Source organism: Bufo bufo, chromosome 9 (assembly GCF_905171765.1).
Source record: "Bufo bufo chromosome 9, aBufBuf1.1, whole genome shotgun sequence".
In the NCBI taxonomy this organism is placed as follows: domain Eukaryota; kingdom Metazoa; phylum Chordata; class Amphibia; order Anura; family Bufonidae; genus Bufo; species Bufo bufo.
The window spans coordinates 10,924,995-11,139,834 of record NC_053397.1 but is presented as its reverse complement, the minus strand read 5'-3'; the positions used below and the strand labels follow the sequence as shown (position 1 = coordinate 11,139,834).

The 214,840-nt window shown below is 46.8% G+C and overlaps 7 protein-coding genes across 10 annotated transcripts; 3 read left to right on the top strand and 4 right to left on the bottom strand.

The window, feature by feature from the left end:
* Positions 1–2,917: 2,917 nt before the first annotated feature.
* SEC13 (SEC13 homolog, nuclear pore and COPII coat complex component) lies at positions 2,918–9,369 on the top strand. The gene is made up of 9 exons (XM_040408379.1): positions 2,918–3,030; positions 4,021–4,065; positions 7,377–7,492; positions 7,579–7,730; positions 7,808–7,941; positions 8,206–8,339; positions 8,477–8,597; positions 8,679–8,825; positions 8,903–9,369. The coding sequence occupies exons 1-9, from the start codon at positions 3,028–3,030 to the stop codon at positions 9,011–9,013; spliced, it is 963 nt and encodes a 320-aa protein (XP_040264313.1). The 5' UTR covers positions 2,918–3,027; the 3' UTR covers positions 9,014–9,369.
* A 20,129-nt stretch (positions 9,370–29,498) lies between these two features.
* LOC120979603 (ghrelin-like) lies at positions 29,499–32,832 on the top strand. Its single transcript, XM_040408463.1, has 4 exons — positions 29,499–29,612; positions 30,206–30,316; positions 30,533–30,644; positions 32,778–32,832. The coding sequence occupies exons 1-4, from the start codon at positions 29,499–29,501 to the stop codon at positions 32,798–32,800; spliced, it is 360 nt and encodes a 119-aa protein (XP_040264397.1). The 3' UTR covers positions 32,801–32,832.
* A 1,216-nt stretch (positions 32,833–34,048) lies between these two features.
* On the bottom strand, positions 34,049–43,374 carry TATDN2 (TatD DNase domain containing 2). The gene is made up of 7 exons (XM_040407744.1): positions 43,299–43,374; positions 42,355–42,674; positions 41,454–41,864; positions 39,986–40,762; positions 36,514–36,641; positions 36,248–36,431; positions 34,049–34,393 (listed from the first exon to the last, which is right to left on the bottom strand). The coding sequence occupies exons 2-7, from the start codon at positions 42,667–42,669 to the stop codon at positions 34,253–34,255; spliced, it is 1,956 nt and encodes a 651-aa protein (XP_040263678.1). The 5' UTR covers positions 42,670–42,674; positions 43,299–43,374; the 3' UTR covers positions 34,049–34,252.
* Positions 43,375–53,617: 10,243 nt separating this feature from the next.
* Positions 53,618–72,224, bottom strand: IRAK2 (interleukin 1 receptor associated kinase 2). Its single transcript, XM_040406830.1, has 14 exons — positions 71,911–72,224; positions 69,653–69,818; positions 66,548–66,727; positions 65,752–65,856; positions 65,403–65,506; positions 60,693–60,881; positions 60,555–60,619; positions 60,054–60,162; positions 58,552–58,661; positions 57,727–57,919; positions 57,006–57,068; positions 56,710–56,919; positions 56,174–56,543; positions 53,618–54,418 (listed from the first exon to the last, which is right to left on the bottom strand). The coding sequence occupies exons 2-14, from the start codon at positions 69,780–69,782 to the stop codon at positions 54,300–54,302; spliced, it is 1,947 nt and encodes a 648-aa protein (XP_040262764.1). The 5' UTR covers positions 69,783–69,818; positions 71,911–72,224; the 3' UTR covers positions 53,618–54,299.
* A 6,925-nt stretch (positions 72,225–79,149) lies between these two features.
* On the bottom strand, positions 79,150–82,479 carry VHL (von Hippel-Lindau tumor suppressor). Its single transcript, XM_040406831.1, has 3 exons — positions 82,232–82,479; positions 81,797–81,919; positions 79,150–79,823 (listed from the first exon to the last, which is right to left on the bottom strand). The coding sequence occupies exons 1-3, from the start codon at positions 82,422–82,424 to the stop codon at positions 79,642–79,644; spliced, it is 498 nt and encodes a 165-aa protein (XP_040262765.1). The 5' UTR covers positions 82,425–82,479; the 3' UTR covers positions 79,150–79,641.
* A 16,416-nt stretch (positions 82,480–98,895) lies between these two features.
* Positions 98,896–110,035, bottom strand: THUMPD3 (THUMP domain containing 3). Of its 3 annotated transcripts, none has more exons than XM_040407547.1 (10): positions 109,928–110,035; positions 109,039–109,295; positions 107,217–107,294; positions 105,932–106,405; positions 105,703–105,833; positions 105,515–105,584; positions 104,312–104,427; positions 103,966–104,073; positions 103,754–103,877; positions 98,896–100,585 (listed from the first exon to the last, which is right to left on the bottom strand). In XM_040407547.1, exons 2-10 carry the CDS (start codon positions 109,270–109,272, stop codon positions 100,406–100,408), a joined length of 1,515 nt encoding a protein of 504 aa, XP_040263481.1. In that variant the 5' UTR covers positions 109,273–109,295; positions 109,928–110,035; the 3' UTR covers positions 98,896–100,405. The 3 variants fall into 3 exon arrangements, with proteins under 3 accessions (XP_040263481.1, XP_040263482.1, XP_040263483.1); XM_040407548.1 differs by having other exon boundaries at positions 109,039–109,296; positions 109,841–109,959; XM_040407549.1 differs by having other exon boundaries at positions 109,883–109,951.
* A 16,517-nt stretch (positions 110,036–126,552) lies between these two features.
* On the top strand, positions 126,553–214,236 carry SRGAP3 (SLIT-ROBO Rho GTPase activating protein 3). 2 transcript variants are annotated; one of them, XM_040407230.1, is made up of 22 exons: positions 126,553–126,772; positions 179,540–179,735; positions 182,278–182,440; positions 183,817–183,879; positions 183,968–184,153; positions 184,883–185,011; positions 189,228–189,449; positions 191,652–191,753; positions 194,338–194,535; positions 200,742–200,826; positions 200,942–200,969; positions 204,309–204,339; positions 205,024–205,084; positions 205,223–205,300; positions 207,716–207,850; positions 207,970–208,075; positions 209,723–209,950; positions 210,034–210,113; positions 210,459–210,639; positions 210,798–210,947; positions 211,024–211,351; positions 212,105–214,236. In XM_040407230.1, the coding sequence occupies exons 1-22, from the start codon at positions 126,715–126,717 to the stop codon at positions 212,519–212,521; spliced, it is 3,225 nt and encodes a 1,074-aa protein (XP_040263164.1). In that variant the 5' UTR covers positions 126,553–126,714; the 3' UTR covers positions 212,522–214,236. The 2 variants fall into 2 exon arrangements, with proteins under 2 accessions (XP_040263164.1, XP_040263162.1); XM_040407228.1 differs by lacking the exon at positions 204,309–204,339 and adding an exon at positions 201,888–201,990.
* Positions 214,237–214,840: the final 604 nt, after the last annotated feature.

Genomic DNA, 214,840 nt, shown 5'->3' with positions numbered 1-214,840 from the left:
CTAATCCTACCATGTGTGATACTGTCTGCTGAGCTATGTATCTAATCCTATCCTGTGTGATACTGCCTGCTGAGCTGTGTATCTAATCCTATCACATGTGATACAGCAGCTGAGCAGATAATATCTAATCCTATCCTGTGTTATACTGTCTACTGAGCTGTGTATCTAATCCTATCCAGTGTGATACTGTCTGCTGAGCTGTGTATCTAATCCTATCCTGTGTGATACTGTCTACTGAGTTGTGTATCTAATCCTATCCTGTGTGATACGGTCTGCTGAGATCTGTATCTAATCCTATCCTGTGTGATACTGTCTGCTGAGCTGTGTATCTAATCCTATCCTGTGTGATACTGTCTGCTGAGATCTGTACCTAATCCTATCCTGTGTGATACTGTCTGCTGAGCCGTGTATCTAATCCTATCCTGTGTGATACAGTCTGCTGAGCTGTGTATCTAATCCTATCCTGTGTGATACAGTCTGCTGAGCTGTGTATCTAATCCTATCCTGTGTGATACTGTCTGCTGAGCTGTGTATCTAATCCTATCCTGTGTGATACTGTCTGCTGAGCTGTGTATCTAATCCTATCCTGTGTGATACTGTCTGCTGAGCTGTGTATCTAATCCTACCCTGTGTGATACTGTCTGCTGAGCTCTGTATCTAATCCTATCATGTGTGATACTGTCTGCTGAGCTGTGTATCTAATCCTATCATGTGAGATACTGTCTGCTGAGCTGTGTATCTAATCCTATCATGTGTGATACTGTCTACTGAGCTGTGTATCTAATCCTATCCTGTGTGATACTGTCTGCTGAGCTGTGTATCTAATCCTATCCTGTGTGATACTGTCTGCTGAGCTGTGTATCTAATCCTACCCTGTGTGATACTGTCTGCTGAGCTGTGTATCTAATCCTACCCTGTGTGATACTGTCTGCTGAGCTGTGTATCTAATCCTATCCTGTGTGATACTGTCTGCTGAGCTGTGTATCTAATCCTATCCTGTGTGATACTGTCTGCTGAGCTGTGTATCTAATCCTATCCTGTGTGATACTGTCTGCTGAGCTGTGTATCTAATCCTATCCTATGTGATACTGTCTGCTGAGCTGTGTATCTAATCCTATCCTGTGTGATACTGTCTTCTGATCTGTGTATCTAATCCTATCCTGTGTGATACTGTCTGCTGAGCTGTGTATCTAATCCTATCCTGTGTGATACTGTCTGCTGAGCTGTGTATCTAATCCTATCCTATGTGATACTGTCTGCTGAGCTGTGTATCTAATCCTATCCTGTGTGATACTGTCTTCTGATCTGTGTATCTAATCCTATCCTGTGTGATACTGTCTGCTGAGCTGTGTATCTAATCCTATCCTGTGTGATACTGTCTTCTGATCTGTGTATCTAATCCTATCCTGTGTGATACTATCTGCTGAGCTGTGTATCTAATCCTATCCTGTGTGATACTGTCTGCTGAGCTGTGTATCTAATCCTATCCTGTGTGATACTGTCTTCTGATCTGTGTATCTAATCCTATCCTGTGTGATACTATCTGCTGAGCTGTGTATCTAATCCTATCCTGTGTGATACTGCCTGCTGAGCTGTGTATCTAATCCTATCCTGTGTGATACAGTCTGCTGAGCTGTGTATCTAATCCTATCCTGTGTGATACTGTCTGCTGAGCTCTGTATCTAATCCTCTCCTGTGTGATACTGTCTGCTGAGCTGTGTATCTAATCCTATCCTGTGTGATACTGTCTGCTGAGCTGTGTATCTAATCCTATCCTGTGTGATACTGTCTGCTGAGCACCTGTATCTAATCCTGTCATGTGTGATACTGTCTGCTGAGCTGTGTATCTAATCCTATCCTGTGTGATACTGTCTGCTGAGCTCTGTATCTAATCCTCTCCTGTGTGATACTGTCTGCTGAGCTGTGTATCTAATCCTATCCTGTGTGATACTGTCTGCTGAGCTGTGTATCTAATCCTATCCTGTGTGATACTGTCTGCTGAGCTGTGTATCTAATCCTATCCTGTGTGATACTGTCTGCTGAGCTCTGTATCTAATCCTCTCCTGTGTGATACTGTCTGCTGAGCTCTGTATCTAATCCTCTCCTGTGTGATACTGTCTGCTGAGCTGTGTATCTAATCCTGTCCTGTGTGATACTGTCTGCTGAGCTGTGTATCTAATCCTATCCTGTGTGATACTGTCTGCTGAGCTCTGTATCTAATCCTCTCCTGTGTGATACTGTCTGCTGAGCTGTGTATCTAATCCTATCCTGTGTGATACTGTCTGCTGAGCTGTGTATCTAATCCTACCCTGTGTGATACTGTCTTCTGAGCTGTGTATCTAATCCTATCCTGTGTGATACAGTCTGCTGAGCTGTGTATCTAATCCTATCCTGTGTGATACAGTCTGCTGAGCTGTGTATCTAATCCTATCCTGTGTGATACTGTCTTCTGAGCTGTGTATCTAATCCTATCCTGTGTGATACTGTCTGCTGTATCTATCTCTCTATGATTAACCCCTGAAGTGCCAGTCGTGCGCGGTCCTCGTAGCTGTTGGCGGTACAGACTCTGCGGTACTTTTGCTGCTGATATAGCGGTAGGTACACCCCGGGGTCTGCCGCTGTACCACCCATGGCGCCCTGTATTCCAGTACTACGCCATCACCGGTGCAGTTGCCCATAGCAACCAACGAGCTTCCAGGTCTTCTTTTTCTAAGGCGGGGGTGACATGTCAGCCACAAGGGGGGACTGGGGGAATTTTGGATAAATCGCTCAGTGTTGTGAGGGATAATGTGTGACCTCAGCTCCTAACCCACATATGTGCTGCAGACAAGTTCCATTCACTGACAGGTGACATTTGTAGATGTGCACAGATCTAATGCGGAACCCTTGTGACTGGTAGAAATTACCCTCCCGGACCGGAAGTCTGCTCTGCACCCCCGGAAGTACAGGCTGCTAGGAGTCCACAGGAGGAGCAGCCGGGAGCTGCCACGTCTGCGAGGAAGAGCGCACAGGCCGGGAGCGGACACCATGGTCAGTACGGCAGCCCGAGCGCCCGCGGAGCCGCCCTGTCACCCGCCGGCCGGTCCGGGGTGGGAGCTGAAGGGCCCTGCACCTAATGTTAGGGCCACAGCCCTCAGGGGGCTAACAAATGAATGGATCGTATGTATAGTCCATACAGATGTAGCTGAGCTGAGTTACCAGTGTGTTATCTGTGGGATAGGACTGCAGGTGACTACTACATTATCTGTACTCAGAGAGGTATCACTGTGTTATCTGTGGTGTTACATAGGACTGCAGGTGACATCTACTACATTATCTGTACTCAGAGAGGTATCACTGTGTTATCTGTGGTGTTACATAGGACTGCAGGTGACATCTACTACATCATCTGTACTCAGAGAGGTATCACTGTGTTATCTGTGGTGTTACATAGGACTGCAGGTGACATCTACATTATCTGTACTCAGAGAGTTATCATGTTATCTGTGGTGTTACATAGGACTGCAGGTGACATCTACTACATTATCTGTACTCAGAGGTATCACTGTGTTATCTGTGGTGTTACATAGGACTGCAGGTGACATCTACATTATCTGTACTCAGAGAGGTATCCCTGTGTTATCTGTGGTGTTACATAGGACTGCAGCAATTTACAGTGCAATACATGTGCATGGGAATTAGCTAAATCCTGCTCGGTTCCTGGTGTTGTGATATTTCTGTGTTTGTCTTTGCGAGAATAAAAATCCGCTCTCCGTTCAGCAGCCAAGCTCAGTAAATAAGCAGAGCTGCAGTATAAAGCATGGTGCAGGGTATGAACCATACTGTAAGGCTTTGATTACACAGGAGATGACTGTCATAATCCCCACAGACAATGTAGCTAGGCTGTGGTCCCTGATCAAAGCAGTTTCTATGGAGTAGAGCTGCAGTATAAAGTATGGGAGACAAAGTCCTTTATCTTGCCGCGCTCTGACCTGTGACCTTTATCTTGCCGCGCTCTGACCTGTGACCCTTCTCTTTCAGGTTTCAGTCATCAACACAGTGGACACGTCCCACGAGGATATGATTGTGAGTGCAGGATCCGGCCTCTTATCTGACATTTACCTTCCTGCAGAGATTTGGCGCGGTGTACACGAAACGTGAGCAGCGATCGGCTGCCAGATCAAACACTAGCGTGTAATCTGAAGGCCGTGCCTGTGACACGGAAGGAGTGATCTCACACACGCTAGTGGTTACGTGTTTCAGGCTGCAGCCGTCATTCCTTCATTCTCAGACCCCTGATATTCAGTTTACAACCTGCTCTTAATGTCTGACGTTTCTCGTGTAGCCTCGTCCCTCCCAGTGATACGAGGTCTGTGTGTCCAGGATGCTGCTGCCTTCACTAATTCTCCTGACTCCACACAGCTTCATTATTGGACTGATTTCTCCTTCTCCAGCTCTCTGCCCACTTGTCCTGACGCTGTGTGATCCCCCTGCAGAGTCTGCCGTTGTTGCTCTGCTTTGCACACAGCCGATGTGACTCGCCCCCTGCAGACTGCCTTGTGCGTGTTCTCCCTATCTATAGTCTGTGTTATCTGCCATGTACAACTTCCTCCCCCTCCCTGCTGCTGTCTCTAAGGGCTCTTTCACACTTGCGTTGTCCGGATCCGGCGTGCACTCCATTTGCCGGAGGTGCCCGCCGAATCCGGAAAAACGCAAGTGAACTGAAAGCATTTGAAGACGGATCCGTCTTCAAAATGCTTTCAGTGTTACTATGGCAGCCAGGACGCTATTAAAGTCCTGGTTGCCATAGTAGTAGTGGGGAGCGGGGGAGCAGTATACTTACAGTCCGTGCGGCTCCCGGGGCTCCCAGAATGACGTCAGAGTGCCCCATGCGCTTGGGGCGCCCTGATGTCACTCTGGAGCGCCCGGGGAGCCGCACGGACGGTAAGTACACTGCTCCCCCGCTCCCCACTACACTTTACCATGGCTGCCAGGACTTTAGGGTCCCGGCAGCCATGGTAACCATCCAGAAAAAGCTAAACGTCGGATCCAGCAATGCGCCGAAACGACGTTTAGCTTAAGGCCGGATCCGGATTAATCCCTTTCAATGGTCATTAATTCCGGATCCGGCCTTGCGGCAAGTGTTCAGGATTTTTGGCCGGAGCAAAAAGCGCAGCATGCTGCGGTATTTTTTCCGGCCAAAAAACGTTCCGGTCCGGAACTGAAGACATCCTGATGCATCCTGAACGGATTTCTCTCCATTCAGAATGCATTGGGATAATCCTGATCAGGATTCTTCCGGCATAGAGCCCCGACGACGGAACTCTATGCCGGAAGAAAAGAACGCAAGTGTGAAAGAGCCCTAAAGCCTGTATTACACTGGCAGATTTTCTCCAAGATGATCGATAACAAGCATTCATGGTAACGCTCGTTAGCGATGATCTTGCAGTCTAATATTGCCGCCAATTACCTGATGAATGAGCAAACGGCGGCAGATTGTGCTGTCTAATCACTATCTGCTGCCGGCAAACAACTAGACGATGGCTGTGGAGGAGATCGCTGCATGTTTAATAGCAGTGGTCTCCTCTGCTAGCGAGCAGGCGATTGCCGGGGAGAAATGCTTCCCTCCTGACAATTGCCGGCAGAATCGTCTGGTGTGATGCTGCCTATAACACTGCGAGAACGTGAGAGCACAGAGAACCCGGAGCAGTGTGCGGTCAGATTCAGCAGCACCGCCAGCTAGGAGAAGGACTGACACACACTCTGCAGCAGCCACATGGTAGGAAGTTTTAAATTAGGCAGTTTATAAAGTTGCTTAATTTTGCATTTAAGAAGCAAATGTGTCCATAGCCTTTAAAGAGCCCCTGTTGGCAGGATCAACCCTATCTAACCCTGCACACTTTCTGGTAGGGTTGATTCTGCTGTATACAATGATGGCAGTCTTGTAAAAATCAGTTGTGGCAAGAAAAGACTTTTATTCTCTATGCAAATGAGGACTTCAGCGCACTAACTGAATAGGCCCTGCCCCTTGGTGCACTGATGCCCTCATTTGCATAAATCATTAAGTCTATTTTTTTTCAGGATCTGCACAACTGATTTTCACAAGACAGGCTTCATTTTAATCAGCAGTATCAACCCTACTATGACGTATACCTGGTTTAATAGGGTTGATCCTGATGGTGGGTGCTCAATGATATGAGGGAATTGCAGTTCTAACTTCTCCAGTAGTTGACCATCATTGGTGGTCAGAGAAGGGGTACGGGGGTCTCCAGTACAGGTCATCATTGGTGGTCAGAGAAGGTGTAAGGGGGTCTCCAGTACAGTAGGGCTGAAATGATTACTGGGCTGATGGCACAATGGGGTGAGAGATGATAGCTCAAGGGGGGGTAAAGCTAATGGCGCAAGGGGGGAGCTGATGGCACAAGGGGGGGGGGGGGGCAAATGATAGCTCTGGGGTGGGGGAAAGCTGATTGCACTGGGGGGAACTGATGCACTTGGGCTGATCGCATAGTGGGGAACGAAGGGTGTTGGGGACAGATTTTTTATGAAAGAAAACAGTCTATTAATTCATTTTTTTCTTATTAGATTACTCTATTAATCGTAAATAATAATCGATAGAATACTCGATTACTGAAATAATTGTTTACTGCAGCCCTACAGTACAGGCCATCAATGGTGGTCAAAGAAGGGATCTGGGGGTCTCCAGTACAGGCCATAATTGGTGGTCAGAGAAGGTGTAAGGGGGTCTCGAGTACAGGTCATCATTGGTGGTCAAAGAAGGTGTAAGGGGGTCTCTAGTACAGGCCATCATTGGTGGTCAGAGAAGGGGTTTGGGGGTCTCCAGTACAGGCCATCATTGGTGGTCAGAGAAGGTGTAAGGGGGTCTCCAGTACAGGCCATCATTGGTGGTCAGAGAAGGTGTAAGGGGGTCTCCAGTACAGGCCATCATTGGTGGTCAGAGAAGGGGTACGGGGGTCTCCAGTACAGGCCATCATTGGTGTACAGGGGTCTCCAGTACAGGCCATCATTGGTGGTCAGAGAAGGGGTACGGGGGTCTCCAGTACAGGCCATCATTGGTGTACAGGGGTCTCCAGTAGTTGCCATCATTGGTGGTCAGAGAAGGTGTAAGGGGGTCTCCAGTACTGGTCATCATTGGTGGTCAGAGAAGGTGTAAGGGGGTCTCCAGTACTGGTCATCATTGGTGGTCAGAGAAGGGGTACGGGGGTCTCCAGTACAGGCCATCATTGGTGGTCAGAGAAGGTGTAAGGGGGTCTCCAGTACAGGCCACTGGTAGTCAGAACCCGCCGATCTGACATTGCTGCCTTGTTGTTTCTGGTGTCCCCCTTTAATGTGGCTCCCAGGTGCGTGATAAGGATGTTCTCTGCTTGTCTTCCCAGCACGATGCTCAGATGGATTACTACGGCACGCGTCTCGCCACCTGCTCCTCTGACAGATCCGTTAAGATCTTCGACGTGAAGAATGGCGGTCAGATACTGATTGCTGATCTGCGGGGGTGAGTCGGGCCTGGAGGCTCTTGATGACCGTGGTCTGACATGGAGCCAGTGCTGCGCCCTTCTAAGGTTTGGTTTTGTCTTGCAGACACGAGGGGCCGGTCTGGCAGGTAGCCTGGGCCCATCCCATGTTCGGTAACATCCTGGCCTCCTGCTCCTATGACAGGAAGGTCATTATATGGAAAGAAGAAAACGGGACCTGGGACAAGACGTATGAGTACACCGGCCACGACTCCTCAGGTGATTACTGTCTGGGGGTGGTAGTAGTCCCGCAGTCTGGGCTTCTTGCTTACCCTCCCCTCTTGTTTCTGGTGCAGTGAATTCCGTGTGCTGGGCTCCTCACGACTTTGGCCTGATGTTGGCCTGTGGCAGTTCCGATGGCGCCATTTCTCTCCTCACCTACACGGGGGACGGTCCCTGGGATGTCAAAAAGATCAGCAACGCACACACGGTAAGCGCCAGTAAATGGGACAAACTGTTGAGGCAGTCCCGTGAGGAACCAGTAGGAGGAGCTGTTTGAAATAAATAATCACCACTAGAGCACGGCAACCTTCAGCAGTCCAGCTGTTGTGAAACTACATCTCCCAGCATAAACGCTTGCTAAGCTGTTCTTGGAGCTCCCATATAAGTAAAAGGGGCATGTTGGGAGTTGTAGTTTCACAACTAGTGAAGGTTGCTGCAGCATGGCATATATTGACCCGTGTCCCCTCTTTAGATTGGGTGTAACGCGGTCAGCTGGGCTCCTTCTGTCGTCCCGGGCAGTTTAGTGGATCAGCCATCTGGACAGAGGCCAAACTACATCAAGAGATTCGTCTCCGGTGGATGCGACAACCTTGTGAAAATCTGGAGGTCAGTGACGAGCCAGGGAATACTAAGAGCACCGTGCCACGTGGCATTTCTTACCACGTGTTGCTGTGAGGTCCCCCATAGTATGGGGGTCCCTGATCGCACCGCCGCCATCATGTGGCTTCTGCTTGTCTCTGCAGGGAGGAGGACGGCCAGTGGAAAGAAGATCAGAAGCTGGAGGCGCACAGTGACTGGGTGCGGGATGTGGCCTGGGCGCCGTCTATCGGTCTCCCCACCAGCACCATTGCCAGTTGTTCTCAGGTAACATTGGAGGGAAGCCGGTCCATGGTGTAGCAGAGACGTGTGCGTGTCATGTCCTGAGCCGCTGATATGTTCTTGCAGGACGGCAGAGTTTACATATGGACCTGTGACGACCCGACCAGTAACAGCTGGACCCCCAAACTGCTGCACAAATTTAATGACGTGGTGTGGCACGTGAGCTGGTCCATCACCGCCAACATCCTGGCCGTGTCTGGGGGCGACAACAAGGTATGGGGGAGGGGCACACACATGGATGATGGTCCCGGTGCTCTGTATATTAACCCCTTCTATCGTCCTGTCTTAAGGTGACCCTGTGGAAGGAGTCCGTGGACGGCCAGTGGGCGCTGATCAGCGATGTAAACAAGGGACAGGGGGTCGTGTCTGCGGTGACAGACGGACACCAGAACGAGCAGTGACCTCCCTGCACCCGGACCATGAATTCCCATCCCCTGCTCTGTCAGGGCGAATCTCAGGAGGACAGTGATACTTATTAACTCCTTCATGGCCAAGTGGAACTGCAGACTCCGCCCTCCCTCCCCGAGATCAGATTTTTGGGGCATTTATCAATTGCTGCGCAGTTTTCCCTTCTGTTTCCCACTCGATATTTGGTCAGAACGAGCCGTGACCTCGGTGCATCCCAGCGATCATGACCCCCATCCTCCCCAGAAATGTTTCCTTTTATAAAGTTTTATCCATTTTGCTCTTTATTTGTAAATTGTTAAATCCTTGGAATAAAATATTCAGTTATTACTTTTTGTGCTAAAACTCACAAGGAGCTTAATCATTTCTGAAGCCGCGCTGCCTCCAGGTTGCTTAGCAACGCCTGACTTACTTTAAAGGTGACCACTGCTTGACTACATGTGTAGTGTTAAAGGGTTTCTGTCACCCCGCAAAACTCATTTTTTTTTTGTTGGATAGTTAGATTCCTCATAGTGCGATATAGGAGAATATAATGCTCTTACTTACTTTCATGCAGCCGATTCTTTATAAAACGAACTTTTATAATATGTAAATCCAGTCTCTACCAGCAAGTAGGGCGTCTACTTGCTGGTAGCTGCTGCAGAAATCCGCCCCCTCGCCGTGTTGATTGACAGGGCCAGCCGTGATCTCCTCCTCCGGCCGGCCCTGTCAGTAATTCAAAAATCTCGCGTCATTCGGCGCAGGCGCTCTGAGATGAGGAGGCTCGTCTCCTCAGTGCGCCGATGACATCACCGAAAGAGAAGACGTCATCGGCGCAGGCGCACTGAGGGAGTGCTGAGGAGACGAGCCTCCTCATCTCAGAGCGCCTGCGCCGAATGACCAGAGGCGCGCGATTTTTGAATTACTGACAGGGCCGGCCGGAGGAGGAGATCACGGCTGGCCCTGTCAATCAACACGGCGAGGGGGCGGATTTCTGCAGCAGCTACCAGCAAGTAGACGCCCTTCTTGCTGGTAGAGCCCTCATTTACATATTATAAAAGTTCGTTTTATAAAGAATCGGCCGCATGAAAGTAAGTAAGAGCATTATATTCTCCTATATCGCACTATGAGGAATCTAACTATCCAAAAAAAAAAATATGAGTTTTGCGGGGTGACAGAAACCCTTTAAGGCCTCTTTCACACGGGCGTTGCGGGAAAATGTGCGGGTGCGTTGCGGGAACATGAGCGATTTTTCCACACGAGTGCAAAACATTGTAATGCGTTTTGCACTCGCGTGAGAAAAATCGCGCATGTTTGGTACCCAAACCAAAACTTCTTCACAGAAGTTTGGGCTTGGGATCGAGGTTGTGTAGATTGTATTATTTTCCCTTATAACATGATTATAAGGGAAAATAATAGCATTCTGAATACAGAATGCTTAGTAAAATAGCGCTGGAGGGGTTAAAAATAAATAAATAATTTAACTCACCTTAGTTCACTTGATCGCGCAGCCGGCATCTCTTCTGTCTCCTTTGCTGAACAGGACCTGTGGTGACGTCACTCCGGTCATCACATGATCCATCACCATGGTAAAAGATCATGTGACGGACCATGTGATGACGGAGTGACGTCACCACAGGTCCTGTTCAGCAAAGGAGACAGAAGAGATGCCGGCTGCGCGATCAAGTGGACTAAGGTGAGTTAAATTATTATTTTTTTTTAACCCCTCCAGCGCTATTGTACTATGCATTCTGTATTCAGAATGCTATTATTTTCCCTTATAACCATGTTATAAGGGGAAATAATAATGATCGGGTCTCCATCCCGATCGTATCCTAGCAACCGTGCGTGAAAATTGCACCGCATCCGCACTTGCTTGCAATTTTCACGCAGCCCCATTCACTTCTATGGGGCCTAGGTTGCGTGAAAAACGCACAATATAGAGCTTGCTGCGATTTTTCACGCAACGCACAAGTAATGCGTGAAAATCACCGCTCGTGTGAACAGCCCCATAGAAATGAATGGGTCGGTATTCAGTGCGGGTGCAATGCGTTCAACTCGCACATCGCATCCGCGCGGAATACTCGCCCATGTGAAAGGGGCCTAAAGGTTAAATCCTATATAGAGTTAGTGTTTGTGAAAGGTGAGCAGAATTACATATTGTGTTTTACTCCAGTGCTGCACTCGTGCACAATTTAGTCAAAATAATGAGTACATCACCGATTGTATATTGTCTGTCCGGTTGCTGCTAGAGCAATGTTTATGGGCACGCAAACATCTCCCCCCAACAGCTTAGCTGAGACCCTACAATATAGGGGAGGGGGGGGGGGGGGGGGGTCCATGTTCAGTGTCTGGTGTAAAGACAACACATCTCAGAGTGCAAATCACCAGCACAAGCACTGAACCAGCAGGGAACATTAGGAGATTTGCAGAATAGTGAGTGCAGCTCTGGAGTATAATACAGGATGTAACTCAGGATCAGTACAGGATAAGTAGTGTATGTACACAGTGACTGCACCAGCAGAATAGTGAGTGCAGCTCTGGAGTAGAATACAGGATGTAACTCAGGATCAGTACAGGATAAGCAATGTATGTACACAGTGACTGCACCAGCAGAATAGTGAGTGCAGCTCTGGAGTATAATACAGGATGTAACTCAGGATCAGTACAGGATAAGTAATGTATGTACACAGTGACTGCACCAGCAGAATAGTGAGTGCAGCTCTGGAGTATAATACAGGATGTAACTCAGGATCAGTACAGGATAAGTAATGTATGTATGTACACAGTGACTGCACCAGCAGAATAGTGAGTGCAGCTCTGGAGTATAATACAGGATGTAACTCAGGATCAGTACAGGATAAGTAATGTATGTACACAGTGACTGCACCAGCAGAATAGTGAGTGCAGCTCTGGAGTATAATACAGGATGTAACTCAGGATCAGTACAGGATAAGTAATGTATGTACACAGTGACTGCACCAGCAGAATAGTGAGTGCAGCTCTGGAGTATAATACAGGATGTAACTCAGGATCAGTACAGGATAAGTAATGTATGTACACAGTGACTGCACCAGCAGAATAGTGAGTGCAGCTCTGGAGTATAATACATGATGTAACTCAGGATCAGTACAGGATAAGTAATGTATGTACACAGTGACTGCACCAGCAGAATAGTGAGTGCAGCTCTGGAGTATAATACAGGATGTAACTCAGGATCAGTACAGGATAAGTAATGTATGTATGTACACAGTGACTGCATCAGCAGAATAGTGAGTGCAGCTCTGGAGTATAATTAAGAATATAACTAAGGATCAGTACAGGATAAGTAATGTATGTACAGTCAGGTCCATAAATATTGGGACACGGACACAATTGTAACATTTTTGGCTCTATACACCACCACAATGGTTTTGAAATTAAACGAACAAGATGTGCTTTAAAGAGGACCTTTCACTAGAATAAAAAATCTAAACTAACTATACAGACATGGAGAGCGGCGCCCAGGGATCTCCCTGCACTTACTGTTATCCCTGGGCTCCGCTCCGTTCTCATGCTATAGGCTCCGGTATCTACATATGTTCAGTTCAACTGGGAGGAGCCTGCCGGCGTCTCCTTCTCCCAGGCTGTAGCGCTGGCCAATCGCAGCGCTCAGCTCATAGCCCGAGAGGCTTTTTTTTTCTCTCTCGGGCTATGAGCTGAGCGCTGCGATTGGCCAGCGCTACAGCCTGGGAGAAGGAGACGCCGGCAGGCTCCTCCCAGTTGAACTGAACATATGAAGCTACCGGAGCCTATACCGGGAGACCGGAGCGGCGCCCAGGGATAACAGTAAGTGCAGGGAGATCCCTGGGCGCCGCTCTCCATGTCTGTATAGTTAGTTTAGATTTTCTATTCTAGTGAAAGGTCCTCTTTACCTGCAGACTGTCAGCTTTAATTTGAGGGTATTTACATCCAAATCAGGTGAACGGTGCAGGAATTACAACAGTTCGCATCTGTGCCTCCCACTTGTTAAGGGACCAAAAGTAATGGGGCAGAATAATAATCATAAATCAAACTTTCCCTTTTTTTTTTTTTATTAAATTTTATTGAAAATTATAGAACATACAGATAAAGTACATGTTATAAAAACAAAACATCTTGTAAAAGATACATAATGGATGACAGGAGATATACATGAGAAAAGCATTATATTTCTTGGATACAAAGTTATAATCAGTTTCATAATATGTAGGGCTTACAGACCCCTAGAAACCACCCTCCAGTGTGGATTAGAACGTTTCTCCCTTTTTTTTTTTTTTTTTTTAGGTGCATATGGTATATTTGTTGGTATGGGGACTTTAAGGTATTTAGGTAAAATTCCTAAAATTGGGCCATGCTTTCCAAGTAGATCTAAAAGAGCTAAATCTCCGATTCTCCCAAGCCGAGATCTCCTCAAACCTGTATATTTGATCTAATTTCTCCGTCCATTGAGATATGGAGGGTACGTCTGATGATAGCCAAAGTTTTGGAATAAGGAGGCGGGCTGCGCTAAGCATACAGTTAAAAAGGCGCGTGGAGGTCCCCCCGGGGAGGGAAGGATAAGAACCCAATAGTGCCAATTGGGGTGACACCGAGATCTTCGTTTTACAAATTTTATTAGCTATATTAAAGATTTCATTCCACCACTTCTGTATCACAGGGCAAGACCACCAAATATGGTAAAATGAACCTCTCTGATCCCCGCACCTCCAGCATTTGTCCGACCCATTCAGGCTATATAGGCAAGTGATGTCTGGAGTCCTATACCAGCGAGTCAGGACTTTGTAGCCGTTTTCTTGGGTTCGGACACACCTGGAAGATTTGTGTGGAATTAATAGTAGTCGTGAGATTTCATCTTGAGAAAATGACACTCCCAAGTCTCTCTCCCAGTGACCTATAAAGGCGGGTTTAACCATATTTACCGGCGTAATCAGCTTTTTGTATAGTCTAGAGATAAGTTTGGTATGTCTAGGACGTTCCACCAATAGGCTTTCAAACCACGTTAGTGGGCGTAGTAGAGCTTCCATAGGAATATTTTTAATAATAAAGGAGCGAAGAAAGGTAAGAAGGTGTGGAAAAGGTTTACAATCTGGGAGGACATAGAGAATCTCTTCGTTGCTTAGTAATGTGCCCCCATCTCCATATAAGGAGAGGATTTGGATTGTGGAATTCTTAACTGATGGAGGTAGACAATCTCTTAGAATAGGAGAAGCATGAGCCATTATGTCTTTTATCTGGAGCAGAGGTGATGGAAGTGGGATTGCATATTGTGAGGATTGAAGCCAGTTCCATGCCGACAATGTCGTCTTTACTATAGGGTTGAGGGATCTATTTAGGACAGGAAATTTGACCTGTCCCACCAAAAGACCTGAGATGCACGAGCCCATGTCACTCTGTTCCATGCACACCCACGGCTTATTCACAGGGATCCTCAACCAATCCACTACCCTTGACAATAATATAGCTTTCCCATATATCTCAGGGTCTGGTAAACCTATTCCTCCTTTAGCCTTAGGTCTACAAAGAACAGAGCGAGCGAGTCGAGCCCTCTTCCCCTCCCAGACAAATGAACCAATCTCACGTTTAAGTTTAGTATAATAAGTCTTAGGAACTGGAACAGGCAATACCTGTTGTAAGTAGGTCAATCTGGGTAAGACTAGGGAAGTAACGATATTTTTTCTGCCGAACCATAAACTTTCCCTTTTTAATACTTGCTTGCAAATCCTTTGCAGTCAATTACATCCTGAAGTCTGGAACGCATAGACATCACCAGACGCTGGGTTTCATCCCTGGTGGTGCTCTGCCAGGCCTCTACTGCAACTGTCTTCTGCCAAAAATGTTAGAATTGTGTCCATGTCCCAATATTTATGGACCTGACTGTACACAGTGACTCCACCAGCAGAATAGTGAGTGCAGCTCTGGAGTATAATACAGGATGTAACTCAGGATAAGTAGTGCATGTACACAGTGACTCCACCAGCAGAATAGTGAGTGCAGCTCTGGAGTATAATACAGGATGTAACTCAGGAGCAGTACAGGATAAGTAATGTATGTACACAGTGACTGCACCAGCAGAATAGTGAGTGCAGCTCTGGAGTATAATACAGGATGTAACTCAGGAGCAGTACAGGATAAGTAATGTATGTACACAGTGACTGCACCAGCAGAATAGTGAGTGCAGCTCTGGAGTATAATACAGGATGTAACTCAGGATCAGTACAGGATAAGTAATGTATGTGCACAGTGACTGCACCAGCAGAATAGTGAGTACAGCTCTGGAGTATAATACAGGATGTAACTCAGGATCAGTACAGGATAAGTAATGTATGTACACAGTGACTCCACCAGCAGAATAGGGAGTGCAGCTCTGGAGTATAATACAGGATGTAACTCAGGATCAGTACAGGATAAGTAATGTATGTACACAGTGACTGCACCAGCAGAATAGTGAGTGCAGCTCTGGAGTATAATACATGATGTAACTCAGGATCAGTACAGGATAACTAATGTATGTACACAGTGACTGCACCAACAGAATAGTGAGTGCAGCTCTGGAGTATAATACAGGATGTAACTTAATGATTTTCCTATTTCATGACGTAAAGTCATAGTTTTATTAAAGACACGGAGGCGAGTATTGCTTACTCCTTCTTTACTTCCACCAATAGCAGCAAAGGAGAAATTAACATAATCAAAACAATAAAGGATCCTCCCCAAACAGATCCTATAATAAGCAGTGTCCTCTTTATATCTTCCTCTTTCTTTGAATCCACGACACCAACCGCCAAACCATAACCGAAAACGAACCGAACTGGAACTGGTTCCGACACCGACCTTTCTTGTCCCTCCAACTGAAGAACTCAAGCCAACATGGCTAACATCTCAGGAAACCTGGAACAACACGGAATTCCATCTGTCAAGGAGTTTTCAACCTGAAACAGAATAAATAATATAGCCAGTGTAAACACATGGGTACAAATGTGCAATCTCGACCCTATAACGGTCGTACATTAAAAGGTCGCTGAAACAGAACCATAATAAATCTTAACGGTAAAACATCATAAATAACCACAGAGACAGTGTGATAGTCAAAAATAATACCATAACATTAATAATAATAGGGTGGGCAGGAGAACCTAGGGCGGGCAATACTCGCCTCCGTGTCTTTAATAAAACTATGACTTTACGTCATGAAATAGGAAAATCATTAAGTTTTACATCAAGACACGGAGGCTTCGTATTGCAAGTTCAAAGCTGCTCAATAATAGATGAAAACACATGAGGGGTCGGACGGAAATAAAACTCTGTGAACGTCGTGGCCCTAGACCAGTCAGCCACACGCAGAATATCCTCCAAACGAGCCCCCGAAACTGCCAGGGCAGTGGCAGACGCGCCCCTGGCCGAGTGAGCGGTAAAGATCGCCGTATCAATCCCAGAAAGGGACATGACCCACTTCATCCAACGCGCCAAAGTGGGACTGGTAACCGGGCCAAAGGGATGGCGAATAGAGAGGAAAAGCTGCGGAATGTCCGCAGACCGGTGAGAACGAGTGCGCAACTCATATTCCCGTAGACAAGCTACAGGACAGAGCGCCGGGGAAGACGGAAAACAGGGATAGGACACAGACCGAATATTGGTCTTGGTACGCCGCGTGATGTTAAAAGTAACACCCTCGGGAGTAAAGGATCTGGCATCATGATCCAGAGCCCTGACATCAGAGATCCTTTTACAGGAAATTAGGCAAAAAAGGGTCAGCAACTTGGCCGACAGTTGACGGAGGGAAAGGGCCGCGTTGTCGGGCCAGGAAGAGAGGAAAGAAAGGACCAGGGAAACATCCCACGTAGTGGTGAAACGTGGCCGAGGAGGCCGAGCCAAGCGTGAGCCACGTAAAAGTCGAGACACTAAAGGGTGTTGACCAGCCGGAACGCCATCAAATCCCTGATGAGTCGAGGAAATCGCAGAACGGAACAAATTGATGGTCCGATAAGCTCTCCCTGCTTCAAAAAGCGATGTCAGGAATTGCAACAAATGGGTTACAGATGCCGAAACGGGATCCAGGTCCCGTTCCATGCACCAGCTAACCCAAGATCCCCAAGCTGCCCGGTAAGATTTTCGGGTGCCGGGAGCCCAAGCGTTGTCCAGGAGGCGTCTAGTTGTCTCCGAAATTCCCTCGACCTCTCCTGGAATCCTGAGATTCGGCACGCAAGAAGTTGAAGGGAGCCTTCCACCAGCAGGGAATGTGGGGCACCTAGAGGGTCCTGGAGGAGATCCGTCCGCGTCGGGAGTAGGAGAGGTACATCGACCAGGAGTTCTAGGAGGATCGGGTACCAGGCTTGAGATCCCCAGAAGGGAATCACCACCACCAGTTCCGCCACCTGACGCCGAGTCTGTAGCAACATCCTCGGAATCATGGCAAACGGTGGAAACGCGTAATGTAGGGCTGAGGACCAGTCCTGTAGAAACGCATCCACCGCTTCTGCTTCCGGGTCCGGCCGCCAGCTGAAGAACCTGGGCAGGTGAGTATTGAGTCGGGAAGCAAAAAGGTCTATGGAGAAAGGACCCCAGATGTCCGAGATTGTGGAGAACATTTCCGGATTCAGCCTCCAGTCGCTGCCGTCCGTGAAGCATCGGGAACTCCGATCCGCTTTGTAGTTGTGAAGACCCGGCAGGTACTCCGCTTGAATCATGATGTCTCTGGACAGACAGTAGGACCAGAACTCCTTCACCAGTCGGGCTAAGGTGGCAGATTGAGTGCCGCCTAGGTGATTGACGTATCGGACCGCCGACACATTGTCCATGCGTAGACGGATGCATGCATGAGCTATGCCCTTGGTGAAACTCCTGATGGCAAACGAACCCGCTAGAAGTTCCAGAGCGTTGATGTGAAGATGGATCTCGGACTCCGACCATCGACCCCCAGTGGAGATACCCTCGCAGTGGGCACCCCATCCTTGGAGACTCGCGTCCGACTCTACCGTGAATTCCGGTTGGAATCCGAAGATTGCTCTGCCGTTCCAGGCTTCCAAGTTGCTCAACCACCAACGAAGTTCCTCCTGAGCTTCCTGATCCAGAATCACAGCGTCCGCAAACGAGGCCCCGGCACGGAGGTGGGCGATCTTCAGGCGCTGTAAAGCCCGATAATGGAGTGGAGCGGGGAAGACTGCCTGGATAGAGGAGGCAAGTAGCCCAATGATGCGAGCCAGGTGGCGTAGGGATAGGGAGGGAGTTGAGAGAGCATGTCTCAACTCCTTGCGTATCGACCGCAATTTCTCTGCAGGGAGGCTGAGAGATTCCGCGACAGAGTCCACCGTGAAGCCCAGAAACTCCATACGTCGAGTCGGTGTGAGGCAGGATTTCTCGAGATAGAGGTGCAGCGTACTCAAGTTGTGTGTAATAGGTGTTTCTGGGTGATGTAGTGCAATATACACTAACCTGGTACGGCTGACTCTCTGCAAGGGCAGGTGATGGTATATAACTGTTCGTGACGCCAGTGCCAATTAAACGGTGGCACGCCGTTTGCGGATAGCAGGAATAAATTGAGGAACACGTGGTATTAAAACCAAACTCCAACTTTAGTAGTCATCATCAATACAGGGACATTAATGGAATCACAGTTCCTTTGCATACAGTCGATCTTGCAATACGATTGATGCAGGCAATTACAGTTTTAGCAAGGTGATTACAGAGTGTTGAACACAGGACTTGCAGTACAGGAGCTTGCACTCTATTTCTGTCTGATCCTGGAATATAGCATATCTTCACCAAGGCCCAATAACCTAGCTCTGGCTTTATATCCTTGGCTGTAGCTTTATAAAAGTACCTCCTCTGTTATTCATAATACCTCTTGCTTCTCTGATCTTTGCCTCGGTCCCTCTCAGCTTTCTCAGACTCTTTAGCTAAGATATTCCTGTTTCTGCATATGGGAATTCAGGAGGGAATCTTCTCCTGAACAGCAGGCTTCAGGCCTGGACTTGTCTCAGACATTGTCTAATCTCCAACTGTAGATTACAGACACTAGACTCCGTCTGCTTTCTACTTCCCTGACTGGGCCTTATATAAACTAGGGCTCTCTAGCTCCCTCTATTGACTAGAAGCTGGAATGACACCCCTAGCAGGCCTGTACATGCAAGTTTCACAGCAACAGGGAAACACATAGCATTGCATTACATGACATTTTATAAAACTGACATATAACAACTTCTCCATAACTAAGGAGGGACGACAGCACACCAAGTGACACTTTGGTAGTGACGGGTATTACAGTCCCCGTACACTACATACCCCACTGCTTTAAGCTGAGTACGACCTCGTACTCCATCATTGGTCGCCCAACTGGAATCTCTACCTGAAATAGAAAATAGAGACATGCAGGCATACATACATGTAATTCATCTGCATTTACATCAGGTCCAATTGGCAAAGGTGAAGGGTAGTGACAAGGGGCGTCGTTCTCTTCTCTCAGGATAATGAATGGAACGGGGGCGCTGACCTGGCACAGCGTAACATTATAACCAGGATAGTCCATGACAATGAATAAGTCCATGATAGAACAGCAAAATGGATAAAACAGTATAAAAGTTCTTGGAGGCTCAAAGAACAAACATGAGTCCGTACCCAGGCCATTTCTTATTAATCACAGAGGCTCTCATACCGTGGAGTCCATCCCTGGGCACAATACTTCTAAAAGAGTAAGAATCTCAGAGGCTCAGGTCCTTTTGAGTCTGTCTCCGGGCACGGTTCCTTAGTATGAAGTTGCACAATAAAAGGACAGCAAAGACAAGTGCTGTAAAACCCCTGATCAACCTGAAAAGGGGGTGAAGGGTAAAAGGTGCAACTAAAGGAACAGGCACAACTTGGTGTGGGGTACAAAAGCAGGCAGGAGATCCTGGAAACAAACGTGGCCTTGCTGACTTTGTGATTTCAGTGGTCAACACCTACCACTGAGCCGTGGACAAACTGGCAGCCGCAACAAAGGACCATAAACGTAGGACTCCTGTCCTGGAAGGATAAACACCATATTTCTTTGGTGCAATAAATCAAAGGCCTAGCAGGCTGATTTACAGTGGCATATCATAACCACTCGGCTCCGCTGGCAAGTATCGTCTGTAGTATTCCTCTACAGGAGGATGGGCCCACATAACAGTGTCAGGGGGCAGCTGTAGGGTAAAGGGGCCCCTAATAGGTATTGGCCCCATAAGCCTAGGGGTGAACCCTCTGGTGGACCTTGCCGGTCCTGACATGATCACTGCAGGGTGTAACGTGCTTGGCACCGCCGCAGCAAGCGGTCCGGTGCTCTGGGTGCAGCAGTTTACGGCAATCGCGGGTCCGGTCTGGGGCACTGACGGAGCGGTGGCAACAGAAGGTGGTCTACGGGTGGTGACAGGCACCCTTACCTCATCCTTCCCTGGCGGTGTCCGGATCTTGCGTAACTCCCGCAACTTCTCCTCCAGCCGGACGATCTGCTCACCGATGCTCTCTGTGTCGGAGTCGCTGTCCTCTGCGGGCGCCGCCGGCGCAGGTACAGTCACCGATGGCGCGGACTCGGCCTCTGCAGGTTCAGGCGATGCGTCTGTTCTCCGACCCATCCGGATGTTCTTAAAGGTAGCACGAAGTCCTTTTAACTGTTCCAGCTCTGATATGGTCTTCTCCCGACGAGGCAGCTCGGGGGAAGGATAGGGGCTCACCCATTTCTCCAACACGGTTGGCTGCCAGAAGACATTAGGCCCAATGAAGGAGCTCTGCTCCTGAAAGGCGTGATGGGCCGGCTCTGGAGAGCGTTCAGGTTCCCGCTCGCAGCCAGAGTAGTCTTCTCTTTCTTCTGCCTCCCAGTCCTCAGGTGCTCGCTTGGGACGGGTCACAGCAGTCGCATAAGGGCCTCGCAGGCTCTCGGCAGGGGTGTACTCCACTTCCTCTCCCTCGCGGAGGCTGTGCTGGTACGAAGGGAGGTAGTCTCTTTTGACAGACCTTCGATTCACATAGAGGTCTCTGCCAGTTAGATAGTCCTGGATAAACCCGTAGCCACGGGATTTGTCAAATGACAGCACCACTCCCTTTCTCCTTTCCAGGCGGGGTTGGGTGTGCGTATGCTTCTCATGTATTGTCTTAGTTAGTTCCTCATAGATGATTTTGGTCTTTGTATTCCGCCTTATAGCGGCCTCTCGGATCTCCGCCATCAGGGAGGACCATTTGAAAGATGGTTGGAAAAAGTCCCTCCACGAGCCATAGCAGGGCTCGGGTTCTTTCTCCCTTGGGCGGCAGGCGGGTTGCTCCGGTCCCGGAGAGTAGGCCGGTGGAGCCTCTTCTGGCTCTCAATAAAAAGAAAGACGGTCCAGCTTCACTGAAAAATACTTGAGGCTTTATTTAATCCCGTGCAGATAAAAACCAACATACAGCAATGCAGAAAATCGACCGGTTTCGGATCACTGTAGATGTGGATCCTTAGTCATGATGTGCATCAGTAGGAGGTGAAGTCGAGACTAAATAGTGAACCACTGAGAACAGGTGATCACAATCAGGTACAGGACACACCTCCTGATGACATCCTCCACAGAAAAAGTGCATAACAATTACAACATGCCAAAAAAGACATAGAAAGTAAGATAAAATTTACAAAATGCAATAAAAGAGAAATAAAAAATATTAGTAATGTAGAATAGTATCATGACGCCTGTTCAAACCTGACGGTATCCGTGAGCCTAATTTGAAAATCCAAAAGCACTCACGATTGAGCAACTTTTTCTTGTGATCACCGCCTCTGCTTGGTCTATTAACCCTCTCCACTCCTTGTACTGACATGCTATCTGTATTACCATTATGAGCCGCAGCGAAATGCAAGCTTGCGGCGGAAACATTTTTTACCTTAGCATGGGGTACATCAGAGATGTGACGGCAAATTCGAACTTTTAAGCAGTTTGATGTGCACCCGACGTACTGTAGATTACACAGAGAACATGTGATGCAATATACCACATATGTGGTGTTGCAATTAATGTATTGCTGAATGGTGTGAGTGGTATGATTGCTTGTAGACAGAATATGCGGGCCCATTCTCATATGTGAGCAACATGTGCATTTTTTATGTCCACATTTAAAATTACCTATGTGTCTCAGCCAGGTAGGCTGGGTCCCAGGTTTATCCTGGTAAAGAGAGGGGCTCACCATATTGGCTAAAGTAGCAGCACGTCGGGCAACACATTTAACACCGCTTTTTACAACATCACCCCAGACTTGGTCATATTTGAGAAGATGAAAATGTCTTTTGACAATGTTACATATTTGTGAGTATTCACAGCTATAACTCGTGGAAAAAATGACTTGCTTCTCTTTATGACCAAGTTTGGGCTTATTGTTTGGGAAAATTAGATTGTCCCGAGACATAGTGGAGACCATATTTTTGGATCGGTTTAAAAGTCTGCTGGGATAATTCCTCGCTAGGAGACGGGTGGTAACAGTATTCATTTCTTCAATACGGGTTTCACTAGAGGAGCAATTGCGCAAAGCGCGAATATATTCACCCCTGGGGATATTGTGGACAGTATGTGCAGGGTGACAGGATCCCGCATGCAGGATGGTGTTTCCCGCGGTTACTTTTCTATACGTGCGACTCTGTACACGGCCAACCCCCACGTCCCCCACCAAACACAAGTCCAAAAAGGATATTAGGGTCTTGTGCGAATTTTCTTCTGGCTCTACACCGATATCAGTCATTTTTGCAATTTCAGGTGCGGACGCTGCAGTAACACTCTGCTCACAATCCAACATGCTCGATCCTTCTGAGGAGAGCGACAGGGTCGCGTCAATTACAGCAGCCAGCTCCTCCCACTGCACTGGGGAGCCGCCCCCCAGGTATTCCAGTATATGGAAGGCGGTGTCCATGCTGGCAGACATGCAAATATCCAGATAAGCCGTGGCGCCTGACCTTGACCTTCTTCCCGCTTTTTCCTCAGAAAGGCGCCAATTTTTCCCGCCTTTTCGGTATGAAGGTGACGCAGCAGTAAATTCAGCAAGCCCAGCAGCCATCTTTGGGTATAAACGCTGCCTATTCACTGACAGCAAGCAGGATTGTTAAAAGTCCACAAAACCACACTCCAATGCGGCGATTTTCTTTCTCTGGGTAGCGCAACACTGCACAGCGCTTTTTAGAGGTTTTGAGTACACTTTGGGTATGATTTTCAGTCCACAAAGTCCACTTGCAATAAACAGGCAAATTGTCACTTTGGTCACAGGGCAACTGTATAAGGCACAAAGTTCACGCTTCTTGCACTGGAAAGCGTGCGTATCCTGTTCGTGACGCCAAAAGAGAGGTGCAGCGTACTCAAGTTGTGTGTAATAGGTGTTTCTGGGTGATGTAGTGCAATATACACTAACCTGGTACGGCTGACTCTCTGCAAGGGCAGGTGATGGTATATAACTGTTCGTGACGCCAGTGCCAATGAGACGGTGGCACGCCGTTTGCGGATAGCAGGAATAAATTGAGGAACACGTGGTATTAAAACCAAACTCCAACTTTAGTAGTCATCATCAATACAGGGACATTAATGGAATCGCAGTTCCTTTGCATACAGTCGATCTTGCAATACGGTTGATGCAGGCAATTACAGTTTTAGCAAGGTGATTACAGAGTGTTGAACACAGGACTTGCAGTACAGGAGCTTGCACTCTATTTCTGTCTGATCCTGGAATATAGCATATCTTCACCAAGGCCCAATAACCTAGCTCTGGCTTTATATCCTTGGCTGTAGCTTTATAAAAGTACCTCCTCTGTTATTCATAATACCTCTTGCTTCTCTGATCTTTGCCTCGGTCCCTCTCAGCTTTCTCAGACTCTTTAGCTAAGATATTCCTGTTTCTGCATATGGGAATTCAGGAGGGAATCTTCTCCTGGACAGCAGGCTTCAGGCCTGGACTTGTCTCGGACATTGTCTAATCTCCAACTGTAGATTACAGACACTAGACTCCGTCTGCCTTCTACTTCCCTGTCTGGGCCTTATATAAACTAGGGCTCCCTAGCTCCCTCTATTGACTAGAAGCTGGAATGACACCCCTAGCAGGCCTGTACGTGCAAGTTTCACAGCAACAGGGAAACACATAGCATTGCATTACATGACATTTTATAAAACTGACATATAACAACTTCTCCATAACTAAGGAGGGACGACAGCACACCAAGTGACACTTTGGTAGTGACGGGTATTACAGTTCCCGTACACTACATGAGTAGAAAACCCAGACCCGTCAGAAGATCCGAGGTCCACTGGAGGTGTTGTAGCAGAGACGACTGACATTGGTGCATAATGAGGATGTCATCCAGGTATATGACAAGACGAACCCCACGACTCCGCAGCCAGGCCATGACTGGGCGCAGTAACTTGGTGAAGCACCAAGGTGCTGAGGAAAGACCGAACGGCAGGCAAGTGAAGCGCCACACTTCGCCCTTCCACAGGAAGCGCAGAAGATCCCTGGAGGAGGAGGCAATCGGGACCGTCAGATAGGCATCCTTGAGATCCAGCTTCACCATCCAGTCCCCCGGAATCAGCAAGTCCCGAAGGAGGTGAATCCCCTCCATCTTGAAGTGGCGGTAGCGCACCACAGAGTTCAGTGCCCGGAGATTTATGACCGGACGAAATTGTCCCCCTTTTTTCTGAACTAGAAAAATGTGGCTGAGAACGCCCCTTTGGGTAGGAGGGGCCCTTTCTATCGCATCCTTGTGCAAGAGGGAAAAAAGTTCCACGTCCACTAGCTCCCTGTCCGGTAGTGCCAGGGGGGGGGGAGAAGGGACGAGATCTGGCAGGAAACCCTGCACAGTGTTCAGCACCCATGGGTCTGATGTGATGCTGGACCAAACGTGGGAACATAGACGGAGTCTGCCCCCTACACAAGGAGTGAAAGAAGTCCCCACTGGGGAAAGACTTACCGAAAGATTTTCTGTAGTTCGGATTTCCTCTAACCGACCTGGAACGCCATTGTCCGCCTCTGGCCGGGAAGAACGAGGGGGGATTTCTTTGGTCCTGGAAAGGAGGCCTCTGGTTGAAGGAGCCTCTGCCCGAGCTGCGGGCTTGATAACTGGAACGGCCGGACAGACGGCCCCTACTACTGCCGGCCCTAGTGGAGACCCGTCCCTGAAACACCCTTTTCATGGAGGACTGGGCCTTGTCCAATGCGGTAAATGCTCCAACGTACCTGCTGAGGTCCTTGATAAAGGAATCCCCGAACAGTTGACCCTGAGCATCCTTCCCTGTCTCAGTAAGTGCCAGGTTGGCCAATTTTGGGTCAATTTTAAAAAGGATGGCTTTACGCCTTTCAATGGACAGGGAGGAATTGGTGCTGCCCGCAATACAAATGGCTCTCTGTATCCAGCCAGTAAGCTCCTCCGGATCTAACGGAGAGCCGTCCACTTTGGCCGATTCGGCCATTTCAAAGATTTTGGCGAGTAGGCCAAAAATGTCAAGGAGCTTATCCTGACAACTCTTAATAGCGGAATCCAGTCCTTTACGGGGATTCCAGCCGGTTTTAGTTAAAAACTGAGTCATCTTCTGATCCACAGATGGGGTCTCACAGACCTTGTTGGGGATCAATGGTCTAGGGCATTCCGCACGGAGCTTGCTGCGCGCCTCTTTGCTGAGAGGGCGACGCACCCAATGCTCCAAGTAGTCGCTCACATGAGCTACCAGCAGCCACTTTGCCGACCTAGGGTGGTGGAGGGCATCAGGATCAAATAGTGGGTTGCCAGAAGGATCCACCAGGGTAGAAGCCGTGTTAGGGGCAGAGGTGGATGCGCCCACGGACTCAGATGTGGAAGGCCTAAGGCCTGAGGTGCTTGGAAACTGAGGTTCCAACTCTAACACTCCATCAGAGTGGTCACTTGCCTCCGCATAAGCCTCCATGTCAGATTCATTATCAGAATCTATGTCATTAGTTTGTGCTCTAGCACATTTCCGCGTTCGCGCCCTTTCTGCCTGGCGCGGTAAGGCTCTTTTGCGCGATCTAAGCGCGCTATCATGGGTGGCTTGGATCACACCAGTCAATGTCTCCTGGGCAGGAGGTTCAATGGTAGGCTGCGGGTTAGTGAGTACAGGCAGCTGAGTAGAGGGACCAGGAGCATGGGCAGATAAGGCCTGGGAGATGGTCTGAGAGATCATTGAGGACATGGAGCCCATGGCCTCTACAATGGCACTAGACACTGAGCGTTGAAGCTCCAGGGCCTGTGCACTCATTACTGGCAGGCTGGGGTCCCCTGTGGGTGGGGGGGGATTAGGCCCAGAGGGGGAGAGCGATCTGAGGACATGATCTCGTTTATTATAGATCTAAAATGTAAATGCAGGGTGACCGATGGGGTACCTAGTCTAATGGTGCTAATCTCTGGTAGAAAGAACTAACCTAAACAGGGGTTAATCACCCCAAGCGTCGCAGTAACGCAGGAGCCGATCCGGAGCCGAGAGGAGCAGCAAGGCACTGGAGAGCGCTCCGAAATCCCGCGAGAAGATGGGCGGGAGATCCCAAGATGGCCGCCGAGATCTCGCGAGATCTCGGAGCCGCGGGTAGCTACAGAAACCTGCCGCCGAGAACCTATGCCGCCGGAGACCAGAGGGAAGGAATCGGAGCGGCGAATAAGGTAGTGGGAGAGGAGGGGGGTCAAAAGAACACACACCCCAAAACGAAAGGATACAGGGGATAAAACCGCCGATGTACAACGCAGAGGGGAAAGAGAGGGAGGGGGGGGGGGGGGCGGCCCCCAGATGAAGGGAATAAGGAAATACTGAGATAAAATCTCCACAAATGAAGGGGAAAACGGGGGGAGACCCTGATATAGGTCAGAACAGTATATCTATATATATCTACTAGGCAAGTATTAAAACGCCATGCAAAGACATAATTGTTTCACAATCTAAAATCACATAATCGAACATATAGATCACTTAGCTTTGGTGGAGCAGCAAAGAAAGAGGAAGATATAAAGAGGACACTGCTTATTATAGGATCTGTTAGGGGAGGGGCCTTTATTGTTTTGATTATGTTAATTTCTCCTTTGCTGCTATTGGTGGAAGTAAAGAAGGAGAAAGCAATACGAAGCCTCCGTGTCTTGATGTAAAACTCAGGATCAGTACAGGATAAGTAATGTATGTACACAGCGACTGCACCAGCAGAATAGTGAGTGCAGCTCTGGAGTATAATACAGGATGTAACTCAGGGTCAGTACAGGATAAGTAATGTATGTACACAGTGACTGCACCAGCAGAATAGTGAGTGCAGCTCTGGGGTATAATACAGGATGTAACTCAGGGTCAGTACAGGATAAGTAATGTATGTACACAGTGACTGCACCAGCAGAATAGTGAGTGCAGCTCTGGGGTATAATACTGGATGTAACTCAGGATCAGTACAGGATAAGTAATGTATGTACACAGTGACTGCACCAGCAGAATAGTGAGTGCAGCTCTGGAGTATAATACAGGATGTAACTCAGGATCAGTACAGGATAAGTAATGTATGTACACAGTGACTGCACCAGCAGAATAGTGAGTGCAGCTCTGGGGTATAATACAGGATGTAACTCAGGGTCAGTACAGGATAAGTAATGTATGTACACAGTGACTGCACCAGCAGAATAGTGAGTGCAGCTCTGGGGTATAATACTGGATGTAACTCAGGATCAGTATAGGATCAGTAATGTATGTACACAGTGACTGCACCACCAGAATAGTGAGTGCAGCTCTGGAGTATAATACAGGATGTAACTCAGGATCAGTACAGGATAAGTAATGTATGTATACAGTGACAGCACCAGCAGAATAGTGAGTGCAGCTCTGGAGTATGATACAGGATGTAACTCAGGATCAGTACAGGATAAGTAATGTAATGTATGTACACAGTGACTGCACCAGCAGAATAGTGAGTGCAGCTCTGGAGTATAATACAGGATGTAACTCAGGATCAGTACAGGATAAGTAATGTATGTACACAGTGACTGCACCAGCAGAATAGTGAGTGCAGCTCTGGAGTATAATACAGGATGTAACTCAGGATCAGTATAGGATCAGTAATGTATGTACACAGTGACTCCACCAGCAGAATAGTGAGTGCAGCTCTGGAGTATAATACAGGATGTAACTCAGGATCAGTACAGGATAAGTAATGTATGTATACAGTGACTGCACCAGCAGAATAGTGAGTGCAGCTCTGGAGTATAATACAGGATGTAACTCAGGATCAGTACAGGATAAGTGATGTATGTATGTACACAGTGACTGCACCAGCAGAATAGTGAGTGCAGCTCTGGAGTATAATACAGGATGTAACTCAGGATCAGTATAGGATCAGTAATGTATGTACACAGTGACTCCACCAGCAGAATAGTGAGTGCAGCTCTGGAGTATAATACAGGATGTAACTCAGGATCAGTACAGGATAAGTAATGTATGTATACAGTGACTGCACCAGCAGAATAGTGAGTGCAGCTCTGGAGTATAATACAGGATGTAACTCAGGATCAGTACAGGATAAGTGATGTATGTATGTACACAGTGACTGCACCAGCAGAATAGTGAGTGCAGCTCTGGAGTATAATACAGGATGTAACTCAGGATCAGTACAGGATAAATAATGTAATGTACACAGTAATGTATGAGGCTTAAGAGAAAACAAGAAAACCAGCAGAATAGTGTTTGCTGCTCTGGTTGTGATTGGATTATACAATGCAGCTCAATGTTGGTACAAAATGAATCACATAAAGCATAGTGATTGTTGCTGATTGCTGTAGATATCAGATCGGTCCATGCCTGAAGGTTTCAGCTGTTACTGTGGAAGTGACAACTGTGCAAACACATCACCCCTGACACGGACTGCGGTGATAAACGATCAATCCATTATAATCAAGAGGGAATGTCCGCATGCAAAGAAAATGTCACAGCGGTGTTTGTAAATTCTTCCTGTTCTTGTAGTATCTGCTCTATAGAACACAAGCGCAAACAGTGAACAATGGAGGACGGCGCCCGGGGGTCAGTACACAGTCACAGTCACTTCCACCTATCAGACCAGAACAATGGCGCCTCTTATGATTCCACCGTTGTGTAGAAGCAGCCCCGGACTTCACGTATGTCTCCTCTTAGTAGGTTTCCATCGCATTTGGTTCCTTGGGAGATATCCCACATTCCTTTTTTCGCCTCCTATAAATATGCCATGGACCTGAGGGTGTGAAGACTTTCCTGTAAGAGTCCGTGTAAGTCACAAGGCAGGTAAGGCTTCGTTCACATCTGCACTTGTACAGATCAGTTGCATTCTGCACAAGAATGGCGCCCAGTGGACCCCTTACCGGCCACATTAGTTCTGCACGCTGCGCTATTTTGTTTGGCGTTTTTTCCAGAATCTGCAGTGGAGCCTCCAGTGCGGATGTGAATAAAGCCTAATGTCACGTTTTTGTTTCAGACTCAGTTAAACTTTTCCTTTTTTTCCATTTTGCAGATCTCCAGCTTGAAATCAGAATCCGAGATGATGTTGGGCAGAGTTGCTCTCTTTGGCCTTGTCCTGTGCTGCCTGCTGTGGACAGAGGATGTGGAGGGAGGATCCAGCTTTTTAAGCCCGGCCGATATGCATAAACATGCGGTAAGGGAATGTTGGATTGTTGATGAGGTCCTAATGTGGCCAAACTACAACTCCTAGCTTTGTAGTTGTCACATTATGTTGGGTGTTGTAGGTTTGCAACAGCTGGAGATGCTAAAAAAAAAAAGTGCAATTGAAACTTGCATACTACAGGTTTACAATCATGTCTCCTACTCCAATCACACCCAGAGCTGCATTCACAGTTCTGCTATCTGCACAGTGCATTATGGGAGCACGTTGGTGAATACAGCTCAGGATGTGACTGGAGTAGCTATGATGTAACTTAGGACATGGTCACATCAGTGCTAGTATTTCCGTCATAGGAGCCGAAATAACAGAAGTGCCAGATTTGGCAGATAACTGATAGGAACGTAGCCAAACAGATCCTGTTGATTATGATGTGAAGAAAAAAAAGTCCTGCACGCTGCACTTTTCTCTCCACTAATTTTGACAAAATCTGCGATGGAGACTCCAAACGGAGCCTCCAATGCAGATGGTGAAGACCCCGCTAGGAGAATGTAAGGGAAGCAAGGCATTTGCTGAATGATTCGACATGATTTTAATAATTTGCTGAACCAGTTTCATGATATTTCTAGGGTAAGAAGATACCCAAAAAACTGCCATACAACAACATGAACCGCAGGGAGGCCGGAGACGCCTGGGGGGATCTTGTGGACGAACGATCAGAAGACCCAGAAGAGATTGGGGTATGTATGTGGTGCACTAGTGGGGTCCAGCTGCCTGAACACCCCCAGTAATCAGCTGATTTCAGCAGCCGAGGCTGCGTTATTACAAGGGGATCATTCACTAGGAGGGTCAGGTTCTCACTGCTCTGACTAATGTGTGAGGGTCCCAAGTGTCTGTGACCTAGAGGGGTCGTCCTGGTGGGTGCCCCCTGTGCATTAACATGTTCTCCTTTGCAGGTGACCATCCCTCTGGACCTTAACCTGAAGCTGACCCAGGACCAGTTCCAGAGACAGAAAGCCACCATAGAAAACCTCCTGCTCGGACTGTTCTCCCTCGGCTCAGCTCCAGGTACAGACAATTCTGTTTGGTTCCCGTGTGACGCTGAAACATTCAGGGCTGAGGGTCCAAAGCTTAGAGCACGTCACCTATTGACAAGCCGCCGTTCAGCGTAACCCCCAACTCACCAGGACCCTGCACCGACAGAGCAGAGGACGCTTTGTTAAATGCCTCATTAGACTGTATGGTGAGGTTATAGCAGTGATGACTGACCTCCGGCACTCCAGCTGTGGTGAAACTACAACCCCCAGCATGCTCCATTCATTTCTATGGAGTTCTGAGAACAGCCAAGCAAGTGTGCATCTTGGGAGTTGTAGTTTTACCACAGCTGGAGTGCTGGGGGGTTAAGCCTCTTGCACACGACCATATGTCTTTTGCGGTCCGTTTCTCCGTTTGTGATCCATTTTTTGCGGATTGCAAACGGAAGCATACAATAATGTATAAACAGTAAGTACATTAAAAAACTAGGCTGGGCATACCATTTTCAATAGATGGTTCCCCAAAAACGGAACGGATACGGATGCATTCCAGTTTTTTTTGCGGATTCATTGAAATGAATGGTTCTGCACACGGAACTCGCAAAAACGGAACGTGTGCAAGAGGCCTTAAAGGAAGAAGGGCTCGCCCCTGATTTGGGCCACCCTACTAGATAGAGGAAAGCTGCTGCTAAAGTGGGGGATCCACTGCAATGCACTCAATACATGGTCCAGTGATTAGATGGGACACCTGCTCCGAGTTGTCATCCAGGACATAATGGGTAAAGTTGGGAGGTTCCGGACTTGGCACTCGGCCCCGCCACACTGTGCAGTTTTCCCTAGATGTTGATGGCACAGGATTCCACCGGCTGCACATTTACTTGAACGGCTCTGCGCTGCAGGGGTTAATAAGCCAGAGTGACCGAGGTCCCCTCATTATCTGGCTTGGGGGGGCCAAAAGGCCAGAGCCCCACCGAGCAGAATGTTACTGCACATCAGGTTGACATACCATAGTAGTGATGAGTGAAGCGAGCTTCAGGTCCTAAATCCGTAGTCGCTTTGCTCAAAATTTCGGATTGATGCTGTACGGAGATACAGCCTCCGTCTCTGTGCAGAATTAAAATGTACAACCTCCGATGAGGCGAAGTCGCGTGAGACTTTGATAAATAACTTCGGTATTTGATTTTTTAACTGGAAAACCACTTTAAATCTTGTATCCGAACTGGTACCTCGGAACCGTAGCAGAGTTTGGATGCAAGTTTCAAAGTCTCGTGAGACTTTGCCTCATCGGAGGCCATACATTTTAATTCTGTACGGAGACGGATCTCTGTACAGCATTAATACGAAATTTTGAGCAAAGCGACTACAGATCTAGGATCCGAAGCTCCCTCGCTCATCACTGTAATGCCTCAGTCACACGTCAGTGTTTGGTCAGTAATTCTGAGCCAAAACCAGGTGCGGCTCTAAACACAGAACAGGAGCAGATCGTCCCCTTACACCTGATCTCTGTGGAGGCTCCGCTGCTGGTTCTGGCTCAAAATAACTGACGTGTGAATGAGGCTTAATATAGGAATCGCCCTTATAATAATCATTCCAGTAATGAAGACAAAATGTATGAAGTTGCACAGAATGTCTGATCTGTAATATGTTTAATATCAAAGCCTATCTGTCAGCAGTTTTGTCCCTATGACACCGGCTGACCTGTTCCATGTGCGCTCGGCCGCTGAAGGCATCTGTGTTGGTCCGATGTTCATATTTGCCCGCATTGCTGAGAAAAATTATGTTTTAATATATGCAAATGAGCCTCTAGGAGCAACGGGGGCGTTACCATTACACCTAGAGGCTCTGCTCTCTCTGCAACTGCTGCGCCCTCTGCACTTTGATTGACAGGACCGGGCGTGATGACTTTTTCACTGCTGTGATTGTTGTAGAGAGAGCAGAACCTCTAGATGTAACCACAACGCCCCATACATTAAAACATCATTTTTCTCAGCAATTTGGGCACATATTTACAACAGATGCCTTCAGCTGCCAAGCGAACATGTAACAGGTCAGCCGGTGTCATAGGCCCTTTAAAGTACAATATAATGTGTAACATCATGTATAATATAGTGTAATCATATATTGTATAACATGTAACGTACATATCCTGTCTCCCCCCCCCCTCCAGATGTAGAAGAGGAGAAAGCCTAGCAGTCCCCCTGCCGCACGCTGAGCCGCAGTCCTCCTCCTGTCAGTCACTGCATGAACCTGTCTCAAATAAATGTTTACAAGCAAATAATGGCTTTGCGCTTCTTTTTGCGCGTCTGTCCCCCCACAGCTGTAAAGGTGTGTGATGCAGACTTGCTGAGTATGGGCGGTCTATCAGAGAAGTGACGTGCTGCGGGTTATCAGGGGGTCTCCCTTCATCCCTCTCACAGTATGCAAGATCAGGCACAAAAAGAAGCTGCAGCTGCACCTTTTGCCTTCCCTTTCAGAACATTCAGTACCAGACACTGGAAAGAGGAAAAAAAAAAAAAAAAAAAAGCTGCAGCTGCACCTCCCTCCTCCCCTCTCACTGCATGCATGCTGAGGCACTGAATGAAGCTACAGCTGCATCCGTGTCCTCTGTGCCACATAAAAAAGGCAGCTGCATCCCCCTCCTCACAGCATGTCGACATAGAATGAAGCTGCAGCTCCCTCTCCTCTGATGCAAAATGAGACACAGAATGCAGCTGCACCCCTTACCCCCCCCTCTCACAGCATGCAGACAGAGAATGAAGCTGCAGCTGCATCCCTCCCCCCAGCATGCAGAACTAAAGAAAAAAAACATCTGCAACTGCCGGCGCTCCCTGCATTCAGCATCAGACACAGAATGCATGCAAAATCAAACAGGAAGATGCTACAGCAACGTCTTCTGCTTAATGGACACCACAGCAATGAAATGGGCCTGTAAGGCCTCATGCACACGACAGTGTTTTTTCACTGTCAGTGATTTGGCTTCAGTTGTGTTTCCTTGTGTCTTCCTTTTTTTTGTCTGACAGGGGGAAAAAAAAAGGAAGGTTAATGAAAAGTGTAATTTTATTGCACCAAGGTCTTGTAGAAAAAAACACGGATGACATACCAGTTGTGCATCCGTTTTTTTTTTGACGGACCCATTGACTTGAATGGGTCCGTCCTCAGTTTTCCACTGACAAGAATAGGACAGGTTATATTTTTTTGACGGACGCGGAGAAAAAACTGAGGACTATCAGTTTTTTTTCACAGCTCCATATAAATGAATGGGACCTCCGCTAAACTGTGAAAAATGACGGAACGGACGCGGATGCACACAACGGTCGTGTGCATGAGGCCTAAAGGAGCAGGTTGTCCCAGCCCCCACCCTCTTTTACTGACACGTGAAAGGAAAGATCACCGATATCTGGTTATTATATTCATCCATCTTCACCCCACACGTTTATAAATGGCGAAATGGTCTTTAATAACAACATGAATGTAAAACAAAAAAACCAAACCTAAAATATTAAAACATCTCATCAAGTCAACAGACAAGACCAACACTTAAAAGAAGAGAGACCAGAAATGACACCGACGGGAGATTTCCCTCTCTGGTTTCCAGAGAAAAGTCAAACGTTTAATTAAAATAAGGCGGCAGCTGGAAGCGTCTTAGACGCTATAGATGCGGTAAGTGTTCTCCCGTAACTTCGACATGACGGTTTTCACAGGTACGTTTCGGAGCCTGGCGATTTCGTGAACTGTGTGTAAGGCCAGACCGGGGTGTGCAAATTTACTAATCCGTTTAGGCACCTAAAAAACAATAAAAAAAAAATAAAAAAAACACCAGTATTGCAGTCGCGTGAAATCCCCTGTGCAAAACATGCAGATGTTTCCATGGTAACAGACTACAAACACCTGCACAGTCGATCGTGCAAAATGATTACCTGTTATCTGAATGTGCGCGTCCATTTCAATGGGGAGATACCTGCTGTACCTTCTGTGGGAAATGGGACCCGCACCCATCTCAAGAACAGCAGGACCCTGAAGTGAATGGATATAGCAAGCCGCACATGCGCAGCCGCCCTCCATTCACCACCATGGGACCTCTAAAACATTCAAGCACACTAGATGAGATGTTTTCGGAAGTCCCCCAGAGAGGACGCTGTGCAGTGTGCTCTCCATTCATGACCGAGACCATTCTTGGATAAGAGCAGGTCCCAGAAGTAACAACCCCTTTAATGGATGCTTCTTCTCCCCCATCACTGCGCCTAGGGCTGAAACGATTAGGCTACTTTCACACTTGCAGCAGAGGATTCCGGCAGGCAGTTCCATCGCCGGAACTACCTGCCGGATTCGTCAAAACATCAGGGTCCGGTGTCATCCGGAAAAAACGGATATATAGAACATGCTGCGTTTTCACACAACGCAGAACTGACGCGTGAAAAAAACACAACGCATGTACACAGACCCATTGAAATTCGAATGATGAGTTATTATAGAAAACTTTTTTTTTTTAAATAGTTTTTTCTTATTAGAGTACTCGATTAATCGGTAGAATACTTGATTACTAAAATAAATCGATAGCTGCACTACTTAAAGGGAACCTGTCACCGGGATTTTGTGTATAGAGCTGAGGACATGGATTGCTAGATGGCCGCTAGCACATCCGCAATATCCGGTCCCCATAGCTCTGTGTGCTTTTATTGTGGAAAAGAAAACAACGATTTGATACATATGCAAATTAACCTGAGATGAGTCCTGTACGTGGCTCATCGCATGGACAGGACTCATCTCAGGGACAGGACCCATCTCGGGTTAATTTCCATATGTATCAAATCGTGTTTTTTTTACACAATAAAAGCACACAGAGCTATGGGGACTGGGTATTGTGGATGTGCTAGCGGCCATCTAGCAACCCATGTCCTCAGCTCTATACACAAAATCCAGGTGACGGGTTCCCTTTAAGCCACTTTCACACTGGCGTTTTGGCTTTCCGTTTGTGAGATCCGTTCAGCGCTCTCACAAGCGGTCCAAAACGGATCAGTTTTTGACCTAATGTATTCTGAATGGAGAAGGATCCGCTCAGAACGCATCAGTTTGCCTCCGATCCGTCTCCATTCCGCTTTAGAAAGTAGCCTTCTATGGTTTACCTATGTGATGTAATCATGTGCCGCCCATAGTGACCTCACTCCCCGTAGTCACAGAAGCAATAGGAGACCCGAGCTTCGGATGCTACATCTGAAGTCGCTTTGCTCAAAACTTCGGAATAATACTGCTCGAAGATCCGTCTCCGTACAGTATTAGAATGTATGGGCTCCGTTGAGCAAAGGTTAGTTATTTGCAAAGTCGCGCAAGACTTCGTTGAATAACTTCAGTAGTAATTTTTTTTTTAAAGTAGAAAACTAGGTTCTAGTTGGAACCGAAGCCGAGTTCGGTTTCAAGTTTTAAAGTTTGTTCCACTTTAAAAATCATAACTACCGAAGTTATTTAACGAAGTCACGCGCGACTTCGCGAATAACTTACTGTCAGCTCATGGGAGCCCATACATTCTAATACTGTACAGAGATGGATCTCCGTACAGTATTAATCCGTGACTTCGGATGTAACATCTGAAGCTCGCTCCGCTCATCACTAGTATGCAGCTCCCTGCAGTTCTCTAGTTACCTGTTTAGGAAGGAAAAACGGGGCGTCCGTCTCCACAATCAGCCTGTCCAAGGGGATTTTGGTCACTGCATCGCGCGCTTCCACAGCGGAAGGATACGTCAAGACGGCGGTAAAGCCCACAGCCATGTTTGGAAACTCCTTCAGAAACGGCTCGATGACCTCGTACTTGCCGGTAAAGCAGTGTCTGCGGCAGAGGAGGAGGAGGAGAAGTTACCGGGGAGCTGCGCTGTGCGCACAGTCCGATCAGACACGGCCACGTAGCTCACCGGTGGATCTTGTAGTCCCGGGGAAGCCATTTTTTCATGATTTTAAACAAGTCTTCGTCTGCATCCCGGCAATGGATGACCAGCGGCTTTCCTAAAGGCACCACCAGCTTCAGCTGCTTCTCGAATACCTTCCCATGTGGAAATTAGAGCAATGTCACTAGTAAACCTGATAAAAAAATGCACCAATAATGGCAAACTAAAATTTTCTGCAGACGCGCTGTAACCCATAGCAACCTGTCTGCCCCTAAAATTCTCCATAACAATCATAATTCTAATTTATTAACCACTTCACATCCGGGCCATTTACCCCCTTCCCGACCAGGCCTAATTTTGTGTCACTTTATGTGGTAATAACTTTGGAACGCTTTTACTTATCCAAGCCATTCTGAGATTGTACTTCATGATAGTCATACATTTCAGTCAATATATTTCACCTTTATTTATGAAAAAAAAACAAAAAAACCCCCACTAATTTACCATAAATGACCCCATTGTATAAACTACACCCCTCAAGTTACTCAAAACTGATTTTACAGACTTTGTTAACCCTTTATGTGTTCCACAAGAATTAAAGGAAAATGGAGATCAAATTTTTACATTTCACTTTTTTGGCAGATTTTCAATTTTAATCAATTTTTTTCTTTAACACATCGAGGGTTAACAGCCAAACAAAATTCAATATTTACAGAAACACCCCACATGTGGTCGTAACTGCTGTACGGGCACACGGCAGGGCGCAGAAGGAAAGGAGCGCCACATGGTTTTTGGAAGGCAGGTTTTGCTGGACTGGTTTCTTGACACCATGTCCCATTTGAAGCCCCCCTGATGCATCCCTACAGTAGAAACTCCCAAAAAGTGACCCCATTTTGTAAACTAGGGGATAAGGTGCCAGTTTTATTGGTACTATTTTGGGGTACATATGATTTTTAATTGCTCTGTATTAAGTTTTTTTTTGGGAGGCAAAGTAACCAAAAAATGGCTGTTTTGGCACCGTTTTTATTTTTTTACAACATTCATCTGACAGGGGAGATCATGTGCTATTTTTATAGAGCAGGTTGTTACGGTCGCAATGATATCAAATATGTCTACTTTCTTTTTTTGTTTCAGTTTTACATAATAAAGCATTTGTCTCCATTTTTTGAACGCCATATTTTTCTGCCGATTGTCTTGTGCAGGGGCTTGTTTTTTGCAGGAAGAGTTGACGTTTTTATTGGTACCATTTTTGGGTACATATGATTTTTTGATCATTCATTATAACACTTTATGGGGCAAGGTGAAAAAAAAAAAAATTGGTTGTTTTAGCACAGTTTTTATTTATTTATTTTTACAGCGTTCACCTGAGGGGTTAGGTCATGTGACATTTTTATAGAGCAGATCGTTACGAACGTGGCGATACCTAATTTGTATACTTTTTCTTATTTATTTAAGTTTTACACAATAATAGCATTTTTTAAACAAAAAAATTATGTTTTAGTGTCTCCATAGTCTGAGAGCCATAGCTTTTTTATTTTTTGACCGATTGTCTTAGTTAGGGTCTCATTGTTTGCGGGATAAGGCGAGTTTGATTGGTACTATTTTGGGGGGCATACGCCTTTTTGATCGCTTAGTGTTGCACTTTATGTGATGCTAGGTGACAAAAAAAAATAATTATGTTTTAATGTGTCCATGTTCTGAGAGCTATATATTTTTTTTTTTTTTGAGCGATTTTCTTATGTAGGGGCTAATTTTTTGTGGAATGAGGTGACTGTTTTATTGGTACCATTTTGTGGGAGATACGCCTTTTTGATCGCTTGGTATTGCACTTTTTGTGATGTAAGGTGACAAAAGTGGCTTTTTTTGACACAGTTTTATTTTTTATGATGTTTATCGGATGGGGTGGATTATGTGATATATTTATAGAGCCGACCGTCACGGACGCAGCAATACCAAATATGTCAATTTTATATATTTTTTTCTATTTAAAAAAATAATAATTTTCATTCCTTAGGGCTCTTTCACACTTGCGTTGTTCTTTTCTTCCGGCATAGAGTTCCGTCGTCGGGGCTCTATGCCGGAAGAATCCTGATCAGGATTATCCTAATGCATTCTGAATGGAGAGAAATCCGTTCAGGATGCATCAGGATGTCTTCAGTTCCGGTACGGAACGTTTTTTGGCCGGAGAAAATACCGCAGCATGCTGCGCTTTTTGCTCCGGCCAAAAATCCGGAACACTTGCCGCAAGGCCGGATCCGGAATTAATGCCCATTGGAAGGCATTGATCCGGATCCGGCCTTAAGCTAAACGTCGTTTCGGCGCATTGCCGGAGCCGACATTTAGCTTTTTCAGAGTGGTTACCATGGCTGCCGGGACGCTAAAGTCCTGACAGCCATGGTAAGTGTAGTGGGGAGCGGGGAGCAGTATACTTACCGTCCGTGCGGCTCCCGGGGCGCTCCAGAGTGAAGTCAGGGCGCCCCAAGTGCATGGATCACGTAATCCATGCGCATGGGGCGCTCTGACGTCATTCTGGAGCGCCCCGGGAGCCGCACGGACTGTAAGTATACCGCTCCCCGCTCCTACTATGGCAACCAGGACTTTAATAGCGTCCTGGCTGCCATAGTAACACTGAAAGCATTTGGAAGACGGTTCCGTCTTCAAATGCTTTCAGTACACTTGCGTTTTTCCGGATCCGGCAGGCACCTCCGGCAACGGAAGTGCATGCCGGATCCCAACAACGCAAGTGTGAAAGAGGCCTTACTTGGGGAATTTTTTTTTTTTTATACATGTAAAACTTTTTTTATTTTACAGTTTGCGTCCCCCATAAGGTCATACAAGACCTCTGGGGGACATTTAACCTCACTTTTATTTCCCCCCCCCCCCCACTATTTCTCCTGTAACTGGGGCGGAAATAGTAGCCCCAATTACAGGGGAAATACACCCCCATTCCCCCCCCCAGAGAGGCTGTACAGCGGTATACTGTATCAATTTCTCCTGGTTAAGATCTCTGCTTGCTGTCATTTAATAGAAACCTTTAATGTTTACTTTCAAGGGTCTTGATTGTGTCATGGACACACAGGTTCTTGGCTATGTACAGGGCAGTTATCAGTGGCTATGTCATGGACACACAGGCACATATACAGCGCAGTTATCAGGGGCTGTGTTCATGGACACACAGGCGCACATACAACACAGATATCAGGGGTTGTGTCATGGATAATACGAGCCGTGCACCTCGGTGTCCATCGCCTCACCAGGATGAAAATTTCACTCTCTGGAAAAAACTAAATGTAAAAGTTCCTAGTGAATGACAGCAAGCAGAGATGTCCTCAGAGTTTATGGTCACCCATATTCCATGCATTACTCGGAAGGCTGGAGGACAACTCCTAAGGGGGGCCGATGGTGTCCTTATGTCACTCAGCTCTCCCCATAAGGCGGCCGACAATACGGGTTACGGCACAGTCTCGATAAGAATCTGCACAGAAGGGATTTTTCTCACCGTGATCTGGTCGGGAATGTTAGTGGAACATTTATGTGAATAATCCAGACCCATCTCTCCGAAGGCGATGGCTTTGGGGTGCCGTAGCGCCATCATCATCTCTTCATGCTGCTGGTTATTGTAATACTGAGCAAAGTGGGGGTGACAGCCGAAAGCCCCCCAGACCAAGTCCTCGTCCAGCACCTGCTGCCACGGCAGCCTCTTCAGAGTGCGGGGATCACAGTAATCAGTAATGCAGCCGCGAAACTCCCGGGGGAAGGTGGAAGCATACTGACTCCTGAGATCTGCAAAGGAACTGCGGTGCGACAGTCTGGCGAACAGCATGTCCAGGTGGCAGTGCGTGTCTATGAAGCCGTCGTCTTGGGACTTGGAGTCCGCGCTCGAAGAAGGAACAATCTCTAAAGACCGTCTAGTGGATTTGGTTCTGTTAGCGAATGACCACGGGGGGCTGAAAGCGGTCCTCTTGTGGCTCTTGTCTCTGGGGCTCTCGCAGTCGCTGTCCAGCAGGGAGGGTTCTGATATGATGCTGCTGTCCTGCACTGCCTGACGCCAGGTGTTGTGCTCTGCGAGGGGTCTGTACATGGGACTGCTCGGGGACTGCTCAGCGCGACGGCTGAATGGGCTCTCATGTTGGTAAGTGGAAGGTTTTGCGTCGTCATCTGGAATAGAACAGCAGGGCGAGACCACATCGTCCTGAGAAAACCTGGCCAGCGGTCCCACGTCTTCTACGTCAGAGAAATCACTGCCGACTGAAGGCTCCTTATCTGCAGGATCTGTCTGTAGAAGGCAGAGATACAATCGTCATTGAGTGTCAGCAGGATCAACCCTATTACACCAGGCATACTTCTGGGTAGGGCTGAGTACAATGACACCTGTGAAAGTTGGTACCTTGGAACCGAACCACAGTTCGGGAAAAGGTTTTTAACAGAAATTAAAGTTATTACCCGAAGTCTCGCGAGACTTTCGGCTCATCTGAGCCAATACATTTTAATACTGTACGGAGCGTTCACTCCGTACAGTATTCTAACGAAGTTTTATGCAAATTGACTTTGGATGTTCCATCCGAAGTCGATTTGCTCATCCCTAGTCGGGACGGCTGCTGCGGCATACTCACGCTGGAGTCCAAAACGTGGAACTCGCTCGTGTGAAAGGGGCCCGACACTGGCAGCACTGAGTGGATAGTGTCAGGCAACACCCAGATGGCAATAACTGATCTTCTAGTGGGAATAATAGAGGTACGGAGCAACAGATTTATATACAAATATGCTCCCCAACTGTTATTACATGGGGAATGCAAGTGAGAGGCGATGGGTCCTCACTCCACAGGGCTGTGTTTTCACACTGCGGTTGAATAAGCCCTGCATGGGCGTCCTACTAGGTTCCCCCCGGTGACCCAATCGTTGACCCCTGTGTAGTCGGCCTTGCAGACCTAGAAAAGACCCCAGAGCTGCCGGATTTCAGGACTTACCGCATCCACGTCTTCACTGGAATCGTAATCTACAAACACAAGTCGGGGGGTCTCCTGAGGCACGCCGGCCCCTCGTTTGGTAATCACGCTTGCGACAATTCGTTTTGGGCTGGGGGTTCTCTTGACGCCCTCGCTCCTCCGGTCTTTCCTCTCAGTGGGTTTCGGGGTTGGGCTTGTAAGGGGGGACTCCTCTGGGTCAGAGTGACTTCTTTTCTCCACTTGCTTTCCTTCCTGGAAACATCTGGTCTCACTGTCCAGCGATCGCCGGGGTCTGCAGGGCGTCCCCAGGATGTCACTGAAAGCTCTCTTGAATAAGAGGGACGGCACAGCGGTTCTTGGGGGTCGGGGTCTCTTCTCATCCTGGCTAGGTCTTGCATCAGGGTCGTTAGTCCTCTCCTCCTGATGATCACGCTGGAAAAGAAAATGTGATCTACGGAGCGTCCTGAGCAGATCTGTCGGGGCAGAGGCACTCCGCCTGTATCTAGCTGGACAGAAAATATCTGCAAATTCATCAGTGGTGTTGCCCTTAGAAACCACTTAAAGGGGCATCCTGGTTAGATTAAGGTAGCACCTATCCACAGGATAACTCTTAGATTGGTGGTGGTCCTACTTCTAGAACCCCCACCAATAACGAGAAGGGGGGGGGGCCTGTATCCCCCTGAAATTAATGGATCGGCTGAATGCACATGCGCCTGGCCGCTCCATTCGTTTCTACGGGAGTTGCGGAGATAGGCGAGCGCTGCACTAGACTACCCTGCGGATAGGTGATAACTTAATCTAATCGGAATGCCCCTTTAAATGACAGGTCTCATTCCTCCGGGCTGGAATATAAAAGCCGCTCCACCTGCGCTCTGGACCGATCGTGTCACCGCTCACCTGCCGCCGAGTGTTATTACAGTACCTCTTTCCTTCGGGCCTCTCCTGGGGTCTCTGCCGGGGGGTCCGGGCTGTGGGTTTGCTGTCCGTCCTTCTGTCTGCTCCTGGCTCTCACGGTGGAGCGGACACCGGCGCCGATATCCAGCCTGCGCCTGGGCGTACTCTCCCGGGGGTAGAACGTCACCCGCCGCTCCTGCGAGGGGCTGGGACTTTCGGCATCGCGGTCTCTGCTGTGACTGACTCTCCGAGACTCGCTGCTTCTCAGGTACTTGTTCGGAGACATCTCGGGGGGGCTCAGCCATTTGTGCTTCCGTGAAGCACTCGCACTCCTGTCCGCCATGATGCCTGCGAGCGAAAAGAACCGCAATATAAACCAATACGAAGATCACATCCAGCAGCGTCCATGCTGCCCCTTCACCCAGAGGTCTCCTCCCTTCTTTATTAGGCCAGGTCATCGGTATCCGATGTTTACATGGGTCTGTCAATCTACAGGATATTGCAAATCTGTTGTACGCTGCTGCAGCAGCCCCATGTAAGCGGCCACAGTGCTGGTTCCTGACCGCCATACAGATGCAGGTTACGTGGCACCACAAGCCCCAGCTGTGACCTGCTCATTTGGCGCTCACCAGTCAAATGCACTTGTATTTCACCCCATCATTATATATTAGACAATTGCATGACTGGCAATTCCATAACGTCCACTCATTAGGGGCAGACTCCTATTATAAGCGGGGACCCTGACAACTACATGGAAGCCATGGGCAATGTGGACTCCCAGGAGCCTCTCTGGCTGGAGGGGATTGCTATTCATGCAATTCTCCAATAAATACTGAAGATTCTGGAAGGTGCACAGTAAATACAGAGCTATAACCGTTATATAAGGGGGGTTGTCTGACCCGGTGCCCCTCACACACTATGCACACCCCCGGGGTAACAGCCCGCGCCCTCCGCTGCCTCCCGCGCACTTACCGCCCTCACGTCGGCCCCGCGCTCTTAGTCCTCGGTCCTGCAGTTCGCCACTGACCCGCAGCACGCCAGGATACGATTGGCTGAATAGAAGCTCGACTCCTCCCCTCTGCCGCTTGCTGATTGGTCATAATACGTGTCCTCTTTTTTCCTTCCACTCTGCCATTGGCTGACGAGGGACGCTCAGTTATGATTGGCTGAGAAGCGCACGCTGATAACGGGATGAGTCGGTGGTGGGTAGGAAAACGAAAGTAAGATTCAACGCCTTGGATGGTTTCCTATAGCGAAGAGGAGGCACACAGCAGAAACTACAAAGCGCGGGCACAGACCGTCACTGCTGTCACCCGTAGCAACCAATCAGATCATTGCTTTCATTGTCACGCTTCTTGGATCTGATTGGTTGCCTGTCATTAATGGGGCAACCAATCAGACAACTGAAAGCAATTATCTGATTGGTTGCTATGGGCAACACCACTATAGACAGCAGCAAGAGTAACTATAGCAACCACATCTCATTCTGGCTGTCATTGTGCAAGTGAATAAAGTCATTGACATCTTCTTGGCCCCTGCAGGATGCTGAACACTGTGTCACCGCTATGCAGTGAGCGCCCCCTAGTGGCGGCTACAGGCAGACAGTTTTATCATTTTAGAGGGGTTGTCTAACTCTAAAGAGAGGACATTTATTTCAAGTTCAGATTTTTTTTGAGGTGAGCTGCACTGGTGACAATGCTTATCAGTACAGTAAAAAATCCAGAGATCCAGACGTAAACCAGCCAAACGTATATCAAAGTGACGCCGTTCTGGTCACATGGTCTGTGGAGACATCGAAGGGGTTTTCCGGGCCACAGATATATGACCCGTCCTGAGGATTGGTGGTGGTACCGGCTGTCGGACCCCCAGCGGTCTGGTATTGATGACCCGTCCTGAGGATTGGTGGTACCGGCTGTCGGACCCCCAGCGGTCTGGTATTGATGACCCGTCCTGAGGATTGGTGGTACCGGCTGTCGGACCCCCAGCAGTCTGGTATTGATGACCCGTCCTGAGGATTGGTGGTACCGGCTGTCGGACCCCCAGCAGTCTGGTATTGATGACCCGTCCTGAGGATTGGTGGTACCGGCTGTCGGACCCCCAGCAGTCTGGTATTGATGACCCGTCCTGAGGATTGGTGGTACCGGCTGTCGGACCCCCAGCAGTCTGGTATTGATGACCAGTCCTGAGGATTGGTGGTACCGGCTGTCGGACCCCCAGCAGTCTGGTATTGATGACCAGTCCTGAGGATTGGTGGTACCGGCTGTCGGACCCCCAGCGGTCGGGTATTGATGACCCGTCCTGAGGATTGGTGGTGGTACCGGCTGTCGGACCCCCAGCAGTCTGGTATTGATGACCAGTCCTGAGGATTGGTGGTGGTACCGGCTGTCGGACCCCCAGCAGTCTGGTATTGATGATCCGTCCTGAGGATTGGTGGTGGTACCGGCTGTCGGACCCCCAGCAGTCTGGTATTGATGACCCGTCCTGAGGATTGGTGGTGGTACCGGCTGTCGGACCCCCAGCAGTCTGGTATTGATGATCCGTCCTGAGGATTGGTGGTGGTACCGGCTGTCGGACCCCCAGCAGTCTGGTATTGATGACCCGTCCTGAGGATTGGTGGTGGTACCGGCTGTCGGACCCCCAGCAGTCTGGTATTGATGACCAGTCCTGAGGATTGGTGGTACCGGCTGTCGGACCCCCAGCGGTCTGGTATTGATGACCAGTCCTGAGGATTGGTGGTACCGGCTGTCGGACCCCCAGCAGTCTGGTATTGATGACCTGTCCTGAGGATTGGTGGTACCGGCTGTCGGACCCCCAGCAGTCTGGTATTGATGACCTGTCCTGAGGATTGGTGGTGGTACCGGCTGTCGGACCCCCAGCGGTCTGGTATTGATGACCCGTCCTGAGGATTGGTGTTGGTACCGGCTGTCGGACCCCCAGCAGTCTGGTATTGATGACCCGTCCTGAGGATTGGTGTTGGTACCGGCTGTCGGACCCCCAGCAGTCTGGTATTGATGACCCGTCCTGAGGATTGGTGGTGGTACCGGCTGTCGGACCCCCAGCAGTCTGGTATTGATGACCCGTCCTGAGGATTGGTGGTGGTACCGGCTGTCGGACCCCCAGCAGTCTGGTATTGATGATCCGTCCTGAGGATTGGTGTTGGTACCGGCTGTCGGACCCCCAGCAGTCTGGTATTGATGACCTGTCCTGAGGATTGGTGGTGGTACCGGCTGTCGGACCCCCAGCGGTCGGGTATTGATGACCTGTCCTGAGGATTGGTGGTACCGGCTGTCGGACCCCCAGCGGTCGGGTATTGATGACCTCTCCTGAGGATTGGTGGTGGTACCGGCTGTCGGACCCCCAGCGGTCGGGTATTGATGACCTGTCCTGAGGATTGGTGGTACCGGCTGTCGGACCCCCAGCAGTCTGGTATTGATGACCAGTCCTGAGGATTGGTGGTACCGGCTGTCAGACCCCCAGCAGTCTGGTATTGATGACCAGTCCTGAGAATTGGTGTTGGTACCGGCTGTCGGACCCCCAGCAGTCTGGTATTGATGACCAGTCCTGAGGATTGGTGGTGGTACCAGCTGTCGGACCCCCAGCAGTCTGGTATTGATGACCTGTCCTGAGGATTGGTGGTACCGGCTGTCGGACCCCCAGCAGTCTGGTATTGATGACCAGTCCTGAGGATTGGTGGTACCGGCTGTCAGACCCCCAGTAGTCTGGTATTGATGACCAGTCCTGAGGATTGGTGGTGGTACCAGCTGTCGGACCCCCAGCAGTCTGGTATTGATGACCTGTCCTGAGGATTGGTGGTGGTACCAGCTGTCGGACCCCCAGCAGTCTGGTATTGATGACCTGTCCTGAGGATTGGTGGTGGTACCAGCTGTCGGACCCCCAGCAGTCGGGTATTGATGACCTCTCCTGAGGATTGTTGGTGGTACCGGCTGTCGGACCCCCAGCAGTCTGGTATTGATGACCTGTCCTGAGGATTGGTGGTGGTACCAGCTGTCGGACCCCCAGCAGTCTGGTATTGATGACCTGTCCTGAGGATTGGTGGTGGTACCAGCTGTCGGACCCCCAGCAGTCGGGTATTGATGACCTCTCCTGAGGATTGTTGGTGGTACCGGCTGTCGGACCCCCAGCAGTCTGGTATTGATGACCTGTCCTGAGGATTGGTGGTGGTACCGGCTGTCGGACCCCCAGCAGTCTGGTATTGATGACCTGTCCTGAGGATTGGTGGTGGTACCGGCTGTCGAACCCCCAGCGGTCGGGTATTGATGACCAGTCCTGAGGATTGGTGGTACCGGCTGTCGGACCCCCAGCAGTCTGGTATTGATGACCAGTCCTGAGGATTGGTGGTACCGGCTGTCGAACCCCCAGCAGTCTGGTATTGATGACCTGTCCTGAGGATTGGTGGTGGTACCGGCTGTCGGACCCCCAGCAGTCTGGTATTGATGACCTGTCCTGAGGATTGGTGGTGGTACCGGCTGTCGGACCCCCAGCGGTCGGGTATTGATGACCTGTCCTTAGGGTTAGTGGTGGCAGACCCCCAGTAGTCTGGTATTGATGAGGATAGCTCATTAGCTCTTCAATGACCAGTGTATGGAGTGGAAGCAGAAGGCTCCGTCCACTGTTTAGTCTCTGGTGCTGGCGTACTGAAGTTCAGCCTCCATTGGTTTGACTAGGAGGTGAGCTGCAGGACCCTGGCACGGCCATCACACCAGGATAGGTGGGGGTGCTGGGTGTCGGGCCCCCACCAATCTGATACGGGGGTAGGTTATCAATATCTCTAGTCCAGAGAACCCTTTTAAGCCTGCACACGTTCCCCACATACATGTGGAATTGAGTGGATGAGTGCGGCTGTACGCACGCTGAGCCCATCGCTGGAGGTATACATCATTGGAGGCCAGGAGAACGGAGCAATATGGATACGTGTGACGTCTATACTGGGGGCTATTCCTGGTGTATACGCCAAACACAGGGCTCGACGCAGTCAAAACAAATCCTAAAGCTCTACATATACGAGATTAGCCGATCTCGTGGGACTGTATGTACGGAATACCAAACAATCGCCCGGATCATGCTGTGCAGCCGACCACACTTAAAGATCTGTCACCAAAATTATTTTCTGCCAGTTAAAACCAGATAGTAACCCATATTCTTTTTTTTTATAACCTCTTTTTATTTTCTGATCGTAGATTTTTTATTCTATTTCCTGAACATGATTATGGGGGGCGGACATCTTCCCTGAGCAGTTCTTAACAGCATTTAGAAAGCATTAAGGAAATTGCTTTACGGCAGCCCCATGGGCCACAGACACAATAGTCAGGAGGGGACCTCATTGACTTCTATGGGAGAGTTTTCTAGGCTCTGTGACCTGTGCAGAGGTCATTGTGCAGGGAGGTGGAGTAGACAGGCTGCGATATCTCCTAATGTGAATAGTGGATCCTGTCTTATCGGTCATTCTAATCCTGCCTGTAATGATATCACCTCTGTGTATAGATACGCAGATAACTGCAGTAAAGTGATCCGTACAGACCAAGAAGTGGCGCCTATTATTAGGCTTAGGGTACTTTCACACTTGCGTTATTCTTTTCCGGCATAGAGTTCCGTCACAGGGGCTCAATACCGGAAAAGAACTGATCAGGTAAATCCCCATGCATTCTGAATGGAGAGTAAGGCTACTTTCACACTTGCGGCAGTGTTATCCGGCAAGCAGTTCTGTTGTCTGAACTGCCCGCCGGATCCGCCAATTTGGATGTGACTGAAAGCATTTGTGAGACGGATCCGGATGCAGATCCGTCTCACAAATGCATTGCAAGAACGGATCCGTCTGTATTTTTTTTCACATTTTTACCGGTCTGCGCAGGCTGGAATGCCGGATCCGGCACTAATACATTCCTATGGGGAAAAATGCCGGATCCGGCATTCAAGCAAGTCTTCAGTTTTTTGGGCCGGAGATAAAACCGTAGCATGCTGCGGTTTTCTCTTTTGCCTGATCATTTAAAACGACTGAACTGAAGACATCCTGATGCAAACTGAACGGATTACTCTCCCTTCAGAATGTATAGGGATATGCGCAGAATGTATAGTGGAGAGACGGATCCGTTCTTGCAATGCATTTGTGAGACGGATCCGCATCTGGATGCGTCTCACAAATGCTTTCAGTCACATCCAGATCGGCGGATCCGGCGGGCAGTTCAGATGACAGAACTGCTTGCCGGATCACACTGCCGCAAGTGTCAAAGTAGCCTTAGTGGCCGGTGCGAAAACCGCAGGATTTTATGGTTATTGTTTAAATATAGTGACATGGAAAATAAAAAATAACCACCAAAAATGATTTAGAAATATGTTACACATACAAACGTGATTTAAACAATAGGTCTTTTCTAATGACACATTCCCTTTAACCACCTCCGGACCGCCTATCGCAGGATCGCGTTCCGGAGGTGACAGCGCTGCGCAGAGTCACGCATATATGCGTCATCTCCCGAGACGCGAGATTTCCTGTGAACGCGCGCACACAGGCGCGCGCGTTCACAGGATCGGAAGGTAAGAGAGTTGATCTCCAGCCTGCCAGCGGCGATCGTTCGCTGGCAGGCTGGAGATGCGATTTTTTTAACCCCTAACAGGCATATTAGACGCTGTTTTGATAACAGCGTCTAATATACCTGCTACCTGGTCCTCTGGTGGTCCCCTTTGTTTGGATCGACCACCAGAGGACACAGGTAGCTCAGTAAAGTAGCACCAAACACCACTACACTACACCCCCCCCCCTGTCACTTATTAACCCCTTATTAACCCCTGATCACCCCATATAGACTCCCTGATCACCCCCCTGTCATTGATCACCCCCCTGTAAGGCTCCATTCAGACGTCCGTATGATTTTTACGGATCCACTGATAGATGGATCGGATCCGCAAAACACATACGAACGTCTGAATGGAGCCTTACAGGGGGGTGATCAATGACGGGGGTGATCACCCCATATAGACTCCCTGATCACCCCCCTGTCATTGATCACCCCCCTGTCATTGATCACCCCCCTGTAAGGCTGCATTCAGATGTCCGTATGTTTTTTACGGATCCACGGATCGGATCCGCAAAACACATACGAACGTCTGAATGGAGCCTTACAGGGGGGTGATCAATGACGGGGGTGATCACCCCATATAGACTCCCTGATCACCCCCCTGTCATTGATCACCCCCCTGTCATTGATCACCCCCCTGTAAGGCTGCATTCAGATGTCCGTATGTTTTTTACGGATCCACGGATCGGATCCGCAAAACACATACGAACGTCTGAATGGAGCCTTATAGGGGGGTGATCAATGACAGGGGGGTGATCAATGACAGGGGGGTGATCAGGGAGTCTATATGGGGTGATCACCCCCGTCATTGATCACCCCCCTGTAAGGCTCCATTCAGACGTCCGTATGTGTTTTGCGGATCCGATCCATCTATCAGTGGATCCGTAAAAATCATACGGACGTCTGAATGGAGCCTTACAGGGGGGTGATCAATGACGGGGGTGATCACCCCATATAGACTCCCTGATCACCCCCCTGTCATTGATCACCCCCCTGTAAGGCTGCATTCAGATGTCCGTATGTTTTTTACGGATCCACGGATCGGATCCGCAAAACACATACGAACGTCTGAATGGAGCCTTATAGGGGGGTGATCAATGACAGGGGGGTCATTGATCACCCCCCTGTCATTGATCACCCCCCTGTAAGGCTCCATTCAGACATTTTTTTGGCCCAAGTTAGTGGAATTTTTTATTTTTTTTTCTCTTACAAAGTCTCATATTCCACTAACTTGTGTCAAAAAATAAAATCTCACATGAAGTCACCCTACCCCTCACGGAATCTAAATGCGTAAAAATTTTTTGACATTTATATTCCAGACTTCTTCTCACGCTTTAGGGCCCCTAGAATGCCAGGGCAGTATAAATACCCCACATGTGACCCCATTTCGGAAAGAAGACACCCCAAGGTATTCGCTGAGGGGCATATTGAGTCCATGAAAGATTGAAATTTTTGTCCCAAGTTAGCGGAACTTGTGCCAAAAAAAAAAAAAATTCTATGAACTCGCCATGCCCCTCATTGAATACCTTGGGGTGTCTTCTTTCCAAAATGGGGTCACATGTGGGGTATTTATACTGCCCTGGCATTTTAGGGGCCCTAAAGCGTGAGAAGAAGTCTGGGATCCAAATGTCTAAAAATGCCCTCATGAAAGGAATGTGGGCCTCTTTGCGCATCTAGGCTGCAAAAAAGTGTCACACATTTGGTATCGCCGTACTCACTAGAAGTTGGGCAATGTGTTTTGGGGTGTCATTTTACATATACCCATGCTGGGTGAGATAAATATCTTGATCAAATGCCAACTTTGTATAAAAAATGGGAAAAGTTGTCTTTTGCCGAGATATTTCTCTCACCCAGCATGAGTATATGTAAAAAGACACCCCAAAACACATTCCCCAACTTCTCCTGAATACGGAGATACCACATGTGTGACACTTTTTTGCAGCCTAGGTGGGCAAAGGGGCCCACATTCCAAGGAGCACCTTTAGGATTTCACTGGTCATTTACCTACTTACCACACATTAGGGCCCCTAGAATGCCAGGGCAGTATAACTACCCCACAAGTGACCCCATTTTGGAAAGAAGACAACCCAAGGTATTCCGTGAGGGGCATGGCGAGTTCCTAGAATTTTTTATTTTTTGTCACAAGTTAGCGGAAAATGATGATTTTTGATTTTTTTTTTCTTACAAAGTCTCATATTCCACTAACTTGTGACAAAAAATAAAAACTTCCATGAACTCACTATGCCCATCACGAAATACCTTGGGGTGTCTTCTTTCCAAAATGGGGTCACTTGTGGGGTAGTTATACTGCCCTGGCATTCTAGGGGCCCAAATGTGTGGTAAGTAGTTTGAAATCAAAATCTGTAAAAAATGGCCGGTGAAATCCGAAAGGTGCTCTTTGGAATGTGGGCCCCTTTGCCCACCTAGGCTGCAAAAAAGTGTCACACATGTGGTATCACCGTACTCAGGAGAAGTTGGGCAATGTGTTTTGGGGTGTCATTTTACATATACCCATGCTGGGTGAGAGAAATATCTTGGCAAAAGACAACTTTTCCAATTTGTTTATACAAAGTTGGCATTTGATCGAGATATTTATCTCACCAAGCATGGGTATATGTAAAATGACACCCCAAAACACATTGCCCAACTTCTCCTGAGTACGGAGATACCACGTGTGACACTTTTTTGCAGCCTAGGTGGGCAAAGGGGCCCACATTCCAAAGAGCACCTTTCGGATTTCACCGGCCATTTTTTACAGATTTTGATTTCAAACTACTTACCACACATTAGGGCCCCTAGAATCCCAGGGCAGTATAACTACCCCACAAGTGACCCCATTTTGGAAAGAAGACACCCCAAGGTATTCGCTGTTCGGCATAGTGAGTTCATGGAAGTTTTTATTTTTTGTCACAAGTTAGTGGAATATGAGACTTTGTAAGAAAAAAAAAAAAATCATCATTTTCCGCTAACTTGTGACAAAAAATAAAAAATTCTAGGAACTCGCCATGCCCCTCACGGAATACCTTGGGGTGTCTTCTTTCCAAAATGGGGTCACTTGTGGGGTAGTTATACTGCCCTGGCATTTTCCAGGGGCCCTAATGTGTGGTAAGTAGTTTGAAATCAAAATCTGTAAAAAATGGCCAAATAAATATCTTGGTCAAATGCCAACTTTGTATAAAAAAAATGGGAAAAGTTGTCTTTTGCCAAGATATTTCTCTCACCCAGCATGGGTATATGTAAAATGACACCCCAAAACACATTGCCCAACTTCTCCTGAGTACGGAGATACCACATGTGTGACACTTTTTTGCAGCCTAGGTGGGCAAAGGGGCCCACATTCCAAAGAGCACCTTTCGGATTTCACCGGTCATTTTTTACAGATTTTGATTTCAAACTACTTACCACACATTAGGGCCCCTAAAATGTCAGGGCAGTTTAACTACCCCAAAAGTGACCCCATTTTGGAAAGAAGACACCCCAAGGTATTTCGTGATGGGCATAGTGAGTTCATAGAAGTTTTTATTTCTTGTCACAAGTTAGTGGAATATGAGACTTTGTAAGGAAAAAAATAAATAAAAAAATCATCATTTTCCGCTAACTTGTGACAAAAAATAAAAAGTTCTATGAACTCACTATGCCCATCAGCGAATACCTTAGGGTGTGTACTTTCCGAAATGGGGTCATTTGTGGGGTGTTTGTACTGTCTGGCCATTGTAGAACCTCAGGAAACATGACAGGTGCTCAGAAAGTCAGAGCTGCTTCAAAAAGCGGAAATTCACATTTTTGTACCATAGTTTGTAAACGCTATAACTTTTACCCAAACCATTTTTTTTTTACCCAAACATTTTTTTTTTTATCAAAGACATGTAGAACAATGAATTTAGAGAAAAAATTATATATGGATGTCGTTTTTTTTGCAAAATTTTACAACTGAAAGTGAAAAATGTCATTTTTTTGCAAAAAAAATCGTTAAATTTCGATTAATAACAAAAAAAGTAAAAATGTCAGCAGCAATGAAATACCACCAAATGAAAGCTCTATTAGTGAGAAGAAAAGGAGGTAAAATTCATTTGGGTGGTAAGTTGCATGACCGAGCAATAAACCGTGAAAGTAGTGTAGGTCAGAAGTGTAAAAAGTTGCCTGGTCATTAAGGGTGTTTAAGCTAGGGGGGCTGAAGTGGTTAATGTACTTCAGCCTGACGGATCAGATTTCAGACAGGAAGATATCTACCCTCGGCCATCAAGAAGATTGGTCCAAAATGGGCAAAATCCTCCTTTTATCCATGGTTATGGGCATCTGCTCTGCTGGATGACTGGACAACCCCTTTAACCACTCTCCTATTAGGCCTCCTGCACACGAACATGTGCGCCCCGTTGTCGTGCTGCGGCCCGCAAAATACACAAACACCGTCCGCGAGGCAGCCGCAGCGGATCGCGGACCCATTCACTTTAATGGGTCCGTGATCCGGCCGTTTCGCAAAAAGATAGGACATGTTCTATCTTTTTGCGGAATGGAAGTACGGGACGAAACCCCACGGAAGTGAATGGGTCCGCATCCGTGATGCGGAATGGCCACGGAACGGCGCCCATGTATTGGGGATCCGCAAATGCGGTCTGCAATACGGCAACGGGAAGCACACGTTCGTGTGAAAGAGGCCTTATTATTAGGACACTGAATGAAGAGAACAATTTTCTTTTATGTCTGATACTTTTATTTTACACAATTTATAAAACCGCTCCTTCTATACATCCTTATATCAATTATATTTATAAAAACCGTAATGCTGTTTGCCAAACGCCAAGTCTGTTCATTGCTGGTTGTAAAGCTAAAATCCAAGAGGGAGATTGCACCTCCTGTGCTGGGATGAGGCCCACGGAGAAGGAGTCCAAGATCGGGCTGGCCCCAAACCTCAATTTTAAACCATGGCCATTCTATTGGAGAAATAGCACCGCGCTCGTCCAGTTATATGATTGGTGCTGACCTGCAATACCAGACATGGCCCGGGGACAAGAGTGCGCTGTTCCTGGAAGTAGCCATGTTTTTCTAATTTCAAACAACCCCTTTAAATCTGCATAGAGCCCCTCTTCTCTACGGTGACCCCAGCAGAAGCACACAAGGATCAGGAGGGTCTGCCCCGGGGGTCACTGCCGTCTCCTTTCCTTGTAATGATGGGTGAGGGACAATCAAGTGCTCATCCAGTGACCCGGCAGCACCGCTCCTGTATGTGCGCTCATGCCCAGAACATGGCTGACGTGGAGGTAGTCTCTGCAGAGGTAGTAATGTGTGGTGCGTCCGAAACGTGCAAACACTGAAGGAATCACCGGAAATATTATAGAACCCTGAAAATGTCCGTCTCCAGTGTACGCAGGCGACCGTATACTCAGGCCGAGTCAAAGAGAACCGCGCTGTCCACCTTCTCCTCAGCGTACAGCTCAAGATCCTCCATCAGCTTCAGTTTTGCTTCATTTATTTCAATTACCCACGACGTCTCGTTACTCTCTGATAAATGTGTAAAAAATAAGAAAAATTATAATTTACAGATGCATCAGTTTCTTAATATTAATTTTTGATAGATATGAGATATATGATAGATAGATAATACAGTCCTGATCAAAAGCTTAAGACCACTTGAAAAATGGCCAAAAACCCTATGTATCATGGCTGGATCCTAACAAGGTTCCAAGTGGAGCTTCAACATGCAACAAGAAGAAATGGGAGGGAGACAAAACATTTTTTGAGCATTCAATTTAATGAAAACAACGAATAAACTGAAACAGGCTGTTTTTCCGCTGATCAAAAGTTTCGGACCACACCTCCAAAAAAAAACTAAACCCCCCAAAACAGAAATCCAACCTCCAAACATGAAGTCAGTAATGAGTAGCTCCGCCGTTATTGTTTCGGCATGCTTGATGCAAGCGTTTCCATGAGGTGAGTGGGAACATTTCTCCAAGTGGTGAAGACGGAAGCACGAAGGCCATCTACTGTCTGGGACTGTTGTCCATTTTTGTAAACCTCCCTTGCCATCCATCCCCAAAGGTTCTCAATTGGATTTAGATCAAGGGAACACGCAGGATGGGCCAAAAGAGAGATGTTATTCTCCTGGAAGAAGTCCCTTGTCCTGCAGCCATTGTGTACTGTAGCGTTGTCCTGTTGAAAAACCCAGTCGTTACCACACAGACGAGGGCCCTCAGTCATGAGGAAGGCTCTCTGCAACATCTGGACATAGCCAGCGGCCGTTTGACGCCCCTGCACTTCCTGAAGCTCCATTGTTCCACTGAAGGAAGAAGCCCCCCAGACCATTATGGCGCCCCCTCCACTGTGGCGCGTAGAGAACATCTCAGGTGGGATCTGCTTGTCCTGCCAGTAACGTTGGAAACCATCAGGACCATCAAGGTTAAATGTTTTCTCATCAGAGAATAAAACTTTCTTCCACCTTTGAATGTCCCATGTTTGGTGCTCTCTTGCAAAGTCCCAACGAGCAGTTCTGTGGCGTTCAAGGAGACGAGGTCTTTGAAGACGTTTTTAGTTTTTGAAGCCCCTCAGTCTCAGATGCCGTCTGATGGTTATGGGGCTGCAGTCAGCACCAGTAAGGGCCTTAATTTGGGTCGAGGATCGTCCAGTGTCTTGACGGACAGCCAATTGGATCCTCCGGCTCAGTGCTGAGGACATTTTTTTGGGTCTTCCACTTGACTTTTTTGTTCCATAACCCTCAGGATCATTTAAGAAATTCCAGATGACTGTCTTCCTGCGTCCCACCTCAGCAGCGATGACTGTCTTACTGCGTCCCACCTCAGCAGCGATGGCGGCTGTGAGAGACCCTGCTTATGCCGTTCAACAACCCGACCACGTTCAAAAAGGGAGAGTTTTTGCCTTTGCCATCACAACGTGTGACTACCTGACAGAGAATGACAATGAATCCACATCTTTGCACAGATTTGGCCTTTTAAAGGCATGTGGTCCTAAAATGTGGATCAGCTGAAAAACAGCCTGTTTCAGTTTATTCGTTATTTTCATTAAATTGAATCCTCAAAAAATGCTTTGTCTCCCTCACATTTCTTCTTGTTGCATGTTGAAGCTCTACTTGGAACCTTGTTAGGATCCAACAATGTAAAATAGGATTTTTTGCCATTTTTCAGGTGGTCTTAAACTTTTGATCAGGACGGTATATAGATAATACATAGATTAAACAGAGAGACAGATACATAGATGATAGATTAGATAGATAATTGATAGATAGAAGACAGACAGATTTACCTGTTGGGGGGCAGTTCCTTTCTGGGGTACGCGAGTTGCCCGGCCTTGCAGCAGATGAGGTTTGCTCGGTCTCGGACCATCCGTCTGCAGGACAGAAGTCGAAGCTTCCAGACTCGTCCAGTTCACACGGACTCCCTTTGGAGACTCCGTGTTGCGCCGGGCAGTATGGGCTCTCTGGTACCGACGTTCCGCTCCTGGGCCAGGCAGCCTTGGCGGTACCGCTGGGCGGCTCTGCTGCATCTCCTTGGATGTAGCCTATGGACAAGGATTCATCGCTTTCCTCCGGGACGTTCACGCTGGACATCTCCTGCGGGGATTCCGGAGCGCAGGCTGTGAACGACTCCTGAGCCTTCTCCATCATTGTCATTACCTGTTGTCAAGAACAATAAAGGGTTAACACAGACTCCTGTAACGACAGGCTCTCGGCTCAATAAAACTGTACACGATAACGTTACTGGAAACAGTCAGCAAGCTGGTAGCCGCTTAGCCGAGCTCCTGTCAGAAGGATCATGTACGGGATACTTTTATAAGGTCACCTCCGATAATGACGTCCTCTTCTTGGTCAGGCACAGGCAGACGGCAGAAGCCCAGTGTATGGCGGGACGTCTTCCCAGTCTCTCCAGTCTTGGATCCGCGTATTTCTGTCCGATTTCTCCTGCGCACAGAAGATCCACAGACCCCGCTCTGTCACCGACGGACTCCGATTTTAATTTCACCTGCTCCACCTCCGTCAGGATCAGATCTTTCTGGAGAAGGACACACAGCGTCTTATTAAATGGATCCACAAGGAGGAGAGCGCCGTGAACACAGAACCGGCTTTGGAGGTTCTTACCAGGTAGCTGGGGTCCCGCTCCTTGTCAACGGGCTTCAGTCCTGTCAGAAGTTCTGCTAAAACCTAAAAGATCATAAAGGATGATGATGATGATGATATGGAAAAAGCCTTTAATCACAATGAAAAACACTGAGCAAAAAAAAACAAAAACGAGACCCTTTACGGCAGCTGCTTGACACCAGCGCGTTCCTAACCAACAGGGACCAGCAGTCCTTCCTGTCGCCCTCATCCCATTTTCATGACTTGAGTTTTTCCCTTCCATGTTTGCTATCACTACAGGTTCTTAACACCTTGTGTCCTACCCTGGAAAGGGCCCCTCCTGCCCTTCTCAAGGGCCCCAAAGCAAATGCATGGTCTGGCTCTATAGAACATACTCTGTGAGGTCCCTGTCACCTTTACTGGGACATCGTAGGGCAACATTGGGGCAGGTGAGAGAATAATGCTGCGGATGTAGGTTACACAACCAACGTCTCACAGCTGAGGGTTTGTTACAATTGTACCCAGTCTAGACAGCCTAACAGAGCAAAGGTCTCCTTCCTGCTACAATGTATCAGTATTAGATCTGTATGAGATAGGAAATGTTGGCTCCTATTCATTGACAGCAAGCAGAGAGCTTGAAATTTAATGAAAAGCTGGAACACAGGGTCTGCTGGAAATCTTTAGTCCATGCTGAGCACGGCTGTGACATGGCGGGAGCCCCGACGAAATTACTTTCACTTACTACACCGCAGGAGAAGACGTCGGTCTGGGCGGTCAGCTGGCCGCTCCGCAGGTAGCTGTCCGGCAGGTAAGGCTGGAATCTCTGCAGCTCGTACGTTTTCACGTTAGTGTAATTTGCTGATCGATCAGGACAGAATCGAGCCCCGGCATGGCCCAACTTTACAGTGAAATGCTCGTCCAAAAAGACATTGGAACTAAAAAGTGAAGACAGCAAGGGGTTAATAAAGAATCCAAAGACCTGTATGAGCGGCCTCTGACCCTTCACATGCTGTGAGACTACAACTCCCAGCGGAGATTATGATGCATTTGTGTCATTTCATAGAACTGCTCCTATGGGGAAAAAAATGAGCTGCATGCAATCACCACTAGGGGGAGCTAAGGATCTTACTGCAGACAGACTTAAGATTGCAGTCAATGGCAGCTGTGGTAATCTGTATGCAGATAGCTCCCCCTAGTGGTGGCCAATAATTTTAATTTAAATAGCTATTGCCCTTATAGACATTTATAGCATATCCAAAGGACGTTTGATAGGGAGGTGCAACCTCTGGAGCCTGCATCTATCTCCATAACGCTGATCGGCCACCCATGTATTCCCGGCTGGATGCAGATTTTTATAAGAATTCCCAAAGCTTTGGCAATCAAATAGTTAAAAATGCAAGAACCATAAAATAGGAACCAAGACTGGACACTTAGGATGTAAGAAGTAATGATCTGCGAAGCTCCGGCTTCAGAGGAGGATGTGAACTCGGCGCTGCTGTCCAATGGAGGGAAGTGAGACGGCGGTTAAATGAAGCTCGGACGGATCGTTTCCACACAGCGAGCTCACCTCTTAATGTTACCATGAAAAATCCCGGCCTCGTGCAAGTGTCCGACACCTTGTAACAGACTCGCAGCGATAGACAGTCTCCGCTCCCAGCCCAGAACACAAGGTGCAGCCTGAAAAATACACAAGTGAATATATAGATAAGTAACGTATGTACGCAGTGACTCCACCAGCAGAACAGTGAGTGCAGCTCTGGAGTATAATACAGGATGTAACTCAGGATCAGTACAGGATAAGTAATGTATGTACACAGTGACTGCACCAGCAGAATAGTGAGTGCAGCTCTGGAGGATAATACAGGATGTAACTCAGGATCAGTACAGGATAAGTAATGTAATGTATGTACGCAGTGACTCCACCAGCAGAACAGTGAGTGCAGCTCTGGAGTATATAATACAGGATGTAACTCAGAATCAGTACAGGATAAGTAATGTATGTACACAGTGACTCCACCAGCAGAATAGTGAGTGCAGCTCTGGAGTATAATACAGGATGTAACTCAGGACCAGTACAGGATAAGTAATGTACGTACGCAGTGACTCCACCAGCAGAATAGTGAGTGCAGCTCTGGAGTATAATACAGGATGTAACTCAGGATCAGTACAGGATAAGTAATGTATGTACATAGTGACTGCACCAGCAGAATAGTGAGTGCAGCTCTGGAGTATAATACAGGATATAACTCAGGATCAGTGCAGGATAAGTAATGTATGTACACGGTGACTCCACCAGCAGAATAGTGAGTGCAGCTCTGGAGAATAATACAGGATGTAACTGAGGATCAGTACAGGATAAGAAATGTATGTATACAGTGACTGCACCAGCAGAATAGTGAGTGCAGCTCTGGAGTATAATACAGGATGTAACTCAGGATCAGTACAGGATAAGTAATGTATGTACACAGTGACTGCACCAGCAGAATAGTGAGTGCAGCTCTGGAGTATAATACAGGATGTAACTCAGGATCAGTACAGGATAAGTAATGTATGTACACAGTGACTGCACCAGCAGAATAGTGAATGCAGCTCTGGAGTAATGTATGTATATAGTGTTCCTTTCATATAGATTATTTGTGTCTATAAGCTGTAACTGGTTATTGGAGGTGGACAAACACAAGAATCTATAAATTGGAACAATGGAGATACATTCATTTATATGGGAAACTTTCTAGCTGAGATATTTCCAGGTCCTCGGATGTGCAAAATTCTAGGACCACATAACGGAAAGTCTATTAATCAGTCAGTAAATCCATCGAACACTAACAGGAAGACGGGCAGGACGCCCAGACTTTATGGAATAACCTCCCGCTACAGATAAAGTCATTGGCGCGAGCTCCGGTTCTGGATGTTTTCTATATACGCCATGAATATGCCTCATCATGCGCTGACTGTAAACCGTTGATGTGCGGTATGTACGGTGTCTGTATGCCATGTGCCGCAGGTGACACCCATAGAAAGGTAAGGCATACGCCTTCCATAGGGTCTTCTTAACCCTTTAGGACTCACCTGTAAAGCAACATCCAGAGATCCCTCCTTCATGAAGCGGTAGACGAGGTAATGGCGTCCGCTCTCCACACAGAAGCCGAGCAGCTTCAGCAGATTGGGGTGATGACATCTGTAAAAGGCAAGGCAGAAAGGCAAAGTAAGACCGCTCACGGACTGACTGCACCATACACATTACATAAGGGCTGAGTGTGCATGTACATGGGGGACGGAAACACATTACAGGCACACATATCTCCTGTCCTGATAGTTTGTTACAATGTATCAGTCTGGCATCCAGATGACTGTCCGCACTGACAACAACTGTAACCAGAATAGAGTAGATTCAGAGATTTTTAGCTTCTGCGTGTCAACAAGAATGTTTCTGTTCACTGACAGCAAGCAGAAATCTTACAAATGGTGAGAAATTGATGCATAAAGTCTATTTGAAAGTTGCAGAACTTTCCATTATACAAGGATAAATATTTAATTATAGAACAATGGATTTGAAAAGATGGCTCTTACCGAAAACCTATCTGTGCTTCTTTCTCGTAGGAGGAATCTGTCGTATCCGACTGCTCCGTGTGCCCCTAAAGAAAGCAGAGAGATGAGAATGTGGCCCTCTGACACCAGGCAGACGAGACTCCGGGGATAATAAGTCACCTCCTTCAGCCTCTTTATTGCATAGACATTGTCTCCTTTCCGTCCTAAAAAGACATCAGCAAATCGTCCGCTGTGTATCTTCCTGTTCATACTGAATCTGTCTGTAGCGTCCTCCAGCTGCTGCACCGTCCACTGCTGACACATGGTGGACAGGGACAAACTGATCTCCTGCTGAGGGACAGTTAACACCTGCAATATAGACCAGGGCGATGTATCACTAATACCAGCTGTACATATAGAATTATATACAGGAGATGCCCAGGTTATACCAGCATGCTCCATATCACTATATACAAGAAGATGTATAACTTATACCAGCTGTACATATAGAATTATATACAGGAGATGCCCAGGTTATACCAGCATGCTCCATATCACTATATACAAGAAGATGTATAACTTATACCAGCTGTACATATAGAATTATATACAGGAGATGCCCAGGTTATACCAGCATGCTCCATATCACTATATACAAGAAGATGTATAACTTATACCAGCTGTACATATATAATTATATACAGGAGATACCCAGGTTATACCAGCATGGTCCATATCACTATATACAAGAAGATGTATAACTTATACCAGCTGTACATATATAATTATATACAGGAGATGCCCAGGTTATACCAGCATGCTCCATATCACTATATACAAGAAGATGTGTAACTTATACCAGCTGTACATATATAATTATATACAGGAGATGCCCAGGTTATACCAGCATGCTCCATATCACTATATACAAGAAGATGTGTAACTTATACCAGCTGTACATATATAATTATATACAGGAGATGCCCAGGTTATACCAGCTGTACATATATAATTATATACAGGAGATGCCCAGGTTATACCAGCTGTACATATATAATTATATACAGGAGATACCCAGGTTATACCAGCATGGTCCATATCACTATATACAGAAGATGTATAACTTATACCAGCTGTACATATATAATTATATACAGGAGATGCCCAGGTTATACCAGCATGCTCCATATCACTATATACAAGAAGATGTGTAACTTATACCAGCTGTATATATATATATAATTATATACAGGAGATGCCCAGGTTATACCAGCTGTACATATATAATTATATACAGGAGATACCCAGGTTATACCAGCATGGTCCATATCACTATATACAAGAAGATGTATAGCTTATACCAGCTGTACATATATAATTATATACAGGAGATGCCCAGGTTATACCAGCTGTACATATATAATTATATACAGGAGATACCCAGGTTATACCAGCTATACATATATAATTATATACAGGAGATGCCCAGGTTATACCAGCTGTACATCTATAATTATATACAGGAGATGCCCAGGTTATACCAGCATGGTCCATATCACTATATACAGGAGATACCCAGGTTATACCAGCTGTACATCTATAATTATATACAGGAGATGCCCAGGTTATACCAGCATGGTCCATATCACTATATACAAGAAGAAGTATAACTTATACCAGCTGTACATATATAATTATATACAGGAGATGCCCAGGTTATACCAGCATGGTCCATATCACTATATACAAGAAGATGTATAACTTATACCAGCTGTACATATATAATTATATACAGGAGATACCCAGGTTATACCAGCATGGTCCATATCACTATATACAAGAAGATGTATAACTTATACCAGCTGTACATATATAATTATATACAGGAGATGCCCAGGTTATACCAGCTGTACATATATAATTATATACAGGAGATACCCAGGTTATACCAGCATGCTTCATATCACTATATACAAGAAGATGTATAACTTATACCAGCTGTACCTATATAATTATATACAGGAGATACCCAGGTTATACCAGCTGTACATATATAATTATATACAGGAGATACCCAGGTTATACCAGCATGCTCCATATCACTATATACAAGAAGATGTATAACTTATACCAGCTGTACATATATAATTATATACAGGAGATACCCAGGTTATACCAGCATGGTCCATATCACTATATACAAGAAGATGTATAACTTATACCAGCTGTACCTATATAATTATATACAGGAGATACCCAGGTTATACCAGCTGTACATATATAATTATATACAGGAGATGCCCAGGTTATACCAGCATGCTTCATATCACTATATACAAGAAGATGTATAACTTATACCAGCTGTACATATATAATTATATACAGGAGATGCCCAGGTTATACCAGCATGGTCCTTATCACTATATACAAGAAGATGTATAACTTATACCAGCTGTACATATATAATTATATACAGGAGATACCCAGGTTATACCAGCTGTACATATATAATTATATACAGGAGATGCCCAGGTTATACCAGCTGTACATATATAATTATATACAGGAGATGCCCAGGGTTATACCAGCTGTACATATATAATTGTATACAGGAGATACCCAGGTTATACCAGCATGGTCCATATCACTGTATACAAGAAGATATATAACTTATACCAGCTGTACATATATAATTATATACAGGAGATACCTAGGTTATACCAGCATGCTCCATATCATTATATACAAGAAGATGTATAACTTATACCAGCTGTACATATATAATTATATACAGGAGATACCCAGGTTATACCAGCATGGTCCATATCACTATATACAAGAAGATGTATAACTTATACCAGCTGTACATATATAATTATATACAGGAGATACCCAGGTTATACCAGCATGGTCCATATCATTATATACAAGAAGATGTATAACTTATACCAGCTGTACATATATAATTATATACAGGAGATACCCAGGTTATACCAGCATGCTTCATATCACTATATACAAGAAGATGTATAACTTATACCAGCTGTACATATATAATTATATACAGGAGATCCCCAGGTTATACCAGCATGGTCCATATCATTATATACAAGAAGATGTATAACTTATACCAGCTGTACATATATAATTATATACAGGAGATACCCAGGTTATACCAGCATGCTCCATATCATTATATACAAGAAGATGTATAACTTATACCAGCTGTACATATATAATTATATACAGGAGATGCCCAGGTTATACCAGCATGGTCCATATCATTATATACAAGAAGATGTATAACTTATACCAGCTGTACATATATAATTATATACAGGAGATGCCCAGGTTATACCAGCATGGTCCTTATCACTATATACAAGAAGATGTATAACTTATACCAGCTGTACATATATAATTATATACAGGAGATGCCCAGGTTATACCAGCATGCTCCATATCATTATATACAAGAAGATGTATAACTTATACCAGCTGTACATATATAATTATATACAGGAGATACCCAGGTTATACCAGCATGGTCCATATCACTATATACAAGAAGATGTATAACTTATACCAGCTGTACATATATAATTATATACAGGAGATCCCCAGGTTATACCAGCATGGTCCATATCACTATATACAAGAAGATGTATAACTTATACCAGCTGTACATATATAATTATATACAGGAGATACCCAGGTTATACCAGCATGCTTCATATCACTATATACAAGAAGATGTATAACTTATACCAGCTGTACATATATAATTATATAGAGGACATACCCAGGTTATACCAGCATGGTCCATATCACTATACACAAGAAGATGTATAACTTATACCAGCTGTACATATATAATTATATATACAGGAGATGCCCAGATTATACCAGCATGGTCCTTATCACTATATACAAGAAGATGTATAACTTATACCAGCTGTACATATATAATTATATACAGGAGATGCCCAGGTTATACCAGCTGTACATATATAATTATATACAGGAGATGCCCAGGTTATACCAGCATGGTCCGTATCACTATATACAGAAGATGTATAACTTATACCAGCTGTACATATATAATTATATACAGGAGATGCCCAGGTTATACCAGCCTGGTCCATATCACTGTATACAAGAAGATGTATAACTTGTACCAGCTGTACATATATAATTATATACAGGAGATGCCCAGGTTATACCAGCATGGTCCTTATCACTATATACAAGAAGATGTATAACTTATACCAGCTGTACATATATAATTATATACAGGAGATGCCCAGGTTATACCAGCATGGTCCATATCACTGTATACAAGAAGATGTATAACTTATACCAGCTGTACATATATAATTATATACAGGAGATGCCCAGGTTATACCAGCTGTACATATATAATTATATACAGGAGATACCCAGGTTATACCAGCATGTTCCATATCTCTATATACAAGAAGATGTATAACTTATACCAGCTGTACATATATAATTATATACAGGAGATGCCCAGGTTATAGCAGCTGTACATATATAATTATATACAGGAGATGCCCAGGTTATACCAGCATGCTCCATATCACTATATACAAGAAGATGTATAACTTATACCAGCTGTACATATATAATTATATACAGGAGATGCCCAGGTTATACCAGCTGTACATATATAATTATATACAGGAGATACCCAGGTTATACCAGCTGTACATATATAATTATATACAGGAGATACCCAGGTTATACCAGCTGTACATATATAATTATATTCAGGAGATACCCAGGTTATACCAGCTGTACATTTATAATTATATACAGGAGATGCCCAGGTTATAGCAGCCTATTAGGTGACATGGAGGACACACATACCTGATCTGTGCTGGATACGTGGTCAGAATACGAGTCGGTCCATAGGGAGCTCAGCAGTTCTGATGGGGGTTGTGGTGGTAAAGGAAGTGTCTGTGAATTGAATTCTGTAATAATAATAATAATAATAATAACATTTATTTATATAGCGCCACGCCACCACCATATTCCGCAGCGCTTTACAAATTCATAAGGTTCATGTACAAAACAAACATAACTGGCTAATATGCAACAGAAACACTAGGGGTCAGGGTCCTGCTCGCAAGAGCTTACAATCTATGAGGATGGAGGAGACGCTGATCACCATTGACGTCTCACGCCTCGCTCTGTATCCCACAATCTCAGTCATTACCTGTAATACCGTTGCAATTCCCGCCGTTTCTTTTCGCTCCTTCAGAAATACGTGGCTCTGCATGACTTTCCTCAGTCACAGGGGATTTCACCAGATTACAGGGGTCTATATAATACATAATTAGAAAGTATCTATAACATAGCTTTATGAATAGAATGCCAGAGCTGCAGTTAAGCAGCAGTATAAAAAGGGAACCAGGACAGAGTTAAATGGCATCTGTCAGCAGTTCTGTCCCTATGACACCGGCTGACCTGTTACATGTGCACTTGGCAGCTGAAGGCATCTGTGTTGGTCCCATGTTCATATGTGCTCGCATTGCTGAGAAAAATGATGTTTTAATATATGCAAATGAGCTTCTAGGAGCAACGGGGGCGTTACCATTACACCTAGAGGCTCTGCTCTCTCTGCAACTTCCATGCCCTCTGCAATTTTATTGACAGCCAGGCAGTGAAAACGTCAACACACCTGGTCCTGTCAATCAAAGTGCAGATGATGCAGAAACTGCAAAGAGAGCAGAGCCACTGGTGCAATGGCAACGCCCATGTTGCTCCTACAGGCTCATTTGTATATATTAAAACATCCTTTTTCTCAGCAATGCGGGCACATATGAACATTGGACCAGCACAGATGCCTTCAGCTGCCAAGCGCACATGTAACAGGTCAGTTGGTGTCATAGGTACAAAACTGCTGACAGATGCCCCGTAGAAGACAGAAGACTGGATGACAGCCCTCTGGAATGGTACTGAATATAATTTCAATCTCACAGCAGAAGACATCCCAGGGGTTTCCGACTTACTCTGGTGGAGAATTTCTAATGCCCGGTAGAGCTCCAGCATCTTCAGAACGACCTCCAGGTCCTGGACGGTGGCCAGCTTCTGTCCCCAGCTCCAGAGCAGCTCCCGGGTGATGTAATCCCCTGATCGCCGCCTCATGTAAAAGCGCTGAATGGTAGTCTGGTCGTTCAGGATATGTGACACTGATCACGGGGAAAAATGTTTTTCAAAATGTAAGTACAATGACACATTTTAAAGATCTCTGCTTGCTGCCAGTGAATGGGGATTTTTTATTTTTTTTTAACACCCAGAGGCTAAAAACCAGTACAGATGTATTTGCTTCCATTCACTGTCAGCAAACAGAAGTCTTAAGATGCAGTGTCACGATATATAACTGAGCATTATTATATAAAACCAGGCTAATGCATTTCACTCGGCGGCAGTATTATACTGCCAGATCATTGCTAATGAGTGTTCATACCTTAAGAATTTGCTACATTGTATCACTACAGACAAAGTGTATCAGTCTGGAGCACAGGCTGCTTAGCTAAGGATTGTCTAGACTAGATACAATTGTAACAAACCTTCAGCTGTGAGGTATATTTGGTGTATACGGGTGTTTAGCCTGTGGGTCTGTCACGGAAGGTGTTACATAAAACTAGAAGACACAAATGAAGATCCGAGTGACTTGATCAAAAACTAAGGAACCAGAGGGTAACCCTGCAACAGCCCTAGCTCTCTCCCTTACTGCTCAGCCTATGCAAGAATCTCTATGGTAGATAATTGCATACCCTCGTTCCTCGACTGTATGAAACCTGAACACCCTATAATAGTGAGGGGACATGACCACCGGCTCCCTACACTTAATACGGAGGGAGTCAGGGTCACCTATGCTCAAGCAAACAGGAAAACATAGATAAATGAACAGACTTATCTGTAGAAGCATCAGTTGTAGCATCCAGCATGCACACACTCCAGGAAGTTGTATAAACCGCAAAGTGATGCAGTATGGGAGGGGATTTAAAGGGATGCAATCAGTGCAACTAGATAACAGCTGAGAGAGGGAAACGAGATGACAAAACGAAAGCAAAACAAAAGAACCTCAAGCAGGAGGTTCTGAAGTACGTCTGTCAGAGCTTCTCAGATGTCTGGCGGTGACAGGATCTTACTTCATTAATGTGCAGGTATTGGTGAGATTTGGTTTGGTGCACAGCCTACAGTCCAGTTCTAGCCCCATCATCAGGATACAGGATCACTGTCAGCCTGCTGTAATAGAGATCACACCCGACCTCCCAGCTCTGCTATCTCTACAGGCCTCAGAATAGAGGAAATGTAGGAGCAGAAGATCCAGATATTGTCACGGATGGTGCTTGCAGAAAACTAGAAGTCACAAATAAAGATCCGACTGACTTGATCCCAAACTAAGGAACATATGGGTGAGCCCTATAAAAGCCCTAGAGCTCTCCCTGACTGCTCAGCCCATGCAAAGATCTCTATGATAGAAAATTGCATGCCCTCGTGCCTAGACTGAGTGACATCTGAAAACCCTATAATAGTGAGGGGACACGACCACCGGCTCCCTGCACTTAATACGGAGGGAGTCAGGGTCACCTAGAATCAAGCCAGCAAGGAAACACAAATAAAGGAATAGACTTATCTGAGGAACCAGCAGTTGCAGCATCTAGCAGTGAGCACAATCCAGGAAGGAGTATAAACCGCAAAGTGAGGCAGTATGGGAGGGAATATAAAGGGAGGCAATCACTGCTAATAGATGACCGCTGGGAGAGGGAGAAGAGATGACAAAACGAAACCAAAACAAAAGAACATCATGCAGGAGGTACTGAAGAACGTCTGTCAGAACTTCTCAGAGATCTGGCGGTGACAGATATCCTTCCACCCACCAAAGGCACCAATAGCTGCATTATTTTTTCACTAAAACCATGCAACCATTGACTGCTGTGGGTGGACGTGGCATGGTCACATGTGGCCAGCTGCTCCATCAGGCCTTACCCAAGCGGTGCTATGTAGTCACAGACGGAAACAGCAGCGTACACAATGGTAAGCACATGCTATTACTGACGCATTATAGGAGCTGAAAAAGCGGCCAATCGCGTTTGAGAATAAAGTCTGTTTTTTCAGAGCTGCACTCACTAATGGAGTCACTGTGTACATACATTACTTATCCTGTACTGATCCTAAGTTACATCCTGTATTATACTCCAGAGCTGCACTCACTATTCTGCTGGTGCAGTAACTGTGTACATACATTACTTATCCTGTACTGATCCTAAGTTACATCCTGTATTATACTCCAGAGCTGCACTCACTATTCTGCTGGTGGAGTCACTGTGTACATACATTACTTATCCTGTACTGATCTTGAGTTACATCCTGTATTATACTCCAGAGCTGCACTCCCTATTCTGCTGGTGCAGTCACTGTGTACATACATTACATTACTTCTCCTGTACTGATCCTGAGTTACATCCTGTATTATACTCCAGAGCTGCACTCACTATTCTGCTGGTGCAGTCACTGTGTACATACATTACTTCTCCTGTACTGATCCTGAGTTACATCCTGTATTATACTCCAGAGCTGCACTCACTATTCTGCTGGTGGAGTCACTGTGTACATACATTACATTACTTATCCTGTACTGATCCTGAGTTACATCCTGTATTACACTCCAGAGCTGCACTCACTATTCTGCTGGTGCAGTCACTGTGTACATACATTACATTACTTCTCCTGTACTGATCCTGAGTTACATCCTGCATTATACTCCAGAGCTGCACTCACTATTCTGCTGGTGCAGTCACTGTGTACATACATTACTTATCCTGTACTGATCCTGAGTTACATCCTGTATTACACTCCAGAGCTGCACTCACTATTCTGCTGGTTTTCTGATCCCTGAGAGTACTGTAGAAGCTTTGGTGACAGTTATTTAGTAATAATTCAGCTGCTATATCTGAATACAGGTTATAATTCCATTATCATGAAACATTTGAATGCAGCTTTGGATGTAACTAGAGATATCAGATGTACATTAATTGTGTTTAGATATTGATGATCCCTTTAAGAAGAACTATTTTATCCTTATTTGTTCCAGGAGACATCCTTACCGAGCCGCATCCACTCCCAGTCACTCAGGCTGTCCAGACAGCGGCAGAGATCGTCCAGGACTCTGGGCGAGATGTCAATAATGAAGGGGGATGGACTCAGGGACTGCGCCATGTCCGCCTCTCTCTGCATCAGGGTCCCAGATGGAACTTTAAAAAATCTGTAAAGCTGAAATGTAAGGAACATAATAAGCGTCATGCAAAGCCCAGGGACCGGCAGGTCGGGGCCCGCATTATCATCAAGTTCTGCATATTGGCTCGAAGGGACTTTCCAGTTTTATGTAATTAACAATTAGTCATTGCAGAATGAAAAGTTCCAAAACTTTCTAATATACTTATCATTTCAAATCCTCCCCATTTTCAAGATCTCCGCTTGCTGTAAATAGGATACAGTTGTATCCCTTCTAGACAATCTTGTGAGCCCTGAACTCCTGACTGATACATTTTACCCACACTGACACATTGTAACAAACTGTCAGGACAGGAGAGAGATTGTGCTGCCTGTGTGTTGAGAGCTCACAGAGGATTCTCGCAATTGGACACAAATGAAGCAAACTCTCAGCTGAAAGAAAAATGAGACCCAGGATTAAAAAAATAATAATAGGAAAATGTTCCCATTCACTGACAGCCAGAAGAGATCTTGAAAAGGGTGAGCTAGAAGTCAGAAACGGTCCCGATCATGTCTAGCTCAAACTGATGTGGCTGTAGTTATAGCGTATCTGAGACATTTGGAAGTGGTCAAGACAGGATTTCAGGATCCAGATGTTGCCATTCACTGACTGTATCAGAAGTCTTGAAAATGGTGGATTCAACCTGTGCCCCAATTAGCCAGTTGATACAATATATTGAGCTGAGTTAATGGTTGATGAGTCGCGTATAACTTTACTAATTGGCGGCCATAGCTGTCACGATACAAGAGCCGCATCCATACAGAGAATGGCGGCTTCGAGTACGTCACCTACTGGTCGCAGCTCATCCTTGGATGAGCGAGCGGGATGAAAATCATTCAGATTAAGGACCGCAGGTATTTGTCTGAATTCTTTCGATATCGGATGCGTTCTCATTAATTTCTATGGGGCTGCAAAAGATGCGGACAGCGGATTTCCGTCTTGCGGCTCCGCAAAAAAAGGTACATGTCCCTCATGACCCCCACCGCTAACATCTCCTGGTAGGTCTGTCTGGCCCCCACCGCTAACATCTCTTGGTAGGTCTGTCTGAACCCCACCGCTAACATCTCCTGGTAGGTCTGTCTGACCCCCGACGCTAACATCTCCTGGTAGGTCTGTCTGACCCCCACCGCTAACATCTCCTGGTAGGTCTGTCTGACCCCCGACGCTAACATCTCCTGGTAGGTCTGTCTGAACCCCACCGCTAACATCTCCTGGTAGGTCTGTCTGACCCCCGACGCTAACATCTCCTGGTAGGTCTGTCTGACCCCCGACGCTAACATCTCCTGGTAGGTCTGTCTGACCCTCACCGCTAACATCTCCTGGTAGGTCTGTCTGACCCTCACCACTAACATCTCCTGGTAGGTCTGTCTGACCCCCACCCCTAACATCTCCTGGTAGGTCTGTCTGACCCCCACCGCTAACATCTCCTGGTAGGTCTGTCTGGCCCCCACCACTAACATCTCCTCCTAGATCTGTCTAACCCCCGACGCTAACATCTCCTGGTAGGTCTGTCTGACCCTCACCGCTAACATCTCCTGGTAGGTCTGTCTGACCCCCGACGCTAACATCTCCTGGTAGGTCTGTCTGACCCTCACCGCTAACATCTCCTGGTAGGTCTGTCTGACCCTCACCACTAACATCTCCTGGTAGGTCTGTCTGACCCCCACCGCTAACATCTCCTGGTAGGTCTGTTTGACCCCCACCGCTAACATCTCCTGATAGGTCTGTCTGACCCCTACCACTAACATCTCCTGGTAGGTCTGTCTGACCCTCACCACTAACATCTCCTGGTAGGTCTGTCTGACCCCCACCGCTAACATCTCCTGGTAGGTCTGTTTGACCCCCACCGCTAACATCTCCTGGTAGGTCTGTCTGACCCCCACCGCTAACATCTCCTGGTAGGTCTGTCTGACCATCACCGCTAACATCTCCTGGTAGGTCTGTCTGACCCCCACCGCTAACATCTCCTGGTAGGTCTGTCTGACCCCCACCGCTAACATCTCCTGGTAGGTCTGTCTGACCCCCACCGCTAACATCTCCTCGTAGGTCTGTCTCTGGGGACTCTGCTGTGCACAGGATCCCAGTACTTACCTGAATCTGCCGGGTCCTGAATGATCTGAAGTGATCTCAAAATCGAAAGCTGGGAGGTTTTGTAATATCCGTCTGGTTACAGAAGACTCCGTCACGGCAAATCTGAGTGATTCATTTTTGAGACTGGTCCAGAAATCCTGCCTGACGTAATGGCAGGTTCATCACTTTAGGGGCCAGGCCGGCGCTGCACCCCCAACCTGCTAGGCGTCCCCCTAGTTCCTTCCTGTTTTTGGACACCTGCCGGTGTAGATGTCACATATTGTAGCCCTTAGTGACGCCCAGAACTTCCTTTTAGCAGCTGGTGTGTGGGGGAAGGTGAGGTAGGAGGTCTAGAATGTTACACAACCAGTAGAGCAGGAAGAGCGCCCTGGGCCGGTTTTTACGGGGCATACTAAAAGGAATGACAGAATGGAATGCCCATAGACTATAATGAAGCCAAACGAAATGCCCATAGAGTATAATGGGAAGCAAAGTATCAGATCATTTGTAGGCAAATCTGCAAAAAATATCAACTTATCCTTTACCACAGATCTTCTCCGTGCATAGTAACTTCTTTTACAATTGAAATAACTTTGGATTTTTCTTGTTTTCTATGGAATGAAAGGTGAATAGCACAATGGCATGCCCATAGACTATAATGGGAAGGAAAATATGAGCTCATTTGCAGCTAAATCTGTGTTATGTAGGATATTAACCTTTACTGCAAGTGTTCCCTGGGTAGAGTAGCATATTGTAAAATGAAAATTACCTTGGATTATAGCTGTTTTCTATAGAATGCAAAGGTGAGTGACAGAATGGAATGCCCATAGACTATAACGGGGAGTAAAACGTAACTTGGTGTCTAAACCATTCAACATATCAAATAAATCTTTAGCAGACATAATCTCCAAGTTCAGTGGCAAATAATAAAGTGGAGATGAAAGGGGATACAAAGGGTATAATGGGAACTGGAATACCGCTAGAGAAAAATGGAAATTGAATTTTTGAACTAAAGACACAACAGCTTACCTCCCCCTCAACAACTATAGGCCCAGGACTAGGAATAGGCTCTGATTTTGGGGTGGAGGATACATGGAGGCAACTATGGGTCCATGCACACTACGGAACTTCCAAGCAGAGAAATTCAGTTCAGAAATTCCAAATGCGTCCTGCCCCGACTGATTTAGTTGGTGCTTGGGCAGCGCAGCCATTGCCGTTCCCTATAGCTGGCAGTGCATTCCGCTCAATATTACGCATGTTCATTCTTTCGACAGAGAAATTTCAGTGGAAAGCTTCACCGCTGAAATTCTGTAGTGTGCACTGTGCAGCGGAATCCCATTGATTGCAATGGGACTCTGCTGCATCAAAATTTCCAAGTGCAATTCCTGAGCAGAATTTTACTCGGAGAATGGTAAAATGTAGGGGGGAACTGAACTCCTATAGCATGTTGGTATTACTGAGAATGAAAACTGACAAGTTTATAGAAAATGTGTAAATATTTATTTTATTTAAAACTTTTTTTTATTTAAAAAGGGGTTATCCAGGATTAGAAAAACTAGTTTTCTTCCAAAAACAGCACCACACCTGTCCTCAGGTTGTGTGTGGTATTGCAGCTCTGCCAAGTGAATACCGCCCACAACCTGAGGACAGGTGTGGTGCTGTTTTTGGAAGAAATAAGCTCTCGTTTTTTATTCCTGAATAACCTTCTTTTATTTTATTTTTTTGCATTCAACAGAACTTTTATTGAAAGTTTTTTTTTTGTAGAACAGGAATCAAAAATAGGAGGGAGGCAAAAACAAAGAAGGGGGGAGGGGTTAGGTTAAAAATTATAGAAATAAACATCGACATTTCTGTCCCAGCAGGAAAAACATGACACTCCGAGACAAAAAAGAACGCTGTGGTAAACAATGGCAGCGCCATCGGGGAGTGTATGAAGTAGCAAAGTACATTGTCAGAGAAAAGGGTGAACAAACCAAGAACAATGTTACAACAAACTGATAAACCTAAAAACATAGGGGGAGATTTATCAAAATCTGTACAGAGGAACAGCTGACAATTGCCCATAGCAACCAAACAGATTGCTTCGTTAATTTTTCAGAGGCTTATTTTTTTACAAATTAAGGGTAGCGTCACACTGAGCGCATACGAGAAATGTGCCGGGCAGCAGAAAATATGCTGTGTATGCGCTAGGAGCAGACACACAGGGCTTTTCTCCCTGCGTCTGCAGTGAGGTTTGGAGGTGGCCCTGCGCGTCACAGTTACGTCGGTGCGCTCGGCCCGCCTCCGAACCTTACTGCACACACAGGGCTGCGGAGGGAAAGCCCTGCCTGTCTGCTCCTAGCGCATACGCAGTGTATTTACCGCTGTCGGCACATTTCTCGCAGCCTCAAATACGCTGCGTATGCGCTCTGTGAGACCCTACCCTAAGGGTGCATTCAAACGTATTGTTTCCTGCACATATTTGATGCTGTAGATTTGACGTTGTGTTCAGTCATTCTATAGAAAACGGTTATAATCCAAGGTAATTTTCATTTTACAATGTGCTACTCTACCCAGGGAACATTGGAGAGTATGTCTGCTAAAGATTTACTTGATATGTTAAATGGTTCAGACTTCAAATCAAATTTTGCTTCCCATTATAGTCTATAGGCATTCCATTATGTCACTCACCTTTGCATTCTATAGAAAACGGTTATAATCCAAGGTAATTTTCATTTTACAATATCCTACTCTACCCAGGGAACACTTGCAGTAAAGGTTAATTTCCTACATAACACAGATTTACCTGCAAATGAGCTCATAGTTTACTTCCCATTATAGTCTATGGGCATTCCTTTGTGTCATTCATCCTCGTCATTCTGCAGAAAACAGTGATAATTCCACTTACTCTGAACATTAAATAATCCCACTGAATTTGGAGAGTATGTCTGCTAAATAATTATTAGATATGTCAAATGGTTTTGTCTCTAATTCAATTACATTTCTATTATTCTGTATGGACATTCCACTCTGTCATTCCTTTTAGCATGCCCCCAAAAAACTGGTAAAATGCATTCAGACCCCAAAATTGTTTCTGACTCCAGATGTTAGACCCTAAGGCCTCCTTCACACGGGCGAGATTTCCGTGCGGGTGCAATGCGTGAGGTGAACGCTTTGCACCCGCTCTGAATCCGGACCCATTCACTTCTATGGGGCTGTGCACGAGCGGCGATTTTCACGCATCACTTGTGTATTGCGTGAAAATCCCAGCATGCTCTATATTGTGCGTTTTTCACGCAACGCAGGCCCCATAGAAGTGAATGGGGCTGCGTGAAAATCGCAAGCATCCGCAAGCAAGTGCGGATGCGGTGCAATTTTTACGCATGGTTGCTAGGAGACGATCGGGATGGAGACCCGATCATTATTATTTTCCCTTAGAACATGGTTATAAGGGAAAATAATAGCATTCTGAATACATAATGCTTACTAAAATAGGGCTGGAGGGGTTAAAAAAATAAATAAATACAAAATATTTAACTCACTTTAATCCACTTGTTCGCGCAGCCCGGCTTCTCTTCTGTCTTCTTTGCTGTGCAGGAGGAAAAGGACCTGTGGTGATGTCACTGCACTCATCACATGGTCCGTCACATGATCCATCACCATGGTTATGGATCATGTGATGAGCGCAGTGACGTCACCACATGTCCTTTTCCTCCTGCACAGCAAAGAAGAAAAAAAAAAAAAGAGGAGCCGGGCTGCGTGAACAAGTGAATTAAAGGGAGTTAAATTATTATTTATTTATTTTTTAACCCCTCCAGCCCTATTGTACTATGCAGTCTGTATTCAGAATGCTATTATTTTCCCTTATAACCATGTTATAAGGGAAAATAATAAAATCTACACAACACCTAACCCAAACCAGTTCGGGTTTGGGTACCAAACATGCAAATTTTTCTCACGCACGTGCATTTTCCCGCGACGCACCCGCATCTTATCCGGCCCAAATCCATGACGCCCGTGTGAAAGAGGCCTAAAATGAATCCTGACCCAAATGTCAGACATTCAAATTATTTCTGATCCCAAAATTGTAAATTAATCAAGCCGGACTCCAAAATTAATCCAGACCCCAGGGAGATCCCTAAATTAACCAGTTTCCCCCCCCCCCCCTCCCCTGCACCCTTCATTATCAGACCAACATGCACTCTCTACGGCACTGTTGTTAAACTACAACTCCCAGCATGCATACTTGCTCTGCTGTTCTGAGAACTCACAAAGAAATAAATGGAGCATGCTGGGAATTGTAGTTTCAGCAGCTGGAGTGCTGAAGGTTGCTGACCCCTGCTCTATGGGGTATCCTCCCAGTCCTTGCACTGCCCGGTTCTGTTGATGGGTCCCACGCCACCCGCCAAGGGGTGAGGACAGGGCGGATGGGTGTTCAGAGGAGATATGATGCTGCATCCAGGACACTGTATGCAAGGCAACACCAAAATGTCCTAATGCCAGACCTCTACTTGCTGTCAGTGGATGGAAGCATTCTTGTTTAAATCTAGTGGCTAACAACCCAGCACTGAGGGTTTTGTTCAACTGCATGCAGTCTAAACAAACACAACAGCAGCACAAATCTCTCTTCTGTCCCAATAACTTGTTACAATGTATCAGCGCAGGAAAAATGTCTGGTCTTCTGCTATGTTTAGCTCACACAGGATTGTCTAGGGTGGATACAGTTGTAACAAACCCTCAGCTGCGTGCTTAACTAGGTCTGGGTAGGTTTTCAGGCTTTGGATGCAAACAACAGTGTTGCTATTCCCTCACAGCAAACACAGATCTTGAAAATGTTGATGAAATTAGAGGGGTTGTCTCATCATGGACAATGGAGGCATATCACTAGGATGTGCCCCCATTGTCTAATAGGTTTATCGAGAACGTAGCCCCGCAAGTGAAGGAGGGCGCACTGCGCAGCCGTCCTCCATTCATTTTCTATGGGGCCGACGAAAATAGCCAAGAGCTGGCTCGGCTATTTCCGTCGGCCCCATAAAAATGAATGGGAGCGGGGGCCACGCATGCACGGTACACTCACTTCTATAGGGAGCCGGCTTGGTGGTGGCCGGACCAGAGTCCTCCAACCACCACCTTGCGGGGCTCCATTCAGCGCTGGGACCCGCACCTATAAGACAATGGGAGCATATCCTAGCGATATGCCCCCATTGTCCATGATGAGACAACCCCTTTAAGATAGTGTTTGACACCTTTACATATTCTGCACACAAACCATGTCCCATTGATGTCCACGGGAAATCCGCATGGTATTCCCAAGTCGTGGATTATATTGCTGTCTGGGGGATGGACACACGCAGAACGGCCCCGTTAACTGCATGCGGATCTGCCACATGTCGACTCAGACTACAAGTCTTTGGGTGAATTCACATCCGGCAGATAGCTGCAGAAATGACTGCAAAAGACAAGGCCCTTCCTAATGTATTGTGATTCTCCATGTTGCCTCCTTTGCTGGCTGGATTCATTTCTCCATCACATTGTACACTGTTAGTTTCCAGGGGCTCGCCGCCACCAGAGAGGCCAGTGCTTTTTCCTCTAGTGTCCAAACACGACCACCGCTGCTGGATTGCAGGGTGGTCATAACCCCTGGACATGAGCCGTGTATAATGTGACGGAAAAATGAATGCAGCCAGCAAAGGAGGCAAAATGGAGAGTCACAATACATTAGTAGGTGCCTTGTATTAACTTTCTCTACGTGATAAATGCCAGTCGCTAAAGTGAGAGAACCCCTTTAAAGAGAACCGTCCCTTTAAATAGGACACAATTATAAACGGGTAATAACCATCTTCAGTTTTATACAGAACCAATTTTATTGAAAATAATATACAGAAAATAGGGAGGTGCCCTATGGAAGGGGTATACACCGCTCCACATATCACAGGCGATACAAGAGGAATGCACAGAAGTGGGCGAGCCGTGTCATCGGAGGACGCCACTTAACCTCGCGGTCCCACAATGTGTGACGCTGCCAGAAACGGCTGACAAGTGCTGCACAGCCCGGGGGGCATGGAACACCGACCTTTCACTTTTATTGCTGTGAGACCCTGAGGGGGGGGGGGGGGGGGGGGGGGAATCAGCTGTGGAGCTCATTCCATTATGTAACCCTCACATGCAGGTCTGTCCTCACCAACCGGACAGGTCACTATCTTGCACAAGATCAGCACACTTCTCTACTGAAATATTCTGTGCTGCTGTGGACCCAGCTCCTTCCTCTATCTAACTATCATCCCGTGACCTCTACAAGATCAGCACACTGCTCTCCTGAAATACTCTGTGCTGCTGCTGGGGACCCTGCTCCATCCACTAAGTAACTCTCAGCCTGTGACCTCCCACAAGATCAGCGCACTCCTCTCCTGAAATCCTCTGTGCTGCTGGGGACCCTGCTTCCCTGTAGAAAACTACAGGCCGCCTGAAATTGCTGATAACAGGGAGTAATACTCCATATTAGGCCTCATGCACACGACCGTTGTTGTGTTTCGTTCCGCAAAATGGGGTTCCGTTGTTCCGTGATCCGTTTGTCTTCCTTTATTTTTGGAGGACCACCAGACATAAAGGAATGTAAAAAAAAGTCTAAGACAGGTTTGCCATGCAAATAATAGGAAAAAAAACGGACGCGGACGACAATCTTGTGTGCCTCCGCATTTTTTAGCAGTCCCATTGACTTGAATGGGTCCGCGAACCGTTTTCCGCAAAAATAATAGGAAGGTTATATTTTTTTGACGGACTGGAACCACGGATCACGGACGCGGATGGCAGACGGTGCATTAGCCGAGTTTTCAACGGACCCATTGAAAATCAATGGGTCCGCAGAAAATCACAAAAAACGGCGCAACGGACACGGAATAAAACAACGGTCGTGTGCCTTAGCCTGTAGAATAAACATGTAGAAAATGGTCTGCGGGGTTTGAGTAACTGACCCTCCCCCGAAGACCAGAAACACATTTTTGGATTTCTCCTCTTTGCAGTCTGGCGACCAGAGCTTTGTACTTCGCAGGACGAGTCATATTTTATGTAGATGCCACACGTTTCATTTATACCAAATTCTATTTTGGCAAGAATGTTGAATAAAAGGTAAATCCACTGCAGGTTTTTTTTTTTTTAAGCCATAACCTGATCATGAATGACGCTATATATTTACCGGACAGGTTGTCACGGTCCTGACAATACGAGATCTACCTGTATTATTCAATGTTCAGGAGCTAAGATTTAATAAAAGTTTGTGTTTTCATTACTTATTATTATTTTTTATTATAACATAATAAGTGACGCATTCAAAGGGGAGCTCCCCTTCAGCCAATCCCTGAAAATGCCATTGATGGTGACATTGAAAGGGTTAAATGACTTGGGATTCCAGCACAGATACTTTTACTGCGATTGGGCTCCGAATTCAGGGCAAATCAGCAGCAAAAGCCATGCGTGTGAAATCTACTGACCGGCAAATCGGCTCCACGTGACACTTTCCGCAGCGTGTGGATCGGATTCGTTACAATCTCATCTACCTTTGCTGGCACTGTATCAAGCTGTGAATTTTTCACTGGGATACCCGCATGTAACGCGCTGCGGGCGCATGCTGCTGTACATTACGGGCGCTGCCCCGCTCCTGACGAGTCTGCTCGACACTCTGGGTCTCAGGAGCGGAGCAGAGAAGGAAGAATGTAGAAGAAATGTCGCCCTCGTCACCTCCATCCAACTTCATGAACCCCTCCATCTACCAGCAGATTAGGGGTCTTGTGGCCTCGTTTGGTTCCAGAACTGGATGGCCATGCGGCGCAGATCCTTCTGGACATTCGGCCGGTCGTCTAGGTCGTCATACAGGGTGGCTACAATATCCAGCTTCCTGTAATCTTCTGGCTTCACCAGGCTCCGGATCACCTGAAGGCAGCAATCTTTCAAGCTGTAGACTGTAAGAGAGAAGCAGAACCCAAGATTTCAGTACTTTTATAGCATGGGGCTCAGTGGGGGACACAATATGATGATCAAGTAAGCCTTGTGCTGGCTCTGGGGTTTCCATGGTAACATCAACAAGCAAACTCTGCATGACTTCCTGTCAGGTGACCACTGCCTCTACTATAGTGGGAGGTCACCTGACAGGAGGTCCATGCAGAGTTGGTCTGTTTATGTTAGGGCTCTTTCACACTTGCGTTGTTCTTTTCTTCCGGCATAGAGTTCCGTCGTCGGGGCTCTATGCCGGAAGAATCCTGATCAGGATTATCCTAATGCATTCTGAATAGAGAGAAATCCGTTCAGGATGCATCAGGATGTCTTCAGTTCCGGAACGGAACGTTTTTTGGCCGGAGAAAATACCGCAGCATGCTGCGCTTTTTGCTCCGGCCAAAAATCCGGAACACTTGCCGCAAGGCCGGATCCGGAATTAATGCCCATTGAAAGGCATTGATCCGGATCCGGCCTTAAGCTAAACGTCGTTTCGGCGCATTGCCGGAGCCGACATTTAGCTTTTTCAGAGTGGTTACCATGGCTGCCGGGACGCTAAAGTCCTGGCAGCCATGGTAAAGTGTAGTGGGGAGCGGGGAGCAGTATAATTACCGTCCGTGCGGCTCCCCGGGCGCTCCAGAGTGACGTCAGGGCGCCCCAAGCGCATGGATCATGTGATCACATGGATCACATCATCCATGCGCATGGGGCGCTCGGACGTCATTCTGGAGCGCCCCGGGAGCCGCACGGACTGTAAGTATACCGCTCCCCCGCTCCCCGCTCCTACTATGGCAACCAGGACTTTAATAGCGTCCTGGGTGCCATAGTAACACTGAACGCATTTGGAAGACGGTTCCGTCTTCAAATGCTTTCAGTACACTTGCGTTTTTCCGGATCCGGCGTGTAATTCCGGCAAGTGGAGTACACGCCGGATCCGGACAACGCAAGTGTGAAAGAGGCCTTACTATGGTAACCTGAGAGCGAGCGCAATGTTTAGATTACTGCAGCAGTCAGGAGGGAAGCAAGAAACGTAATTAAAACTTTTGATTATTATTTGTAGAGCCGGTTCAACAACGCAGGAGTTAGAATCTACGGCCGCGCAACCAGGCGTCCGTGTGACTGGACGGGGGTTCTGCGCAGCGATCGGTTCTGGCCTCAGGGGGTGGGTTGTGATTAAATCTTGGACATTTTTTAGCTTAGGAAACTCTTTCGGGGTCTCCTCTGGGATTTGAACTAATTTAGGGGTCTGATCTGGAGCCTAATTATTTTAAGTGTCTTGTCTGGGGTCTGATTTCACTCGAGGGTCTGGTATTGAGTTTGAAATAACTTAGGAAACTGATCTGGGGTCTGATTTAAAAGTAGGGGGGTCTGCTCTGGGATATAAATACATTTAGGGGTATGATTAACGCAGGCATCTGCTCTGGTGCCCTGTCTGGGGTCTGAAAGTCTAAAATAAAGGTCTTCTTTGGGGCCTCAGCAGTCTGGTGTCTGATTTAAAAGGGTTTTCTGAGATTTTAGTACCTTTGGCCTATCCTCTCGATCAGTGATCAGTATCTGATTGGTGGGCGTCCCACACCAGAGACCCCCGCCGATCAGCTGTTTGAGAAGGCACTGGCGCTCCATAGTATAGTGGCTCCGCTTGGTATCACGCTCAGCCCCATTCCCTTCTATGGGGCTGAGCTCTCTCTAGGCCACATGACCAACGAACACGTCGTCAAAACAGCTGATCGCCGGGGTCCCAGGTGTCAGACCGCCACCGATCAGATACTGATGACTTATTCAGAGGATAGGTCATCAGTATTAAAAACTTGGAAAACCCCTTTAACTAAGGGGTCTGAAATAATTTGGAAGACTAGTCTGTGACGAGACGAGCAGCTTGTACGGAATATCGGAGGACGCGCTCCCGCGGAGTCTCTAGGATACAGGATGTGTGTACCGTTACCTGGCAGGCAGATATTGACAATGGCCGGCTGTCCGTTCCTGCTCGCGGTTGCTGTGTAGATCTCGCTCTTGTTGGCGGTCAGCGCCAGGTCTGTGCCAACTTCACGAAACAGCCAAATGTGACCTGTGACCGAGGAAAAGCAGGAAGTCAGAGCTCCGAGGAGCAGGGGTCCTATCTGAAATGCATCAAACTCTAAGCAACATTATAGAGCGTGTATCTTAAAAATAAAAAAAAGGGAGGAGACTCTGCTTGCTGTCAGTGAAACTACCTGTAACACAGGGCTGATATGAGTGCACTTTGTTTCCACTCACTGACAGCAAGCAGAGGTCTGGACAAGGATGAGAAAGTGAAGCACACAGGATAAAATGTTACACAGCTTTCCCTTCCACACTGACCGGCCGCACTACACAGTCTATCTACACAGCGCCCTTGTACCCAGGTAGGTGTTCATCCTGCGGCCGGTGCCCGGGGGAAGCGCCGGGTAGGGCTGCGGCTCCCCCTGGAAGTTCACCCAGATGGGCTGCACGGTCCGGGAGCTCCGGTTACAGAATACAACCGCAACCAGCACCCGGCTCTTAATGGACTCCAGCCGGGGGAGGCCGTCAGGCCACGGAAACTCTCCCGGCATTCCGAGGCTTCAATACAGTCAGATAGGCCTTAACATGTCACCATAGCAACCCACAGCGACGTCTTACTCCAGAGTCACGTCCGCAAACTGAGACGTCACTGGGAGGAGAAAGGCATTGTGGGAGTTGTAGTTTTAGCGCAGGTGAGCGTTCGAGGGAGAAAAGGGGTTGTGCGTGGTGGGAACGCTAAAAAAAAGACCCTTAAATACAGATAAGGGAAATGAGTGGATCTCCTTACGGACCCTATGAAGTGTGTGCCCAAAGAGTATGTAAAATCACGTGTTTAAAATAAATTGTATCATATAAAATCACATATGACCACATAAAAACAAATCGAAAGTATAATAGAGATATATATAAAAAATTATATATATTAGAGATGACTCACTTCACCCAGGAGGGTAATGTGGGATAAAGCTCAAGACACCCACACCTCACCGCCTGCGCCTGGGTCGCCCGTAGAGATATCAGATTCGGATCAAAACACACTCAGGAGTCTTATCCTTTTTCTTTCTCTTTATTCCAAAGCCAGGGTGGGGGGAGTGGACGGCTCAACGCGTTCCGGGGCCTCTGTATGGGTCCCCTTCATCAGGAGCAGATATAATCAACATATACAGTGATCATCTTTAAATAACAGAAAAAAACGTCAAAGATACACTTACAATGATGTCACTTCTGGTGTCAGTATGCGTTCCAGGGTGGAACGCACAACCACTCACAACCACTTTTCTTTCGAACCACCTACCCTGTGGCCATCAGCGTTAGGTGGTGACCAGTGGCAGCCGGCCCACCTATATTTATTAGACCTCTATTCCTATCTCTGCCCTCCTTTGGCGCCCTGCAAAAGTTTTTCTCGGACCCTCAAACAGAAGGTCTGGTGATTAACCCTCTTTTTTCTTCTTCCGCTCTGAATTAGAGGGAGAAAACAGCCCTGAGAGGGACAATTGTTATATGCAGTCCTACAGATTATACAAATTAACCTGATAGCTGACATGCAATCTATTACTTTACTGATCATGAATTCCATCCTGTATTATACTCCAGAGCTGCACTCACTATTCTGCTGGTGCAGTCACTGTGTACATACATTACTTATCCTGTACTGATCCCGAGTTACATCCTGTATTATACTCCAGAGCTGCACTCACTATTCTGCTGGTGCAGTCACTGTGTACATACATTACTTATCCTGTACTGATCCCGAGTTACATCCTGTATTATACTCCAGAGCTGCACTCACTATTCTGCTGGTGCAGTCACTGTGTACATACATTACTTATCCTGTACTGATCCTGAGTTACATCCTGTATTATACTCCAGAGCTGCACTCACTATTCTGCTGGTGCAGTCACTGTGTACATACATTACTTATCCTGTACTGATCCCGAGTTACATCCTGTATTATACTCCAGAGCTGCACTCACTATTCTGCTGGTGCAGTCACTGTGTACATACATTACTTATCCTGTACTGATCCCGAGTTACATCCTGTATTATACTCCAGAGCTGCACTCACTATTCTGCTGGTGCAGTCACTGTGTACATACATTACTTATCCTGTACTGATCCTGAGTTACATCCTGTATTATACTCCAGAGCTGCACTCACTATTCTGCTGGTGCAGTCACTGTGTACATACATTACTTATCCTGTACTGATCCCGAGTTACATCCTGTATTATACTCCAGAGCTGCACTCACTATTCTGCTGGTGCAGTCACTGTGTACATACATTACTTATCCTGTACTGATCCCGAGTTACATCCTGTATTATACTCCAGAGCTGCACTCACTATTCTGCTGGTGCAGTCACTGTGTACATACATTACTTATCCTGTACTGATCCTGAGTTACATCCTGTATTATACTCCAGAGCTGCACTCACTATTCTGCTGGTGCAGTCACTGTGTACATACATTACTTATCCTGTACTGATCCTTAGTTACATCCTGTATAATACTCCAGAGCTGCACTCACTATTCTGCTGGTGCAGTCACTGTGTTCATACATTACTTATCCTATACTGATCCTGAGTTACATTCTGTATTATACTCCAGAGCTGCACTCACTATTCTGCTGGTGCAGTCACTGTGTTCATACATTACTTATCCTGTACTGATCCTGAGTTACATCCTGTATTATACTCCAGAGCTGCACTCACTATTCTGCTGGTGGAGTCACTGTGTACATACATTGCTTATCCTGTACTTATCCTGAGTTACATCCTGTATTATACTCCAGAGCTGCACTCACTATTCTGCTGGTGCAGTCACTGTGTACATACATTACTTATCCTGTACTGATCCTGAGTTACATCCTGTATTATACTCCAGAGCTGCACTCACTATTCTGCTGGTGCAGTCACTGTGTACATACATTACTTATCCTGTACTGATCCTGAGTTACATCCTGTATTATACTCCAGAGCCGCACTCACTATTCTGCTGGTGCAGTCACTGTTTACATACATTACTTATCCTGTACTGATCCTGAGTTACATCCTGTATTATACTGCAGAGCTGCACTCACTATTCTGCTGGTGCAGTCACTCTGTACATACATTACTTACCCTGTACTGATCCTGAGTTACATCCTGTATTATACTCCAGAGCTGCACTCACTATTCTGCTGGTGCAGTCACTGTGTACATACATTACTTATCCTGTACTGATCCTGAGTTACATCCTGTATTATACTCCAGAGCTGTACTCACTATTCTGCTGGTGCAGTCACTGTGTACATACATTACTTATCCTGTACTGATCCTGAGTTACATCCTGTATTATACTCCAGAGCTGCACTCACTATTCTGCTGGTGCAGTCACTGTGTACATACATTACTTAACCTGTACTGATCCTGAGTTCCATCCTGTATTATACTCCAGAGCTGCACTCACTATTCTGCTGGTGCAGTCACTGTGTACATACATTACTTATCCTGTACTGATCCTGAGTTACATCCTGTATTATACTCCAGAGCTGCACTCACTATTCTGCGGGCTTCAGAGCTTAAATCTATCATCATCCCTTGCTTGTTCAGTGTCTGCACAGGCCTTGTAGTGATTTGATTTATGAATTATGTTTTTTTCTTTGGCTGGGCTCCTGCAGTGTCCTGTGACATCGTGTAATTCCATGTGGGGATTTTTTGTGAGTCACCACCTCCGTGTGAACATGGCCTTACAGTAAATGATGACATCACACCTGTCCCTAGAAAGCCGCTCCCCATATTTCCCAGGAAGATAGCCGTTAGTAATGTCTCTGGAATTTGCGACTTCTGAGAAGCTCGACAGATTTCATGTTGCAAATTTACATAAAATGATTGAGTGACGGAGACGTATTACACCAACCTAAAGAATTATTAGTGCCCCCATACTAATACGGTGTTGGACCCCCTTTTTCCTTCAGAACTGCCTTAGTTCCACGTGCCATTGATTCCACAAGGTGCTGATAGCATTCTTTAGAAATGTCGGCCCATATTGATAGGATGGCATCTTGCAGTTGATGGAGATTTGAGGGATGCACATCCAGGGCACGAAGCTCCCGTTCCACCACATCCCAAAGATGCTCTATTGGGTTGAGATCTGGTGACTGAGGGGCCATTTTAGTACAGTGAACTCATTGTCATGTTCAAGAAACCAATGTGAAATGATTGGAGCTTTGTGACATGGTGCATTATCCTGCTGGAAGTAGCCATCAGAGGATGGATACATGTTCTCATTCTGTTTACCCCAAATTCGGACTCTACCATTTGAATGTCTCAACAGAAATCGAGACTCATCAGACCAGGCAACATTTTTCCAGTCTTCAACAGTCCAATTTTGGTGAGCTCGTGCAAATTGTAGCCTCTTTTTATTATTTGTAGTGGAGATGAGTGGTCCCCGGTGGGGTCTTCTGCTGTTGTAGCCCATCCGCCTCAAGGTTGTGCGTGTTGTGGCTTCACAAATGCTTTGCTGCAGACCTCGGTTGTAACGAGTGGTTATTTCAGCCAACGTTGCTCTTCTATCAGCTTGAATCAGTCGGCCCATTCTCCTCTGACCTCCAGCATCCACAAGGCATTTTCGCCCACAGGACGGCCGCATACTGGATGTTTTTCCCTTTTCACACCATTCTTTGTAAACCCTAGAAATGGTTGTGCGTGAAAATCCCAGTAACTGAGCAGATTGTGAAATACTCAGACCGGCCCGTCTGGCACCAACAACCATGCCACGCTCAAAATGGCTTAAATCCCCTTTCTTTCCCATTCTGACATTCAGTTTGGAGTTCAGGAGATTGTCTTGACCAGGAGCCCCCCCCTAAATGCATCGAAGCAACTGCCATGTGATTTGTTGACTAGAGAATCGCATTAATGAGAAATAGAACAGGTGTTCCTAATAATTCTTTAGGTGAGTGTATAAGAGATATTGCGCCATGACAGAAATCTATTATCAGCAATACCTGTGGGGGCGGACAATCACTCCCATCATTGTGGATATCTTATCAGATCAGAGGCTTGCTTAAAGGGAACCTGTCACCAGTTTTATGGTGTCCTAACTAAGGGCAACATAAATAAGTGACTGATTCTCTTAGCACAATGCTGGGTCACTTTCTTTAATTGACCCAGTCAATCTGCCAACATCTTGTATTGAAAAGCTCCAGCTGATAATGATGAGTCATGAATATTCATGAGCTCCTGACTCTCCCCGCCCACTTGCTGCTGAGTGACAGTTTGTTTCCATATGAATCAGCAGCAGGTGGGCAGGGGAGTGGCTTAAGCGCTGAATTAAAAAAACGCTGGACTCAATGACATCACACTGGACTCAAATCAGCTCATTAGCATGCGGCATATTTGTGTGTATATTATGAGGTAACCATCTGTAATTCCAGTAAGTGAATACATCTAAGGTACTTTTTAGTAGGTAATGATTGTATATAATTAGTTAGATTATAATCAAATATTCCATTATTAACATCAATGTCTGATCGTTGAGGGTCCAGTCTGTTCAAGCTTCACTCCCTTCCAGGAGGTCAGTAAAAGCGGGAACATAGTCCATTCACTACAACGGGGACGTTTTGCAAGTTTATTCACAGGTTTGGCTTACATATCTAACTGATCCAGAGCTGCATTCACATCTGTAGAGCTGAAATCTGCATCAGCAGAATAGTGAGTGCAGCTCTGGAGGATAATACAGGATGTAACTCAAGATCAGTACAGGATAAGTAATGTAATGTATGTACACGGTGACTCCACCAGCAGAATAGTGAGTGCAGCTCTTGAGTATAATACAGGATATAACTCAGGATCAGTACAGGATAAGTAATGTATGTACACAGTGACTGCACCAGCAGAATAGTGAGTGCAGCTCTGGAGTATAATACAGGATGTAACTCAGGATCAGTACAGGATAAGTAATGTATGTACACAGTAACTGCACCAGCAGAATAGTGAGTGCAGCTCTGGAGTATAATACAGGATGTAACTCAGGATCAGTACAGGATAAGTAATGTATGTACACAGTGACTGCACCAGCAGAATAGTGAGTGCAGCTCTGGAGTATAATACAGGATGTAACTCAGGATCAGTACAGGATAAGTAATGTATGTACACAGTGACTGCACCAGCAGAATAGTGAGTGCAGCTCTGGAGTATAATACAGGATGTAACTCAGGATCAGTACAGGATAAGTAATGTATGTACACAGTGACTGCACCAGCAGAATAGTGAGTGCAGCTCTGCAGTATAATACAGGATGTAACTCAGGATCAGTACAGGATAAGTAATGTATGTACACAGTGACTGCACCAGCAGAATAGTGAGTGCAGCTCTGGAGTATAATACAGGAAGTAACTCAGGATCAGTACAGGATAAGTAATGTATGTACACAGTAACTGCACCAGCAGAATCGTGAGTGCAGCTCTGGAGTATAATACAGGATGTAACTCAGGATCAGTACAGGATAAGTAACGTAATGTATGTACACAGTGATTCCACCAGCAGAATAGTGAGTGCAGCTCTGGAGTATAATACAGGATGTAACTGAGGATCAGTACAGGATAAGTTATGTATGTACACAGTGACTCCACCAGCAGAATAGCGAGTGAAGCTCTGGAGTATAATACAGGATGTAACTGAGGATCAGTACAGGATAAGTAATGTAATGTATGAACACAGTGACTGTATTAGCAGAATAGTGAGTGCAGCTCTGGAGTATAATACAGGATGTAACTCGGGATCAGTACAGGATAAGTAATGTATGTACACAGTGACTGCACCAGCAGAATAGTGAGTGCAGCTCTGGAGTATAATACAGGATGTAACTCAGGATCAGTACAGGATAAGTAATGTATGTACACAGTGACTGCACCAGCAGAATAGTGAGTGAAGCTCTGGAGTATAATACAGGATGTAACTCAGGATCAGTACAGGATAAGTAATGTATGTACACAGTGACTGCACCAGCAGAATAGTGAGTGCAGCTCTGGAGTATAATACAGGATGTAACTCAGGATCAGTACAGGATAAGTAATGTATGTACACAGTGACTGCACCAGCAGAATAGTGAGTGCAGCTCTGGAGTATAATACAGGATGTAACTCAGGATCAGTACAGGATAAGTAATGTATGTACACAGTGACTCCACCAGCAGAATAGTGAGTGCAGCTGTGGAGTATAATACAGGATGTAACTCAGGATCAGTACAGGATAAGTAATGTATGTACACAGTGACTCCACCAGCAGAATAGTGAGTGCAGCTCTGGAGTATATAATACAGGATGTAACTTAGGATCAGTACAGGATAAGTAATGTAATGTATGTACACAGTGACTGCACCAGCAGAATAGTGAGTACAGCTCTGGAGTATATAATACAGGATGTAACTCATGATCAGTACAGGATAAGTAATGTAATATATGTACACCGTGACTCCACCAGCAGAATAGTGAGTGCAGCTCTGGAGTATAATACAGGATGTAACTCAGGATCAGTACAGGATAAGTAATGTATGTACGCAGTGACTCCACCAGCAGAATAGTGAGCGCAGCTCTGGAGTATAATACAGGATGTAACTCAGGATCAGTACAGGATAAGTAATGTATGTACACAGTGACTGCACCAGCAGAATAGTGAGTGCAGCTCTGGAGTATATAATACAGGATGTAACTCATGATCAGTACAGGATAAGTAATGTATGTACACAGTGACTGCACTAGCAGAATAGTAAGTGCATCTCTGGAGTATAATACAGGATGTAACTCAGGATCAGTACAGGATAAGTAATGTAATGTATGTGTACATAGTGACTCTACCAGCAGAATAGTGAGTGCAGCTCTGGAGTATAATACAGGATGTAACTCAGGATCAGTACAGGATAAGTAATGTATGTACACAGTGACTGCACCAGCAGAATAGTGAGTGCAGCTCTGGAGTATATAATACAGGATGTAACTCAGGATCAGTACAGGATCAGTAATGTATGTACTGTAGGGATTTGCTCTGGTAGGCAGGTTAAGCGGACACAATACAGGGGCAAAACCACGGTATAAAAGCCCGGCCAGCAGCTCAGCTGGGGGTGGTCTGTTCCTCCAGGTGATAGTGGAGCTCTGTGTTTTGGGAGCTGAGGAGTTCTGCCATACTGCAAGGCTGAGAGCCGCATGAGAGCTGCCATCTGGAAGCCAGGCGCCCTAAAGCCTGCTGCGGACTGCCAGGTGACGTGTTTCTTTGACTTCTGTGGACTTTTGCTGTGTGAATTAACACCAGGGCCCTGCCAAGTATTGTGTTTTTTCCTGCATTTTTTTGTGTGAATAAACACTGAACTTTTTGCTTTACTACCATGTTCTTGCCTCTGTACTGCGTCCGCTTACCCTGCCTACCGGAGCAAATCCCTACAATTGGTGGCTTGAAGCGGGCAAGCGCAGTGAGGCTGGCGTGAACGCCGAAATATTTTTGGTTTCCCCCCGTTTGTTTGTCATTTATCAAACCGGCTAGATTCAAACCGGTGTCACGGGAAGAAATGGAGGCTGTTATGAAGGCCCTCGTGGAGGCTAACCTGCAGCAATGCGAGGCTAATAAGCAGCAGCAGGAGACCAACCAGTTGCTGCTACAACATGTAATGGCTTTGCAGACAGCAGGAGCAACCCCAAGAGTACACGATGCCCGGAAAGCAGTCCGTGCAGTGATCCCTAAAATGACCCCCGCAGATGACGTCGAGACCTACCTGGCGACGTATGAGAAAGTGGCCACCAGGGAAAAGCTGCCGCATGACCAGTGGGTTGAGGTCGTCGCTCATTTTCTGACGTCAGAGTCCCAGCGAGTGTTTTTTCGACTTGCCGGACGATCAAGCGGCCGACTACCCAAAGGTAAAGGGGGAGATTTCGGCAAGACTGGGGGTGAATGTGCTGGTCCGGGCCCAGCGGGTGCATCAGTGGGGGTTCAACCCGCTCGGAGCCCGTGAGACCCCAGTATTATGACCTGCTCAACCTGTTGCAAAAGTATCAAATCAGATTCTGAGTGATGAACAACATGAGGTGTTAAGTTTGGGCCTTAATTTCATCCCCAAAACTGGTTTCAATCTCTCTACAGTGGTAAAGGATCTACAGATGTTCGCACGAAGTTTAATTTTTAAGAAGTTATATCACAGGGGCGGCACGGAGGACATTATGTTCACAGCAAGCAATACGTACTTTGAATGAACTTCAGGAAGAACAAATAGATGCTGGATCGGTGAGTAGATTACCAGAAGCTTTGGTACCGAAATCTAAGAAATTTCCTCCAACATCTTTGTTTTCCAATATTGACATTTTTGTTAGGGTTGTGACAGATGAATTGAGGTCAGTCCGGAAGTTCACACCAGGGGGCAACCTCGACAGACGACAACGTCTGGCACTGAAACAACGTAACAAAATGGAGAACATAGTAATTAAATCCTCGGACAAAGGAGGCAATGTGGTCCTTTGGCCGACTCATATGTATGAGCGGGAGGCCTTCAGACAGTTGAGGGATTCAAACTGCTATCGGAAATTGACCTTTAATCCATTAATTGCATTCCAGGATGCGTTGGGATTGATGTGGGTATAAACAACGTAAAGGAACAGAAATGTCTATTTATCAACAATCCTACTATAGCGACATTTTATATGTTGCCTAAGATACATAAAAATCCCAGAAGGACGTCCGATAGTCTCAGGTAACAACAACATGTGTGAAGCCGCCAGCAAGCTGATTGATCATGTTCTGAGACCACCAGTTGAAAGCCTCCCTCATATCTTAAAGACACAGGTGACCTGCTATGGAAAGTGGAGGATATGCTTCTGGTCACGTGCGACGTCGAAGCCCTCTATACATCTATCCATCATGAGGATGGCATCTTAGATGCAACACACTTTTTGATGACTTCCAACACACGGAGTGAGTATGCCTCGTTGATTCTCGAATTCCTTGAATTCACACTGAGGCATCATTGTTTCATTTTCAAGGGGTCATTCTACCTACAGCTCCAGGGAACCGCGATGGGGGCGTCTTGTGCGCCCTCTTACGCAAATCTTTTCCTGGGGCTGTGGGAGAGGAATATCTTTTTAACTGATCCGATCAAACAGATCGAGAAAGTCCATCTTTGGTGTCGCTATATTGATGACGTCCTCATGATATGGCAGGGCAGTACTGAGGATTTGGATGAGTTTATGTCATCCCTCAATGAGAACAACATGAATATCCATCTGACGTATAAGACGGGGAGAACCAAGATGGATTTTCTGGATGTAGATAACGATGGCTTTATACACACAGATCTGTTGAGAAAACTCACCGCCGTGAACAGTCTCCTCCGTGCCGACTCCCATCACCCTAGAAAACTGCTGGATGGAATCCCCATTGGACAGTTCTTGAGACTGAGAAGACTATGCTCTAGAGATGATGACTTTGAGAAGCTGGCTGATGATCTCACTAAGAGATTCAAGGACTTGTGGCATATACTTCTAAGAGGAGGAAGATGTGTGGGTTTGGATTGGATGCGATGCGTTCCACGGTGGACCGCATGCCGGATATCCGGTCCGGCGAATGCTGCCTTCCGTGGAGCACCTCGCATCCATCCACCCTCTAGGATGGTTATACTGGATCCTATTTCAATCAGTGTCTCTCTCCTGTTTTTCTCCCCCTCCGCTTTATCCTGCATGTATGTATGAATGAAGTGAGTGGTATGGTGTCCGGACACTGGAGGAACCGGAAGTGAGTTGGTGCGTTCCAAGCTGGAACGCTCCACACTTCCTGTTTCCTATTTAGGCGTTTGTTTGCTCTCATGTGTTCCCAATTGACCTAATCTACAGACTATATGATCAGTGAATACACACCACTAGTATCCCTTGAGAAAGCGACCGCGAAACACGTGTCGGGATCCAGGCCTGTCTTGGTCTGTATTTTTTACTGCATTTGATCTGTATTTTGTGGCACTATGCACTTTATGTATTAACTTTAGGGCTGGGGCTTTTTGTCACCCATAGCCTGGGAGATTCTTTGCTAGTTATATGTATTATAAGTGACAGACCTGTGGATATTTTTCCTGTGTGACTAAGGCTACTTTCACACTTGCGTTCCGAGCGGGTCCGTCTGATGTCTGCACAGATGGATCCGCTCCTATAATGCAGACGTTTGGATCCGTTCAGAACGGATCCGTCTGCATTATAGCTTAGAAAAATGATCTAAGTGTGAAAGTAGTTCAGACGGATCCGTCCAGACTTTACATTGAAAGTCAATGGGGGACGGATCCGTTTGAAGATTGAGACATATTGTGTCATCATCAAACGGATCCGTCCCCATTGACTTACATTGTAAGTCTGGACGGATCCGTTTGCCTCCGCACGGCCAGGCGGACACCTAAACGCTGCAAGCTGCGTTCGGGTGTCCGCTTGCTGAGCGGAGTGGGGGCTGAACGCCGCCAGACTGATGCATTCTGAGCGGATCCGCATCCACTCAGAATGCATTAGGGCAGTACGGATGCGTTCGGGGCCGCTTGTGAGAGCCTTCAAACGGAGCTCACGAGCGGACACCCGAACGCAGGTGTGAAAGTAGCCTTAAACTGCTAATATATATGGATTTCAATAAATGTTTTAAATCAGTATATGTTTAATAAAAATTTGGTATTCTATATTATACAAATTGCTGTCCTTATTTGTCCGTTTTGGGTATCTATTTGAAGCTATTACGGACAGCTCCATACCGGGCGTTTCTCTCGCTCTGCGATTTGGGTCTTTGCTGAGGCCCACTGCTATGTTGGACCGGTTGTTAGCAGACAGGTTCTGGAGGGCTCTGCCACCCCCTCTCCAGCAATAGATTGGCCAGGTCTACCCAGGTAATGCGCTGGAGATGGTCGACCTGGTGGAGCGCTATGAGGCTACCCGGAACTTACAGGGGGGGTTCTGTTGGGAGGGGGGCAGTCAGATCCCGTAACTCTCCACCCCGGACCCAGCAACCGGTGCCCACCAAACCCGCCCGGATGTAACCCCTGTGGACCCCGCTCCAATAATCTGCCGGCAGTGTCGGGAGCCAGGCCATGTTCGAGCGGACTGTCCATGTCAGGGGGAACCCATGGATACGAACTATGGATTCCGTCAATCGTTATATGCCAGGAAACTGTGTGCAGTGGGTGCTCCGGAGTCTCTGAACCACCTGTGCCGGGTTGAGGTGGGAGACACTCCAGCGGAGGCTATGTTGGACTCAGGAAGTCTGGTGACCCTGGTAAGGGCTCCACTGAGTACACCGGCCGTGAGGTCGGAGTCATGTGTATCCATGGGGACTTAAAAGACTACCCTACTGCTATGGTGTCTCTGTCTACGGTTTCCGGCTGGTGGATCCACGAGGTGGCTGTTGCAACCCACCTCCACTATGAACTTATAGTAGGGAGAGACTTCCCGGGTTTCACGGCACTGTGGCCTGCTATAAGAGTGACTGATACCCATGAGACAGGGGTAACCCTAGCAGAGTGGCCCGGCTCAGGGGGGAGACCAGAACCCTGGGAACCTGAGTCCGAAGGTCCAGTGGTAGGGGTGACCGCCACTTCGGTGGAAGAGGAGGAGACAACCCCGCTGAGTGTAATGGTGGGAGACAGGACTTGCCGCCGGGGCCTGAACTGGCCGACCTTAATGTCTCCGGGGAGAATTTTGGTACCGCGCAACACCGGGATCCAACCTTATCCCGAGCCTTGGAAAATGTACTAATAATAGATGGTGAACCTCAACAACCAGGGGCAGAGTCGGTGTTCCCCCGTTTTGTGGTCCATCAGGATATGTTGTATCGGGTAAATTAGCTGCGAGGTGAATCCATTGAACAGGTGGTGGTGCCCCAGGCTTATCGCATTTTCTTGGGGGTGATCTGGGACTGCAGAAAACACAGGACCGGATACTACAATGGTTTTACTGGCCCAGTGTGTTTAAAGAGGTAGACGAGTTCTGTAAGTCTTGCCTGACCTGCCAGGCAACTAGCCCCCAGCACCTTTTTCGCAGTCCCTTGGTACTCCTCCCGATCATCGAGGTACCGTTTGAGCGAATCGCTATGGACCTGGTATGTCCTGTACCGAAGTCCGTTAGGGGACACCAACACATTTTGGTTGTCCTTGATTACGCTACTCGGTACCCGGAGGCGGTGCCACTGCGACATACATCGGCGAAACTTATAGCTAAGGAGCTAATTGAAATGTTATCCCGAGTGGGGCTACCTTAAGAGGTCCTGACTGACCAGGGGACCCCTTTTATGTCCAAGGTCATGAGGAAACTCTGCAAGTTGCTGCGAATTAGTTACGGACATCCATTTACCATCCACAAACGGACGGACTGGCTGAAAGGTTTAACAAAACTCTAAAAACGATGTTAAAAAGGGTGGTGACCAAAGATGGAAAGGATTGGGACCTTCTCCTGCCCTATCTCATGTTCTGCCCCAGGCTTCTACTGGGTTCTCACCCTTCGAACTGCTATATGGCAGACACCCTCGTGGCTTGTTGGACGTAGCCAAAGAGGCGTGGAAACAGCAACCCACTCCACATAGAAGCGTCTTTGAATATGTTACCCAGATGCAAGATCGGATAGAGACCGTTTGGCCTCTTGTCAGGGAGCATATGGAGGACGCTCAGCGAGCCCAGAGTCAGATCTATAATCGTCAGGCTCGGGTCCGGAACTTTAACCCGGGGTGATCGGGTTTTGGTTCTGGTGCCGACCGTGGACAGTAAGTTCCTGGCTAGGTGGCAGGGGCTCTACGAGGTACGTGAAAAAATTGGAGATGTAAATTACAAGGTACACCAGCCGGGGAGGCGAAAGCCGGAGCAGGTTTACCATGTGAATCTACACAAACCATGGAAAGATAGGGAAACCTGTACGGAAGACAGACCGCGACCGGGCTTGCTTGGGGAAGAGGTTCCGGCTCCTATGTCTGATGCAAGGGAAGCGGTTGCCACAATAAAAGTTGCTGACAGCCTCTCCTCTAAACTGACTCAGGAGACCAGGGAGTTTGTTAGTCGGAACACGGATGTGTTCTCGGACCTCCCTGGAGGCACTTCCGTAATCCAACATGACATTGTCACTGCGCCTCAGGCAAAAATCCGGCTAAAGCCATACCGAGTACCTGAGGCTCGGCGAAAAGCCATCTCGGAGGAAGTGCAACTCATGCTGCGGCTAGACGTCATTGCAGAGTCTAAAAGTGAGTGGGCCAGTCCTATAGTCTTAATTCCCAAGCCGGACGGGTCGTTACGATTTTGTAACGATTTTTGGAAATTAAACGAAATATCTAAGTTCAGTGCATATCCAATGCCTCGGGTGGATGAACTAATTGAGAAATTAGGACGAGCCCGGTATTTTTCTGTTCTGGACCTCACCAAAGAGTACTGGCAGGTGCCCTTGACGGAGGCTGCCAAAGAGAAAACGGCCTTCATCACGCCGGAGGGGCTGTATCAGTATAAGGTGTTACCCTGTGGTCTGCATGGCGCCCCCGCCACTTTTCAACATCTAATGGATATTGTGCTTCGTCCACATCGTCGGTACGCTTCGGCTTACCTGGACAATATTATCATTCACAGCACCGACTGGGAAAGTCACCTGCCCAAAGTGCAGGCCGTAGTGGACTCCCTTCAGAAGGCGGGACTAACCGCTAACCCAAAGAAGTGTGCGATAGGGTTAGAAGAAACTAAGTACCTGGGGTATGTCATGGGGCGCGGAGTCATCAAACCCCAAGTGAACAAAATAGAGGCGATACGGAATTGGCCCCGACCTGCCACCTCTAGACAAGTAAAGTCGTTCCTGGGAATGGTGGGCTATTACATGGGGTTTGTCCCCCATTTTGCCACTTTAGCGGCTCCATTGACAGGGCTCTTAAAGGGACGGAAGTCCGTGATAGTCCGCTGGAATGACCAGGCGGAAGAGGCTTTCTCCGCTTTGAAGTCAGCCCGGTTTTGGTGACACCCGACTTCAAGAGGGAATTTGTGGTACAGACTGATGCCTCTGAAGTAGGCCTCGGTGCTGTACTGTCTCAGGAAGTCAACGGGGAGGAGCATCCCATTGTCTTCCTCAGCCGCAACTTCACCCCAGCCGAGACCCAGTACAGTATAGTGGAGAGAGAGAAAGAGCCTGGCCATCAAGTGGGCACTCAAGTCTCTTCGCTATTATTTGTTGGGGAGAAAGTTCCGTCTGGTGACCGACCACTCTCCTCTCAAGTGGATGAGCCAGGCCAAAGAGAGGAATGCCCGGGTCACCAGGTGGTTCTTATAGCTGCAAAACTTTAAGGTCACAGTAGAACACAGAGCAGAGCGGTTACAGGGAAACGCGGATGCCCTGTCCCGAGTACATTGGCGTGTGTTCACCCAATAAGAACCGGCCCAGATCGGCTTTACAGCCACACTAAGTAACCCAGTGTCAGCGAGCACTAGCTGCGGCTGACACACAAAATAACCGGTTCCTATCTCACCGAGCCAAGGAACCACGGTGACACGTACCTTCCGTCAATGACGGACCCTACAGTACACAGTGATTCCACCAGCAGAATAGTGAATGCAGCTCTGGAGTCTTATAAAGGATGTAGCGAGTCGATACTAAGTAAAACATGGCTGCCTAATATCGCAGTTTGTAGCTTTGACGGACACACTGAGACTTGTAGTTCCATCACAGCAAACTATTACTGACCGCTGCTCGATAAGATAGTTATTGGCTCCTCAGTCTGTTGCTGGTCGTTATAATCTGTATAATACACAGATTCTTATGTAAATTCTAATTATAGCCTCTTTAATGTTTGTATTATTTTGCTGCAGAACAAGCCTCATTATCTTGTTCCAAAATTCAGATTTGACATTAATTGCAGGGATGGAACTAGATTTTCATTAATTTGTGCACGATTCCGCATCCTTTAATTATGTGTTTTTTATCTATTGAACGATACGTACAATGTAGGCGGCTGGAAGCAGGTTCTACCGGTGACGATGGGCCGTCGAGGGCAGCAGCATCGGTTTTCAGACATACACTGCAGCAGCAGCACTCTCCGATCCTGGGCTCCCTGATTCATGAATAGAATATCAGAACTACAGTGAAGACTGACAGTAACAAAAGCAGTACAGAAAGGAATGGCTGTGTGACAGTCTGCACATATGTGTTATTCCGGGTCTTTGAATACCCCTATAATTTGTACCGTCAGCTACTAGGGTTCATGTGGAGATTACGAGCTCGATGGAGGAGTGCCCTGCCCTGTGATTATTATCCATGTATCCCCAGAATTAGACAAAGGCTCGGATGGGATCAGCAATGGAGCACACACTGGTATGAAGCAGGTGACCAGATGACCGCTCCATAACACCAAAATGGCCGTAACCTGTCCCCTCCAAAATGGCTGTAACTTCTTGTCCCTGGTTAGATTACAGAGCATTAATAACTCAAAGGCTGTGAACACTGTCAGGGTAATATTGTTTTTTATGGTTGTATTTTAGTTATTTTTGGCTAAAAATCATTTTTTCAAATGGTCTTTATTAAAAATGTTCAGCCATTTTTGAGACACAGGGGGTTAAAAGTTAAAAAAAGCAGTCTGTTTGCAGAGTATCACTGCTCAGTCCCCTTAGCTGACTGCTCAAGTGAAGCCTGATCTCTGATCTTCTGCCCTCATGAACACAGATTCTGGCTAAACTCTTATCAAGCTAATAAAAATATGGCTTAAATGAGTGTTTATGAGGTCAGGAGCTCAGAGGTAAGGCTTTACATAAGCCGTCAGCTGACGGGACTTAGAAGTTCTGCTCTGCAAACAGACTGATTTTTAACCTTTCTTTTTCAAAAATGGCTGAACATTTTTAATGAAGAGCAACTGAAATAAAGATTTTTAGCCCAAAAGTAATAAAATGCAATCATAAAAAAAAAATGCAAAGGTGTCCATAGCCTTTAAGCAAAAGTGTCAACCAATATGATGGTGGATCTGATTGATCAGGAGACCAGAGGACGCCCCAGGGACTTGTATTTAATCCCAAAGACCAAAAAGAAGCCACGGGTGTAACATAAAGAACTTTAATCCAAGTAGGAAAATACTTGCAGATGATGTGCAGATACAATGACAAGCGTCTATATCGCTGTCCTCACCGTTTGGTAGTCACATCATCAAACCTGGTACCTCTGTGATGTCACTAGTCCTACTAAATAAACCGAATTACTGAAAAGGGTTTCCCATAAACAAAACTTATCACCAGGACAGAAGATAAGTGTCTGAACACTGGGGGGCTGACAGATGGAACCGCGACCAATCACATAAATGGGGTCTCGTGTTTCTCCATTTGAATGGAGCAGCAGGTGCACACGTGCTGTGCTGCTCCATTCAACTCTATGGGACTGCCGGAGATAACAGAGCGCAGCAGAGGTTAATGGAGCAGCGCTGGACACAAATGGAGTATTACGTGACCCCCATTCTCGTGTCCCCATCGATCACTTATCCTCTATCCTGTGGATAAGTATTGTTTGTGGGAAATCCACTTTAAAAGGCAACTCCACGTCCAGATAGGTAAAGGTGAAGTACTCCTTTGAAGGGTTTCTCCAAGGCGGAGAACCCCTTTTAATATGTGCAGGTGGAGTGCAGGAGTGCTCTGTTCGAGCGCCATGCTTCCTACTCCTCCACTTCCGATCGATGGCCTCAGTGGTGAGGTGTGCAGGCCCGGCCTCTGACCACTGCTCTGAGGCCACTGATTTGCCAGCAGCGGCGATGTGCACGTAGACGGCTCGTCACAATTCCGCTCCAGCAGGGATCAGGAGCAGAGGGTAGCTTGGTGCAGGTGACTACTTTATCTTTTTTTAACCCCTGCCTGCCCATATTAAAAAAAAAGGTTCCCGGTCTCGTAGAGACCCTTTAATGTTTGTCCCATACATATGGTTGCCTCTGCCGTTTGTGGGCGAAAGATTATTTAGGAAAACCAAGGAACTATTAAACTAGAGAACAAAGGAACACGAAAACACACCGACTCCGGCCCTCAATGCCTTAACCTTTCTCAAACCCTGGAAGCTGCTGGACTCGGGCGCCCAGTATTATTTTTGCAAAACCCAACGTTATAAAATAAAAAAGTCTAATATCTGTAAATATCCAAAACAGACGGAGACAGGGAGCAGCCTCCAAAATCCTACATTCCCCATATTCCTAATTATATATTTTTCTGGGAAAGCTGGGTGACAGCCATCTGTGTTATGCTGTGATATAGAAGGGTGGAATCTATGACTTGTACCTGCACAGGCAGTGACATTTCCCATTTTTTTATGTCTGGCGTTCAAGAATCTGGGAAACCTGGGGATAAACCAGTGCCGCAGGAGCTCTGATTGCCGCCATAGTGCCACCCAGCTTTCCTATAAAGGGAAACACAGCTGAAAAGGATATAGAACAACCCGACAGAAGGAAACGACTCAAGGACTTGTATTTACGGAACAGTTTCGTGGGAAATGTCTTTTTTTGTAATGATTCATCCTGATGGGGTTTGTTGGTATTTTGGCATCTGCTTGGAGGGGCACCGCGGAGGCCACACTCCTCACTCTTCTTTGGCAGGCGAGTTGGGGCTCAGGGGCTGATTCTCCTCCAGTCTCTCACTGGAGCAGTCAGAGAAGTCCAGAGTGGTTCTTTTCAGCAGGTATACGCCAGCGTGCAGGCCCCCGACATTCACCCACACCGTGTGCATCTTCCTCCATAGATGCCCAGCTTTAGCCAAGGCCTGAAACGGACAAATGTGGAAAGTTCTGAAAACAATCTCCCCAGACAATGATTTATACAGTACTATACAATATAATGTACAGTATATATACATATAGACCCAACAGGGGAAGCCGTGTCTGGAGACGGAGGGGACAGAGGGAGGCCATGCATGGAGACAGAGGGGACAGAGGGAGGCCATGCATGGAGACAGAGGGGACAGGGAGACAGAGGGGACAGGGGAGGCCGTATATAGAGACAGAGGGGACAGGGGAGGCCATATATAGAGACAGAGGGGACAGGGGAGGCCGTATATAGAGACAGAGGGGACAGGGGAGGCCGTATATAGAGACAGAGGGGACAGGGGGAAGCCAAGCCGTATATAGAGACAGAGGGAACAGGGGGAGGCCATGCATGGAGACAGAGGGGACAGAGGGAGGCCATGCATGGAGACAGAGGGGACAGGGAGACAGAGGGGACAGGGGAGGCCGTATATAGAGACAGAGGGGACAGGGGAGGCCGTATATAGAGACAGAGGGGACAGGGGAGGCCGTATATAGAGACAGAGGGAGGCCGTATATAGAGACAGAGGGGACAGGGGGAGGCCGTATATAGAGACAGAGGGGACAGGGGGGAGCCAAGCCGTATATAGAGACAGAGGGAACAGGGGGAGGCCATGCATGGAGACAGAGGGGAGAGCGGAGGCCGTATATAGAGACAGAGGGGAGGCCGTATATAGAGACAGAGGGGACAGGGGAGGCCGTATATAGAGACAGAGGGCACGGGAGAGGCCGTATATAGAGACATGGGAGGCCGTATATAGAGACAGAGGGGACAGGGGAGTATGTATATAGAGACAGAGGGGACAGGGGGAGGCCGTATATAGAGACAGAGGGCACAGGGGAGGCCGTATATAGAGACAGGAGACCGTATATAGCAGGGGTGCACAACGTTTCCTGGTTGGGGGCCACATTGCCAGACTGAACCAATGACGAGTGCCGAAATAAAAATGTAATGGTGTATTAACAACTGAAATATTGTACTTATGGCATATTGAATACACATTATATACCATTAATGTCTAGTTACACTTCCAGGACTCCATCTAATGGTAGAAATACATGAAAAATACATGTGAGCAGCCACAAGACATAGGCATACATGTCTGTTACCAGATGGTTGGGGCCGCACAGAATGGTATCAAGGGCCGCATGTGGCCCCCGGGCCGCAGGTTGTGCACCCCTGGTATATAGAGACAGGGGAGGCCGTATATAGAGACAGAGGGGAGAGCGGAGGCCGTATATAGAGACAGAGGGGAGAGCGGAGGCCGTATATAGAGACAGAGGGGACAGGGGAGGCCGTATATAGAGACAGAGGGGACAGGGGAGGCCGTATATAGAGAGAGGGGACAGGGGAGGCCGTATATAGAGACGGAGGGGACAGGGGAGGCCGTATATAGAGACAGAGGGGACAGGGGAGGCCGTATATAGAGACAGAGGGGACATGGGAGGCCGTATATAGTGAGAGGGGACAGGGGAGGCCGTATATAGAGACGGAGGGGACAGGGGAGTCCGTATATAGAGACAGAGGGGACATGGGAGGCCGTATATAGAGAGAGGGGACATGGGAGGCCGTATATAGAGAGAGGGGACAGGGGAGGCCGTATATAGAGACAGAGGGGACAGGGGAGGCCGTATATAGAGACAGAGGGGACAGGGGGAGGCCGTATATTGAGACAGAGGGGAGGCCGTATATTGAGACAGAGGGGACAGGGGGAGGCCGTATATTGAGACAGAGGGGACAGGGGGAGGCCGTATATAGAGACAGAGGGGACAGGGGGAGGCCGTATATAGAGACAGAGGGGACAGGAGGAGGCCGTATATAGAGACAGAGGGGACAGGGGAGGCCGTATATAGAAACAGAGGGCACAGGGGAGGCCGTATATAGAGACAGAGGGGACAGGGGAGGCCGTATATAGAAACAGAGGGCACAGGGGAGGCCATATATAGAGACAGAGGGCACAGGAGAGGCCATATATAGGAGACAGAGGGCACAGGAGAGGCCGTATATAGAGACAGGGGAGGCCGTATATAGAGACAGGGGAGAAAGAGGGGAGAGCGGAGGCCGTATATAGAGACAGAGGAGACAGGGGAGGCCGTATATAGAGACAGAGGGGACAGGGGAGGCCGTATATAGAGACAGAGGAGACAGGGGAGGCCGTATATAGAGACAGAGGGGACAGGGGAGGCCGTATATAGAGACAGAGGGGACAGGGGAGGCCGTATATAGAGACAGAGGGGACAGGGGAGGCCGTATATAGAGACAGAGGGGACAGGGGAGGCCGTATATAGAGACAGAGGGGACAGGGGAGGCCGTATATAGAGACAGAGGGGACAGGGGGAGGCCATGCATGGAGGCCATATATAGAGACAGAGGGCACAGGAGAGGCCGTATATAGAGACAGGGGAGTCCGTATATGGAGACAGAGGGGAGAGCGGAGGCCGTATATAGAGACAGAGGGCACAGGAGAGGCCGTATATAGACAGAGCGGACAGGGGAGGCCGTATATAGAGAAAGAGGGGACAGGGGAGGCCATATATAGAGACAGAGGGGACAGGGGAGGCCGTATATAGAGACAGAGGGGACAGGGGAGGCCGTATATAGAGACAGAGGGGACAGGAGAGGCCGTATATAGAGACAGAGGGGACAGGAGAGGCCGTATATAGAGACAGAGGGGACAGGAGAGGCCGTATATAGAGACAGAGGGCACAGGAGAGGCCGTATATAGAGACAGAGGGCACAGGAGAGGCCGTATAGAGAGACAGAGGGCACAGGAGAGGCCGTATATAGAGACAGAGGGGACAGGAGAGGCCGTATATAGAGACAGAGGGCACAGGAGAGGCCGTATAGAGAGACAGAGGGCACAGGAGAGGCCGTATATAGAGACAGAGGGGACAGGAGAGGCCGTATATAGAGATAGAGGCGACAGGGGAGGCCGTATTTAGAGACAGAGGGCACAGGGGAGTCCGTATATAGAGACAGAGGGGACATGGGAGGCCGTATATAGAGACAGAGGGGACAGGGGAGGCCGTATATAGAGACAGCGGGGACAGGGGATGCCGTATATAGAGACAGCGGGGACAGGGGAGGCCGTATATAGAGACAGCGGGGACAGGGGAAAGTTATGCACCTTGATGAAGCATTTCCTATCATGAGTGAGGAGAACGGCCCGTCCGGTTCCGGCCCGGCACACGCGGCTCATCTCTCGCAGACAGGCCGGGTACAGGTCCCAGTTCTTCTTCTTTGATCCGATTCTGTGTGGACGACATAAAACAGTTGATATTGAGGCTAAACGCAGACAGCGGTTCTTTCTTGAGGTTACACGCGCCTCTTGCCTCTCACCTCTTCCCAAACGGCATGTCTGTGATTATAACGTCCACGCTCCCGCTCCTCAGAGGCAGACGAGAAATGTCCCAGTGAATGGTTTCTATTGGAAGCCCCTGGGGGGCGCTGTGCAGACATAAAGCAAAGGAGAGATCAACGTAATAATTATATCTGTTGCTGGGAAAGCTGGGTGACAACTACTATGAACATTATCCTAGTTCCTGGAACAGTTGTCACTCAAATCTCCTGACATCCTGAATGGCTAATCTGGACAGTTATACTGTGATCAAGAAGAATTGCTGTTCAGGTTGGTTGTCACCCGATGGCTCCTGATTATCTGCAGTTGTCCCCCCTCCCCGGTCACCTGTCCACGCTCTGCTGCTTCCTCAGTAGGGAGCCGATGTTGCTGGCGGTTCTGTTCACTGCATTCGGGTTATTGTCTCCAGCAATAAAGAAGCAGCCGGGCCATTCACTGACACCCTGCAGGAAATGAGAAAAAAAAAAAGTAAGCCCCTCCCCACTTAATAAACTCCACCCACATCCGTCCCCGCACTAAGGTGCTATTCACATAGTATCACTTTCCTCGATCTGTTAATAGACGCATACAGGATAACTGCCTGAAGGGCAATTTCCTAATATTTTGTGTGATGTGTAGAGTGGGGCTTCGCCTTTAAGGGGTTGCCGAAGGCTAGGCAATAATCAGATTGGCCGAGGTCAGACATCCCGCCGATCAGCTCTACTGCGGAATTACACAACTCCATCCATTGTGGGGTGAACATAGCTGGTTACCATTGCCTTCAATGGGGGCAGCGCAGCAGGTACAATGGACAGAGCTGATTGGTGCTGTTCTGCATCTCGCCCATCTCAAAAGTTGGTGGCACATTGCTAGGATATGCCACCAATGTCAGATAGGTGTGCATCCCAGAGGCGGGACCCGCACCTATCTCTAGAACAGGGCCCCCAAAGTGAAGGAGAGCGCACGGCACAGATGTGGAGAGCTCTCTATTCACTTCTATGGGAGTTCTAAAAAGAGCCGAGAGATGGGCTCAGCTATTTCCAGAAAGAATGGAAAGCGCAGCCACCTCTATGGCAGAGCCGAAAAAAGCCGAGTGCCCAACTCTGGTGTCCATCCATCCGACATTAGTAGCATATCCTAGCGACATGCAATTAAAATGCGAGATGGGCCAACAACCCCTTTAATTACTGTCTAATGAAAAGTTCTGAAGCTTACTAGTAGACCTGGTTTCACGCGGCTCACTTAATCAGAAGCTACAACTTATCTAAGGCTCCATTCACACGTCCGCAAATGGGTCCGCATTCGTTCCGCAATTTTGCGGAACGGGTGCGGACCCATTCATTTTCTATGGAGACAGAATGGATGCGGACAGCACACAGTGCATCCGCACTTGCGGACAAGATTAGGCATTTCTATAGGGGTGCCGGGCGGGTGTGTTGCGGGTCCGCAACACACCACGGACGTGTGAATGGAGCCTTTCCAGAAATATGCAATAACTACACTAGCTATGACTACATAGGACTGGATGACCACGCCATGTTCCCAGTTTACCTCTATCGGGATGGCCCCAGTTCCGCACATTGGATCGATGACGACATCCGACGGCTCCAGGTCACAGAGTCTAAAGAGCAAAGAAGCAAAAGGCGTTGAGGTTGTGGAATAAACTACTGCAGATTTCAATGACAAATTCGGATAATCCGGCAACTAGCAGGTCTCATTGGTGATAAGACCGGGGTCACCTGAGCATCCCGTAAGCCAGAGTGGAGCGAAGAGTCGTGGGCCCAAAGTGGGTGATGTTCCTGCGGTGCAGACTTTCCTCGGTCAGTGCGATTCCCACCAACATTTCATTAAAACTGATGTTCAGAAGAACCTGGGGACACATCGGGAGGCGGTATATAGGTACATGTAGTGGCCATAACGCTTCCATACATTACCCAGGATGGGACTGGGGGGGGGGGCACAACTCACCTCCACATCAAAGTTGGTCATATCCGCCTTCCACTGGAAGTGTTCCTGCACCGCTCCACCAAAGTCCCTGGCGGCTTCGTTCGACGTGAAGCTGTGTTTGTCTCCGGCCCGGTTACAGGTGACACGGAATTTCAGGACATTACTGACATCGGGGAAGGCGTCGTTACTCTCAGTGCTGTCGCCTGATTTGTTTTCTTGGGAGTCATTGGCGCACTGAGCTGACACCTCAGAGCTGTCCTCCGCTGGACTATCCTCCGTCTCACGCTCCTCCTGTCCTGCAGGTGGCGCCTCCTCTGCGCCGTCTCCTGCTGGCAGCTCCGATGCTGCCGCCGCCTGCTTCTTCTCTTTGCAGCAGCCTCCGGTTTTCTTTCTCTTCTTTTTCTTCTTCAAGTTGTTGTTTAGCTCCCACGTCTTCAGAGCTTTTTCCCAGGACAGTTTTGCAGCCAGCTCCTGGAAATCCTCAAGTGCGGCTTCCTAGAGGTGAGTGGGGATATTAAAGGGGTTGTCCGCAATTATAAAACATGGCTGCTTTCTTCCAAAAACAGCGCCACACCTGTCCTTGTCTGGTATTGCAACTCAGCTCCAATGACGTGAATGGGACTGATCTGCAATCTGGCACACAACCTTTGGACAGATGTGGCGTTACTTTGGGAAGAGCCCCGCCATGTTTTTCAAACCCTGTAAACCCCTTTACCACTGGTGCCCAGTTGGACTACCTAGGTTTCGCACTTACCTACTATTTGTATTCTATAACAGCTGCTTTTCAGCTCTGCTTCATAGTTCTCAACTCCTGTCTCATTAGGTGTTCGTGCTACTGCTCTGTCTCTCCCTCATACTTTATACTTCAGCTCTGCTCCATTAGAGCACAGTTGTGATCAGTGACTCCACTTAGCTGCTCTGTCTACTGTAGTCTCAAGCAGCTGTGGTTCCTGCCTCATACTTTACACTTTACTTCTGCTTCATGGGTGTACAGCTATGACTAGTGTGATCCCAGCCTAGCTTCACTGCCTACTGACTTCCTCTGAAATCCACCATCCGAGGCTTAGGCTGCTTCTTTGTCCCATGTCCATTGTTTTACACTGCAGCTCTGCTTGTTCATCCAATTACAGCAATTATAAAGTACAAGCAACTAAACCATTAGCAAAAAAGAGAAGATTATGATGGGAACTGCTCAGTAGGGACACAAGACAGAAGAGAGGAGCCTCGATAATAGAGATCCCCTTTAACCCTGTGTCCGCTGCCTGTACACAGTACGCAGGACTCCAGCTATTTCTGAGGAACTCACCTTTGCCTCCTTGAAAGGGAAATCTGTAAATTCTTGGACGACTACAAAAAGATTGTCGACCGACTTTAGACGATGAACCTAAGACAGAAACAGAGCAGTTTCATGCTAAAGGGGTATTCCCAAAAAAAATCAACCCCTATCCAATGGATTCAGCAGCTAGTTCAGTGGGCGTCCAACTGCCGATTATGACAATGGGGGTCCCATGTCCCCTGGTTCAAAGTAGTGGCATTTGAGACTGCCGGGAACAGCAGTGTACAACGTTCGGCTACCTGTCAGTGACTGGAGCGGCACTGCACATGCTCGACCACTGCTCCATTCACTATGTATAGGACTGCCAGGGACAGGAGAGTACAGCACTCGGCTACCTGTCACTGACTGGAGCGGCACTGCACATGCTCCACCACCTCTCCATTCATTATGTATAGGACAGGAGAGTACAGAGCTCGGCTACCTGTCACTGACTGGAGCGGCACTGCACATGCTCCACCACCTCTCCATTCTTTATGTACAGGGCTGCCGGGGACAGGAGAGTACAGCGTTCGGCTACCTGTCAGTGACTGGAGCGGCACTGCACATGCTCGACAACGGCTCCATTCACTATGTATAGGGCTGCCGGGGACAGGAGAGTACAGAGCTCGGCTACCTGTCAGTGACTGGAGCGGCACTGCACATGCTCTACCACCTCCCCATTCACTATGTATAGCGCTGCCGGGGATAGGAGAGTACAGCGCTCGGCTACCTGTCAGTGACTGGAGCGGCACAGCACATGCTCCACCACCTCTCCATTCACTATGTATAGGACTGCCGGGGATAGGAGAGTACAGCGCTCGGCTACCTGTCAGTGACTGGAGCGGCACTGCACATGCTCCACCACCGCTCCATTCATTATGTATAGGACTGCCGGGGACAGGAGAGTACAGCGCTCGGCTACCTGTCAGTGACTGGAGCGGCACTGCACATGCTCCACCACCGCTCCATTCATTATGTATAGGACTGCCGGGGACAGGAGAGTACAGGCTCGGCTACCTGTCACTGACTGGAGCGGCACTGCGCATGCTCCACCACCTCTCCATTCACTATGTATAGGACTACTGGGGACAGGAGAGCACAGCACTCGGCTACCTGTCAGTGACTGGAGCGGCTCTGCACATGCTCGACAACGGCTCCATTCACTATGTATAGGACTGCCGGGGACAGGAGAGTACAGGCTCGGCTACCTGTCACTGACTGGAGCGGCACTGCGCATGCTCCACCACCTCCCCATTCACTATGTATAGGACTGCCAGGGACAGGAGAGTACAGAGCTCGGCTACCTGTCAGTGACTGGAGCGGCACTGCACATGCTCCACCACCTCCCCATTCACTAGGTATAGGACTGCCGGGGACAGGAGAGTACAGCGCTCGGCTACCTGTCAGTGACTGGAGCGGCACTGCACATGCTCGACCACCTCTCCATTCACTATGTATAGGACTGCCGGGGACAGGAGAGTACAGGCTCGGCTACGTGTCAGTGACTGGAGCGGCACTGCACATGCTCGACCACCTCTCTATTCACTATGTATAGGACTGCCGGGGACAGGAGAGTACAGGCTCGGCTACCTCTGTCAGTCCTATAGACAGTGACTGATGTGGTTCTGCACATGCTCGACCACCTTTCCATTCAAACCGGGTACTCGAGACCCTCGTGAACGGAGACGCTCCCAGCGGTCAGACTCCCACTGATCTAGCTGTTATCCCCCACCCAGTGCATAGGGTAAAACTTATTTCCGGAATACCCCTTTAACATTCGAGTCTTGGAGGTGAACGTCTCCCGGCGCAGTACCTGAGCCAGTGAGTCCATGCTGATCTCAAAGTAGATTTTGCCGCGGTCTTTGCTGATTTTACAGGGGCGCCCCAGCTTCTCTTCTACTTCTGCAGCCGCTGTGAATTCAAAGCCCGTGGGCACCGTGGCCCCGACGGTCACCGGGGAAGTTTCGGAGGCCGCTGCATCGCTGGGGGCGGGGTCATCCAGCATCACCTCCGTCAATATGTCCGCCACAACCTCAACGTCAGACATGGCGGCAGCGTACACAGCGCACTCTGAGGAGGAAGACACAAATCACAGGATTAAAGCCCGTGGCATCACCTCCGGCCGCCATCTTCAAATCTTTCCTGTTATGAATGACGCTAATTGGGGGGGGGGGGGGGGGGGGGGAGTACAGTTTAGGTACAGGGTAGTCAGCGTACGCACAATCACTGCACAAAACATGTGAAAATGACCAGAAATAAGGAGAGGACCTCTGACAACTCCGGAGAGGACCTCTAACAACTCCGGAGAGGACACTGACAGAGGAGCCTGCAGCCCACACTAGTTGAAGCACGTCTCAAGTCACATGACTGGGCTTCACCTATTGAAATCAACCTTTCCCATTAGAGCAGCCAATCACAGCGCAGCTTTCATATTCCCACAGAAGTTTGAGAAATGAGAGCTGCGCTGTGATTGGTTGCTATGGGCCTGACACGGAGATGCAAATAGATTTCTAGTAATAATTAAAGTCATTAACAAAAACTAATAAGACTAATCGTAAATAAAAACTGCAGCATCATCCGCCATTCATACAGCCGTCGGGTCACAGCTACTCCCTATATACTGCCTCTGGTATCCGGGTGAGCTGTGCCGCACTTACGTCACCCACAGAGTGCTATCATGGCGGTAACACCCGGATAATTACCGAACGCGGACTCCTCGGATCCCTCAGCGTGCGCACTAGGGTGCAGACATGACACACATCGATGATTCGGCGATCTGTCCGAGGACTGGGGGAAACGGTTACAGTCGATGTAGGAGACGCTGGGACGCCAGGTGGCGCTGTTTGCTATTCTGCTGGATATTCTCACTGTGCACTTCTAAACTGGGAGCACCAGGTGGCGCTGCGCTCCTGCCTGTATATCTCCAGAGGTGAGGAGAAGCCTGCACTCAGAGCAGCGTCCTCAGTCCTGGAACCTGTCACCTGATCATGTGTGTGCAGGGCCGTCTTTTCGAATGGGCACGCTGGGCAGTTGCCCGGGGGCCCCACTTGCCTGGGGGCCCGCCTGCCCAGTGAACCCACCAGCCAACTTCCCAACCGTCATTTAGCAGCGTTGCCGCCAGGGCCGTCTTTACCAAGGGGCAAAAGGGGCAGCTGCCCTGGGCCCAGTTGCTCCTGGGGGGGCCCAAGGCAGCTGCCTCTTGAGCCCTGCTAGCTACTGCCCCGGGTGTCAGGCTGTCGGCTACACAGGCATCATGATCGTACTGTGTTAATGATCTTAATTCTAGGACCTTAATGAGTTTTAATCTAGGACCTTAATGACATCATTACCATGTGACCAGTAACCTAGCAATTACTGGTCACATGGCTATGAAGTCATCACAGGTCCTATCAGGAGTGTTGCAGAAGTTAACTGTGGAGCTTTTCTGTGTAAAGATTACATCAGAAAAAGGTGACATGGGGTTGTTATTTTAATATACTGTAAACTACTGTATAGTGGGGTGCTGTGTACTGTGTGGGGGGCTGTATACTGTGTGGGGGCCTGTATACTGTGTGGTGGGCTGTATATTGTGTGGTGGGCTATATATTGTGTAATGGGCTGTATATTGTGTGGTGGGCTGTATACTGTGTGTGTGGGGGGGGGGTGGCCTGTATACTGTGTGGTGGGCTGTATAGTGTGGGGGGCCTGTATAGTGTGGGGGGCCTGTATAGTGTGGGGGGGGGGGGGGGGGCTGTATAGTGGGGGGAGTGCTATACTGCTGTACTGTATAGTGTGGGGGGCTGTATACTGTGGGTGCGGTATAGTGTAGAGTGCTGTACTGTATAGTGTGGGGGGCTGTATCGTGTATAGTTTGGGGTGCTGTATACAGTGAGGTGCTGTATAGTGTGGGGGTCTATACTGCTCTACTATATACTGTGGGGTACTGTATAGTGTAGGGTGCTATACTGCATACTGTGTGGTGCTGTATACTATAGGGTGCTATACTGCATACTGTGTGGTGCTGTATACTATAGGGTGCTATACTGCATACTGTGTGGTGCTGTATACTATAGGGTGCTATACTGCATACTGTGTGGTGCTGTATACTATAGGGTGCTATACTGCATACTGTGTGGTGCTGTATACTATAGGGTGCTATACTGCATACTGTGTGGTGCTGTATACTATAGGGTGCTATACTGCATACTGTGTGGTGCTGTATACTATAGGGTGCTATACTGCATACTGTGTGGTGCTGTATACTATAGGGTGCTATACTGCATACTGTGTGGTGCTGTATACTATAGGGTGCTATACTGCATACTGTGTGGTGCTGTATACTATAGGGTGCTATACTGCATACTGTGTGGTGCTGTATACTATAGGGTGCTATACTGCATACTTGGGGGTTTACATCCACTTTAATCATACAACTAAAAAAACGAAATAAATATAGATATATATATATAAATGTACACACACTCTGGTGCTGGTGGGTAATGCTGGTGTGGGTACTGCTGGTGCTGGTGGGTATTAATGTTGGAGTGGCGTGTGTACTGCCTGGGTACTCTACATTGTGACATCACAAAAAAAAAAATGTTTGGGTTTACATCCACTTTAAGTTATTAGTGCCCCTCAAGTTTTGACTGTAATATCTTATGTGTCCCCCTTATATAGCAATCTTAGAGTTGCCACTCGTTCGAGGAAGTGTAAAAAAGGTGAGGAAAAATAAAGTTTATTACGTGTTGGTGAAAATAACCTTTAGTGCAGAAATGAAACGTAATGTTTTGAGTGGAGCACAGAAGAGGAAAAAGGCTGCAGAGGAGAAAGAGAAAATGTGCAAACTTCCAAAACTAACATCTTGGCTCAATCCAGGTGCAACGTCAGCCAGTAGTTCTGCTCCTCCAGATGTAGCATCCACATCTACATGCATTCAATTCCAGCAGAAATACCAATGGTATCATTACCTGATCCTACTGCTGGGGAAAATCCACAAGAGGAAATGCCCAATAAATATCGCCTTATTGATAATTTGCATTTTTATTCTAGTGCGTGATTGTGTAGACAGGGCCCCAGTGCACTGTATTGCCCGGGGGCCTATAATGCTCTTAAGATGGCACTGTGTGTGTGTATCTAATCCTATCCTGTGTGATACTGTCTGCTGAGCTGTGTATCTAATCCTATCCTGTGTGATACTGTCTGCTGAGCTGTGTATCTAATCCTACCCTGTGTGATACTGTCTGCTGAGCTGTGTATCTAATCCTACCCTGTGTGATACTGACTGCTGAGCTGTGTATCTAATCCTATCCTGTGTGATACGGTCTGCTGAGTTGTGTATCTAATCCTATCATGTGTGATACGGTCTGCTGAGCTATGTATCTAATCCTCTCCTGTGTGATACTGCCTGCTGAGCTGTGTATCTAATACTCTCCTGTGTGATACTGTCTGCTGAGCTGTGTATCTAATCCCATCATGTGTGATACTGTCTGCTGAGCTGTGTATCTAATCCTATCCTGTGTGATACTGTCTGCTGAGCTGTGTATCTAATCCTATCCTGTGTGATACTGTCTGCTGAGCTGTGTATCTAATCCTACCCTGTGTGATACTGTCTGCTGAGCTGTGTATCTAATCCTACCCTGTGTGATACTGACTGCTGAGCTGTGTATCTAATCCTATCCTGTGTGATACGGTCTGCTGAGTTGTGTATCTAATCCTATCATGTGTGATACGGTCTGATGAGCTGTGTATCTAATCCTCTCCTGTGTGATACTGCCTGCTGAGCTGTGTATCTAATACTCTCCTGTGTGATACTGTCTGCTGAGCTGTGTATCTAATCCCATCATGTGTGATACTGTCTGCTGAGCTGTGTATCTAATCCTATCCTGTGTGATACTGTCTGCTGAGCTGTGTATCTAATCCTATCATGTGTGATACTGTCTGCTGAGCTGTGTATCTAATCCTACCCTGTGTGATACTGACTGCTGAGCTGTGTATCTAATCCTATCCTGTGTGATACGGTCTGCTGAGTTGTGTATCTAATCCTATCATGTGTGATACGGTCTGATGAGCTGTGTATCTAATCCTCTCCTGTGTGATACTGCCTGCTGAGCTGTGTATCTAATACTCTCCTGTGTGATACTGTCTGCTGAGCTGTGTATCTAATCCCATCATGTGTGATACTGTCTGCTGAGCTGTGTATCTAATCCTATCCTGTGTGATACTGTCTGCTGAGCTGTGTATCTAATCCTATCCTGTGTGATACTGTCTGCTGAGCTGTGTATCTAATCCTCTCCTGTGTGATACTGTCTGCTGAACTGGGTATCTAATCCTACAGCCATGTCACGCTCCTCATCTGTCATTTGTGTTCTGTCGATATTTCCAGGACGCAGATTGATTGTCAGCGGGAGTGCAAGAGACGGAAAAACCTGTCACAGCAGACGGAGGGATGCGTCGCCCGTGGCAACCAGTGACCCCAGCTGCCATGTTGTATCCCCTGGGCGGTTGCTATGGGTGAGGCAATCACATACACATTTAAAGGGCACTTCCCACAAAACCCCAAAATGTGACAATTAATTGGGGAGACGTATTGGGCGGAATGTGCCAAAATTGTGGAGGAGACAGAGTCATAAAGTGCTCAAAATAAACATTACGCAGCCTTGGCGTCTGGGAAAGTTGAGTGACGACCCTACGACCCCGGTTATAGCCACAGCGGGCCCCCCGAGACTCGGCCTCGTTGCCCCCCCCCCGAGACTCGGCCTCGTTGACCCCCCCGAGACTCGGCCTCGTTGCCCCCCCCCGAGACTCGGCCTCGTTGCCCCCCCCCGAGACTCGGCCTCGTTGCCCCCCCCGAGACTCGGCCTCGTTGCCCCCACGGTCCCTCCCATGACAGAGGTTAGAAGATCTGAGAGACTGGCGGCACGTGAGGTTATCTGACAGTCTCTCTGTTTTCACTTGTTGCAGTGTTGTTGTTGGTAATGACCGCACCTCTTTTACCAGGTGCAGCTTGTGGTCATTACTGCTCCTCTATTTGGTCTGGACTCCCACTTCATACCATGCGGTTAATATTATCTGCCTGGAGTTGGAAGAGCTGGTGTGTGGTCCTCATCAGAGTTCCTGCTCATCCATTTTCTATTGAAGATAAGTGATCTTTGCTTTGTATTTTCTTGTTCTCATTGCTTGTTGTTTACTAGGCCTCAGGGAGACGCCGGTTCGTTGACCTGGAAAGGAACCAGTAGTCTTAGACCGTGTCACTACTCCTAGGGATTTTCAGGGTTTCTAGGGCCTAGGTTTCCGGTGTATGAATATTCCCACCTTCAGGGTCTATTCATACTGACAGGAGTCAGGGCCAGGTTTTCCCAGGTGGTCACCTGTTCCCTTTCCTTAGCATTGAGGCCTAGTTCCCGGGCATTTTCCTTCTGTGGTCCTTCTGGTGTTTATCGCCTCCTCCCTCTTTGTGACAGTTGCCCCAGAGACTCTGCCTCCTTTACAGTTCGGCTTCCAATACAATTTAGAAAATGAAAGCTGATCTCTGATTGGTTGCTGTGGGTCATGAGGCCAATTTTTTCATGGGAAGCTGGGCTTTGGGCCTACTTAGTGGGGGCGTCGCAATAGTAGGTGGTGTCACAATAGTAAGGGGCGTCGCAATACCAGACTGACGCAGAAGCCGCGTCATTCTCTGTAATCATAGGGCCTCATATGACGGGCGGCCATCTGTGTAGGAGGGGAGACCCTCTCTGCGTGACGACGCTTCGCTCTCCCACTCGACTGGAATGTGGTAATAAGCGCCGGTCACAATGCCGCCATTATTCCAGATGTCATGAAACACTGGAGGGACACAGTATGGAAGGAATGCCGGAACCAGTGATGACCCCGCAGTGAATCCCCCGACCCCCATACTGACCGTTATATGGGGTGAAACTGGGATATCAGTCTCTGGGGTCGCGCGCTTTCGTACATCCCTGTCGGAGGACGCCCCATTATGTAGAGGACGGAGCTGGTTACCATTCACTTCTATGGGAGCAGCACTGCAGTAACCGACTCCAACCACTACACAATGGATGGAGCTGTGTAGTAGCATATAAATGCTCTACTTGCTGTCAGTGAATTAAAACATTATATACATATGATCTCCCAGCTGAGGGGTGGTTACAGTTGGATCCAGTATAGACAATCTTCAGTGAGCAGCACAAATCTCTCCCCGGGCCGGCAGCTGTGCACTGTATACGGCCTGCAGTGTCCTGCTGTCCAGACCTGCAGCCTGTGAAACGGAGCAATCTGTTCAGGTACAGACTGTACAAATGTGGGAGCTGGAGGTAAGTGGCCTGCGCTGGAGGTAAGTGGCCTGCGCTGGAGGTAAGTGGCCTGCGCTGGAGGTAAGTGGCCTGCGCTGGAGGTAAGTGGCCTGCGCTGGAGGTAAGTGGCCTGCGCTGGAGGTAAGTGGCCTGCGCTGGAGGTAAGTGGCCTGCGCTGGAGGTAAGTGGCCTGCCCTGGAGGTAAGGGGTCTGCGCTGGAGGTAAGTGGCCTGCGCTGGAGGTAAGTGGCCTGTGCTGTAGGTAAGGGGCCTGCCCTGGAGGTAAGGGGTCTGCGCTGGAGGTAGGGAGCCTGCGCTGGAGGTAGGGAGCCTGCGCTGGAGGTAAGTGGCCTGCGCTGGAGGTAAGTGGCCTGCGCTGGAGGTAAGTGGCCTGCGCTGGAGGTAAGGGGTCTGCGCTGGAGGTAAGGGGTCTGCGCTGGAGGTAAGGGGTCTGCGCTGAAGGTAAGGGGCCTGCACTGGAGGTGAATGGTCTGCGCTAGAGGTAGGGAGCCTGCGCTGGAGGTAAGTGGCCTGCGCTGGAGGTAAGTGGCCTGCACTGCTCTTCCCAAATTTGTGTAAATCTTTGATATTTGGTCCTTATTAACCCAGTTTCTCCCATAGACAGGGGGTGTAGCTATAGGGGATGCAGAGGTAGCAGTCATAGCCAGACCCTGATAACCGGGGAGGCCTACAGGCCCACCAGTCACAGACCCCAGTATTGTCAATGGCTGAGGGTGAGGGGGCCCTGCTACTTATTTTACACTGGGGCCCGGCAGTTTCGGGGTGCACTGACACCATGTATATAGTTTCCAGTCTTCTCCTTCATGGCGACCCTGCCCCACCCAGACTCCCCTTTTATTTGTAATGTTCTCTTGACAGCCACATATTGCTCGTAAAAGGCCCTGAAATACTTCTCCACTCACAGCACAAGCTGCTTATTAACCATTTCTATCCCTCCTCTGCTCTTTGTTCTGACTTTTTAGTTTACGCCACATTTTAAAACCTATGGTTACCAAAAATCTTCTCCATTCACATCTAAAGCAACCAAGGTTCCACAGGGGGCTTTGTTTAATTTCTAAGGGGCCGTGTACGCAGCCTCCCTGCAAAACTCCGCCACAGTCCCTGTTACTTCTGGGCATCTCAGCTGCTAGAAGTAAAGCAGATTCTAACACTTGAATGAATCCCTATGCAGCAAAGGCTTATCCCCCTCCACCCTGTGGGACCCCAATTCATCTGAATGCTCCGTTATAAAGGGGGGGGGGGGGGGGGAGTGTAGAAGCCGCTCTGAATGACTGCTGCTGCCAGACAATAGGGACACTATGTGCTCAATGCCGCACATTAACAACTTCCCAGGCCCCCTGTCCTGCCCCGGAGGCATATCAATGAGGGAGAGCGTGAGGAGGGGGCGGCCAGTGGTGGGGGGCAAACCCTGTGCACTGGACATGGCGCAGGTGCCTGCCAAGTCCTCCAGTCATCCTCTCCTGATCAGTTGTAACAAAAATGTTATCTGTTCCTGGGAAAGCTGGATGGTGACCACATACGCTGCCATTACAGGTCACATGGGTGCTGTCACCCAGCTTTCCTGGCGCTGAGCAGATACAGTAAGGCCTTTCCGTGCATTGGGGACCGCAATTTGCACGGGCAACGTCCATGCGGCGGCCGGGACGGATCGAGACCCATTCAATTAGAATAAGTCCGTGATCTGTCCACACTGCAAAAAAATAGAACATATTCTATTTTTTTGCGGTGCGGAGGCGCGGACAGAAACACCGCTGAAGCACTCCGTAGTGCTTCCGTGGGGTTCCGTGCCTCCGTTCCGCACCGCAGCTCTGGATTGTGGACCCATTAAAGTGAATGGGTGCGCATCCGTAATGCAGGGAGCACACGGCCGGTGCCCGCATAGTGCAGGCCGCAATACAGCCACAGCCGGGCAACGGCCGTGTGCATGAGGCCTAAGAGATAGTCTATGCAGTGATACAGGAGCAGGGCAATCATCACATCAGATTTGCCATTCAAGTCTCTAGGAAAGCTGGGTGACAACCTGTTATTGAGCTGCAGAGGTGGCCATATTGGTTGTCAGCACCTTCGCCACCAATCAGCCTGTGTTTTTCTAGCACATGATAGAACAGAAGATGGAATTCTCCCCCTTTATAGCTCAGAGCGGAGAGAAGCGGTGACGGGGGCCGCCAGATAAAAGGGAGAGTTAGCTCCAGACCCCATATCGGGGTCACTGACCCTTCAACAGATTACGTAACGGGCACACAGCCGGGGTCTGGGCATGGAGAATGACTTGTACAAAGCCTGGAGGAGGCGATGACTGAGGAAATAGCAAAATCCTGCCGAGAAGTGACTCGGTTACCGCAAAAATAACGCACAACGTTTTAATCATAAGTCATCCCGTCCCACAAAGAGACCAAGCATCCGAGGATTAATCACTGTGCAGTGAAAAGTTCTGCAACTTTCTAATAGATGTTGTGTTTCAATTCCTCCACACTTCCAAAATCTCTGCTTGCTGTCAGCATGTGGAAGCATTCATTGTTTCTCCCTCTCCCCAAAAGGCTGAAACCTAGTTATAGCTATAATTGTATTCAGCCTAGATCATTCTCTTGTGTACATCCAGAGACTGAAAACCTGTGCAGACCTATTACTTTTCACAGCTGCGGGTTTGGTACAGCTGTAGCCAGTCTAGACAATCCTCTGTGAGCTAAATATGTCAGCAACACAAATCCCTTCCGGGTCCTGATGGTTTGATCCGATGTGTCGATCTAGAGTACAGGCCCTTTGTATCACAGAGGATTGACCAGACTGGATACAATGTATCAGTGCAGTAAAAATGGATCGATCTAGAGTCCAACATGTTTAGATCACAGAGGAATGACTAGACTGGATGCAACTGTAACAAACCCCCAGCTGCGAGAAGTAAGCAGCTGGATATACTGTAAATGATCATGTTCCCATTCACTGATGGCAAACAGAGATATTGAAACTGGTAGGGAAGAGGAGTGAAGTATAATAGAAGACTGCAGACCTTTCAATTATGCAGTGATTAAAGAGCTATTCTCATCTTCGATGTCACCACGTTATAATTGATGGGGGGTCTTGGACCCCTACAGACTCTGAGAATAAAAGGGGCTGCAGTGCTGAGTTAGCGATGCGTCCCGACCACCCTGCTGTGCAATGAGCTGTAACATATCCCCCTTAAAGTGAGTGGGGTCAGGTGCACAGAGCGGTGGTCGGGGCGTCCCTGTGCAGGGAAACCTTAGAAGGGGACGCAGCGCAAAATCAGTAGTGCAGCCTTGTCACTCCCAGGATCTGTGGGTCACAGAGGTCAAAGGCCCAATAATCATAAAGTGATGACATAACCTAGAGATATAACATGGGAATATCCCTTTAAGGCCTCATGCACACGACCGTATTTTGTTTCCTTGTCCGTTCCGTTTTTTTTGTGCATGTCTTATTTTTTTCTAGTTTGCTGACAAGGATAGGCATTATTACAATGGATCTGCAAAAATAACGGATCCGCAAAAAAAAAAAAACGGATGCCATACGGACGTCATCCGTTTTTTTTTGGGGCGGATCAGCAATTTGTGGACCGCAAAACACATGCGGTCGTGTGCATGAGTCCTAAGGCTACTTTTACATCAGCGTTTTGGCATTCCGGCTTTGAGATCCAGCAGAGGATCGCAAAACCGGGCCCAAATAGGTTCTGTTTAGGGCCCATGTATTGTGAACGAGGTATGATCCGTTCAGGATGCAGTCCGTTCTGTGACCGCTGCAACCTGTGGTTTTGTGTCCGGTCATCGAAATGGAACAAACTGGATCCAATGTCAGTCAGTGGTGCCAGATCCGGGTTTTTTTCGGATCCTAAAAAAACTGATCAGTCTCCCATTGAATACATTGTTTGTAGTGACGGTTTCAGGTTGTTCCATTTCGATTTAACCCAACCGCATCCTAATGGAACGGATGCATCCTGACGTGTTATATCAGACGCAACCGTTTTGGTCCAAAGCGCAGATGTGAAAATAGCCTAAGCGTACATAAAGCTAGGAGCCCCTTCTAACCCCCGGACTGCTGTGCTATAGGCCCCTATAGGTGGATACATAAGGGCTGCTCGGTCCTCGCATCCCTCTGTAGAGTCGCCCAGTAGGTGACGGCTCTGGAGCAGCGCTCCTCTCCTCCTGACATTAGCATTCATCCCCAGCTCCTTGTCTGTTGCTTCAATGACTTATTATTGCGGGCCTGGCTGAGCAGCGGCGGGGAAGAGGCTCCGCACATGAGCAGAATGAGCACTTTGTCTTGGTTTCCCAGCATTTCTTATTCACCGCACGCTGCGTAATTCTGCTTCAAACACATCGAAACAAGGAGACGACAAAACTCAATCACGACTCATCCACCGATGCTGCGCCCTTCCCCCCCCCCCCCCCCCCCCCTCCGGGAAAGAGTCATTTATAGCACAACTACCACAATGAAGATGTGTAACAGTACATGATGGGGGATGTAGTCCTGCATTGTTCTCAGAGACTGTATCACACATGGTAGGATTAGATACAGCAGGCAGCATTACATATGAAATGATTAGATACACAGCTCAGAAGATTATATCACGCATGACAGGCTTAGATACACCGCTCAGAAGACAGTATCACACATGACAGAATTTGATACAGTGAATCACAAACAGCATTTTACACAGTATCACGAACTATGGACTTAGATACACTGGCTCAGAAGGCAGTATCACGGACTATGGACTTAGATACACTGGCTCAGCAGGCAGTATCACGGACTATGGACCTAGATACACTGGCTCAGAAGGCAGGATCACGGACTATGGACTTAGATACACTGGCTCAGCAGGCAGTATCACAGACTATGGACTTAGATACACTGGCTCATTAGTTATACAGGTGCATATTGTTAGAACTGATCCCATAAAATCCACTCACCTCGCCAGTGACACAGTTGTCCTTATTAACCCCTTGTTTTCTAGAGCTTCTCTCAGTATGGAGCCAATTACATTGCTTCACTTGAATCCATCTCCAGGCCAGCCCTAAATTCCGAAACCCCAGGAAACATCTGCAGCCTTTGGAGGGTCTCGGCTCATTCACTGGCTCCGCTGTAAATTCCGCTTTAGGCTCAGTGTATGCCAGTGAAATCCCGCACTCGCTGAGCTCCCAAAATAAACAGCTTGGGTCACACAGATGACGCGCAGCCTTCTGTCCAAACAGCGGGACAGCGCCGTGTAGCACTTTAAACACGGCACCAGGGTGCACACCGAACTGCGCAATATTCACGCCACATAACAACATGTAACTATATTGTACTGTAATTTACTGATCCGTTCCCCTCCAGGAGGGCGGGATTTAACATTCTTTTTGACCGTCCATGCCTTTTTAATTAATGCAGTGAACATCTGATTACAGGGATTTTTCGGGATTTTAATATTGATCTATCCTCAGGATAGGTCATCAATAGTAAACATCCCAGAAAACCTTTAATTTCAAAATAATTTCTGTTTAGAAGTTATACTTTCAAAACAAAGTTAAATGATAAAAATCTTTCTGCCTGCAGCCACCACTAGAGGGAGCTCACTGCATATAGATTATACAGCCACCACTAGAGGGAGCTCACTACATACAGATTATACAGCCACCACTAGAGGGAGCTCCCTACATACAGATTATACAGCCACCACTAGAGGGAGCTCGCTGCATACAGATTATACAGTCACCACTAGAGGGAGCTCGCTACATACAGATTATACAGCTACCACTAGGGGGAGCTCACTACATATAGATCATATAGCCACCACTAGGGGGAGCTCACTACATACAGATTATACAGTCACCACTAGAGGGAGCTCACTACATACAGATTATACAGCCACCACTAGAGGGAGCTCACTATATACAGATTATACAGCCACCACTAGGCAGAGCTCACTACATACAGATTATACAGCCACCACTAGGGGAAGCTCACTACATATAGATCATATAGCCACCACTGGGCAGAGCTCACTACATACAGATTATACAGCCACCATTAGGGGGAGCTCACTACATACAGAATTTACAGCCACCACTTGAGGGAGCTCACTACATACAGATTATACAGCCACCACTAGGGGGAGCTCACTGCATACAGATTATACAGCCACCACTAGAGGGAGCTCACTACATACAGATTATACAGCCACCACTAGAGGGAGCTCACTACATACAGATTATACAGCCACCACTAGAGGGAGCTCACTACATACAGATTATACAGCCACCACTAGAGGGAGCTCACTACATACAGATTATACAGCCACCACTAGAGGGAGCTCACTACATACAGATTATACAGCCACCACTAGAGGGAGCTCACTACATACAGATTATACAGCCACCACTAGAGGGAGCTCACTACATACAGATTATACAGCCACCACTAGAGGGAGCTCACTACATACAGATTATACAGCTACCACTAGAGGGAGCTCACTACATACAGATTATACAGCCACCACTAGAGGGAGCTCACTACATACAGATTATACAGCCACCACTAGAGGGAGCTCACTACATACAGATTATACAACCACCACTATGGGGGACCTCACTACATACATATTATACAGCCACCACTAGGGGAGCTCACTATATACAGATTATACAGCCACCACTAGAGGGAGCTCACTATATACAGATTATACAGCCATCACTAGGGGGAGCTCACTACATACAGATTATATAGCCACCACTACAGGGAGCTCACTACATACAGATTATACAGCCACCACTAGAGGGAGCTCACTACATAAAGATTATACAGCCACCACTAGAGGGAGCTCACTACATACAGATTATACAGCCACCACTAGAGGGAGCTCACTACATACAGATTATACAGCCACCACTAGAGGGAGCTCACTACATACAGATTATACAGCCACCATTAGGGGGAGCTCACTACATACAGATTATACAGCCACCACTAGAGGGAGATCACTACATAAAGATTATACAGCCACCACTAGAGGGAGCTCACTACATACAGATTATACAGCCACCACTAGAGGGATCTCACTACATACAGATTATACAGCCACCACTAGAGGGAGCTCACTACATACAGATTATACAGCCACCACTAGAGGGAGCTCACTACATACAGATTATACAGCCACCACTAGAGGGAGATCACTACATAAAGATTATACAGCCACCACTAGAGGGAGCTCACTACATACAGATTATACAGCCACCACTAGAGGGAGCTCACTACATACAGATTATACAGCCACCACTAGAGGGAGCTCACTACATACAGATTATACAGCTACCACTAGAGGGAGCTCACTACATACAGATTATACAGCCACCACTAGAGGGAGCTCACTACATACAGATTATACAGCCACCACTAGAGGGAGCTCACTACATACAGATTATACAACCACCACTATGGGGGACCTCACTACATACATATTATACAGCCACCACTAGGGGAGCTCACTATATACAGATTATACAGCCACCACTAGAGGGAGCTCACTATATACAGATTATACAGCCATCACTAGGGGGAGCTCACTACATACAGATTATATAGCCACCACTACAGGGAGCTCACTACATACAGATTATACAGCCACCACTAGAGGGAGCTCACTACATAAAGATTATACAGCCACCACTAGAGGGAGCTCACTACATACAGATTATACAGCCACCACTAGAGGGAGCTCACTACATACAGATTATACAGCCACCACTAGAGGGAGCTCACTACATACAGATTATACAGCCACCATTAGGGGGAGCTCACTACATACAGATTATACAGCCACCACTAGAGGGAGATCACTACATAAAGATTATACAGCCACCACTAGAGGGAGCTCACTACATACAGATTATACAGCCACCACTAGAGGGATCTCACTACATACAGATTATACAGCCACCACTAGAGGGAGCTCACTACATACAGATTATACAGCCACCACTAGAGGGAGCTCACTACATACAGATTATACAGCCACCACTAGAGGGAGATCACTACATAAAGATTATACAGCCACCACTAGAGGGAGCTCACTACATACAGATTATACAGCCACCACTAGAGGGAGCTCACTACATACAGATTATACAGCCACCACTAGAGGGAGCTCACTACATACAGATTATACAGCCACCACTTGGGGGCATTCCCTGCACACTGTTTATACAGTTCTCATAGTATTTAAAGACCCCCCCCCCCATAGTGGAGGGTATTGGCAGAAAAAAAATACTAGGTAATGGCTGTATGAAAGGAAACAGGGGTTTTGGAGCTATGCCCATAGCTTTATAACCATATATAAATGAATCAGCACAGGCTTATTGCCCTATTTAAATAGGAAACAAAAGTACAATTTATGAATCACTATTTAGCTGTTTTCAAGATCTCTGGTTGCTGTCAGACAATGCGAGACTGGTCAGATTGCCAATTTGGGCCTGATTCATACTAGTACGTATGGCAGCGTGCTTCACAGTTGGCTGTTTTGTGGGTTCTGCCAGTAACAATATTGCTGCACATGAGAGAGGAGCTGATTATAGACAGGAGAGCAGTGCATGAAGATATGAATGCAGTGACTAGAGTCGTCTCGGGAGGAGAATGCAGCCACTGAGGACAGCAGTGTAATGAATGGGAAGGATACAGCGAAATAGTTATATATATATACACACTCACTCCCCTAAAGAATTATTAGTGCCCCCATACTAATACGGTGTTGGACCCCCTTTTGCCTTCAGAACTGCCTTAATTCTACGTGGCATTGATTCCACAAGGTGCTGATAGCATTCTTTAGAAATGTTGGCCCATATTGATAGGATAGCATCTTGCAGTTGATGGAGATTTGAGGGATGCACATCCAGGGCACGAAGCTCCCGTTCCACCACATCCCAAAGATGCTCTATTGGGTTGAGATCTGGTGACTGTGGGGCCATTTTAGTACAGTGAACTCATTGTCATGTTCAAGAAACCAATGTGAGATAATTGGAGCTTTGTGACATGGTGCATTATCCTGCTGGAAGTAGCCATCAGAGGATGGATACATGTTCTCATTCTGTTTACGCCAAATTCAGACTCTACCATTTGAATGTCTCAACAGAAATCGAGACTCATCAGACCAGGCAACATTTTTCCAGTCTTCAACAGTCCAGTTTTGGTGAGCTCGTGCCAATTGTAGCCTCTTTTTCCTATTTGTAGTGGAGATGAGTGGTACCCGGTGGGGTCTTCTGCTGTTGTAGCCCATCCGCCTCAAGGTTGTGCTTGTTGTGGCTTCACAAATGCTTTGCTGCAGACCTCGGTTGTAACGAGTGGTTATTTCAGTCAACGTTGCTCTTCTATCAGCTTGAATCAGTCGGCCCATTCTCCTCTGACCTCTAGCATCCACAAGGCATGTTCGCCCACAGGACGGCCGCATACTGGATGTTTTTCCCTTTTCACACCATTCTTTGTAAACCCTAGAAATGGTTGTGCGTGAAAATCCCAGTAACTGAGCAGATTGTGAAATACTCAGACCGGCCCGTCTGGCACCAACAACCATGTCACACTCAAAACTGCTTAAATCACCTTTCTTTCCCATTCTGACATTCAGTTTGGAGTTCAGGAGATTGTCTTGACCAGGACCACCCCCCTAAATGCATCGAAGCAACTGCCATGTGATTGGTTGACTAGAGAATTGCATTAATGAGAAATAGAACAGGTGTTCCTAATAATTCTTTAGGTGAGTGTATATTATTATTATTTTTTTTATTATTATTATTATTTTATTATTGATTTTCGTGCATGCACCACATGTATGTGTATATCTTTGGAGCTGCATGACCTGCCTGTAAGGATGCAGTGACAGGAGATGACAATGCAGTGGATGAAAAACATGGGGTAATGAGGATGCAGTGAACTACATGCAGTGGCTAGAAATCAGGATGCAGTGGATGATGAGTATGAAGTGACAGGGGGTGAGGGGAGAAGTCATCACAGAAAAGATGCAGTGATCAGGGATGATACAGAAAGGATATGCAGCGATGCAGGGTCTACATGCAGTGACCAGATGATGCAGTGCATGAGAAACATGCAGGGCTTATATGCAGTGAGGGGAAGTGTGACAGCAAAGACTACATATAAGAATGCAGTGACCAGATATGAGTGCATGTAGAGGGTGTAGCATTAACTGTATGCAGCGACTAGACATGGATGCATGCAGTAGATGAGAAGCATGCAGTGACTAGTGATGAGTTGAGTGAATAGGCCTTAATTACAGATGAAGGTGACGCAGCTACTACATGCAGTGTTTGGAGATGAGGATGCAGAAGGCTACATGCAGTGATGCATTATATGAGTAGCATGCAGTGACATAAGGGAGGGAGCAGTAAGTCCATGCAGTGCATGAAGATGATGCAGAAGGCTACATGCAGTGCCTGGAGATGAGGATGCAGAAGGCTACATGCAGTGACTGGAGATGAGGATGCAGAAGGCTACATGCAGTGACTGGAGATGAGGATGCAGAAGGCTACATGCAGTGCCTGGAGATGAGGATGCAGAAGGCTACATGCAGTGCCTGGAGATGAGGATGCAGAAGGCTACATGCAGTGACTGGAGATGAGGATGCAGAAGGCTACATGCAGTGCCTGGAGATGAGGATGCAGAAGGCTACATGCAGTGCCTGGAGATGAGGATGCAGAAGGCTACATGCAGTGACTGGAGATGAGGATGCAGAAGGCTACATGCAGTGACTGGAGATGAGGATGCAGAAGGCTACATGCAGTGACTGGAGATGAGGATGCAGAAGGCTACATGCAGTGCCTGGAGATGAGGATGCAGAAGGCTACATGCAGTGACTGGAGATGAGGATGCAGAAGGCTACAATCAGTGATGCATCAGATGAGTAGCATGCAGTGACATAAGGGAGGGAGCAGTGAGTCCTGCAGTGAGTGCACTGGCTGAGGGTGTCCAGCAGCAGCACATCTCGTCGGAGGAGCTGGGAGGAGCCGGTGACGTGCAGCCTCAATTCAACCCTGCAGCAGCGAGAAAAGAAAGAAGGAGAAAAGGAAAACAATCGGTGCGCAGCCCCCGTGCAGAGCGATGTGCGCCAGGCGGCTCTGCAGGTGATCTCCCCGGCCGGGCGGAGGGGATCTCCCGGGGATCCACTGCACGGAATCTCCGGGCACCCAGCCGGGCAGCATCATGTCCAGGTTCAAGAAGGACAAGGAGATCATCGCTGACTATGAGAACCAGGTGAAAGGTAAGTGCCTGCTCCCCGGGGGCGTCATCAGGGGCCCCCTGCAGTGTGGGCATCCCTGTGCCAGTGCACTTGTGCTGGGTGAGACTGGCGCTGCAATGCAGCTGTGCAGCAACCCAGGAGGATCAGCTCCACGAGAGGCTGCAGTCGCCTGTATTGTCTCCCTTCACATGGTCATTGTCCAGGCCCTGGCTGCAGGGTGAGCTATGGGGGCTGCTCTCTACTTGGCTCAGCTCCAGACCACAAACTTTCCCTGCACCCCCCTCTAGCCCCCCAGCAGCCCCCTCCCCTGCCCACCTTGATTACAGTCACATGCTGCCTGCCCATATAGAGTAGGTCAGGTTACAGAGCTGGGCAGTGCCCCCCAGTGCCCATCCCCACCCTGCATTGCCTGATACAATGTATCTGGTAACCTTGTCTCCATACATGTGCACTGGAAGTAACACAATATTTGGGGGCCACACCCATGCACTGCGCGTGTTATTCCAGTCTGTGGCCGCGGACAATACGGAGAGACGCTCTCATCGCCGCCGGCCGAGGTCTCCTGTATCTCTGCTGTTTGTTTCCCTGCCTGCAGTGCTAGGTCATGTGATCTGCAGGGTTGTACAATGTAACCTGGTGTCAGTCCACACTGCCTCAGTTCTGGAGGTCGGTGGCATCTGGTAAACATGTCATGTCCGTTCTGACTGGACGCAGAGGACGCGTCGTTTCATCAGATCGGTGGCGGATTGTTGTGCTGGGTGTTTGGATCAACTAAGACGTCTTGGCAGTAGTGGATCATCTTAAGGTAGACCGGCCGGGTCGGAGTGGCCCACCAGAGTACTAGAGGATCCTGCAGTGGGCCCCGGCTCTTGTACCGTAGTGGGCCCCAAAGATCCAAACACTTGGCTACGTTTGGTGCCATTTACTTTTCTCTAGGGTGTATTTCTTATTTATTCAAAACGTATTAAACTTTATTGATGATGTGGGGGTTGGACCTCGAGAAGAATTTCCTCTGGTGGGTCCAAGGAACTCCAGTCCGACACTGGACAGGTGTTAACTCTTGCAGGGCCACAGCTGCGGTGCAGCGGTCAATAGAAACCGCGTGCAAACATGACAGCCGTGCTCCATAGAAGTCAGTGGAAATTGGAGGCGACCATGACAGTTGTGCTCCTACTGGCATCTGTTGGGGGAGCTTAAAGGGGTTTTTCTAGATTTTGATACCGATGACCTATCTTCTGATCGGTGGGGGTCTGACACCAGGGACCCCCTCTGATCAGCTGTTTGAGAAGGCACCGGCGCGCCAGTGATCGCCGCAGCCTTCGCCAAGCACAGCACCGTACATTGCATAGCGGCTGTGCTTGGTATCACAGCTCAGCCCCATTCACTTCCATGGGACTGTGCTGTACCTAGGCCACGTGACTGATGACGGTGACGTCACTGGCCTAGAGAAGGCCGCGGAGCTACTGCGAGTCCCAGGCGTTGGACCCCCACCGATCAGATACTGATGACTAGAGATGAGCGAATCGACTTCTTAGATAATCAAATCGGTTTCATTCGAAGTCAATTCGCTCATCCCTAATCCTGAGTATAGGTCATCAGTATCAAAATCTCAGAAAACCCCTTTAACAGACTCGAAACGCGTTGCTTCATTTATCTGGAATTGAGCAAAATCTTGGCATTTCTCACCTATAGCTGCTAAATAGTAAACGCCTTTTAAAGGGGTTGTCCATTTCAGAAAACACTCACTTCCATATAAACTTTTTGGGTGTCCTGAGTTATTAGAGACGGGTCCCCTGTCTCAGCCAGAGTAGAGCGCTGCTACAAAGAGCGTCTCCCCCTCTGGAGGACCTGTCCTGTCCTGTGTTACACAGACAAGCCATTGATATGAAGGAGCACTTTGCAGTACTTCATTTCACCCGCGGTGGCGCTGCAGGGAAATTCAACACTTGCTGCTCGGTTTCATCAGATCCCTGGGGGTCCCAGGAGGGGGCAGCTGGTGACCTCCCTTGTAAAAAGTTGGGATTGGGTCAGCAAACTTTGCATTCCAGCTGTTGTTAAACTACAACTCCCAGCATGCACACTTGCTTGGCTTTTCTTGATATTCCCACAGACGTAAATGGAGGATGCTGGGAGTTGTAGTTTCAGAAGAGCCGGAGGTTATTGATCCCTGGGATAGAAGCCAAGGAAAAACTAGGGTCTAACACAGGAGTGCGGTGCAGATGGGCACCACCATAAAGCCCACATGGGTTGTCATTGGGCGGAGGTCCGCAGATCGATTTGCCATTCAGAACGGTAGAAAAGCCATAGCTGAGCCTGTGCAGACCAGGGACCACCTAGAAGGACATCGCAAGAAAGGCCCCTGTCCCCTTCCGTTAGCTAAAATACCCTAGAAACGCCAAGAAATTATGTCATCGGTCCCAGTGACAACTATTCCACCATCGGCCCAGAACCGTTATAAGGCTGAATTCACACATGCAGTTTTTGGTGCAGTTTTGAGGCAAAGCCTGGAAGGGGGGGTGGGGGGGCAAAGGAATGGCAAATATAAGGGAAAGAATTCCACTTCTGGCTTTGACAAAAAAAACGGCATCATAAAGCCTTATGCACACGACCGTATTTTGTTTCCGTATCCGTTCCATTTTTTTTGCGGATAGGATGGGTCTGCAAAAATGGGTTCGCAAAAAAACGCGGACAGCACACTGTGTGCTGTCCGCATCAGTATGTCCGTTCCGTTGCTACGCCCAAAAAAATAGTACGTCCTATTTTTTTCTAGTTTGCGGACAAGATTAGGCATTATTATAGAGGATCCTCAAAAAAAAAACGGATCCGCAAAAAATTGCAATTGCAATTTGCGGACCGCAAAACACATACGGTCATGTGCATGAGGCCTAAACTGCATGATTCTGTAGGATGGGGGCACCCACAAAATGCTGATCCAGAGGCGTCCATGACTCCCATTCACCTGTATAGAGCGTGTCGGGGGGGTCTCTTCACAGACACGGGGGATCCCCCAGCCGCCAGACCACCCCCAGTCCAGTCATACAAACCCATTGGTAGAAAACCCCTTTAATATGCCCCCCCCCCCCCATATGTTCTATATCAGGATCAGTGGTCAGCAACCGCCGACACTTCAGCTGTTGGGAAACTACAACTCCCAGCATGCACATTTGCTCGGCAACACCTATGTAAGTGAGTGGAGCACGCTGGGAGTTGTGGAGTGCCGGAGGTTGCTGACCCCTGTTTTACAGGAGGAAGATGAACATTTAAAGTGAAGGGGTCCCTGGTCCGCGGTGGGTGCAGCCATTTAGCGGTGTAATCAATACTAATGACGCTCGGGCAGACGCATTAGTGCAGCGCGCAGACAATCCGCAGGCCGCTCGGATGCGCTTGTTGCGGACTGATTCATTTGTATATCTCTAGGACTGGCACCCGGGGACAAATAATCCCGGTTTTAGTTGATGGTGTCTGCCTGGGGGGGGGAGGCGGCTGCAGGTTTATCTGGTGTATCCCGTCAGTGTCCTCGCTGCTGACCATTCTGTAATCCAGACCGCTGCTGGATTATCAGATGTATGTATAGATGCATAGTGACATCACGTCCTCAGGTGACGTATAAGGATCTGGTAATGGTTAGGGTTCATGCACACAAACGTATTTTTTGTCGGTTCTGTTTTTTTTGCGGAACCATTCACTTTAATGAGGCTGCAAAACCCAGAAATGACTCCGTTCCGTGTTCCGCAAAAAAAATGTCCAATTATTGTCCACATTCCGGAGATGGATAGATAGGACTGTTCTGTTAGGGGCCGCCATTCCATTTCATTCCAAAATGCGGAATGAATACAGCCTGTATCCGTGTTTTGCAGATCCACAATTTGCGGACTGCAAAACATCCAACGGTCGTGTGCATGAGCTCTTAGTCTTAGTCTTAGTCTTAGTCTTTTTTTTTTTTTGAGATTCTGAATTATCAGTTTTGTGTCGGATTATCAGATAGATATTTGATCTGAGAACTGATGTAATAACCTCGACACCAAGGCTGGCTGCAGCTATGATCAATGACCGTATCGTAGCCGCATTGTCTAGCGGAGCCTGCGGTAGTCTGGACTCCACCTCCTGCTCATCAGGGACTCCTGCTGCTCTGTGCTTCCATGCTTTACACTGCAACACTGCTTGTTCAGATTGGTTGCTTTCTATAAGCATAAGTTCAACCAAGACTTAGGCCTCTTGCACACGACCGTATGACTTTCAGTATTGTGCGGTCTGCAAAAAACGGATCCGCAAAATATACATATGACGTCGGTGTGCATTCTGTTTTTTGCGGAACAGAACAGCTGGCCCCTGATAGAACAGTCCTATCCTTGTCCGTTATGCAGACAATAAGGCTTATTGCACACGAACATGTGCTCTCCGTAGCTGTATTGCGGACCCGCAATACACGAGCACCGTTCCGTGTGCATTCTGCATCACAGATTTGGACCCATTCACTTCAATGGGTCCGCAAATCCGGAGATGCGGAAGTGAAGCACGGAGTGCTTCCGTGGGGTTTCGTCCCGTACTTCCTTTCCGCAAAAAGATAGAACATGTTCTATCTTTTTGCGGAACGGCCGGATTGCGGACCCATTAAAGCGAATGGGTTCACGATCCGCTGCGGCTGCCCCACAGTGGGTGTTCGTGCATTGCGGCCCACAATTTGCGGGCCGCAGCACGGCCACTGGGCGCACACATTTGTGCGCAAGAGGCCTAGGAATGGAAATACGGAAACGGAAGGCATATGGAGTACCTTCCGTTTTTTTTGGCGGATCTTTTGAAATAAATGGTTCTATATACGGAACGTATTCTCCTTCCCCCATGCTTTACAGTGCAGCTCAGCTTGAAGTTGGGATCGCCCGTTCCTGGGAGGGCATATTGGAAATTTGGGAGCCAGGGAAAGCTGGATATTGGTCCGCAGTGAGTGGATTCCAGTTTGCAGATTATGTTGTGGTGCGCTCGTCTCTCGACCTTTTCTACTCATTAGATCCATTTCCTTATGGTGGAGGATGGGGGTTGTGGTAATGATGGGTTATGGTGGAGGATGGGGGTTGTGGTAATGATGGGGTAGTATAACTACTGCCCGCCATTACTTCCTTCAAGACGTCATGAAATTGAATAATTCACATCACGATTCCGGATCTGTTCCAGAGATTGCAGCCGGAGCGACATTTTACTTCACTCCTTGCATGAGCAAAACCTACAACTGTGTTCATCCTGAGCTTCCTGGTTTGTGAAGATAATGCCGGAACTGCAGTGAAGACTGACACTTAACTCAGGCAGTGCACAGGATGATGGAACATTGTAATGTGGTCTTCAGTGGTTGTCACCCACCAGGAAAGCTCAGACATGGCAGATTTTAAAGACTACATGGACTTTTAGCTCCCGATCCTTCATGACTGGGTTGCCATGGTGACACAAAGTTTCTTCGGTTGGCTTGGCAACGCCATGCATTAGATTATATTGACGGCCGGACTCCCAGTGATCGGCGCTGCACCCTCCACAGCTTTTTGAGGGACTTCATTACCTGCTTGGACTTTCCAATTAGATTTCTCCCCTCCCCCGCCAACCCCCCAAGTTATGAAGTGAGTTCACAGCCGGGAGCTGAACTTTATGTCGGCATTTACATAGGAGATTAGAAATTCCGTCTCAGCTGAATACTGAGCACCTATAGATCTCCCCTCCCCCCTCCCGAGCCGCAGACAATGGCGGAGAGTAGTACTTGTCCATCTGCCGGACCCGGACACTAATGAGGTTTTCTGGGTTTATGTAAATGAAGATGAATTGATGTAAAATGAAATGTTATTTGACTTTCTAATTCCTCAACATTTGCAAGATCTCTGCTTGCTGTCAGCAAATTGAAACATCCATTGTTTATCTCTATAGAAACCTGATTTGATACAATTGTATCCGGTCTGGACAATCCTCTGTGAGCCACACACATCAGCAACGCAAATCTCTCCAGTCCTGATAGTTTGATACAATGTATCAGCGCAGATAATAAAATGTATCGGTCTGGGGTCCAGGCTTTAGATCACAGAGGATTGTCTAGGCTGGATACAACTGTAACAAACCCTCAGCTGTGAGAAGTATTAGATCTGTTAGCTCCCGTATTAGAGATGATTGAATTGATTTGTACGAATCGATACGTTCATCTGAATGAACTTTACATCTGTGAGGGAGTGTCCCCACAGTTCTAGACACTCCTTATGACAGGACTGCACGCCTTGCGCCTGCGCAGTTAGTGCAGGTAGCGGCGCATGGCTACGAATCCGCATCAACAAATTTGCATATGTCCCTAGATGAATTTGAGTGGCGCTTGCACAGTCGCTGATTCATAGGTGAAGTCAGAGGCTCTGTGCATGCGCTGCAACCTGCACTAATGGCGCATGCGCAAGATTGTCAGTACCGCATGAGATGTGCTGCCCTGTCAGTATACTGGCAGGGCAGAGACTCATTGGTCGAGTGACAGGGACGAACAAATAGATTCGCTCATCCCTGGTCTGAATGTTAACAAGAATGTTCTCACTGGCAGCAAGCAGAGATCTTGAAAATGGTGAGGAATTGAACCATGACGTATATTAGCACGCAGACTAATCTTACTTTGCATGGCCATTGGGTATTCTGAGTTGGTCACCCGCCGGCTGCAGTCTGTTCACATGGCGCAGTCAGCTTTCGGTTTATTGCTGTGATTAACATGAAGCTGCAGCAAAATGCCGTTTTGTCATGATTTCACAGAAGTCACAGGATTTTGCCATTATTTTGTGGTAATTGTGGCAATAAACTTCTGACTGCGCTGTGTGAACATAACCTTACTCTTTAGGAAATGCTATAAATGTCCTCACACGTGGTCAATCCTCCGGCCTCACAGGGCCACCACAGGTGGGGCCACATCGCTGTCACCACTTTCACAGCCCCCTAAATCGTTACCAGTGCGATACTGCATCTTCAGCCTCATTGGGTTCATCTGTATAAAAGGGGGTCTGGTCTGGGGTATGTATGACTGAGGAGGCCTAGTGTGTGTGTGTGTGTGGGGGGGGGGGGGGGGGGGGTGTAGATGATGGTTTGGTCTGGGGTCTTTATAAATGGCGAGGTCAAGTATGGGGTTTGTATAAATGGGGACTGTTGTCTGTATAAAGGGGGGTCTGGTCTGGGGTCTGTATAGACGAGGAGCCTGGTCTGGGGTCTGTATAGACGAGGAGCCTGGTCTGGGGTCTGTATAGATGAGGAGTCTGGTCTGGGGTCTGTATAGATGAGGAGTCCGGTCTGGGGTCTGTATAGACGAGGAGCCCGGTCTGGGGTCTGTATAGACGAGGAGCCCGGTCTGGGGTCTGTATAGACGAGGAGCCCGGTCTGGGGTCTGTCTAGACGAGGAGCCCGGTCTGGGGTCTGTCTAGACGAGGAGCCCGGTCTGGGGTCTGTCTAGACGAGGAGCCCGGTCTGGGGTCTGTCTAGACGAGGAGCCCGGTCTGGGGTCTGTCTAGACGAGGAGCCCGGTCTGGGGTCTGTATAGACGAGGAGCCCGGTCTGGGGTCTGTATAGACGAGGAGCCCGGTCTGGGGTCTGTATAGACGAGGAGCCCGGTCTGGGGTCTGTATAGACGAGGAGCCCGGTCTGGGGTCTGTATAGACGAGGAGCCCGGTCTGGGGTCTGTATAGACGAGGAGCCCGGTCTGGGGTCTGTATAGACGAGGAGCCCGGTCTGGGGTCTGTATAGACGAGGAGCCCGGTCTGGGGTCTGTCTAGACGAGGAGCCCGGTCTGGGGTCTGTCTAGACGAGGAGCCCGGTCTGGGGTCTGTCTAGACGAGGAGCCCGGTCTGGGGTCTGTCTAGACGAGGAGCCCGGTCTGGGGTCTGTATAGACGAGGAGCCCGGTCTGGGGTCTGTTTAGACGAGGAGCCCGGTCTGGGGTCTGTTTAGACGAGGAGCCCGGTCTGGGGTCTGTTTAGACGAGGAGCCCGGTCTGGGGTCTGTTTAGACGAGGAGCCCGGTCTGGGGTCTGTTTAGACGAGGAGCCCGGTCTGGGGTCTGTATAGACGAGGAGCCCGGTCTGGGGTCTGTATAGACGAGGAGCCCGGTCTGGGGTCTGTATAGACGAGGAGCCCGGTCTGGGGTCTGTATAGACGAGGAGCCCGGTCTGGGGTCTGTTTAGACGAGGAGCCCGGTCTGGGGTCTGTTTAGACGAGGAGCCCGGTCTGGGGTCTGTATAGACGAGGAGCCCGGTCTGGGGTCTGTATAGACGAGGAGCCTGGTCTGGGGTCTGTATAGACGAGGAGCCTGGTCTGGGGTCTGTATAGATATAAGGTGTGGAGTCTGTATAGATGGGGCTGTCTGGTCTGGGGTCTGTATAGACGAGGAGCCTGGTCTGGGGTCTGTATAGACGAGGAGCCTGGTCTGGGGTCTGTATAGACGAGGAGCCTGGTCTGGGGTCTGTTTAGACGAGGAGCCTGGTCTGGGGTCTGTATAGACGAGGAGCCTGGTCTGGGGTCTGTATAGACGAGGAGCCTGGTCTGGGGTCTGTATAGATATAAGGTGTGGAGTCTGTATAGACGAGGAGCCTGGTCTGGGGTCTGTATAGACGAGGAGCCTGGTCTGGGGTCTGTATAGACGAGGAGCCTGGTCTGGGGTCTGTATAGACGAGGAGCCTGGTCTGGGGTCTGTATAGACGAGGAGCCTGGTCTGGGGTCTGTATAGATATAAGGTGTGGAGTCTGTATAGATGGGGCTGTCTGGTCTGGGGTCTGTATAGATGAGGCTGTCTGGTCTGGGGTCTGTATAGATGAGGCTGTCTGGTCTGGGGTCTGTATAGATGAGGAGCCTGGTCTGGGGTCTGTATAGATGAGGAGCCTGGTCTGGGGTCTGTATAGATGAGCAGTCTGGTCTGGGGTCTGTATAGACGAGGAGCCTGGTCTGGGGTCTGTCTAGACGAGGAGCCTGGTCTGGGGTCTGTATAGATATAAGGTGTGGAGTCTGTATAGATGAGGCTGTCTGCTCTGGGGTCTGTAAATATGGTGGGACTGGAGGGGAAAATGCAGCGTATGTAGTGCAGCAGTCACGAGGTTGGCTGTAACTGCGAGAACTTTGCTCGTTTTCAGGTTCAGCTACACAACGCACTGCAGATCGAAATCGGTGACGCGACACTTTGAACAATGACACTTAATATGTAAATCCTTTCCCTTCAAGATTTCGGTGAGGAGAATGAGCGTCGCGCAGGATTCTGGTGGATGGAGATTAGATAGCGTGGGCTGGAGCTCTGCCATTTCTAATATCGGGCTCAAGCAGAGGAGCTGAATACCGTTTATTCTGTCAGATGATTAGGCTGGGGGAGGATAATGGACCCAGAACGCAGTGCCCCCCCCCCCCCTGTATACGGGCGGTATCTACGATAATAAGGGTGTGTCCTTTGAGGTAAATATAAGTCCTTGAGTCGTCAACTTTGGTCAAGTTGTTAAAACCAATTTAGCCATTTCTAAGGCTAGTTTCACATCTCCGGCAATTCTGGCAGGATGCTCCGGCAGAGAACAGCCTGCTGGAATTCTCCGGATCCGGCACTGCTGGATGCAAACAAAACGCCTGCCGACCCCATTAACTATAACTGGGTCCGTCGCAGATCCGGCAAATATGTAGAGAATCGGGCGGACAGAAACCGCTGCACGATGTGGTTTCCGGAGATGTGAAAACTAGCCTAGTATGGTGACAACCAATATGGCTGAGATTACAACTCCCACAGTGTTGTCACTCACTATCGCTATCCCATAGTCCGGAGGGGCAGCTATCCCATAGTCCGGAGGGGCAGGTCTCATGTTGCTGCATTGGCAGTATAACAAACTGAGATTATGGTGCACCCCTGGGTGTATCGTATAAAGGAGAGAGGAGAAATAGCTGTTCTATCTTATGTCAGCAGGATCATCCCTATTACAACACACATACATGGTAGGGTTGATCCTGCTGGGTACAATCATACCTGTCTTGTGAAAATCATTTGGAGTGTTCCTGATAAACTTTTATTCTTTATGCAGTTATGGGCTTCAGTGCACCAGGGGTGCACCTCGGCTACTCAACTTTCCAGGGATGGCCACGCGCCTTGGTGCAATGAGACCTTCGTTTCACAAGAGAGGTGTTATTTTAATCAGCAGGATCCACCCTACCATGCAGTATAGCTTGTCTAATAGGGTTGATCCTGCTGACCGATGCTCTGTAACGCCGCTCCCTAATATTTACATACATGGCAGGGCTGTGCTGTCCCTCTGGGGTTCCTCTGACTCCTGTTAAAAATAATATGGACAAGAAGCTCGACATCTGGTGTCCTATGATTAATAACGGATAGAACTTCACAGCAGAGTCGGTCACCGTACTGCGCTGTAAACCTTCCATATATCTGACTGGGGAAGGGGGCTATTTCTTACACCGGTACAGGCCGCATGGTTCCTGGCTGTGCATCAAACACTGTAGTATAGCTGCACCATCTGAACATGTATGCAGTCTCTGGGTTAGGCCTCATGCACACGACCGTTGTTTTGGTCCGCATTCACTTCAATGGGGCCGCAAAAGATGCGGACAGCACTCCGTGTGCTGCTGTCTGCATCCGTTGCTCCGTTCCGTGGCCCCGCAAAAAAAATATAACATGTCCTATTCTTGTCTGCGCTTTGCGGACAAGAATAGGCAGTTATATGTAAAGGCTGTCCGTGCTGTTCCGCAAATTGCGGAACGCGCATGGACGCCATCCGTGTTTTGCGGATCCGCGATTTGCGGACTGCAAAACACAACACGGTTGTGTGCATGAGACCTTAAACTGAGGATTACACTGCTGCTCTGTCCTTCCTGTGCTTTACACTGCAGCTCTGCTTCTATTCACCAGAAGAGCGGGAAAGCTGATTTCCACTGTAGGTAAATTTGAGCACTGTCTAGAGTGCTGAACATAACATACTGTATAGACTGCTGCCTAATAAGCTGAATAGAGTGCTGTATAGATCAATCTATAGAGTGCTGTGTGGAGCGCTGTCTGTATAGAGTGCTGTGTGGAGCGCTGTCTGTATAGAGTGCTGTGTGGAGCGCTGTCTGTATAGAGTGCTGTGTGGAGCGCTGTCTGTATAGAGTGCTGTGTGGAGCGCTGTCTGTATAGAGTGCTGTGTGGAGCGCTGTCTGTATAGAGTGCTGTGTGGAGCGCTGTCTGTATAGAGTGCTGTGTGGAGCGCTGTCTGTATAGAGTGCTGTGTGGAGCGCTGTCTGTATAGAGTGCTGTGTGGAGCGCTGTCTGTATGAACAGCTGAGGCCCCTGGTTACACCTTGTATCATATTACAGATAATTATAACATGGACTTCCCCTTTAAGTGTGGGCACTCTACATTATACTGGCCTCTGGTCTTCTTACTTCTGTATTTTAGAAGGAATATGCTGAAACATCTCATCTCATTAGGAAACATCCATCAAGCCCTTCAGGGCGGTGTCCTCGTCATTCCGAACATTTAATTCATTCCTTTTCAGAGAGCTCAGCCTGCAAGAAACCTCACATATTACACTCTTCTGGCCCTTATTGTGGTTATATCACATTCTTCTGCGTAGACTCACAGTAATGGTGACAATGAGAGGTGATGACTGTGCAAAGAGCATAAAGAAGCTTTACAGAACAGAGAAAATGTGCACAATGATGTCACAATATAGGAAGATTACACACAGTGATGTCACAGTACAGGGATAATAAACACAGTGATGTCACAGTACAGGGATAATAAACACAGTGATGTCACAGTACAGGGATAATACGCACAGTGATGTCACAGTACAGGGATAATAAACACAGTGATGTCACAGTACAAGTATAATGCACACAGTGATGTCACAGTACAGAGATAATAAACAGAGTGATGTCACAGTACAGAGATAATAAACACAGTGATGTCACAGTACAGAGATAATAAACACAGTGATGTCACAGTACAGGGATAATACACACAGTGATGTCACAGTACAGGGATAATACACACAGTGATGTCACAGTACAGGGATAATACACACAGTGATGTCACAGTACAGGGATAATAAACACAGTGATGTCACAGTACAGGGATAATAAACACAGTGATGTCACAGTACAGAGATAATAAACACAGTGATGTCACAGTACAGGGATAATATACACAGTGTGATGTCACAGTACAGAGATAATAAACAGTGATGTCACAGTACAGAGATAATACACACAGTGATGTCACAGTACAGGGATAATACACACAGTGATGTCACAGTACAGGGATAATAAACACAGTGATGTCACAGTACAGGGATAATAAACAGTGATGTCACAGTACAGGGATAATACACACAGTGATGTCACAGTACAGGGATAATACACACAGTGATGTCACAGTACAGGGATAATAAACACAGTGATGTCACAGTACAGAGATAATAAACACAGTGATGTCACAGTACAGAGATAATATACACAGTGTGATGTCACAGTACAGGGATAATAAACACAGTGATGTCACAGTACAGGGATAATAAACACAGTGATGTCACAGTACAGAGATAATATACACAGTGATGTCACAGTGCAGGGATAATAAACACAGTGATGTCACAGTACAGGGATAATATACACAGTGATGTCACAGTACAGAGATAATAAACACAGTGATGTCACAGTACAGGGATAATACACACAGTGATGTCACAGTACAGGGATAATACACACAGTGATGTCACAGTACAGGGATAATAAACACAGTGATGTCACAGTACAGAGATAATAAACACAGTGATGTCACAGTACAGGGATAATACACACAGTGATGTCACAGTACAGGGATAATAAACACAGTGATGTCACAGTACAGAGATAATACACACAGTGATGTCACAGTACAGAGATAATAGACACAGCGATGTCACAGTACAGGGATAATAGACACAGCGATGTCACAGTACAGGGATAATAGACACAGCGATGTCACAGTACAGGGATAATAAACACAGTGATGTCACAGTACAGAGATAATACACACAGTGATGTCACAGTGCAGAGATAATAAACACAGTGATGTCACAGTGCAGAGATAATACACACAGTGATGTCACAGTACAGGGATAATAAACACAGTGATGTCACAGTACAGGGATAATACACACAGTGATGTCACAGTACAGAGATAATACACACAGTGATGTCACAGTACAGGGATAATAAACACAGTGATGTCACAGTACAGAGATAATACACACAGTGATGTCACAGTACAGAGATAATACACACAGTGATGTCACAGTGCAGAGATAATAAACACAGTGATGTCACAGTGCAGAGATAATACACACAGTGATGTCACAGTACAGGGATAATAAACACAGTGATGTCACAGTACAGAGATAATACACACAGTGATGTCACAGTATAGGATAATAAACACAGTGATGTCACAGTACAGGGATAATAAACACAGTGATGTCACAGTACAGGGATAATACACACAGTGATGTCACAGTACAGAGATAATAAACACAGTGATGTCACAGTACAGGGATAATACACACAGTGATGTCACAGTACAGAGATAATACACACAGTGATGTCACAGTACAGAGATAATAAACACAGTGATGTCACAGTACAGGGATAATACACACAGTGATGTCACAGTACAGGGATAATAAACACAGTGATGTCACAGTACAGGAATAATAAACACAGTGATGTCACAGTACAGGGATAATAAACACAGTGATGTCACAGTACAGGGATAAGAAACACAGTGATGTCACAGTACAGAGATAATAAACAGTGATGTCACAGTGCAGAGATAATACACACAGTGATGTCACAGTACAGGGATAATAAACACAGTGATGTCACAGTACAGAGATAATACACACAGTGATGTCACAGTATAGGATAATAAACACAGTGATGTCACAGTACAGGGATAATAAACACAGTGATGTCACAGTACAGGGATAATACACACAGTGATGTCACAGTACAGAGATAATAAACACAGTGATGTCACAGTACAGGGATAATACACACAGTGATGTCACAGTACAGAGATAATACACACAGTGATGTCACAGTACAGAGATAATAAACACAGTGATGTCACAGTACAGGGATAATACACACAGTGATGTCACAGTACAGGGATAATAAACACAGTGATGTCACAGTACAGGAATAATAAACACAGTGATGTCACAGTACAGGGATAATAAACACAGTGATGTCACAGTACAGGGATAATACACACAGTGATGTCACAGTACAGGGATAATAAACACAGTGATGTCACAGTACAGGGATAATACACACAGTGATGTCACAGTACAGAGATAATACACACAGTGATGTCACAGTACAGGGATAATACACACAGTGATGTCACAGTACAGGGATAATAAACACAGTGATGTCACAGTACAGAGATAATAAATACAGTGATGTCACAGCAGAGGAATAAAAGGGGCCCCCTTAGTTCCTGAGCCCTCATAGTTACTAAGCCCCGTTAGGTATTGGGCCCCCTTAGTTACTGGGCCCGTTAGGTATTGGGACCCCTTAGTTACTGGGCCCCACAGCAGCTGCTATGCTAGCCTGGCACTTATGTCCATGGCAGTAGTGACTACGTGCCGCCATGCTGGCCCTGTGCTCACGACCTTCTGCAGGTGAGCTATATCCTACGAAGCAGTGGCGGGGGAGTAGACGGTGGGATCACCGCGTTCCTGGGCCCTGCACACTGAGGAGCGAGGATCAGACAGTCCCTGCGAGACGCGCTGAGATGTCTATTCTAAATATATCGGTGAGCGGCAGGCAGATGGCTGCGGGCCTCGTACAGAGCGGCCCCTCTTCTCCGCACTGGAAGATGAAATATTCATGAAGTCTTATTCTTTGCTGCTTCTGTTCCTTAAATATCAGCGCTGTCTGCACAGTCTGATCTGTATTTTGGTATTTCTGGACCCGATGCTGTGACCCAGTCTTCAACCCCCCGGGGCGGAGAATCTGCGCGGTTCAGGGCTATCCGATCCGAGGATTTGAATGGTTTCCAATACTGAAAGATGGTGTATGTGGCAGTGGTCTGCAGCTGCAGGCCAGGAGGCGATCTGTGTGAAGGCTTAAAGGGCAATTCCATCCTGTGTGGTAATTCCTGCCTCATCACCTGGTTCACACTGGGCATTATCGACATTTCAGTAGCGCAGGTATTCTACGCAGTGACAACCATTGCAGCAAATATATATTCACATATGATAGCAGCCTCATAAATCCAAGCATGCAGCCCTGCTGTAGGGGGCGCCATAGCCAGCCTGGTACTAATTGTAATTGTATATCAGCGTTATTTAGACCTTGTATAGCATTATTACATCACTGGCGGTATTATATAAGCACTGTATGGTGGTCTACATTCATTACGGTATATTATATTTGCAGTGTATGGTGGCAGCACTGTATGGCAGTGTTATTTAGACCTTGCATAGCATTATTACATCACTGCACATATGAAGCTGGTCATGGTCTGGCGGTATTATATAAGCACTGTATGGTGGTCTATATTCATTACGGTATATTTGCAGTGTATGTTGACAGCACTGTATAGCAGCATTATTTACGGTAGGTGCTATATTGTCACTCTATGGCGCTGATAGGAGGTGAGTAGCCAGATTAGTGAGGCGCGGGGCTTGCGGTGCCTCACTGCAGGTTGATGAATGCTGCTGATCTGCCTGGTTCTGTGTAACTGAATGTCATTGTCACACATCTTCTATAAATGGCCGCTCTGACCGTTCGGGGCCGTCGCACACATCAGGGATGAACGAGGTGAAGAATATAGAAGCAGACAGGAGATCTCAGTCCTGTTTATCATTCCGCGCACCGTACCCTCCATCTCCTCCAGCGCCAACCGGGGTCAGCGGCTCTGTCAAATACTGAAATAGCGGCCTGTTAACTCCTTCATGCCCAGCGTCTTCTGGCATGTAGGACGCCGTGATGTGGGTGGGATTATAGAATTCCACAACTAACAATTCCCTAATATAACGTGATGATTGAAATCGGGAATGTTCTGGATTCCTTGGAATTTTCCCAGAAGTTTCCGTTTCGTTTCCAGCAACAAACCTGACCTTGACGGATGTGATGCTTAAAAAAAGTACTGAAGTCTAGGGGGGACATTTAGTGAAGCATTGCCGGGTGCGTCCACGGGTGCTGCTTGTGAGTCTTGTCTCGAGGAGGTCTTTAGTGAGACATGTCCATGGATGACCATTTTTAGCCCTTTGCAGGACTAGAAATTTTAAGGGGTGTCCTTTGGTAATGAGTATACAGGGGTAGTATTTGACGAGTCCCCCCATGGGTGGCCTTTAGTGAAGCTTGTCTATGGGTGGTCTTTTGGCAAGTCATATCAAGGCGTGGCTTTCATTGAAGCATGTCCATGAGTGGCCTTTCTAAAGGGTGGCCCTAAGCTACTCATGATGGGGGTGGCATTTGGTGCAGCCTGCATAGAGTAGGAGTAACACTCTTGGGTGGCCTTTAGTGAAGCATGTCAATAGATGGCAGTAATCCAAGAGCAGTTTTTTTGGTGGAGTGCTTCCATGGGTGCTGCTTGTGAGTCTTGTCTCGGGGAGTTTCACGAGTGCTGCTTGTGAGTCTTGTCTCGGGGAGGTCCACGGGTGCTGCTTGTGAGTCTTGTCTCGGGGAGGTCCACGGGTGCTGCTTGTGAGTCTTGTCTCTGGAGGTCCACGGGTGCTGCTTGTGAGTCTTGTCTCGGGGAGGTCCACGGGTGCTGCTTGTGAGTCTTGTCTCGGGGAGGTCCACGGGTGCTGCTTGTGAGTCTTGTCTCAGGGAGGTCCACGGGTGCTGCTTGTGAGTCTTGTCTCGGGGAGGTCCACGGGTGCTGCTTGTGAGTCTTGTCTCGGGGAGGTCCACGGGTGCTGCTTGTGAGTCTTGTCTCAGGGAGGTCCACGGGTGCTGCTTGTGAGTCTTGTCTCGGGGAGGTCCACGGGTGCTGCTTGTGAGTCTTGTCTCGGGGAGGTCCACGGGTGCTGCTTGTGAGTCTTGTCTCGGGGAGTTTCACGAGTGCTGCTTGTGAGTCTTGTCTCAGGGAGGTCCACGGGTGCTGCTTGTGAGTCTTGTCTCGGGGAGTTTCACGAGTGCTGCTTGTGAGTCTTGTCTCGGGGAGGTCCACGGGTGCTGCTTGTGAGTCTTGTCTCGGGGAGGTCCACGGGTGCTGCTTGTGAGTCTTGTCTCTGGAGGTCCACGGGTGCTGCTTGTGAGTCTTGTCTCGGGGAGGTCCACGGGTGCTGCTTGTGAGTCTTGTCTCGGGGAGGTCCACGGGTGCTGCTTGTGAGTCTTGTCTCGGGGAGGTCCACGGGTGCTGCTTGTGAGTCTTGTCTCGGGGAGGTCCACGGGTGCTGCTTGTGAGTCTTGTCTGAGTAGGTCCACGGGTGCTGCTTGTGAGTCTTGTCTCGGGGAGGTCCACGGGTGCTGCTTGTGAGTCTTGTCTCGGGGAGGTCCACGGGTGCTGCTTGTGAGTCTTGTCTGAGTAGGTCCACGGGTGCTGCTTGTGAGTCTTGTCTGAGTAGGTCCACGGGTGCTGCTTGTGAGTCTTGTCTGAGTAGGTCCACGGGTGCTGCTTGTGAGTCTTGTCTGAGTAGGTCCACGGGTGCTGTTTGTGAGTCTTGTCTCGGGGAGGTCCACGGGTGCTGCTTGTGAGTCTTGTCTCTGGAGGTCCACGGGTGCTGCTTGTGAGTCTTGTCTCGGGGAGGTCTACGGGTGGTGCTTGTGAGTCTTGTCTGAGTAGGTCCACGGGTGCTGCTTGTGAGTCTTGTCTGAGTAGGTCCACGGGTGCTGCTTGTGAGTCTTGTCTGAGTAGGTCCACGGGTGCTGTTTGTGAGTCTTGTCTCGGGGAGGTCCACGGGTGCTGCTTGTGAGTCTTGTCTGAGTAGGTCCACGGGTGCTGCTTGTGAGTCTTGTCTGAGTAGGTCCACGGGTGCTGCTTGTGAGTCTTGTCTGAGTAGGTCCACGGGTGCTGTTTGTGAGTCTTGTCTCGGGGAGGTCCACGGGTGCTGCTTGTGAGTCTTGTCTGAGTAGGTCCACGGGTGCTGCTTGTGAGTCTTGTCTGAGTAGGTCCACGGGTGCTGCTTGTGAGTCTTGTCTGAGTAGGTCCACGGGTGCTGTTTGTGAGTCTTGTCTCGGGGAGGTCCACGGGTGCTGCTTGTGAGTCTTGTCTCGGGGAGGTCTACGGGTGGTGCTTGTGAGTCTTGTCTGAGTAGGTCCACGGGTGGTGCTTGTGAGTCTTGTCTCGGGGAGGTCCACGGGTGCTGCTTGTAGGTCTTGTCTCGGGGAGGTCCACGGGTGCTGTTTGTGAGTCTTGTCTCGAGGAGGACTTTACTGAGTCTCGCTGATTACGGGTCAGGTTGCCATGCTGGCTGCAGCGGTAACTGAAGGCCCATTATCTGTGTAGACTATAGGATCGTCTCCCGCCATCGTGGTCGTCTCTCGCTGTTGACCCTTTCCCTGCCTCGCTCACTGTTTATAAGCTCAGAGCCTGATAGAGGAAAACCAATTAGAGGCTGACAAAACTGATTTATCTCATTAGCGAGCTCCCATCTGGCTGTGTGCAAACGCCTGGCATAGAGGCAGGGTAAGCCATGCATCTCTGCAAGGTCTGTTCACTTCGCCCCGTCATGGCCGCCATGAGCACTCCAGGCTTCGGGCCTGATGACTGCAGAGCTAAGCGGACCGGGAGGGGGACAGGATTGTGCAGAATGTACAGAGATGGTGGTTTTAAAGTAGAAGCACGTGTTATCCTTCATTTTATTTTCCATTTAAAGGGGAAGTGCCCGTATTTTGAGTGAGCGCTGTACGAAAAAAGCAATGGCATTATCTTAATAAATAAGTCACAGCTACGCGCTATTACTCCCAGTACCAGAAAATCTTACTTGCCTCCTAAATTCCAGGATATTTTAAGCGAGACCCCCCCGCTCCGCCCAGAAAGTCCCCCAAAATAGTCTAACAACGCCTTTTTATGCAAATAGACATAAACGACCCATTTTGACACTAGTTTGCGCTAACTATAAAATTGACCAATCAGGTTGCAGCTAGGAAACAAAAGCTGAGATCTGATTGGTTGCTATGGGCAATATCTATATGTCGGCGGTCATGAGGGAGCAGATTCCATAGATTTTTATGGTACAGAATGGACGCCGGGACAAGCACTTCAGCTTTAGATTCAGTTTCTTTCTGTTTTTACTCCACATTTCGGGCCTAAAAACCATCATGACCAGAGATCCTTCCATATTTTCCGTCTCCCCTCATGGAAGGCTGCTCTGTACATCTCTGCTCCTTATTTCGCAGGTGCAGATGACTGGAGTGAGACGGGGGGCTTAATAGATTCCGCCGAGCAATGAGGCCATTGACCATTAGTAATATCAAAGTAATGAACCCAGAACATTAGGGGATTGTGTTTATGTGGGAAGTGGAAGCTCAGGGAGATGGATGAACGTCCCGGCACTGAGCCGTGAGATTTACAGCTGGATGAGAACAGCTGAGCTCTCCGCAGTGTGACACAGGCATGATATATAGAGAGACAAGGATCACACACAGAGCCGGACCCCCAGCACCGAGCCGAGGACCATCTCTGCAGAATGACTCCAGTCATAACAGGAACAATAAGGTGGCATATTTTATATCGGTTTTATTTATTCTGCTCTGAGAATATTTCTACCTTTTATATACAAGAATATAACTACTATAATACTGCTCCTATGTATAAGAATATAACTACTATAATACTGCCTCCTATGTACAAGAATATAACTACTATAATACTGCCCCCTATGTACAAGAATATAACTACTATAATACTGCTCCTATGTACAAGAATATAACTACTATAATACTGCTCCTATGTACAAGAATATAACTACTATAATACTGCTCCTATGTACAAGGATATAACTACTATAATACTGCTCCTATGTACAAGAATATAACTACTATAATACTGCCTCCTATGTACAAGAATATAACTACTATAATACTGCTCCTATGTACAGGAATATAACTACTATAATACTGCTCCTATGTATAAGAATATAACTACTATAATACTGCCTCCTATGTACAAGAATATAACTACTATAATACTGCCCCCTATGTACAAGAATATATCTACTATAATACTGCTCCTATGTACAAGAATATAACTACTATAATACTGCTCCTATGTACAAGAATATAACTACTATAATACTGCTCCTATGTACAAGGATATAACTACTATAATACTGCTCCTATGTACAAGAATATAACTACTATAATACTGCCTCCTATGTACAAGAATATAACTACTATAATACTGCTCCTATGTACAAGAATATAACTACTATAATACTGCCTCCTATGTAGAAGAATATAACTACTATAATACTGCCTCCTATGTACAAGAATATAACTACTATAATACTGCTCCTATGTACAAGAATATAACTACTATAATACTGCTCCTATGTACAAGAATATAACTACTATAATACTGCCTCCTATATACAAGAATATAACTACTATAATACTGCCTCCTATATACAAGAATATAACTACTATAATACTGCTCCTATGTACAAGAATATAACTACTATAATACTGCTCCTATGTACAGGAATATAACTACTATAATACTGCTCCTATGTACAAGAATATAACTACTATAATACTGCCTCCTATGTACAAGAATATAACTACTATAATACTGCCTCCTATGTACAAGAATATCACTACTATAATACTGCCCCCTATGTACAAGAATATATCTACTATAATACTGCTCCTATGTACAAGAATATAACTACTATAATACTGCCTCCTATGTAGAAGAATATAACTACTATAATACTGCCTCCTATGTACAAGAATATAACTACTATAATACTGCTCCTATGTACAAGAATATAACTACTATAATACTGCTCCTATGTACAAGAATATAACTACTATAATACTGCCTCCTATATACAAGAATATAACTACTATAATACTGCCTCCTATATACAAGAATATAACTACTATAATACTGCTCCTATGTACAAGAATATCACTACTAACTACTATAATACTGCTCCTATGTACAAGAATATCACTACTATAATACTGCCTCCTATGTACAAGAATATCACTACTATAATACTGCCTCCTATGTACAAGAATATCACTACTATAATACTGCCTCCTATGTACAAGAATATCACTACTATAATACTGCCCCCTATGTACAAGAATATATCTACTATAATACTGCTCCTATGTACAGGAATATAACTACTATAATACTGCCTCCTATGTACAAGAATATAACTACTATAATACTGCTCCTATGTATAAGAATATAACTACTATAATACTGCCTCCTATGTACAAGAATATAACTACTATAATACTGCCCCCTATGTACAAGAATATATCTACTATAATACTGCTCCTATGTACAAGAATATAACTACTATAATACTGCTCCTATGTACAAGAATATAACTACTATAATACTGCTCCTATGTACAAGGATATAACTACTATAATACTGCTCCTATGTACAAGAATATAACTACTATAATACTGCCTCCTATATACAAGAATATAACTACTATAATACTGCTCCTATGTACAAGAATATAACTACTATAATACTGCCTCCTATGTAGAAGAATATAACTACTATAATACTGCCTCCTATGTACAAGAATATAACTACTATAATACTGCTCCTATGTACAAGAATATAACTACTATAATACTGCTCCTATGTACAAGAATATAACTACTATAATACTGCCTCCTATATACAAGAATATAACTACTATAATACTGCCTCCTATATACAAGAATATAACTACTATAATACTGCTCCTATGTACAAGAATATAACTACTATAATACTGCTCCTATGTACAGGAATATAACTACTATAATACTGCTCCTATGTACAAGAATATAACTACTATAATACTGCCTCCTATGTACAAGAATATAACTACTATAATACTGCCTCCTATGTACAAGAATATCACTACTATAATACTGCCCCCTATGTACAAGAATATATCTACTATAATACTGCTCCTATGTACAAGAATATAACTACTATAATACTGCCTCCTATGTAGAAGAATATAACTACTATAATACTGCCTCCTATGTACAAGAATATAACTACTATAATACTGCTCCTATGTACAAGAATATAACTACTATAATACTGCTCCTATGTACAAGAATATAACTACTATAATACTGCCTCCTATATACAAGAATATAACTACTATAATACTGCCTCCTATATACAAGAATATAACTACTATAATACTGCTCCTATGTACAAGAATATCACTACTAACTACTATAATACTGCTCCTATGTACAAGAATATCACTACTATAATACTGCCTCCTATGTACAAGAATATCACTACTATAATACTGCCTCCTATGTACAAGAATATCACTACTATAATACTGCCTCCTATGTACAAGAATATCACTACTATAATACTGCCCCCTATGTACAAGAATATATCTACTATAATACTGCTCCTATGTACAGGAATATAACTACTATAATACTGCCTCCTATGTACAAGAATATAACTACTATAATACTGCCCCCTATGTACAAGAATATAACTACTATAATACTGCTCCTATGTACAAGAATATAACTACTATAATACTGCTCCTATGTACAAGAATATAACTACTATAATACTGCTCCTATGTACAAGGATATAACTACTATAATACTGCTCCTATGTACAAGGATATAACTACTATAATACTGCTCCTATGTACAAGAATATAACTACTATAATACTGCCTCCTATGTACAAGAATATAACTACTATAATACTGCTCCTATGTACAGGAATATAACTACTATAATACTGCTCCTATGTATAAGAATATAACTACTATAATACTGCCTCCTATGTACAAGAATATAACTACTATAATACTGCCCCCTATGTACAAGAATATAACTACTATAATACTGCTTCTATGTACAGGAATATAACTACTATAATACTGCCTCCTATGTACAAGAATATAACTACTATAATACTGCTCCTATGTACAAGGATATAACTACTATAATACTGCTCCTATGTACAAGAATATAACTACTATAATACTGCCTCCTATGTAGAAGAATATAACTACTATAATACTGCCTCCTATGTACAAGAATATAACTACTATAATACTGCTCCTATGTACAAGAATATAACTACTATAATACTGCTCCTATGTACAAGAATATAACTACTATAATACTGCCTCCTATATACAAGAATATAACTACTATAATACTGCCTCCTATGTACAAGAATATAACTACTATAATACTGCTCCTATGTACAAGAATATAACTACTATAATACTGCTCCTATGTACAGGAATATAACTACTATAATACTGCTCCTATGTACAAGAATATAACTACTATAATACTGCCTCCTATGTACAAGAATATAACTACTATAATACTGCTCCTATGTACAAGAATATCACTACTATAATACTGCCTCCTATGTACAAGAATATCACTACTATAATACTGCCTCCTATGTACAAGAATATCACTACTATAATACTGCCTCCTATGTACAAGAATATCACTACTATAATACTGCCTCCTATGTACAAGAATATAACTACTATAATACTGCTCCTATGTACAAGGATATAACTACTATAATACTGCCTTCTATGGGTAAGAATATGAATACGGAGAGTCCTCCCCACTCGGCCTTGCAGTGTGGTTTTGTGTCTTTGTCACTTTGTGCTCGGAGGTTCGTTATCAGTTCTTGTAAACAACTAATCAAACAATGTTTGGATTTTCTCGTTCTCCTTTTCAGTACACACGGTGGTCGCTGTTTGGTCATGTGATCTCTATAATGAGCTTCTCCTGATATTGAAGATGTTTGAGCTGTATTAGTGATTCTTTGTAGATGGCTAAGGCCACATTCACACGACTGTCAGTTTTTAGTGGCTGTTTTTTCACTGATACCCTTTGGAGAAACGGATGTTAAAGACGGTTTCCATCATCTGTACGGTGCTGTCGGTCAGTGAACCCGGACAGAGTAGAACATGTTCTATTGCGATCGCTCGTCCTCATACAGAAATTGTTTCTGGTCGCTGTTTAGACCACATGATCTGCTGCCCAGAAGCCATGATCGGCGGTGCCTGCACGAGCGACAGGATCACCTGATGAATGAGCGCTCCGCTCGTCTATCCGGTGATCGGCGGCACCTTTTACACGGTCAGATTGCTGGGAACGAGCGTTTGCAGGACCATTCGTTCCCGAGAATCTGCCGGTGTAAATCCACCTTTAGATGTAGATTGTGTCAGTTGTGTGAAAGTACCTAAATACGGAAGAGTCCTTTAAGGAAGAGCATGTGGACAGTCATGTGACCTGTCGCAGCTTAGGGCTGTCAGTAGCTGAAGTCACTGGGGGTCATACTGTATAGCAAAGACTAGCAACTTTTTTACAACGAACACTGGCCTGAGATGCAATGATAAATTGCCCCCAAAATCGTTCACGTTCTTTATCCTGCGACATTTTGGTCAGACTGAATAAAAAGTTGTGAGGTTGTCAGAGCCCTGCTTGGCTCCGATTCTGCACGTCAGTGCTATGTGCTGCATTGTGACGATGACGTAACTATCCAGTCATTGCTCCCAGGATGCTCAGTGTAGGAAGCCTATAAGTCATCCAGCAGTTTTTTTATGTGGGTTTATCATAATGAGCGGCCGGGTAGTTGGATCAGGGTTTTATAATCGGGAAGGTATTAAAGGGCATCTGTCAGCAGTTTTGTACCTATGACACCGGCTGACCGGTTACATGTGCGCTCGGCAGCTGAAGGCATCTGTGTTGTTCCCATGTTCATATGTGCCCGCATTGCTGAGAAAAAGGATGTTTTATTATATGCAAATGAGTCTCTAGGAGCAACGGGGGCGTTACCATTACACCGGGAGGCTCTGCTCTCTCTGCAACTTCTGCGCTCTCTGCACATTTGAAAGGGCCAGGCAGTCTAAATGTGATCATGTCTGGTCCTGTCAATCAAAGTACAGAGGGCGCGGCAGTTGCAGAAAGAGCAGAGCCTGTAGGTGCAATGGTAACACCCCCGTTGCTCCTAGTCTCATTTACGTTAAATAAAACATCAATTTTCTCAGCAATGCGAGCACATATGAACATGGGACTAACACTGATGCCTTCAGCTGCCAAGCGCACATATAACAGGATAGCCAGTGTCATAAGTACAAAACTGCTGACAGATCCCCTTTAAAGGGAGGAACTCCCAGCTGCCTCCGTGTCTGATGCGTAAGCTCCGCCTGTTTTCCAACCCTTAAAGGCTCTCCGTGTTTGAAAACCATTTATTACGCCAATGCAAAATGAAGTAACTTTGTACACTTGTTTGCAAAAAAAGAAACAATTTTTGCACCGTTTTGTGTACACAGCTCCTTTGCAGAGTTACGTTTCCTTGGTTACAGACTACACACATGCCCTGTGTGGTCTGATCTCGCCCTCATACTTCTATAAACGAGATCATTCAGGTACAGTGGGTCTTTGGCGGTCTATCCTGAACACAGCGGACTGTCAGAAGTTGGCACTCCAGCAGCTAGGAAGCTACAGTTCCCAGCATGCCCTGTTAGCCAAAGACTGTGGGGGATGCTGGGAGTTGCAGTCTCCAGTGATTTAGATGAGGGGGGGGTTTGATCTCGAGTGAATTAGGAGGACCTTGAATGCGTCTTATTACTTTGATGTTTTATCTTCTTTTATATCTATAATTACTTATGGAAAGTCGTCACATGACTGTAAAGCCGAGCTGGCTAATTATCCCCATTAATAATTAGTGCATGTTAATGAACGCAGTGGAATACGCCAGCGCTCTGGGCTCTGCCGCGGGACCCTGATATGGTGCCGTCTCCTGTAGGACTGCATACACTACACCCAGCCTCTACCTGTGCAGTCACATTGTCCTTTGTGAGTCCAGAAATGATGGGGGTTTTTGTCCTTTTACTGTTCGCTATTTATCTCTGATCTGCTGTGTCGCCACTAGTTATTTTTGTTTTCTGTCAAATTAATTGTTGTTAACTATTTATGAACAGACTCTAATGACTGATGCAGGTTTGTGTGTTCATCCAGAGCCTCCTAGTTCATGATTATAATACAAGAGTGGTAGTAAAGACTGACAGTCATCCATATAACAATATATTGCTATATAGTGATGCTGGAACATGGGCGGGGCTGTGACAACTTCAATCTTTAGTGGTCACACAGGTGAATCAGTATATAGCAGTGTGTGGACATGGTGGGAATTACTAAGGCCTGATCCTCATCCTTATCTGTATTATAGATGCAACATCAGGACCCCCCCCCCCCATGGTTCATGTGCCACAAGGGCTACACCCCCGCAGTTGGTGTGCCACAAGGGCTACACCCCCGCAGTTGGTGTGCCACAAGGGCTACACCCCCGCAGTTGGTGTGCCACAAGGGCTACACCCCCGCAGTTCATGTGCCACGAGGCCTACACCCCCGCGATTCATGTGTCACAAGGGCTACAGCCCTGCAGTTCATGTGCCATAAGGGCCACATCACCGCAGTTTATGGGCTACACCCCCGCTGTGCATGTGCCACGAGGGCTACACCCCCACTGTGCATGTGCCACAAGGGTTACACCCCAGAGGTGCATGTGCCACAAGGGCTACACCCCGGCGGTTCATTTGCCCAAATTTATCTCACCATAAGGCTGTATGGGGTGTGAGGTATGGTTCATTTGAGCCATGGCAGTTCCTGATTTTGCTGGACACTAAAATGCAGTCTCCTTATGGGTGCCGGCATGAGCCCCAGAAGCAATGGAGGTAAGACCTGGAGCCGAGCGCAGTGTGTGACTATTCGTGTTTTCCTGAGCGGCGGTCCTGTCACCGTGCACTTGGCGCTCCTCTAGTCACAGGATTTGCTATCTGGGCTTTGTTATTAGTTTGGGTCCAGTCCAGAGAAGAATAATCTTGAACGTCTTGGCTCGTTCTCCAACAATATGAAAATCCTCGCGGCTGCCTGAGACCTGGCGCCATTCCCGGGTGACATGTTGTGTGTCTGGAGTAATCCGCTACAGCTGTGTGTTGGGTCACCCCCTCCCCCCATCATCTACCTGTTCATCGTCCTTGGAAGCTCAGTATTTATCTATGTATTTCACTCACTTATATATATAGCGCTGACACATTCCACAGCGCAGTACAGACATCAGCATCACGCTGTCCCCAGGAGCTCACAATCTAAGTTCCCTATCAGTCTGTCTTTGGGATGTGGGAGGAAAGCGGAGAACCCGGAGAAAACCCACGCCGACATGGAGAACATACAAACTCCATGCTCAGTATCAAGAGAATATCAGTTTGGGGTTTGCTACAATGTTTCGGTGCAGATAAATGTCTAGTCTAGATTTGATACAGCTGTAGCAATCGCTCTGCTTGCTGCAGATGTGAACCTCCCCTAACCTGTCAGGACATGAGAGATCCTGCTGTGTTTATCTCTCAGTGGATACAATAAGTAACAAACCCTCAGCTGTGAGAAGTATTCGTTTTCAGACCCAGATACATCTTGAAATTGTTAAGACTTGAAACACAAGGTTTGTTATTGTTACACATCATAGATGATGCCTGATATGAAATACAAAAATGAATCTCTGAGTAAATGATTTTAGGGCCAGATAAGCCTTTTGGGGCCACGTCAGACCAGTGCGGTAAATATAGTGAAATTCCATTAATCCAAGACCCTGTGATGCAGAAAGCCCGGCATGCAGGTGGACTAGGAGGAATATTACCTGACCCTATAGATGCATGTAGGAGTAGATTTATAGTTCTTGGTGTCTGATAATTTGACACCCTGTATGAAGATTTATATAAATACATTCAGTAACATTGTGTCCCTGAATACGATGGAGTTGCGTGCACTGGGTCACATGACCATCCCAACCATATAATTTAGCAGAAATTTAGTTTTGTTGTTTCCTGTAGAAAAATGTAATTACATCTCCAAAATTTGGAGGTAGCAGCAACGTACACACCCAAACCCACGAGTCCATAGCACTGACCATCCTGAACTCTATGGTTCGTGAATAGAATAGAATGCCAGGACTTAAGTGACGACTGACAAAGACAGAGCAGTAGAATAGAGAGCTCTGTTTCTACTCTACTGACAACCCTGTGGTGGCTCTGGGTGGTTGTCAGCCGGCATTGGTTGCTGAGGTTGATGTTCGGAGCCGGTTCCTGTTGCGCTCGTGTAGGATCAGTTTGTTCCTGTGATATCAGCAATGAGCCGCCGAAGACAAAAATCAGCAACCGTGATGGATGAGCAGAGCTGAGATGTCGTTTAACCCTCGACATCCCGGTGCCACTACAAACTCAGCTGAACAAATACAGCTTTGTTCCAAATGACGATCTCCGCATTTCTGCACTGGAGAAACTTATAAACTTAGCTCTGCTATATTTCACAAACCCATCTCTGCTGTATCTGACAAAACAGCAGATTAGTATTCCTTGTGACGGTCAGGTCACTGTTGCTTCAACTTCAAAGTCGCAGCTCGACCCAATTCACTTTCATTATGTTGTGATGTACAGTCGCACTACGATCTTTAACCGTGTGTCGTGGCCAAAGTTGCCTAATTCTGCAGCATCTGGTGAACTCAGCTCTGCTATACTTGACGAATCTGTACTTCAGCTGACAAACACAGTCCTGCTACAACGGACAAATCCATCTCTCTTACATCCGACCAACTCTTCATTGTTACATCAGCTAAACCAAGTTTTATTGCTCCTAATAAACTTAGCTCTGCTGCATCTTACAAACCCAATTTCGTGACATCTGGCTGAGTGATTTCTGCCCCACGTGACCATCTTAGATCAGAACTGACACTGCAGTATATCTGACATCATCAGCATTGCTCCATCTGACAAACTCAGCCCTGCTCCACCAGTACCATCTGCCTGGATAAAGGACCTCTGCCTCCCGTCTCTGTCTCGTCTCTGCTTCCCTCCCACCACTCCTCTCCTATTTGGCTGCACTGAACGCCATGAACAGCTGAGGATCCTGTTTCCCAATTCTCCAGGCGTCTGACTCCTCTACGTATGTAATAAGGAGCAGCATGTCAGCCGGCCGGCCCTGCTAAGGGTACTTTCACACTAGCGTTTTTGTTTTCCGGTATTGAGTTCCATCCTAGGGGCTCAATACCGGAAAAAAAAGGATCAGTTTTATCCTAATGCATTCTGAATGGAGAGCGATCCGTTCAGGATGATCAGGATGTCTTCAGTTCAGTCCCTCTTATGTTTTTTGGATGGAGAAAATACCGCAGCATGCTGCAGTTTCAGCTCCGGCCAAAAATCCTGATTACTTGCCAGAATGCCGGATTCGACATTAATTTACATTGAAGTGTATTAGTGCCAGATCCGGCATTAAGTGTTCCGGCAAAACTGATCCGGCTTTCCCGTCTGCACATGCGCAGACCTTTAAAAATGTAAAATAATACCAGATCCGTTTTTCCGGATGACACCGGAGCGACGGATCCGGTATTTTAATGCATTTGTCAGACTCATTCGGATCCGTCTGACAAATGCCATCAGTTTGCGTCTGGATTGCCGAATCCAGCAGGCAGTTCAAGGTAAAGGTTTTGCTGCAGGTCTCGGTGCAGTCAGTACATATAGATTCTATCTGGGTGGTGGGATGCTGCGTGTCCTGCGGCTGATGTATCTGGGTGGTGGGATGCTGCGGGTCCTGCGGCTGATGTATCTGGGTGGTGGGATGCTGCGGGTCCCGCGGCTGATGTATCTGGGTGGTGGGATGCTGCGGGTCCTGAGGCTGCTGTATCTGGGTGGTGGGATGCTGCGGGTCCTGCAATTGATGTATCTGGATGGTGGGATGCTGCGGGTCCTGCAATTGATGTATCTGGGTGGTGGGATGCTGCGGGTCCTGCGGCTGATGTATCTGGGTGGTGGGATGCTGCGGGTCCTGCAATTGATGTATCTGGGTGGTGGGATGCTGCGGGTCCTGCAATTGATGTATCTGGGTGGTGGGATGCTGCGGGTCCTGCAATTGATGTATCTGGGTGGTGGGATGCTGCGGGTCCTGCGGCTGACGTATCTGGGTGGTGGGATGCTGCTAGTCCTGCAATTGATGTATCTGGGTGGTGGGATGCTGCGGGTCCTGAGGCTGATGTATTTGGGTGGTGGGATGCTGCGGGTCCTGCGGCTGATGTATCTAGGTGGTGGGATGCTGCGGGTCCTGCGGCTGATGTATTTGGGTGGTGGGATGCTGCGGGTCCTGCGGCTGATGTATTTGGGTGGTGGGATGCTGCGGGTCCTGCGGCTGATGTATTTGGGTGGTGGGATGCTGCGGGTACTGCGGCTGATGTATTTGGGTGGTGGGATGCTGCGGGTCCTGCGGCTGATGTATCTGTCATGGTCCCTCCTGTGACAGAGGTGAGATGATCGGATAGACTTGCTGCACGTGAGGCTATCTGACAGGTCTCTCTGTTTTCCTCTATTTATGTTGTGGTTTTTGCAGGATCTCGCCTCTCCTCCGGTGCCGCTCGTTATCAGTGATGAGGCGCTATTTAGATCCTATAATATTTTCAAATGACCCACTAGACCCAGGAGGTCAAATATACAGTTCCAATAGCCGGTTTCTGGTCGTATTTAAAATATAACTTTTATTTTTACTTTATTAAACAGACATTGCCACAAAAACATAAAGTGAAAATTTTAAAATACATATGGGGGGCAACAGGTATTTGGGGCTGAGGGTATAGTGTCTCTACTTATCAGTAGGTCAGATGATATTGCTGTATCTCTCTGACAATGGGGTGCAGGTAGTATGAAATATCTTGTGTCTGTAGTGTCAGCCGACACCAGACACTCTGTAGGTTATACTGCGCTCTATTAGCTAGTTACCCTGCCTAAAGTGCTATTACTACAGTATCTAGCTTCTGCTGAGACACTAATCGTGGCTGCCGCCACCCGCACTTCAGTTTTCAGGCACTGCCCCTATAATGTAATTGTGTACATGGCGTCTGCAGTTCGCCGTGCATCTATTAGTGCCTTTGCCCTACCATAATTTTAAAAGACTAAAGATTGCAGCTCCCCCGACATATTTCACCGCTAGATGCGGCGTCTTCAGGGGAAAAGGAGCTACTGTCAACACGAGCGTTACACTTGAAAGGTCCTTTATACCTATAGGGCGGATCTCACCCTTTGGTAGCCGATGGGATTCGAGCTCGTGTTGACGAAAATAATTTTGGGCCAATCCAGTCCACTTATTCAGTCACAATGTGCTGATTTCGGGCGAGTCAAATAGTTACTTACGCACTTGCGTCACGATACTTAGTTATTTCCGGCCACAATGATTAGGTGCGCATGCGTCAGAACTTCAGATTTTTCACATCTCTACTTAAGAAACGCAGATGCGCATGCGCGAGTACTTAGAACATTATTTCAGGCTACAATGACTAAGTGCGCATGTGTCAGGACTTCAGATTTTTAACGTCTCTACCCAGCAATCGCAGATCCGCACGCGCGGGTACTTAGAATATTCCTGTCCTGTACTTTCGCTGGGGCCTAGAGACTTTGCTTCGCAGAGTGAGCGCGCATGCGCCCGGACTTTAAGGAACATATCCAGGTCTGGTGGCCAGGGACGCATGCGTTGGTACTTAGTAATTTTTCTAAATATCGGTACTTAGATATTTTTAATTCAGCTGTCAAATGCGCATGCGTCCAAACTTAGACAACACATCTGTGTGTCCAAGGCGCCTGCGCCAGAACTTAGAGTCTTCACTCTTTTACGATCCGGTATCACTCATGCGCTAGTACTTTATGCCAGAAGGGCACTCTCTGGTATATATCTATTGACTAAAGGTATCCTTATCTATGTTACGCTCAAGTATATGCGCGTATACGCGGGATCAATAGTTCTCTCGTTGCGGGTACAGTAATAGGTGCAATGAGATACTAGGCCCTAAGCCACATATAAAGATATGCCAATAGATTTACCAATTGTGCCCATTCAGGGCGCCTAATATATTCTGCGCTCACATATTCCATGTCTGGCTGTGTCTAATGTCATAGGCTCCAGTTACATAATGATGACTCTAGTAGGAGACCACATATGCCCTTAGTATCATTGATTTCGGTTTATCTCTGAATCTATACCCACGTATTCTTGTGGTCTGGATATTACTGCCCTATGTTTTATCATGCTTTTGAGCTTTATTAATTATTATTAACATTATGTACTATTTAATTTTACAGAGAGAGAGAGATGATAATTAACCAGTTGCACTCTGGAGTCACGGAAGGATCCCATGAACCCAATATCCTGAGATTCTATCTTTTATTGTTTATTATATAAATGCTGTGAAGGTAAATCCTTCATTTGGACCATTCGGGCTCATGGTGTTGAGTCTCTGGATCCACCGTGCTTCACTCTGCAAAAGCCTCCCATCAAGATTTCCTCCTCTAGGACCCATATTTAGCTTTTCTATGCCCCAAAAACGTAGGACTCCTACTAGAGTCATCATTATGCAACTGGAGCCTATGACATTAGACACAGCCAGACATGGAATATGTGAGCGCAGAATATTTTAGGCGCCCTGAATGGGCACAATTGGTAAATCTATTGGCATATCTGTATATGTGGCTTAGGGCCTAGTATCTCATTGCACCTATTACTGTACCCGCAACGAGAGAACTCCTGATCCCGCGTAAACGCACATATACTTGAGTGTAACATAGATAAGGATACCTTTAGTCAATAGATATATACCATAGAGTGCCCTTCTAGCATAAAGTACTAGCGCATGCGTGATACCGGATCGTAAAAGAGTGAAGACTCTAAGTTCTGGCGCAGGCGCCTTGGACACACAGATGTGTTGTCTAAGTTTGGACGCATGCGCATTTGACAGCTGAATTAAAAATATCTAAGTACCGATATTTAGAAAAATTACTAAGTACCAACGCATGCGTCCCTGGCCACCAGACCTGGATATATTCCTTAAAGTCCGGGCGCATGCGCGCTCACTCTGCGAAGCAAAGTCTCTAGGCCCCAGCGAAAGTACAGGACAGGAATACTCTAAGTACCCGCGCGTGCGGATCTGCGATTGCTGGGTAGAGACGTTAAAAATCTGAAGTCCTGACACATGCGCACTTAGTCATTGTAGCCTGAAATAATGTTCTAAGTACTCGCGCATGCGCATCTGCGTTTCTTAAGTAGAGATGTGAAAAATCTGAAGTTCTGACGCATGCGCACCTAATCATTGTAGCCGGAAATAACTAAGTATCGGACGCAAGTGCGTAAGTAACTATTTGATTCGCCCGAAATCAGCACATTGTGACTGAATAAGTGGACTGGATTGGCCCGAAATTATTTTCGTCAACACGAGCTCGAATCCCATCGGCTACCAAAGGGTGAGATCCGCCCTATAGGTATAAAGGACCTTCCAAGTGTAACGCTCGTGTTGACAGTAGCTCCTTTTCCCCTGAAGACGCCGCATCTAGCGGTGAAATATGTCGGGGAGCTGCAATCTTTAGTCTTTTAAAATGATGGTAGGGCAAAGGCACTAATAGATGCACGGCGAACTGCAGACGCCATGTACACAATTACATTATAGGGGCAGTGCCTGAAAACTGAAGTGCGGGTGGCGGCAGCCACGATTAGTGTCTCAGCAGAAGCTAGATACTGTAGTAATAGCACTTTAGGCAGGGTAACTAGCTAATAGAGCGCAGTATAACCTACAGAGTGTCAGGTGTCGGCTGACACTACAGACACAAGATATTTCATACTACCTGCACCCCATTGTCAGAGAGATACAGCAATATCATCTGACCTACTGATAAGTAGAGACACTATACCCTCAGCCCCAAATACCTGTTGCCCCCCATATGTATTTTTAAATTTTCACTTTTCTGTTTTTGTGGCAATGTCTGTTTAATAAAGTAAAAATAAAAGTTATATTTTAAATACGACCAGAAACAGGAATTATAGTCGCCGACTATTTAGATCCGCCTCACACTGCTGACCATGCGGTTGATAGTTTCTGCTTGGAGTTGCTAGAGCTTGTTTGTCTTGGATCTCCTGCTTCTCCATACATCTCTAAGCTGAGTACTTGTTGCCTTCGCTGTTTCTTATTATCTGGTGTGTGTTGTTTCTAGGCCTCAGGGAGACGCAGGTTCCTTCATTCTGGAAGGAACCAGCTGTCTCGTCCCCAGCTACATATCCTCGGGCTCGTCAGTTTTAGCAGGGCTTTAGGTATCCGGCGTATGAGTATTTCCACCATCAGAATCTGCTCATACTGGCAGGAGTTAGGGAAAGGCCTAGGGATTACTAGGAGGTCACCATCCATCTTCCTTAGCTTTTGAGGCCTAGATCGTTGTGTATTTGGTGTTTTCCCTTCCCCTTAACCTGTGACATTATCAACCGCCCAAACCGTTATCCTTTGTTTTATCTGTGCCGCTATGGATACTGTTTCTGCGCTGGCCGATCGTATGCAGGGGCTGTCTTTGGAGGTGGCTGACCTCCGCACGGCCGTTGGACAGTTTCAGAGACCACAGGCGGTGGGTTTCCGGAAGCAGGGACAAGGCCTGGCCTGAATCGAAGGTTGCTCTCCCAGATAGGTTTTCCGGGGGAAGTAACAACTTTGTTCGGTTTAGGGAATCGTGCAAATTATATTTCAGACTGCGTCCTGGCTCTTCTGGGGACGAGAGTCAGAGAGTGGGGATTATTATTTCGCTGCTGAAAGGTGACGCTCAGTCTTGGGCTTTCTCTTTGCCGACTGGTTCACAATCCCTCCGGCCGGTAGATGAATTTTTCAGAGCTCCGGGACTTATCTACGATGACCCAGATCGGGTTTCCCTGTCCGAATCTAAGTTGCGTTGCTTGCGGCAGGGAGAGTGTTCCGCTGAGTCCTATTGCTCTGAATTTAGGAGGTTGGCAACTGATACGGAGTGGAATGACCCAGCTCTCTGTAGTCAATTTTGTCAAGGACTGTCTGAGAACCTAAAGGACGCCTTGGCATTTCACGCAAATCCAGAGTCATTGGAGGCGGCTATGTCTCTGGCGGTGCGTATTGATAGACTTCTGAGGGAGAGATCTAAAGTTCCTCTCGCTTGGGACGTACTATCATACAGGGAAGCTGTCTCTTCTGACACTCTGGGTAAAGAGACAATCGAGCTCGTGTCTGGTGATGAGCCAATGCAATTGGGTCAGGTCACTCCTGGACCAGGTGATAAAAACTGTAGGGTTAAGAAGAGACTTTGCTTTTTCTGTGATAAAGGAGGACATTTTGTTAACGTATGTCCTTATGTTAAACATCAAGGTGAAAAGGGGAAAAAAAAAGTCCTAATGTGTCTAGTCCTCTTCTCACTCTTGGTAGTGTGGGTGGGGAATCTAAGAATATACTTTTGTCATTTTAACGGTAGTACCCGATTTCTCCTGCCTGCCAAGGTGGCACTAGATTCTAAAACTGTGGAAATGGAAGTATTTATTGACAGTGGGGCAGGGGTTAACTTAGCTGATGGCCAGTTTGTCCGTATGCATGGTTTGACAACAAGCACATTAGACAAAAATATTTGTGTTTGCGATTGATTCCGCCCCGCTCTCTCAAAAGTGTCTGTCTCAAATGGTGCAGGACATTCGCCTGAAGGTGGGAGATTCTCATATTGAATCCATTTCCTGTTTTGTGCTGGAGGATCTGCCTGCTCCTCTGGTGTTAGGTTTACCATCGTTATCCAAACATAACCCTACCATCGATTAGCAAGCGAGACAGATTCTCGATTGGAGTGATTTCTGCCTTGACAACTGTCTTAGCCCGTCGTTTTATGTTGTAACTACTAAAATGTTACCTTCTTTCCTTTTCTGATTTTTCTGATGTTTTCTCTAAGGGTGGAGACCAGGAGTTGCCTCCTCATCGGGAGTATGATTGGCCCGTCAACCTTATTCCCGGAGCTAGATTGCCAAAGACTCAGTTGTATAATGTTTCTAAACCCGAAAGAGTAGCCATGCGAGAGTATATCACCGACAGTTTGGCTAAAGGTCATATTAGACCATCCAAATCACCAATGGCGGTGGGGTTCTTCTTTGTTAAAAAATAAAGGACGGAACTCTTAGGCCATGTTTGATTCGGAGGATCCTGCTCCGATATTGGCTGAAGGGGTGGTTGTTTCCACCCTTTATCCTGAACTTGAGGCAGAGGTGTTGGAGGCCCAGGGAGAGACACCCGATTCCTGTCCTCCAGGGAAGTTGTTTGTCCCTTCGTAACTACGACACAAGGTGTTTAAGGAACATCACGATACTGTTCTTACGGGACACCCTGGGAGTAGATCCACTGTGGATCTCATTTCTCGAAGATTCTGGTGGCCAGGGTTGCGTATATGTGTTGAGGGCTATGTGGCAGCGTGTGAGACATGTGCGCGTGCTAAGGTGCTTCATACTCGGCCTTCAGGATCTCTACTTCCCTTGTCTATCCCTTCCCGACCCTGGACTCATTTGTCCATGGACTTTATCACAGATTTGCCTAATTCCTCAGGTAAAACTGTGATTCTGCTGGTTGTTGACCGCTTCAGCAAGATGGCGCACTTTATACCATTATCAGGTCTGCCTAATGCTAAAACTCTGGCACAAGTGTTTGTTGATAACATCGTGAAGCTACACGGTGTCCCCTCTGATGTGGTGTCTGAAAGGGGGTCTCAGTTTGTTTCCAGATTCTGGAAGGCGTTCTGGGGGTACAATTGTCCTTCTCTTCGGCCTTTCATCCTCAGTCAAATGGGCAGACTGAGCGCACTAACCAGAATCTGGAGACTTATTTGAGATGAGAATCAGGAGGAGTGGTCTTCATTTTTGTCGTTGGCCGAGTTTGCCATAAATAACCGTAGACAGGAGTCCACTGATAAGTCGCCGTTTTTTGGTGCATATGGGTTCCATACGCAGTTTGGCACATTTTCTGATACTGAGACGTCTGGTATACCGGAAGAGGAAAGATTCTCCTCTTCGTTGTCATGTATTTGGCGGAAGATTCAAAACAATTTAAATAAAATGGCCAAAAAGTATAAATGTATGACTGACAAGAGACGTGTCAATAGTCCGGACGTGAAAGTGGGTGATTCTGTGTGGCTGTCCACAAGAAACATTAAGTTGAAGGTACCCTCTTGGAAGTTGGGGCCAAGGTTTATTGGGCCATACAAGATCTCTGCCATTATTAATCCGGTTGCTTTTCGTCTTGAGCTTCCGCAGGCTTTGAAGATTCATAATGTATTTCACAAGTCATTGCTGAAAAGATATGTTGAACCTGCTGAACCGTCCTCTCTGCCACCACCTCCTGTCATGGTGGACGGTAATCTTGAGTTTCAGATGGCCAGGATAGTGAACTCACGTATTCTTCGTGAATCTCTTCAGTACCTCGTGCACTGGAAGGGTTACAGTCCATAGGAAAGAATGTGGGTTCCTGCGACTGACGTGAATGCCAGTCGCCTTGTGAGGGCCTTTCACAGGGCGCATCCTGATAAGGTCGGTCCTGGGTGTCCAGAGGCCACCCGTAGAAGGGGGGGTACTGTCACGGTCCCTCCTGTGAGAGAGGTGAGAAGATCGGATAGACTTGCTGCACGTGGGGCTATCTGACAGGTCTCTGTTTTCCTCTATTTATGTTGTGGTTTGGCAGGATCTCGCCTCTCCTCAGGTGCTGCTCGTTATCAGTGATGAGGCTCTATTTAGATCCGCCTCACACTGCTGACCATGCGGTTGATAGTTTCTGCTTGGAGTTGCCAGTGCTGGTTTGTCTTGGATCTCCTGCTTCTCCATACATCTCTAAGCTAAGTACTTGTTGCCTTCGCTGTTTCTTATTATCTAGTGTGTGTTGTTTCTAGGCCTCAGTGAGACGCAGGTTCCTTCATTCTGGAAGTAACCAGCTGTCTCATCCCCTGCTACCTATCCTCGGGCTCGTCAGTTTGAGCAGGGCTTTAGGTATCCGGTGTATGAGTATTTCCATCATCAGAATCTGCTCATACTGGCAGGAGTTAGGGAAAGGCCTAGGGATTACTAGGAGGTCACCATCCATCTTCCTTGCTTTTGAAGCCTAGATTGTGGTGTGTATTTGGTGTTTTCCCTTACTCTTAGGCCTCATGCACACGCCCGTGTTCCGCGGCCGAGAGCGGTCCGTGGTAATCCGGCCGGGATTCCTGCTGACAGCAGGAGCGCACAGCGTCATTGATTGCTATGACGCCGTGCGCTTCATGCAGCCGCTGCTGTACAGTAATACACTCGTATAGATCATACGAGTGTATTACTATAGTGCAGCGGCGGCATGAAGCGCACAGCGTCATAGCAACCAATGACGCTGTGCGCTCCTGCTGTCAGCAGGAATCCCTGCCGGGTTACCACGGACCGCTCTCGGCCGCGGAACACGGCCGTGTGCATTCGGCCTTAACCTGTGACAGTATCTGGGTGGTGGGATGCTGCGGGTCCTGCGGCTGATGTATCTGGGTGGTGGGATGCTGCGGGTCCTGCGGCTGATGTATCTGGGTGGTGGGATGCTGCGGGTCCTGCGGCTGATGTATCTGGGTGGTGGGATGCTGCGGGTCCTGCGGCTGATGTATCTGGGTGGTGGGATGCTGCGGGTGGTGGGATGCTGCGGGTCCTGCGGCTGATGTATCTGGGTGGTGGGATGCTGCGGGTCCTGCGGCTGATGTATCTGGGTGGTGGGATGCTGCGGGTGGTGGGATGCTGCGGGTCCTGCGGCTGATGTATCTGGGTGGTGGGATCCTGCGGCTGATGTATCTGGGTGGTGGGATGCTGCGGGTGGTGGGATGCTGCGGGTCCTGCGGCTGATGTATCTGGGTGGTGGGATGCTGCGGGTGGTGGGATGCTGCGGGTCCTGCGGCTGATGTATCTGGGTGGTGGGATCCTGCGGCTGATGTATCTGGGTGGTGGGATGCTGCGGCCTATATCTGGACAGGCCTGGCTTGGATATGCAGCTCTTTCCCCCGTCACCCTGGTAACTCTGGGAATGGCTCCAGCTGGATCGCAAATTACTGCAGAACAATATCTGCCTCTGCCTGGAAGATTCTGCATCTTGGCCGGAGCCGGTGACGAGTCATGTGTCCTGATATTCGGAGGGGAGCGGACGATTGTGCAACCTGAAAATAGGCCGAGAAAGTGTCTGTCTTTAAACAGTGAGGAAGAAAATGTCAGGGCCTTTGCTGAGCGAGACTGCAAATAATACTACCCAATACTGCTAGAGCATGACTACACCATATAGTACTAACTGTATAGAGCCATACAGTACTTCTATAATAATGCTGTGAACACTTAATAGTGCCATACAATATGATACCACTGTACAGCACCAAACAACATTACCATATAATACTACCATACTGTGCCTACATGTTATTCCCCTATGTAATAGTGCTATACAATATATAATACCAGGGTACTGTACCAAGTAACATTGCCATGTAGTCTACATATTCTACTGCCATACAGTACCACCATACTGTGAACATATTATAGTCCTATACAGTATGTATATAATACCACTGCAGTGTACCAAATCACATTGCCACATGGTCATCTTATAATACTACCATACAGTGCCTACCTATTACTATACAGTGAGCACATAATAGTACTGTTTAGTACATGTATAATATTACTGCACAGTGCTGAATTACATTGCTATGTAGTCTCCATATAATATGCCATATAGTGTCTCTATAATATTACCATACTGTGAACACAATATACTGCTATACGATATAACCACGCAGTGCCTACATAATATTGCCATACAGTCAACATACAACTTTGAGTGTGTAAATACTGTTGTGCCATATAGTCAATATAATTCTGCCATATAGTGTGTAATTGGTACCATTGTCAGAATTATTGTCATATGGTCTCCACATAATAATGCCACACAGTGCTGACATAATAGCCATATAGAGTGAACACATAACACTAACATACTGTATATAGGTCCAGCACAATAATATATTATACTGCCAGTATAACAGTGCCATGTCCAAATAATACCGCTATATAGTGTAACAAATACCACTGCCACGAGTGATGAGGGTCAGTAATAGGGCCCATCAATAGTTTACAGAACGGTGCGGTAACTGGTTTTCACCTGAAGGTGTCGCTGTTGCAGCCACTGGACACTATCACCCTGGTGTGAACAGTAACCTCTACTGGTGAGAGAGAGTATTACACAAATATAACTGTACGGGGAGCGTCTGTAGCGGGGGAAGTGGTTGGAGGATATTTTGAGACTATCTTGATTTTCCAGTATGTGGTAACGGACAGCGGGATTATTGTAAAGTGCCCCCCCCTCCCCCGTCTACACTTAGTGGGGTCAATTAGACTGGAACGCTTTGACCATGTAGTGCTCCGATCACTCGATAGTCCAAGCTCAGCAAAGCAGCCATTACCTGGAGCGTTCTGCTGGGTCAGTAAATCCTGCCGATCGATCCCTCCCGCTGGGGGGGGGGGGGGGCTATTGATTCCTGTTACCGCTAAATGGTTAATGGAGCGCGGGGTTATTTACGGAGGAGGATTTGTCGCTTTGTATCGGCTTTCACGTGGAATATTCTGTGCTCTTATGTTTCACCGGGAAAAGACAAGGAATGTTCCGGTGACTCCGCACCCAGGCGGTCGGGGATCCAATTTCCTCTTTTCTAAAGACTGGAAGATAATGCAGTGGAACATGGGGAAAATCAGCACGGGAGCGTCATATCACTGAGCACACAGCGCTTCACTATTTAACCCCTTAAACAGCACCTGTGAACAGGATCGACCCTATCAAACCAGACATATGGCTTGGTAGGGTTGAGCCTGCTGATTATGACACCTGTCTGGTGAAAATCGGTTGCGCCATTCCCAAATGAGGGCTTCATTGCAGTGAGGTGCACTTAGGTGCACTTAGGTGCTAGGCCACGCCCCTCGGTGCACTGAATCCCACATTTGCATAAAGAATAAAAGTCTTATTTTTTGGGAACACCGCACCCGATTTTCCACCCTACTAGACAGTGGGGCACATTCATCAAGTTCGCCTGTTTTCAGACTTTCAATTAGGGCTCACGCACACAAACGTATTTTTTGTCCGAGTCCGTTCATATGCGGAACCATTTTAATTCAATGGGAACACAAAAAAACTGAAATGACTCCGTGTCCGTATGTCCGCATGGCCATTCTGCAAAAAAATAGAACATGTCACATTATCATCCGCATTACGGACAAGGATAGGACTGTTCTATTAGGGTCCGGCCATTCCGTTACGCAAAATGCGGAATGAACACAGCCGGTATCCATGTTTTGGGGATCCGCAATTTACGGACCGCAAAACACAGACTGTCGTGTGCATGAGCCCTTAGACAGGTGCATTTCCTTCCTTTGCCGAATATTTATCGAGCACTTCATAGACTCTCTGCGTTCGGCATTAGTCTGACCTCTAGTGGTTCTTTATAAGTATGACAGGTTCATATTCACTAAGACTGGTCTAATTAGTATCCGCATGAAAATGTGGCGCAAGTGAGCGGACATTAGGCGCACGTCTCCATGTTTTTGAACCAAAATGTGTCGCAACACACCACTCACAACAGAGGCAGAAAGGTACGCCAGCCTTGGAGAGGAGTAGAAATTACTGTTTTTATGACTAAATCGGTCGGAAAATAGGCGCAAACATTAGAAAACATCTGAATTATGTCTCGTTCACACGTCAGTGTTCAGTCAGTGATTGTGAGCCAAAACCAGGATCTGATTCTCCACAGAGATAGGGCTCGTTCACACGAACGTGTGAAGCCCATGCCCGTGCTGTGGACCGCAAAATGTGGACCGCAATGCACGGGCACCGACTGTGGGGCAGCCGCATGGGGATCGTGGACCCATTCACTTGAATGGGTCCGCGATCCCTCCGTTCCGCAAAAAGATAGAGCAAGTTCTATCTTTTTGCGGTGCGGAGGCACGGAACGGACCCCCAGAAAGCACTCCGTAGTGTATCCGTAGTGTTCTCCGGATTTGCAGACCCATTGAAGTGAATGGGTCCGCATCCGTGATGCGGAATAGCCACGGAACGGGGCCCGTGTATTGCGGATCCGCAAATGCGGTCCACAATATGGCAACAGGCAGCAGACGTTCGTGTGAACGAGCCCTAACGGACAAGGATAGTACTGTTCTATCAGGGGCCAGCTGTTCCGTTCCGCAAAAAAGTAATGCACATGAACGTCATCCGTATTTTATGCGGATCAGTTTTTACTGATCCGCAAAATACTGATTTACTGAAATACTGAAAAAGCCATACGGTCGTGTGCAAGAGGCCTAAAGGCTGAATTTACACATCCGTGGAACATGGTCCGTGAGATACTGGACTGGCATCCTGATGAGCGCAGAAACGCACTGCGTCGTTGGTTACTATGACGCTGTGCGCTTTGTGCCGCCGCCGCTGTACAGCAATACATTCGGAATCATACAACCAATGACGCCATCAGGAGGATGCCAGTCTGGTATCTCACGGACCGTGTTCCACGGACGTGCAAATTCAGCGTAAGGGCTCATGCACACGATTGTTGTTTTTTTTTGTGGTCCGTTTTTCACTGATCCTTTGTTCCGTATCTGAGGTTTTTTCTCTCTCTGATTTATGTCCTCTTCCGTTCCATTATTGCACAAAACATATCCATATGGTTTCCGTATTTGATCCGTTTTTTGCGGATCGTATACAGAAAGAGTAACTTATTAATCACCAAACAAATGAGCACTATGGGCTGGGCATAGCATTTCTACAGTATGGATCCGCAAAATACGGATGACATATGGATGTGTTCTGTATTTTTTGCGGACCCATTGACTTGAATGGGGCCTCAGACCGTGATTTGCAGACAATAATAGGACATGCACTACTTTTCTATCTTTGCACGGAACGGAGATACGGAAACGGAATACATACGGAGTAGTACATTCCGTTTTTTTTGCGGAACCATTGAAATGAATGGTTCCGTATACGGAATGAAAAAAACGGCCCGCAAAACAAAAAAAACAAACGGTAGTGTGAAAGAGGCCTAAGGGGAACGCCCCATAATATATCTTTATAACAGCCCGCATAGCTGGTTTTTATAATATGTTGCATTTTATTGTTATATACTTTCCTTTGTCGCATCGTCAGTGGTTTAATTTGCAACCTGCTGCTAGAAAAGCTTCTTCCCCATGACAACACTTTGTGCTTTGGGAGCTCAGAGTTGTTACAGGGGCCCCGGGGACACCTGAATCCAGGCCTTCTAATACAAAAAAATTGTTGGATTGGTTGTTCTGAGGCCTAGTGCACGAATGTAATGAAAGGAGGCAGCCTGCGGTGTGTGCGGCAGGATGCGGCCTGTAGGTTTTATACTCTAGTCACATTCAGAGCTGCATTCTTACGGTACTTTCACACTAGCGTTTTTCTTTTCCGGCATAGAGTTCCGTCACAGGGGCTCAATATCGGAAAAGAACTGATCAGTTTTATCCCCATGCATTCTGAATGGAGAGTAATCCCTTCAGGATGCATCAGGATGTCTTCAGTTCAGTCATTTTGACTGATCAGGCAAAAGATAAAACCGCAGAATGCTACGTTTTTATCTCCGGCGAAAAAAACTGAAGACTTGCCTGAACGCCGGATCCGGCATTTTTCCCCTGAGGAATGTATTAGTGCCGGATCCGTCCTTCCGGCCTGCACATGCCCAGACCGCTAAAAATGTGAAAAAAGATACAAGACGGATCCGTCTTTCCGCATGACAAGCGGACAGACGGATCCGTTCTTGCAATGCATTTGTGAGACGGATCAGCATCCGGATGCGTCTCACAAATGCTTTCAGTCACATCCAGATTGGCGGATCCGGCGGGCAGTTCAGACAACAGAACTGCTTGCCGGATCACACTGCCGCAAGTGTCAAAGACAGATAGGGCACAACTACACTGCAACATTTGTCGCGCAACATTTTGTTGCACTAATGTCGCGCAACAATTTTTATAATGGCAGTCTACGGTGTCGCACTGCAACATGCTGAGACTGCGATGCAACAGTCGCAGAAAAATCCATCTCTAATGGATTTTCTGCAACTGATGCATCGCAGCATGTTGCATGTTGCAGTGCGACACCATAGACTGCCATTATAAAAATTGTCGCGCAACATTAGTGCAACAAAATGTTGCGCGACAAATGTCGTCGTGTAGACCTAGCCTTAGTTCTGTTTCCTGCACTGTGGGATCTCAGATCATAGTTACATAGTGAGACAGGTTTGTGTGCATAAACTGTCATCTGGGCAACCTGCAGAATTTCGAAAGCAGCTCTGGAGGTGATTGGAGTCTATGATCAGTACACGATTAGTAAGGGGAAATTACTCAGCATTTTATATGGACTTGCACGGTAAGGTTCTGACAGTGAAGTTGCCCGCATCGGTCATGCCCCTTGACCCCCACCCAGTCCTGCCCCCAATTACTTCCACTAGGGTGGGACTCCATGGGTTTAGACATGATAAAGGTCTTGCAGCTTTCCATTTTGAAGATCTCTGCTTGCTGTCAGCAAATGAGTGCATTCTTCTTTACACCCAATGGCTGAAAACCTCTACAGACTTAAGACTTCTCACAGCAGAGGGTTTGTTACAATTGTATTTATTCTAGATAATGCTCTGTGAGCTGAATGCTGCACAAACCTCTCCTGTCCTGATAGTTTGTATAAGGTATCAGAGCAGGTAATATGTAGCAGTCTGGAGTCTATGCTTTTTTCCGTATAGGGAATTGTGTAGGCTGGATACATTGTAACGAACCTTCAGTTATGAGATTAAATTCATTAGAAAGAAATATCATTTTTGCACCTGTGGTCGCCGCCACGTCTGCCTGACCCTTGTCCCTGCCCAGGGACGGGTAGGGGGCGGTTGCTCCCAGTGGGGCTCTTCTCATCAGAGCTTCTAATTCCTGTGTGTGGTTATGATGACAGCAAGCAGTGATCTCACCGGCGCCTCCTCTGTGATGATAACCTCCTCTACCTCCCCCTAACATCCATTTTTGCTCTGCCGCCGCTTCTCCTTCCCAGCGCTCCCCACAGAGCTGCTAATTACAGATTACAAAATTGCTTGGAACTAAAATAAGAGATGGAAACAATGGCTTTAAAGGCGCAGGCACAGAGCGCGGGGTGTCAGGCACAGAGCGCGGGGTGTCAGGCACAGGGCGCGGGGTGTCAGGCACAGAGCGCGGGGTGTCAGGCACAGAGCGCGGGGGGTCAGGCACAGAGCGCGGGGGGTCAGGCACAGAGCGCGGGAGGTCAGGCACAGAGCGCGGGAGGTCAGGCACAGAGCGCGGGGTGTCAGGCACAGAGCGCGGGGTGTCAGGCACAGAGCGCGGGGTGTCAGGCACAGAGCGCGGGGTGTCAGGTTTTTCTGTCAGGACACAAAGCCAAGGGAATCCCCGGTGGATCACTCTGCAGCACAGAGAGGCGCCGTACACACCACGCAGCGCGGCTTTCATCGTGTCCTCCTGATGCTCCCGTCTCTAAAGGCCGAGCCGCATGTGTGCGGAGAAAACGGCAATTATATAGGAACCCGGAACCGCTGCAGCACCACACAAGTTAACCCCTTAGGTGCTCTTTAAAAGATCCACATTATGGTCATGTTGAGGGTTGTAGTGCTGTCTGTATAGAGTCTTTATAGAATTGTATTAAGGTCATGTTGGGGGTTGTAGTGTTCTACATTTAGAATATAATAAAATTGTATAATGGTCATGTTCAGTGGTCGGGGGTTGTAGTGTTCTATGTATTGTGGGGACTCGCTCAGGTAGACAGGATTAGCGGACGCAGTATAGAGGCAACAACAAGTTCTTTGGATCAAACAGTTCAGTGTTTTATTCACACAAAACAAACAGCCATATTCAAACAAAAAGTCACCCTGCGGTGTTGGTGGTAATTCACACCATGCAGCAATTCTGTCTCAAAGAGTCCTTGCTGATAGCAGCACCAACAAATAATAGCGGAGAGACTCGAGTGCCCACTTAGGCTGGGTTCACACGAGCGTGTCCGGATTAGTTCCGGATGCGTCCCGGTGTGTTGCGGCAAACCCGCGCGAGTAGGAATGCAATTGCAGTCAGTTTTGACTGCGATTGCGTTCCGTTGTTCAGTTTTTATCGTGCGTGTGCAATGTGTTTTGCACGCGCGTGATAAAAAACCGACTGTGGTACCCCGACCCGAACTTCTTCACAGAAGTTCAGGTTTGGGTTCGGTGTTGTGTAGATGTTATTATTTTCCCTTATAACATGGTTATAAGGGAAAATAATAGCATTCTGAAAACAGAATGCATAGTAGGTGATCAGTTGAGGGTTAAAAAAAAAATAATAAATTAACTCACCTTCTCCGTTTGTTCGCGTAAGTCCCGGTCTCTTCTTTACTTCTCAAAAGATGAACTATGGGCTAAAGGACCTTTGATGACGTAAGATCACATGCTCCAATCACATGGTGATGGACCATGTGATTGGAGCATGTGATCTTACGTCATCAAAGGTCCTTTAGCCCATAGTTCATCTTTTTAAAGAACTAAAGACCGGGAGAACTACGCGAACAAGAGGACAAGGTGAGTTAATTTTTTTTATTTTTTAACCCTCAATTGACCTTCTACTAAGCATTCTGTATTCAGAATGCTATTATTTTCCCTTATAACCATGTTATAAGGGAAAATAATACAGTGTATAGACAGTCACCTAGCAACCGTGCGTGAAAATCGCACCGCATCCGCACTTGCTTGCAGATGCTTGCGATTTTCACGCAACCCCATTCACTTCTATGGGGCCTGCGTTGCGTGAAAAACGCAGAATATAGAGCATGCTGCGATTTTCACGCAACGCATAAGTGATGCGTGAAAATCATCGCTCATCTGAACAGCCCCATTGAAATGAATGGGTCCAGATTCAGTGCGGGTGCAATGCGTTCACCTACCGCATTGCACCCGCGCGGAAATCTCGCCCGTGTGAACGCAGCCTTAATGGCCAGGCTCTCTCTCCACTATACTATACCGGGTCTCGGCTGGGGTGAAGTTGCGGCTGAGGAAGACAATGGGATGCTCCTCCCCGTTGACTTCCTGAGACAGTACAGCACCGAGGCCTACTTCAGAGGCATTGGTCTGTACCACAAATTCCCTCTTGAAGTCGGGCGTCACCAAAACCGGGGCCCTGCACAGGGCCGACTTCAAAGCGGAGAAAGCCTCTTCCGCCCGATCATCCCAGCGACCATTATTGACTTGTGTCCCTTCAAGAGTCCTGTCAATGGCGCGGCTAGAGTAGCAAAGTGGGGAACAAACCCCATGTAATAGCCCACCATTCCCAGGAATGACTTTATTTGCCTAGAGGTGACAGGTCGGGGCCAATTCCGTATCGCCTCTGTTTTGTTCACTTGGGGTTTGATGACTCCGCGCCCCATGACATACCCCAGGTACTTAGTCTCCTCTAACCCTATCGCACATGTCTTTGGGTTAGCTGTTAGTCCCGCCTTCTGAAGGGAGTCCACTACGGCCTGCACTTTGGGTAGGTGACTTTCCCAGTCGGTGCTGTGAATGATAATATCGTCCAGGTAAGCCGAAGCGTACTGACGATGTGGACAAAGCACAATGTCCATTAGTCGCCGAAAAGTGGCGGGGGGCGCCATGTAGACCAAAGGGTAAGACCTTATACTGATACAGCCCCTCAGGCGTGATGAAGGCAGTTTTCTCTTTGGCAGCCTCCGTTAAGGGCTCCTGCCAGTACCTTTTGTGAGGTCCAAAACAGAAAAATACCAGGCATGTCCTAACCTCCCGATGAGCTCATCCACCCGGGGCATGGGATACGCATCGAATTTGGAAACCTCATTAAGTATTCGAAAGTCGTTACAAAACTGCAACATCCCGTCCGGCTTGGGTATCAATACTATAGGACTGGCCCACTCACTTTTTGACCTCCTCCGATATGGCTTGTCGCCGAGCCTCTGGTACCCGGTATGGTTTTAATCTGACTTTTGCCTGAGGCTCAGTAACAATGTCATGCTGGATTATGGAAGTGCGTCCAGGGGGGTCCGAGAACACATCCGTGTTCCGACTAACGAACGCCCTGGCCTCCTGAGTCTGTTTAGAGGAGAGACTGTCAGCAACTTTTACCGTGGCAGCCGCCTCTCTTGCATCAGACAGAGGGGCCAGTACCACTTCCCCTAGAAAACCCGGCCGCGGGCCGTCTTCTGTATAGGTCTCCCTATCTTTCCACGGTTTGAGTAAATTCACATGGTAAACCTGCTCCGGCTTTACATCTCCAATTTTCTCGAGTACCTCGTAGGGCCCCTGCCACCTAGCCAAGAACTTACTGTCCACGGTCGGCACCAGAACCAAAACCCGATCACCCAGGTTAAAGATCCGGACCCGAGCCTGCCGATTATAGACCCGACTCTGGGCTCGCTGAGCGGCCTCCATATGCTCCCTAACAAGAGGCAACACTGTCTCTATCCGCTGTTGCATCTGGGTAACGTACTCAATGACACTTTTATGTGGAGTGGGTTGTTGTTCCCACGCCTCTTTGGCCACGGCCAGGGTGTCCGCCATATAGCAGTTCGAAGGGTGAGAACCGTGTAGAGGCCTGGGGGCACCTCTCGCACTGCGAACATGAGATAGGGCAGAAGGAGGTCCCAGTCCTTCCCATCTTTACACACTACCTTTTTCAACATATTTTTTAATGTTTGGTTAAACCTTTCTACCAGACCGTCCGTTTGCGGATAGTAAACCGACGTCCGTAGTTCTTTTATGTGCAGCAACTTACAGAGTTCCCTCATCACCTTGGACATAAAAGGGGTCCCTTGGTCGGTCAGGACCTCTTTAGGTAGTCCTACTCGGGAAAATATATCCATTAACTCCTTAGCTATGAGTTTGGCCGAGGTGTGTCGCAGTGGCACTGCCTCCGGGTACCCAGTGGCGTAGTTTAGAATGACTAAGATGTGCTGATGCCCTCTGGCGGACTTCGGTACTGGGTCTATAAGGTCCATAGCTATTCGGTCAAACGGTACTTCAGGAGAGGTACTAGTGGACTACGGAAATGTGGCTGGGGGATAGTTATCTGGCAGGTCGGGCAAGACTTACAAAACTCTTCCACTTCTTTGAATATGCTGGGCCAGTAAAACCGCTGTAGAATACGATCCTGAGTATTCTGCAGCCCCAGGTGACCCCTGAGAACGTGTTGGTGGGCTAGATCTAACACAAGCTTGCGATAAGCCTTGGGGACCACCAACTGTTCAATAGGCTCACACCGTAGTTGGTTTACCCGATACAACATATCTTGATGAACCACAAAACCGGGAAACACTGACTCTGCCCCAGGTTGTTGTGGTTCACCATCTACTATTAATACATTTTCCCAGGCGTGGAATAGGGTTGGGTCCCGACGTTGGGCGGTACCAAAATGATCCCCGGAGACATTGAGGTCTGCCAATTCAGGACCCGGCGGCAAGTCCTCCACGTCTCCCACCATCACACTTAGCGGGGTTGTCTCCCCCTCTTCCACCAAAGTGGCGGTCACCCCTACCGCGCTGGCCCTTTGGGTTCTGGTCTCCCCCCTGAGCCGGTCCACTCTGCTAGGGTTACCCCTGTCTCATGGGTATCATTCACTCTCGTAGCAGGCCACAATGCCGGGGAGCCCGGCGGTGGGATAGTCCTTTAAGTTTCCATGGATGCACATGACCCCGACTTTTCGGCCAGAATACTCGGCGGCCTGCACCAGGGAAGCTCTTACCAGGGATACCAGACTCCCTGAGTCCAGCAGAGCTACCGCCAGAGTGTCTCCCACCTCTACCTGGCACAGGTGGCTGTTGTCTATAGCTTCCTGGCATACAAGGAGTGGCGGTAGCCATAGTTAGTATCCATGGGTTTGCCCCGATGGGGACAGTCTGCCCTTATGTGGCCAGGCTCCTGACACCGCCAGCAGACTATCGGAGCTAGGTCTGTAGGGGGTATATCCCGGGCGGGTTTTGATGGCACCAGTCGCCGGGTGTGGGGTGGATATTTCCGGGGTTTGACTGCCCCCCTCCGAACCCCCCTGTAGACTCCTGGTAGCCTCATAGCGCTCCACCAGGTTGACCATCTCAAGGGCATTACCAGGAGACACCTGGCCGATCCAGTGCTGGAGAGGGTACGGCAAAGCCCTCCAGAATACATCAGCCAACAGACGGTCCAGCATAGCAGTGGAACTCAGCACGTCAGGCTGCAGCCATTTTTGCAACCGGTGTAACAGATCATAATACTGAGGTCTCGTGGGTTCAGCCGGGTTAAACTCCCACTGATGCACCCGCTGGGCCCAGACTAACACATTCACCCCCAGTCTTGCCAGAATCTCACCCTTTACTGTCGTGTAATCGGCTGCTTGATCATCTGGTAAGTCGAAAAACACCTGCTGGGGTCCAGATGCCAGGAACGGAGCGACGACCTCAGCCCACTGATCTCGGTCTAGTCTATCCCTCACGGCCACCTTCTCGAACACTACCAGATAGGTCCTGATGTCATCCGAGGGGGTCATCTTAGGGATCGCCGCACAGACCGCTTTTCGGGCATCGTGGACGCTCTGGGATGCTCCTGTTGCTTGTAAAGCCATCACATGTAACAGCAGCTGGTTGGTTTTCTGCTGCTGCTTATTAGCCTCCCGCTGTTGCAAGTTAGCCTCCACGAGGGCTTTCACAACCGCTTCCATTTTGTCGAGAGACACTGGTTGTAATCTCGCTGGTTTGATGTAAGACATACAACCGTGTCCGGAAAAACAAAAATATTTCGGCCTTCACGCCAGCCTCACTGCACCTACCCGCATACTCCACCAATTGTGGGGACTCGTTCTGGTAGATAGGATTAGCGGACTCTGTATAGAGGCAACAACAAGTTCTTTGGATCAAACAGTTCAGTGTTCTATTCACACTTTAGGCAAGTGACAAAACAAAACAAACAGCCATATTCAAACAAAAAGTCACCTTGCGGTGTTGGTGGTAATTCACACCATGCGGCAATTCTGTCTCATAGAGTCCTTGCTGATAGCAGCACCGACCTGTTTTTACGCCAAACGGGTAGCAAGCCTTCATCCAGACACAAGACTCCCAGATCCCAGCACAGAGACCTGGCCTCTAAGCCCAGCTGCCTATTTAAGGACAGCCAGGTGCTGCCAAAACCCAGACAGGCACTTAAAATCCGGTCCGGTATTTGACCTCACCTGGCTGTAAATCAGCCCAGCAGCACATGCTGGGAGGAAAATACCTGTTTTCCCAGACGAAACCTCTCACTGTGTCACAGTATATAGTATGCAAAGAGGCATCTCCCAAGGGAAGAGAAAGATCTCACTAGCGCAGGGATCAGCAACCTTCAGCACATAGTTTTTCCATGGAGCATTGTCCCCATACAGGACCGGTCCCTACAAGGAGAGCCAGCACCCTACCTAAGATGTATTATGGTCATATTCAGTGGTAGGGTCATGTTGGGGGTTGTAGTGTTCTATGTATAGGGTATAATAGAGTTGTATTATGGTTATGTTCAGCGATAGGGTCATTTTGGGGGTTGTAGTGTTCTATCGCTGAACATAACCATAATACAACACTATTATACCCTATAGTATACATTGAACACAACAACCCCCAACATGACCCTACCACTGAAGACTACCATGACACGTTTATTATACTCTATACATAGGGTCATGTTGGGGGTTGTTGTGTTCTATGTATAGAGTATAATAGAGTTGAATTATGGTTATGTTCATTGGTCTGTTGATGTTGGGGGTTGTAGTGTTAAATGTATAGGGTATAATAAAGTTGTATTATGGTTATGTTCATTGGTCTGTTGATGTTGGGGGTTGTAGTGTTCTATCTATAGTGTATTTTTTACTAGTGATTGGGAATCAGAAGGCGCATCGACCCTATTATCCGGTGCAGATTCTCCACAAGAACAGGTTGATGTCGCAGCTTGGAGAACGCAATGCGGAAATCTTCGGGAGGTTATTGGGGGGTCATTAGCTCCAGCTATGAGGACATAGTACGGACTAGGTGGGGTCGGCCCTGAGGACATTCTAGGGCAGCTGTCCAGGTTCCTGACAAGAACCCAAGGCCAGAACCAGATGTTTAGCGCAGCCGTTCCTAAAGATGAACACGATGAATGTAACTATGGCCGATACGTAGATGATTCCGGAGATCACCGTTAACTCATCACTGTACGTATACAGGGGAGACTGAGCCGAGGGAAGAGAATTAAAGGACTCCAAAGTTCATATAGGCTCATGTCGCTGATATATATATATATATGGAAGGTTTAGGGACTGAAGATATGCAATTTTTTCATTGTGGGGAAGATATTTTCCAGTGCGCAGCACACTTCCTGTCCGCTCCAAGACCTCTCTACATGGCTGATCTTGTGGCACTATAAGTCCCAGTATGGCACCTTTCCAATACAGCTTGGCAGTAGTCGTGTTGTATATGGAAACAGTCAGCAGTCTGGGCCCCCATGTGACGGCGCCTTTTCCCTCCTTCCTCTGTGTTCACCTTTATAATTGTCCTGGAAGAACACGGGATGACACTGACGGTCTTTGTTCTGCAGGACACGTGAAGCCTCCCGAGCACTGCAATTACTTGACCTCTTTCTCGAGGCGTCCTCTCCTGCCAGCCAGGAGATGAATGACCTGCCCTGAGGCTAGCGCGTTTCACCGTCCCCTCTCCTCCATGTCTCCTTCTCTGCAGAGATCCGCAGCCAGCTGGTGGAACAGTTTAAGTGCCTGGAGCAACAGTCGGAGTCCCGCTTGGCCCTTCTCCAGGACCTGCAAGAGTTTTTCCGCAGGAAAGCAGAGATAGAACTGGAATATTCCCGCAGCTTGGAGAAACTGGCCGAGAGGTTCTCCTCCAAGGTCCGCAGCGCCCGGGAGCAGCATCACTTCAAGTAAGCAAGGGGAAACGAGGGGTTAATTGTCCAGCACGTGGTACAAGTCGCAACATATAATCACAAGGTTGTATAGATTGCAGGTCATTTCCAAAAGAACGCGCCCTTTATTTGCAGCCAGCGTCCGTTTGGTGTATGGGCCGGGTGCGCACATCAGACGGATCCAATAGGCACCTGACGCAGTGTCCTCTGGGCCTCCATCGGGCTATATGGAATAGCAAGGAGATAGAACAGAGACACCAGGGTCAGGGTGCGACTGCTCAAGTGTGGGGGGCAGGGATGGGGCTCACAGGGGACGAGGGGTTAATGAAGGATGGTCCCTTTTTAATTTTGGTATAGGGCCCTCCAGCCTATAAAGGGCATCTGTCAGCAGTTTTGCACCTATGGCACTGGCTGACCTGTTCCATGTGCCCATGGCAGCTGAAGGCATCCGTGTGGGTCCCATGTTCCTATGTGCCCGCATTGCTGAGAAAAATGATGTTTTAATATAAGCAAATGAGCCTCTAGGAGCAACGGGGGCGTTACCATTACACCTAGAGGCTCTGCTCTCTCTGCAACTGCCGCGTCCTCTGCACTTTGACAGGATCAGGTGTGATGACGTTTTCACTGCTGGTCCTGTCAATCAAAGTGCAGAGAGAGCAGAGCCTCTAAGTGTAATGGTAACGCCCCCGTTGCTCCTAGAGGCTCATTTGCATATATTAAAACATAATTTTTCTCAGCAATGCGGGCACAAACGAACATGGGACCGACACGGATGCCTTCAGCAGCCAAGCGCACATGTAACAGGTCAGCCGGTGTCATCTGCTGATAGATGCCCTTTAAGGTGGCTTAAAGGGGTTCTCTTGGTGGGGGCCCGACTCCCAGGAGCTGTACAAAGCGCTATGGTGAGCGCTGCAGCCTCCTCACTGCGCACAGCGCCTTCCATTATATAGTGGCTATGCTTGGTATTGCAGTTCAGCCCCATTCACTTGAATGGGACTGAGTTGCGCCTAGGCCATGTGACCGATGAACGTGATGTCACATGACCTAGGAAGAGACCTAAGTGTTCGCGGGGCGCCGCAGCCTCTTTGTACATCTGATCGGCCCCCGCCAATCTGATATTGATGGCCTCCCCTGAGGATAGGCCATCAATTTGTAAATCCCACCAAAACCCCTTTATAGCACAAGACGATGTTTCGAGTTCTCTTTAACATGCTGAGGCTTGTAGTCCTCCCTCGGTTATGGCACCGATGTGACGTCAAGCTTTCTATTTTTCTTCTGCCATCTGTTAATTTCTGAAATCTGTTTCCATTGTTTTTCTGTCTGAATGAGAATTAGCGCAATGGAAGACCAAAGACGGCTGTAAATGCCGGCTCCTGTACTGCGGCACCTTATTTCCTGCGCAGGCGGAGGCTCGCGCAGTGCACCAGTTATATTCAGCAGTATCCATGGCGCTGGACTGGTTCTATTTGCTGTAGTTATAAGCTGATGGCAATCCGGGGGGTCCATAGGACTTGTTCCCCAGCTTTCCTAGAGTCCAGCCAGGCAGATCTGATACATCTGCAGTGATACGAGCAGTAACAATGTATCAGCTTTCCCAGACACAGACACAACTCAGAAATGGCTGAATGCAAACCTCACCATTGTGGTCACCCAGCTTTCCTGGAGTCATGGAGGGGATATGGGAGAATGGATGATTGCGTAACTTGGCAATCTATGGGAGCGTGTGGCCACCCATGTAATAACGGCCATGTTGGATGTTGGCGGTCACATGACTTTCCCAGAAACAGAAAGCTGGCCATACACATTAGATGCTTGGCCAAAATCACCAATTTCTGAATATATACGGAGGGTCGCCCCATCTTTTTGTCTTTGGGGATGGGGGATCACGCCTGCTCATAGGGGTGTCTTGCAGTGGTTTTCTCCTCTCATCTCTTTCAGGACACATGCACACTCAACCAAGCCAAGCATGCATGTGTATAAGTAGGCGTGGGTCAGATGCTGTAGGCTGAGTGTTCGGCTGACAGCTATCTAATGTATATGAGCTTAAAGGGGTATTCCAGCATGAAAAACTGGTGGCAGTGGTTTAAAAACATTAAAGATCCCATATTCACCCTGATGCTGCCTGGGTCCCCGCTGCTCTGCACCGCCTGCTCCCATCTCAACCTGCAGGAAAATAAGGATTAGGCCTCATGCACACGACCGTTGTTCTGGTCCGCATCCGGGCTGCCGTTTTTGCGGCTCGGATGCGGACCCATTCACTTCAGTGGGGCCGCAAAAGATGCGAACAGCACTCCGTGTGCTGTCCGCATCCGTTGCTCCGTTCCGAGAACCCGTAAAAAAAATATAACCTGTCCTATTCTTGTCCGTTTTGCAGACAAGAATAGGCATTTGTACAATGGGCCGCCTGTTCTGTTCCTCAAATTGCGGAAGGCTCACGGGCGGCTTCCGTTTTTTGCCGATCCGCGGTTTGCGGAGCACAAAAAACGTAACGGTCGCGTGCATGAGGCCTAAGGGCGACTCAGGAATTTCTACAATTTGAAGACCTGCTTGTGATTTTCAGGAAGGACCAGCATCTCCTCTCCCCTGTGAACTGCTGGTACCTGGTTCTGTCCCAGACCCGGCGGGAGAGTAAAGACCACGCCACGCTGAACGACATCTTCCTGAATAATGTCATTGTCAGGCTGCAGCACATCAGCGAGGACGTCATTAGACTCTTCAAGAAGGTGAGGATGAGTGGGACGAGGCGCTGCAATTTCCTCAGGAATGTCTGCCAGCTGCCGGGCCCTCTCCATGGTGGGGGGGGGGGGGGGGGGGGGCGGGGCGTCCCGGCACACAGGGATCCGCATTGTGACCGTCTCAGGCTGACGTCCGCTCTGTCTTCTGTTCCCCAGTTTTATGCAAATCATAGTTTAATGGAAATTCTGCAACTTTCGAAACTGACTTTGTGTTAGAATTCCTCAATATTTGCAAGATTTCTGCTTGCTGTCAGTGAATTGGAAAATACTTTCCATTCAGAGGCTGAAAACCTCTACAGACCTATTATATCTCGCAGCTGATGGTTTGTTACAACTGTATACAGTCTATGCGCAGGCCCCTCATATAGATTATACTTACCCCGCTCCTCGGCACCCATGTGTTATAAAGGGGTAGTCTCCCCCTGCTAGGATATGCAACCAATGTCGGATAGATTCAGGTCATACATATTTCTATGGGTGTTCCAAAAATAGCCGAGCGGCAGTTCCATAGAGGTCAGGAGAGCGCTAGCTCTCCGTTCATTTCTACAAGGCTCGCGCCGCTATTTTCAGAACTCCTATAGAAGTGAATGAAGAGCAGGCTGCGCATGCGCTATTCACTCTCGTTCACTTTGGAGGCCCCCGTTCTAGAGATGGGTGCGGCTCCCAGAGGTGGGGATATCCTAGCAATATGCCACCGATGGCTGAGGTGAGACAACCCCTGTAAACGCATCAGCAGCACAAACCTCCCTCCTGTCCTGATGGTTCGTTACAATGTATCAGTGCAGGAGGTTGTTCTAATTCCCTGACAGCAGACAGATCTTGGCTTGCAGCTACCCCACTGACCCTATGACAGCGCTCCCTGCCCTGTGCTCTGCTGGTTATTGGGTTCCTTTCAGACGAGGGCGTCCAGTCCGTTCGGGAGCTGTATTTCCGCTTATGGGCATAGCGGACTTGCAGCATCACAATGATTTATATTGATGTGAATTCCTTCCTGACCGCGAGTCTGCTGAACTGTAGTGGTGGCGTTAGGTGACTATAGTTCCGTAGACTCGCGGTCAGTATCATAAATCATTGTGATGCTGCGAGTCCACTACAGACCAGCAGCGTCCATAACCGGAAATACAGCTCCTGCATGGACCGTGTTTCCGGACTGAACACCCTTAAAGGGCCACTTCACATATATCCCTTATGGACGTGTAGGTGCTGACACAAGTGGATGCCGATCCCTCAGTCATCAGTGTCCCTATGATAAAGCTATACCGAGCTCCAGCACAGGAAGTGTTGTCATGGGGGCAGAGGAGTACGGGGCTGCAGTCTGCAATAACCGAAGCTTTCTGTACATTCATAAGACTATTCTCTTGCAGAGTAAGGACATTGGTCTTCAGATGCACGAGGAGCTGGCCAAGGTGACCAACGAGCTGTACACGGTGAGGAGCGCCCCGAGGAGCTGTCGCACGTTCACGCCTTCCATGTCTGTTCTGTCAGTAACCGTGTGGCGCCTCTCTTGTCACGCAGGTGATGAAGACGTATCACATGTACCATGCGGAGAGCATCAACGCCGAGAGCAAGCTGAAGGACGCCGAGAAGCAGGAGGAGAAGCAGTTCAGCAAATCTGCCGAGCTCGGGCCCAACGCCCTGCGCCACGAGGACCGACAGCAGAGGCGCAGCTCGGCCAAAAAGATCGAAAAGATGAAGGAGAAGGTGGGAGGATGATGTATAGTGCATGAGAGGGTTAACAGGCCCACTGCGTGACGTCTGGTGTCACAGATTTTATATATATATAGTTATTACGGTCATGTCTTAAAGGGATAGTGACTGCCATGGAGCTGTTGATGAGGTTCTCGACATACTGTACCTTTTAAGTGGCTCATCCAGTTTTTCTATAAATGCAGCATATTCATTGAATAATCAGATCTTCCCACTTTCAGCTTTTCAGATCTCTGCTTGCTGTCAGTAAATAGACACACCTTTGTTCGTAATACGGCAGCACATTATAAGGGGCGGGTAGTCTAGATTGGACACGATAGTAACAAACCTTCAGCGGTGAGACGTACTGAGTCTGTACAGGCTTTCAGCCTCTGGATTTAAACAAGCGTGCTTCCATCCACTGACAGCAAGCAGAGACCTTGAGAATGATGAGAACAAGAAACGCAGACTGTTAGAAAGCTGAAGAATTTTTCATTATACAGTTATTAAAGTTGATTTACATCATTACAAGACCCAACAGAGCGACGGGATGGGATCCGGTTAGTCGCCGGGTGTCGGAGTATCGGACTGTTTGGATTATTGGACTTCGGCGATTTCCTGGATTATCTCACACTGTCCTATACTTATTAAGAATTATTATTTTTATATTTTTTCTTATGTTTTTTTTTTGCCATTTCTCTTCACTTTCTATTATTTGATGTTTTTTTTTTTTCCTGATTTTAGAGACAAGCGAAATACTCGGAGAACAAGCTGAAATGCACCAAGGCCAGAAACGAATATCTGCTGAACCTGGCGGCCACCAATGGGTGTATCAGCAAGTACTACATCCACGACGTGTCCGACCTCATCGACGTGAGTGCCCGTCGGAGCGCAGAGACCCCTGCCGCATATCACTGCCCCGGATATGGCATTCATACAGGGAATCTAAAAGTAGGATCATTACACCAGCCATAATGCCTGGTAGGGTTGACCCTGCGGACTAAAACCGTACCTTTTTTTTCCCCAATCTGTTACTGCGTTTCGGAGAAATAAGTGTTTTTAAAAATATGCAAATTAGGGTTGAAATGCACCGAGAGCAAACCCTATCCACGCTAGTGCACTTTGGCTCCTCCGCTCTGCTTCACCGGACACTTTCCCCTCCAGCTGGAAGCCTGGACTTGTCAAGCATAGCGGAATAGCTGAGGTGCACTGAGTGGCTAGGGCCCGCCCACAGTGCACTTAATCCCTAATTTCCATATTATTAAAACCCTTTTCTCTCCTAAATACAGTGGCGTATAGGGGGAATAAAGGGTCAGCCCTACTATATATTAGGGCTGGTTTAATAGGGTTGGTCCTGCTGACATATACCCTTTAAAAGGGAATTCTCTTTTATGTAAATAACACTGTATAATGAATAGTTTTTTAGAAGACACGCGTCTTAGTAAATTTGGAGCATTTCAGACTGTCCTAAAGTCAGTGGGGTGAAATATCAATGGCTGTGCAGCAGTTTTCGATCATATAAAAGGTCACAGATTTTGCAGGGCAGCGTTTTATGCAGAAGTCTTTTCTTGTTTTTACGCCTCTCTTGCTAGTCTTTTGATGTGGGAGGGGCTTAGTGGGAGGGGGCGTGTCTGCTTTTTTCCATTTTTGCTGTGCACAGCGTAAAAAAGGGATTTGCAACTTTTTCATAAATTTTTATTTTTTTTGCCAGAAGCCAAAAAACTGTAGATAAATGCCCCCCGTGTGTTTTAGACCATTCAGAGGCTGGACACCTAATCTCATAGCTGAAGGTTTGTTACAATTGTATCCAGTGTAGAGCTCAGGAGCCTGGACTCCAGATTCACTTTGTAGCAAACTGTCGACCACAGAGCATTGTCAGACTGTATAATTCCCATTCACTGACAAGAAGCAGAGCTTCTGAAAATGATGAAGAATTGAAGGACACAGAAAGCTGTTGTAGGATTATTGTATCCTGCAATGAGGAGATTTTTCTGATCTTTTCCCCCAGTTTTGAGCGCTTCCTTTCCAGGGGCAGCAGATGGCTTTATTTCCCAGCTATCAGCTGCCTGGTGATGAAGGTCGGCCTCCTCTCCTCTAATTACCTCCTCTATGTGACGAGGGGGCTGCTGTCAGCGTGGGCCAGACCCAGGTGTTCAGCTACCTCCCCTGAGAGGTACATACAACAGGCTGTCAGTCCTGACTGCTTGATTTATATTCATTTCAGGAGGGTTACACAGATGTGAACTTGCCTTTGTCCTGTTTTATATGGTATCACTAAAAAAGGCAATTCTGTTGTACCAGTAATATTTAAAAGACAAGTCCAATCACAGTATATATTAACATCAACTTTTACATTACATGATAAAGACATTTTAACAAATAGGTAACTGATCTTTATAGTCTAAATATCACTTTCATTATTTCACAGGGCAGATTATGTATTTCTGCCTCCTATGTACAAGAATATACCTACTATAATACTGCTCCTCTGTACAAGAATATAACTACTATAATACTGCCTCCTATGTACAAGAATATAACTACTATAATACTGCTCCTATGTACAAGAATATACCTACTATAATACTGCTCCTCTGTACAAGAATATAACTACTATAATACTGCCTCCTATGTACAAGAATATAACTACTATAATACTGCTCCTATGTACAAGAATATAACTACTATAATACTGCTCCTATGTACAAGGATATAACTAGTATAATACTGCTCCTATGTACAAGAATATAACTACTATAATACTGCTCCTATGTACAAGAATATAACTACTATAATACTGCCTCCTATGTACAAGAATAAACCTACTATAATACTGCTCCTATGTACAGGAATATAACTACTATAATACTGCCTCCTATGTACAAGAAAATAACTACTATAATACTGCTCCTGTGTACAAGAATATAACTACTATAATACTGCTCCTATGTACAAGAATATAACTACTATAATACTGCTCCTATGTACAAGAATATAACTACTATAATACTGCTGCTATGTACAAGAATATAACTACTATAATACTGCTCCTATGTACAAGAATATAACTACTATAATACTGCCTCCTATGTACAAGAATATAACTACTATAATACTGCCTTCTATGTACAAGAATATAACTACTATAATACTGCTCCTATGTACAAGAATATAACTACTATAATACTGCTCCTATGTACAAGAATATAACTACTATAATACTGCTCCTATGTACAAGAATATAACTACTATAATACTGCTGCTATGTACAAGAATATAACTACTATAATACTGCTCCTATGTACAAGAATATAACTACTATAATACTGCCTCCTATGTACAAGAATATAACTACTATAATACTGCTTCCTATGTACAAGAATATAACTACTATAATACTGCTCCTATGTACAAGAATATAACTACTATAATACTGCTTCCTATGTACAAGAATATAACTACTATAATACTGCTCCTATGTACAAGAATATAACTACTATAATACTGCCTCCTATGTACAAGAATATAACTACTATAATACTGCCTCCTATGTACAAGAATATAACTACTAGAATACTTCTCTTATGTACAAGAATATAACTACTATAATACTGCCTCCTATGTACAAGAATATAACTACTATAATACTGCCTCCTATGTACAAGAATATAACTACTATAATACTGCCTCCTATGTACAAGAATATAACTACTATAATACTGCCCCTATGTACAAGAGTATAACTACTATAATACTGCTCCTATGTACAAGAATATAACTACTATAATACTGCCTCCTATGTACAAGAATATAGCTACTATAAGGCCCCTTTCACACGGGCGAGTATTCCGCGCGGATGCGATGTGGGAGGTGAACGCATTGCACCCGCACTGAATACTGACCCATTCATTTCTATGGGGCTGTGCACACGAGCGGTGATTTTCACGCATCACTTGTGCGTTGCGTGAAAATCGCAGCATGCTCCTCTTTGTGCGTTTTTCACGCAACGCAGGCCCCATAGAAGTGAATGGGGTTGCGTGAAAATCGCAAGCATCCGCAAGCAAGTGCGGATGCGGTGCGATTTTCACGCATGGTTGCTAGGTGACAGTCTATAAACTGTATTATTTTCCCTTATAACATGGTTATAAGGGAAAGTAATAGCATTCTGAATACAGAATGCATAGTAGGTGATCAATTGAGGGTTAAAAAAAATAATAATAATTAACTCACCTTCTCCTCTTGTTCGCGTAGCTCCCGGTCTATTCTTTACTTCTCAAAAGATGAATCGGCTAAAGGACCTTTGGTGATGTCAGATCACATGCTCCAATCACATGGTACATCACCGTGGTGATGGACCATGTGATTGGAGCATGTGATCTGACGTCACCACAGGTCCTTTAGCCGATTCATCTTTTGAGAAGTAAAGAATAGACCGGGAGCTACGCGAACAAGAGGAGAAGGTGAGTTAATTATTTTTTTTTTTTTAACCCTCAATTGATCACCTACTATGCATTCTGTATTCAGAATGCTATTACTTTCCCTTATAACCGTGTTATAAGGGAAAATAATACAATCTACAGAACACCGATCCTAAGCCCGAACTTCTGTGAAGAAGTTCGGGTTTGGGTACCAAACATGCGTGATTTTTCTCACGTGAGTGCAAAACGCATTACAATGTTTTGCACTCGAGCAGGAAAAATCGCGGGTGTTCCCGCAACGCACCCGCACATTTTCCCGCAACGCCCGTGTGAAAGAGGCCTAATACTGCCTCCTATGTACAAGATTATAACTGCTACAATACTGCCTCCTGTCAACAAAAATAGCTTATAACATGTGGGGTGAGATTATTTTAATAATTGTCATTTTATTGTATGGTATATTGCAGAATATTGTGACTTTGGGTGTGAATCACTTTTCTTTACTGTATTTGTTATGGGACGGTATAAATATTTCACTGTATTCTCTCACACCAGTTGGCGGTATTTACAGCGCAGCTTGTATTCCAGGTTTCGCTCCTTATAATGACATATTATATGTTGCTGGACATTCATATATACATCAGTGTCTATCTTTTCTCTCCTTTCCCCAGTGCTGTGACCTGGGCTTTCATGCCAGTCTTGCCCGCACTTTCCGCACTTACCTCTCCGCTGAGTATAACCTGGAGACGTCTCGCCATGAAGGTCTGGATATCATTGAGAACGCGGTGGATAATCTGGACGCTCGCAGCGACAAGCATAAGGTCATGGATTTGTGCAATCAGGTTTTCTGTCCTCCTCTCAAATTTGACTTCCAGCCTCATATGGATGATGAGGTAGGTTGTTCTGCTGCTTTGGCTTAGGCCTCATGCACACGACCGTTGTGTGCACCCGTGGCCGTTGTGCCGTTTTCCGTTTTTTTTCGCGGACCCATTGACTTTCAATGGGTCCGTGGAAAAATCGGAAAATGCACCGTTTTGCAGCCGCATCCGTGATCCGTGTTTCCTGGCCGTGAAAAAAATATGACCTGTCCTATTTTTTTCACGGCCAACGGTTCACGGACCCATTCAAGTCAATGGGTCCGTGAAAGAACACGGATGCACACAAGATTGGCATCCGTGTCCGTGATCCGTGGCCGTAGTTTAGTTTTTATACAGACGGATCCGAAGATCCGTCTGCATAAAAGCTTTTTCAAAGCTGAGTTTTCACTTCGTGAAAACTCAGAACCGACAGTATATTCTAACACAGAAGCGTTCCCATGGTGATGGGGACGCTTCTAGTTAGAATACACTACAAACTGTGTACAAGACTGCCCCCTGCTGCCTGGCAGCACCCGATCTCTTACAGGGGGCCGTGATCAGCACAATTAACCCCTTCAGGTGCGGCACCTGAAAGGGTTAATTGTACTATCATATCCCCCTGTAAGAGATCAGGGCTGCCAGGCAGCAGGGGGCAGACCCTCCCCCCCCCTCCCCAGTTTGAATATCATTGGTGGCCAGTGCGGCCCCCCCCCTCCCTCTATTGTAATAATTCGTTGGTGGCACAGTGTGCGCCCCCCCCCCCCCTTCCTCCCTCTATTGTAATAAATCGTTGGTGGCACAGTGTGCGCCCCCCATTGCCCCCCCCCCCTCTATAGCATTAACAACGTTGGTGGCCAGTGTGCAGCCTCCCATCTCCCCCCCCCCCTCCCCCCCATCATCATTGGTGGCAGCGGAGTTCCGATCGGAGTCCCAGTTTATTCGCTGGGGCTCCGATCGGTAACCATGGCAACCAGGACGCTACTACAGTCCTCGTTGCCATGGTTACTTAGCAATAGTACAATAGTAGAAGATTAATACTTACCTGCTGCTGCGATGTTCGTGTCCGGCCGGGAGCTCCACCTACTGGTAAGTGACAGTGACAGGTCTGTGCGGCGCATTGCTAAATGAACCGTCACTTACCAGTAGGAGGAGCTCCCGGCCGGACACGAACATCACAGCTCCCAGGTAAGTATGAATCTTGTACTATTGCTAGTAACCCGCTGCCACCAATGATCGGGGGGGGGGGGGGGGGGGCGCAAGATGGGAGGCCGCACACTGGCCACCAATGTTGAAAATGCTATAGAGGGAGGGGGGCCAATGATTGCCACCAACGATTTATTACAATAGAGGGAGGAAGGGGGGGGGGGCGCACACTGTGCCACCAACGAATTATTACAATAGAGGGAGGAAGGGGGGGGCGCACACTGTGCCACCAACGATTTATTACAATGGAGGAAGGGGGGGGGGGGGCCGCACTGGCCACCAATGATATTCAAACTGGGGAGGGGGGGGGGGGTCTGCCCCCTGCTGCCTGGCAGCCCTGATCTCTTACAGGGGGATATGATAGTACAATTAACCCCTTCAGGTGCGGCACCTGAGGGGTTAATTGTGCTGATCACGGCCCCCTGTAAGAGATCGGATGCTGCTAGGCAGCAGGGGGCAGTCATGTACACAGTTTGTAGTATATTCTAACTAGAAGCGTCCCCATCACCATGGGAACGCCTCTGTGTTAGAATATACTGTCGGAAATGAGGTTTCACGATCTAACTCATATCCGACAGTATATTCTAACATAGAGGCGTTCCCATGGTGATAGGGACGCTTCAAGTTAAAATATACCATCGGATTGGAGAAAACTCCGATCTGATGGTATAAAAGGGACTCCGGACTTTACATTGAAAGTCAATGGGGACGGATCCGTTTGAAATGGCACCATATTGTGTCAACGTCAAACGGATCCGTCCCCATTGACTTGCATTGTAATTCAGGACGGATCCGTTTGGCTCCGCACGGCCAGGCGGACACCAAAATGACTTTTTTTTCATGTCCGTGGATCCGCCAAAAATCAAGGAAGACCCACGGACGAAAAAACGGTCACGGATCACGGACCTACGGACCCTGTTTTTGCGGACCGTGAAAAAAAACGTTCGTGTGCATGAGGCCTTAATCTGCAAGATTGTGACGGCCCCAGCAGTGGGCTCCGTAACTGGTGAAATAATTCATGATACCGCCATACAGGTGTGCCAGGTGAGCGCTCAGCAGCCAGTACAGATGGAGCTCCTGGTGCGTTACCATCAGCTGCAGTCCCGTCTGATGACACTGAAGATCGAGAACGAGGAGGTAACGTCATATTGTATCAATTCTATAATGTATGGCGGCACAGGACATCCACATATGTGCGGATTAATCAGGTCCCTCTCGTCCTAAATACTTCAGCCATGTCACAAAATGGGCTTGGTCTGGGCTGCATTAGTTTTGAGTGTTTTTTTTTTTGTTTTGTTACATTTGTAACAAGTGTTTTCCGATGTTTTTGAAGCAATCCATTTAAAAAAAACACACCCAGAGCATGCTGCTTTTAGAAAACATGCCACCAAAATGCCACAAACCAGACGACAATGTCCGTAGCCTGTCATATTTACGCCTATAGTGGAATATCAAACATCTTGCTGCAGCAAAGAAAAAAAAACGGCAGGAAAAACATAATGCAAAATCTGTCTAAAAATCGCGCAATTTGGTGCATCAAGGGTTTGTACATCCTCCCCCCCCCCCCCCCTGATATTCTTGACAAAGGGGCGGGGCTTATCCGAGAGAGGTGAAATTTTGTGGCAAAGGGCGTGGCCTAAATTGCGGAACAATTGTGACTTAAAATTGCGTCTGCGAGTAAGGGCTCATGCACGCGACCGTATGGAATTTGCAGGCCGCAAAACATGGATCTGCAAAAAGATACGGATGACATCCGTAGTGCATGTTTTTTTATTTATTTTTTTGCAGATCCATTGTAACAATGCGTATCCTTATCTATAAAATGGACAAGAATAGGACGTGTTCTATCTTTCTTGTGGAATGGCCATGCGGACATACGGAAACGGCATGCACACTGAGTCATTTCCGGGTTTTTTTGCCAATTCATTAAAGTGAATGGTTTACGCATATACAGGCCACAAAAAAAAAAAAATGGAACGGACATGGAAAGAAAAAACGTTTGTGTGCATGAGCCCTAAGCCAAACAGTAGTTGTTATAGAGGCCGAGAAAAGGGTCCCGGCAGCAGATCATCCTTCAGCCGGAGCGCCTGTGATAGAGCCGCTGCAGGTCTACACCGCCGGGCTGAGCTTACGCCATCTATAGGTTCGGTAAATCTGGGCCCCCGTTTGGAAAGTCATCTTCATTCCTCTGCCACACGCGCTATATCAGAATGTTACTGTAAAAAAAATGCCCTGAACTTCAGGCGTCTTTCATCCACTTGTTCGCTCTGCCGGCATCTCGTCTGTCTCCTTCTTTGAGGAATAGGACCTTTGATGATGTCACTGCACTCATCACATGGTCCATCACATGATCTTTTACCATGGTAATGGATCATGTGATGGACCATGTGATGACCGGAGTGACGTCACCACAGGTCCTTTTCCTGCACACAGCAAAGAAGAAGTCAGAATAGATGCCGGCTGCGCGATCAAGTGGATTAAGGTGAGTTAAATTATTTTTTTATTTTTTTTAACCCCTCCAGCGCTATTGTACTATATATTCTGTATTCAGAATGCTATTATTTTCCCTCATAACCATGTTATAAGGGAAAATAATACAATCTACAGAACACCGATCCCAAGCCCGAACTTCTGTGAAGAAGTCCAGGTTCTGGTCTGGGTACCAAACATGCCGATTTTTCTCACGCGCGTGTAAAACGCATTACAATGTTTTGCACTCGCGCGGAAAAATCACGCATGTTCCTGCAACGCACTCTCACCTTTTCCCGCAACGCCCGTGTGAAAGAGGCCTAATAGTGGCTTTTACTCTTGGTTTTTAGTAGACGGCGGTAGGTTCAGCCCCCGTAGAGCTCGCCCTTCTCCGGCTGGCAGCCCGTTGTTTTCACGCTGTAGGAGAACCTCCCTCCTTCCCCAGTTTCCGTGTTAATAGAGTTGGCAGATGAGGTGATTAAACACTGTTGTGCCCCCGGGCATCCACTATCAATCCCATTCTCCGCTCTGTCACAATTGCACGCTTTGTTCTGCATATGAAATTGCAGTAAGTCCTTGACTCGTCCTCGTCTGTCGGGCCCATAATAATTCTGTTCAGCCGCGTCTTAGGTGGAAGCTGGGTGACAACAAATATGGCTTCATATAGGGAGTGGCACCAAGCTTTCCCATATATTCTAGTCCTGGAAAGATGAGTGACAACCAGTATGGCCACCACTGCAACTTCAGCAGGGATTGTCAGATTCGTTCCTAAACCCCACAGTTAAGGCTCATGCACACGGATGTAATTTTGGTCCGTATCTGATCCGTGTTTTTTGGGGATCAGATATTGAACCATACACCTCACTGCTGTCTGCATCAGTAAGTCCAGCAAAAAAACTAAAGAACATGTCCTATTCTTGTCCTTTTGGCTGAGAAGGATAAGGCATTTCTACAGGAGAAAAAAATAATAGCGGCAGACTCTCATCCGGTATCCAGGTTTTATGGAACTGCGAATTACGGACTGTACAAAATGGATACAATCATGTGCAGGAGCCTTTATACTGAGATACATCCACTGCTTCAGGACTATAGAACTAGGAGATGCAGCCAACCAGTGATGTCTAATGGCCGCCTAATATCCATCATCTAAATTATTCATGCTATAGTATTGCCTTTTTATAGTGGTACATTAGGTAGAGCATCCGCCGTACGTGACCTTATCTGATCCCACCAATGTTAATCTGCCGAGCAGGTGAGGAAGACCCTGGACGCCACCATGCAGACCTTACAGGACATGCTGACAGTGGAGGACTTTGACGTATCCGATGCCTTCCAGCATAGCCGCTCCACTGAGTCCATCAAATCCGTCGCCTCCGAGACTTATATGAGTAAACTGAACATCTCCAAGAGAAGAGCCAACCAGCAGGAGACCGAGAGCTTCTACTTCTCAGTAAGAGACCCTCGTATCACCAGGATCTGAGCGGATTGAGGTCATCTGCACCCAGTGCCATAGCATGGCACCATGTAACAAGACAATTAGGTAGAAAAGGCAGTGAGGAGGTAGACGGAATTCAATTTATCCAAGCCTAATGCTGAGCGAACTCCTCGTTACACTGCCCAGATCCTGCGCCTGCACAATGTCATTTATCTCAGCGATCATATCCAGCAGTATAATAGAGGCGTATAATGCAATATATTCCCAAATGTCAGCCACCCAGGATATTCCAATTTAGGAACTAAAATCCCCAGGAAAGATCACATGAAATTTAAAGAGCAGTTCTATGCACAATATTAGATTCTCTGCTATAATACTGCTCCTATGTACAATAATATAACTACTATAATACTGCTCCTATGTACAATAATATAACTACTATAATACTGCTCCTATGTACAAGAATATAACTACTATAATACTGCTCCTATGTACAAGAATATAAATACTATAATACTGCTCCTATGTACAAGAATATAACTACTATAATACTGCTCCTATGTACAAGAATATAAATACTATAATACTGCTCCTATGTACAAGAATATAAATACTATAATACTGCTCCTATGTACAATAATATAAATACTATAATACTGCTCCTATGTACAAGAATATAACTACTATAATACTGCTCCTATGTACAAGAATATAACTACTATAATACTGCTCCTATGTACAGGAATATAACTACTATAATACTGCCTCCTGTGTACAAGAATATAACTACTATAATACTGCTTTTATGTACAAGAATATAACTACTATAATACTGCCTCCTGTGTACAAGTATATAACTACTTTAATACTGCCTCCTATGTACAAGAATATAACTACTATAATACTGCCCCTATGTACAAGAATATAACTACTATAATACTGCTCTTATGTACAAGAATATAACTACTATAATACTGCTCCTATGTACAAGAATATAACTACTATAATACTGCTCCTATGTACAAGAATATAACTACTATAATACTGCTCCTATGTACAAGAATATAACTACTATAATACTGCTCCTATGTACAAGAATATAACTACTAAAATACTGCCTCCTATGTACAAGAATATAACTACTATAATACTGCTCCTATGTACAAGAATATAACTACTATAATACTGCTCCTATGTACAAGAATATAACTACTATAATACTGCTCCTATGTACAAGAATATAACTACTAAAATACTGCCTCCTATGTACAAGAATATAACTACTATAATACTGCTCCTATGTACAAGAATATAACTACTATAATACTGCTCCTATGTACAAGAATATAACTACTATAATACTGCTCCTATGTACAAGAATATAACTACTATAATACTGCCCCTATGTACAAGAATATAACTACTATAATACTGCTCTTATGTACAAGAATATAACTACTATAATACTGCTCCTATGTACAAGAATATAACTACTATAATACTGCTCCTATGTACAAGAATATAACTACTATAATACTGCTCCTATGTACAAGAATATAACTACTATAATACTGCTCCTATGTACAATAATATAAATACTATAATACTGCCTCCTATGTACAAGAATATAACTACTATAATACTGCCTCCTATGTACAAGAATATAACTACTATAATACTGCTCCTATGTACAAGAATATAACTACTATAATACTGCTCCTATGTACAAGAATATAACTACTATAACACTGCTCCTATGTACAAGAATATAACTACTATAATACTGCCTCCTATGTACAAGAATATAACTACTATAATACTGCTCCTATGTACAAGAATATAACTACTATAATACTGCTCCTATGTACAAGAATATAACTACTATAATACTGCTCCTATGTACAATAATATAAATACTATAATACTGCCTCCTATGTACAAGAATATAACTACTATAATACTGCCTCCTATGTACAAGAATATAACTACTATAATACTGCTCCTATGTACAAGAATATAACTACTATAATACTGCTCCTATGTACAAGAATATAACTACTATGACCCTTCTTCAGGCCATTAGAGACCATGTAAATATACGTGGTGTGAAAACAGAAAATGACGCCATAGAATACATTAACGTGGCATATGCTGACGATCTACTGATCATGGTTTCTAACCCGGTCGAGGCCTTCCCGCATCTTTTGACATTGTTTAAAGAGTATGGTAGGCTATCAAACTACAAAATGAATTATACCAAGTCAGAAGCTTTAAACGTTAATGCTCCGGCGAGCTCCATAGCCATTTTGAAATCAAATACACCATTTAAATGGCAGTCCTCCTGTGTTTCCTACCTAGGAGTTAAGATTTCCGCCTGCACGGAAGATTTATTCCGGCTTAATTATACTCCCCTAATATCAGAGGTCCAAAACCTGCTCCAATCGCTACACCTCCCTTATTCCTCTTGGATGGGAAGGAAGAATATACTAAAAGCGTTTGTTCTCCCAAAAATTATGTACGTACTACAGATGTTGCCAATATTTTTACCTAACACATATTTTACAAGGATTCGCAGGCTTTTTATGACTTACCTATGGGGCGGCAAGAAGGCTAGGGCTCCTCACCAGAGGCTGATACTGGGGCGTGGTCATGGAGGTATAGCACTGCCGGATGTCCAAACATATTACAGGGCTATTCACCTGAGGAGGTGGTTGCAGCTTTATTCCCCTGTCTACCGCACATTGGGCACGGAACTGGAACTAATGCAGCTCACCCAACCACAGAAAGCAGCACTATGGGGTCAGGCAAATGCATCACTCCATTCACATGTCCTCTTAAAGGGCACTAGCCTGGTCATTAAACAGCTCAACAAGACACATGGGCTCCTACAGAACCCCCCTAGTATAATGCCAGCAGATCTCATACCACACTCGATTCAGCCTCCAGGATCTCAGGTCTCGCAGATTTGGCACAGATTAAGAGATTTCTCCACAGCTGACTTTATAGGAAAGGTAAACGGCACTTTACCGGATCAACATCCCCTTAGCTTAGCCTGGAGTACATTTAACTTTCTAGACCTAATAACTATAAAATCTGCTGGGAAACAACTAACTACTCAGAAGTCATGTGTAATGACCCCGACATGGTTTGAAAAATTAGCAACCCCCCCTTCCCCTCAACGCAAATTGATATCCACTATATATTTGGCCTTGATCTCACCACAACGTCGCATTACTCCACAATATGTCCACACCTGGGCTAATGACCTTAAGGTTACCTTTTCGGAGACAGATATTCTCCGTATGCACGCACACTCGCATGGCTTCTCCCGCTGCGTGAAGATCCAAGAGCACTCATATAAGGTCCTCACACAGTGGTACCTCACCCCTAAACAACTATTTCTTAGTGGTCTGAGTGATCATGACAGGTGTTGGAGGTGTGGGGAGGAGAGTGGCACTCTTCTACACATTTTTTGGTCCTGTTCTAAAATAAGAGGATACTGGGATGACGTCTCTCGGACCATTAATGAAATTCTAAACACTAACCTGACATTAACCCCAGAGTTGGTTCTTTTATGGCTTCCAACAAAAGAACTATCGCCATCAAGGAACAAACTTGTTATACACTTGATTCAAGCTGCCCGTCTACTTATCCCCCAAAAGTGGCTGAGTAAAGAACCCCCCACCACCTCTCAGTGGTTAAGCAAACTAGATCACGTTCATCGTATGGAAGAGCTAGCGGGCTGGGAACTTAGGGCACATGAGAAGCACAAAAAGCTATGGGCCCCATGGATTACATATAGATATGCGAATGGTACACCAACATCTTAAACAATTTTCAACAGACAAACAACTTTGAAAATGTCCCCCCAGACAGGAACGACACATTAGTGAGAATGGAGGGTGCTAAACCTTCTTCCTCCCTTTGGAATCATCAAAGGTTATCTTAACAGCCTCAGACCGTATCTGTCCAGTTCTAAGGACACCCATCCCCCATCCTCCCCCCCCCCTTTTTATATGTTTGTTTGACCTACCTACATCAGGTCACACACCAAATGTCAATTAGTTGGTTCTAGATGACCTTGCTCTGAAGACATGCACTTTATATATGTCATATGTATACTATGCACTATACTGTCAAAGTACGCTTTAGACTTGTCTGTAATAACTCTGATTTGTGCATCAATGTATGTAAACATCTCTTTTGATATGCTTTTCAATAAAAAGACAATTGACAAAGAATATAACTACTATAACACTGCTCCTATGTACAAGAATATAACTACTATAATACTGCTCCTATGTACAAGAATATAACTACTATAATACTGCTCCTATGTACAAGAATATAACTACTATAATACTGCTCCTATGTACAAGAATATAACTACTATAATACTGCTCCTATGTACAAGAATATAACTACTATAATACTGCTCCTATGTACAAGAATATAACTACCATAATACTGCCCCCTATGTACAAGAATATAACTACTATAATACTGCCTTCTATGTACAAGGATATAACTACTATAATACTGCTCCTATGTACAAGAATATAAATACTATAATACTGCTCCTATGTACAAGAATATAAATACTATAATACTGCTCCTATGTACAATAATATAAATACTATAATACTGCCTCCTATGTACAAGAATATAACTACTATAATACTGCCTCCTATGTACAAGAATATAACTACTATAATACTGCTCCTATGTACAAGACTATAACTACTATAATACTGCTCCTATGTACAAGAATATAACTACTAAAATACTGCCTCCTATGTACAAGAATATAACTACTATAATACTGCTCCTATGTACAAGAATATAACTACTATAACACTGCTCCTATGTACAAGAATATAACTACTATAATACTGCCTCCTATGTACAAGAATATAACTACTATAATACTGCTCCTATGTACAAGAATATAACTACTATAATACTGCTCCTATGTACAAGAATATAACTACTATAATACTGCTCCTATGTACAAGAATATAACTACTATAATACTGCTCCTATGTACAAGAATATAACTACTATAATACTGCTCCTATGTACAAGAATATAACTACCATAATACTGCCCCCTATGTACAAGAATATAACTACTATAATACTGCCTTCTATGTACAAGGATATAACTACTATAATACTGCTCCTATGTACAAGAATATAACTACTATAATACTGCTCCTATGTACAGGAATATAACTACTATAATACTGCCTCCTGTGTACAAGAATATAACTACTATAATACTGCTTTTATGTACAAGAATATAACTACTATAATACTGCCTCCTATGTACAAGAATATAACTACTATAATACTGCTCTTATGTACAAGAATATAACTACTATAATACTGCTCCTATGTACAAGAATATAACTACTATAATACTGCTCCTATGTACAAGAATATAACTACTATAATACTGCTCCTATGTACAAGAATATAACTACTATAATACTGCTCCTATGTACAAGAATATAACTACTAAAATACTGCCTCCTATGTACAAGAATATAACTACTATAATACTGCTCCTATGTACAAGAATATAACTACTATAATACTGCCTCCTATGTACAAGAATATAACTACTATAATACTGCCCCTATGTACAAGAATATAACTACTATAATACTGCCTCCTATGTACAAGAATATAACTACTATAATACTGCTCCTATGTACAAGAATATAACTACTATAATACTGCTCCTATGTACAGGAATATAACTACTATAATACTGCCTCCTGTGTACAAGAATATAACTACTATAATACTGCTTTTATGTACAAGAATATAACTACTATAATACTGCCTCCTATGTACAAGAATATAACTACTATAATACTGCTCTTATGTACAAGAATATAACTACTATAATACTGCTCCTATGTACAAGAATATAACTACTATAATACTGCTCCTATGTACAAGAATATAACTACTATAATACTGCTCCTATGTACAAGAATATAACTACTATAATACTGCTCCTATGTACAAGAATATAACTACTAAAATACTGCCTCCTATGTACAAGAATATAACTACTATAATACTGCTCCTATGTACAAGAATATAACTACTATAATACTGCCTCCAATGTACAAGAATATAACTACTATAATACTGCCCCTATGTACAAGAATATAGCTACTATATAATTTGTTCTCTTCCATCTTCTAGAAATTTAAGGAGTTTTTGAATGGAAGCAATCTGATCACCAAGCTGCAGGCTAAGCACGATCTCCTGAAACAAGCCCTAGGAGAAGGTGGGTGAGGCTGGGGTCGGTACCTGCGCTCTGTGGTCTCCTACACACATATGACCGTCCTGTCCTGTATGACTTCTGTTTAGCACATGAATAATATGTTTCTCTCTGTTTTCAGGAGAGAGAGCAAACTATGGAACCACAAGGTGAGCGCTTCATGTATTTCCGAACCTCCAGGGACCCCATACGTCAGTGGGGCCACCTTCCAGCCACAACACAGAACTTTATTATATTATAATTTTATTTCGGATACTTTATTTATTTTCTAATGAAAGGCAATGAAATTCTTATCAACGCTGTATTTAGGATCGGCAGTGCAGTAGGGATCAGTCATGCCCGGGTCTCCTGTGAAATACATTGCAGTGGTTTTACCCCTGGACATGTTTTAGTCTCCCGTTCATTTTGGGAAATCCCTGCCTACTATTTTCTTGTCTCCTGTCTTATTTTGTTTTAGCCCTTTCTTCAATGTTGCTATAGCCTCACCTTTTATTTTGTTGTAGCCTCCCCTTCCATTATGTTGTAGCCTACTCTTCCATAATTTTGTAGCCTTGCCTTTCATTTTGTTGTAGCCTCCCCTTAAATTATGTTGTAGCCTCCCCTTAAATTATGTTGTAGCCTCTCCTTTCATTATGTTGTAGCCTCTCCTTCCATTATGTTGTAGCCTCTCCTTCCATTATGTTGTAGCCTCGCCTTCCATTATGTTGTAGCCTCGCCTTCCATTATGTTGTAGCCTCGCCTTCCATTATGTTGTAGCCTCGCCTCCCATTATGTTGTAGCCTCGCCTTCCATTATGTTGTAGCCTCGCCTTCCATTATGTTGTAGCCTCCCCTTAAATTATGTTGTAGCCTCCTCTTCCATTATGTTGTAGCCTCGCCTTCCATTATGTTGTAGCCTCGCCTTCCATTATGTTGTAGCCTCGCCTTCCATTATGTTGTAGCCTCGCCTTCCATTATGTTGTAGCCTCGCCTTCCATTATGTTGTAGCCTCGCCTTCCATTATGTTGTAGCCATGCCTTGTACAGAATTTACCACACTTATATTGATAAATTATTCCATTTCCCTCAGGCCCCCGACTCTCCCCCCCAAACCTCAGAAAATGAGGAAGCCCCGACCTCGCTCCCTGTATAGCCACCTGCTCTTTAATGGGAATATGGAGCAGTTCATCCAGGTACTGGTGGTCGCTGTGTGGGGTCTGAGTCTGCTGCTCTGCCTGTGACTCTCTCAGCACGGCTTCCTCCTCACCTATGGCTCTCTGCACTAATCTCAGCCTCTGTGCCTCCTCTCTGACGCTGTCCTAGAAGTCTCTGCTTTTCGGGACAAGGGGTATTAATGATAAAGGCATCAGTGACGTCCTTAAAAATCGGCGTCCTTGTACCTCTGCAGACATCTCTCAGAATCTGCACGTTACACGTGCTACATAAATTAATGAATCTTGGAAGATTTGGCAAACCCCTGTGGGTTGTAGCCATACGGTCCCAACAGCAAATCTGCCCCGTTATGTAATATAGTGGGTGTGGAGAACTAGGAAAAGCTGAGGACAGCTGGGTGACCAGAAACGGTGGAGATCCTACGGCTTGAATTACGTTGGATCCAGTGCACAGTTGGGTGACATCTTCTGCTGTGGATCTCGCCGAAAATCCGTGGCAAATCCACTTCAAAATGTTCCCGTGATTTTTGCTGTGGATTGTGCTGTGCATTCACCACAGATACACTGGACGTGGACACGATGTGGATTAGATTTGAAGAACCCTCTACTGTAATCTACTGCAGATTTCACCTCTTGAAATCCGCAGTAATCGCGCCAGATCCGAATTCACCCTCCTGCTGCAAGCCACGCGCAAGAATGGCTCTGTCACGTGTGGCCTGCTCCCATTGTCACACTGTGATGCCAGGCTCCATCCACGGTCGCTTGCTGTCATTTCTTATTTCCGGTAATACCGCTCACAGCGCGGCGCTCAGATCATATCAGCGCAGGAGCTGTCGGATGAATGCTCAGCAGGAGAAGGGGACAGAGGCCTGAAGATCAAATGATAAGCCCTTCAGAATAAGTGACGTCTTCAGCAAATATATTCTCACATTATTACTACTTCCCATTATAGGGTTATAATTAAACAGTCGGGACTCTAGACTGATACATTGTAACAAACTATCAGGACAGGAGAGAGAGAGAGATTTAGAATGGATACATTGTGACAGCTTCTTGATGGGAACCTTCTTCTTTACAACCAAAGGCTGAAAATCTGCTACAATTGTATCCAGTGCAGACAATCCTGTGTGAGCTAAACAACGGACCCCAGACTGACGCGTTCTGCCTGCCCTGATACATTGTAACAAACTAGGGAGAGAGATTTGTGCTGCTGATGTATTTAACAGAGGATGTCTACGGATGGATATAACTGTGACAAACCCTCAGCTGTGAGAAGTGTAAGGTATTCAGCAGAGGGGGTTGCGCCAGGACTTCATTTTAGGCTACTGTACTTCTGTTTCAGTGTGCAGAAGCGGTTGCCACCACTAGGAGGCAGCAGTGCAGTCAGACGTCCCTGACCTACATTCTGCTGGATGCTCCCCTTTCTCATGCTGTTTTTCATGCTGTCCACGTCTGGAGCGGTCTCGCAGGAGGGTCCGCATCCCCAGCCAGGCCCGAACAGCATCCTAAGCTGTTAAAAATAACCACTATTGAGCCAATGAGCAGATCGAGATCTCCGTTGGTGACACCAAATTTTGGCCTTCTTTTTTTGTTTTTGTGGCTGGTTTATTTGCTGCCGTATTAACGTACATGAAAAGCAAAAAGAGAATTTGTGCCATAAATCTAAAATGATACCCCGGTCAGATGACTAATGCTGTATTGATTCCTATCCAGTTATACATGTCACGTGTGGGAGACCGAGAGGTAAAAAGTGAGAGGAACAGGGTCCCAGCTGCACAGAGTATTTCAGGAGAGGAGGGTGCTGTTTTTTTGTGGGAGCGTTGACCTATTCACTCATGTAGTGATGAGAAGGGGAGCAGGGTCGTGATGTGAAGAGGGAATGGAGACAATTGGGTGATCTGAGATTTACTAAATAGACTGAACAAGATCCACAGCAGCACAGAGCATTTCAGGAGAGGAGTGTGCTGATCTAGTGGAGGTCTATAGACTGAGAGTTACATAGTGGAAGGAGCAGGGGCCCCAGCAGCACAGATGATTTCAGGAGAGGCGCGTACAGATCTTGTGGGAGGCCACAGACAAGCTTGCATAGAAGAACAAGCAGGCTTCCCAGTGGCACAGAGTGTTTCAGGAGAGATGTGTACTCGACCACCCTGTGTATATTTTCTGTGATGCCGCTGTGTTAGTACAGGACGCAGGTTGGCACTTCTCATGTGGGGGTGGGGGGGGGGGGGGTGACCCCTGCATCCTTCTTTTGCTCTGACTGCTGACTTTTCCTTCTCCTTTCTTTGTCTCTGTCGCTGCTGAATTTGCTGTGTGTTTGTGTTTGTTGCTCTCATCAGAGGACGGAGGAATACTCGCGCCAGGACCCAGGTACTAAAGTGTTAACTCTGCAATCACCTGTGACATGAGGTTGGCCCCGCGACCTACTGACTAGAACCTACTGACGAGTGGAGACCGCCTGTGACCTGTAATACTGTAGACTGGACAGTTGGCCACACACACATGAAGGGGAGATAAGCAGCTACAAGACACCTCAGATGCCGCTTATCTCCAGAGGAGACAATAGTATCGGACAGGAGAAATCCCTCCAGTCTGAGCTGCGGTTCCCTCTGTCATGCCACACTTTGTGTGATTAGCAGAGTAGGACGATATGAGGAGGGCGGGAGGGAGACGCAAATGAATTACACAGTGTAAGGAGCAGGGTGCCCAGCAGCACAGAGTATTTCAGCTGATCTTTGTCCTGATTTTGTGGGAGGTCACTCACTGAGAAGGAGCATGGTCTACCCAGCAGCACAGAGTATTTAAGTTGAGGGGTATGCTGATGTTATGGGAGGTCACAGACAAAGAAGTAATATGGTCTGCCCAGCAGCACAGAGGATTTCAGAGCAGTGACCTGTCCACTAATGATGTAATACAGGACACAGCTAAATGAAGGGTGACTACCAAAGAAGTAATAGGGACCGACCCCTGAGTAGTCAGCGCTTCCTGCAGGTAGATGACGCGAGGCTGTGAGGACGGTGCACTTACCACCTGGGTGTATTATCTCGGTTGCAGGATTCGGGTCAGGCCATCCCGTTGGTGGTTGAGAGCTGCATCCGATACATCAACCTATATGGTGAGTCTGGTATCTCTTCTTCCGTGCCATGTAAGCGGTAAGGGACGTGTAAGGGGTTCACATACTTTTCTTGCACAAGGGTTGACCTCTGTCTGTGATATATCAGATAATTAAGATGAGGCCGTCTGCTCTGCGCAGGTCTCCAGCAGCAAGGAATATTCAGAGTTCCCGGATCTCAAGTTGAAGTGAATGATATCAAGAATTCTTTTGAAAGAGGTGAGTGACGCTGCGGAGAATAAAGCTGCGCCGACCCTGGACCATGTGTAACGAAATATCCAACCAGAATCTTGTAAGTTGTCAGGATCAAGGAGTTTAAAGTGGCGTTCCTTCCTTAACGAGTTGGACAGAGAAATAAGAAACTGAACATCAGGTGGCGCCATACAGATACATTTTATTGAATAACTCAGTGGCTAGGCCAAATTTTTAATTACGTGCAATTACAGTAAGGATAACGTATGTGACATGGGGAGTGATAGACAGTTCAGGGAGGATTACCGCACACATGCACAATGCACAGATTATACATTTTTACTGGTAAGAAAGCTGGGCGGCAATCGCTGAATGCACGCTGCGCGGGAAAGGAGCAAACTCCAGTTTCAGCATATACAAAATCCCAGCAGCCGTGTCTTTGAAGATCTGATTTATTCCAATATTGGTTATTGTGTCCTACACCCAGGACGCGTTTCGGCAAGCATGCCTTTATCAACAGGTCTATCCTCATACAAATGTAAGTCACATATAAATGATTAAATGTACCTCTCATGACGTCAGACGCCCAGAACGGGCGGTGGTCATCAAATAAACAAGCAAAAACGAAGCAGAAAGAGATATCACAATCCAACAAATATTGCAACATAAAGGATAAACAGCTTGAAGATCCTTCAACGGAGAGTCGATGTCTAAAGAAATACAATAGAATCAAAAAGTCAAGCACTTGAAATATGCATCATGTCATAGTCCCTATTAAGACCCCTGGGATGTAATGTGTCCAGTACGTGGATCCAGGAGGCCTCCCTACCTAGTAAAAGCTTCTTGATGTCTCCTCCTCTTCTTGGTCTTTTAGTTTGTTCCAGGAGCTGGAACCTTAATTGGGCAATAGTATGTTTACATTTATCAAAATGATGTGGAATGGGCAACATCACATTTTTTGTCCTTATGGTGGATTTATGTTTCCCATTCCGATCCCTGATTGTCTGCATCGTTTCACCAATGTACAGCAAGCCACATGGGCATTTTATAAGCTAAATCACGTTTGTGGATTCACACGTGAAAAAACCTTCCACAGCAAAAGCGCGTCCTGTACGGGGATGGTGAAAAACCGGAGAACACCGGAGACAATGCAGACACGGGAGGTGACCTTCCGCTGTGTCGATAACGCGCTCTGTTTCAATGCTAATCTCGTACTGCCCAGATCAGCTGCACTATTGCCCAATTAAGGTTCCAGCTCCTGGAACAAACTAAAAGACCAAGAAGAGGAGGAGACATCAAGAAGCTTTTACTAGGTAGGGAGGCCTCCTGGATCCACGTACTGGACACATTACATCCCAGGGGTCTTAATAGGGACTATGACATGATGCATATTTCAAGTGCTTGACTTTTTGATTCTATTGTATTTCTTTAGACATCGACTCTCCGTTGAAGGATCTTCAAGCTGTTTATCCTTTATGTTGCAATATTTGTTGGATTGTGATATTTCTTTCTGCTTCGTTTTTGCTTGTTTATTTGATGACCACCGCCCGTTCTGGGCGTCTGACGTCATGAGAGGCGGTACATTTAATCATTTATATGTGACTTACATTTGTATGAGGATAGACCTGTTGATAAAGGCATGCTTGCCGAAACGCGTCCTGGGTGTAGGACACAATAACCAATATTGGAATAAATCAGATCTTCAAAGACACGGCTGCTGGGATTTTGTATATGCTGAAACTGGAGTTTGCTCCTTTCCCGTGCAGCGTGCATTCAGCGATTGCCGCCCGGCTTTCTTACCAGTGAAAATGTATAATCTGTGCATTGTGCATGTGTGCGGTAATCCTCCGTGAACTGTCTATCACTCCCCATGTCACATACGTTATTTTCTATATGCTATACATTTTCACTGTCTCGTTATATTAGACGTTTTGTCAGAATTTTTAGCATGTTCAAGACCTCTGCTTGCTTTCCACAATTAATAATAATATTCTTGTTTACATTCCGAAGACAAGCAGCTCCCACATCTGAGGTTTTGTTACAGTGTGTCAGCCTCTTTGGTTTAAATTGCAGGAACAGATCTCTCCTGGCTTCAGGCTGATAGCTTTTACCTACACTGACACACTGTAACAAACAGATATGTTAAAGAATGACCAGATCAGGAAGTGTCCTTATGATCTGGATGGTTAAAACGTTTATTTTTCCTTCACTGACATCAAGCAGAGAGCTTGGAAATAGTGAGAAAATTACCTCCAAAATGTATTAGAAAGTTGTAGAACTTTTCATTAGACTTTTGTATATCTGTTACTGTAGCGGTCGTTCAGAGAGTGGGCAGAGGGACAATCGCACGTAGTGGGGAGACACGATGTGTGAATGAACCCTAAAGTTGTCTGATTTCTGTTTAAAGCTACGGTAACTCAGCGCAGTCTTCTCTTTGTTCAGGAGAGGACCCCCTGGTGGAGGATCACAGCGAGCGGGACATCAACTCCGTGGCGGGGGTCCTGAAGCTGTATTTCCGGGGTCTGGAGAATCCGCTTCTCCCCAAGGACAGGTTTCAGGACTTGATGTCCACAATCAGTGAGTATCGCTGGGGCCACTTACCCGTCCAGTGCAGCCTGTAGGTCGTATCCTGTATGGGGCGGAAGTGCGAGGAATCCCCTGTGATGTCACTTTTTTTTTTTCTCTTTTAATTTCAGATATAGAGAACGTGTCAGAGCGGGTCCATCACATCCGTCAGATCGTCATCACTCTGCCCCGAGCCGTCCTCGTGGTCATGAGATATCTCTTTGCCTTCCTCAACCAGTGAGTCATTAGCAGAAGTTGGAATCCTATGGAAAGAGGGAGGAGGGGGAGGGGGAGTAAGGGGTGCAGAAGTATTTTTGTATTTATTTTACGCACTTATATAGCAGTGACATATTCCGCAGCTCTGTACAGACATTAGGGTCACTCTGTCCCCAATGGGGCTCACAATCTAAGATCCCTATCAGTCTGTCTTTGGAGTGTCTAGGGCCCCTGCACTGAACAGTAGCAGACAGAAATGGGCCCCAAATACTTTGGGAGCCCATAGTAAACCTATTCACATGAGGAAGGAGCCGCCGACTAACATATGTATATATTCCATATATATTGTGAAAATCTTGGCAATAATCTGACAGCTGTATGTAAATACATCCTTAGGCTACAATCACACGACCATAGTGTTTTGCGGCTCCACAAAACACGGATACCGACCTGTGTGTGTTCCGCAATTTCAGACAAGAATAGGACCTGTTCTATATTTTTTGCAGGGCCGCGGAACAGAACTACAGATGGGGACAGCACACGGTGTGCTGTCCGCACCTTTTCCGGCCCCAATGAAATTAATTGGGCCGCACCCGTTCCACAAAATTGTGGAATGGCTGCGGGCTCATTCATACGGTCGTGTGAATGAGCCCTTAGGCTAGATTCACACCTGCAGTTTTTTCCCCCAAATGCATTGGAATTAGGGATGAGCGAATAGACTTCGGATGAAACATCCCAAGTCGATTCGCATAAAACTTTGTTTCAATACTGTACGGAGTGAGCGCCCCGTACAGTATTAGAATGTATTGGCTCCGATGAGCCGAAGTTATTACTTTGCGAAGTCTCGAGAGACTTCGCATAATAACTTCAGAAATGTATTTATACTGTCAAAAAACATTTCCTGAACTCTGGTTCAGTTCCAAGTGATACCTTGGAACCGAACCCAAGTTCGGGAAATGTTTTTTTTACAGTATAAATCAATTTCTGAAGTTACTATGCGAAGTCTCGCGAGACTTCGCAAAGTAATAACTTCGGCTCATCGGAGCCAATACATTCTAATACTGTACGGAGCGCTCGCTCCGTACAGTATTGAAACAAAGTTTTATGTGAATCGACTTTGGATGTTTCATCAGACGTCTATTCGCTCATCCCTAATTGGAATATATATCCTATCCTGTGGTTGTACAGGCTGCAGTAATGATTTGGTAGGTAGTGCCACCTGCTGGCCAAAGTAATTTTCTGAATTGGTTTCCAGTCTTCTGTAAATCAAGCTAAATTTTTGTAGTATGATATACTTTGAGTTCCATTTCTTCACTATTATCACGATCTCTGTTTGCTGTTAGTGAAATATAAAAATATTCCATAAATTTTTTTATGGAAACATACATTTTTATATATCCAGAGATTGTTTGCTAAACGCAGCAGTATTTGTTACATTGTATCCATACAAATGCAATGTATCAGTCTGAAGTCCAGGCTGTTCAGAGCATTGTCTAGACTGGATACAACTGTAGCAAAACCTCAGTGAGGAACGTAAGGTCAGGACAGGATTTCCTGATAGCTCAGCCATCACTGTTTTCATGACTTATATAGCCTTTTATTATGGGGGGTATTCTGTATATTGGTTTGTGCTTTTGATAACTGGTTTTGCACTGTCATTTGCTCCAGTTTATCCCAGTACAGCGATGAGAACATGATGGACCCTTACAACCTGGCGATCTGCTTTGGCCCCACGTTAATGCCAATCCCTGACGGACAAGACCCGGTGTCCTGCCAGGCGCACGTCAATGAGGTCATCAAGATGATCATCATTAACCATGAACTGATCTTCCCCTCTCAACGTGAACTGGAGGGGCCAGTGTACGAAAAGTGCATGACGGGGGGCGAGGAGTACTGGTGAGCGCTGCCACATTGATTATATGTCAGGGATTATAGTGCTGAGTGCATTCAGCAATACTGACTGTACTGTCTCCATATAGTGACAGTCCTCACAGTGAGCCGGGTGCCATAGATGAGACTGACCATGATAACGGCACAGAACCCCACACCAGTGATGAAGGTAAGCGAAAAACATCCCAAAACTGCTACTGTTTTACTAGAAAGTTCTAGGACTCGACTCCATTACTGATAATTTTCTGTTAGTTGTTAGGAACTTTCTGGATACAAGTGTAACAAACTTTCAGTTGTATGGGGTCTCTGGATGTTAACAAGAATGATCTCATTTACTGACAGGAAGCAGAGGTCTTGATGGTGATGAATTACCAGTCTATAAGAAGTTTGGCTGGATAGAGTAATGTCTCCATCTAGTGGCTGACGCGTAGAATTGAGCTTGAGCTCAATTACATGGTTTACAGGCTGTGAAGGTGTCTAAAACCGAGATGCTTTTCAAATTATGTCTTCCTAGAGGTTGAGCAGATTGAAGCCATTGCTAAATTTGACTACATGGGTCGTACACCTCGAGAGTTGTCCTTCAAGAAAGGGGCATCCCTGCTGTTGTACCACCGAGCGTCGGAGGACTGGTGGGAGGGTCGTCACAATGGAGTGGATGGATTAATACCGCACCAGTATATTGTGGTCCAAGATCTGTAAGTAATCCGGAACCTGCCCAATAGTCTTGTGACCGGTCAAGGTCACGCTTGGTAATGGCGCGACCACTGCCTGTTGGTATTTACTTGGCCCCTTCATCTGGACACTATACCCGCTGCTGTAACCATCCCCATGTCACCCTCCTCTCTTCCTGAAGGGATGATGCCTTCTCTGACAACATGAGCCAAAAAGCGGACAGTGAGGCGAGCAGCGGACCTCTTCTGGATGACAAGTCCTCCTCTAAGAACGATATCCAGTCACCCACCGAGCACCTGCAGGAATACACCTTTGCTGGAATTTTGGGCAGGTTCGTCGTCCATGGGTTCATATTGTTAAAGTGTCTAAAAAAATGCAGATCAGTAACCTGTGTTTGTATCTTGTAGGGTCAGGCTAAGGTCTGATGGGGCTGCGATACCGCGCAAGAGGAGCGGAGGAGACAACCACAGCCCCCCACGAGCACTAGGTCCCGGTATTGACACCCCTCCCCGAGCTGCCGCCTGCCCCAGTAGCCCACATAAGTTATCCCTGAGCCGAGGACGGGTGGACAGTCCGGAAAAACGCAGGATGGCGACATTTGGAAGTGCTGGGAGCATTAATTATCCTGAGAGGAAAGGACTAAATGATGGGATGTCCCTGAGGTCCGTCACCGGAGGCACGAGACACAGCAGCCTGGGAGACCACAAGTCCTTGGAGGCGGAAGCTCTGGCTGAGGTAGGGAGGTCACCATGGCGGATGCGTCAGGTGAACTGATGGAAGGCGGCCAGCTACTCTTAGTAGCACTGTTTAGCACTGTCCATCGGAGATACGTTGGGAGGATTTCCTGACGCCTGCCTCTGATGTATACCTTCGATGGCTGGTGCTGTATGACCCGTCGCCCATAGGTTACTACTATAAAAAATGTTTAGTGCACGGTATATGGTTTTTTCCTGGATGCCAGTTATGGAATGGCATTTTCTGCTGCACCATACAGCAAAAAAAGTAGACCTCTTGTCCGCCATCTGGTGAACCGGACGCTATGGATATGTTTGACAATAGCTTTTCTGGTGCATACAAGAAAGAGCAGTGTAAATGCACTAAACACACGCCACAGGGTGCAACGAGAGGAGCGAGCTAGTGCTAGCATCTCAATATTGAGGTCGCTAAGGCACGAGGAGCAAGATTTCTCAACACCAACCCTATGGCATACAGAATGTAAATCTGTAACTTGCTCCGTCCTTCCAGTAGTAATGTCACTGAGGCACCATACACCTCATGCCTCGGTGCTTGTCCTTCGATAGGCTGTGTTCCCTCCCGTTTGGCACATGCTGAGCCCTATGTACACGTTCGTTGTGGGCACTGGGAGCTTTTCCGGGACATGCACTGACTGTGAGGTGAAGACGCCTTAAGACATCCCATGGGAGAGCTTGTTGGATTCTCAGGGTTTCTCTGTACATATCGTCACCTTGCACTCCATTTCCATTTCAGGACATTGAGAAGACGATGAGCACGGCCCTGAATGAGTTAAGGGAACTGGAACGGCAGAATACGGCCAAACAAGCTCCGGACGTTGTGCTGGACACCCTGGAACCCATGAAGAATCCGACTTTGACCACCCCCAACTCTGAGCCAGTCAGCCCCCTGCACACCATCATGATTCGGGACCCTGACGCAGCTATGCGGAGAAGTAACTCCTCCAACACGGAAATGATGACCACCTTTAAGCCAGCGCTGTCTGCCCGCTTGGCCGGCGCCCAATTGAGACCACCCCCTGTGAGGCCGGCCCGGCCAGTGGCCCAGCACCGGTCTAGCAGCAGTAGCAGTTCTGGGGTGGGAAGCCCGGCTCTCACCCCCACAGAAAAGGTGTTTCCTAACAATTCTTCAGAGAAATCCGGGACCATGTAACTCCTAACCCTTCGTGCTGATGGGCCCTACTGGGAAAAGCTGGAGAGAGTATGTACGGAAGAGAGGGGGGGGGCCAGCATTTATACTAGGCCATACATATCCCCAACTTTTCCATTGCTGGCCAATGCCAAACCTCATCCATGGGACGTCCCTTCATCTTCAGCCCGTTACCATGTGCAAAACCAACCTTCAGATTGCCTTAAAACGCGTCAGTGCCGTTTGGTAAATCCACTTTCCGTTTTTAGCTTTTTTTTTTCATTCTTCGGTTTTACCTCAGTCTTCTGTAAACCACGCAGAAGGATATGGCATATGTAGGATCCATACGTGCAGGTGGTGGATCTGTAGGGTATCTGAGGAAGCTTCTCTAGGATCAAGGAGGCTTTTCACGTGGTGGATTCTAACCATGAGAAGACCTGGAGATTTGTCCTGGAAGGTCGGCCACTACCTGCTGCTTTATTGGTGGGACATGTAGAAGTTTGGCTTCCAAAGCCTTTGGGATAAGTACTAGGCTTGACCTGTACCCCGGTCCAAGATGTGAGGACCGACTGCACCGCTGATCTAGAGCAATATGTACATTTGTAGATAATTACTCCGAAATGTTAGCTCTGTTGTCTACCCTGTGGAGGCCGCAGGCCTTGTGGTTGTACATAAGTACATAGACATAGCAGTACATCTCATGTAGGACAATGTGAATTATGCTTGAATTTTAAAACCACAGAAAGGTTGTCACTGGAAGGGAGGTGGACATGTACATAGTATGAACACCCCGCGCCCTTAGATCTTATACCTGGCTCTCCGCCATGTTCCCTGGGAGTCAAGCTGGACCAAGATACATTTTCTGAGCACATGAGGTAGATCAGAGTCTTAAGGGACAGAACTTGAGGTGTACATGCTCGACCACAACACCGTCCTAATCCTGGGCATGCTGGGAATTATAGTCCTTACACAGACCGAGCTGTACTGGTCCCTAATGATGGTGCTGAAAAAAAATTACTGAACTCAGAGAAGATTTAGTTTTTTAGCTAAGAAGGGGAATGTGACGTAACCGTAAACAGTCAGAAGCTCATCTGATCCGTATTCTGTCCATAGGGGGCAGTATTATTATAGAGAGGAGGCAGTAAACAAGTTCTGCTTTTTCTGTACAAGGACTGAATGGACTTTAATAGTGACAACCTCTTGTGTGAGCCAGAAATGTGCTCAGAGTAGTTGTCACGTCCCGTCCCCCATTCCTCTTGCAGATGATTTCATGTGCAATCCTCTCTGGTCACAAGCCGATCGGCATTACATGTATATGACCCCTCCAGCCTCGAATACTGAATGAGACTAGAGAAAACCCCAAAGGCATGATAACAGTACAGTATCACAGGCTGAACTGTGGTAATACGCCAGTCTGCTTATCTGATCACCACTACAAACCAATGTGATGTGTGTCAAATATATAGTGAGGTTAGAGGTGGTTATGTTCTAATCAAATCAGTCAAGTCTCAGTAATAACGGCAGGAGCCAATTCTCAGTTGGCATTACAGCAAATATTCAACAGTAATCACCATTTTACAGTCTAAAGATATAATTCATCTATAGCATATATTATCCTGTATTATACTCCAGAGCTGCACTCATTATTCTGCTGGTGCAGTCACTGTGTACATACATTACATTACTTATCCTGTACTGATCCTGAGTTACATCCTGTATTATACTCCAGAGCTGCACTCACTATTCTGCTGGTGCAGTCACTGTGTACATACATTACTTATACTGTACTGATCCTGAGTTACATCCTGTATTATACTCCAGAGCTGCACTCACTATTCTGCTGGTGCAGTCACTGTGTACATACATTACTTATCCTGTACTGATCCTGAGTTACATCCTGTATTATCCTCCAGAGCTGCACTCACTATTCTGCTGGTGCAGTCACTGTGTACATACATTACTTATCTTGTACTAATCCTGAGTTACATTCTGTATTCTACTCCAGAGCTGCACTCACTATTCTGCTGGTGCAGTCACTGTGTACATACATTACTTATACTGTACTGATCCTCAGTTACATCCTGTATTATCCTCCAGAGCTGCACTCACTATTCTGCTGGTGCAGTCACTGTGTACATACATTACTTATCTTGTACTAATCCTGAGTTACATTCTGTATTCTACTCCAGAGCTGCACTCACTATTCTGCTGGTGGAGTCACTGTGTACATACATTACATCATTTATTTTGCACTGATCCTGAGTTGAAGCTTGTATTTTACCCCAGAGCTGCATTCACAATTCTGCCAGCTTGCTATGGTGTTTTGCATTATGGGAAGTGTCA

Excerpts from the sequence above, each read along its gene's own strand:
- SEC13 (XM_040408379.1), top strand. Across the intron at positions 7,731-7,807 it reads CACCGGCCACGACTCCTCAG|TGAATTCCGTGTGCTGGGCT; the intron begins GTGATTACTGTC and ends TTTCTGGTGCAG. Across the intron at positions 8,340-8,476 it reads AACCTTGTGAAAATCTGGAG|GGAGGAGGACGGCCAGTGGA; the intron begins GTCAGTGACGAG and ends TTGTCTCTGCAG.
- IRAK2 (XM_040406830.1), bottom strand. The coding sequence starts at position 69,782 with ATGCAGAGAGAGGCGGACATGGCGCAGTCCCTGAGTCCATCCCCCTTC. Across the intron at positions 66,728-69,652 it reads CTGGGAGTGGATGCGGCTCG|TGTCACATATCCTGAACGAC; the intron begins GTAAGGATGTCT and ends CCCCGTGATCAG. Across the intron at positions 65,857-66,547 it reads ATTAGAAATTCTCCACCAGA|ACCCCTGTAATCTGGTGAAA; the intron begins GTAAGTCGGAAA and ends TGTATTATATAG.
- LOC120979603 (XM_040408463.1), top strand. The coding sequence starts at position 29,499 with ATGATGTTGGGCAGAGTTGCTCTCTTTGGCCTTGTCCTGTGCTGCCTG. Across the intron at positions 30,317-30,532 it reads AAGACCCAGAAGAGATTGGG|GTGACCATCCCTCTGGACCT; the intron begins GTATGTATGTGG and ends TCTCCTTTGCAG. Across the intron at positions 30,645-32,777 it reads CTCCCTCGGCTCAGCTCCAG|ATGTAGAAGAGGAGAAAGCC; the intron begins GTACAGACAATT and ends CCCCCCCTCCAG.
- THUMPD3 (XM_040407547.1), bottom strand. The coding sequence starts at position 109,272 with ATGTCTGACGTTGAGGTTGTGGCGGACATATTGACGGAGGTGATGCTG. Across the intron at positions 105,834-105,931 it reads TGACCAACTTTGATGTGGAG|GTTCTTCTGAACATCAGTTT; the intron begins GTGAGTTGTGCC and ends ATGTGTCCCCAG. Across the intron at positions 103,878-103,965 it reads GACATGCCGTTTGGGAAGAG|AATCGGATCAAAGAAGAAGA; the intron begins GTGAGAGGCAAG and ends TCGTCCACACAG.
- VHL (XM_040406831.1), bottom strand. The coding sequence starts at position 82,424 with ATGCCGGGAGAGTTTCCGTGGCCTGACGGCCTCCCCCGGCTGGAGTCC. Across the intron at positions 81,920-82,231 it reads CAGGATGAACACCTACCTGG|GTCACATTTGGCTGTTTCGT; the intron begins GTACAAGGGCGC and ends CCTCGGTCACAG. Across the intron at positions 79,824-81,796 it reads TGTCAATATCTGCCTGCCAG|TCTACAGCTTGAAAGATTGC; the intron begins GTAACGGTACAC and ends TCTCTCTTACAG.
- SRGAP3 (XM_040407228.1), top strand. The coding sequence starts at position 126,715 with ATGTCCAGGTTCAAGAAGGACAAGGAGATCATCGCTGACTATGAGAAC. Across the intron at positions 194,536-200,741 it reads CCGAGAGCTTCTACTTCTCA|AAATTTAAGGAGTTTTTGAA; the intron begins GTAAGAGACCCT and ends TCCATCTTCTAG. Across the intron at positions 210,640-210,797 it reads TATATTGTGGTCCAAGATCT|GGATGATGCCTTCTCTGACA; the intron begins GTAAGTAATCCG and ends CTCTTCCTGAAG.
- TATDN2 (XM_040407744.1), bottom strand. The coding sequence starts at position 42,669 with ATGGCGGACAGGAGTGCGAGTGCTTCACGGAAGCACAAATGGCTGAGC. Across the intron at positions 41,865-42,354 it reads GAGAGGCCCGAAGGAAAGAG|CGTGATCATCAGGAGGAGAG; the intron begins GTACTGTAATAA and ends TTTCTTTTCCAG. Across the intron at positions 36,432-36,513 it reads CGGGACTACAAGATCCACCG|ACACTGCTTTACCGGCAAGT; the intron begins GTGAGCTACGTG and ends CCTCTGCCGCAG.